Genomic DNA, 273,723 nt, shown 5'->3' on the forward strand with positions numbered 1-273,723 from the left:
CCCCTTTTCTAGTTCTCCATGGAGAGCTGACGCCACTTCCTATGAGACAGAGGCAGGCGAGCTCAAGACCAGCCTCAGCTACTTACTTGAGACCCTGTTTCAAAATAAAGAATTAAAAAATATGATGTGATTGCACACGCTTGTAATCCCAGTACATGAGAGGTTGAGACAGGAGGATTACAGGTTTGCGGCTAGCCTCAGCTACTTGGCGAGGTCCTCTGCGACTTAGTGAGACCCTGTTTCAAAAAAGAAAAAGAAAAAAAAACAGGGCTTGGGGTGTAGCTTGGAGATGGAATGCCCCTGAGTTCAGTCCTAGCATTCCATTCCTAAGAGTGTCACATGTGGAACTAAATTTTAATTATCTAAACCATAGGAGATAGTCTTAAGACGGGAGGTATCTCTATTCATTTTTCTATGAAAGATTAGAGATAGTGTTCTCAGAATTGAAAATCGTGATGATAATGCTTCTTTGCCAGGGACTGAACCCCATTCAGTGGATTCCTACTTCAGCATGGGGGTAGCGAGTGTGTGATCACATGCCGTGGGGCTGAGAGGGTATCATTCTTCAGTGGGATTTCTCATCTTATCTTCAGTACCTTCTTTTTTGGGAAAGCATTCTTTTCCGCTTCCATTCCATTATTCTGTATCCATTACTGAATACAGAAGCTCAGTGAATTAAATCTGGGACATGGTCGGGTATGGTGGCACACGCTTGTAATTCCAGCATTTGGGAGGCTGAGACAGGTGGATCGTGGTTCACTGACAGCCTCAGCAGCTTAGTGAGGCCCTCTGCCAGTTACTGAGACCCTGTTTTCAAATAAAGAATAAAAAATAGGGCTGGGGGTGTAGCTCGGAGGTAGAATGCCCCTGGGTTCCATCTCTAATACTGCAAAAAAAAAAAAAAAATCTGGGATGTGTGCACACTGCATTTATTTATTTATTTATTCATTCATTCATTTGTTGTGGTACTGGGGGTGGAACCCATAGGCTTTCTACCTCTGGGTATATTCCCAGACCTATTTTATATTTATTTGGAAACAGGGTCTCACTAAGTTGCTGAGAGCCTCACTAAGTAGCTGAGGCTGGCTTCGAACCTGCGCGATCCTCCTGTCTCAGCCTCCCCAAGCGCAGGGATGACAAGCGTGCGCCACCTCACCCGGCTTGCACACTGCCTTTATAGCAAGCTTAGCTGGATTAAGACAGAAGTGTTTGTTTGGAAAGGGCGTTACAGTCTTATGTGGACAAATCTAGCTATTGTTGGATGAATGAGGTTGTTAACTTGCATGCTTTTAATTTCTTCTGGCTTAGAGGTGTCCATGCTTCTCTATCCAGAGACATGAGAAGTATCATTGCTTCCATGTTAGTTTTTTAAAATGTTTTCCACTAGCTATTTGTCTCTCATCACTTTGTGAACTAACTAGAAAACTGAGGGCCCAAATACGGGGCAGCTTACTTTGAAAGTGGTTTATATTGGCCACTGGAGAAAGAAGTTGGAAAGTCGAGTAACATCCGCCTGTTTCTTGCCCCACAGAACACCATTGCTATAAAATAAATAACAGCGTGAAAAGAAGGCTGTTGTGAGGAGCCCAGCTGCAGAGAGAGGAGCGGAGCCTTGCACAGGAACCCCCGTGAGTTACGACCTCATTCTCTTTCATCAGAGTACACATATATATACCCGACTGCAGAAAAAGGAAAACAATGCTTGTTTATAAAAGCAACTCAATCTGTATCCTGAACATTTTAATAAAAAGCTAAACTTGAAAAGTATATATACATATGTATATATACTTATATATATTTATAAATATACTTACATATATAAGTATATTTATAAAAAGTATATATACTTTATATAAGTATTTATAATATATTTTATTATAAATACTTTAAATATAAAGTATATATACTTATATATAATATAATAATATTTATATTTATAAATATATATAAATATACTTACATATATAAATATATATGTATATATGTAAGTATATTTTAGCATATTTTATTTTTATATATTAGTTTTCAGTGTAATTAATGCTAGGGGAAAGTAAAATTTAAATTTATTTGCAGTTTTGTTACAATTATAAACATATGCTTAGAGGAAAAAAAGGGATCAGAGAGGAATATAAAATATACTAATAGGTGCCTGGAGTGGTGGTGCACACTTTTTTTTTTTTTTTGGTGATACTGGGGATGGAACCCTTCTATCTCTGGGCTACACTCCCAGACCTATTTTATATTTTATTTGGAAACAGGGTCTCTTAAGCCAGCGAGGCTGGCTTCGAACCTGCTCAATCTTCTGGTGTCCGCCTCCCAAGTGTGGGGATTACAAGCGTACGCCAACACGCCCAGTGGTGGTGCACACTTTTAATCTGAGCATTGGGAAGGCTGAGACAGGAGGACCGCAGTTTGTGGCCAGCTACTTAGTGAGGCCCCTCGCAACCTAGTGAGAACCTGTTTCAAAATAAATAAAGAATAAAACATAGGGATAGGAGTGTAGCTCGGAGGTACTTTTTTTTTTTTTTTTTGTCCCTGGGTTTCATCCCCAGTACTGGAAAAAAAAAAATAGCGCTAATAGGTTATATTAGTAAAAAGAACAGAAATGAATATAAAATATGCTAATAGGTTATGTTAGTAAAGATATCTGCAATCTGATATTTTCAATGAGAGAAACAACATTATGAACTTAAAAAGGTTATTTGCTGTAGCAACCCTCAAAGAAAACTTCTAGAATTTCCCAAAGAAAACTTCTAGAATTTCCCCAAAAAACCTTCTAGCATTTCCCAAAGAAAACTCGTAGAATTTTCTAACTGTACTGATCTGGGTAGTATTTGCTAGAACAGTCGGACTCTTTACCATTCATGTGAGTGGACATCACTTTATACAATGGATGGGATTTACAGGCTCTCTCAACAGATGGTATCATTGGCGCCTGAATATTTAAGAAACATTGGGAAACACTGCCCCCAGGTGGCCGATAGGAATTTCGTTTTGGTCCCGTTCTTTCTGGACTCAGTACTAAGGCAGGGCCTTGTTTACTGTTGATACTCAACACCTTGCTTGAAGTAAATATTCAAATGTTTGTTGGACAAATAAATCAGTGCTAGTTCTTGCGGTATGAATTTTTGAGAATGCCTCAATCACAAAAATCGCGTGCTTACTTTGGGTTCCATGTCCAGCACTGTAAAAAAAAAATAATAAGAAGAGAAGTTTTTTCCAAGTGTACTAATTTGTTTTGGTATTCATGCTATTCTTTAGAAAATGAAGATAATATTTGCCTGAATTAAACCTTCTGTAATCTCACTAAGAGGCAAATTGAAATCATAAAATATGGGGAGTGGTGATTTGGCTCGGGCCACCCTCCCCCCTCATGCCATTTTGGCATGGGGCTGTAACTATTTTCTGTATTTCTACTTTCTGTATTTCTATCTTTTTAATAAACTTCTTTAAATCTTCAAAAAAATAAATAAATCATAAAATATATTTACTCTTTTTTAAAAAATTAGAAAGAAATGTCCTACATTTTTTTTATTGAGGTACTGGGAATTCTACCTCCAAGCTATACCCCCAGCCCTATTTTCCTATTTTGTATTCTTTATTTTGGGTTTTTTTTTTTTTTTTTTTGGTGGTACTGGGGTTCCTGGAAGCCCTTCTACCTCCGGGCTACACTCCCAGACCTATTTTTACATTTTTATTTGGAAACAGGGTCTCCTAAACCAGCGCGTGCAGCTGGCTTCCAACCTGTGTGATCCTCCTGTCTCTGCCTCCCAAGTGCAGGGATTACAAGCGTGCGCCACCACGCTCGGCTGTATTCTTTATTTTGAAACAGGGTCTCACTGAGCTGCAAAGGGCCTCACTAAGTAACTGAGGCTGGCCTCAAACCACAGTCCTCCTGACTTAGCCTCCCAAATGCTGGGATGACAAGCATGTGCCACCATCCCCGGCTTGCACATAGACCTTTAATTTAAAAAATTACTGAGTGACATTTACATTTCTGGTATTTATTAAAAATTTTTTTTGGGCCGGGCGTGGTGGCGCACACTTGTAATCCCCACACTTGGGAGGCAGAGACAGGAGGATCGTGCAGGTTCGAAGCCAGCCGCGCACGTTGGCTTAGGAGACCCTGTTTCCAAATAAAAATGTAAAAATAGGTCTGGGAGTGTAGCCCGGATGTAGAAGGGCTTCCAGGAACCCCAGTACCACCAAAAAAAAAAAAAAAAAAAATTGTAGTGTAAAAAAAATGGAGTGTGAAGCAGAAAGCCATAAGCTGCTAATCATTTGTTTACTACAGTACCTGGTCTCTGAGATTTCTACGCTCCATTCATGGGCATCTGAATATTAGCCTGACCCAGGAGCAACTTAGGAACTAACAGGAACTTCTCAATTTATCAATCCCGAGAGAAGAAAACAAGGAAGTTTCACTGCTTGGCCAGATAAGTTTATTAAATACCTATTTTATTGTTGGACATTGACACTTGTAAAATATTTTCTGGTAGCCGGGCTTGGTGGTGCACACTCATAATCCCAGCATTCGGGAGGCTGAGACAGGAGGATCACGGTTCGCGGACAGCCTCAGCTACTTAGCGAGGCCCTTTGCAACTCAGTGAGACCCTATTTCAAAAAAAGAATAAAAAAGCCAGGCGTGGTGGCGCACTCTTGTCATCCCCGCGCTTGGGAGGCTGAGACAGGAGGATCACACAGGTTCAAAGCCAGCCTCAGCTACTTAGTGAGGCTCTCAGCAACTTAGTGAGACTCTGTTTCCAAATAAAGTATAAAAATAGGTCTGGGAGTATAGCCCGGAGGTAGAAAAGCCTCTGGGTTCCACCCCCAGTACCACACACACACACACACAAAAATCAAAACAAAACAAAACAAATAAAGAATAAAAAATCGGGCTGAGTGCCGGGCGTGGTGGCGCATGCTTGTAATCCCCGCGCTTGGGAGGCAGAGACAGGAGGATCGTGCAGGTTCGAAGCCAGCCGCGCACGTTGGCTTAGGAGACCCTGTTTCCAAATAAAAATGTAAAAATAGGTCTGGGAGTGTAGCCCGGAGGTAGAAGGGCTTCCAGGAACCCCAGTACCACCAAAAAAAAAACAAAAAAAAAAACAAAAAAAAAATCGGGCTGAGGTGTAGCTCAGAGGTCAAATGCCCCTAGGATTCTATCCATAGTACCACAAAAAATAAAATAAAATAAAATAAAATAAAATAAAATAAAATAAAATAAAATAAAATATATATTCTGGTGTCACTCGAGTCCAGTCTCAGGGAAATGAGAAAGTCTGAGCTACCCACAGAGATCCTGGATCAAGTGAGAAGCTCAAATAAATTCATCCAGTCGGGCGTGGTGGCGCACGCTTGTAATACCCGCGCTTGGGAGGCAGAGACAGGAGGATTGCGTAGGTTCGAAGCCAGTGGCGCTGGCTTAGGAGACTCTGTTTCCAAAAATAAAATAGGTCTGGGAGTGTAGCCTGGAGGTAGAAGGGCTTCCAGGAACCCCAGTACCACCAAAAAAAAAAAAAAAAAAAAAAAAAAATTTTGTCCAATGAATGGGAAAATCATTAAGAAGTATTTGAAAAAAAAAAATCACAACAAAGAGAAGATGAGCAAGGTTTGTTTGCCAAGCCAGGACAAACTATAATCAAGAAATGTTCTTTGACATTTGTGAGGCACATTTAGGGGGTATAAAGGAAACACAAGATAAAATAAAAATAAAAGTGAGCAAAAGCAAAATAGCCCAAGCCATAGCCAAAGGAAAGCGTCTGCCTTCTAGCCACACTCAATCCAGTAGCAGCCGATTGACCCTTATTTAAGAAGATTGAGCTGGGTGAGGTAAGCTCACCTGTAATCTCAGGCCCTGGGAGGACGAGACAGGAAGACCCCAGGTTCGAGGACAGCCTCAGCAACCAGGAAGACCCTGTTTCAAAACAAAACATAAAAGGAGCTGGGGTGTACCTCAGAGGTAGAATGCCGCTGGGTTCAATACCCAGCACCACACACAAAAGAAGATTGGAGGCCTCAAGGTGTAGCTCAGGTAGAGCACTTGTCTTGCATGCAGCAACCTTGGGTTTGAGCCCCAGCATGGGGCGGGGAGGGGGGGACTACAATCAGACATTCAGGTTATATATTTTATTAAGTGAAACTTTATCATTATAAGTATATAGAGAGAGAGCCGGGCGAGGTGGTGCATGCTTGTAATCCCAGCATTTGGGAAACTGAGATAGGAGGATCGCGGTTCGTGGACAGCCTCAGCTACTACTCAGTGAGGCCTTTTGCAACTCAGTGAGATCATGTTTCCAAATAAAGAATAAAAAATAGGGCTAGGGGTAGAGCTTGGAGGTAGGATGCCCCTGGGTTTCATCTTCAGTACTGCAATAAATAAAAAATAAAAATATATATAGTATGGGCCTGCGAGGGCTTATTGACGTGGGTCTCTTTTCTGCTGATCTATGTCCCTTTCTTTTATACGATTCTGATTTGGTTGAGATGGCTGAAGCGGAGATGTGTTTGGAGGGTAGCAAAGAAGTAGGTGATCTGAAAGATTATGTATCAGAGGGATGGATAATGTATTACAAGGCTGGTGTGATGAACCCAGGCTTTTACACTGGAGATACGCAAGGTCACTTTTCTAAGAATATTCATGACATGGGTTTATCTTTCTTAAGGCACAGCTCTTATGTTATTTGATTGTATATCTTTTTGTGTGGTACTGGGGATGGAACCCAGGGGCATTCTACCTCTGAGCTGCACCCCCAGCCCTATTTTTTTTTATTCTTCTTCTTATTATTATTTTTGGTGGTACTGGGGTTCCTGGAAGCCCTTCTACCTCCGGGATACACTCCCAGACCTATTTTTTCACTTTTTTTTGTGTGGAAACAGGGTCTCTTAAGCCAGTGAGGCTGGCTCCAAACCAGCGTGATCCTCCTGTCTCTACCTCCCAAGCTTGGGAATTACAAGCCTGCGCCACCACACCCGGCTTTATTCTTTTTTTTTTATTTTATGTGGCACTGGGGGTGGAAACCAGAGGCTTTCTACCTCCAGGCTATACTCCCAGACCTATTTTTTATATTTTATTAGAAACAGGGTCTCACTAAGTTGCTGAGAGCCTCACTAAGTAGCTGAGGCTGGCTTCGCACCTGTATGATCCTCCTGTCTCAGCCTCCCAAGCGCGGGGATTACAAGCGTGCGCCACCATGCCCGGCTTTTATTCTTATTTTTGAAACAGGGTCTCACTGAATTGCAAAGGGCCTCACAAAGTAGCTGAGGCTGGCCGCGAACCATGATCCTCCTGCCTCAGCCTCCTAAGTACTCAGATCACACGTGTGCACCAGCTTGCCCAGCTTAGTGTTTTGTTTTTTGAGGTCCTAAAGTATATGAGCTCTGAACTATTTGTAAGGTTTTCACTACCTTAATTTACATGACGTACCCCTGATGCAGTTAATAAGTACTTGGCTTAATAAATATTTCTTGAGTTCCTTCTTCGTTCCAGATTCTTGGTCAGGCTTTAGAAATTAGGACAAACAACAATGGCTAGGACAGTGAGTTGGTATTAGGAACAAATTTAGTAGAGACACAAAAACAGTGGCTTAACTTGGACAGGTTTATTTATCTTTTATGTAGAAATCCAGATGTAGTAGCCCAGCGCTGGTAAGGAGACTCTGGTTTCTGGGACTACAGTGGAAAGCTTTTAATTTTTTATCCTAGGTTGGTTACTCATCCTCATATTCCAAGATGGAGCTCTGGTCATCACTTCTGTGTTCTCGGGGAAAAGGCCTTTGGAAGGAAGGATGAGGCAAGAAGGGCATAAAAGATACTCTATAAAGGTATTTTCTAGCTGGGCGTGGCGGTGCGCTTGTGATCCAGCATTTGGGAGGCTGAGACAGGAGGATCGCAGTTTGCTGACAGCCCAAGTTCCTGAGGCCTATCCTTTAGCCTGCGATCCTCTTGTTTCAGGATTACAAGTGTGAATATTTATTGCTGAGCCACTAAATTTGGGGGTACTTTTTAACTCCATAATAGATAACTAGTACACATGGATTATGTAATTACTGCTAGGAATCTAAGTCTCTTTGACATTCAATGCGTCATTTAATCTAACCCCAAAGGTAGAACATTTGCTACTATTAAAATGTGTCAGCGGGGCGTGGTGGCGCATGCTTGTAATCCCAGCATTTGGGAGGCTGAGACCGGAGGATTGCGGTTCGTGGACAGCCTCAGCTACTTAGTGAGGCCCTCTGCAACTCAGTGAGACCCAGTTTCAAAATAAAGAATAAAAAATAGGGCAGGGGGTGTAGCTCGGAGGTCGAATGCCCCTGGGTTCCATCTCCAGACCCGGAAAAAAAAAAAAATGTGTCAGCCAGCCAGGCCTGGTGGCAGACACTCTTAATCCCAGCGCTTGGGAGGCTGAGACAGGAAGATCACAAAGGTTCAAAGCCAGCCTCAGCTACTTAGTGAGGCTCTTAGCAACTTAGTGAGACCCTGTTTCCAAATAAAATATAAAATAGGTCTGGGAGTATAGCCCGGAGGTAGAAAGCCCCTGGGTTCTACCCCCAACACCACCAAAAAAAGAAATAAAAAGTAAAATAACTCGGAGGTAGAAAGCCTCTGTTCTCAATCCCAAACACACACACACACACACACACACGCGGGGCTGGGGGTATAGTTCAGAAGTACAGTGGCCCTGGGTTCAGTCTCTACCACCACAAACGCACAAAACCATTAAGGACAAAAGAAATTATATCTTGCAATTATTAGCATGTTTTGTTAATGACACAAAACTATCACCTTTTTGATTTAAAAAGAAAGCCATTCCCAAACAAGAAGAACTAATCTCCAGTGTGTTTTTAGACCCATACAAAAGGTTGGATGGACAGGGACGCCTTTGGTGGGGCAGCTTGGAAAACCAAAGGCTCGGCTTCGATTCCAGGAGACTTAACTCACCAGTCGCAACCTTAAGGCGCAGTTAGCAAGAAGTCATTTAAATAACTCGCAAGGGATAAAAGAACAGGTGGCTGCATTTTAGATTTTGAGTTGATACAGAGTGGAAGAAAAGGGAGGTGCACAGTTTTGCAGCTGGGGGAATGGTCAAAACTTCATGGAATGCTACAAGACAAGAACCGATTGTGAAATGGCTCCAGTAACATGGACTTAGTTGTAGCAGTACTGGGAACGGCCTAGGAAGATTTGGGAAAGCTCTGATTATTAATATATTTCAAAAGAAAATAATTGGTATATTTCAAAATAGTTGTGTCAAAATGGCGGCAGACATGGGTAAAGAAAGGACTTGATTTCTGCCTAAAACAGGCAGCTATTCCAATGTAAATTAACCTAGCTCAAAGCAATTAACCTGTCAATAGAGGAGAGCTAGGACTTCTGCTTTCTAAAGAGATCTACTTGAAGATCTAGGGAGGATGGGGCAGGGTTTGACCTTGCCCTTCAGGAAAGGAGATGCCTCACCACACCTTGCTGGGGGAGGTACCTTACAGGGATGTTCACTGTGTCAGAGTCACGCAAACAAGATGGAGGTCATGGGTATAAAAGGCCGAGTCCACGTGTAAGCCCTTTGGTGTATTCATTTCCAGTCACCCCCCCATGCCATTTTGGCATGGGGCTGTATTTCTATTTTCTGTATTTCTATCTTTCTAATAAACTTCTTTAAATCTTCAGCAACTGTCCAAGCTATGCATATTTATTCTTAGCTTAGGACAAGAATCCACGGTTTTTTTCTTCTGTTTGGGGTTGTTTTGGCTTTTGTTATGGGTTGGGGGAAAGTGTGTCCGGGAACCTCGCAGGGGTACCCGGGGAACAGTTTCCTCAAACCATACTCCCTCAATCCGTAACATAGTGAGGTTCTTGGCAACTTTAGCATGATGTTTTTGTTTATTTGTTTTGTTTTGTTTTTATGATTTGTTGCTGGATGGTGGCTTTTTTGTTTTGTTTTTGGTTCTGTGGATGGAACCCAGGGGCATTCTACCCCTTAGCCCTATTTTTGGATTTTTATTTTGAATGGTTCTCACTGAGTTGCAGAGGGCCTCACTAAGTAGCTGAGGCTGCCCTTGAACCTGAATCCTCCTGTCTCAGCCTCCCAAATGCTGGGATTACAAGTGTGGACCACCAAGCCCGACTTTTATTTTGAAACAGTGTTGTACCAGTATTGGGAATGGCTTAGGAAGATTTGAGAAGGCTCTGATTATTAATAGATATATTTCAGAAATAATTGTGTCAAAATGGCAGACCTGGAGAGAGAAAGGCTTGGCTTCGGTCAGGAAGCAAACAGCTACTGAAACTTAGATTGACTTAGCTAAAGGTAATTAGCAAGTCAGTAGGAGAGGGGAGCTAGGGCTTCCTCTGTCTAAAGACAGATCTACATGATTAGATAAGCTAGCTAGGATGGGAGGAGGAGTCGACCTTCCTGAAAGGAGATGCCTTGCCACACCTTGCTGGGGGAGGAGCCTTACAGGGACATTTACTAGTCACAATTATGTAAACAAGATGGAGGTCATGGGTATAAAAAGTCGGTCCACGTGCTGTATCTTTGGGTGGTGAGTTGGCTTGGACCACTCCGCCCCCCATGCCATTCTGGCATTTGGCTGTAACTATCTTCTGTATTTCTATCTTTTTAATAAACTTCTTTAAATCTTCAGCAAGTCTCCGAGCTATGTATACTTATCCTTAGCTCAGGACAAGGACCCTCGGTTTTTCTGTTTTGGGTTGTTTTGGGTTTTGTTATGGTTGTGGGGAAATTGTTCCCGGGTACCCCTGTTAGAGTCCCAGACACAATTTCCCTCAAACCACAACAAGTGTCTGACTAAGTTGCAAAGCACAGCACTAAGTTTCTGAGTCTGGCCATGAATCTGCAATTCTCCTATCTCAGCCACCATTGTACTAGGATTACCAGCATGTACAACCATGCCAGGCTGTCTTCTACATTATCAATATATTTCACTTAAATTATGTAGCTTAGTACTTTTATTCACAGACAGTAGTATGAATAAACTACTCAGAACCAGTGATTTTACCAGATGTGGTGGCACATGCCTGTAATCTCAATACTTGGGAGGTTGAGACAGGAAGACTTGAGGTTTGAGGATGGGTTCAGCATCTTAGCGAGACCCATGTCAGCCTACTGAGCCTTTGTTCCCCCCCCCCCAAAAAAAAATAATAAGGGCTGAGGAGTGGCTTGGAGGTAGAATGCCCCTGGGCTAGATCTCCAATACCACAAATTTTACACACACACACACACACACACACACACACACACACACACACACTGATTTCCTAGAACTATGTATATAATGTCCAAAGACAAAAATTACAGCAAGTTTAGCTTAAAGATTTCTGATATGCTTTTACTTGCAATTCTAGAATCGGGTAGCACCTCATTCTATATAATAGATGTCTGAGGATCCAGCTGAGGAGATTGGCTTTACACACAGGAAAGGCAGAGAAAAACAGAATTCACAAAGAGCAGACTGATCATTGGAAGTTACTTTCCTTGTCGAGGCTAGTGCATAGGTGACTTCCTCAGGATGATTCAAACTGGTTTGTTTGGGGAGTTGGCTGTTAGTTCTCAAGCCCTTGTTCTCTTGGAAGATAAGATAAACAACATAGTTTTGAGCGTAGAAGCTCAGTCCAAAAGGATGGCCTCCGATAAATTATATTTAACAATAAAATACTGGATTTCCATGAACATGGAACACTTCTGCCAGAGCCTGCAGGCAAGAGTAGGGGTTCTGAAGTGAGGCGTGAGGATGAAGAGTTTTTAACCCTAACGTGGGGGAGCAGCCAGCCTACTATCTCTACTGGTCGACCCCTGTTCATGGGTCAATAGGGTCAACGACATTCCTGGCCAAGCAGCTTCTGGGTCAATCTCGTCTTTATTGCGCCGCGGCCTCTGTTTTTTCCAGAGGTATTTATACATGGCTACATTCTTGTGCTACCACCACCAGAATACAATAGAGACCAATACAAAACACATATTACAGAAAGGCCTATCAGTACCCTCGTGTCATCACCACCTGATCCTCTCTCAGACCTCTTTGAACTTTCCATACCCCCAAACCTTGTTGACTATGGGCGAAGGACAGTCAGCTGAGTCAGTGACACCAATCTAGGGAAAGGCCTTAATGGCTCTCAACACACTTCCCTCCATGAAATTACTATTACATCATTTAACCCATTTACTGATAATAAATAAATACATGCATAATGAAATATTGTATTTTTGCCCCATAAATCTTCCTTGCAAAACTGGATGGTTTTATTCACATTCAAGTGTGTGTGTGTGTGTGTGTGTGTTATTGGGGATTGAATCTGGGGACATTCTACTTCTCAGCTACATCCCTAGCCCCACTTTATTTTTTATTTTGAAACAGGGTCTCATGCAGACAGCCCTGCTAAATTTCTGAGGCGAGCCTGGCACCCATGATCCCTCCTGTCTCAGCCTCCCAAGTACTGGGATTGATTACGGGTATGTCAGTAAATAAAGTATTATGATTCAGGTACTGGGTAAACATAGAAAATCAAATACTGACTCAAACTTAAAATATCCAGGACTCTAGTAGAAGGAACTGACCTATGATATAAACAAATGCATTGTTACGAGACATGTGGGTATATGTGTTTTATAGAAGAGGAAGCCTCAGGGTGTTTGGAGGCGGTCAAGGAAGCTTTTACTGAAGAAGTGACTTCTGAGCTAAAATGCGGTTTGTCAGGTCAACCCTGGGGGAGGTCAGTCTAGGCAGTAACAGCAGGAGCAAAGACCAGGAAGCAGAAAAACACAAGGCACTGCCGCAGCGTCAGCACAGTGGGACTGGATTCTAGTGGGTGTGAGTCCTGAGATAAAGCGGGAAGATTAAGCAGAAGCCAGATCGACTGGGCTGGTCAAACAGGCTAAGGAGCTGGCGGGTCAACTACAGCAGGTTTTTAAGTAAAGAAATTTGTCCTTTAAAAGAAAGAAAATAGGCCCGATGTGGTGGCGCACGCTTGTAATCCCAGCATCCGGGAGGCGGAGAACAGAGGATCTCAGTTCCTGGACAGCCCAGCTACTTAGTGAGGCTCTTTGCAACTCAGTGAGACCCTGTTTCAAAAATTGAAAAGACTAAAAGATAGGGCTGGGGGTGTAGCTCAGAAGAACAACACCGCTGGGTTGCATCCCCAATACCACAATAAAAGAAAGAAAGGAAGGAAGGAAGGAAGGAAGGAAATAAGGTTTCTAGCTGGGCTTGGTAGAGCACACTTATAATCCCAGCATTTGGGAGGCTGGGACAGGAGGATGGTGATTTGCGGACAGTCTCAGCTACTTAGGCCCTTTGCAACTCAGTGACACCCTGTTTCCAAATAAAGAACAAAAAATAGAGCAGGCGGTGTAGCTTGGAGGTTGAATGCCTCTGGGTTCCATTCCCAGCACCACACACACACATACATACACTCAAAATAAAATAAAATAAAAATAAGGCCGGGAGTGGTGGCGCACGCTTGTCATCCCAGCATTCGGGAGGCTGAGACCTGGAGGATCGCGGTTTGCGGACAGCCTCAGCTACTTAGTGAGGCCCTCTGCAACTCAGTGAGACCAGTTTCAAAATAAAGAATAAAAAATAGGGCAGGGGCTGTAGCTCGGAGGTCAAATGCCTCTGGATTTCATCCCCAGACCCACCAAAAAAAAAAAAAAAAAAAAAATTAAAAAAAGGTTTCTGTTGGACTGGAAGTGAAGCTCAGTAATAATAGAGCTTGCCTGTCATGAGGCCCTGGGTTTAATTTTCAGCACTGAAAAAAAAAAAAAAAAGAAAGAAAGAAAGAAAAAGAAAAAAGGGAAAATAATCAAAAAGGGGGAAGAGGAAAAAGCAAAGGGAGTGAGGCCATCCAACCAGTTAGACTATCATGGTAGTTTAATGAGACACAGTGAGGTCAGGAAGGATGGTAAAAGGCTGTAGAGGTGAGGGGAATGGGGACAGGCTTTCTTGTACTTGGGGAAGGGCAGGAGAGCCTAGAGTGGCCCTGAGGCTCCAGTCTAAATGAAAGGGGGAAAGCTTTACTAGGTCATTGGGAGTTACCTTCGATCACTGAGGCTCCATTCCTCGGAATAGGTTACCAGCTATGTCAGCCTTGTCTCCAGTCTTCCCCACCCTTCACCTACGGTGTCAACATGCTACCAAGTCCTCTTCCTAAAGCAGCTCTGACTATATACATTTCTTAGCAACATCTGGGAGGTCATCACTACATATAGAAGAAAATCAGGCTTCTTAGTGGAACTCTGAGGCGCTCCACATTCTGGCAGAGTAAGAGATACAGACCTTGTGGGTACCTCCAACCCGTTGACCCTTATTTCCTTTCCTCCTACACACAGTACCAACCGCTTCTAAACATGAGTCTTTTTTTTTTTTTTTTGTGGTATGGGAATGAAACCCAAGGGCATTCTACCTCTGAGCTTGTTGTGAGCATACAAAATATATGTCAAAAATGTTGTGAGTATATGAAATATATGTCAGGATATAGGTATAGTAGTGTAGGGACAGGTGGACTGGCCAGTTATGCAAAGAAGATGGGGCAGAAGAAGGATGTAACTGGCGTGCACAAGACAAATGAATGGACACACTCCCCGGCACACATCTGTAGGATGAGGCGACTGGAAGACAAGATGAGGACGGAGACACGGACACACATCCCGGACATACGTCCATAGGATGACACAGCTGGGAAAGCAAGACGACGGCCAAGCAATGAGCCTATGAAATCAGTGCAGCAATTTAGGGTATATAAGACCTAGCAAATGGCTAGCTCGGCGGCTCTGACCCAATTGTCTAAGAGGCTGGAAGTTAGCCCAGCGGGGGACACTCCCCTGGTAGCTGCTGGACGATCCCACTAAATGACAGTTGGGCTCATCCCCGTCTGACTCCCCAAACCTCGAGCATCTGCACCTCGACCATCGACGACGGCTGTGACAACGATCCTGAGCCTAGGTTACCCGCGGAGACCCATCTGCCTCAGGTAACCAAGTGCTATCTGGCCAGTGGCTTAGTTAAAGAAGGACAGGAGTGTTATGAGCATTGTAAAATAAACTGAGTATTCGTGAAAGACATTAAGTGTGACCTGTCATTCTCGCCACTGTGTCAGTAAGGCTCATAACAGAGCCGCACCTCTAGTCCTATTTTTTATTATTTATTTTGAAACCGGGTCTCACTGAGTTGCAAAAGGCCTCACTAAGCAGCTGAGGCTGTCCTTGAACCTGGATCCTCCTATCTCAGCCTCCTGAATGCTGGGATTACAAGCGTGTGTCTTTAAGCTATACATGCGTCTTTAAGCAGGGCGTGGTGGAGCACGCTTGTAATCCCTGCCCTTAGGAGGCTGAGACAGGAGGATCACGCAGGTTCAAAGCCAGCCTCAGCTACTTAGTGAGGCTCTCAGCAACTTAGTGAGACCCTGTTTCCAAATAAAATATAAAATGGGTCTGGGAGTATAGCCCAGAGGTAGAAAGCCTCTGGGTTCCACCCCCAGTGCCACACACACACACACACACACACACACACACACAGATAAACATGTGTCCCTGCACACCTCGGTGCCTTAATTCTTATTTCTTCTGCACTGACACGCAGCCTTTCTGGTCAATCTCAGTCTGTCAACATTCTGCGCAGCGTCTACAACAGGTCTTGTCTCTATACAGCATTATCCGGCGTCTTAGTCAACATTCTTCTTCCTCTTTTGTGCTGCACAGATTTCTGTATCTCAATCATAACACGTCTGACATTCCGACTGCTTTTTTAAAACGTTTTGAGTTGAGTCTTGATCTCCCTTTTCCTTGCCTAAGACTCATACACAGCACAAGCTTAAATATTTGCACGGATCTGACCTGAAACAGGGCTCTGATCCCTGTGTTAACCACGCGAAGTGTAGCAGACAGTCTGGAAAATCAGGCGATTCTGAGGCTGCATGACATCACCGTGGTGGTGGGTAAGAGTCTAGAGGAATCACCGGTCTCCACGGAGACCTTCTGCTGTCTAGAATAAGCGTGACCAAAGTGTGAGCCAAATAGTTTGCTGCCAGGGGAGCGCGGCTTCTCTAAATAGCTGCAAGATGGAAAATACGATGATTTAGGTGCTCTGCTTTCAAGAAGAGCAATGATGGCTGAACGTGGTGGCACACGCTTGTAATCCCAGCATAAGGGAGGCTGAGACAGGAGGATTCCGTCTTGCGGACAGTCTCAGCCACTTAGTGAGGCCCTCTGCAACTCAGTGAGACCCTGTTTCAAAATAAAGAATGAAAAATAGGCTGGGGTGGGGGGGTGTAGCTCGGAGGTAGAATGACCCTGGGTTCCATCCCCAGTACCGCAAAAAAGAAAAAAAATAAAAAAAAAATAAAAAGAAATAGGGCTGGGAGGGTGTAGCTTGGAGGTAGAATGCCCCTGGGTTCCATCTCCAGTACTAAAAAAGAAAGAATATAGAAATAGGGCTAGGGCGGTTTAGCTCGGAGGTAGAATCCCCCTGGGTTCCATCCCCAGTACCGCAAAAAAAAAAAAAAAAAAAAAAAAGCACGAAGCGACCCTAAGATTTCCCTCGGGTGGAATTTCCCAGGGACGGTAGAGTCCTCCTCCTGAGGTCAGCCGCACTGACCATTACACCCAATAGGGGGCTGGATTAAACACTTAGCAAAGCGGGATCGCCGCCGCCCCGCCCTATAAGCCCCGCCCACTCCAGCGGGCCCGCCCCTCAGCCCTTCAGCCCCGCCCCCAAAGGCTCCCGGGGAACTCCCTCACGTCTGCGCGCGCAACCCCCGCACGGACGGTCGGCGCGGCGCGGCGTGCGTGGTTGCCCCGGAGACCCCTCCGCGCAGGCGCACTGCGCTCGCTCGCTCGCGCGCGGGGCGGGGCGGGGCGGCCGGGCTCGCAGCTCGGGCTCGCCGCGGTGGTGGGCGTGCGCGCCGCTCCGGTGCCTCGGGCGGGCGGGCGGGCGGGCGGAGCGTCCCTCCCGCACGCGCCGGCCCGCGCGCTCCCCGGGGCGGGCGCCTCCTCCGCCGCCGCACGCAGCCGGCCCTCCTCCCGCACCGTGCGCCGCTGCCGCGGGCGGCGGGAGCATCCGGGCACTTCCGCGGGCGCCCATGGCCGGGGCGCGGCGGCGGCGGGCGGGCGGGCGCTGAGCCGGCGGCCCTCGGCCGCGGCAGTGCGGGCGGGCTCCGAGATGCATCTGCACCAGGTCCTCACCGGGGCTGTCAACCCCGGGGACAACTGCTACTCGGTGGGCAGCGTCGGGGACGTCCCGTTCACGGTGAGCGGCGGGCGCGGGGCGGCCCGGGCCGCGGTGGGGGCGGGCGGGGTTGCAGCCGTGCAGCCCCGACGCCGGGAGGGCTGGAGCCCTGGTCCTGGCCGGAGCCCGAGGCTGCCGCCCGGCAGGGCGGAGCTGCTGCAGCCCGTTGGCTGGAACCTCACCGTCCGTGATAGGCACAGTCTTAACACCAAAAGGAAAAAAAAAAAAAGGCAAAAATGCACCCGTTTCCTCCGAATGATTTAAAGGGTTGGCGTGAGAGTGGCCTCGGAGACCTGCAAATCACGAGGTCGCAGTGTGTTTAGCCCTCCTGGGTAATATTTTAATCTGTGTGCAAGGTAGGCTGATTTTTTTTCCCCAACTACGGCAATGTGAAAATTTTATGACAAGTTTTTTTTTTTTTTTTTGCGTGTATGAGGAAAATGTACGTAAATATAGCATCGTAGACCTCTGATGTCTAGGCGAAATAGACATATTTCTCAACGAGATTGGATTCATCAGTTTTTTTTTTTTTTTTGAGAGTGGGATGTTCTAACCAAGCCCTTAAAACTGCTTTTTTTTTGTTTGTGTATCATTCCCATGGGTGAGTTCTTTTATACAGAGCCCCTTTTAGAAGGAACTGTAGGCAAAGAAACCTTCATTAAATGCACGTTGTTATTAATCATCATTCTACTTGATCAAGTCGGGAGGGATTTCTTGATCTGATGTCTGCTTTCCAGCAGCATGTCTTTTAAAACTGCAAAGGAAGAAAAAAAAGCTCCTGCAAAACTGCAGAATCATTATGTAGCAATGCATTCTGGAACAGAATTTAGCTGTCTTTTAATGTTTTGTGACTCATTAAAAATAACCCTAAAAAGGTTGGTTTTTGGCCATTTGAATTCTTAAATGTAATCAACTGGGCTTTGTTCCAGTTTAGAATGAATCTTTTGAAAATAGGATTTGCTTGACTGATATTGTTATACCCATCTCTATCAGCAAAGTCCTCTGTTTTGTCTACATGGGACTTAAAAGATCAGTGTCGAATTGAGCTTGGACTTCAAGTGTGTAGAGACTCTTTGGGGGGGGGTAGAGAAAATAATAAATTTCTCCGCCCTCCAATTGTGTAGGCAGGGAGGAAGTTCGCCAGGGTTAGAAGAGTGGACTTCCTTCATCAACAAGCAAAGCTGGAACAGGAGGAAATGGGGCATCTTCCCGCTGTCTGGGTGGTGAGAGTTGATTCTTCTGTCTAAAGTGGAGTGTTAGTTCACTGCAGGGCTGCTTTAGAGTTAGGTAAGTTCAGATGGCATCTGCAGAAACCAGTGTAAGAACTGTTAGTGCCCTCCGGGTGTGGTTCCGCTGTAGGCCATCCCTGACCAGATCCTTGGGATCATTTTCAGCTCTTTTTCCATGTCCCTAATGCAGCCTGTCATTGGGTTTAACCGACCCTGCAGTGCTTATCAGATTCACCTCTTTTTGTGTCCAAAGACACCACCTTATTGGAAAGCCTTATTATATTACTTAATAGAAAAGCTTCCAAATGGGTTTCTGGCGCTCATCTGTGATCCTGTCAGTTCATCCCCCACACACAGCTGCTAGGATAATTTTCTTCAAGTGCCATTTTGTCATATCCCTTTTGGTTAAGAATATGTAGTCCTTCCTAGGAGTTGTGTCAGGAAATTTCAACTTGTCAAATAGCCTTCTGTTGTCCTTGACTTGATTAGATGTACTCTTTACCTTGGTCTCTCTGTTACGTAGTCATCTTCTCAGTCTAGCTTGCATTTTTGTGTTGCAGCAACAGAGTCCTTGCTTCTCATCTTCCCAAGTACAACTCGAAATTTACCTGATTTTGGATGCCTGTGGAGACACTGATTGTTATTTTGGAAAATGCAAATAAAAACCCATTTTGTACACCATCTCATTTTAATTCCTTAGTTAAAGCTGCACATGGTGGTGCATGCCTGTAACCTCAGTACTTGGAAGGCCAAGACAGAAGGATCACAGGTTCAAGGACAGCCTCAGCAACATAGACTGTGAGCAGCCTAGTAAGATCCTGCTTTAAAAGACAAAAAATAAGAAGAGCCGGGGGTGTGGCTCAGAGGTAGAATGCCCTTGGGTTCAATCCCCAATACCACAATAAAGTAAAATAAAAATAAAAATTAACTTCTTAGTTATGAATGTACTGGTCCAGTTATAAGTTTTCAATGAATGAGAAATGACCTCTTGGGTTCTATGGAAACAGGTTTTTCTGTATAAAGTGAGAGTAAGCTGTTTTTAAGCACTCTAGATACAGTAATAAATACCGTGAATGCCCGTACTTATATAGTAAAAATATAGTAAAAAGATAAAAAAAAAAAAGTGACACTCCTTTACAAAGAACATCCCCTTGATTTTTATAGCAGCCAGATGAAAATCCTTTAGTTCTGTATCCGATGATTAAAAGGGGAACAGGCAGAGCTGGAAAGGTCTTGTGACTCCTCACCTGGTGGGCTCTCTCAGTGGTGTGTCCTTAATGGAAGGCCAGCTCTGAGTGTGCGTGCGTGCGTGCACGCGTGTATATGTGGGCCTTTTAGAAAGATGGTATAAAAGGAAGTTCTACCGTGCAGCTCATAATGGTTCTTAGTTGATGTGTTTCCTGGTAACCTGAGAATATTTTCAAAATAGGATAAATGATCTCAGAGCCTATAAACTGAGAATTTGAAGGCTGCAATGGCACAAAGGGTTTGAGGTGTTCAGGACATTGTAATAACTGAGCATCTGTGTACTGTATTTGCTGTGCAGTGGGTGGTTAGCGTGGCTGGGCTCTGGATGGCCGGTGATCTCGGGATGGCCTAGTTTGTGCTGTCTTGACATACCAACAGGTGTGCAGTTTCTAGCGGACATTTGCAGCGAGTGCAGGTTTAGTGGTCACATGTAAGGTATGATTTTTTTTCACTTGTGTTTTAGTGTTACCAACATTTTTTTTTTCTTTTTTTGCGGGTTTGGGGATGGAACCCAGGGGCATTCGACCTCCGAGCTACACCCCCTGCCCTATTTTTTATTCTTTATTCTGAAACTGGGTCTCACTGAGTTGCGGAGGGCCTCACTAAGTAGCTGAGGCTGTCCGCGAACTGCGATCCTCCAGTCTCAGCCTCCCAAATGCTGGGATTACAAGCGCCCGGCTCCAGCATTTTTTTTTTTTGAACATTTAATTGTGATTTTGGTAATAGATAGCGGTATTTCATATTTTAAAGCATCACGTCTTGATCATTTTGTTATTTTTCAGTTTAAGATCTACGTATTTGGAAGTATTGTTATTCTGCAATATTTTAGAGTCTGGTAAGCCCAAGGAGATAATCTCCCACATCTGAACTTTATTATACTTACTTTGCCTTTGGTATATTTCTTGCCACCCTTCAAATAAATGAATGATTTGAGACTTTATACAGTAGGTATTAAAAATTTCTCATTTATTTTGCTAATTAATTTTTTGAAAAATAGTCCTTAGTTATTTTTAACTTTTCTGTAAATATTAAAATAATGATGCTACATGATGACTGTTAATGTAATTAAAATTTTCACCATTTGGCCTTAGGGGATGCAAACTATTTTCAGATAAATACAGGCAGTTGTTGTTATTTCAATCTGACTTGAATTCAACACCTTGATCAAAGTTTCCAAAAATTAGCAAGGCTTTTCCACTCTTAGGGGAGTTTATAACATACTGGCAGAAATTAGAAATGATATTCATAATTATAACATGAGGCAGATGGAAGAGAGCATTTGTAGTTGGTAAGGTAAGAAAAAGTTTCATGGAAAATTTACATTTTGAAACCCAGAGACAGAAGTATTAAGGCATTCTTTTTTTTTTTTTTTTTTTTTGTTTTTCTTTTGCGGGTCTGGGGGTGGAACCCAGGGGCATTCGACCTCCGAGTTACACCCCCTGCCCTATTTTTTATTCTATATTTTGAAACCGGGTCTCACTGAGTTGCAGAGGGCCTAAGTAGCTGAGGCTGTCCGCGAACCACCATCCTCCGGTCTCAGCCTCCTGAATGCTGGGATTGCAAGCGTGCGCCTCCACGCCCGGCTGGCATTCTTGTTTTAAGGTTTTATTTTTTAATACTTTTATCAGTACGTTGTAGTCTCAGCTCACAATGCAGTTGATTGCACTGGTGGCAGAGCATTTAGTATTAAGGCTTTCTGATGGCAAGAACAAAAAAGCCAAGAATCGTGGAATACAAAGGATAAGTCATTGAATGACTGTTCTTCTCACAAAAGTATTTCTTTTTTAAATCGCAGGACTTATTAAATAGGAAATACTTTTAGAATGTTGAAAATATACTTTGCAAACCTTATATAGCTTTTTAGGAAACATATCTAGTATTACATTTCTTAACTTTTGTTGTTGATTTTGTTTTTTTTAATCAAAGTACCCCCAAGCCAAATGTAGTGGCGCACACTTGTAATCTAACATTTGGGAGGTTGAGACAGGAGGATCACAGTTCACAGACAGCCTCAGCTACTTAGTGAGGTCCTCTGCTACTCGGTGAGACCCTGTTTCTTTTTTTTTTTTTTTGGTGGTACTGGGGGTGGAACCCAGAGGCTTTCTACCTCCGGGCTATACTCCTAGACCTTTTTTATATTTTATTTGGTAACAGGGTCTCACTAAGTTGCTGAGAGCCTCACTAAGTAGCTGAGGCTGGCTTCGAAGCCCTGCGATCCTCCTGTCTCAGCCTCTCAAGTGCGGGGATTACAAGCGTGCGCCACCACGCCCGGCCTTTTTTTTATTTTTTTTTTGGTGGTACTGGGGGTGGAAACCAGGAGCTTTTCTACCTCCGGGCTATACTCTCAGACCTATTTTATATTTTATTTGGAAGCAGGGTCTCACTAAGTTGCTGAGAGCCTCACTAAGTAGCTGAGGCTGGCTTCAAACCCGTGCGATCCTCCTGTCTCAGCCTCCCAAGCGCGGGGATTACAAGCGTGCACCACCACGTCCAGCTATTACTTTAAACATTGAAAAGGAGCCTAGCCGGGCGTGGTGGCGCACGCTTGTAATCCCCGCGCTTGGGAGGCAGAGACAGGAGGATCGCGCAGGTTCGAAGCCATCCGAGCGCGCTTGCTTAGGAGACCCTGTTTCCAAATAAAAAAGTATAAAAAATAGGTCTGGGAGTGTAGCCCAGAGGTAGAAGGGCTTCCAGGAACCCCAGTACCACCAAAAAAAAAAAAAAAAAAAAAGGAGCCTGGTGTGGTAGTTCATTCCTACAATCCTAGTACTTGGGAGGCTGAGACAGGAGGATTGCAGGTTCAGGACCAGCCTCAGCAACTTGGCAAGATCCTCTTACAAAAGAAAAAATAAAAAGAGCTGAAGGTGTAGCTTGGAGGTAGAATGCCCCTCTGTTCAATTCCCAGAATCCCCCCTCCCCCCCAAAATGAGAAGATAATATTCCATGGCCTCTCTTCTGGCATCTAGGTATGATTTAGCTTTACTCTAGTGTGACATTTTGTTTAGAATTATAGCAGCACTTCACTTTGAAAATGATCAGCCTGCTTATATAGTTTGCAAGTGTTTGTTGAGTACTCCTTGCTCTATGGGGTAAAAACCCCAAATGACATAGTCCTGATTTCAGGCAGCTTATTAAAGAGGTATAGAAACCTGGTATTCTAGTAGGAGAATTAGCACACATACTTATCCACAGCAGGCCAGCTGTGCGATATTACCGGGCACATGGATTCTGGTTAGAATTCAGGAATAAGAGGCTACCTTTGCCCAGGGCTCTCAGGAGTTGGGAAGAAAAATGTTTCTCTCTGTTTCTCTCTCTCTCTCCAGTACTGGGGATTGAACTCTACCACTTAGCTACATACCCAGCCCAGAAAAATGCTTTTGCCTGGGCTGATGATTAATATATGTAACAACTCAGGCAGCTGTTGACTATGCCAAGAATAAAGGGAAAGATGGAAGGTCAAGCCATTTTTATTTTCAATTAAATTTTTGTGGGACTAAGGATTGAGCCCTTCGCCGGGCGTGGCGGCGCACACTTGTAATCCCCTGCTTGGGAGGCGGAGACAGGAAGATCGCGCTGGCTCGAAGCCAGCCTCGCTGGTTTAAGAGACCCTCTTTCCAAATAAAATATAAAATAGGTCTGGGAGTGTAACCCGGAGATAGAAGGGTTTCCAGGAACCCCAGTACCACCAAGGATTGAGCCCCAAGGCATTCTACGTCTGTTTTTATTTATTTTTATTTTATTTTATTTTATTTTGTGGTACCAGGGATTCAAACCAAGGGCATTTTACCTACGGGATACACTCCCAGCCCTATTTTTAAATTTATTTTGAAACAAGATCTCACTAAGTTGTGGAGGACCTCACTAAGTAGCCAGGCTGGCTGTGACCTGCGGCCCTCCTGCCTCAGCCTCCCAAGTACTGGGGTTACAAGGCGCTCCACCACGCCCGGCTTCATCCCTTTTTATTTTGAAGATCTTGCTAAGTTACCAAGGCTGGCCTTGGACATACAATCCTATCTCAGCCTCCCAAGTCCTAGAATTACAGGTGTGTGCCACCACACTATCTCAGAAGTCAAGGGGCTTTCTACCTGGGAACTCCCCTCGGCCCTTTTTTATTTTTATTTTTGAAACAGGGTCTCACTAGGTGTTGAGAGTCTCACTACTTGCTGAGGCTGTCCTCCAATCTTTGATCCTCTTGTCTCAGCCTCCCAAGTCCTGGGATTACAGGTGTGTACCACCAGGCTCATGTGATACGCAGCAGTTAAAACTTGTGGGATTGTGTTTAGTGTCAGCTGGGATGTGAGGATGAGTTTATGTACCTTCTCATGTCCATGTATAAATTGTTAATTAGACTTCCTGTTATGGTGGGAAGATCCTAGCAACTATCCAGAAATTTCATACAATCTAAGTAATGCTGTCCCTCAGAATGGAAGGTTAGAGACCAACCTCTTAATGGTCTCGGCTACATCACTTACATCTTTAGGAACTTCCTCTGTAAAATGAAGTGTTTGTTTGCTTTATTTTTTATTTTTCGCAGTACTGGGAATTGAAGCCAGTACCTCTCATATACTAGGCAAGAACTCTCCCAGTGAAATACATTGTGAACCTTTTTATTTTACTTTATTTTGATACAGTCTGGCTAAGTTGCCTGTTGACCTGGAACTTGTGATCCTCCTGCCTTCCTGCCTTCCGAGTAGCTATGAATTTCTAAAGGGAAAAGTAAATTCTTAAATTAGGTGCTATGTACTTAAACTTTGAGTAAACCTTCTATGGACTTCTTTAGAGATTTCTGGAGGCCAAAAAAGAAATCTAAAGTACGCGGTGAGGTGTGAGTGTGGCGTCTGTGTTTACGTGACTGTTGATCAGAGGCCACAGTCAGGCAGTGTGACTTTTCTGCTTCAGTAAGTAGCACGTTTGGGGAATCGATGGACTAGTAGGTCTAGAGTCTTGGGCTTCCTGCCGAGGAGGCTCTTGTTTCTGATTGTGTCCTCAGCACTTGGCAGGTAACACCGTGGTTGCCTGGGACAATCGCAGGATGGTATGGGTGGAAAATAGGGCCAGTGGGAAGCTGTGCAGGTCTTTCTTAGGAAGCCTCCTCCCAATATTTTACTTCTTTGCTCGCGGTTCTTGGGATTTGCGGTATTTAAAAGATTCTCTAGAAATTATAACCAGAATATCTTAATGGAGCTTGGGAAATTTTTAGAATAAATCAGTGTCAGTATTTAATCATCAAAAAGAGCACAGGATGTTGGTTAACAACCACAGTGGCACGGAGGGAAAACAAGCTATGCCTGACCAACTTCACTTCCTTTTATGATAGAAAGCAAAATATTATTTAAAAGGGGATAACAACAGAGAATATCTGCAATCAGATTTACTAAGGCTTTCTAGCTTGCCAGTTACTTTTTTTTGGTGTTATACTGGGAATCGAACCCAGGGGCATTCTACCTTCGAGCTACACCCCTAGCCTATTTTACTTTTATTTTGAAACAGGATCTTGCCAGGTCCATGAGACTCTCCCGGCTTCCTGAGGCTGCCCTTGAACCTATAATTCTCCTGTCTCAGGTTCCCAAGTACTGGGATTATAGGCGTGTGCCACCAGGCCCGGCTTTCCAACTTTTTTTTTTTTTTTGTGGTTCTGGGGATGGAACCCAGAGGCATTGTACCTCCGAGCTACACCCTCAGCCCTATATTTTTATTCTTTAATTTTTTGAAACAGGGTCTCACTGAGTTGCAGAGGGCCTAAGTAGCTGAGGCTGTCCACGAACCATGATCCTCCTGTCTCAGTCTCCCGAATGCTGGGATGACAAGCGTGCGCCACCACGCCCGGCTTTTCAGTTGTTTTTTAAAACAAGTTTGGAAGCCAAATAATTTAGTAGAAATTTTAGAGTTCTCAATATTTTTGCGATTGTACTGTATTTTTGTTCTAGAAGCTTAATTTATGATGTAAAAGGATAAGGATTGCTAAGGGAGCAGGTACAACTTGCACACGTAGTATGGCTGTATTTTCTTTTCTTTTAGAGATAGCTCATGTAACCCTGGGATTTATATGTGAAGCCAGTTACTTGCACTTGTTATTCTCAAACCTCATTTCATAGCTGCCAAGGACTTCTTTAATGTCCCCTAATCCTTAACACCTAAACAGTGAGCTGCTTATCCCATTATATTTTTATATTTTTATTGGTGCGTTATAGTCTCATATCATGTGGCAGAGACACACATGCACACAGCACTTGGGGGGCTTCTCCCAGCTCCCTCCACCCCCCTCCCCCACGTGGGATATTGACATTGGCAGTGGTATTCTCACATGTGTACGTAATGGCGACGGAAACGATTCCTTCACTCATCTTCCCCCTCCCCCTAGACCAGCTCTCGGCTCCACTGGAGTTTCTCCACCATTATCTGAAGTTTCTCTGGTATCCTGACGACTCCCTAGTTTCCATATAGGAGAGAAGACACTGTCCTTCACTTTCTGTGCCTGGCTAAGCTCACTAACATAGTGTTCCCCAGCTCCGTCCATTTGCCTGCAAATGACCTTATCTTGTTCTTTATTGCTGAGTAGCATTCCCATAATTTTGTAACCCATTCATCTGTTGGACATCCAGGTTGGTGCCATAACTTGGCTATTGTGAGTGGTGCAGCTCTAAATATGGATATGCACATATTTCTGTAATTTTCTGATTCCAGTCCTTTGGAAAGACCCAGGAGTGGTATCGCTGGATCATATGGTGGATCCATTCCCACATTTCTGAGTAATCTTCACAGTGATCTCCATAGCGACCACCCTGAATGTGCCCAGTCTTGTCTCATCACCCTTTTGATAGAGCAGTCGGTAGGTGTGAGGAGTTCTGCTGAACAGAGCCAGTCTCCTCAATACTGCACGGGGTCATTTGGTGGAATGGTTTGAAAGGCATCAATAGTACTCTCCTAGGTGAGTTAGCTTTGGAGATATAGGTCTGTTTTCTTCACTTCTCTAAATATTCAGTGGTAATAACATTTAATTATAGCCGGGCGCAGTGGCTCACGCTTGTTATCCCCGCGCTTGGGAGCCAGAGACAGGAGGATCACACAGGTTCGAAGCCAGTCGTGCTGGCTTAAGAGACCCTGTTTCCAAATTAAAAAAAAGTATAAAATAGGTCTGGGAGTGTAGCCCGGAGGTAGAAGAGCTTCCAGAAACCCCAGTACCACACACACACAAAATTAATTATTACACATCATTAATGCTCCTCCTTTGACTCTAGGAAACCTATGGAAACCCAAGACCATAAGAATATTTTTCAAGCAGATAAAGAGAGACACAAAAATACATAAAAGATTTTGATTTAAACTTTGTCTACAGATACATGTAGGCTATATGGTAGCTTTAGTTGAAGAATAAAATGCCTTTTTCCTTTCTTCCTTTCTTTCAGTGCTGGGGATTGAACTCAAGGTCACTCTACCTCTGAGCTACTCCCCCTAGCCCTTTTCATTTTTTATTTTGAAACGGGTTCACTAAGATAGTATTGAACTAGCATTTTTCTTGTTTTAGATTCCCAAGTAGTGGGATTGTAGGTGTGTACCACTGGCTCCAAATTTCCTTCCTCCCTCCCTCCTGTCCATGTATAGTACTGGGGATTGAACCCAGGGACATTCTATCTCCGAGCTATGCCCCAACTCTTTTTATATATTTATTTTGAAACAGGGTCTCCTTAAATTGCTGAGGCTGGCCTTGAAGCTGTGATCCTCTTGTCTCAGCCTCCCAGATACTTGGATTATAGACATTCCTGTCTGGTAGTAGGATCTTAAATGATCTCCCTGCCTTTTCTGCCTTTAATCTCTTTTTATTCTCCACATAGATCTGGTTAAAATATAAACAAAACTTTTTTTTTTTTTTTTTTGCAGTACTGAGGATTGAACTCAAGGGCATTCCTACCTCTGAGCTCCACCCCCCCCCCCCAGTCCTATTTTTTATACTTTATTTTGAAACAGGATCTCACTAAGTTGTGGAGAGCCTCACAAAGTTGTTGTGGCTGGCCATGAACCTGTGATCTTCCTGTCTCAGCCTCCCAAGTACTGATTACAAGCATGTGTCACCATGCCTGGATAAACCAAATCTTAGTCTTTTACATAAAACTTTAAAATGGCTTAAATAGCCGAGCGTGGTAGTGCACTCTTGTAATCCCAGCGCTCGGGAGGCTGAGACAGGAGGATTGCACAGGTTCGAAGGCAGCCTCAGCTACTTAGTGAGGCTCCCAGCAACTTAGTGAGACCCTGTTTTCAAATAAAATATAAAATAGGTCTGGGAGTGCACTCTGGAGGTAGAAAAGCCTCTGGGTTCCACCCCAGTACAACAACAACAACAACAACAACAACAACAACAGGCTTAAATAAAATAAAAAGTGCTTTCAATGTCCTTTATTGTTGTTAATATAGCACCTAGAATAGAACCTGGTACAAACAATTATTCAATAAATTAATGAATGTGCAGGGCACTTAGTATAATATAGAACATTCTTGCATAAATACAGTGACTATTTTCTTTCTTTCTCCCATCCTCCCTCCCTCTCCTTTCCTTCCTATTTTTTTGCTTACTTGCTTTCTTGCTTTCTTTCTTGTACTGGGGATTGAACCCAGGGGGTACCTCCAGGCTATATCCCCCAGCCCTTTAAATTACTTTATAATTTTATAATTTTTAATTTTTTTGTCATGCTGGGGATTGAACCCAAGCACATTCTACCTCCAAGCTACAGCCCCAACCCTATTTTTAGCTCTTTATTATCAAACAAGGCCTCACTAAGTAGCTGAGGCTGGCCATGAACCCGGATCCTCTTGTCTCAGCCTCCCAAATGCTGGGATTACAAGTGTGCACTGCTATACTCGGTTTCTTTTTCTTATTTATTTTGAAACAGGTTCTAACTAAGTTGCTGAAGCGGGCCACAAACCTGTTATCCTGCCTTAGCCTCCCAAGTACTGGGATTATGAGTGCGTGCCATCACACACCTGGCTCAATATATGTATGTATGTATGTATGTATGTATGTATGTATGTGTACACACACACACACACACACACACACACACACACACACACACACGTTTTTGCAATACTGGGAGTGGAACTCAGGGCATTCTACCTCCGAGCTGTACCCCAGCCTTATTTTAAGGGTTTTTTTTTTTTTGAATCAGGGTCTCACTGAGTTGCAAAGGGCCTAGGTAAGTAGCTGAGGCTGTTGGTGAACCACGATCCTCTGGTCTCCGCCTCCCAAATGCTAGGATTACAAGCGTGCACCACCACACCTGGCTTAAAATATATTTTGATATAGATTAGTGGTGCTAAATCATAATTGGAAAATCAGTTTTATAGGATGTGGGTAAGGAGAGGGATAGAATATAATCCAGGTATAAGCTGTACTGGTCTGGTTTAATCCAAGAACATACATTAATGTATCAAGAGGTACCAACAGATTCTGTACCCATCAATTTTTAGTTTTCACCAGTTACTTTTTTTTTGTGGGTCTGGGGCCGGAACCCAGGGGCATTTGACCTCCAAGGTACACATTTTTTATCTTTATTTTTTGAAACAGGGTCTCACTGAGTTGCCAAGGGCCTCACTAAGTAGCCGAGGCTGTCTGTGAACAGCAGTCCTCCGGTCTCAGCCTCCCAAGTGCTGGGATTACAAGCGTGCGCCACCACGCCGCTTGTTATGTTTTTAAAGGACTTCTCAGTCCATAACAAATTGGATGAAGCTGACCAGTACTTGAAGTGTAGAGATTCTGTACTTTAAGGGTTTGAGTTACATGCAGGGCTGCTGTGACAAATACCACAGACTGAGCGGCTGCAGCACAGACTTGCTTTCTCACCACTCTGGAGGCTGGACGTCCAGGACTGGGGTTCAGCTGCCGTCTCCTGAGGCTTTTCTCCTTAGCTCGCCCTGTGGTTCCACTGCTGAGTCCTCGTGAGGCCTTCTCAGTGTGCACAGACACGCCTGGGATCTTGTCCTCTTATATTAGGATACTAGTCCTCTTAGATTAAGACCTCACTTTTTGTGTGTTATAGGACTCAGACAACTCTAACCTACACCCCAAGCCCTATTTTTTTTAAAAAACATATGGAAACAGGGTCTTGCAAAGTTGCTGAGGCTGCCCTTGAACCCAAGATCCTCCGTCTCAGCCTCCTGAGTACTGGGATTATAGGTGTGTGCCACCACACCCAGCTAGGGCTCCACTTTCTTTTTAAGTTGATTTTATTTTTTATATTAAAATTTTTTTTTACTGATACATGAAGACATATAAAGAATATATATTTATGAGATGCCATGTGATGTTTCATTATGGGTATACTTGTGTTTAAATTTTAGGTTATATGTCTCTTATCATACATTTATCATTTCTTAAGGGTGTGAATATCCAAAGTTCCTTCTTGGAGCATTTTTTTTTCCAAAATCTTATCAGATTTTATTTGCACAGCCAAAAAATTAAGAAACTTTCATTTTTATTTAACAGTACTACAATATGCTCATAAACCTTCTACCAATACCCCAGAAATGGATTTTTTAAAATTTATTTTTATTGGTGCATTGTAATCATACATCACATTGGAATACAAGACTTGAGAGGATATAAAAGCACACATCATCCAATTGGCCCTCATCCAGTCCCCATCCCATTACCTCCCCCTCCCTCGATCCCATGCTTGTTTGGTGATTGACTTTGATACATATGTTTATGTACCTCCTGCTTTTTAAAGAGGCTCCATCCTCCCCTATTCCATACCTTCTGATTGGTCACCTTAATTGCTTCACTATAGGGCCCTTTCTATAGCTTGACCACTTCCTGTTGCCCCTTTCCTCCTAGTTATTGCTGATTAGGGGAAACATCTGGTTTTAATTTTCTGCGATATTTCTCTGTGCATTCTGCGTTGAAAATACCGATCCCACTCTTGACGGCTCCAGTTGTAGCCTGGCTACCTGGTGGACTGATCAGACCTCGCTGGCTCAAGCAGCGGCCTTGCCTCATGGGAGGCCCCCATTCTGGTCTTGCTGGCCCTGACATTGGCCTAACCCCTCGGCAGGCTCCGATCCAGGCCTCGGAGGCCTCAGTAGCGGCCTTGCTTCACGGAAGGCTCCAATGCTGGCTGCTGGCCCCGGCACTGGCCTAACCCCTCGGCAGGCACCGATCCTGGTCTCTGAGACCCTGGCACCGGCCTTGCCTCGCGGCAGGCTCCGATCCCAGCCTTGCTGGCCCCAGCACTGGCCTAACACCTCGGCAGGCTCCGATCCCGGCCTTGGAGGCCTCAATAGTGGTCTTGCCTCACGGAAGGCTCCGATGCCGGCTTTGCTGGCCCCAGCACCAGCCTAACCCCTCGGTAGGCTCCGATCCCGGCCTCGGAGGCCTCAATAGCGGCCTTGCCTGTCGGAAGGCTCCGATGCTGGCCGCTGGTCCCGGCACAGGACTAACCCCTCGGCAGGCTCCGATCCCGGCCTTGGAGGCCTCAATAGCGGCTTTGCCTGTCGGAAGGCTCTGATGCTGGCCGCTGGCCCCGGCACTGGCCTAACCCCTCAGCAGGTTGGAGCATGCTTTAAGCATACCGTACATTATTATTATCCATAGTCATCTTACTGTGCAGTAGCACATCAGAACTTCTTCTGTCCAACTATGGCACCCACGTTTCATCACGAAATGGCGGCCATAAGCCTGCAGAATTATAAGCCTGTGACCCAGAAGGACCACCAGGTGACGCCTGTGAGTTACCACGTGGTGTCCAAGATGGCAGCTGTGGCTGGTGGGACAATAAACAGCAGCTGAAAAGTTCCCAACTCTTCCTGGGCCACCGCAACCCATTTCCCCAACTCGTATCAAGGCCAGACAGGTGCTCAGGGCATCTGCTAGTTTAAAGGTTCGACTTCCCATAATTGGTTCGCGGGCGGAAATGAAGAACAGGAAATGGGCGTCCCTGATTTCCTGCTGAATTGTTCGGAAACGGAGGTTAAGAGATAGAGAAGAACGTCTTCACCCATTCTCCAAAACGGTGGATGACCTGGTCATTCGGAGGGTGGTCCCAGTGGACCGGGGGACAATGGGTCACCAAGCGCTTGGATTTTGGAGTCCCAGTGGACCGGAAGACCCAAGTCCAGAACCCGCTAACCAAGGGAAGGAGGCAGTTTACCAGACTGAAGCGTTGCCGGCAGCGCCGGCTGTGACAGAAGCGCTGAGAAGCTGCTGGGGGCGCGGTGGAGCTGGGGCGCGCGGATGCCGGTGGCTGGTGTGGGCGGCGTTGGCGGCCGGCGCAGGCAGGATCAGTGGGGGCGCGCAGGCGGCATGGCTTGCCGGGCCCGCGTCGTCGAGACAAAATGGCTTCCAGGCATGCGGCAGACGCTGAGGCCTGAGGCCGGCTGTGCGCCGCCCAATGAGCCTGGCTCGGGGTGGGCAGGCGGGGCAAACCGGCCAGAGGTCCCGGCGGTGACCGCTTCCGAGCTGGAACGGCGGTTTTAGGAGGTCCAAGCGGCAGGCAGAGGTCCTGGCCCTTGCGGGCGGTTGGCAGGCAGAGCAGGTGCCAGCATCACCCAAGCAGCCTGGCTCGGGGCCGGAAAGATGGCTGCGGGCTCTCCCGGAGCGCGGGGCTGGGGAAGAAGGCTTAAGGCCTGGGCGGCGCGGTGGGGGCTCGCACCTGAACTGGAACGTGGCGGGGCCGCGGAGGCTGCAGCTGGAGCCTGAGCTGTGGACGGCAGCGCGGGGGCCGGAGCCTGAGTCGCCGGTGTGTGGCAGCACAGCAGCCTCCTGGATGGAGGGGCAGGGTAGCGCCGCCATGTGGGTGGGCGCCGCAAAGGTGGCGCGGGGGCTGGCAGATGGAGGAACCGACTTGCGCCGGGGCGGGTCATGCGGGCCGGTGCTTTTGTGCAAAGTCCGAGCTTGGAGAATCAGCTGCAGGCAGAGCGGATGGACAGTCCAAGAAGCGCAGGTCCAGGTTAAGGTCCCATTAATTCGATACGGCCTTTGGCACCAACTGATTAATAATTAGAGATGTGGTGGGTCCCATTTGCGCACAGATACATGTGGAAATCCATTATAGGTGGTATGGATGCCTATATTCGTGGGGAGTCGACCGCCAGCCCCCGTGGGCCCGCTGGGGCTCCTGGGGGAGAGCGCATCCCTCTGTCTCTATCTGGCTTCTCTCTGATCTAGAGGCATGGTCCCCTCTGGGAATCACAGGGCTCCGCCTCCTAGCTTCTGGCCACGCCCCCTGCAGGGCAGGGGCTCGAACCTTTCAGAACAGAGGGACATTCTACTTCTGAGCTACATCCCCAGCTCTATTTTCTACTCTTTAATTTGAAACAGGGTCTCACTGAGTTGCAAAGGGCCTCACTAAGTAGCTGAGGCTGGCCTCAAATCTGTGCGATCAATCCTCCTGTCCCAGTCACTTACTTAGTCTGTAGGTGGCTTTAATAGGTAAGTATATATGAAGTGCTTAGCTTCATTAGGGGTGCATTCAATAAGAAAACCTATTTGCCATTTTCCCCCAAATTATTAGCAACAAGGCCGAGTCACCTTTCTTAAGTGCATGTTCTTTGATTAATTTTCTAGGCACTTACACGTCTGGAGCCAGAAATGGTTAGGAAGACGGCCCACCTAGCCTCCCGTGTCTCTCCCCTCCCCTGCCCATGGAGGGGTCTTCCTAGGAGGGCCAGCCATTTTGTGTCCCTTTTCACACTGGCCCCGGGTTCTTACTGGGTGTGTTTCAGATAGAGGAGGCATTCTTCAGGCCCCCTCTCTGAGTACACCCCTATCTGGAAATGTTGTCTCTTTGTCATTAAAGTAGGGAACAGATGTAAGTATTATAAGGGTGTGAGCTTGAACAGTTTTTACGTGTTTGGCAAATTAATGAACTTGAATTTTCTCTTGTACAATGATAATATTCACCTTCTAAACGGTTCTGTTTCTTAACTGGATGATGTCTTTTTAGCACGGTGCTAACAGAGCTTTGTACTTTAATTTTCAGTTATCCTAAAAGAGATAAAATATTATTTCCTGTATTTTATCATGAGGAAATGCGGAGAGAGCTTAAATGTCTTGCTTAAGATCACATAGAATGGCAAAACAAAAAAATGAAAATTACTGCGTGTGATTTCAAACTATGCTGAGATAATATTGGGCACTTGAAAATTGTAAAATGTTCAAGGAAGGTTATTTTAATTTTAGTAATATAATTTTATTTATTTATTTGTTCATTTATTTTTGTTTGGTACCAGGGATTGAATCTGTGGGCAGTGGACCTCAGAGCTACACCCCCAGCCCTGTTTTATATTGAAACAGGGCCTTGTTAAGTTATCCTCCACTGGCCGTGACCCCGCACTCCTCCGGTCTCAGCCTGCCAAATACTGGGATTACAGGCGTATGCCACCGCACTTGGTTCAGTGATACAATTTTAAAGATTAGCATGGTGGCACACATGTATCTTCTGCCTATACGTACCATTCCCTTTGAGTCCCAAGTGCATGGTACAGGAAGTTTGCTTGTCTATAAGGAGATAAATGGTGACTTTCTCGTGTGAATGACTTTCTTGATTTTGTCTTTGCTTAAAATTCTGTCTTTGCCAGGCATGGTGGCACACACTTGTCATCCCAGGGCTTGGGAGGCTGAGACAGGAGGCTCACACCGGTTCGAAGCCAGCCTCAGCTACTTAGTGAGGCTCTCAGCAACTTAGTGAGACCCTGCTTCCAAATAAAGTATAAAATAGGTCTGGGAGTGTAGCCCAGAGGTAGAAAAGACCCTGGGTTCCACTCCCAGCACCACACACACACACACACACACACACACACACACACACACACACAAATAAATGTGTGGTTGAGGATGGTTATAATAATTACCGCAGGCATTTGGTGACGTTGAGCGTTTAGTAAGCAGTGGGGAAAACTCCTTCTGCCTGCTCCTTATCTTCATGTCTCTTTTTTAGTGGCCCTAAGTAGACCTCCTCAGGGCGTAGGTCACTGCTTAAATGTCAGCCCTGTCCAAGAACACGACCGCATTGCTCAAGGGTGAGGAAACGTGGGGAAAAGCACACCTCTGAAATTTTGTTGATGTTACTTTTAATGAGGTCTTTTGATTTGATAATTAGATTGTTATGAATATTTACTCCTAAGTGGAGTTTGGAAGAAAAAAAATCTGACCTCCACGTTTGCTATGTCTGTAAAAGTCATAGAGCTGCAAAACAGGAAGACCAAGAAGTGTGGCAATAGAAGGACTGTGTGGCTTCACCCTTTATTCTTAGATTGAAGGAGGAAGTTTTGCAGCGCTGTTATAGTTTACTTTTTCAGACCATGGAGTTCTGTTTGCCCGGTGTCTTTGTAAATCAGTTTAATTTGCTCAGCGTGCTCCTTCTCGGCTGAGCCACTCTGAGTGGTCCTTGCCCTGCCTGATGGCGGTGAAGGCCGGGCAGGCTGCTTGGCAGACTCTTGTGCAGCGGGTGACTCAGTTTACCCTGTGCCTCTGTGTGAGGTCTGCCTTGGGTGTACGTGTCTGATCTGAGTAAGGAGCTCCGTAAGCCATGTGGATGGATTTGGAAAGTGCCTGTGGCTTCTATCTTGATCTTCCTCAAGCCTGGGAATACAGTTGCAGTTTTCAGTGGCTTCTTATTTTCAGGTAGAGGTTTTGTTCTTAGAGTTTCCTGAGAGGAGCTTTCTAGAAAAACTCAGAAGAGTAAGTATGACCTGCACACAGAGGCTGCAGCGTGTGAACCTCTGCGTGCTGGTCGCAGTTGTTCAGTGGTGATGAGTGGCTGTTAGCTGTTTATTTTGTGATGTGACTTCTAATGTTTTGTATTTGGAAATTGACACTCATATTAACTGTTTGTAAAATGTGTCAAGGTATTCTTTATACTGGCAGCAAAATCCAAGATAGAATATTACAGAGGAATAACTCAAAAGCTCCATATCACGAATCTTCTTTCTAGGCATACGGATCCGGCTGCGACCTGGTTATCTTGGCGAGTGACTTTGAATGTGTGCAGATCATTCCTGGTGCTAAACATGGCAACATCCAGGTCAGCTGCGTGGAGTGTTCCGACCAACAAGGAAGAGTAAGGAATTCAATTACTTTGTCATTTTTAATGTATTTAATCATCTCAGAATATTATTCGCGTTTTATCCAGGCTCAGCCACAGTTTCTTACTGTCATACTTACTTGGTGGCTATTGGCAGGAGTTGTAAGGTGAAAAGATGCGGATAAACTCTAAGGTGCTACTAAGCTGATAGTGTGATAGTTAACTCATTCTACAGGTATACACGGTCTTGAGAGATCTGTGTGCCTAATCTTAGACATATTGGTATTTTGCCAGTTGATAATTCTAGCAGCCATTAAGCTAGTAGATGGGAGTAGGCCTTTATCTTCTCTACATAGCACTCCTTATGTACCCCAAATAAACTAACACCAAAGTTTTTGTGATTTTTGTTTTTGTTGTTGTTGTTTAAGACGAAGGCCTCACTCTGTTGCCAGGTTCAAGCTGCTGGGCTCCAGGTGACCTCCTGCCTCAGCCTACTGTCTTTATTAACATCTTTCTTTTCAGTCCCTTTATCCTCAATCCTTGTGGTGAAAACTTTTACATTTGTGCCTTTGTGTTAGCTTGGTATTCATTTAGCCAGGCATATGAAGTGGCTCTCTCCTACCATTGTGAGTTAAAAGCTTTTTCTTGGAAAGAATGGTAGATATTAGGAAACGTTTAAAATCACTTTCTAGCAGGAGAGTGCCCTGAAATGACAGTAGACTTTTTTTTTTTAAGAACTGGAGATAGAACCCAGGGGCATTTTACTTCCGGGCTATTCTCCCAGTCCAATTTTCTTTTTTATTACTTATGTTGAAACAGGGTCTCACTGAGTTGTGAAGGGCCTCACTAAGGAGCTGAGGCCGTCCGTGAACCTCGATCCTCCTGCCTAATCCTCCCAAGTGCTGGGATGACAAGCGTGCGCCACCACACTAGGCTTAGTAGACTTTTTTAGTAGGCCTTCAAAGGATGTATTCCTGATTTTAGTTTTATAGGCTCCCCGGGGTTCAGAGGTTCCAGAGCGATGGCTTTTAGTCTGTACTCTGTAGTTGTGGCTCTCTTCTCAAGAAGAGGCTGCCCTGGAACTCACAATCAGGAAATTTTGGAAAACAGACGCTGGTAGCTTCTAGGAACAGAGGAATTTGTTCCTTCTCATTAGGCATGTGACATGGAACAAAACCCCCCTGGTCCTCAAAGCCTGGCGCAAGTCCACTAGGGATAGGGCACCGCTCTTTCCCTTAGGTGTGGTGGACGGCTCCATGATTGCTTCTCACCTGATTTTCTATTCCTTCTTGTAGATGTTTTCCCAATTATTCTTTTCTATTTAATGGTATAATTAATGCCATTTTATTTGATACATTCTTAAGACCTGTTATTATTTGATATCTTTCTCTACTTTTCATGGTTTTTATATTATTTCCACTGGATTATAAAATTTCTGATAGAGATGTGTCATTGAAATGTTGTCAGCAAAGTTATTTCTATATTAAAAATTAAAAGTCAGCTGGGTGTGGTGGTGCATGCCTGTAATCTCAGCACTTGGGAGGCTGAGATAGGGAGGATCACAGATTTGAGGCCAGCCTCAGCAACTTAGGTGCTCTAAAACTTAGTGAGACCTTGTTTCAAAATAAAGAATAAAATAGGACTGGGGGGTGTTACCCAGAAGTAGAATGTCCCTGGGTTCAATCCCTAGTACTGCACATACAAAAAAGTCTTGTAGAAAAGATGATAAGGTCAGTGTGGTATTTGTAAAATTCAGCCTATTGATTTTTATGTAACAAACGAGATTCTTAAGTTCAGTGTACATCTAGGTATATTTATGGTAGGAAATAAACCATGAATGCCACAATGGGATTTTATGTATTTAGTTTATACATTATTGTGAAAGGAGGGTATTTTTACTTACTTTTTCCTAACTATTAATGTTGTCTTCATTCTTTTTTAGATTGCAGCTTCATATGGCAATGCTGTTTGTATTTTTGAGCCTTTGGGCATAAATTCTCATAAAAGGAATTGTGTAAGTATTAATTGATAATAGAGTACTTTCAGAGCGAGCCTGCCTGCCTCTATCTATCTATCTGTCTGTCTGTCCGTCTATCTATCTGTAAAGTCTGGGCGCGGCGTGCAGTATAAAACACGAGAGAAGTCCAGTATGCGCGGCATCAGCTTTAATGGTACAGTTCTCCTGGGGATGGGGCTGAGCAGTTCCGGGGACCCGCGCGCCCATCCGAGGCAGGAAGGGAGGCCTGTCTTTAAGGTATGCCTCTAGGGGTTGGGGTCTACTTGTGGAAACATGCGATTCTTGCGATATACTACTTGCGAGGCAGACTCTTCCTGCCTCCAGGTCTCTGCCCCCTGCCCGCGCAGAGGTCATGTGGGTGAGGAGGTCACTTGAGTTAGGGACCCCCACTTATCATCCCAGCCTTTTGGTGATGATGGGCGAAGATCCGGGTATACTTCTGGCTGTCAAGGGGTTTCGTAAGGGGGCCCCTTGGCCGGGAAAGGTCGGGTCCGCCAGAAGCGGGCAGTGGGAGTGTGGCTACAGCGAGAGTTGGAGGTTACCCTGGGCAGCTTGCTGATGTGCGTTCGAGGAGACCTCAACAGGCGAGAGGCTATTAAAAGAAAAAACAAGTCATGAGAACGGATCCCAGGTTGGGCAGGAGCCCTTTAGATATGAGGTGGATTGTCACTAGATTTATTAATACCATAGCAGCCTTTTCCCCAAGGAAGACATACACCACCCCTTTAGCAGTTTTTCATTAGACCAGAGTCATTAATAGCAGCATTTTCCTGAGAGAAACACACGCCACTCTTCAGCAGTGAGTGGGTATGGGTCTGTCTGGTCAAATGAAAACATGCTATTGGGTCAGGAGTATCAGTCACGGATTTCAGAGGTTTAATACTTATGGCAGTTTGGCATCCGAAGAGGGAGAGCACCGCAGTATGTAAACAAGTGGACCTGCTAAAATAAAAACTTCGAAGAGAATTATGCTGAGAAAAACGAAGCTTAGTAGGTCCCAACACCATGCAAGAGAATTTGTCATGGGACTGTTGTACTGGAGCCCTTTTTAGCCGGGTAAGATGATGCCAGTTGGGGTCCCCGCAGTTTGGTTGCAGTAGGTGTGGTGAGGAAGGGCCCAGTCCACCGTGGTTGGAGATGTTTTAGTTGAAGCGACTTGAGGAGGACTTGATCTCCTGGTTTAAGGGCCTTGATGGCAGGGTGTGGGGCGGCTTCTTCAGTCCCGGGTTGGGGAAGATACCGGTCAGCATGTTCCCTAAGAAGGTGCCTGAGAAAGGACAAGTGAGGAAGATAGGAAGACAAAGGAGGGGGATCTGAAGGGAGAGCGTGACTAAGCAGGAAAGGGCAACTGTACAGCAATTCAAAGGGGTTCATAAAGGTGGGGCTCGAGGGGTGGCCCTTACATGGGCCAGAGCCAGTGGCAGGAGTTCAGGCCATGATACTCGCAGCTCTAGAGAGTTTTGTTAAGTGGTTCTTAAGGGTCTCATTTATTTTTCCACCTTTCCTGATGACTGCGGTCGATATGGGATGTAGAGCTTCCATGAAATACCAAGAGCTTGTGTCACCTGTTGAGTAACCTTAGAAATAAAAGCTGGCCCGTTATCAGACTGTAAGGAATTAGGGGGTCTGAATCGAGGGATGATTTCCGAGCATAGAACATCGGCCACTGTGCTGGCTGTCTAGTCCTTTGAGGGAAAATCCTCCACCCAACCTGTTAGGGTGTCAACCATGGTAAGAAGATATTTAAGTTTTTTGTGAGGCGGCATTTGGGTGAAGTCGATTTGCCAGTCCTGTCCTGGCAAGTGTCCTCTCATTTGGTGGGTAGGAAAGGAGAGGCAAAGGCCTCCTTGGGGAGACACAGCAGTGCAAGTAGAACAGGAGGCACCGACTACTAATCAGCTGCTGCAGGAGAGAATAAAACAAGGGGCTTAGGAAATGCTTCAGCGCCATAGGTCTCACATGAGGGGAATTGTGTATTAGGCTAACGATCTTTTCGGCCTGAGCCTCAGGCAGAGCAATCTTATCCTGTATCATGAGCCAACCATCCCCTGTGCTGGACGCCCCAAGTTTAGTCAGGTGTTTTTGTTCAGCCAGGCTGTAATTAGGCGCCATTAAAGGGAGGGTTAAAAATAGTACAGATGCTGGTGGGCTTGGCTGAGTTTGTTGTGTCAGCTGTCTTGCTGTATAATCAGCTTTACTGTTTCTTTTTGCCACTAAGGAAGATTCTGTCTGGTGGCCCCGACAGTGGATGATGGCCAGCTCGGATGGTAAGGAAAGGGAGTCGAGGAGCTTCTTAATTAAGGTGGCATCAACAATGGGTGAACCCTTGGTGGAGAGAAACCCCCTCTCTCTCCAGATTGAGGCATGGCAATGTGCTATTAAAAAGGAATATTGAGAATTGGTATATATGTTCACCCACTTGTTTTTTGCCAGCTGTAGGGCTGCGTTAGGGCACTCAGTTCAGCCTTTTGAGAGGTAGTACCATCCGGTAACCTGGCAGCCTCAGTGACTTGAGTCAGGGTGACCACTGCATAGGCTGCTCTTTTCTTACTTCTGGCATTGGAAACAGAGCTGCCATCAACAGGATAAGTAACATCTGCATTAAGAAGGGGGGTGTCCTGGAAATCCACCCGAGGTTTAGCTAAAGCTTCAATCATATCAGCACAAGAATGAACATCATTAGGTGAACACGAATCAGGGCCTGAACCCTGGCTCACTGGTAAGAGTGGCCGGGTTAAGGGCTGGTGAATGAGACAGTTTAACATCTGGGTTTTCCATGAACAACAAATAAAGTTCCTGAATGCAAGAAGGTGACAGAAGAGGGAGTTCTGGAGGGGAGAGCAAATCCTGGAGTCTTATGTGGGGAAAAAACCTGCAGGGGCATCTGGAGACAGTGTAGCTGCTGCCGCCAGAGCCCTGAGGCAGGGTGGCCACCCCCGAGTAGTACCACTGGTGCCTGGGCTGGTCTCAGGTGTTGAGTGAGCACTCCTGTGGCTATCCCTTGCCTCTCATCACTATATAAGAAGAAGGTCTTAGTGGGATTGGGGAGTGCCAAGGGAGGAGATTTAAGGAGGGCTTCCTGGAGAGCCAGGAAGTCTCAGTGAATGACTGAGAGTGAAGTGAGGGGGCCAACCGGGGTTTCCTTAATTGCCTCATGTAGTGGCTTAGCTAGAATGGCAAAGTTGGGGATCCAGTGCTGAAAAATCCTACAAAACCCAAGAAAGATTGGATCTGGCCAGCTGAGGTGGGACCCGGCTGCAAGTCTTTTAAGGCCTTGACCCGGTCAACAGTGAGTCCTTGGGTGTTTGGGGTGAGATGTAGGCCTAGATACTGTACCTCAGGCACTGATAACTGGGCTTTATGTGTGGCCACCCTGTAACCCTTGCTTCCAAGGACATTAAGGAGAAGGACAGTGTGCCGTTTGGACACTTCTAGGGAGGGCCTACAAAGTAAAAGTCATCCACATATTGTAACAGAGAACTAGGCTCCAAGGGGCACTGGAGGAGGTCCTGTGCTAGAGCCTGTCCAAAGAGGTGTGGGTTATCTTGAAAACCCTGGGGGAGAGGATGGTCCAGGCTAGTTGTTGAGCAACCTGAGTATCAGGGTCTTCCCAAGTGAAGACAAAAAGGGGGTACGACTCAGGGTGTAGAGAAATTGTATAAAACGCGTCCTTCAAATCAAGAACTGAAAAGTGGGTGGTATTGGGGGGAATCTGAGATAAGAGGGTATAAGTGTTAGGGACAACTGGGTGGATTGGGACCACCACCTCATTGATTAAACGGAGGTTCTGGACTAAACGATAAGTCCCATTCGGCTTCTTAACTGGGAGAATGGGAGTATTATAAGGGGAATTAATAGGGGTAAGCAGTCCCTGGGCCAGGAGACGAGAAATACGGGTTTAAGCCCACGTCGGTGAAGGAGGGATATGGGACTGGGAGCAGGCAGGGAAAATAGTGGGGTCACGTAGGACAATCCAGACCAGGGTGTGGTGCGTTGCCACAACTGGGGTGCTGGTGTCCCATACTATGGGGTCAACCACATCTACTGGAAGGGGAGGTTTGGCTTCCTGGTCATCAACTGTAGCTGTAGCTATCAAAAGTATATTAGAGGAAACGGAAGCCGTGGGGAAATTAAGAGTTTGGCTCTAATTTTGGTTAAAAACTCTCTACCTAAAAAGGGGTTAGAACTTGAAGGGATAATCAGGAATGGATGGTTAACCATGGTCTCCAAATGGCATAAAAGGGGGCCTGTGGTACGTGGGCAAGAGGGCATGCTGTCAATCCCCTGAACTGAGATATGGGAAGGGAAACTAGGTCTTGAGAAGGAAGGGAGGATGGAGTAGGTAGCCTCTGTATCATTCAGGAAGGAGATTGGTTTACCCGCTACCTGGAGAGTGACCCTGGGCTCAGCTTGAGTAATACGGATGGCTGAGGCCGGGGAGTGTCAATCTTTAGCCAGGCCCAGTAGGGCCATCGGCGGGGCCTGGTCTAGAAGGGTGGTTCCCCTGTGTTGAGGCACCTGAGATTCACCTCTTCTCCAAGGGCACTCACTTTTCCAGTGTCCCTCTTGGCCACAGGCCAGGCATGGCCTGGTCGGTGGATGTGGCTGGGGGCAACTGTGTGTTCAGTGACCAGTGCCACCACACTTGAAACAGGCTCCTGGAGGTGGCTGCTGTTGCTGTCATCCTCCTCTAGGTGGTGCTCGTCGCCCCGAGGGCTGCCCATCCTCAGCTGGCCGCAGGGCTGCTACCAGGGCTTGGGCCTGCAGATCTGCCATCTGGCAAAGTCAAGAGTGTACGCTCCACTTCTGCCTGTTCCTCTCTGGAATTAAAAACTTTAAATGCCATGTTCACCAAATCTCGGATAGGTGTTTGAGGACCGTCCTCAGCCTTTCTTAATTTTCTCCGAATATCAGGGGCTGATTGCCCAATAAAATGGATGGCCAATATGACCGAGCCTGCCTCAGAAGATGGATCTAAATGGGTATAGCGGGTAAGAGCCTCTTGTAACCGATTAAGAAAAACAGCTGGGTTTTCATCTGGACCCTGGGTGATTTCCTTAAGCTTATCATAATTAACTGCTTTATGGGAGGCATCTCGCATACCATCAAGAAGGTATAGTATCATGTAATTTCTTTTTTATTCCCTCATCACCATCATTATAATTCCAGTGGGGGTCCTCGGAGGGAACTGCTGCTGTTCTGGTAGGGAGCTGTGGATTGGTTAGATGAGCCTGGTTGGCCCGTTCCCTGGCAGCCTTCAGAATACGATTGTGTTCATCTGGAGTTAAAGAATTGAGGTTAAAATGACATGAAGATCCTGCCAAGTTAAATCAAATGCTTGTACAATATTTTGGAATTCCTTAATAAAACTGGAGGGATTGGCAGAAAAGGAACCCGGTCTCTTTTCAAGTTGAGCAAGGTCAGGAAGGGAAGAAGGAATGTGGACATGGACCATGCCTTCTGCACCAGCCACCTCACGAAGCGGGGCCAAGAGAGAAGGGGGGCGGATCTCTGGGACAGGTCCAGTGACCTACAGGGGTGGGCGAGGGGGAGGTAAGGGTTGGCCCCTTAAGGGAGGAAGGTGAGGGAGAAAGGAGTGGGTTAGAGTGGGAGGCTGCCCTGGAATAAGATGGCGACCACGGTGGTAGGAGAGGTCTTGTGGGTCAGGCTCATCAGGAAATGGGGCCTGTAACTCGGCTGGGTCAGACTCTGGCATCCACGTGTCTTCACAACATGGCAGCCGTGAGTCAGCAGAACTGCAGGCCTGTGACCCAGAAAGACCACCAGGTGGCGCCTGTGAGTTGCCACGTGGTGACCAAGATGGCGGCTGCGACTGGCGGGAATCTCCAGCCAGTGTGATCTGGGCAGTAGAGCTGGGAGGGGAGGAAAGCCAGGAACCAGGCACAAGAAAGCCTGTACGTACAGAACCTCTGGCCATTTACCAGACCATTTGCTAAAGTTAACTGAGAGCAGTCAACATTCTAAGATCCAACATATCCGTCTCAGGCCATCGAAAATTTTTACCTAAGTCAAATGTCAGCCAAATTTTTGTGCAGAAAAAAATGAGCCGTTCAGGGCACAGTTGCCCGGATAAACCCAGTGTCTGGAGATTAACCAGAACACGGCCTGGTGCGAACTGGGAGTTAATCTTTGATGGCTGACTTCCCCCCATGACTCGTCAGCGGGTGAGGATGAAAGCAGGGATTCAGCATCCCAAACCCTGCCTAGCGTCCAGAAACAATGGGGCTATGTTTGAAAAAAGACGTCTCTGTTTCTTTTATACAACCATAGGGCGGCCTGGCCGCCCCAGAGAACTTAAGCACCAAAATTCTGGATTTATTTAATAGCCAAGAACCCAAGTCCAGAAAAGGCTAAAAGCCGGAGCCTGCTTGTCCTAGGAAGGGCAAGCTTACTGCAGTGTAAGCACTGAGAGGCTGCGGAGCTGGGAGCAGGCTGTGGAGCTGTCGGGTAGAATCAGGGCTGGATGAGATTCCAAGATGGCTGCCGGCTCCCAGGATTGGCTGGGAGTCTAGAAGGAGGACCTAATATGGCTGCCGGCTCCCAGGGCGAGTGTGTTCCTAGGTAAATAGGCCGCCGGTTGAATGGCATGGTTACCGGGTCCATGTGCCAGGCACCTGGCAGTCTCTGAGACCCGGCCTTGTGGTGTGCGCCCCCACGGGTCCGACCAGGTGGGCAAGAGGGCCAGAGTCAGGGCCGGGGTCCAGGTAGTGCGTAGAGTCTGGGCTGAAGCAGAAGCTGGGAAGAGCGGGATGCTGGCGTGGGGAGTGCCGGAGCTGTGAGCGCAGAGGCAGTGGGAAGGTGGAGGTTCGGAGGTGGGTGTGGCGGCCCAGTGAAAAAAGCGGCGGTTCCTCTTGGGCCCGCTGTCGAAAGGCCGCCCAGGCGGCAGGCAGATCCCGGTGGTGAATTCAGCGGCGCAGATTAAAGGATAAGAGTCCGACAGGGGTTCGGCACCAGATGTAAAGTCTGAGCGTGGCGTGCAGTTTAACCACGAGAAAAGTCCAGTATGAGTGGTATCAGCTTTAATGGTACAATTCTCCTGGGGATGGGGCTGGGCTGTCCTGGGGACCCACGCGCCCATCCGCTTTAGGTTGTTTGTCTAATCTCTGGTTTCCTGATCTCCTCCCTTCTCCTGTCTTGACTCTGAACAGAGCAGATGAGGATATTCGGGTCTTCCCAACTCCGTAATGGCTCTGATTTCTCTTGGATCCAAAGCCTTCAGAATAGACCCCGACCCAGCTCCCTTCCTCACACCCCTCTCATTCCCCTCAGAGCCGCCTGCTGTTCTGGCTGTGATCCTGCTGCAGCCCTGCTGGCCGTTCCTGTTCCTCGCTCAGCCTCTACTTCAGGGCCTTTGCCTTCGCTGCTTGTTCTCTTTGGGATGTTTTTCTCAGAGGGTTCAGGGCTAGCTTCTACAGTCACACAGATCTCAGGTCTTTGTTAAATAATACTTACTCTATGATGTCTACTTTGACCACTCTTTTAAAAATTACAACTTCTAAGCCAGACGTGGTGGTGCACGCTTGTAATCCCAGCATTCAGGAGGCCGAGACAGGAGGATTGCAGCTCACAGACAGCCTCAGCTACTTAGTGAGGCCCTTCGCAACTCAGTGAGGCCCAGTTTCAAAATAACGAATAAAAAGTAGGGCTGGGGGTATGGCTCAGAGGCAGAATGCCCCTGGGTTCCATCCCCAGTACCAATCTCCCCCCCAAAAAAACAACAACTTCTATTCCTCTATCTTTTCATTTCAAATGTATTCCCATAGCATTCATCTTGTTTACTTATTAATTTTTATTATTTTTAGTTTCTGTTTGTTGTTTGCTATTTAGAATATAAGCTTCATAGGAATATAGAGTATTTCATTTCTTTTGTTCACTGATGCATCCCAAGTACTTAGTATAATTTTTGGAACGAAGTAGGTTTGCTTAATATTTGTTGAATGGAGTTAGAGGCTTAAAGTTCACTTATCAGATAAGTACAGTGCTGACCAGGCATGTCCAAGGCTGTAGGTTCCATCCAGGGCACTGCAAAGATAAGATAAAGTAAAAAAAGTAAACTTACAAGTAGTTAAGACACCATGCATAAGTTATTTAGTTAGTAGATGTTTGTACTTGCCAGACAGCTGATATATGACTTGCCTAAAATGACATGACTTTATGTTACACTATGTTTTCATAAAAGGACATTTTGTATTATTTTTATTTATTTATTTTTGCGGGTCTGGAGGTGGAACCTCTGAGCTACGCCCCTAGCCCTATTTTTTTTGTTCTTTATTTTGAAACCGGGTCTCACTGAGTCGCAGAGGGCCTCACTAAGTAGCTGAGGCTGTCCGCGAACCGTGATCCTCCGGTCTCAGCCTCCCGATGCTGGGATTCCAAGCGTGCCCGCCACCACGCCCGGCTAGGACATTTTGTATTTGTATACAACAAAGAAGTGCTACACTTGTTTATGTAGAGTGCTGGATTTCATGTGAAAGGCTTTTGACTCAAACTTTAAATTACCTTTTATAGTGAAAATATTAAGAAAAATATGTAGAAATTATTCAAATATCATCAACTTACAGATTTTATATATGTCATATAGTCCAAATCTGTTCATTTCTTGGGAGTTATATCTAGTTTTCTTTTAGACAGTGAGTCCATAGGATTATGATATCATTATGCATTTATTTTATTAAACATTTTTGAGCATCTTTGTAGCAAGCATTAAGCACTAAAGATACAAAAATTATTATGGCATAGTTCTGGTCCTTGAATAGTTACAATTTAATAAGACAGTTAGATATATAAACAAGTACTATGGTATCTGTGGTCTGGGTCACAATGGCAGAATGTGTAAGTGTTTTCTGTCAGGATGTCAGAGAAGGCTTCCTAGCAGCAGTGATAATTTCTCTAGATCTCAATAGAAAGCATAGGAATTTGCAGATGGAGAAGAGAGGGAATGGCTATCTTAAGTGTAAAAATGTATTTGTAGACACTGAAGGAAGCCTCTGAGAACGGGTACAGTGAGCAGCTCATCGTGTGGAATAAATACTAAGGGACTGTTGAGAGTTACTATAAAAACAATACATGAAGATAATAGTGAAAGATTGGCATCTTTATCAGATCATACAGTCTTACGTTGAAAATGGTAAAGATTTGGGATATTTTAAGAACATAACCTTTTCTTTTTTCTTTCTCTGTATTTCAGCAACTCAAATGCCAATGGCTTAAAACTGGGCAGTTTTTTCTGAGTTCTGTGACATACAACTTAGCATGGGACCCTCAAGGTATTTAGCAATATTGCTTAAATTATAAAAATAAATGTAAATGTTTTAGATGTCTAATTGCGAGTGTTTTAGATGTATAGCTCCAACTGAAGTGATCTTGGCAGTACAGTGGTCAGTGTGGTACCTGTCCGCGCCTGCCTCCTCCTGCACGCCCGCTTTGCTCTGAGCCCACCGCGCTCTTTGGCCTCAGGGTTCTGAGAGCCGTGGTGTGTGTGCTCAGTCAGCTGCGCTGCACCCGTTCATACTGTAGTTACTAAGAAGCAGGCAATGAATAAAACGGGTCAAAACACCGCCGCCTTATTTTCTTATTTGTTTTCGAAAGTTACTCTCATTCATTTTGAAAGATTAGAAACCTCTAAAGATAGTAAATAGCTCTTGTCCCCTTTTACAGTCAAAATTAATGAGAGTTAATTTTATATTCCATGAAGAAAACAAGTGTCACTAGTTTGGAGATACGAATTATGTCCCGAGAGCATTTTGTGCTGTAAATGTCAGCGACTCGGGGCTTCTCACTCTGCTTTGCCACTGTCTTTACGTTGGCTCGACAGACCATAGTGCTTTGCTCGTCAGCTCTTCTCTTTTGTTCTTAAGTCTTCTGTTTTTTCTTTTCTTCTGGGGGATGCTTTTAAATAGGTTCACTCCAAGTGTTTCTCACAGACAGCGTTGCTTATTTTTACATAATTGTTTATAGACCCAAGCAGAAGCCCAAATGTATATTTCTTTCCCTCGATAATCCTTGCTTATTAACCAGAAAATTCTTTAACTTTCAGATAACAGATTGTTGACAGCAACTGATTCTATTCAGTTGTGGGCTCCTCCAGGAGGTGATATTCTGGAAGAGGAGGAAGAAATTGATAATAAAATTCCTCCTGTTTTAAATGATTGGAAGTGCGTCTGGCAGTGCAAGTTAGTGTCTAACTCTGTTGTTACATTCACTAATTTAAAACTATGCTTCCTCAATTATGTTCCCTTTTACAAAGATCTTTATTTTTTGATGGTAACATTGCATTCAGAAGACTGGAGAGTAGACTTTTCAGAACCCAAACCCATTATAATGCCATTCTTCAACTTATGCCACAGTTAATTGTTTCAAGAAAGGATGTGGGTATCTTCCGTGGCTTGAGTTGACAGGGTTGACATGGAAGAGTTGCTCATTGGTGGATGCGCTGTGGATGGGGAGGGGGAGAGGTGGTGAAAGCTGCCAGCCACTCTGCAGTGGAAGGATGGCTGCTCCATTAGCACTGGTTAGTAGGGTTAGGTGAGGAGGAGCCCGTAGCCAGGGTAGGGGCTGCGCTCAGCCCTGGGTGCTGTGGGGAGGTAGCCCGAACGTGCATTACTCACATCTTCTTTCCAAAGAGAGCTTTGATTAGTTTTAACTTATGTTCCTAGGAAGGTAATATATGTGTATATGTAGGGAGCTAAAAACTCTTGTTTTGATGACTATGACTTTGATGTTATAAAAGTCTTATTGTGATCATATTTTAAAGGTTAAAAACTGCCAGATTGTAAAAATGCTAACTGTTTGAGTTTGTTTTATTTTAGAACGTCAGTATCTATACATTTGATGGAGTGGTCTCCTGACGGTGAATATTTTGCTACTGCTGGAAAGGTAAAGGACAAAGCCAAAAAACAAAAGACACAAATAGAACAACGAAAGATATTCTTTATTCATATCTATTCTCATTGTAAAATTGGGGTAATCTCCCCCTGCAGCGGGCCTGAGGAATAGTAACGGTCTTTGTGAGGCTGGGGAAGGAGCTCAGTGGCTTAGCGTGCGTGAGGCCCTGGCTCTGATCCCGGCACAGGAAAAAATGTTTATAAAGGGCCGGGCGTGGTGGCGCACACTTGTAATCCCCACGCTTGGGAGGTGGAGACAGGAGGATCGCACAGGTTTGAAGCCAGCCGTGCTGTTTTAAGACACCCTGTTTCCAAATAAAAAGTATAAAATAGGCCTGGGAGTGTAGTCCAGAGGTAGAAGGGCTTCCAAGAACCCCAGTACCACCAAAAAAAAAAAAAAGTTTAGAAAGGACCTGGGGTTTTCCTCACAGGGAAGGGCACTTGGAGTGATGGCTGCTACTGTTGCTCTGACCATTGCTCATTTACAGTGTGAAAACTCGCTGTGTTCATAAGCAGCCGACATCATTGTGGTAAGAAGGAGTTGTGCTGCCGGCCCACAAGGAGCAGCGGCGGCGTCCTCTGCTTCGCTCTGCCCGCTTACCTCCAGTCCCAGAGCCAGTTACTCCTCACCCCGAGGGTTCGGCGTCTTCTCTCCTGTTCTTAAATAAGTTGCTGATATCCCTGTTTCTTGATTATTTTCCCCTGCCCAGTTTCTTACCTTCCAATTGTGGAAACAGGCATTAGCTGTGTAGCTGCCGTGACGGCCCTCACCCGTGTCCGCGCTTGACACACCCACGCTTACTTCCCTGTCTTTAATCTTCCTGGGGCAGTGTCTCATATCAGGGTAAATTGGTATTTCTTATCCATCTCATTAATTGTATAAAATACTCTTCAGAGTTAATCATTACTTTGCGGTTAGGAGTTGCTTTGCTTTGCTCTTTGCTTAGTTTTCTCTACACCTAGTTCATCCTCAGAATTTCCGACACTTTGCATTGCCTGTCGGTGTAACCCGCGTGAGTTCCCAGGAAACGTGTTCTCTGTGCTCACATTGGGTTTAGTTTCTCTCCCAGTGTAAAACAGCAGAACTAGCGCTTTGGGAATTTTTTAATTTTTTTGTGCCAGCCTTGGAAATTCCCGTTGCCTTTCTTCTTTGTCAAATTCTGTTTTTATTAATGATCTTTATTTATCTTTCTCTTTCCTTGATGGCAATGTCCCCCAGTCGGTTCCTGAGAAAAGATAAATAAGAACAAACATTTTTGAGGCCTTGTGCGTCTGAACCTTTTTTTTTCTTTTGCTCTTAATCTTTATTTGACTTGCATACAATTGGCTGAAAATCATTGTCCCTTAGGGATTTTTGTTTTTTGATACTGGGGATGGAAGCCAATAGCTTTCATCCTCTAAGCTACACCCCCAACCCCATTTTATTATTTTATTTTGAAACAGTGTGTCAGTAAGTTGGTGAGGCTGGCCTCAAACCAGCAATCCTCCTATGTCAACCTCCCAGGTACTGGGATTGCAGGCGTGCACCACCATCCCGGGCTCCTCAGAGCTTTTGAAATCATGACTCTGTTGCCTCGTGACCTCCAGTGTTGCTGTTGAGAAGTACAGTGCCAGTTTGCCTGTTCTGTCCCCATCTCCAGCTACAGAGGTTTTGAGGATTTTTTCCCCTGTCACTTGAGTCCTGAAATTTTATCATGATGTGTGTGGTATGAGTCAGTCACCCCGAAATGCTTCAATACTTATCTTTAAGGAATGGAACCTCTTTTGTGCAGGCTCTGTGCTGGAGCTGTTTAATCTGAAGACTCGTGTTCTTCAGTCTAGGAGACTGTTTTCTCTACTTCCTTGTGTTTTCTTCTTTCTCTTTCTGGGGCCCTTCTTACTCAGATGTGTGTCTCTTCTCTCACCATCCTCGAATTTACTGTTTTTCTCCTATTTCCATCTCTTCATCTTTTTTTTTTAATTTCTGGGAGATTATTCAGCTTGAATTTTTTAATCTTTTTCCTGCTATTATGTTTTTAATTTCTAAGAGTTTTTCTTATTCTCTGAATGTTCTTTTAAAATTATAAAAATTTGTATAAGTACTAAAGTATATATTACACTTAATATGCAATATAATAAATAATGAACCAACAAACCACTACTTAACTGAAGACGGAAGGATCACAGGTTCGTGGCCAGCCTCAGCTACTTAGTGAGGCCCTTGGCAACTTACTGAGACCCTGTTTCAAAATAAAGAATAAAAGGTAAGAGTCAGGCTTGGTGGCACACGCTTGTCATCCCAGCATTTGGGAGGCTGAGACAGGAGGATCGTGGTTCGCGGACAGCCTCAGCTACTTAGTGAGGCCCTCTACAACTTAGTGAGACCCTGTTTCAAAATAAAAAGAATAAAAATAGAGCAGGAGATGTAGCTTGGAGGTCAAATGCCCCTGGGTTCCATACCCAGACCTAAAAAAAAAAAAAAAAAGTGCTGGGGGTGTAGCTGGGAGGTAGAATGAGTTGGGGTCAGTCTCCAGTGCTACATAAAAGAAAAAAAAAAAGTGTCAACAGTAAATGTCCAAATAATATAATTAGCTTTCTGCAGCTTTGTATCATAGATTTTGCTTTATCTGTGACTTTTGTACTCAATTTTGTGTTTGTGAGAGTCATCCATGTTAATGCTATATATGGTCCATTCACTTCTACTAGTTTATAATATTCCACTTTATAAATGAACCCCAATTATCCTTTTAATGATGGGCAGAGAGTTTTTTTTTTTTTTTTTTTTTAAGACGTTTGCAGCCGGGCGTGGTGGCACACGCTTGTAATCCCCGTGCTTGGGAGGCTGAGACAGGAGGATCAAAGCCAGCCTTAGCTACTTAGTGAGGCTCTCAGCAATGTATTGAGACCCTGTTTCCAAATAAAATATAACATAGGTCTGGGAGTGTAGCCCGGAGGTAGAAAGCCCCTGGGTTCAACCCCAAGGACCACACACAAAAAAAAGACGTTTGCAGTGACAAATAGCTGTGCAATGAATATTCATGTAACTCTTGGTAAACCTGGGCAAAATTTGGGTATTGTACATTTTCAACTTTACCAAATAACTCTAAATTGTCTTCCAAGATATTCGGACCAGTTTACACTTCTCCCTGTAGTGCGTGAGTATTCACTGCATCGAATTCTCACAATAACACATCCTCAGAGTAGCATGACTTTAATTTACATTTTTTGTTGCCATTGAATACGAGTATCTTTTTGTTTATTATAGGCCTTGCTATTTTCTTTTAGGTTTCTTCCTTCCTTCTTTCCTTCCTTCCTTCCTTTTTTTTTTTTTTTTTTTTTTTTTTGAGATGGGATGTCATTGTATTATCCAGGCAGATGTTAACAAGGCTGACCTAGAATTCCTAGATTCAAGTGATCCTTTTGCCTCAGCCTCTGATAGGATTTTTTAAGGAGCTCTTAATGTACTCATTTATATATCATTTATATGTGTTGTCAATATGTTAGTCTGTCTTGTATTTTCTTATTTTGTGGGTGTGTGTGGTACTAAGTAGCTGAGGCTGGCTTTGAACCTGTGATCCTCCTGTCTTAGCCTCCCAAGTACTGGGGTTACAGGCATGCACTACCACACCTGCCTCTATTTTCCCTCACTAAGTTCCTGATGCTGGCCTAGAATCTGCAGTTCTCTTGTCTCAGCCTTCCAACTACTGGGACTACTGGTGTGCACCACCACTCCTAGTTAAGAGTTCTATTTAAAAAAATATCTAAGTTCTTTTTTTGTGTGTGTGTGTGGTACTGGGGATTGGACCCTGAGACATTCTACACCCCTCCGCACCTGAATTTTAGTTTTTATTTGGAAACAGGGTCTCACTATATTGCTGAGAGCCTCACTAAGTAGCTGAGAATGGCTTTGAACCTGTGCTCTCCTGTCTCCGCTTCCCCAGGTCTGAGATTACAGGCATGCACTACCTACCACGCCTAGCTTAAATTCTTTTTTAAAAAGTTTTTTTCTGCCTTGAGATTCTGAGGATTTTTCTGTATTATATAATCTTTTAAGACCAGAATTGCTTAAGTTTTGTTTTTGTGCTGAGAATCTCTTTGGAAATTTAGTAAAGCCTATCTAACCTTCTGCCCAGTAAGATGAGATGATTTCAAAACTATAAAATAAAATGTATAACTTTAAAAGGAAATAAATTATTAAAATATAACTTCAAGCTGGGCATGGTGGCGCACGCTTGTAATTCCAGCATTTGGGAGGCTGAGACCAGAGGATCGTGGTTCAAGGACAGCCTCAGCTACTTAGGACCTTTGCAACTCAGTGAGACCCTGTTTCAAAATAAAGAATAAAGCCCGGCGTGGTGGCGCACGCTTGTAATCCCTGTGCTTGGGAGGCTGAGACAGGAGGATCGAGCAGGTTCGAAGTCAGCCTCAGCTGGTTTAAGAGACCTTGTTTCCAAATAAAATATAAAATAGGTCTGGGAGTATAGCCCGGAGGTAGAAGGCCCCTGGGTTCCATCCCCAGTACTACTGGAAAAAAAAAGAATAAAAAATAGGGCGGGGGACGTAACTCAGAGGTAGAATGCCCCTGGGTTCCATCCCCAGTCCCACAATATATATATAAAACTTCATGATATTAAAAATAAATTTTTGATAATAGAAATTATATACTTTTAATAAATGCATTCAGTAACAAAAATTAGGTCCAAAATATGGACAAATTAAAATTTAATTGGATTGTTATATATGGAATACAAGTTTTCACTACTAAAGTCAAAGTAAGACTAGGTTTTCCAAGAACACTAGAATTCACCCTGGCTTTTTGATTTAATCTCTTGTGAAACATTCAAATTTATTCTTCTGTGATTATGGAACCACTTGGCACAGAGGTAGTTGCTCAGTAGTTGCATGAATATTATAGACAGGAAAACTGCACAACATTATAGACAGGAAATTACAGTTGTGAAGTTTGGTACTGGTTCTAAGATCTAACAATTTTCAAGTAAAGATGGGTAGAGAAGGAACTATTTTGAGATACGCAGCTGTCGGAAATTATTTCCGATTTCTAAGGCAGTCACATGTAGTACTTCTGTTTATTGAGCCATTTCCTTCAGTTAGTAATTAGGAAAATAAAAAAATAATCATTCGTCTCCATCCAAGTTCATGGTACCACTGGGTCTAGTTGTCTTGGTTTCTCCAGAAGTAGACTTTGAGTCAAGGATTCAAGTATAGTAAGTAAGTAACATGGGGAGTAATCACAAGTAACATACTAGCTCTGAGGCAGGCCTTGAGGGCACCTGATAATACTTAAATCTTTGGGTGCTCTGGAATCCAGTTTCCTACTCACATTGTGTTGTTCTTTATGTCTTACTGTTCCTCACATAGCTCAGCGATCCTCCGAGAGCTGGTGAGGGCATGGGACCGATGGTCGGCACTCAGCCAGTTCTTAGAAAGCTGCAGGCAGAGCTGTCGATGCTTCCATGTGGACTGGCCTTGCAGAATGCCAAGGCATGATGGTGTAGATGTTCAAGTGTCTTTTATAGCTTGAATTCTGGTCAGAGGACCTCAGCTAGGAACTCCTGTTATACAATCAGGTCATCATATGTTTTGTCTGTCACATTTAGGTTGAGAACCTATGTGGAATAGCTTTTAGGTATAGCTAGCAGAGACAAGTTTATTTTTCCTATGTGGATATCCAGTTGTCCTGCACAGTTTATTGCAAAGTCACTTTTATCCTTTGTTCTGTGTAGCTACTTTTGTTACAAAATCCAGTATCCACATTTCTGTGGGTGTTTTTCGGGCTCTTTTCTCCAGTGCGTTGGTTTATCCTTGTACTACCTGTCTTACTGCTGTAGCTTTTAAGTTAAGTCTGGTAGAACAAGCCCTCCCACACTGCTTTTGCTTATCTATTCTTCGTCTGTTACATTTTCATATACATTTTAGAATAAACTTTACAAAGTTCATACAGTAAATGAACAGAGAACCTCTTATAACTTTGACTAGCACTGCACTGACTCCATGGGTCAGTTTGTGAAGAATTGATATCTTTCTTTAGCTTTCCCATCTGTGAATAGCCTTTCGTTCTTCGGTTTTTCTCAGTAACGTTTTATAATTTTTCATGTAGGAAACTTAAACACTATATTCACCCCTAGTTATTGGATATTTTTGATGCTGTCATAAATGACATCATTATGTATAAATTTTATATAATAATCGTTACTGGTATATTAGAAATGTGATTATTTTAAGATTATCCAGCAATCTTACTATACCCATAAATTCCAACAATTCCTCTGTAAATTCCCCTGGGTTTTCTGTGTATATAATTATCTATGAACAATGAGCACTCTAATTCACATTTTATAACTCTTGTGTTTTATATTATTTTCTTTTATAACTGCAGTGTGTAGGACCTCTGGTATAATATTGAATAACAATGGTGATAAAGGGTATCTTTTTCTTATTACCAATTTCAAAGGGCTACCTCTCACTGTGTCACCAATAAGAAAGGTGCTTACTGTAGATGTTTATTATAGATTCCCTTTTTTCAGATAAAGTTCCCTCTTATTTGTAGTTTATTTGGATTATTTTGAAATCATAAACGATATTGAACTTTAATACTTTTGAAACAGACATATTTTTTCTGAACCTTTTAATAAGATGAAATACATAGACTGATTTTCAAAATGTTAAACCTTGTGTCTATAGAAGAATCTCAACTTGATAATTACTATCTTTCTTGGATTGGATTGCGAATCTTTTAAGATTTATGAGAGATCTACATGTTAGCATGAGATTTAGCCAATGAAGTAGGAACTTCTTGAAGTAGGAAGTTTTTCTTTTTTTTGAGATACGGTCTTGCCATGCTGCTCATGCTGGTCTTGAACTTGTGTATTTTTTTTAATATACTTGACAGATTTTAACAATATTATAATGGCCATGTAAAAATGAGTTGGTTCTCACCGGGCGTGGTGGCGCACGCTTGTAATCCCTGCGCCTGGGATGCTGAGACAGGAGAATCGCACGGGTTCGAAGCCAGCCTCAGCTACTCAGTGAGGCTCTCAGCAACTTAGTGAGACCCTGTTTCCAAATGAAATATAAAAAAGGTCTGGGAGTATAGCCCGGAGGTAGAAAGCCTCTGGGTTCCACCCCCAGTACCACACACACACACACACACACACACACACACACACACACGGTTGGAAAGCTATCTTTTATTCTGTGAATAATGTTGTATAATATTGGTATGGTTTTATTCTTAAATATTTGCTGGCTGGAGGTGTGTAGCTCAGAGGTAAAATGCCCTGGGTTCAGTCCCCAATACCACATGGGAACCTGTTTTTCTTGGTGAAGTATCTAAAACAAGAGTGTTCTCTGTCAGATTCAGCTGTAAATGGTTAGAGGGCTATTCAGATACGTATTTTTTTTTTTTTTTTTTGGTGGTACTGGGGTGGAACCCAGGGGCTTTCTACCTCTGGGCTATACTCCCAGACCTATTTTATACTTTATTTGGAAACAGGGTCTCACTCAGCAGCTGAGGCTGGCTTCGAACCTATGCGATCCTCCTGTCTCAGCCTCCCAAGTGCAAGGATTGCAAGCGTGTGCCACCACGCCCGGCCAGATATTGTATTTTTTAATGCCAGTTTTGGTGAATTATCTTTAACCTAGAACTTGTCAGTTTTATTTAAATTTCTAAATTTACTGTCAAAAATTGTGCAAAGCACCTTAATATTTATAATACATGTATGATTTTTTCTTAATAACTTTTGTTATTATTTGTGCTTTCCCTCTTTGTTTTTCTTGCGGTATTAGGGATAGAACCCAGGGGCGTTCTACTCTGAGCTACACCCTCAGCCCTATTTTATTCTTTTTGAAACAGGGTCTCACTGAGTTGCTAAGGGCCTAAGTAGCTGAGGCTGGCTGCGAACCCCGATCCTCCTGTCTCAGCCTCTCAAGTGCTGGGATTATAAGCGTGTGCCACCATGCCCTCTGTTTTTCTTGATTCATTTCACCGAGGTTTATCATTTTTATGAGTCTTTTTTTTTTTTGGTGGTACTGGGGTTCCTGGAAGCCCTTCTACCTCCGGTATACACTCCCACGGGCTACACTCCCAGACCTATTTTTTTTTTTAACATTTTTATGTGGAAACAGAGCCTCTTAAGCCAGTGAGGCTGGCTCCAAACCTGCGCGATCCTCCTGTCTCCGCCTCCCAAGCGCAGGGATTACAGGCGTGCGCCACCATGCCTGGCTTTATGAGTCTTTTTAAAGAACCAACTTTTGATTTTGTAGAATATCTGTATTGTGTTTGTTTCCGGTTTTATTAGTTTTTTTTTTTTGTTCTTGCATTTCTTAAACTGTTTTCCTCAAGCTTTTAGATGGATGTCCGGTCTTCTTGTTCCTGTTGTATACATTCAACACTAGAGATTTTCCTCTAACGTTAGCTTTATTATTATCCTCCAAGGGCTTATTAACTCCATAATTTTTTTCTGTATTATTTTCATCATCATTCTAAACAAACCTTTACTGTGGGTCATTATTTGATCCATACATTGTCCAGAGAACAGATTAGAGTCTGGGTCTCCTCTGTGGGGAAGACAAAGATGGTACTGGAGTTATTGGTGGTAACAGCTTTTATTTTTATTGTTAAGTAAAACCTTTAACTACCAGCAATGTTACAACAACACCTACCGATTATTGAGAGTTGTGTACAAAGGCTCTGTCTTTATAAGTCTATGGGACAGGCAGTATTCTATTCAACAGAAGAGGAACTACAGGTCAGGAGCTATCCCAATAATACAGAACTAGTAAGAGAGAAAGCTGCGGTTTTAACCCAGATATTGGATAGCAAAGCACTAAAATCAGTTAACTCTGTGTGTGTGTGTGTGTGTGTGTGTGTGTGTGTGTGTGTGTGTGTGTTTGTGATACTGGGGATTGAATCCAAGGACATTCTACCTCTGAGCTACACCCCTAAGAGCTATTTTTTTTGTGTGTGTGGTACTGGGATTCCTGGAAACCCTTCTACCTCCAGACTACACTCCCAGACCTATATATATATTTATTTGGAAACAGGGTCTCTTAAGCCAGCGAAGCTGGCTTTGAACCTGCACGATCCTCTTGTCTCCGCCTCCCAAGCGTGTGCCACCACGCCCGGCCCCCTAGAGCTATTTTTTATTCTTTATTTTGAAACAGGATCTTGCTAAGTTGTGGAGGGCCTTACTAAGTTGCCGAGGCTGGCAACGAACTTGGGATCCTCCTTTTTCATCCTCCCAAGGACTGGAATTATAGGTGTGTGCCCCCATGTCCAGCAAGACTGGTTTTATATTTCACTGAAGGAATATTTACTGAGTTGTACTTGTGGAGACTCTCGGGGGCCCAGATTGAGTGTGCATTTTCCAGAAAAGGTTTATGTACTTCTGTTAGACACCTGCTTATCACAAAGCCCATTTAGTGTTTATAAATTCCCAGAGGAGACAGTTTTCGCTCCTCAGTCTGGTATAGCCTGGTACTTCTTCCTTGCCATCCCCCTTTCAGGGAGTTTCCCCCACCCCCTTACCTGGTTTTAACCTTTCATTTAGAATAGTCTCTGGGAGTTTTGTTGGCTGTGGGAGAGTGCGTGGACTCTGCTTTTTGTGTTGGTAGGTAGTTAAGACGAGCTCTGTGCCGCTGGGTCTTGGTGGCTCCCCTGACGACAGTCCAGCCACCTGCTTCATCGTTTGTTTACTGCAGGTTCTTGCCTGAGAAAACAAGTGCAGTCAGCAAGGACACTGAAAAGCTTCCACCGGGCTCCTGAGTCAGTTCACCTCCTACATCGGTGCCTGATCTCCTCTCTCCTTCCCGTCTTTCCCCACGGATGGCCGTTTGCGCTTTGTGTCGGGCCACGCCTTCCGTTCTGTGCACACCAGATCTGTGTGCTCTTCTTCCCCGGGATGCCGCGGTCGCCGTTGCCTTTTCAGTTTCCCCTTCTCCGCTAGCTCATCGCATCAGCCTGTTAGAAACGGCGTGCGTGTCCCCGCTTCCCCGTCCGTGTGCTGGAGCCTTACCTGCAGTGTGATGATGGTATTTGGAGATGACTTCGTTTAGATAAGGTCATAAATGTGGGTCCACCTTTATGATAAGCTTAGTGCTCTTATAAGAAGAGGCACAAGAGATAGCTCCATCTCCTGTGTGAGGGTACTGTGGGAAGGTGGCCATCAGCAAGCCAGGAGGGCCCCCAGAATCCAACAAGGCTGGCACCCCGATCTCAGAACCGGAGGAGATGCGCTCCTGTTGTTGAAGCCAGGAGTGCTTCTTACTTTGTTAGGGCAGCCCAAGATGACTCATACAGCACCCATAAGTGTGCCATGTCGTGCTCATTGTAAGCAGGCAAGCTGGCAAACAGACGGGGCTGACGTTCTGGACGCTCCCCTCCAGCTCCTGCCACGTTCCCTGTCCTCGAAGGACCTAACGCCTGCTGTGGGCTGATTCCGCCTGGCTGTCCACGTAGACTTTGAGCCCCCCCCCCCCCCGCCACCCCCGCCACCCTCCGGAATGTCATTAGAGAGTTCCTGCTACCGAGCTCTGTGGTTTATTCTTACTTAACCTATCGGCATGATTTAGCACAGTTGCTTACTTCCCTTTTTTTTTTTAAAGCCTTAACCTTATTTTTTATGTATTTAAATTTTTTTTTTAGCAGCTTTAGGTTTATAACAAAATTGAGAGGAAGGTACAGAGAAATCTCGTACCCGCTGCCCCTAAACAGGCAGAGCTTCCCCCTGTCCGCCCTCCCCCCGGAGGGGGTAGTTGATGAATTTACCTTGACAGACTGTCACTCCCCGTAGTCGGTACCTCCTCAGAGCGGGTTCACCCTTGGCACGTACATTCTGTGGTTTTGAAGAAGCGATATGGTTCAGTCTATCATAGTATCGTGTAGAGTGTTCTCACTGCCCCTAAATCCTCTGTGCTCTGCTTATTTTTAACTCCAGCTGCCTCTCCTTAATTTCTGGTATTACCTGATCTCTACTTTTAAGCGTTGTAACACCCAGGGCCCATTTTGGGGCCTCTTCTCTGACTGTACTCATTCTTGGTGATCCTGTCTGCTGATTGCAAATGCTATTATTTAAACGCTATTTTTATATGCTGATGACATGAATTTGTCTTTGCCTCCGTCTCCCCGATCTTAACCACCCTCGTTCTTCTTAATTGTTCCTCTTACAGCTCTGCCTTCAGCATGTATCCACAGTCTGCTTACTCCTGGCGTGTGCGTCCTGTGGTTTTGAGAGTGACATGGTTGTGTGTTTCATCACAGTGTCACATTAGTACCGCACTTTACAAGTGACCATCCTTTATCACTTGCATTTCTTACTATTAATTGGTTTTCTTTGGCAGTACTGGGGATGTACCAGGGCACTCTACCACTGATCTGTATACCTAGCTTTTTATTTTGAGACAAGGTCTTGCTAAGTTGCAGAGGCTGACCTTGAACTTGTGATCCTCCTGCCTTAGCCTCCTGAGTAGCTGGGATTACAGATGTGTACCACCATGCCTGGTTTTTATATTAAGGTTTTTTTTTTTTGGTGGTACTGGGGATGGAACCCGTTTACCTTCGGGCTACACTCCCAGACCTATTTCATATTTTTACTTGGAACAGGGTCTCTTAAGCCAACGAGGCTGGTTCGAACCTGCGCGATCCTCCTGTCTCCACCTCCCAAGTGCAGGGATTACAAACGTGCATCACCACACCTGGCTATATATGTTAATTTTTCAATATGATGATTCCCCAAGTTTTTACTGTGCTCCTGTATTTTCAAACCAGTAGTTGGAGTAATCTTTAAAATGTGAGTTATAGCTAGGCATGGTGGCACATGCTTGTAATCCCAGTACTCGGGAGGTTGAGATAGGAGGACCGCAGGTTCAAGGACAGCCTCAGCAGTGAGACTCTCATCAATCTAGTGAGACCCTGTTTCAAAATAAAAACAAAATAGTGCTGGAGGTGTATCTCAGAGGTAGAATACCCCTGGTTTTAATCCCCACTTACACACACACACACACACACACACACACACACACACGCGCGTGCGCATCAGATTATGTCACTCTTCTGTTTAGAATTGTCAAAAAATTTCCCATTTCTTTCTGAAAGACTTGAGTCTTTAAGATGGCCTGCTGTGCTTCATACTTAACAGGTACCATCACTCCCTTTTTTCTTTTTTTGTGGTGCTAGGGATTGAACCCAGAGGTGTTCTACCTCTGAGCTACACCCCAGCCGTATTTTATTTTTTATTTGGACACTGTTTTGCTAAGTTGATGGGAGCCTCACTGAGTTGCTGAGGCTGGCTTTGAACCTGTGATTCTCCCATCTCAGCTTCCCAAGTGGTATGGGAAAAGAGTAGTCAGAGCCATGGAAATAGTAATAGTTAAGAATTTAGACTTAGGCTAGGGAAAATTAGAAGACCCCTCCTCCCTTCCCTATCTGGCAGGATCTGCAGAGAAGAAAAACGGAAATTGGAAAGTGTTTGCAAATCAGTGGGTCCAGTCCCTCCCCACCAGGAGACAAGACAAGGCAGGGTCGTCTCTGCACAAACCAGGCAGCGTAGGCCCAGCTGGTCCCTCTGCCCACTGAGAGAGAGAGGTAAGGCCATGTGTGGGAAGTACTTTGTGCTTCCTGGATCCTGCCTCTGGTAGTGTAATCAGTTTCATGTCTTCTCTTCCTTTGGAGGTTAGGTTTGGGGCCCAGTGTGTGGGAAATGGCTGAAGGGCCTGGGGTCAGGCTGGGGCGAGTCCCAGGCCCCACCTGCGCCAGCTCTCCTTGCTCTTGTCTCCTTGCGCTTTCCACTGGAGCCAGCTAGGTCTCGTGTTGTTTCTCAGCAGAGGGGGTGTCCCACCTCAGGGTTTGCACTAGCTGTTCCTTCAGCCTGCAGAGCTCCTCCCCTCGGCACAGCAGGGCTTCTCTCTTAGATGTCGCCCCCTCTCTGAGGCTCTCCTCAGCTACCCCCTTTTTTATTTTATTTTTTATTTATTTATTTTTTTGGGTCTGAGGATGGAACCCAGGGGCATTCGACCTCGGAGCTACACCCTGCCCTATTTTTATTCTTAATTTAGAAACAGGGTCTCACTGAGTTGCGGAGGGCCTCACTAAGTAGCTGAGGCTGCCTGCGAACCATGATCCTCCCGTCTCAGCCTCCCGAATGCTGGGATTACAAGTGTGTGCCACCGCGCCCGGCTCTAAGCTACCTTTTTAGAATCTCTCCATACTCTATTAGTTATTACCCTTTTAATATTACCTTTCAGTAATTTTTTAAGTATTTTTAGTTCTCATGGGAAAACACAATAACTTCTGTGGCTTCTTGGCTTACGTGATAAAAAGAATTTCACCACGCACCAGCCAGAGATACAGGCAGAGGTTTTACTTAGGCCAGTGAGGTCCGAGGGGAGGCAGGTGGACAGTGTCTGAGCTCAGCGAGAGCCTTTGCGGCTTGCTTTAGTTCTTATAGCACTTCCATGAGCTGGTGGTTCCACAGTGGAGGTCTGGACGTCTTCTGAGTCTTCAGGCCCACAGGAGGGGATTGAGAGGCTGGTGTCTGACCAGGGTCCTCCTCCTGGCCCCCCCCCTTTTTTTTTTTTACTAGGCTCTCAGGAATTTCAGGTGGGGAAAAGGGGCCATTGTGATTAAGAACTTGGGCTTTTTGAGGTTTCTGCTGGCAGACACCCTAGAAGAGTTAGAGATGATGGCCTTTCCAGTTTTTTGTTTTTTGTTTTTTGTTTTGGTGGTATTGGGGGTGGAACCTAGAGGCTTTCCACCTCTGGGCTACCTTCCCAGACCTATTTTTTTAATATTTTATTTGGAAACAGGGTCTCACTAAGTTGCTGAGAGCCTCACTAAATAGCTGAGGCTGGCTTTGAACCTGTACAATCTTCCTGTCTCAGCCTCCCAAGTGCGGGGATTACAAGCGTGCGCCACCACACTGGGGCTTTCCAGATTTTAAACTGTTAGGTTTTGAGAATATGTTTTGGTTTGTGATGATATGGTTTTGGGGAAACTGTCCCCAAGGACCCCTGTTAGGGTTTCGGACACAATTTCCCTCAAAACACAAAAAAACCACAAAAACAGAAAAAAACGTGGGTTCTTGTCCTGAGCTAAGGATAATAAATATACATTAGCCTGGACTTCTGCTGAAGATTAAAAGTTTATTAAAAAGATAAAAATACAGAAGACAGTTAGAGCCCCATGCAAGGATGGCCTGGGGGGGGGTTCAAATGAATGCCCCACTAAAGATGCAACATGTGGACAGGACTTTTTATACCCATGGCCTCCATCTTGTGTACTAAGTAATCCTTACTACTAAACATCCCTGTAAGGCTCCTCCCCCACCAAGGTGTCTCCTTTCAGGAAGGTCGACCCCTCCTCCCATCCTGGCTAGATTATCCAATTATTATGGAAACCTGTCTTTAGAATGAGGATAGGGACGTCCTAGTTCCCCTGTCCTATGGACTTGCTCATTACCTTTAGCTAGGTTAATTTAAGTTTCAATAGCTGTTTTGCTTCCTGACTGAAACCGAAACCAAGTCTTTCTTTCCTCAGGTCTGCCGCCATTTTGACACAATTATTTTTGAAATATATCTATTAATAATGAGAGCTTTCTCAAATCTTCCTAGGCCATTCCCAATACTGGTACAAAAACTATGCTTCCTTCCTTCTCAGTCTGTCTCCTTTTCTACCTAAAGTCTTATTTCCTCTATTCTGCCTCCTCATTTCCCCCCACTGAGACTTTTGGTGCCTTAATCATAAGGTTGCTGAAGGACAAAGGTCCGACTTGTGTAATTTCCCCTCAGCTGGCAGTGGGGTGCTGACTGTGCCCATCCAGGAACTGAAAGCCTCTTAGTGACTAATTGAAAGATGAGGGCTGCTGGGTAGGTCTTTTTGTTGGCTGTAAAACCATCATCCTCTGATGTTCTGGAACAGAGGCATAAAAAGGGAGATATTAGCCATAGACAACAAGAAGTCAGATGACAGCAGGGCATACAGATGTAAAGTACACTGGCCAAGAAAATAGAACTTTGATCCCACCACGGTGTTAACCAATCATTTTTGCACAGGGGGGCATCCACCAAGGTAATGTAGATGAGAGGAGGTGGGTACTAGCCCACACATCCAACAGGCACTTTAAAAGCTTATCCTGGTGCAGTCTTCTTGGTCCTTTTGAATAATACTTCTAGGTCTTCCAAAGGCTCACGGGAAGCGTGCTCTCAGGTCTTCTCAGTGTCTGAGGCTTACTCCTGAGTTTAGGCCTTGTTCCTGTGAAGTCTCATGAGAGACAGGTGATTCCCTGAATCGTGTCCCTCTAGTTTACCAACTGTGGAAAGGACCCTCTTACTTTGGAGAAGCTGGTTTAAGGGTGAGTCCTTTTTCCAGGTTTTGAGTAAGCAATCACTTGGTCGTACTTTTAACATAGTTAATGGGCAGCACGTGTAATCCGGGCTCTGAGGTATTCGGAGGAAGTGGCTTTTCCTCTCTCCTCCTGAAGCTCACTACTGTGTGGCCTGATGTTTGACTTTCATCATGTAGCTGTTCCCATCAGTAAGCCATTCCACATCTGAGTTAGAAGCTGATCATTAGGGTCAGGCCTGCTAACATACAAGAGTGGATGTAATTATCTTTTTACAAGAGATTATAACTCTATTTGGCCTTGGGGTGCTGTCAACCCCAGTTATAATACAGGTCTCTTTAGAAAAGACTTCTAGGAGAGACAAAGTGAGCAGAGAACTAAGCCCCATATCTAAAAGAAAATCAGTATCTTTACCTGCCACGTCCAGAGTCACCCAAGCACCTCTGTTGGGATGTCCAGCTGGCTAGGGGGCTGATCGGAGGGGGCCTTGCCCAGCCTCGGGCATCCTCATGATGGGAGCAGAGGACCTCACTTCCCTTCAGAGGTGAGGCACTCACGCTTCCCAGTGTTTTCCTCTTTACAGAGGTGGCACAGCACAGATGTGGATGGACTCCACTCAGGGCAGTCCTTGACACTTTCCCAGGCGCTTTGCAATAATGGCAGGTGCCAGGCCTCTAGCTCCTTTCCCTCTCTCAGGAAGGAACCTTTGCTATCTCTGAGAGGGCAGGGACTTATTACCCGATACCAGGGCAATGAAATGGGCTTGTCCCTGTGTCTGCATTTGTCTCCTCTAGTGCTTAATTTTGTCTGCCTTGTCTCTGTTGTTGAAAATGCCAGAGGCCAGCTGGGCGTGGTGGCGCACGCTTGTAATTCCTGCGCTTGGGAGGCTGAGACAGGAGGATCGCACGGGTTCAAAGCCAGCCTCAGCTACTTAGTGAGGCTTTCAGCAACTTAGTGAGACCCTGTTTCCAAATAAAATATAAAAAAGGTCTCGGAGTATAGCCCAGAGGTAGAAAGCCCCTGGATTCCACCTCAGTACCACCAAAAAAAAAAAAAAAAAAAAAAGAAGAAAATGCCAGAGGCCAAATTTGAAACTGATTTGTGCCAGTATTGAGAAATGGCTTTGGTACTAATTTCAAAATGTATTAGAAAATAGCTTTGGTATTAATTTCCAAAATATAGAATATAGTCAGAGGTTGGGTGCTGAGCAGGCATTCAGGCAGGAAAAGGAGTTCCCTACACCAAAGTGATTAGCAGGAACACAGCAGAGTTGTAGCCCAGGGCCTTCGTATTTTAAGTAAGGTTTACATAATAAATAACTTCTAGCAGATAGGCTAAAACTCCCCAAGGTTGCAGGAAGATGGTACAGGTCTTCCTCAGAGAAGGCAGATACCATGTGACCCCTGACATTGATAATCAAGTAACACATTTTGGTCTTAACAAAGGCTTGGGCCTGCACCAGAGAGAGGGCAGGCCTACAGGAAGAAGGCTTTTGGTCAAGCAGGGTGTAAGATAAATGAATCCTCATCATCTTATCAAAAGACTTGTACTGGAGAGGATGGGCGGATCCATACCTGTGTCCAGGTAGGAAGACTATTGGTTAAGCAAGATAAAAGATATTAAATCTTTATAAAAACTGTCCTATATTCAAAACTTCAGTGTCTTACTCCACTGCATCCCTCTGGTGCAGTGCTTTAATGCTTTGCCCCTTCTTTCTACCTTTGTAATAAAAAATTGCTTAAGCTTACAGCAGAACAGTTCTATTTTTTTTTCTTCTAAAATTATCTAAAAACAAGAACCCGTGGCTCCATCTCACACTGTTACAGATTGAGAGTCTGAGGTTCCAGGAACACAGCAAGATATGCATCTCCTTACTTTTGTTAGACCAAACATAATAGCCAGGTTTTGAAACCCATGAATAAATATATCCATCAGGGTTCTCTGAAAATTGACCTACTTTTTTATACCGGACTAGCTGAGTAAGGTGACTATAATTACAGGTCTATGTAGGGTAGCAGTATTCACAAAAGATCAAATAGCTCTAGATTTTTGTAATCTTAGAGGACAGCATTATTAATCAGAAATAAACCTGATAGACAGTTGTATCTCTCTTATACAATAATAGGACATTTACTCAGTCAAGGCAAAAAGATGTAAACCAAGTCACAATGCTGTATCTGTGCATGGTACTAAACATAGATGACAAAAGTTTTAGTAACTTAAGATATAAATACAGTGCACGTTGCATAAAGAGATCACTTGTTGGTTAGCTCACACGTATGTGAAACTCACACACCTTGACCTTTATAAGCTCTTATGAACTATTTAGATGAACCGAGATACGCGGCACATTTTGCTCTTAGATATATACACATCCGTGGTCAGAGATATGTACTTTATATTTGGCATTTGATGTTTAGCTTTTAGCTTATTTAGACACGATTTATTTACTTATATTTACCTAATTACCCATTTTAATAGCCAGTCAGTACTTTAGCCATTATTTTAACAAAATCTAAAAAAGACAGTGAACATTGCAATTTAAATATCTACTAGGAAGACAATAGAATAGTAATTGGCTTAACCTGAGAAAGGCAAAATGTGTTATTTTTAAATGACATCTCTTGTTTTGATTTTACCAACAAACTTAAAGTTATTAAAAACTCAAGTCACATGAGTATAGGACAGTCTAAATCTCTTATTTTTGCTTTTTACTTATTAAATATATATTCAAGGGGAGAATTCTTAGGAATAGAAGCAGAAGCAGAATCACCCATGATCTTGTTTGCAAACTTTAAAGTTTTTTTTTTCCGAAAAGATAAAGAGAAAAGCGAAAATAAAACCCCCACAAAACTAGAATTTTAAAACAAAGGAGATAGAACTAATAAAGCCAGTCGGGATCAGATCATTGTCCGTCCTCATCCTGGCTGTCAATACCTCCATAGCCTGTGTCCCCCAGGAAACGCAGCTCTGCCAGAGTAGACGTCACCTCACGGTTTTTATACAAGTTGTTCCTTCAACCTGTAAAGCTTCTTCCCTCAGAGAACAGCATGGTTTTTCTTATTCCTAAATATCTTCTTCGTGTGGCTCTCCCCAAGCTACCCTTTTAGAATCTTACCATACTGTATTAGTTATTACCTTTTTAATATTGCCATTACCTTTTATTAGTATTTTAAGTATTTTTGGTAATAGCATTACCCTTTTAGAATCATACTGCCATGTATTAGTTTTTAGGCTGTATTAGTTTTTTTTCTTGTGTAACAAATGATCACAAAAGTAGCACTTTGAAACCACATGTGTGAGCCTGATGAAGTGGTCCCTACCTATAATCCCAGTACTGGAGAGGCTGAGCCCGGTGGATTGCAGGTTCGAGGCCAGCGTGCAGTAAGTTAATGTGATTCTGTTTCAGAATAAAAGACTAAAAGGGGTATGGCTCAGAGGTAGAACACCTCTGGGCTCAGCGCCCAAAACCCTCTTAAAAGCCCTGTAATGTTTATTATCTCAGCTCCTTAGGGATCCTGGCAGGACTGGACTGGGTGCTCTGATCAAGGGAAAAGATTTGGCAGTGCTGGGGATGGAACCCAGGGGCATTCTACCTCTGAGCTACACCCCCAGCCCTATTTTTTTTTTTTTAGTTTTTTTTTTTTTTGAAACAAGGTTTCACTGAGTTGTGAAGGGCATTACTAAATAGCTGAGGTTGTCCGCAAATTGCAATCCTCCAATCTTAGCCTCCCGAATGTTGGGATTACAAGTGTGTGCCACCACACCTGGCTAAGGGCAAAGGTTTTATTTATTTTTTTATTTTTATTTTTGGTGGTACTGGGGTTCCTGGAAACCCTTCTACCTCTGGGCTACACTCCCAACCTATTTTATATTTTTATTTGGAAACAGAGTCTCTTAAGCTAGTGCGGCTGGCTTCGAATTTACGCGATCCTCCTGTCTCCGCCTCCCAAGCGTGGAGATTATAAGCGTGTGCCACCATGCCTGGCAGGGCAAAGGTTTTAAATAAGGATGTCTGATGGCTGGATTCTCACCCTTGGCTGGAGTGCAGTGGCTAGGACAGAGTTTATGATGCATCTAGATTAAGATGTCCAACAGAACGGGCGCCGGGTGTGGTGGCGCACGCTTGTAATCCCCGCGCTTGGGAGGCGGAGACAGGAGGATCGCGCAGGGTCGAAGCCAGCCGCGCTGGCTTAGGAGACCCTGTTTCCAAATAAAAATATAAAATAGGTCTGGGAGTGTAGCCCAGAGGTAGAAGGGCTTCCAGGAACCCCAGTACCACAAAACAAAAACAAAAACAACAACAACAAAAAAACAGAACAGGCGAATCGAGAGCTACAGTGTTTGAATTCATTAACCCCAAAATGGTGGTTAAAGTTATGGGCCTGGGTGAAATTAACTAAGGGAAAAATGTATAATAGAGAAAAGAGTGGGACTCTAGGTAGATTTCAGGATCCTCAAGCGTTAAGATGCAGGAATAAAGGAGAAAAAGCCTGCAAAGGATGCTCGGAGGAGTGGCCACAACAACTGTAAGAAGACTAGAAGCATAGATTTAGACAGCCAGAACCGGCGCAGTGGCGCGCTTGTCATCCCCGCACTCGGGAGCCGGGACAGGAGGATCGCGTCCGCGGCCAGCCTCGGCTACGTAGGCCCTCTGCAACTCAGGGAGACCGTTTCAAAATACCGACTAAAAAATAGGGCCAGGGGTGTACCTCGGAGGTAGAGTGCCTCTGGGTTCCATCCCCAGTACCGCACACACACGCACACACACACACGCGTGCGCACACACACACAGTCAGGAAATAAAGACTCGAGAGAAGGTTCAGTTTTGTCTGATGACCTAGAACACATGGTACAACAGTTGGAACACGTGTTGATAACAGTGTGAATGAATTAAAATACAAATGGTCCTTAACTGAGGTTCACTAGTGCAAATACCACCACTGACTATGTGTATGCATGTGAGAAACCATCGTCAGTCTGGGCTCTCGGTATTGGGAGGCGGGGAAGTGGAGGCACCAATACTCTGTGCACGTTAAGTCATCGTGATTTGCATTATGTGAGACTATACGGCACCCATAAAAGCCAAGAACCCCACAGAACCTAAACCCTTCAGGTCGTAAGCCTCTCATGAGCTTAGATCTAAAGGAAGCTGCAGGCTTCGGAGTGAAGTCCACTTCTCTGCCCCTCCACCGCTGCCACCCCAGTCAGCACTTTCCTCCTGGACCCTTACCATACTTGGAGCCCATTAAGTCTCTAAGTTCTCAATTCTTCAAATATTTTGATGACACAAGTGCATTAGAATAGGTTAATATTTCTTGCTAAATTTAAATCTTTATAGAATTTTCTATCGTGAACAATGGGACAACATGGGTTAAATGGGTGCCTCGCTGCCATTCCCTCGTCCTTCAATGGCTGGCAGTGACTCACTAGTTGAAGCTCACGACCCTTACCTTGGGCTGAGGGTTTGCAGTGCCTTCTGGCCGTTGGGTGCCTGCCGCTGCCTTTGTTACCCCTCGGCCCCTAGCACAGTGATGTCCTTCACAGCCTCGGCTGTGCCAGACTCTCGGCGTCCTCCAGGGCTCCCTGTGTACCGCGCTCCCTGCTCCATCCTTCCCTGTTCTCTGTTGGCCATCTTCTAGGAAGACTTCCGCTCTCTACGGAAGGGTCGCTTCCTTAAGGAAACCTCCCAGATGAGGCCAGGTTTCCTGGTTAAGTGCTTTCCTGGTGCCCTCTGCTTCCTATTTGTAGCCCTTATTACGGTTATTAGCACAATGATTCACGTCCTTAGTGTTATCTTCCCTTCCAGAGAATAAGCACTGTGATTATAAAGTATGTTTTTAAGTGTCTGTCTCCTCCCCTGACCCAACACAGTGCCAGCATTTAGTAAATGCACGTGGTTTGAGTGAAGAACTACTCTGTGGTCGTATAGGCAGTAACACATCGTTACCCATTTGTATATTATAGATCGGTTTTGTTTCTAGGGTGAAATTTGATTCTTTAATAAGTCTGTATCTGGACATGAACAAATATAGCAAAATAATTGATTTCTATTAAACATATTAGAGGATATGTCGTTAGACTGAATGAGGAGTAGTGTATTTAGACTGAGGCGTGTAGCTCAGTGGTAGAGCACTTACCTTGCAGGTGCAAGGCCCTGGGTCTAGTCCCCAGCACCGGGAAAAAATAGTACACTGATAGAAATTTAATAATTCTCCTCCTGCTTTAAATGAACTGTTAAGATGCTCTGCAAAAAGAAAGTGCTTGTTTTTGTTTGCTATGTTCTTCCCTATCTGCAGGTGACTTCCTTCCTGTGTTCTTCCCTATCTGCAGGTGACTTCCTTCCTGTATTCTTCCCTATCTGCAGGTGACTTCCTTCCTGTATTCTTCCCTATCTGCAGGTGACTTCCTTCCTGTGTTCTTCCCTATCTGCAGGTGACTTCCTTCCTGTATTCTTCCCTATCTGCAGGTGACTTCCTTCCTGTATTCTTCCCTATCTGCAGGTGACTTCCTTCCTGTATTCTTCCCTATCTGCAGGTGACTTCCTTCCCATGTTCTTCCCTATCTGCAGGTGACTTTCTTCCTGTATTCCATGCTTCTGGTTATTTCTCTTTTTGTTTCCTAGTGTATAATGTCTGTCTTAAAATATGTTAAACTGCCTAAATTTTGGGGTTATTTTAGGGTGTATTAATTAATCAGTTTTGTGACATTGGGGATTAAACCCGGGGGATATTCTACCTCTGAACCGCACACCCAGCCCCCCGCCTTTTGTACTGGGAATTGAACCTAGGGGCATTCTACTTCTGACCTACGCCCCCAATTTTTTTTTTTTTTTTTTTTTTTTTTTTTTTTTTTTTTGCGGTACTGGGGTTCCTGGAAGCCCTTCTACCTCCAGGCTACACTCCCAGACCTATTTTTTTTATTTTTTGGAAACAGGGTCTCTTAAGCCAGCTCGGCAGCTGGCTTCGAACCTGCGCACTCCTCCTGTCTCTGCCTCCCAAGCACAGGGATTACAAGCGTGCGCCATCACGCCCGGCCTTGTTTCGTTTTAAAATAAGGTCTTGCTAAGTTGCTGAGGCTGGCCTTGAGCCTGTAGTTTTCCTGCCCCAGCCTCTTTAAGTATTGGGATTACTGGCATGAGCCACTGTCCTGGGATATGCCTGGAGTCATCTGGTTCTTTAAAAACTGTTGAAGACCCACATAACATAAACAGTCTTCACTGTCTTGTCAGGTGAGCCCTCAGCCCAGGAACGCAGGTCTGCAGGGGCCTTGGCTAACGTGACAGAGAAGAGTTTCAGCACTGCCAGTCAGAGGCATGGCAGAGGTTTATTTGGGGAAAGGGAAGAAATACACATTCAAGAGAGAATGCGGGCCAGCTCAAGAGGAGGAAGGCAGTTTGGGGAGTTCAGGGCTCTGTTCTTTGGGGGACTTTGGTGAGGGGTGGGCTAGCAGAGGTGTGCGAGGATGAGCTCATTCTGGGAGTCCCCGAGACAGCCCATGGTGGTCTGGAAGCCTGGCCAGCGTCAGGCTGGATGATCTCCGTCCGGTAGTCCTGAGGCGCTTCCTGGTGGTCTAGGGGTCTGGTCAGCTTTTAGGGTCCTCAGGCTGGTTGGGGTCCTCATTAGCTGATTGACAGATAAGCTGGAGTGTCCTAAATTATAGGTTTCTCGAAATATCGCATCTGTCTTGTTATCAGTGCACAGGGCAGTTAGTTTCTTTTAGTTGACTCTAGGGTCTACAGGTTTCCCAGGAATTCGGGAGTCAGGCCTGGTAAAGAACTAGTTTGTGGAGTAGAGGCGGAAGCCCTTCAGCTCCAGGGTCTTCTGTTAAAGTTCTATTTTACTTCCCTTCATGTCTGTCTCTTTTCTTGGAGAATTTTTTTTTATTGCTTTAGTCATGTTTCCCTAAGATTCTTAATTTTCTAAGAGCTAAGTGTTTTATAATTCCTATGGAAAGATAAGAGTGCTTCATGGTAAGGATTCTTTGAGGGTTAAGCAAATGTGTCTTGGATTGAAAAAGCTTATTTGCTCACGTTTTTGACAAGATACCATAACTAATTAAGATTCTCTTGCTAAAAGGAACAGAAACTAACTCTGAAATGCTGGGAGGTTTTGTTTTTTCCTCCCACACTCTGTTCTGCTTCTGCTAATAATGCCCAGTTTGTGTGACTTGGTAAGGCAGATGGCCACTGTGTGCTTCTCCTAGCGGAAGGCATTTCCCACTGACTCTGCTGCCCGTGGCAGGGTTTCAGCTCCGAGATGTACGGCTCAAATCCAGTGACTTTCAGGGCTTTTAATATATAGTTCACTGAGCACATTTACTGATAATATCCAATTAAAAAATAAATGTGGGAAATTAAATTTTTCTTAGGCTTAAGAATATTTGGAATTTTTTTTATCTGAGCTTAAAGTAAAATCTTAAATATTAAAGTGCTATTTCTCCCCATAAGAGAAATCTCCCCAATTAAGTCTATAGCTCAAGAATTGGTTTTCTTTGGCTTGCTTGCTAAGAAGTGGTTATTGAAATTCTGTTTTTGATGTTCATAAAGTTTATCTGGAGCTGGGCGTGGTGGTGCACACTTGTAATCCCAGCATTCTAGAGGCTGATACAGGAGGATCGCGGTTTGCAGACAGCCTCAGCTACTTTGTGAGGCCTTTTGCAACTCAGTGAGACCCTGTTTTAAAATAAAGAATCAAAAATAGGGCTGGGGATATAGCTCAGTGGTAGAATGCCCCTGGGTTCCATCCCAAGTCCCCCCCCAAAAAAAAAAAAAAGTTTATTTGAAATTGTTTTTAATGACGGTCGATTATTTTGTAAAATTTGTGGGTGATTAAAAATGTTCTGATTTCTTCAAAAAGACATTTTCTTTAATAGAGTTTTACCGTATGATTAATAAACTGGGTTTTTCTGAGGGCTGGTACAAAAGTTCTTAAGAAGGGTGATTTTAGACAGGCATGATGGCACACTCTTGCAATCCCAGTACTTGGAGACTGAGACAGAAGGATCACAGGTTTGCAGCCAGGCTCCGCAGCTTAGCAAGACCCACTACAACTTAGGCCCTGTTCCAGATAAAAAATAAACTAGGTCTGGGGTGAAGCTCAGAGGTAGAATGCCCTTGGGTTCAGTCCCTAGTCACACACGTGCACGCACATGCATGTGTGCGCGCTGGTGATTTTGGCAGGAAAGAGGAGAGGGTCATGGGGTGTGGCCAGCATTCTCACTGCTGTGACCCCAAATACTTGATGAACACAACTTGCAGGAAGGAAGATTTATTTGCTTATATGTCTGGAGATTTCTGTCCATTTATGCGATCCATTTATGCTGGCTGCCCAGTTAGGAACCAGAGCTCTAAGTCCTTAGGGCTTGATGGTGGGATCCAAGAGAGGATGGCAGCTTGTTACCATCTCCTGGTGGCAGGGGAGAGAGGAGAGAGGAGAGAGGAGAGAGGAGAGAGAGGAGAGAGAGAGAGAGAGAGAGAGAGAGAGAGAGAGAGAGAGAGAGAGAGAACGAACACAGAACAAATATATCACATATATCACATATAGCAGATATATTAACATATGGTCCCTAAGGCCACACCCCCAGTGACCTAGCTCCTCCAGCCACACACTACCTGCCGGTATTACCACCCAGTCAATCCAGATTATTCAGCCATCACTGGACTCTCCACTGATGAGGTTGCAACTTTGTGATTCAGCTGGCCTGTGATCATTTTTGCATAGCCAATACACGAACTTTTCCAGGGAACATTCTGTATAGAAACCCTAACACAGGGTGTTGGGTGTTCTTGGAAGCTTCTGCCATAGTAAGACTGCTGCTCTGCTCCCATATTTACTGTTCTCTTTATTTAAGAGCTGATATGACGATCTCTTTTCCTTTTCAAAATGGAAATAACTTTACTGTTTTTTTTTAACATAATATGGGTTTAGTATAAAAATCATGCAGAGAAAATGAAATTCCCATGCCAGAGAGTCCAACTCTTAATTTGAAAATGGTCATTGTTTTATAGTTAACATATATCCTTTGATACTTTTTTTTGGTGTGTGATGGTACTGGGGATGGGACCCAGAGGTATGTACCTCGGAGCTACAACTCCAGCCCTACTTTTTATTCTTTATTTTGAAACAGGGCCTCAATAAGTTGCAGAGGGCCTCACTTAAGTATTGAAGCCATAAACCTGGGATGATACTGTCTCAGCCTTCCAAGTACTGGGATTACAAGCACACATTACCACACCTGGCTCTTTGAGACTTTAAACAATTTACCTTAACCAGACAAATTTTAATGAACATTAAGTGGCTCACATTTTTTTCTATTAAAATGAATATTCTTTGTAAAGATCTTGTCTTTGTTTCTTTTTAATCTTATTGAGGTGTACTGTATGTAAAATTAAACACATACTTTAAGTGTGTGGTTCCATGAGTTTTGACATTAGACAACCCATATCGTCATCTCCAACAAGATTTCTGTTATCTCAGAAGACTTTTGACCTCCTTCTTCACTGCCATCCCAAGACCCAGATAATAGTGGCTCTGCATTTCATCACTGTTGATTAGATTTGCCTTTTCTAGAGTTTAATCTAAATGAAATTTGTACAGTGTGTACTCTTTTTTGTCTGGCTACTTAGAGTAATGTTTTTCAGGCTTATCTGTGGTGTTGTCTGTGTCTGTATCTTTTTTTTTTTTTTTGTACTGGAGATTGAACCCAGGAACATTCTTCCTCCAAACTACACCCCAGCCCTATTTTTATTCTTTATTTTGAAACAGGGTCTCACTAACTTGTGGAGGGCTTCACTTGTAGCTGAGGCTGACCATGAACCTGTGATCCTCCTGTCTCACTCAGCCTCCCAAGTCCTGGGGTTAACAAGTATGTACTACCGTACCTGGCTTCATTTTTTGTTGTTGTTGTTTTTTTTTTTTTTTTTTTTTTTTGGTGGTCCTGGGTTCCTGGAAGCCCTTCTACCTCCGGGCTACACTCCCACACCTATTTTTACATTTTTATTTGGAAACAGGGTCTCCTAAGCCAGCGCATGTGGCTGGCTTTGAACCTGCGCCATCCTCCTGTCTCCGCCTCCCGAGCGTGGGATCACAAGCGTGCCCACCGCGCCCGGCCTCATTTGTTTTTAATTGCCGAGTTGTATTCCATTTCATGGACATACCACAATCTGTTTACTCATTCATCTGTTGATGGACATTGGGTTTGGAGATTTTACATAAAATAAATAAAACTGCTGTGACCATTCGTTCTCAAGCCATTATGTGGACTTAAAGTTCTCAGTGAAATGATTGAGTTTTATGTACTTTACAAAAAAAGGTCAAACCCTTTTCAAAGTTTTATACCATTTTGCATACCTGTCAACACTCGAATAACTTCAGTTACTCCAGTTTTTGCCAACATTTGGTGTCATCGGCCTTTTTAATATTGTCAGCCTTTGGTATTGTCGGTTTCTATAAAGAAGCCTGCTGAGATTTTGCTTTTGTGGACACTCAGTCTCTGTAGATCAATTCTGAAGAATTGACGTGTTAGTAATATTTGGTCTTTGGAGCTATGAACATGGTCTATGTCTACTTATTTAGGGGTTTTAAAATTTCATTGAGCAATGTTTTGTAATTTCTTTTTCTTTGTGGTGCTGGGATTGAACCCAGGGGCGTTCTGACTCTGAGCTGCACTCTGAGCTGTCTAACCTCACTAAGTTGCCAAGATTCTTTCTGAGGTCCTGAGGCTGGCCTCAAACTTGTGATCCTTCTGTCTCAGCTCCCGAGTACTGGGGTTACAGGCACGTGCCACTAGCTGTAGTTTTCTTTCTGCATGTTTCGTATGATTTGTTAAATGTATTCTTTTATAGAAGATATTTTTGAAAAATTATATTTCCAGTTTTTTGTTTTTTTGCAGAACTAAGGATGGAACCCAGGGGGATTCTACCACTGAGCTGCATCCCCAGCCCTATTTTTTATTCTTTTTTTATTTTGAAACAAGGTCTCCCTAAGTTGCAGAGGGCCTCACTAAGTAGCTCAGGCTGTCTGCGAACCGTGATCCTCTTGCCTCAGCCTCTGGAATGCTAGAATTACAAGTGTGCACCACCATGCCCGGCTTATTTCCAGTTGTTTCTAGCATAAAATATAATTAATTTAAAAATGATCTTTAGTGTTATGACCTTGCTTGTCAGTCCTCATAGTTTTTTTTTGGCAGTTTCCTTAGGATCTTCTGTGCACACAATCACGTGAATAAAGACAGCGTTACCTCTTCTAATCTGTTTGTGTTTGTTTCTTCCTTACCCAGCTTGTTGCAAGTCCTAGGACCTCTGCTGCAGTATTGCATGGGCTTGAGAGTCCACATCCATGTCTTGCTCCCAGGCTGGGGAACGATGGTGACTTTGACATATAAGTTAAAGGTTTACCATAGGGTCTGTCATCGGGTTGGAGAAATGCTTTTATTTCTTGCTTATTTAGCATTTCTCTCCTCCTACGAGTGAATGTTTAATTTTGTCACATGCTTTTTCAGCATAGATTGAGGTGATTAGAGTTTTTTATTCTGTTAAAATGGTGAATTTTATTATTGTGAGTGTGTGTGTGTGGGGGGGTATTAGAGATGAAAACCAGTGGCACTCTACTACTGATCAACATTGCAACTTTTTAAAAATTTTTATTTTGAGGCAGGGTCTTGTTAAGTTGCCCAGGCTGGCCTTGAACTTGTGACCCTCCAGCGTCAGCCTCCTGAGTTGCTGGGATTGCAGGCGTGTGTGACTGCATGTGGCAAAATGGTGAATTTAGTGACTGAATGTTCAAGCGTTAAGCTTACTCTGCCTTACTGGGGTAAACTCCAGCTGGTGATGTGTGTGTCTTGTCCTAATAGACTGCTGGACTAGGCTTGCTCACCATTTGTTAAAGATGTCTAGTCTGTGATCACGAGAGGTGCTTATTTGTGGTTTCCCTTATCTTTGTTTACTTTTGATACCTGAGTAATAATTCTGCTCCTAGTCAGTGTCTTTTTTGCTCAGTTTTCTAAAGTAATTTGTGTAGGGTGTATGTGGTTTTTCCCTGAAGTATTGGATAAAATTCATCAAAGAAGTCTTCTGGATCTAGGGATTTAGTTTTGTTTTCTTTTTAACTTTGTAGGCCGATTTCAAATCATGAGTTCAGTATCCTTAATAGATGTAAGCCTATTCAAGTTTTCTGAAATTTGTCTCTTTTACCTAAATTATTGAATGTACTGGCATATAATTGTTGGCAATGTCCCCTCATTTTTTTTTTTTTTAACATTTGTAGGATCTGTAGTCTTGACTTCTCTTTCATTCTTGATATGGATAATTTGTGGTTCTCTATAAATATTTTAATCACTCTAGCTTGAAAAATACCAACTTAACTGATCTTAAAAAATGCAACAGTTGGTGCATCTGATTTTTCTTTCTTTTTTGTATTTCCCTTAGCTGGTCTCCATTCTCGTATTTATGCACAGTAGGTCCACTCACAGCGGATTCCTCGCGTCTGTGCACAGTGGGTTCTGGTAAAAACTCACTTCTTTGAGTAGAGGCTTGAGCCGAGCCTCTGATTGAAGACCTTCCTTTACTCAAAAGCGCTGAAAGCTGTACATTTTCTTTCTAACCGCTGATGTAACTGCAGCCCACAGTTTGGACTGTTCTGCTTTCATTTTTACTTGGCTTGACGTATTTTCAAAATTTCTCTTATAACGTAGAATTGTTTGATTTTGTCTTCAGATTGAGGTGTTTTCTAGGTATTTTTCTGTTATTCTTCGGTTAGGACATGGGGCTCCTTCCTTCGAAGGATGGACTGGAGGGATGGCTGGAGCAGCCGAGTAGACCTGCTTGCGGGTCCTTTGCCTTTCCTCGACTGCCGAGGGGCTCGTGGGTACTGTTAGGGTGTGTGGTCGATGGCCTAAAACCGCTGCCATCGATGTGCTGTAAAGTTGATTACAATGAAATGATGTAATATGAAAAGGAGTTTAAGGAACATACCAGAACATTGTCTCAAAGGAAGGACTTAAAAACATGTACTGTGTAGCTAAAACATCCAAACACATGACACAGCAGTGAAAACATACATTTTGTTATGCAGCGTAAGTAGAGATGTATGCCAGGACAGGGGTAAAAACCTCAGCCGGATGAAACTATTGGGACTTGCCGGGCGTGGTGGCGCACGCTTGTCATCCCAGCATTCGGGAGGCTGAGACTGGAGGATCATGGTTCGCGGACAGCCTCATCTACTTAGGCCCTCTGCAACTTAGTGAGACTGTTTCAAAATAAAGAATAAAAAATAGGGCAGCGGGTATAGCTCAGAGGTAGAATGCCCCTGGGTTCCATCCCCAGACCTGGAAAAAAAAAATAGGACTTTAACATATACTTTTCAGGAGTATATAATTTCAGTGTGTCTTAGAGATTGGTATTTTTACATAAGTGATGGCATTTGTTATTTCCTCTGAAGTACTTTTCACTACTGAGGATAAAGTATTGTAAAGAAGATAGTTTCTACTGAAGAAGATGTGATTATTTAGGCTTTTAACAAAAATGTCAGAATTAAATGATAACATTAGTGGCTATTGTTATACCTGCAAATATTTAATGTGGGCATAAAAGTGATTCCCTGACAGACACTTAAATGCTTTCTCCTCATCTGGAGTAGGGGTCAGAAAACTATCAGCCCAGGCACTAAGAATGTGTTTACATTTTTTAAAGAGTTAAAAGAAAAAAAGAGAAGAATCTGTGTTGCAGATCTGTGACCCACAAAGCCCGACTTATTGACTCTCTCTCTCTGGCCCTTTATAGAAAAAGTTTGCTCAGTACTTGGGATGATGAGACAGGAGGATCACAGGTTTCCAAATAAAAAGTAAAATGGAGCTTGGGGGGGTGTAGCTCAAAAATAGAATGCCCCTAAGTTCAGTCCCCCAATACCCCTTACAGATTTGCTGATTCTTGATTTAGGGTAAGAAATAATTCATATTTAAGAAGAGTTTTACTCTTATAGACAGCTTCAAAGAAGAAAGGGCAAGTCACTGATAAGATGACGGCTTCTTTCTTATGACTTCTTGACTTGCCCAGAGTTGAGCAGCAGAATCTTTTCAGGGACCTATAGAACTTTCAGTGGAGGATTTTGGTGTCAGTCTCCATTTGAAAAATACTGTTACATAGAGAAGATAGAAAATGAACAAAATGTCCATTTATTTTTCAAGAATAATATTCTTTAGAATAGTAAACATCAGGCCTGGTGTGGTGATACATGCATGTAATCCTAGTAATTGGGAGGCTGAGACAGAAGGATTGCAGATTAGAGGCCAGCCTCAGCAATTTAGTGAGGTCCTCAGCAACTCAGTAAGACCATTTCAAAATAAGAAATTAAAAGGGCTAGAGGTGTAGTTTAGAGGTAGAATGCCCTTAGGTTCAATCCCCAGTACCACATGTACTTACACACAAAATAATAGCGTCATTTTAGATTTTGTTTTATACTATGTATAGGTTACACAGTAATTTTATATATCTTAATTTTTAAAACTTCACTTAAACTTTAATTGTACATCCACATTGATTCTGTGCTGACCTCTGTATTTTGTAGGATGACTGTCTTTTGAAAGTGTGGTACCCTATGATGGGTTGGAAGTCTTCAATTATCCCCCAGGATCATCGTGAAGTGAAGAGGAGACAGACTTCTACTCAGTTTTCCTTTGTTTACCTGGCACATCCCCGAGCAGTCACGGGCTTTTCATGGCGTAAAACCAGCAAGTATATGCCCAGGTGAGATAAATTATGTCATGTAGCTTATATGTTAATGAAAATGTAGGTTTTATTTAAAACTGTATTGACATTGTCATCGCCAACAGAATAGACTGGCGTCATGCCGTCTGAACTCCAGGCCCGCGTTACCGCCAGCTTTATGTGGTCATCGGAATGTCTTAAGTTCTCCCGCCCTCGGTTTGACCTCTGTAGGATGAAGGTGGGATGGGGCCACCTCAGAGGGTTGCAGAATGTGCGTGTGTGGAGGGCTTTGTGTGGCCTGGGTACAGAGCCTGTGCCCAGGCAACAGTAGCTGGTGCTGGGAGCAGGGGCTGCGGGACTAAAGACGCTAAGGTGTGTTTGCAAGCTACGGGCAAGCAGAGGGATAAACCGTCTCACACGGTGGCTCAGCAAATAGTGTGCGGTGAGCACAGCGGCGAGTTCACGCTTTTTTAACGTCAGTTCTAGCAACAGGCCTTTCTCAAAGACATGTTTAAAAGGTTTTGATTGATGCTCCACTAGAAATATCCAGAAATGTTCATTTCCCCCAATTTTAATCAAGATGTTGCTTTATTTATTTACTTTTTTTTTTGCGGGTCTGGGGATGGAACCCAGGGGCATTCGACCTCCGAGCTACACCCCCTGCCCTATTTTTTATTCTTTATTTTGAAACCGGGTCTCACTGAGTTGCAGAGGGCCTCACTAAGTAGCTGAGGCTGTCCGCGAACCGCGATCCTCAGGTCTCAGCCTCCCGAATGCTGGGATGACAAGCGTGCGCCACCACGCCCGGCTGTTAATATTCTGTTTAGGGACTAGGGCAGAAAAGAAGTTTGTACATATTCTGTACAGATCAAATTTTTCCTACAAATATTTTCAATTTGCGTTTGGTTGCATCAATAGGAAAAGAATCCATGGGCTTGGAGGGCCAACTGCAAGTTTTCCCTCATTGTTAGGACACGTTTTACTTCTATTTAGGACATGTCTTAGTAGTAAGTAAACTGCAGAACGGCTCATACAGATGACTCCTGTACCGCACGTTCAGATCTGAGCAGTACGGATCTTGGGCAGCAGAAGCTAACCTCTGCGTTCACTCTTGAGGGAGGTTTACTTATCTGTCTAATAAAGCTGGGCAAATTACACCCGAAAGGACACCACGCACATTATAGACGTGCTCAGGGAAAGGTGACGTGGGGGAGTTATACGTTTCTAGAGTCCAAATTAAAGGTCTGCTCTGGTCAAGTAAAATCGCTTGGAAACATGTGCAAAATGCTTTCTTTACATTGACTAAATCAGATTCTGTGGAAGTGCTTATTTTAAAGGGAAGGGTTTTTTTTGTTCTTTTATAATAAGCAGTTGTTATAAAAGCAGTGCAGCTGCTTGGTACTATGACATTTTTACTTATTTTAACTTCAGGGTCATTGATTTATAGTTTGTAATGATAATCATCTTACATTTTTATTATGAAGATGTTCATTTGTGTACCTGTTTAACTGTTTAGATTATAAGAAGAAAGACACAAAATGATAAAACCTGTAAGTGCCAGGTGCATGTATGACATTGTCAACATGATCCCGCTATGGTGTGAGACTAATGTACCAATAAAAGCACAGAAGAACCCAAAAACTACTGTCAGCGCTAGATAGAGTAATATATTAAGCAATCTTTTACAGAAACGAATTAATGATCTTCTATTGTGATTACCCTGTAACTTAAAATGATTGTTTTTTTGCTGTTTAGTTACTTTTCTTTAGAAGATAACAGTGTTCCTCCGGAGCCTGGCTTTCAAGTAGCATACGTCTGATCAGACACTAGTTTCTGTTGCCTTTGTCGAGACTATTTCTCAGTGTTTATGATGTTCACGGTGGTATGATTTCAAGCTTTGATTGATTACCTATCCCATACAGTGCTTTACTTTTTATTCTTTATTTGGAAACAGGGTCTCACTAAGTTGCTGAGAGCCTCACGAGTATCTGAGGCTGGCTTCGAACCTGGGATCTTCCCATCTCAGCCTCCCAAGCGCTGAGATTACAAGCGTGCGCCACCACGCCCGGCCCATACGTGTTTTAAACTAATGTCTTTCTACATGAAGAAGCCTTTCATTAACTGATGGCTTTGATGTTCAGAGCTGCCTTTGTTGCTTTCTTCCCGTTAGGGGTTCTGTCTGTAACGTGCTACTGACCTCATGCCATGATGGAGTGTGCCGCCTCTGGGCAGAAACCCTATTGCCGGAAGACAGTCTTTTGGGTGAGCAGATTTGTGAGACTACCACGTCCAGCATTGCCAGCACCCACCCTCATGGCGGGAAACACAAGGACAGGATCCAGCACGCTCTTGAGGTATGGTATGAATCTTGAAGGTCCTCTCCTGCTGGAAATCCTAAGCTAAGATGCGTGATGCACACAGCCGTGAAATTACAGCAGCTAGTCCTCATTCTGTCTTCACTGACAAGACTTCTCACGCCACCGTAAATGTAGATAATAATAATGATCTCTCATGTAGTTTAGGTAAGAAATGTAACTTTATTTCTCTAATTTTGCATACCAAATGTCAAAATTTATAGGAGTAAATAATTTTGATTGGTAAAACATGTAAAGGTCCTTGCCATTAGTTATAATTAAAAATGCTTTATACCTGGGTGTGGTAGTACATGCCTATAATCCCAGTACTTGGGAGGCTCAGATGGAAGGATTGGACAGCCGCAGCAAATAGTGAGACTCTCGGCTCTTAGTGAGGCCCTGTTTCAAAATAAAGAATAAAAAATTGGGTTAGAGGTGTAGCTTGGAGATTGAATGCCACTGGGTTCAATCCCTACCACCACACACACACACAAAATTGAACTTAGTATAAAGTACCATGTTTAATATGACTATGGAATAAAAACGAGATATATACATCATTCAGAATTACTAGAAATTTCTTAGAGGTTTTCTTTCTTTGTGATTTTTCATGTGGCTGTTTTGGTTACATAGGAATATATACTTATCATACAATTGGATTAAGAAGAGAAAAATGATGTGCAATTTACAATCCAGCTGTTGCAGTCATGCATGCATATGTTTCTTTAAAAGATTGATATAAGCCAGGCCTGGTGGTACACGTTTGTAATCCCAGCATTCAGGAGGCTGAGACAGGAGGATTTTAGTTTACGGACAGCCTCAGCTACTTAGTGAGGCCCTTTGTAACTCAGTGAGACCCTGTTTCAAAATAAAGAATAAAAAATAGGGCTGGAGATGTAGCTCATGCCCCTGGGTTCCATCCCTAGTACCACACACACAAAAAAAAAAATTGATTTTTTTTTTTTTTTTTTTTGGTGGTACTGGGGTTCCTGGAAACCCTTCTACCTCCGGGCTACACTCCCAGACCTATTTTATATTTGGAAACAGGGTCTCTTAAGCCAGCGAGGCTGGCTTTGAACCTGCGTGATCCTCCTGTCTCCACCTCCCAAGCGGGGGGATTACAAGTATGCACCACCATGCTCTTCTTAATATATTATTTAGAAATGTTTCATAGTTTTTTATAATTAATATTTTAATGGTGGCATAGTTAAAGTAGGTTGGCTGTTTTACCAAGATGTGGTAATTATAAGTTTGGATAGATTAAGCATGTGGTTTTATATATAGCAGGCAGACTCTAAAACGGATTAGTCACTATATATACATATATACATATATATACATATATATATATATATATATATATATATATATATATATATATATATATAATTATTATTTGTGTGTGTGTGTGTTACTGAGGTTCCTGGAAACCCTTTTCCAGACTACGCTCCCAGACCTATTTTATGTTTTTTTATTTGGAAATAGGGTCTTTTAAGCCAGTGAGGCTGACTTCGAACCTGCGTGATCCTCCCGTCTCTGCCTCCCAAGCGCGGGGTTTACAAGCGTGCGCCACCATGCCCGGCGTTCACTATATACTTTTAATATTCAAAACATAAATGGAATTAAAGTAGTTCTAGTTATCTTTTGTTTTGATATTGAAATTTATACAATCTGCTGAAATACTGATTAGATGTTTGCAATTATTTATATGCACTTATATAACATTTTATCTTCAAGTTACATATAAGCTTTTGGAGATTTGGGCTAATTGTCTGATTGATTAGTTGGTTGTGTTTTCTGGTGTTCTTTCCTATAAAACTCCTAACTGCTAGGTCTATATAATTTTATATATTCTTTTTTTCTCCTCAGTACTGGTGCATTCTAACTCTGAGCTACACACCCAGCCCTGTTTTTTTATTCTTTATTTTGAAACAGGGTCTCACTAAGTTGAGGAGGGTCTCACTAAGTAGCTGAGGCTGTCCGCAAACTGCGATCCACCTGTCTCAGCCTCCCAAGTACTGGGATTACAAGTGTGTGTTACCATGCCTGGTTCTGGCTATATATTCTTAAATTATATTTTTTATAGCCAGGTGTGGTGGCGCACGCTTGTAATCCCTGCGCTTGGGAGTCTGAGACAGGAGGATCACACAGGTTCAAAGCCAGCCTCAGCTACTTAGTGAGGCTCTCAGCAACTTAGTGAGACCCTGTTTCCAAAGAAACTACAAAATAGGTCTGGGAGTGAAGCCCGGAGGTAGAAAAGCCCCTGGGTTCCACCCTCAGTACCACACACAATAAAAGTGTATGTATCTGTATATCTGTATATCTTTGTTTCTAGGAGAATATTTTCTCCTAGAAAATATTAGCAAGTTAGCATTAGGTCATAATATTAGCAGTTAGCAAGTTAGCATTAGGTCAGCCTTGCCAATCTAATTTAAAATAATGATAAATGTCAAAGTTCTATTGAGAATAATTTGGTAGGCAATTTGTACTATGAGGTTAAAGAAATAAGCAGCTTCCTAGAAAGGAGGCCAGAGGCCTGGGGCACATCCTTGAACCGATACTGTTTTTTCTGTGAAAAGGGATGAGGGTTGAAGAAAAAAGAACTAGATCTGTCAGCTGATGGAGAATCAACTGATAGCATGCTAGGTTCACTTAATTGGATGTGGGAGCCAAGGGAAAGCTGGGGAGTGATCCTAAAGCCTGGTACTGACAGCGGTCAAGTTGCAGCCCAAGGAGCGCGGCGCCGGGGTGACAGGCGCAGAAATGGCCCCGCGAGCAAGTGCGCTGGTGAGGAAGCCTCACCAGGACGGCGTCTCGCTTCCAGTCCCCGGGGCTCAGCGCCTCAGCGAGGCCCCCCGTCCTTATCTGAGCAGGTGTCCCTTTTGTTAGTTTTGTACCATTTTCTTCTTTTTATGTCTTGTGTCTTTACTTTTTTCCTTAAACTACAGAATTCACAAAACTTGGGCATGTCAAGTTTTCTTCCAAAGTTGTTCTGCTGTGATTGAGAAAGGTGGGGCTGGGGTATCGGATTAGTATAGAGTGCTTGTCTAGCATGGACAGGGCTCTGGGTTCAGTCCTCAGCACTGCAGCAGCAAAAAAGAAGAGTTTCCCCTTAGAGTGGTCCGGCCTTGGGGAGCCCTCCGGGCCCTCAGTGATCAGGCTTCCTGAGGGCTGGGGAGCTCAGTGGTGGAGCCTGGGTAAGGCACTCGGTCGATCCCAGCACCACAAGGTGAGAGTGTTTTGCTTGGTATCAATACCTTCCAGACCTGGGCCCAGCAATTATTTTTTCTATTTTAGACAATACACCATTTGAAAAATTTAAGGAAAGGACAAAGGAGGTCTTCCGTTCTTGTAACTCACACTGAGCTAATGTCTGACCAGATGGCAACACACCAAGTTCAAAGACACATCTCCCACCATGCCAACGCGCTGTGCCATTTCCACATCGCGGCCAGCATCAGCCCCGCCACAGGTAAGCTCGGCTCTGAGGAGCATTAATCCCTAGTGGGGCTGCCTTTATAACTCCATTTTATGTTATTATTCCACGTTGCTTTTAAAATTCCTCTTAATTGGAGTAGCAGCATTTCATACATAGATATTTAAAGTATTTTGAGCACCTTTGCCAGGAGTTAATCGAGCTGTAGTTGAGCCTGGGGCACCAACAGTGGCAGCCTGGTTAACTAGTGCAATCTTCCTCCCTTAATATTTTAACTTTATAACCTTATCTAAATGTATTTCTACAAAGTTTTCATTATGTTGCAGCATATTTGTTTTCTATCCCTATTAACGTCCTTGGCCTGTGGGAAAGGAAAGATATTTTTCCCCTATCCTTGATGTTTTCTTTTGCCTTTTCCTTTCATGTGGCTGAAGCATTACAGGCAGGTCTTAGGTTGGCAAAGCATACTTGAGAGCTTCTATCTAAGAGCATTAGTTTTTCTGCATGAAAAATTATATGAGAAAGGCTATAAATGTCATAATACTGCGGGTAGAACTACCTGTAAACAGTCATCTTACAAAAATGGAGGTCTGTTGCTTCAAAATGAACAGGACTTTATTTTTAAATATTTGTTTATATAAAGGTGATTCTCAATAAATACAATTCCAAAAGATGGTCTTTAGCAGTGATTTATGGGGTTTTTTTTGTGTGTGTGTGTGTGTGTGTGTGTGTGTGTGTGTGTGTGTGGTACTGGGGGTGGAACCCAGGGGCTTTTCTACCTCCGGGCTATACTCCCAGACCTTATTTTATTTGGAAACAGGGTCTCACTAAGTTGCTGAGAGCCTCACTGAGTAGCTGAGGCTGGCTTTGAACCCGTGCGATCCTCCTGTCTCAGCCTCCCAAGCATGGGGATTACAAGCGTGCGCCACCACGCCGGGCTTCAGCAGTGATTAGATGTGTGCTGTCCAGTTCAGTGTTTGCAAGCCTAATGTACTAATTTGAGCACTTGAAATGTGGCTGGTCTGAATTGAGATGCTCTGTAAAATACACAAGATTTCTAAGACTTAGTATAAGAAAAAGTAAAATATATCCTTAATAATTTTAGTCCATGTTGATTATTAAAATAAATAAATTGCATGTATATTAGATCCAATAAAATTTATCACTAAATTGATTTTACTTTTCTTTGTGGTTCTGGGGTTTGAACCAAGAGGCATTTTGCCTCCAGCTACGCCCCCAGCCCTACTTTTATGTTTGTTTTGAAACGCAGTCTCCCTAAGTGAGTCTCACTACTCGCTGAGGCTGTCTTTGAAGCTACCATCTTCCTGTCTCAGCCTCTAGGTATTGGGGTTGCAGATGTGTGTCACCACCCCGGGCTGCTGTTTACATTTTATAACGTGGCTACGAAAGCATTTAAAATGATCTACGTGCCTCGCATTTGTGGTTTGCTATATTTCTATTGGACAGCGTTGTGTTGGCTGATTAACTATTATTTTGCTTACATCATGTTTTCTTGTCTCAACTATTAATTTATTCTTTTTTTAAATTTTTATTTTTTGGGTGCTGAGGATTGAACTCAAGGGCATTCTACCTCTGAGCAATACCCCTAGCTCTACTTACTTACTAACTTATTATTTTATTGGGCGCAGTGTAATTTTACATTGTATTGGGTACAGAGCGTCCGAAAAATACACGCATACAACTCTTGTTGCCCTCCGCACTGAGTCTGCCCCTGAGCCCAGAAGGCCTGAGAGTGGGATGGCAGCTTTGGATGCGTCCGTGGCATTGTCCCTGCTGTTGCGTTCTTTGTAGCGCTGTCCTTCCCGTCCCTGACCCCTCAGCTCAGCTATCTGGTGTTAACCTTATTTCCAGATATCTTCTAGCTTCCACATACAAGAGAGAACATATATCTATCTGCTCATTCTTGGGCCTGCGTGTTCACAGTATAATATCCCTGCCCTCCATCCATTTTCCTACAAATGGGTGTGATTTTGTTCTTTATGGCTGAGTAAAATTCCACTGTGTATATGTACCAAAGTTTTGTGATCCATTCATCTGTTGATGGACACCTAGGCTGGTTCCATAATTTGGCTATTGTAAACCGTGCTGCTATGGGCATGGATATGCAAGTATCATTACAATATTCTGATTTTATTCCCCTTGGAAGATGCCCAGGAGTGCTATCACTGGGTTGTTTTTATTTTGAAACAGGACCTCACTAAGTTATGAAGGGCCTAACTTGCTGAGGCTGGTGAAGAACCTGGGATCCTCCTGTCTTAGCCTTCCAAGTCCTGGGATTACAAGTGCACCACCATGCCTGGTTCTAAATTGTATTCCAAGAATGTCTTTATAACATTAACCTATTTTCAAAATATTGGTTGTTGTAAATTTTTATAAATTATTAACATTTTGTATTTCTGCCATAAATTTCACTCTGTGTGTATGTGTGTGTGTCTTTTACTGGAGATTGAACCCAGGAGCATTTTACCTCCAAGCTACACCCCCACCCCTATTTTTTTTAATACTTTGTTTTGAAACAGGGTCTCACTGAGTTGCAAAGGACCTCACTAAATAGCTGAGATCCTTCTGTCTCACCCTCATAAGTACTGGGATTACAAGCATGCACCACCACACCCGGCTAAATTTTACTCTTAAATTGCTAAATATTTGTGCCTTTGACACTAAAACATTTCTAACCAGACATTAAGAAATAAAAAGTTGCACTATTAAATATAAAGCTTCACTATGTAACAATGATTTAAGAAAGTCTAATAATTCAAAATAGAGTTTGTTTCCCCAATTAAATGCTTTGAAACTGTAAATTTTTTTTAACATTTTGGAGAGAATATTTTCTTGAGTTATTGACTGTCTTAACTTGATGAAGTCTCAACTTCAAAACAAAATGTAATTAGTGATAGTCTACAGTATATTCCATCCGTATGAGAAAGCCTGATTTTACCATTAGACACTGTCCTAATCAGATAAGTTAAGATGATAGGATTCCATCTGGCTAAGCATTGAGTTTAGAATTGGATAGCTTGTTGTAGCTATTGGACTCTACCTTCTAGCATTTTTACTAACCTTCACCTTAACTCACCTACACACTATTTTAAAATTCATTGTGTTAAAAATATTTACTTCATGCATTTGTAGGTGTTGTGTTGTAAACATAGCTTTTAGGCTGATTGAATTGATTGCTAAGTGAAAACACTATTGTATTGTCAGAACCCTTCGTCTTTATCATTTTCTCAGGAAAAACTTTGATCTGTAGTATAGCCCAAAGAACAGTGAGTGAACGCCATGCCATGCGCCCAGACTTCCACGGTCAGCGTCTTGCCGTCTGTGCCTGTGTCCTGGCCCCTCTGCCATATGTTAGGGTTTTGTACCCTCTTCCCAGGTAGTTTGGCTTGCCATTTGGAAGTAAAGTAGTTGATATTATTCTTCAACCTGCAAGTATTTTATAATATTACCTAAATATTTCAGAATATATATATATATATATATATATATGTGTGTGTGTATGTATGTATGTATGTGGTACTGGGGTTCCTGGAAGCCCGTCTATCTCCGGGCTACACTCCCAGACCTATTTTTTTTATTTTTGGAAACAGGGTCTCCTAAGCCAGCGCGGCTGGCTTCGAACCTGCGCGATCCTCCTGTCTCTGCCTCCCAAGCGCGGGGATGACAAGCGTGCGCCACCACGCCCAGCTCGTGTAGCAACTTTTCTGTGTAAATACAGAATTAGTCATTATCAGTCATTAAATGACCTAGCATCCCAATGCCTCTTCTCATAGTTTTAAATGAATTAGAAATAATACTGAACTTTATCTTTTTTGTCCCCAGATATTCCAAACGTCCTGGTCGGCACTGCATTTAACTCTGAGGATGGAAACGGGGGCTTTGTCGTTCACTGGCTAAACAACAAGGAATTTCATTTTACATCATCAACTGAAATATTTATGCATCAGTTACGAAAACTTTCTGAAAAACAGTTCGATCACGAAAGTGATGAGGCGGAAAGAGACGAGGAGGAGCGTTTGCAGGAGGAGAGAGAGAGGGGCTTGCGTATGAAACTCGACCACGGTTAGTGCCTCCTCCCGGGTGGGATAGCTCCTTCTTGCTCTTCAGCCATCAGCGTTTACTGGTCATGTGCCGCGGACCCGGCACTGTGCCGGCTCCATCCATTCATGCTCATTCACTCATTCATCCGTTCGTGCATTCTCCCCCCACCCTCCATCACTGAGCTGCACTCCACCTCACACTGTTTGTTTGCACATATTCTTTGAGTCATGTATTACTTTGAAAGGCATATCCTTTTTGGGGGAACAAATTTTGTCACTTGTAAAAATAATGATAACGTGAGTCAAGTTTTAACTTATCCAAAGGTAATAAAAAATTTTAAAATCAGACAAGAAAATAATTTTTCTGACCATAAATTGGAAAGAGATTCATACTATATTCTATGGTAGTATGCTGTATATTTATAGTCTAATATGTAACTGGGGTTTTATAATATTAAACATTTTTTATGGTACTGGAGATTGAGCTCAGAGGCATGCTACCTCCAAACTACAACCTCAACTTTATTTTTATTTTGAAACAGGGTCTCAGTAGTTTGACGAGAGTCTCACTACTTACTGAGGCTGTCCTCAAAGCTGCAGTTCTCTGGTGTCAGTCTTCCAAGTACTGGAATCACAAGTGTGAACCACCATGCCTGGCTTAATACATATTCTGATAAATCTCTTTTCTGATTCAGATTTATCCCTAGATAGAGAATCCGAAGCTGGCACAGGATCATCAGAACATGAAGATGCAGAAAGAGAAGGAAGCCCTAGGACCTGCTCCCGACCCAGCCTCCCAGTGCCACTGCCCACAGTCCTGCTGGATCGGAAGATCGAAACGCTGCTGACGGAGTGGAATAGGAATCCTGATATGCTCTTCACAATACACCCTGTGGACGGCACCTTCCTAGTGTGGCATGTCAAGTACTTGGATGAATATAATCCTGGAATATTCAGACAAGTTCAGGTGTATTTTCTATTTTCCTGATGAAGCATTTATTACTTTTTTTTTTTTTTGCGGGTCTGGGGATGGAACCCAGGGGCATTTGACCTCCGACTACACCCCCTGCCCTATTTTTTATTCTTTATTTTGAAACCGGGGCTCAATGAGTTGCAGAGGGCCTCACTGAGTAGCTGAGGCTGTCTGCAAACCGTGATCCTCCGGTCTCAGCCTCCCGAATGCTGGGATTACAGACGTGAGCCACTACACCCAGCTATTTATTACATTTTTTAAAAAAGGTATTTATACTATGTAGACTTAACAGGGTTTTAGAGTTATTTTAAAAAGTCTGTTTTCAAAGAATACTTATTCTTACTTCCAAAAAGGATCAGTGGCGTGTGTGTGTGTGTGTGTGTGTATGTGTGTGTGTTACTGGGGATTGAACACGGGCATTCTACGTCTAAGCTACACCCCAACTCTATTTTATCACAGGGTCTTGCCAGGTCGATGAGAGGCTTGCTGCAAATCTGCAATCTTCCTATCTCAGCCTCCCAAGTACTGGGATTACAGGACTGCACCACCATGCCCAGCTGTGGCCATACATTTTGCAAACCTAGTTTAAAGAAAATAGACTTAGGCTTTTTTTTTTTTTTTTTTTTTTTTTTTGTTTTGTTTTGTTTTGTTGCAGGTCTGGGGATGGAACCCAGGGGCATTTGACCTCCAAGATACACCCTCTGCCCTATTTTTTCTTATTCTTTATTTTGAAACCGGGTCTCACTGAGTTGCAGAGGGCCTCACTAGGTAGCTGAGGCTGTCCGCGAACCACGATCCTCTGGGCTCAGCCTCCCGAATGCTGGGATTACAGGTGTGCGCCACCACGCCCAGCTGTTTTTTGTTTTTTTGAATACTAAATATTTGAGTGTACAGTGTTGATATTTTTCTCAGAAATCATGCTTTTTTCAATAAAATTAAGAAACTACCCTAAAAATATGTTTGAGGATGAGACCCCCTTCCCTTATCTCTGGTTTAATTAGCTAAATTAAGCTGTTTTTATCTGTTTTCTTTCTCAACTTTATTATAGTTCGATCTCTAATTGAGGTCATTTAATGTACAAACATTTCTTTCATCTTCTCTTAGGCTATGGGTACTGGTATAATAGCACATTAGTCAGAGAAAGGTACTAGACTATAATGTTGCAATAATATTTTTTGTTAGGAAGCTGAGATTTGTCATTTTTAAAATGTGTTTTTGGAGAACTGATTTTGAGAGAAGGCAGACTCCGTGTACTCAGTCATTTAATTATGTTTTCCAGGTTTCCTTTTCTTCTCGGATTCCCGTTGCATTCCCCTCCGGTGATGCAAACTCTCTTAGTAAAAATATCATGATGTACGCCTGCATAAATGCTACGAAGGAGTCTCACCACGTTGCGTCCCGCCAAGAGCTGCCGTCTGGAGGCAGTCCTCGCGGGTCGCACTCCAGACCCCACAGCACAAACTCGAACGTGTTAGCTCCCACGGTGATGATGGTCTCGAAACATGTAGATGGCTCTTTAAATCAGTGGGCGGTCACTTTTGCCGACAAATCGGCCTTCACCACGGTCCTAACTGTATCCCACAAGTTTAGGTACTGCGGCCATCGGTTCCACCTCAACGACTTGGCCTGCCATTCTGTCCTACCACTGCTGCTGACCTCCTCTCACCACAATGCCCTGCTGACTCCCAACTCAGACAGTCAGCCAGCGGATCCTGCAAAACAAACAAAAGGCGTGCCAAAACAGCCTCTGAGAAACGCAGCGACCCGCACATTTCACGATCCAAATGCCATCTACAGTGAACTTATTCTGTGGCGCGTGGACCCGATAGGACCTTTGTCGTACACGGGAGGAGTGTCAGAACTGGCCCGGATTAACTCTTTACATACCTCAGCTTTCTCCAATGTGGCTTGGCTTCCAACGCTTATTCCCAGTTACTGTCTTGGTAAGTGTCCCTTTGAATGTAAAATTAATAAAAGCTTAAACTATTACTTGTTGTACAAAAATGGTTTATATTTGTCATTATTAAGATACTTTTTAATATTTAGGATGTAAGCTCCAGACTGCCACGTGGATGTATGTCCGTGTTCCTCTGAACGTCACTATGCTGTGAGATTACAATGCACCAGTGCAAGTTATTAAAGAAATGTATTTATTTATTTATTTACTAGAGACTGAACATGGGTGTTCTGCTTCTGAACTACACCCTCAGCCCTCTATTAGTTTTTAATTTATTTTTTATATTATGTTTTTTATTTTTTTATTTTTATTTTTATTTTTTTTGGTGGTACTGGGGTGGAACCCAGAGGCCTCCTACCTCCGGGCTATACTCCCAGACCTATTTTCTATTTTATTTGGAAACAGGGTCTCACTAAGTTGCTGAGAGCCTCACTAAGTAGCTGAGGCTGGCTTCGAACCTGTGCGATCCTCCTGTCTCAGCCTCCCAAGAGCGGGGATTACAAGCGTGCACCACCACGCCCGGCCTTGTTTTTTAATTTTTGAAACAAGATCTTGTTAGTTTGATGAGTCTCAGTATTTGTCGAGGCTCTTCTTGAACCTTCAGTCCTCCTGTGTTAGCCTCCTAAGTACTGGGATTGCAAGCGTGCGCCACCACACCTCGCTGTATTAAGGAAATGTGAAAAAGAACTTTAAGTTTAAATCTTTTTCCTTTCATAATTCATTTTTCTGCTTAATTTTTGGTTAATGTGTGTGTGTGGGGGGTACTGAGGACTGAATCAGGGGCATTCTACTTCTGAGCCCCCAGCCCTTTTTATTTTTTTGCTCTGAAACAGGGTCTCACTAGGTTGCTGACAGTCTCACTACTTGCTGAGCCTGTCCTCAAACTGTGATCCTCTTCTCTCAGTCCCCCAAGTACTAGGATTAGAGGCGAGAGGCCCTAGACCTGGCTTGGTTAATAATTTTATATCCATTCATTGTATTTGTTTAACTATGATTCTGGACTATAGTTATGCCCCAAAAGAAAAATGTGAATATTTAGCCGGGCGTGGTGGGCACGCTTGTCATGCCAGCATTCGGGAGGCTGAGACCGGAGGATCAGGGTTCGCGGACAGCTTCAGCTACTTAGTGAGGCCCTCTGCAGCTCAGTGAGACCCTGTTTCAAGATAAAGAATAAAAAATAGGGCAGGAGGTGTAGCTCAGAGGTAGAATCCACCTGGGTTCAATCCCCAGTACTGCAAAAATAAATCAAGTGAATATTTGTTTCTCGTACTTCAGTCAATAATAAAAATAAAAGGGACGTTATAACCTCCGGCCTCTGTCTTTCTTCTCAGGCACATACTGCAATTCCGCAAGTGCTTGCTTTGTTGCATCTGATGGCAAAAACCTGAGACTTTATCAAGCTGTGGTAGATGCCAGAAAATTACTGGATGAACTGTCAGACCCAGAATCCTCAGTAAGCATTTGCTAATTATTACTGATGTATCGAAGCTGATAAGGATGCTGGTTTTGTCTTTTTCTACAATTTTCCTCGTGAGCTGGGGTGCAGGGAGTATTGTGCTCTTTTGACTGCTCAAGAGCCATTTGCACTTGTTTCCAAACCCGCATTTGTCGATTTGTACACATTATTATAATTCTGTAATTCAAAGATTTTATAAATTACTGGGTTGTAGAATATGTTGATAAAAATAAGTGATTTAGAAGCAGTTTTGCTAAAAATACGTTTTCTTTAATTGATATAGGCAAGACAACCATAAAAGATTCAGGAGGAAATTTTTTTTTTTTAAATAATGGCACTCAGTTGTTTTGTAGATATCTTTGTTTTTACGCCAATTAAAGAAGTAAAAAAACAAACCAAACCAGTCTCTAGGGCCATACAGGGATTGACATATGCAGGAAAGACCTCTATCTACCATGGGCAAACCATATTCAAAGGCTTTGACTCTGTGAAAATATTGGTTATTGATATACATTTGCATTTTACACGAAACAAAATATTTAAGGTATAGTATATATTTTTTAAATGGTTTTCTGTGTAAAATGACCTCGTCGAGTAATTAATCCTGTCTCAGCTGTGTCAGAAAAGTGTGCCTCTCATATCCATAGAAGGAACAGCTTCCTTCTTGATCTGACAATCCCAGAATCTATTCCCCTCCACGTCTGGAGTCCTGATACAAACCTGAAAGACCGTACGCTCCAGAGCAGGTGTCCTCAGCGCTGGCTCGGGCTGCCGCGGGCTCAGCTGGGGTCTGAATTCCTCGGGCCCGAGGAGGTGACATGTAGTGGAGATGGCACTGATGAGCGTGGCCATGCTGAGCAGCTGCCCCAGATGAAGTCATGGAGAGGTTTTTATACACGAGGACCCTCCTTGAAGGTGGTAGAGGCAAGACCGCTTTTTTTCCTGCAGACATTTTTGGTGGGAGGTCCAAAGTTAGGCTTCATGTGTTGGCTTCTTGTGTCCTCTGTCCAAGAGATGGAGTCCTACTTCTCAGTCATGGTTCCCACCTTCGACCAGGCAGGGCTGTAATTATTTTGTTTTGGCATGGGGGATTGAACCCAAGGCTAGAATTCTACCTCTGGTCTGCATCCCCACCCTCGTTTTAGTTTTTATTTTGAAACAGAGTCTCACTAAGTTGAGGAGGAACACACAAGTTGCTGAAGCTGGCCGTGAACCTGCAATCATCCTGTGCCAACCTCTGCTGGATTACAGGCGTGCACTGCCACACACGGCAGTGTTGTACTTTTTTTTTTTTTTTTTTTTTGGTAGTACTGGGGGTGGAGCCCAGGGGCTTTCTACCTCCAGGCTATACTCCCAGACCTACTTTATACTTTTATTTGGAAACAGGGTCTCACTAAGTAGCTGAGGCTGGCTTCGAACCTGCAATCCTCCAGTCTCAGCCTCCCAAGTGCGGCGATTAGTGTTGTACTTTTAAATGAAACTGTGCTTTTAAATAAGTCTGCACATCACACACTCAGCCATGGACTAGACCCTCAGCTATGTCCACGTGCCAAGAGAAAGGCAACATGAACTATACATGTTGAAGTTACATAATATTCACATCAAATTGTTAACTTCTTTATTAACCTTAAAAGTGAGGATGAGTCTAAAAAGTTGAACTATTTCTTTGAATATAACATTTTCAGTCAGTGAAAATTTGGGGAGGACTTTGACGTCCAAGGCGCTATTTCATAAAGTTTTGTTCAGTAACATCTTGTGTGTCTTTTATTTGCAGAAACTTATTGGAGAAGTTTTCAATATTGTGAGCCAACAGTCTACTGCTCGGCCTGGCTGTATTATTGAGCTGGACGTAATAACTGACCAAGTAAAAACATGCTTGTGAATTGCTGCTATTTATAGACTTTACCCCAGAGTGCTTCATATATGTGCATGTTTCATCCTCAGAAGAATTCTCCTCTGATACTGAGTGCAGCCACATTCCTGTCGGTTCCCATAGTGAGAGTCTCCTACTGACTCGGGAAGTGTTCTCCAGCCGGCTCTAGTTGTATCATTTGGCTGAGTGGGGAGCCCCTGACCGGGTCTTGAATGTTGGGGGACAGTACGCGGCAGCTGCGCTGAGGCTAGGGCGCGCCCTCTCCCTCCGCGGGCAGCGCTCGCTCTGGTGGCTTTCCTCTGTGTGGTCCTGGAGCCTGGCAGCTGGCAGTCCCGTTTCATCTGTCCTTTGGGGCACGCTTGCTGCAGACTTGTAAATGTGCCGTCCTATTGTCTGCTGATCAGATCCTAATTCCCACTCGATAGGTCTAGGGGGGCAATTGGAGGGTCTTTCTGAGTCCCCCACCCCCTCGCCTCTAGTGGAACTGAAAAAAAAAAACGACTAGTTCTCTCCTGGTCTAGGGAGTTTGTGGGGTGAGCGCAGCCCCACTCCCTGCTCCCTGGCCGGTCAGAAGACCTGTTGCTTTTGGGCTCTGAGTGGTGCAAATCACTTGACTTTTTTTCTTTTCTTTCACCACAGCTCTTCTGTTCTGCTTTTGGCTGTGACATCTTTGAAAGTAATTTTTCTCTGACTAGGATACTTTCAGTGTTTTTTTTTTTAATTTTTCTGTTGCTTTTTTTCCTCTTGAATTAGTCCATAGATTCAGAACAGAAATGATGAGAGTTCTTTCTTTGATGTTAGTGCTGGGAGATGGCGCAGGAGATAGGGAATTTCAAGGTGAAAACTCTTTCATTATTTTTGTTCATATTTGCAGTGTGGCTCAAATACACAGTTGCTTCATGTGTTTCAAGAAGACTTCATTATAGGATATAAACCATATAAGGAAGATGTGGAGAAAAAGGAAACGGAAGTATTTTTTCAGCCGTCACAAGGTACTTTTCTTTTTGTGGTGCTGGGGGTCAAAGCTAGGGCCTGGAGCATGCTGGGCCAGCGCTCCTCCACTGTCCTGCCGCCCGGCCCCGCAGAGGGCATCCTAACGTCCACCCCGGCGCCCGGCCGGCCGTGAGCCGGGCTTTCAGTCTTCAGTCATCGCTTTGGGTAGACACATCAGTCAGTCCTGTCAGAATCGCCTGTTGGCAGATGAAGAGGGCGTGGGAATGAATACTGCGTTTCCAAAGAAAGTTCTTGGTGTCAGAGACTCTGCCAGGAAGCGGCATTATGAAACCTAGTTGTTTTAAAAGCAACTTCAGTTACTCAACTGTATAATTAATTATTTGGGTTGGCAGTAAGTTGCCTGTGGTAGTTTAAGGAAACCAGTTAGTTTTAGTAGAGACTAAGAAAAGTTCCTAGTAAATTACCACAGACCTGTGCTAAATATAGGAAGTAAAAGATGTTATGCCCTTGTACATTGTGACCCAGAGGTACCATCTCAGTTTTCCCCTCTACAGTATTTTTATTTCGCCTTTTTGTGAAAGAAAGTAGTTTTTCCATAAGACCTTTCAAGGGTGACGCTTTTTGATTTAGTTTAAAAATTTCTTTTAGAAGTTAGAACTTTGTAGTTAGGACTGTACTGTCCTATTTGAGTGAAATGAAATGTCCTACTTTAAGAATTAATCGTTTACTAAGGGTTTCTAGATACTTTACATACTTTATCTCATTTGGTTATAGATTATGAATATCTACATGGACATACTTAATTTTCTTAATATGGATTTTATCAGAGAATTATGTATGAACATCTAGGAATATTATTTCTACTGAATTTGTGCAGATAATTTTCTTTGCTATAGTGGAAAATTAGAATGAGTATCTGTCTTCTGTGAAGCTTAACTCAAATGTCTTTTCTCTCTTCAGACTAGGCTTTTTTCACACATCATTTTTTTTCTTTATACATTAAAACTTGAAAGTTACTCAGTTGTCACATTCAGTGTGTGTGTGTGTGTGTGTGTGTGTGTGTGTGTGTGTGTGTGGCACTAGGGATTGAACCTAGGGACATTCTACCTCTGAGCTATACTCCCAGCCCCATTTTTTATTCTTTACTTTGAAACAGAATCTCACTAAGTTGTGGAGGGCCTCACTAAGTAGCTGAGGCTGGCCACGAACCCACATCCTCCTGTCTCAGCCTCCCAGTCACAGTCAGTGTTATTTCACTATCACTGTAGCATAATTAATAAGTCTACATTATAGACTTAAATTTTGATTTTCTGGGGTTTTTTTTGTTTGTTTGTTTGTTTTGCGGTACTGGGGGTGGAACCCAGGGGCATTGTATCTCTGAGCTATACCCACAGCCCTACTATTTAGTCTTTTTATTTTTTATTTTGTAATTTTTTCCCTATTTAAAAAAAATTTTTTGTTGGTGCATTGTAGCCATACATCTTAATGGGTACAAGATGGTGGAGACATACATGCACACATCACCCAGCTAGCCCTTCCCCAGTCCCCCCTTCTCATGTTTGGCTTAGTGATTGGCTTTGATATGTTTGTTAAAGTACATCAGGTGCATTAGAGAACCGCCCCCCATCCCTTCAGATAGGTTGCCTTATTTGCTCATCTATAGTCATTTTATTTATTTTTTATTTTTATTTTTTTTTCCATACTGGGGATGGAGCCCAGGGGCATTTTACGTCCAAACTAAACACCCAGCCCTATTTTTCACTCTTTTTATTTTGACACAAGGTCTCACTGAGTTGCAAAGGGCATTGCTAAGTAGCTGAGGCTGTCTGCGAATTGTGATCCCCTGGTTTCTGCCTCCTGAATGCTGGATTACAAGAGTGCGCCACCATGCTTGGCTCTGGGTTTTACCTTTTCATATTTTTTCCCAACAAACCAGACACCATTTATCATTCTATTTCCAATAGGAAAACTTACCAGCCTACTAGAAAACAATGCTTATTTAAAATTAATGAGATTTTTAAAATAATATTTTTAATAAACAGAGTTGCATTTGGCATTTTTTCCTTCCTTCTTTCATATTTCTTATGCCTCTGTCAAATTAGGCCAGATTTTTCTCAGTGCTTTCTTGGTATTTTTTTTTTTAGTTTTCATGAGAAGTTCTCTATGGTTTTCACCCCAATTTTATAGCAATTTTCTTATATAATTCCATGTGTTTATTTCTCCTCTTCCCTTCATTATTTTGTATTTTCTAAGTTTTAATTAAAAATCACTTTTAATTAAGAAAAATATCAAGCATAGGCAAAAGTAGAGTGCATAGTTAAGTGAACCTCTGTATGACCATAACATGTTAGATTAAGATTTTAAGATTTACTCATATTTGCTTTATCTGTTATATTTTCCTTTTTCTCTAGAATACTTTAAAGAAAATTCAGCCATCTTGTTATTTTATTCCTGTATACTTTCATATGCAGTTCTAAAAATGACTTATAAATTTGCTGTTATTATGTGATTAAAATAAAAATTCTTAAGAATCATGTTTACATTTTATAGTTCATAACTAGTTTATATTTTCTTCCTTTAGTTGTCTCTAAAATGTTGGTTATTTGTGCCTTACTTCATTTGAATCCGTATCTGAACCAGGCCCATATACCGTGTTTCATGGTGTGTTAAGCGTCTTTTAATCTGAAGTAATCCCCCTACCGTAAAACCTCATTGTGCCGCTGGCATGTGAGAGCAGACTGTCTCCTAGGAATCTCCCCGACTGCTTGTCTGTGGTGTCATCGAAACCTTTCTTGCCTACTGTATTTCCTGTCAAGTGGTGGCTAACTCTATAGACTGATTAGATGTTGTGTATTTTGTGTGCATCACAATATAAGAGCACAACATTAGAATGTCTCAGTGATACTAAGATTTAGGAGATTCAGATGCTGGCCCTGGTGTAGTTTGCCAGTAGTCAATCTTTTATCTCATGGTATTTTGTTTGTTTGTTTGTTTTTTGGGGTGCCTCCGGGCTATACTCTCAGACCTATTTTACATTTTATTTGGAAACAGGGTCTCACTAAGTAGCTGAGGCTGGCTTTGAACCTGTGCGATCCTTATCCTTCATTCTCAGCCTCCCAAGCGCGGGGATTACAAGGGTGCGCCACCACGCCCGGCTTTATCTCATGCTTTTTTCAGGGGATATTGTTTATTTAAAATCAATGATTTTATTAGGAATTGAAAAATTATTTTTCTAATTTTATCAGTTCTCATTAGCTGGAAAGCATCTGTACTAAAAGAAGTTTATTTTGGCTTACATTTCTGGTCCAGTATTGAGAAACTGTATCTGATGATGAGCATTCATATACGTGTGTCCTGATTTTTTTCCCTCTTCTTAGAAAGCCGCAGTAGTCAGTCATGTAAACCCTGATGACCATATCTAAGCCCAACCACTTCCCAAAAGCCCCACCTCTGAACACCATATACAGCTACGTTTTTACCTTCTTAATACCTCATAAGGAAAGTTAAACTTCAGGATGTGTTTGGAAGGGATAAACAATCTTCAAACATTAGCATTCCCTTTTTTCCCAACTTCTATGCATAAGATATTTCTAGCTTTTTGTTTTGTTTTGTTTTTGGTGGTATTGGGGACGGAACCGTTCTACCTCCGGGCTACACTCCAAGACCTATTTTATATTTTATTTGGAAACAAGGTCCCTTCAATTCGAACCTGCGCGATCCTCCCGTCTCCGCTTCCCAAGTGCGGGGGGGTTATAAGCGCGCACCACCACGCCCGGCTATTTTTAGCTTTTTTAAAAATGTGTCTTGCCGGGCGTGGTGGCGCACGCTTGTAATCCCCGCGCTTGGGAGGCGGAGACAGGAGGATCGCGCAGGTTCGAAGCCAGCCGCGGGTGCTGGCTTAGGAGACCCTGTTTCCAAATAAAAATGTAAAAATAGGTCTGGGAGTATAGCCCGGAGGTAGAAGGGCTTCCAGGAACCCCAGTACCACCAAAAAAAAAAAAAAAATGTGTCTTAACAGGAGGATCGCACAGGTTCGAAGCCAGCCGCGCTGGCATAAGAGACCCTGTTTCAAAAATATAAAATAGGTCTGGGAGTGTAGCCCGGAGGAAGAAGGGCTTCCAGGAACCCCAGTACCACCAAAACAAAAACAAAAAACAAAAATGTGTCTTAATCCTATAGAAACACATTAATTTAATTCCTTTTTTCCCAAACAATAGGATACCGCCCACCACCATTTTCCGAAAAGTTCTTTCTAGTGGTCATTGAGAAGGACAGCAATCATTACTCTATTCTCCATATGTGGCACCTTCACCTTAAGTCTGTGCAGGCGTGTTTAGGTAAGTAGTCACACCGTTCTGTACAGAGGTGGTGTGAGATTAGTCAGTCGGGTAGAATATCTTTGCTTCAGGCTAGTTGATTCTTTTTTTTTTTTTGGTACTGGAAATTGAACCCAGGGAGGCATTCTACCTCCAAGCTACACCTCTAACCCTGTTTTATTTTTTATTTTAAAACAGTCTCACTAAGTTTCTGAGGTCCTCACTAAGTTGCTGAGGCTGGCCTCGAATCTGTGATCCTCCGTGTCAGCCTCCCAAGTACTGGGATTAGAGGATGCGCCACTGTGCTTGGCTTGGTTGATTCATTAAAATAAAGTTCTGATGAACTGTAAATTGAGTTACTGCATCAAAATATATCTCTGATAAATCTTTAATTACAAGATCATATATCATTAATGAAACACATTAATCCAAAATTTTATATGGGAATATAAAACATTGAACATTTTTTATTTTTTTTCAGTCTTTATTAAATGGCTGTTATTCTGTTTCTAGATGCTGTGTCTACAGAATTATTATACTTTTTTGGGTGTGTGGTACTAGGGATTGAACCCAGTGGTATTCCACCTCTGAGCTACACTCCCATCTCTGTTTTATTTTTTATTTTGAAATAGGTCTTGCTAAGTTGCTGAAGCTGGCCGCAAGCCTCGAACCTGTGATCTTCCTGTCTCGGCCTCACAAGGACCGTGGTTATGGGTATGCACCGCCATGCCCAACTTGTACCTTTTTGTTGATAATTCCCATTGCCTTTAGACACAGTGTACATCTGCTGGAGTGTCACTAAGAGAATCAGTCTTTACATGCAGCAGCATAAATAATCAATTATTTCAGCCATGCTCTTGCTATACACATTCAGAATAATCTCTTAATAATTTAGGAAAGTTGTAGTGTGAAGCAAAGAAATTGCTCCTAGACTGGTGCTAGGGATTGAACCCAGGGCTTTCAGCAGGCTGGGGAAGCACACTGTGGCTGAGCTATACTCCAGCCCAGGTCTTTTATTTTAAAAAAATATTTCTTTATACTTTCTGAGAGATAAGTGTTAAAATGAAGACCTCAGTGGGGTAGCTGAGTAAATTTGCTTTTTTTTTTAGATAATAATATTTAAATTTCATCTGTTTCAAAAACACCTAGGCTGCTATTAAACATGCAAATTATTGGGATCTATCCCGAGTCAACATCCTTCGGGTTAGACCTTGGAACTTATGTATGAACAAGTTTCTCAAGTTTTTAATGTATTTTAAAGGTTAAAAAGACAGGACTACATACCTTAAGGTGCTTTTCTTCCCCCCTACACTCCCAGCCCTATTTTTTATTCTTTACTTTGAAACCAGGTCTCACTAAGTAGCTGAGGATGTCCATGAACTTGGATCCTCCCGTCTCAGCCTCCCGAGTACTGGGATCACAAGTGCGTGCCGCCACGCCAGCTCTAACTTACGGTTTCTTTCTCGCTCTTACATGCTGTGATCCTCCTCTGAGAGTCTCCCTGTCAAGGAGCTGGCGATGCTAAGGTGCAAAATAGTTTAAAATATGTATTTATCAAGGTAATCAGGCACAGATCTGAAAATTCGCCTTGCTTCCTAAGAACTACTTCTAAGAAGCCATATTTCTGAAAGAGTAATAAAATCTTACTCTAGATCGTGTGTATAGTGATGATAATACATTTCGTAATTTATTTTTCAAGCTAAAACTTCAGAAGGCATTTCATCTGAGAGTCTACTTTCAGTTCCTGGACAGAAAAATGTGGACTCTTCTTCAGAAGCCTCCCCAAGCAGGAGCCCCATGCCTCATTCTTCATCAATTGCCAATCTTCAGACCGCTAGCAAACTTATCCTGAGTTCTAGGCTGGTGTATAGCCAAGCTCTTGATCTCCCAGAGGGGGTTGAAGTAATCAGAGCGACGCCCTCGGCAGGTAAGAACACTTGCATCTCAGAGTGATCGAGTGGATGGACTCTTGACACAATAGATAAACTCTTCTGAAGTTTGAGTTGGTTGACATTGAAATAAGGATTTATTTTTCTTAGTAGTTTTATATCTGTTTAGAAATACACCTTTGTCAGAAATAATTTCTTATGAAAAAGAGCAAGCTGGACAGAAAATGGTATAACTGTTTTCATGTGAAATATCCTGTCTGTAGTTTGCAACACTGTAACAGTAAAATTTCAAAGAACAAATATGTTCAGGTATGAATCACTGAAGGTTTTTTTAAATTTAAGACTTCATCCAATCACACTTACTTTTATTAAGTATTTTTGAACAAGGGCTGACAAATACTTTGGGGGGGGGGTGTATGATAAAAGACTATGATTCGGTTGACCCACAGTGACACTGACTTTAGAAAGGTGAGTAAGATAATTTGGGGGGTCGGACTAGAAGCTATATTTAAAATGATCTGCTGTCTAAAATCCTGATTGAAGAGTTCTAAAACAGTATCTGTAGAGAACCAAAATTAGGAGTTCAGATCTTCTGATTATTGGTGGACCATATTGCATACGAGCATTCTCTTGCTCATCCCTAAGACAGATTTTGCATTCACAGCCGAAAGAGATAACCTTGGGAGGAATGAACTAGTCTTCTGTGGCAGGTACAGATCTAGGGTAGTTTTTTTTGTGGGGGGGTGGTGCTGGCGATTGTGGGTTCTGGCTCAGTGTTAAAGTATTAATTAAAGTTGGTAAATACAAAGATCTCTTAGCTGGGCATGGTGGTGCATGCTTGTGGGAGGCTGAGACAGGAGGATCACGGTTTGCAGACAGCCTCAGCTTCTTACTGAGGCCTTTTGCAACGCAGTGAGACCCCATTTCAAAAAATAAAAATAAAATAAAAATGGGACTGGGGGTGTAGCTCAGAGGTAGAATGCCCCTGTGTTCCATCCCCAGTACCACACACAAACAAATCTATTGATCTGTTTGCTTCTGAAAAAACGTTAATGACAGGGGAGGCAGGGTGAAGCAATTGAAGGGCAAGTTACTATGACCACTTAAGTTTCCATGGTGAAAGTGGTACAAGAAGCATACTGTGGTAAAGACACACACAAAGTGTGGCAGGTAACACATTATTGGTTAAGGACTGACTTGTCTTCTTGCATTTGAGTTTTATCTTAATTTAATGTTTGTTCCACTTAAACCTAGTTACCTAAAGCCAAGTTAAGTGATTATTACTGCATATTTTTTTATTTTAGTGATGGGCTATTCCAGACTTTTGTAGACATTGGCCAATGGTCATGTTGTATAAGATGCTAGTTAGGAGGTAGATTTCAGAGTTTTTCTGAAGAAACTCATAGGCACTTTTAATTTACTACATTCTGAAATTTTACTATTATCCTATCTAATGGTTTTATTATTATAAATATCTGTTTTTTTTCTTTTTAAGGCCATCTGAGTTCCTCTTCAATTTATCCAGTGTGCCTTGCACCTTACTTACTGGTCACAACTTGTTCTGACAATAAAGTCCACTTCTGGACATGTTATGTGGAAAGCAACCCGCAGAGTGGTATCAGTGAGGAGAAAGCAGCGTACCACTGGAGAAGGTGGCCCTTGATGAATGACGAAGGGGAAGATAACAGCAGCACCGTGAGCATCGTGGGGAGACCAGTTGCCGTCAGCTGTTCCTACACAGGTCGCCTTGCGGTGGCATACAAGCAGCCTGTCCAGCACAATGGTTTTGTTTCTAAGGAATTCTCCATGCACGTTTGTATATTCGAATGTGAATCTACTGGAGGGTCAGAATGGGTTTTAGAACAAACAATTCATCTTGATGATTTGGTTAAGGTTGGGAGTGTACTCGATTCACGGGTCAGTGTTGATAGTAATCTGTTTGTATATAGCAAATCGGATGCACTTTTAAGCAAGGACAGATATCTTATTCCAAATATCAAGCATTTAGTACATTTGGACTGGGTGTCAAAAGAAGATGGCTCTCACATCCTCACGGTGGGGGTTGGTGCTAATATCTTCATGTACGGGAGGCTCTCAGGTATCGTGACTGAGCAAACCAGTAGTAAGGATGGAGTGGCTGTCATCACTTTACCACTGGGTGGTAGTATCAAGCAGGGAGTGAGATCAAGGTGGGTTCTTCTGCGATCCATAGACTTGGTGTCTTCCGTTGATGGGACCCCTTCACTGCCCGTCTCCCTCTCCTGGGTAAGAGATGGGATACTGGTGGTGGGGATGGATTGTGAGATGCATGTGTATGCCCAGTGGAAGCATGCTGTCAAATTTGGTGACACTGAAGCTGACAGTCCTGACGCAGAAGAGACAGCGATTCAAGATCATCCCACCTCGAAATCTAATGTGTTGGCCAGAAAAAGCATTGTTGAAGGAACAGCTATTGCTGATGACATTTTTAGTTCACCGACAGTAGTTCAGGATGGCGGCCTGTTTGAGGCTGCACATGTGCTCTCTCCGACTCTCCCACAGTATCATCCGACTCAGCTGTTGGAGTTGATGGATCTAGGGAAAGTTCGAAGGGCTAAAGCCATTCTTTCTCACCTAGTCAAATGCATTGCGGGTGAAGTCGCAATAGTTAGAGACGCTGACGCTGGAGAAGGAACTAAGCGACATCTTTCTCGAACTATCAGTGTAAGTGGCAGTACAGCCAAGGACACGGTCACCATCGGGAAAGACGGTACTCGGGATTATACTGAGATCGATTCTATTCCTCCCCTGCCCCTGTATGCATTGCTGGCTGCGGATCAAGACACATCCTATAGGATTTCAGAAGAAAGCACAAAAATGCCGCAGAGCTACGAGGATCGTAACGAAAGTCAAGAGGATCAGTATTCGGAGCTGTTCCAAATCCAGGATATAACAACGGATGATATTGATTTAGAACCAGAAAAGAGAGAAGGCAAATCGAAAGTAATCAATCTCTCTCAGTATGGACCGGCATACTTTGGCCAGGGACACGCTAGGGTACTTTCAAGTCATCTTATGCACTCGAGTCTACCAGGCCTTACCCGTTTGGAGCAGATGTTCCTTGTAGCATTAGCTGACACCGTGGCTACCACCAGTACTGAACTTGATGAAAACAGAGAGAAGAATTACTCAGGTAAGTAGTCTCATTAAAAATCTGGAAAATTATCACTAATACAAGTATTTGTATTATCTGTATAATGACTCACATATTGTAGTCTTTCAAACTTTGCTGGGAAAGGACCTTGGTAATAGATAATACATATGCTTTATATAATACAGTGTTGTATAATATGCTTATTTATAAAAAAGACAGTTGAGGCAGACTCTCAACTGCCCAAATTATGTTATGGATTTGTGATATTTGTGAATTTTTACATGAGTTCTTACATAGAGAACTTTGTATGATTTGGGATATATATAGTCCATCTCTTCATAAAGATGGATTCCTATACAGTATTTTTTTTGAGTGATAATAATGGCCAATTTGTTAATTTTACTATTGAATCATGAAGCTTATGGGGGCTTCACGAGCTCAACTTTTTTATGCTCTGATTTTAAGCATAAATAACTTCTTATAGTACATAAGTTTCTCCAAAAGTTCTCTTGAGAAGGAAGTTTTCGGACATTTAATGTAAACTTTGTCTCTTTTGATTCATTTTGTAACTAGAAAACCTGCAGCTGCTTCCTTCAACTGGACGTTATTCTCGTCTGTGCAGTTAGTTGAGGGTAATGGTGTTGATCAAACAATGGCATTGGCAAAGGAAACTAGAAACTATGGCTCTTGTGTTTATTCATTAACTGTTGTGGATGTGCCTGGTACTTCATGCACTTTCCCCTTTTAGTTATCATAACAGTCTTCCAGTATGCAGGTACTGTAATTATGTTTCATTTTATAGAAGGCACTCAGCTAAGATCTCGGGCATTAAGAGGCAGACATGAGGCTCCTCTGTGGAAACGTTGCCACTCCGAGCCGGGATTCTTGTGAACTACTTCATGAGCTCTCCAGATTTAGAGGGAAAAGACTGTTTCTCAAAGCCAGTTAGAAAATATCTCCCCATATAGATTCGTACCCTTGCAGTATGACCCCAAAGAGTTCCTTCTATAGATGAAAATAACAGGAAGCTTCACAAGGCTTTGTTTATCATGGTTTTTGTGTTTGTTTTTTGGGTGTTTTTGGTGGTACTGGGGTTCCTGGAAACCCTTCTACCTCTGGGCTACACTCCCAGACCTATTTTATATTATTTTTTTTTGGAAACAGGGTCTCTTAAGCCAGCGAGGCTGACTTCAAACCTGTGCAATCTTCCTGTCTCTGCCTCCCAAGCGCGGGGATTACAAGTGTGTGCACCACCATGCCCGGCTTATCATGTATTTTTTAACCATATTAATTAGGGAACACATTTTCCCCGTTGAGGTTATGTAGAGTAGAGTAATAGTCTCCCCAGAATAAACGTAGGCTTTTGATGCATATTTAACATACATCAGCAAATTCCCTCTGGGACATTTAAAGTAGGCGTGCCGTAGTCCATGGAAAAGAGTTTACCATTTCAGATACAAAACTCTAGCATTGGCTCTCAGTACAAAAACAGCGTATTCTGTCACAGTGGGGGTCCATGAGGTAGATAAGGCAGGAACAAATGTCCCCGTTTCACAGGTTAGGAAACAAGCTTACAGATTGAATAGGTTGCACATTTCAGTAAAGGGTTCTCAGTGAATTCTTCTACATGTTCAGGTGAGACAGCGTACAGGCGTCCTTGACTCTGCTTTCTCTCACACCCCACACCCGGTCCGCTGGCAAGTGCTGTTCCTGCTCTTCTAATCCAGACTCCAGTCATTTCTTATCACTCTGTGGTTACTGTGACCAAAGTCCCTCTTGTCTCCTGCCCGACACTGACAAACCCTCCTAACTGCTTCGCTGTGGCAGCTCAGCCTGTCCTTCCACAGGACAGTGATGCATGTAAGACACTCACATTGAATCTGCCCTCTGTTCAGCAGACACCACTGGCTTCCCATGTCACTTTATAAAACAAGTCCAGATCCTTGCGGGCCACAGACCCCAGTGGTCTCTGCGCATCCACACTCCCGCACTGGCTTCCTTCTTGGCCCACAAACACAGCAGCACACTTCCCTTTCAGGATCTTTGCGCTCACTGTTTCCTTTGCGTGGAATACTCTTCTTCCAGGTAAACCTTAAGCACGACTCACTTCTTTACCTCCTCAGAGTTCTGCTGAAATGGTGTCACAGTGTAAAGTTCTTCCTGGCTTTATTAAATAAAATAGAACTGCTCTACTCTAGCAGTCCCTATCTCAGTTCTGCTTTATTTTATTCTCTGGCATTAATCTCCAAATGTTACTTGTTTCTGTCTCTTCCTCTTAAAATGTAAACTCCGCAGGAGTGCTAACTCTTCCTTACTCACTTCTTATCCCCACGCTTAAGCCGTGCTCACATGTAGAAGATGCTACGTTTGTTGAATGAATACACAGATGAACGGGTATAGGTAATGGGAAGCAGAGCTTGAACTTAAATTTTGGCAATTTAAAGAGTTTTGTTTTCTTTGGGAAAATCGTGCACCAAGCACTCCCTGGGTGTCAGTTCTGGGCTAGGTGCTGCCGATGTCTTCGCATAGATGTTATTCAGAAGCAGCTGTGGTTGGACTAAACCTGGCATGCTTCCATACTTTTGTTCAACTTTTAACTAAGTGGAATCAGATTTGCTAAGTTAATTGTGGGATCGAGGTTAAGAGTCAGTCCTGCAATGCTAACTAGTCTGGAGGAGCAGATTTCAGGTCTTTGGTCTGCATTTCAGTCAAGTAAAATAACCTAGAGAAAGCCGGGTGTGGTGGTGCACGCTTGTGATCCCGGCACTCGGGAGGCTGAGACCAGAGGATCGTGGCTCGTGGACAGCCTCAGCTCCTTAGTGAGGCCCTTTGCAACTCGGTGAGACCCTGTTTCAAAATAAAGAATAAAAAATAGGGCTGGGGTGTAGTTCGGAGGCCCCTGGGTTCCATCCCCAGCACTGCAAAAAAGAAAAAAAAGAAGAAGAAAAAGCCTAGAAAAGGTTACCTGCTTAATTATTTAACAAATGACTTCACTTGTGTAGTTGTTGTATAATTCTTGTTCTTAATTCTGATCTGAGTTCATATAGGAAATATCTTTCAGAGTTACACCTAACTCATTACTAGCTAATATCTATGTGGTTTTTAAGATTTCTTTCATTTAATATGAGCAAGTATGAGTGCTGTTGTTAGTAGTAACGGACAATTGTATTTTTTAAAGCATTTTTCGTTAAACATTTTAGTATTCACATTTTTGTAGATAGAAACCTTGTAAAGACACTGAAGTACTCACAAAGGAGTGAAATAGAGGCATTTTGTAAATTATTCGTACAGAATGTAATGTTTATTTTATATATTTTCATATTAGTTTGTGGCCTACTAAGTTTCTTTTTCCTTAAATATATTTTCTATTAAATTCCAGGAAGAGATACCTTAGACGAGTGTGGTCTGAGATACCTGTTGGCAATGCGCTTGCATACCTGCCTTCTAACATCGCTGCCTCCGTTATACCGGGTCCAGCTGCTTCATCAAGGTACTGACTCGTTGCTTGGCCCTCGCACCACTTCACGTGGTACTGACGTGGTGGGTGTGCTGGTGTCTGTGCATGAGCAGCAGGTGAATCGCCATGCGCCAAAGCAGGCTGGAGGTCTGCTGCCGCGTGTGCTCGCTTGCGTTTTCCTCATACCCCTCAGCTCTGGCATGTGACTTTTGCTCAAGTAGCTCGGTTTCTGAGACTCTACCAGCTAAAGTTGCAGTCCCTCTTGGAGTGGCTGTGCTGTGCCCGAGGTTGTAGTAAGCCAAAGTGGCTCTCTGCAGAGTGGCCCATCGAGTTGTGTAAGCCGGCCGTGGTGGCGCACGCTCGCAATCCCAGCATTTGGGAGGCAGAGACCGGAGCATAGTGGTTTACGGACAGCCTAGCTGCTTAGCGAGGCCCTTCGCAACTCAGTGAGGCCCTGTTTAAAAAGAAAATTGTGTCAGTTTTTCTCTATGTGTTATTACTATGTTTATTTTAGCATAAGCATTATGTTCTAAGCAAGTTGATGTTTCAGGAGACTCTGCCATACTGATCCAGCGGATCACATATGAGACGGAAGGATTTACATCCCTTCTTATTTACACATTGAAAAGCAAAACTTTAGAATTGGAATGACCTTCCTGGGGTGTAGGACTTTTAGTAGACTTGGAGTTCGACTTCCAATCCAGTCCTTATTTTGCAAGACTGTATTCCTTTTGAACCCAAAAGGCCCCCTAAAATATGCATTAGTATTACAGGCCCTAGAATACTAGGTTTGGTAAACTATTGTTCTTAGCCATGACACTTACTCTTTACTTATAAATGTGTTTTGAAGACATTATTTGACATACTGGCCTAATAATTTTGTCATATGTCTAAATTCTATTTCATCAAGCCAACTCTATTTTTAGAAACATTTAGGTTATGTTGGTTTTAAAATTTGAATTGTCACTGAAGTGAATGAACTTAGAATCTTGCATATAAATGTTTGTGTGTATTTTTTATTATTCCTCATGTTAATTTCCTAGCAGTTCAATTACTGAGTCATAGAGTGTGAAAATTCTTCACTCTTTGGGAGTACTAGAGATTGGACCCTGGGTAGCTCTACCCCGGAGCTACAGCTTCAGGTTTTTTTTGAGATAGGGTTTTTCATTGAACTTGTGATCCTCCTGTCTCAGCCTCCCAAGTAGCTAGGATTATAATAGGTATATGTCACCATGCCTGGCAGAAATTCTTAACTCTTATTAGATGTGGCTACTCATTTACTCCCAGAAGCAGTGTTTGATGGTGCCAGAACTTAGCCTGTTAGCTACATTTGATATTATTTTAAATAGTCTTTGCCATTTGGGTAGATTTTTTTAAAATCTCAATTTTAAAAAATTTTCATTTGAAATGGCAGTTAAATGGTACTGAATCAATGACAATTATTGTATCATTGCTTAGGAGGATCTAAACACCTAAAATTTATAAAGCTTTGTAAAGTTCTGGTTTCCCCTTGACTCTAGTTTAAACATTGGAGATGAGAAGTGGCTGGCATTGTAGGTGATGGCCATGGCAGCGGTTTTCAGGGAAAAAGTTAAGTAGCCAGATGAGAAAGAAAAGCACAGACAGCGAAGAGTAGCCTGCCCTTTGTAGGTAAATAAAACAAGTGCACCTGTGGGGCTCCTGTGTGTTTCTTCCTGATAGCTCCTTTGATATATAATGGGTTTCTTAACCCCTTCACTGCTGTCTTAATCTTGCTCTTGAACCTAATTATTTTGACATACCCACATACATTTTTGTTTTAATCATACCAAAACTTGAAGAAAGGTATAGAATATATCTTATAGTATTAATTTTATATCAGTAAAAGTATGCGTTTCCACTGTTATTTAATGGTGGGTTCTCAAGCAGAATATTAGTTATTTGATGTAGTTATTGTTCCTAAACTAGACAAAGATTTCAGTAGTGAGAAAACTAAGCTACCTTTTAGATTCTGAAAAACTACAAACTGATACAAGTTTTTGTGTTTTTCTAAACTCATAGTGGCAGCTAAGATTTGTTCCAGTAATTTTGTAATATGATTTTAAACACAGTTATATGTGAATATTAGCAATGGGAAAATTTAAAGACTTAAAGTTATTATTTAGATTGGTTGTAACAGTTTTTCTTCTTATGCTTTCTAAAGGAATTATTTTGTATGAGTTTGCCTGGTGCTAGGGATTGGACCCAGGGACATTCTAACTGTGAGCTAAAGTCACAATCCATTTTATTTATTTATTTATTTATTTATTTGTTTATTTATTTATTTATTTGGTGGTACTGGGGTTCCTGGAAGCCCTTCTACCTCCGGGCTACACTCCCAGACCTATTTTTTATATTTTTATTTGGGAACAGGCTCTCTTAAGCCAGCGTGGCTGGCTTCGAACCTACGCAATCCTCCTGTCTCCGCCTCCCAAGCGCAGGGATTACAAGCGTGCGCCACCACGCCCGGCAATTGTATTTTATTTTAAAACATGGTCTCACTAAATTCCTGAGGCTGGCCGCGAACCTGTGATCCTCCTGTTCAGCCTCCCAAGTACTAGATTATAGGTACTATCCTGCTTTGCTTTAAAGGAATTATTGTAATGCAGTAATTATTAGAAAAGCTTCAAACTACATATGAATTCTAGATAGTACTTAGTGATAAACATTATATATATAATAGTGTGGATGGCCTTACTGCTTAGAGATGTCTGTGTTGCAATATAATTACTGTTGATCTCTGGCATGCTTTCAGTGTGGGCTCATATGGATGGCTGCTTGGACTGATCTTGCTTCTGGTTTGTTTTTGATGTTTTGGTTGCTGGGAGTTGAATCCAGGGCCTTACGCATTAGTTAATCACTCTACACTAAGCTATCCCCCAGCCCATCTGGTCTCTACGAGGCTCCTCTGGGTTCTTCCCAGCATCCTCTCTATCCATCATCTCCCAGCATCCTCTCTATCCATCATCTCCCAGCATCCTCTCTGTCCATCATCTCCCAGCATCCTCTCTATCCATCATCTCCCAGCATCCTCTCTATCCATCATCTCCCAGCACCCTCAATATTCATCTTCTGTCTTAACATTCTGTGTGTGGTTTACTTCCCTCGTGTTTACTCTTCACCTGTTGTAAGTGGAATAGAGGGTTTTTTAAAGAAGTAAACTGTTGATAAAAGCTCATTTATACTTGCATCTCATGATGGTGTGTCATTAAACCCATCTTGTTGCCTTTAATTACAGTCTAGATCTCTCCCAACCTTCTGCTGTGGAAAGGTGGAGAGGCGCCCCATGGCATCAAATTAGGCAGCTTAACCAAAGGCACGAAAGGCAGAGGACTGGATTCCTGACCGTGACTTATCTCAGGCATCCACTGGAGCTCTCCTCGGGTTTAGAGTTTGCTTTGAAATGATACTTAGCGCCCTGGCTTTAGGGAAGAATGAAGCAGTTTTCACAAATCAGTGCTACAGGGTGTAGTCCTCAGGCACGCTTGAGCACAGCACCCAGGTGTGTGGGCATGCCTTTCACTCGACAGAGCTTTCATGTTGAGTTTGGTGTGTGGAGATGGAACGAGCTAGGTATTCAGTCCCCTTTCTTTCAAATGATTATGGGTTTTGAATTGTGTGTGTGTGTGTGTGTGTGTGTGTGTGTGTGTGTGTATGTGTGTGTGTGTGTGTGTGTGTGTTACTAGACGTTGAGAAGTATTCTACCTCTGAGCTATAACCCCAGCCCTATTTTTATTTTTGATTTTGAACAGGGTCTTGCTAAGTTCCTCAAGCTGTTCTCAAACCTCTAATCTTGTCTCAGCCTCCCAATTACTGGGATCACAGCGTGTGCCACCAGGCCTGGCCAAGTGATTAAGTTTTGTTAAATTTCATATAGAAGAAAAAAAAAGCAGCCATATATGTTCAGGAAAAAGAGACTTGGGTTTCATGTTTTCTGTCACTAGTCTCATGTTTAGAAGCTTATAGTGTAAATCTTGAATGATGACAGGCTTCCTTCTTTCTTCCTACTTGAAAATGTTTTTCAGAGTGAATGCATATGTAACCACGCAATAAATTAGCTTTCTTTTTGAAATAGTTCTGAGGATTATTACTTTATATCTCCAACTTAGGTGTGTCTACATGCCATTTTGCCTGGGCTTTTCATTCTGAGGCTGAGGAAGAACTGATTAATATGATTCCAGCAATCCAGAGAGGGGACCCTCAGTGGTCAGAACTAAGAGCCATGGGAATAGGCTGGTGGGTGAGGAATATCAACACACTCCGAAGATGCATTGAAAAAGTAGGTAACTTTGCTTAATGGGATTCTGAACTGAAATGCCTTAAAGGAAAAGTGATACTATAGTTAGGAAATCTGCTGTAGGGGATTACCTTGTACGTATTGAAGATTTTTAAAATAGAAGTTTTTGGCAATTCCTAAAACTTGGCCTTTGTCTGTACAGTATGATAGCAACTGTATGTTGCTGTATGTACTCAATTTATAATATATATGAAATAGTAATATTTTCTGTTATGAGTTTAGGTGTGTATTTTTTTATGTGTGTATTATACTTGTGGGTGAACCCAGAGGCATCCTACCTTCAGGCTATACCCCCAGCCAGTTTTCTTTCTTTCTTTCTTTCTTTCTTTCTTTCTTTCTTTCTTTCTTTCTTTTTTTTTTTTTTTGCGGGTCTGGGGATGGAACCCAGAGGCATTTGACCTCTGAGCTATACCCCCTGCCCAATTTTTTTTATTCTTTATTTTGAAACTAGGTCTCACTGAGTTGCAGAGGGTCTCACTAAGTAGCTGAGGCTGTCCGCGAACCCTGATCCTCTGGTCTCAGCCTCCCAAATGCTGGTATTACAAGCGTGCGCCACCACACCCTGTTTAAGTTTTATTTCTTTTTTGGAAACAGGTCTCACTAGGTTCATGAGAGAGTCTCACTACTTGCTGAGGCTGTCCTTGAACCTGTGGTCCTCCTGTCTCTGCCTCTCAAGTACTGGGATTACAGGTGTGTGCCACCATGCTGGGCTAGTTGTGTCTTATTTTAAGAAAATATAAAAATCTAAATTTAGAAAGTATGCTTAAGTTTTTGTCTGTTACATTACAAGAAAAAAATCATTTCTTTTATAGAAAGGATTTTATGCTTGGCTAGTTTAGTAAGTAGTAAATTTCCTTTGCAAACTTAAAATAGTCAATAAAAACAATTTTGATTTGCACTTTTAATCTATGTCAAGTGAAACACATATTGTTTAAACATAGTTTTTTTGTGGGAAGAAATCAGATGGCTGGTAGGTTTCTTTTAGGAAAACAATTTTGTTTCTTAGCAAAAACAAACTTCTTTACCAGGTTTGGTGCTAAAATCATTTCGTCAATCATTCACTGTAATCTTCTTATGGCCCCGTTATCATCATCGCCGTCTCACACCTCAATAAGAATCAGAGTTCATGGCCATTTTGTCTCGACTGCTTCCTGTGATTCTGGTGTGCGTGGTTATCAGAGCACAATTTGGAACATGACTATAAAATGTCATTTCCCTGCTCCCTGTAAGGTAACCAATGAGATAGTAGCATTTCTATTCTCAGGATGGGCACAAATCTAAGAAGGAACTCCTCCCACATCAAGAAAGGTACCGGTGCACCAGGGAAGAAGTTAAATCAAATATGTAAATTATTCAGTATCTGCATTAATTTTATATCCCAAAGCAGTAGGGAAAAGAGGACATATTGTTTTACCTGAACTGTTCTTAGATATGTCCTACAAAGATTTCTTTAATTTCCTGTCAATAGTGTGTTTTGTCATTATAATTCATTTTTGATATGTATGATTTATTTTCATAATTAATTTATTTACTAAAATTAAAAATTTTATTACATTTGCCCTAAAATTTATATTATGACTCTTTCTCTAAAAATGATAAAACATATTGAAACGCTAAGTTAAATTATGGAGGGAAGAAGAAATACTGAAAAGGGAAAAGGAAGCAAGAATCTTGAAGTCAGACCACCTGTGGTGCGATCTCAGCCCTTTCCCCTCTCCTCCCACACCCCAGTTAGTTGCTTCCTGCGTCACTGTGGATCAGGGTGAGCTCATACAACATCCATTGGCTTTTATTGGTTCTCGATGCAGTGATTTGTAGAAGATACTTGAGCATCTGTGAGAAGTACGATAAGGTCCATGTGCTTTGTGTTGAGAGCCTAACTTGCTGAGTTTTCGAGAAGTGGTGTCTGCTGCATGTTTCGGCACTGTCATTGTTTCCTGTATGAGTTTTCTTACTCCTGGGTTCTGAGCCAGCCCTCCCTCCCTCCCTCCCTCCCTCCCTCTTTCTGGGCGACTGCGGACCTCACTCAGCCGTAGCATCTTAGTCACTTCACCTGTAAAGTGAGACATCATCGTTCTCGTGGGTATGTGAAGGGTGCTTAGACTGTACCCGATATACTGAAGGAGTCAGCAAATGCTAGCTGCTGTTATTATTCCTTATAATTACCAGCATGCAAATGAGTGTCTCTAGAAACATAACCCGCTGGAGATTGTGAAACGGAGCCACGTTTTCCCATTTCCATAATTTTATTCTTTTTTCCTTTTTTTGCAGTGCTGGGGATGGAACCCAGGGTCATTCGACCTCCGAGCTACACCCCTGCCCTGTTTTTTATTCTTTATTTTGAAACAGGGTCTCACTGGGTTGCAGAGGGCCTCACTGAGTAGCTGAGGCTGTCCGCGAACCGCGATCCTCCTGTCTCAGCCTCCCGAGTGCTGGGTTACAAGCGTGCGCCTCCACGCCCGGCTCCCATTTCCATAGTTCCTGTCAGCTATCGAAGTGGCAGGGAAGCAGTAGTTGATGAGTAACTGGTTGTAATTGTTCTATTTAGTACTTAAGTTAAAGTAACATTTTATTTACTGTGCAGGTGGCCAAAGCTGCTTTTCAGAGGAACAGTGACGCCTTAGACGCTGCGTTATTCTACCTTGCGATGAAGAAGAAGGCGGTGGTGTGGGGCCTCTTTAGGTAGGTTGCCTCGCACGACTTGGTGGGATGAAGCGGGTGCTTTGGGTCAGGAACTTGCTGCCTGTGACAGTGATGAAGAGCCTGAGCTCGGTCAAACCAGCCTCTTTATGCCGTGGTTTTTTAATCTGCAGCAAATGGGCAAAATATTTTTTCAGTGTAACCTAAAGGATGGGATTTTTTTTAAGTTAATGAAAGCACATAGGAAAATTTAAAAAAACACAAAAGCTCTTCCTGTTTGTGTATATAAGGCCCTATTAACTTTACTTATTAGAAGTGAAGAGATTCTTGAAAACAGTACCTGTAACCAAAGTTGTACTTTTTTTTGGTGTTACTGGGGTTCCTGGAAACCCTTCTCCAGGCTACACTCCCAGACCTATTTTATATTTGTATTTGGAAACAGGGTCTCTTAAGACAGCGCGGCTGGCTTTGAACCTGCGCCATCCTCCTGTCTCCGCTTCCCAAGCGCGGGGATTACAAGCCTGCGCCACCACGCCCAGCCAAAGTTGTACTTTTAAAGATGGATATTTGGGTTTTTCACTTTCTTTTTCACATATTCTGTAAAGTATAAAAATAGTTTGTGTTGCTGTTTGTGCTCTGGTTTCCAGGTCACAACATGATGAAAAAATGACGACGTTTTTCAGCCACAACTTTAATGAAGACAGATGGCGGAAGGCAGCCTTGAAGAACGCCTTCGCTTTACTCGGAAAACAGCGCTTTGAGCAGTCGGCTGCTTTCTTCTTGTTAGCTGGCTCACTGAAAGACGCCATAGAGGTATCAAGAAAAGAAAGCATTCTGTGCAATATATTTAAGAATTGAAAACTTGAAAAGGTCCTAGAGGCGTATTTATTTATTTATTTATTTGGCCATGTTTGTAAGAATAGAGAATATCTCCAAGGGGCTATTGAACGTCAAATAGTGGGCATTCTGGTAAGCAAAATCATAAACAAATTCCAGAGAGATAATTTTGTGTTTGACATATTCATTGCATTTCAAGATAATGTGTACAATTTATGAAGAAATGGCAAAAGTGGTTTGTGAATGCCTTCTTCCTAGCCATCCTGTGATTCCGAACCATTTCAAGTGCACAGGTCACAGTCTCCTTATCTTGTGAAAAGAGGCAGATATTCTAATTCCCTCTTCTAAATAAAATCTATAGGTGAGGAACTAAAAAATAAGTATGGAAAAAAAATAAGTTGGAAAAAATAAGTATGAGGCGGTAAAACTTTGTAGATTTTGATATATAATCCTAACAGGTGATTTTAAAGTTAATTACTAATTTTTCTATTACTATATGATATTTCCTTTCAGGTTACTCGTTATAATTATGAGCATTCTAGACAGGTGAAGGAAAAATAGAATTGGAAATAATATATGATAGAAGAAATAGGAAATATCTAACAACTGAAAATAATGTAAATTTAAAATTTTATTTTATAATTACCTTAGGCATATTATATTTTTAAATTGCAAGTGCCCATAATTTAGAAATAAGATTTAGATTAGAAGATACTCAGGTGCAGAGGAGATTTTCTTGAGTGTGTGAGGTGCTGGGGAATAACCCAGGATCTCGTGCGTACCAAACAAGCATTCTCCTCCCAGCCTCAGCCCTTGAGAAAGGCTCCCCGATTAAGGTGCTTCCATCGTGTGAATAACCCCACATCGTTAAGATCCGCAGTTACATTGAATACAGGCCCCTGGAGCGTAAGAACAGAATATGAGGTTTTATAAGTGTTTGTTATATAAGTAGGTACTTTTAAGTGGTATAATTAATTATGTTTATATAAATATATATTTGGAGCTATATACACCAATATATAAATTGAAATGTTACAAGTAGAATTTAATTTTAAATTAATGATATTCATTTAAGTTGACCTAAATCTGAGCTATGATATTGGTGGGCTTTGTCTCATCCTTATTTTCTAAGTGGTCTTTCTAGGCTGGAAGCTAAGTTCTAGGGTTCCACTCTTCTTATTTTTCCTTAATCTCCTTCCAAACAGTCTTTTCCCTTTCATTACCCCACTCTCTGGATCACCTCCCTCCACCGTGGGAATATAAGTGGTAGAAAATCTTAAGAGCATCAGTGGGAAATTTTATGTAAGTAATTATTACTAAATAAGATTTTCTTGCAGGTTTGTCTCGAGAAAATGGAAGATATTCAGCTAGCCATGATAATCGCCCGTCTGTACGAATCTGACTTTGAGACTTCATCCACTTACACATCGATCCTGAATCAGAAGATTCTGGGTTGCCAGAAGGATGGCTCGGGATTCAGTTGTAAGAGACTACATCCCGACCCTTTTCTGCGTAGCCTGGCCTACTGGGTGATGAAGGATTATACCCGAGCCTTAGACACATTACTGGAACAAATCCCGAAGGAGGAGGATGAACATCAAGGTAGGGCATCTTGTGGGTTTCACTTTCTCTTTTTTTAAAGGAAGTTTCAGAACTTATATTCTAAACTCACATTAAAAAAAAAAAGATTACTAGATTTACTTTTCATAATTTGCGTAGTGCTAAGAAGACTTTACATACATATTTATTCTCAGTTATATTTCAAGGACCATAAGATAGAATTACCATAATGATCTTATTTCTTTTTTTATTGTTGTGTTGTAGTCATACATCTTAATGGGTGGGGTACAAGATGGTGGAGGCACACATCACCCAATCAGCCCTTCCCCAGTTCCCACCCCATTCCCTCCTCCTCCTTCCTTCTCATGTTCGGCTTAGTGATTCCCTTTGATATGTTTGTGAATGTACATCAGGGAATTTTCCTGTTGCCCCCCCCCCCCCAGTCAGGCTGCCTTATTTGCTCATCTATAGTGTCTCCTCCTGCATCTAGAGTTCCTCCCATGACCCATTTTCTCCCTAGCTTTCGCATATTAAGGAGAACATCCAATTTCTTATTTTTTGTGACTGACTAATCTTACTTAGCATACTGTTGTCCAGTTCAATCTATTTCCTGTAAACGACATAATGTTGTTGTTCTTTATGGTTGAGTAATATTCCATTGTGTACATATCCCACAGTTTTGTAACCACTTCATCTGTTGATGGACATCTTGGCTGGTTCCATAGTTTGGCTATGGTGAATTGTGCAGCTATGAACATAGATACACATGCATTAGTTTGGAAGTTTGGTTTCCATTCTTTTGGGTAGATACCCAGAAGTGGTATTGCTGGATCCATACCATTTCCATTCTTCTGAAGATTCCCCATCCTGTTTTCCAAAGTGGTTGCACTGATTTGCAATCCCACCAACAATGTCTTAGAGTTCCCACTTCTCCACATCCTCGCTAGCATTTGTTGTTTGTGTTTTGAATGATTGCCATTCTAGTTGGAGTTAGGTGAAGTCTCAGGGTAGTTTTGATTTGCATCTCTCTGATGGTTAATGACGAATAATGTTCTTATTTCATAAATATTAAAAATGTATAAAGCTAGTGTAGTCTCGGAGGAATCTCGTTTCTCTGCCTTCCGCTCCCTTTTCAGGGAGCCAGTTCAATGCTTTATGTATGTTTTTCTTCCATGTAAAAATATGAGCAAATGTGTGCTTGTATGCCTGCTTTATTTTCTCAGACGAAGTGATTACTGCCATAGCATATAGGGAACATTTTTAAACTTAAGCTGTATAGTTTTAATGATGATAGGAATGTACATAGATGAGCCTATCCTAAGTTAATATTTATATGTCCTTTATTAGGAGATAATGCTGACATTTTATTCTTTTGCAGTAAGCTATATTAACACAGTAACTTGTGATTGTGTCTGTCTGATTTCTTTAGGTATTGTCAAATCTTGTAACCCAGTGGTGTTTAGTTTTTACAACTACCTTCGAACACATCCTTTGCTCCTTCGAAGAAAACTTGCCTCCCCTGAAGGAACGTTGGCAACTGTAGGTCTCAAAACTGAGAAGAACTTTGCTGATAAAATTAACCTCATAGAGAGAAAATTATTCTTTACCACTGCAAATGCTCACTTTAAAGTCGGATGCCCTGTTTTAGCCCTGGAAGTACTTTCCAAAATTCCCAAAGTAACCAAAGTATCTGCCTTGCCTAATAAAAAGGGTCAGCCTGACTTCATTTCCAAGAAGGTGAGTGACACATCCTCAGAATCAGAAGCTGTGGGCAGTGGTGCTGCCTGGTCACAAGCAACTTCATCAGAGTTTGACTGGAGTCAGCCGGTGATTAAAGTCGAGGAGGAAACTCTTGATCTAGACTGGGGTGACGATCATGATAGTGCCTTAGAAGAGGAGGAAGATGGTCCTGGTTTAGTGATGAAAAGCACAGGTGCCCCGGGAGAAGAGGGACAGAAGGATAAGGCGGTGGGCCCCAGTGCATTACTGACGCCCCAGGAAGACGACTCCCCTGAAGGCGACACCGAAGTCGACGTGATTGCCGAACAGCTCAAATTCAGAGCTTGTTTAAAGATCCTTATGACCGAACTGAGGACTCTGGCTACAGGTTATGAAGTAGACGGGGGGAAGCTCAGATTTCAGCTCTACAACTGGCTTGAAAAGGAAATCGCTGCCTTGCACGAGATTTGTAATCACGAGTCGGTTATCAAGGAGTATTCCAGCAAAATATATTCCAAAATAGACAGTGATCTTCTGGACCAGGAAGAAATGGTGGATAAGCCAGATATTGGTTCCTATGAGCGCCACCAAATAGAAAGACGAAGATTGCAGGCCAAGCGAGAACATGCAGAGAGACGAAAGTTGTGGCTGCAGAAAAATCAGGATCTCCTAAGAGTGTTTCTTAGTTACTGCAGCCTTCACGGGGCCCAAGGTGGCGGTCTGGCCTCAGTGAGAATGGAACTCAAATTTTTGCTGCAAGAATCCCAGCAGGTATGGTCATCACCGTGTGTGTGTGTGTGTGTGTGTGTGTGTGTGTGTGTGTGTGTGTGTTGGCACTGGAGATTAGCATTCTACTTATGAACTATACACCACTCATCCACCCTTTTTATTTTTTGTGTTTGAAACAGGGTCTTGCTAGGCTGCTGAGAGCCTTGCTGCTTGCTGAGGCTGTCATTGAACCTGTGCAGTCCTCCTGTCTCAGCCTCCAAGTACTGGCATAACAGGCATGTGCCACCATACCCAGCTACTTTTGTTTTGAATCTTAATTATTTCAGTAGCTCTTAGAGTTGGGGCTTTAAAATGTTTTGATGCATTGATATAAATACGTTCAACTCTTCTATTCATAGGAGATGCTTGTATTCTACTTGGCTTTTCTTGGATGATAATTTTGATAATGAGAAATATGCTTTAAAGTTTGAGAGCATAGTTCTTATGTGCCTTGCGTAGTGCCTGGGACATAGTGGGTGGCTCAGTAAGTTTTTGTAGAACGAATGGATAAATAATAATTTTTACTCAAGCACTTATCGCCAGTGTTTTATCAGATCACTATTCTTTTTTCTCCTTCATTTTAACTCCTTTGAGAAAACAATCGACTGTCCTCCGCAGGAAACGACAGTGAAGCAGCTTCAGTCCCCTCTGCCTTTGCCGACCACGCTGCCTCTGCTTTCCGCAAGCATTGCCTCAACAAAAACAGTCATAGCGAATCCCGTGCTGTACTTAAACAATCACATCCATGATATACTTTACACAATAGTTCAGATGAAGACACCACCTCATCCCAGTGTCGAAGATGTGAAGGTAATGTAAAGTTAGCAGTCTCTGGCCCTGTACCCTCTGGGAGAGTCAGCATGTCAGGCTCCCACATCCTGCAGTCTGGACTCGGAGCAGACATCTCCAGGTGCTCGTGTGCTACTCCTCATTTTGTCTAGACTGTCTAATGAGTGTAATTTGATATTCTTATTTCTGAAAGGCCACTGTCTTGCTTTCAGACAAGTAAAAGCTTTTTTTGGTAATAAGTAGAATTTCCTGGACAATATTATTGCCACTTAATAGTCCTTTAGAGCCTCTGTTCCTTCAAATGATGATTAAATTAGAAATATTTCTGACCTTTGCTCTGATGCCCAGGTACTGTGAAAATTAAGTTGAGGAATGCCAGCAAAGAACCACGATTGATGACAACTGGTTCCAGGAAAGCATTCTTGTCACTTTCCTCTTGGTGATTGCGTTTATCGGAGGCTCTGCAGTAGTCACTAGTAGTCAGCGTTTGGGCAGAATTACTATTACTAACCAAATTAAACCCATACCTTGTACTGAGAACTGGAAAACCGATACGTTCCAAGAAACACAGAGGAAGCTGGCATGATCTGGAGAGTTGCTCAGACTCCCACACTGCCAGCCTGAATGTTCCGCTGCTGAGCTGTTCCAGTGGCTGAGGCGTGTTTGGGTCCCAGTATTTTAATTTCTTTTGTTTGATGGGCGTGTTGGGTCTCTCATGGTAGAGTCTTCTGTAGGACCCAAGATTTACTGCTTGCTTCAGTTTATTAGAGACTTTTAATTCATAGTGTGAATTAATCTGTATCCATATTTTAGCAGCGATTACTTAAGTAATTTATTAAGTGAAGATGGGCGTGTAGAAAAGGCATAAACTTTATACAAGTGCCAAGCAAACATTGACAGTTCATTGAATAGCGCTGACTTTTGAAGACTCTGAAACTATTTATAAAGTCCCTTCAAATTTTAAGTTTTTTTTTTTTTTGCGGATCTGGGGATGGAACCCAGGGGCATTTGACCTCAAAGCTACACCCCCTGCCCTCTTTTATTCTTTATTTTGAAACAGGGTCTCACTGAGTTGTAGAAGGCCTCACTAAGTACCTGAGGTTACACGCAAACTGCGATCCTCTAGTCTCAGCCTCCCAAATGCTGGGATTACAAGCGTTCGCCACCACGCCCGGCTAAATTTTAAGTTTTTATGAGTCTGAAAATGTCGAGTGTGGCATTTCAGATGTGGTTTTGAATATTATATTTATATTGGAGAACTTTAAGTTTTCTAAATGCAAAATTTTAAGGCTATTCTTATGAATACTAAATAAATTTCTTTCTAGATAATCAGCCATTTTACACAAGATAATATCTTACTCAACAGATTTAATTCATTTTTATTGACAAGATTGAGTCCATTTTTATCAAGGGGGTTTCATAAAGCAAGCTTAAATAAAAACTCTGAAGCTTCTATAATTATTTGGTTTCAGTTTTTTCACACTGCTCTTTAAGATACATGTTAGTAGCCGAGGACAAGTCTCAATGGTATCTGTATTGGAGGATGCGTAGGGCCGGGCAGACGGCAAGGTCACAGTGAGTAAATGCAGATGGAGATGCGTCTGTGCCAGCCAGCAGTGTTGTGGCGTGCATTCTAAGAGTTATCTTAGAAGCTGAAAGCCGTTAGCAGTCTCCCCCAAGGTGCTGTCGCTGGTTTCCTGCGTGCTTCCTGTTTTGAAGGCCTGTGTGTAGCCGTGTCAGTGCTAATGCAATTGTGGCTGTTTTGTTTCAGGTGCACACACTTCATTCACTAGCAGCATCGCTCTCCGCATCAATTTACCAGGCGTTGTGTGATAGTCATAGCTACAGGTAAGAGAAAGAAACGAACACAGCAGAAGCATTCAACTGTTCCAGAGCTTTTTCTTCCATTAGGAATGGAAAAACCACCCAATATGACTGGCATGTATAATTTAGTAGAAAAGATAGAACCAGGAATAAAATAACTATTAGTTTAGTTTAGCTGTCACCCAGGAACAAAAGATAAATGACAGATAATGAATTTAAATTATCTTAATTATCTTTTTTTCAAGAACAAAAGTTTATTGTCCAAAATAATTTAAACTAAGAAATTTTCTAATTTTTTGCATAAGAATTATTTCTTATTGCATTGTATTAGCTTCTAGTTGTTTAAGTGGTTTTTAGCTGAAGGGGAAAAAACTTGAAAAATGAAAAAGTACATTTCTAAAATTGAATTATTAAAATATATAAAAGTCTTTAGAAGTGGTATAATTAAAAGTAATGGTTTGCATTTTTCTGCATATTAAATTGCCTTCATCAGCGAATACTTGGCATTTTAATGACTAGGATAATATAAGAAATTAAATCACTTAGAAAGATGTCCCAACTTTAAATGACATTAGTAAATGAAAAACTTTAATAAAATAACTTGCAGGAAAAGTACATTTAAAATATGTCTAGACCTTTTTTTCTAGATATGCAGCCTTTTGTGGGAATGTTTGATACTCAGGAAGGACTGACTCTGACAAAGTGACCTGTGATCCGAAGTTACCCCAATTAGGCCAGGTCTAAATGACTCCAAAAATTTATAAGTATAAATAAACACTTACAAAGTGTTATTTACTTGACATGGTCATTTGAATGATCATAGATAACTTGTTTGATGTCAGTTACTGATTAAAATGACAGTGAATGAGAATTCAAATACATGGATTTCAAATATGTATTTCCCAGTCCTTAGGCTATAATTTTCTCTCAGTAGCATACTTTACTTTCTGCTTTTATATTTCCTTCAGTTCTAGAGACAGTCATATGGAGAGAGAATAGTTAGGGACATTTATTTATTTATTGGTGGTTCTGGGGTCCCTGGAGCCCTTCCACCTCTGGGCTACACTCCCAGCCTGTTTTATTTATTTATTTATTTATTTATTTATTTATTTATTTATTTATTTATTTATTTATTTTTGGTGGTTCTGGGTTCCTGGAAGCCCTTCCACCTCCGGGCCGCACTCCCAGACCTATTTTATACTTTATTCGGAAACAGGGTCTCACTAAGTTGCTGAGAGCCTCGCTCAGTAGCTGAGGCTGGCTTCGAACCTGTGCGATCCTCCTGTCTCAGCCTCCCAAGCGCGGGGATTACAAGCGTGCGTCACCACGCCCGGCCTTAGGGACATTTAACTTAAGATTTTCCTAAAATATGGCCGTCCAGATCTTAGCTAATGTTTTAATTCGGGGTTAAGTTGCACGACTTCGCAGAGCAAAGATACGCAGCAAACCGGCACCTGGAACTTGCTGTCTGCTATGTTCTAAACCCACAGGAATCTCGTCTCAGACTTAGAGAGTCCAAACAGAAAAGGTGTTCGGATATTAGGAGGCTGCAGGAAAAGAATTGAGAAACTGAAATGTCCTCTGCCCAGCATAGTAAAATTTAATATTTTGATTAAAAACCTATGAGTAATAATTTGTAACTAATTTCAAGAACTTGCTAAAATAAACTCTTATTTAGAACAGCGGATTCAGTATTAAGAGCTATGGGGTTTTTTAAAATAACCACCGAACACAGATTTTGTATATATATAAATACGTTGCTTACCGTGTCTCCTGGATGACAGATAACAGCACACTTGTTCTTGCAGCCAAGCAGAAGGGAGCCAGTTCACGGGGATGGCGTACCAAGGGCTTCTCCTCAGCGATCGCCGGCGACTGAGGACGGAAAGCATTGAGGAGCACGCGGCGCCAAACTCCTCTCCTGCCCAGTGGCCTGGTGAGAGTTTCAGTGTGCTTTGGTTGTCGGCTTTGTGGTGGTGGTTGTTCCACATGTTTCGAAATGTTCTTTTGGGCAATTCATTTTTATTGTTTTATTCATGCTCCACAAATTTAATTATTTATTATTAGTGTGTATTAGTTTTACAGAGTCATGCGTTTGATTGGCTTCTCTCCACACCTCCGCACTCCGTCCCTGCAGCCCCTCTACTCTCCTGTTGGCCCCCTCTCGTGCTCAGGACGCCCTTTTCCCTTCCTTTTTCCTACATATATACAGATATATGTATCTATACCTTAGCACTCCCACACTGCCCTAATGCAGCAGTAGCCACACAGCTGAGAGGGGGGAGCATTTGCTTTATTCCGTACTGACTTTCACAGTGGCTGTATTGATCCCCTTCCCAGTTTATGAGTTCCTTTATTTCCTGCATCCTCACCAGCATTTATTGTTATTTTTATTCTTGATGACTGCCATTCTGACTAAAAGTAGAATCTCAGTGTGGTCTTGACTTGCATTTCCCTGATAGCTAAAGCTGTGGAACAATTTTTCCTATAATTGTGAGCCGTGTGTACGTCTTCACTGAAGCAGTATTCATTTAGTTACTTTACCTGTCTGTTGAATGGGCTAATTGAAGAGTAGCTGGCACAGATTTTTCTCCCATTCTGTTGACTGTGTCTTCATGCTCTTATATCCGACTGTCCAACTTACTGACTCTTGGTGAGTCTTACTGAGAAAACCATCACCTCTGCCTGTATGTTAAAGAATTTTCCATTTCCTCTAACAATCACAAACCTCCTGATCTTACACGTAGACCTTGATCCACTTTGAGTTTCTTTTTGTATAACATGAGAGATGCGTGCCGAGCTTCATTCTTCAGTAGATGGTTACACGGGTTTTCCCAGCACAGCACGTCTGTTCTCCAACACTTACTTGGCACTTTAGTAAAAGACCTTCTGGCGACAGCTGTGTGGGTTTGTCTCTGCACCGTCTTCCTGTTCCCTCGGTCTCCGTGTCTCTCTGCCAGCATCAGACTGTCCCTCCAGCGGTGGTGCAGCCTCACACTGGGCCTTGTGCATCCGGCGGTTTCACTCTTGTTCAGGGTTGCTTTGGCTATTCTGGGTCCTTTGTTTTTCCATAAAAGTTTTAGAATTTTTTTTCCTACTGTGAAGAATATCATTTTTGATGGTGATTTCATTGGATCTATACATCACTCCTGGTATTAAGGGCCATTTTAACACATTTTCATTGTTTAACTATAATTCCTAGTGTATAATAATTGTAGAAACTAGTGAGTTCCATACATGCACATATTGTAAATAGATCATACTCACCCTTTCTTCTACCCTATAGCACTCTCTTCCCTCCCCTCTCTTCTCCAGCCCCCTTCCCCACTACCTAATTGTTTCTTTTAAGTTTTTTTCAAGTTTCCACATATGAGAGAAAAGGAGTAATACTTGTCTTTCTGAATCTGCCTTATTTCACTTAACATGGTGACTTCCAGTTCAGTCTATTCTCTCGAAAGTCACATGATTTCATCCTTCCTTATGGCTAAATAACACTCCATTGTGTGCATACACGTTGTATATGCGTGTCCATTCATGTGTTGTGACAGACACTTGGGCTGATTGCCTGTCTTGACTGTATTGAACGGCGCTCCCATTAGGCATGGCTACCCGAGTTTCTTTGCTGAGGTCATTTCCTTCAGATGTGTGCCTGGGGGGTAGAGCTGGATCTCTGTTAGTTACAGTTTGAGTTTTTTGAGGAACTTCCACAGTGGCCATACTAACTTACGTTCCCATCAGCAGTGTGTAAGCGTTCATTTTCTCCACATCCTCGCCAGTATTTGTTAGTCTAACTGAGTGAGACTGAATCTCCGTGTAGTTTGATTTGTTAAGAGCATTTTTAAATATATTTATTGGCCATCTGCACTTTTCTTGAGAAGTGTCCATTAGATCATTTGCCTGTTTTATTTTATTTTTTCCTTGTTAGCTTCTTTGTCTTTTTTTGTTGTTGTATTTTTTTTGGGAACTGGGGATGAAACCCAGGGCCGTGCATTCACCACTGAGCTATGTCCCAGCCCCATCTGCCCATTCTATGACGGAGTTACCTGGGCGTTTTTGTTGTTAGTCCTCTGTGAGATGATAGCTGGCAGGTATTTCCTCCAGTTCCATGAGTTGTCTCTTCGCCCTGTGGCTGTTCCCTTTGCTGTGCAGAGGTAATCCCACTTGTCAGCTCCTGTGTTTGGAGTCCTATCCAGAAACTCATTGCCTTTGCCTGTATCTTGAAGAGTTTCCCTCGAACTTCAGCTTCAGGCCTCTCACTGACTCTGGTCTATGTTGAGTTGATTTCTGCACTGGATGAGAGCTCAAGCGTGTGGATTTCTCATTCTCCCAGCACCGTTTGTGGAAGAGACTGTCCTTTGTCTGTGGTGTGCTTTTGGTACTTTTTAAATTTTTTTATTTATTTTTTATTTTTAATTTTTGGTGGTACTGGGCTACACGCCCAGACCTATTTTTATATTTTTATTTGGAAACAGGGTCTCTTAAGCCAGCGCGGCTGGCTTCGAACCTATGCGATCCTCCTGTCTCCGCCTCCCAAGCGTGGGGATTACAAGCATGCGCCACCACGCCCGGCTGTTTTTGGTACTTTGCTGAGAACCAGCTGAGTGTGTGAGTCAGCCGGGCTGTGACCGGAGCTTGTGGCGAGGTCACAGAGGAAGGAAGGTGCCCTGGCTCGCTGTCGGAGGCCAGCCAGCTCTTTCTCTGGCCTCGGGGAAGCCGTTGGTCATGGTGGAGGTGGCAGCTCGGCTCTGGCCACGTCGACACTTGCGAGGAGTACTGGCCAGTGAAATTGTTAGGATATCCCTTCATTTGGTCTTTTCTGATTTTTTCTTAATATTAGATTCAGGTTGCTTTTTTTTTTTGTTGTGGGTCGCTCCTGTCCGCCGGCTCTTGCTCACTTTGGTCACCCGGCAAGGCAGTTTCGGCCATGTTTCCACATCTAAACTTACGGCCTCTTCTTGCATAATTCATCTGTTGAAGAAATGCCATGTAAAATATCACATTTTAGCATCCAGTGATGATCTTGGTATTACTGTGGGGTGATCAGATGGCCTTTTTTTTTTTTTTTTTTTTTTTTTGCTGGTTTGGAGATAGAATGCAGTGGCATTTGACCTCTAAGCTACACCCCTGCCCTATCTTTTATTCTTTATTTTGAAATAGGGTCTCACTGAGTTGCGGAGGGCCTCACTGAGTAGCTGAGGCTGTCCGTGAACCGCGATCCTCCGGTCTCAGCCTCCCGAATGCTGGGATGACAAGCGTGCGCCACCACACCCGGCTCCAGATGGTCATTTCTAATTCTGCCATCCTTTTACTTATCAGCTGGAATTCTCCTCTAAGGAGTGCTTTCTCTTTTCCCCTTTTTATTAATTCACTCACTCATTGTGATTATACAGCCTAGTAGATTCTTATTTTGTATTAGTATAGGCTAGTAGATTCTTACTTTGTTATGTAGTTTATAATTTATTTTATTTATTTTGTTGCTCAAGTTTTGGAAATTCTTATTTTGTAGAATGAAATACGCAATTTTGGTTCTGTTGCAAGTGTGGATGTTGTTTCCTTCTGGTGCTTTGTACTTCTTACGATACTCTATTCCTTTATAGGTGTGAGCTCTCTTATTAGTCTGCTGAGTTCTGCCCAGGATGAAGACCAACCCAAACTGAATGTTCTGTTATGTGAAGCTGTTGTTGCTGTTTACTTGAGTTTACTGATACATGCCCTTGCCACGAATTCCTCCAATGAATTGTTTCGGCTTGCAGCCCACCCATTAAATAACCGAATGTGGGCCGCTGTTTTTGGAGGGGGTGTGAAACTTGTGGTGAAGCCTCGAAGACAATCAGAAAGTATTTCAGGTAAGATAAGTCATATACTAATACTGTACATTATATGTAAATAATTTTCAGTGTTAAAGTAAAAGTGTTTTTAATGTTTTATGAAATTTTACCTTGATAACCAACCAGTGATTTTTAAAGTATAATCATTCTTTTTAGGTTAGTAAATAACTAAACCCATATTAGAATAAAAATATAATTTGTTACTTTTATTTTTAGAGGAGTAATATTTTGAGGCTTATTAAGCAGGACATGTTTGAAAAGGATAAAAATAAGTAGTAGGAAAGGTAAAGGTAAGTAAGGCGATAATGTTAAGGAATGAGGTCATGGAAAAAGCTTTGTTCTTAATTAAAGAAAGATTTAAATAAATCCACAATATCTTTTACAGAGTTTACCAGCAGTTGCTTCAGATTAAGCTTACGGTGATATACAAGATAATGTTCCAGTCATGCTCAGAGTTTTTAACATTCCATGTGTGTCCTATGGCGAGTGTAGATAGCTCATCCCACTTTTTAAGGCGATAGGATATGGTGGTGTAGACGGATGCTGCAGGAAAGGCTTTCTGTCTTGGTGCTTCCATCTTAATTCATCCATGGAAATAGTCAGAGCACAGATTAGCGATCAGCAGCACACTTTAAAGACTCGTGTTCCAACCTCTTCTTTACAAGACGGAGTGGCTGGAGACGCCCCTGTGTGGGAGGATGTGAGGAGGTGATCGCGCCAGCTCCTGCGGCTTCTGTTCCCAGCAGATGTGGCTGTCTCTTGATCCTTTTCTCCTATCTACTTGTAGTCCACCGTAAACGGAAAGGTTTCTCTCCAGTCGCGTCCCTCTCTCGCTGAGTTTTCTTTCTTTGTTGTGTTAGTCCATACTTGACATCTGCGTCTGCATTTACTCATTCACCTAGTACTGACTTCATGCTGGGCTCTGAGATGTCAGAGTGAAGAAATCAGACAAAGCCCGTAGGCTCGTGGAGTGTAAGCTAGTAGAAGTAACGTGCAGTAAAACATTAGCAAATGCATGATGCTTACTTTAGTTATTAGAACTATGATAAAAAAGCGTATCCCATGTCCAGTACGTCCCGGAGTCCTTCGGCTGTGTGCGCATCCTTTGTGGGTAGCCATTCCTTTAGTTGTCACCAGTCACCATGCTCATTCAGGCCTTTCTTACGTCATCTCCCATCTTCTTCGTAATTAACCCGACCGACCGTACCTCGCTGTGGCACTTGCTTAACATGGCTTAGTGAGAATTGCTTTCTACGTTCCCAGCTTCAGCTTGGCAGGCCGGTCCCGACCTGACTAGGCTTGGTCCCTGTGAGCACCGCGTGTGCCCAGCACGGCCTCCGCTGCTCACTCACCGGGCCCCTCGGTCACTGGTCTGTGCTGTCTCCCTCCCCAAGGGCTTCTGCCTTCAACACATGCTTCAACCACTACTCTTGACCCTTTCTTGACCCACATAGCCAGAAATAATCACTCGGTCCCTTTCTTTAATTCTTAATGAGTATGCCATTTATTTAATACATTTTGTGGAGAATTACTTTAATGTTTACTCTTTATAGAAAGTCGACTACTTCATGAAACAGTGATTTGCAGCTTTACTGTGACTCCTAGAAAGGTTTAAAGACAGAGATACCAGTAATGGAGTCTGGACTAAAGTATGGCAAGAATAGGATGAACAGAATCATGGACTCTCGGAACTGGGGAAGTTTAATACGTACTCATTTTTTAAATCTTTATTCAGCACCTCCTGTTCCTTCTGAGGACATAGATAAACACCGAAGGAGATTTAACATGCGGATGCTGGTCCCCGGAAGGCCTGTGAAGGATGCGACCCCACCCCCAGTGCCTGCAGAGAGACCCTCTTACAAAGAGAGATTTGTTCCTCCTGAACTTAGTATGTGGGATTACTTTGTTGCCAAGGTGAGAGGTCTGGGGCTTTAAATAAGTGTGTCTGTTCTATTGGCTCCTGTGTGTGTGTGTGTGTGTGTGTGTGTGTGTGTGTGTGTCTCACAGGAATGAGGGGGCAGCATTTGACTTGAATCACCGTGATTTAGACATTAACCTCTCAGATCCAGAGACCGAATCCTCCTAGTATGTTTAAGGATGATCAGGTATTTAATGATGAGTGTGACAAATGAAGCTCACGCAGGATGTAGGCACATCCAGAAGTTAGTTTCTCAGCCTGTAATCGGTGTCACGGTTTCCTAGCAGCTGGGATTCTTGTGTTTATTATCCAGGCCTCCCTCCTCGGAGTGTCAGTAGTTCCCTTGCTCAGTATGGATTAGTGCTGAAGACCGATGGGCATCTGGGGGTCTTAGGGGACTGTCGTGAGGCCCATGACAGCCGCTGTTTCTCCTTAGCAGAGATAGCCTCTGGGATGAGGGTGCTCGGGGGCTGCACCCCAGGAGGCCTTCTTGCATGCCGCACTGGGGGTTTGCTAACGCTGCTCTTGCTTTTCTCTCCTTCTTTCTTTCTTTTTTTCTTTTTGTAGTATTGGGGATGGAACCCAGGGGCATTCTACCTTGGAGCTACACCTCCAGCCCTATTTTTTATTCTTTATTTTAAACAAGATCTCACTGAATCACAAGGGGCCTCACTAAGTACCTGGGGGTGTTCTGAGCGGTGGTACTCCTGTCTCCGATCACAAGCACGCGCCACCGTGCCCGGCTCTGCTCTTGCTTTTCCGCACCTGGGTTTTGAGCTCACTGCCCTTCAGTTGATGCTTCCCTCTTTACATATGCTGACAGGTGTCACTTGGCTGTGCATGCCCTTAAAAAGTACAGCTGCCTCACCTCTTTTCTTTTTTTATTGTGGTGCTGGGGAGTAAGCCAGGGGCATTCTGTGTCTGAGATACACACACACCCCCAGCCCTATTTCTTATTCTTTATTTTGAAACAAGGTCTCACTAAGTTGCCGAGGCTGGCCTTGAACCTGCCATCCTCCTGTCTCCACCTCCCAAGTACTGGGATCACAGGTGTGCGCCACCACGCCACACCTGGCTGCCGTTTCCCATTTCTAAATGTTTTATTAGAGCCTGTCTACAGTGCTTGAGCACTGATCCCCACTCTATGGACTTTATTTTTATTTTTTTTTAATTAATTAATTTATTTTTTTTTGCGGATCTGGAGATGGAACCCAGGAGCATTCGACCTCTGAGCTATACCCCCGTCCCATTTTCTATTCTTTATTTTGAAACCGAGTCTCACTGAGTTGCAGAGGGCCTCACTAAGTAGCTGAGGCTGTCCGCGAACCGCGATCCTCCGGTCTAAGCCTCCCAAATGCTGGGATCACAAGTGTGCGTCACCACGCCTGGCTCTCTATGGTCTTTAAAAAGACTTTCAAAGTGAGGTTTTTTGTTTTGGTTTTTTTTTGGGTTTTTTTTTGGTGGTACTGGGGATCCTGGAAACCCTTCTACCTCCAGGTTAGACTCCCAGACCTATATTTATACTTTTTTATTTGGAAACAGTGTCTCTTAAGCCAGCATGGCTGGCTTCAAACCAGCGCCATCCTCCTGTCTCTGCCTCTGAGGATGGAACCCAGGGGCATTGATTTCCGAGCTACACCCCCTGCCCTATTTTTTATTCTTTATTTTGAAACCGGGTCTCACTGAGTTGCAGAGGGCCTCACTAAGTAGCTGAGGCTGTCTGCGAACCGCGATCCTCCAGGTCTCAGCCTCCCGAATGCTGGGATTACAAGTGTGCACCACCACGCCCGGCGAAACTTGATTTTTAAAAAATATTTTGTCTAGCTACTCAATTACTTTATTGAAACTTTGTTTGGTACCCGAGATTGAACCCAGAGACATTCTACCACCAAACTATACCCCCAGCCCGATTTTCTTTCTTTATTTGGAACCAGAGTGAATCTCTTTAGGTTGCTGAGTGCCTCCTGCGTTGCCGAGGCTGGCTCTGAGCCTGCACCTCTCCTGTGTCAGTTTGCTGAGTACTAGGATGCAGGCGTGCGCCTCCGCGCCCAGCGGAGCCCGAGCTTTGTGTTGTTATCTTGCCTTTTGTTAGTCCAGAATGTGCAGAAGAAAATTATTTCTTAGATTTACCAATTTAATATGTTCAGTTTTAAGTTAGAACAAAAATATATTTTAAAACTGGTGTTTTAAGCTGGGTGTGGTAGTTCATACTTGGAATCCCAGCGCTTGGGAGGCCGAGACAGGAGGATCGCACAGGTTCAAAGCCAGCCTCAGGTACTTAGTGAGGCCCTCAGCAACTTAGTGAGACCCTGTTTCCAAATAAAATAGAAAATAGGTCTGGGAGTATAGCCCGGAGGTAGAAAGCCTCTGGGTTCCACCCCCAGTACCACCAAAAAAAAAAAAAAAAAAAAAAAAAAGAGGTTTTTTTTTGTTTTGTTTTGTTTGGGTTTTTTTATGGTGAGACTGGGGACTGAACCGAGGGGCATTCTACCTCATATCTATATCCCCAGCGCTATTTTTTTTTTTCTTTATTTTTGAAACAGGGTCTCAGTAAGTTGCAGAGGGCCTCACTAAGTAGCTGAGGCTGGCCATGAGCCTGTGATCCTCCTGTCTCAACCTCCCAAGTACTGGGATTACAAGCATGCGCCACCACGCCTAGCTGTTTTAAAATATTTCAAGAAACTTTTAAGAATATATATATATATATATATATATATATATATATATATATATATATATGCTTTAATAAACCTTAAAATTTGTATGCTTAAAATATATAGCATGTTAATTATAGGTTTAAAATACATCTTATGCACTTACAAAATTATGTATTTAAAATAACTTGGCCTTTTATCCGCAGCCATTTCTTCCTTTGTCTGATAGTGGTGTCATCTATGATTCTGATGAAAGTGTCCACAGCGAAGATGAAGATGATGATGCCTTTTTCTCAGATACACAAATACAGGAACACCAAGACCCGAATTCCTATAGGTAAATAAGGCTTTTTCTTTTTGTCTTTCTTTTGCAGAAACTCCTGATGTTATTAATTTTAAATGACATTATTATCGTGAATTTATATAAGAACTGGCTTATGTTGTATCTTTGAGGTAAATTTTTAGAAAGTAGGATATTTCCTCCATACCCAGACTCAAAGACTAGCTTTCAGGCAGAGTATAAACACTAGTGTATTTAGTGAGGGCAAACCATGTAATTTATTGATGTACTCTTACAACCTAGTGTATAGTTTTTTGATGTGTTATTAAATTCCCTGTGACTTGGGATGAATACTTTCTACTAGGTGATTTTCAGGTATTGCAAGTATGCATATCTTTTATTATTCAAAGACTACATTAGTGCATTTTTATACAGTAAAAGTTAGCAGCAGCTTTTATGAGGGGTTTGAATATCAGGCTAAAATAATTGATAGGGAACATCACTGTGCTTCTCCCATGATTTTATTTTTCAACAAATAAACATCTTTTCTGTTTCCCTGGTATAGCTGGGCTCTTCTGCATTTGGCAATGGTTAAGTTAGCACTTCACAATGTCAAGAATTTCTTTCCCATTGCTGGACTAGAATTCTCTGGTAAGTTCAGAACTTGAAAATTAATCTTATTAAATATAACAAATTACCACTAAGTTTCTCTTTATGAAATCTATTTTTAAAAAAAGGCCACTTGGTACATAGGAGCACTGCATCGGTGATTTTATAAAGTCTCGTTTACTTTAGGCTCTGAGAGTCCTCGTCTGCATAGGGAAGTAAAAGGGAAGGGAGCAGACGGGAGCTAGACATCATCTCAGCTCATGGAGAGCTGGCCTTACGTTCTGTAAAAAGTTAAATGTATTTGTATTTTCAAAAATCTTGGCTCTAAGCCTTTGGATTTTATAGATATGTGGATGATCAACTGTTTTTAATCAAAATAAAATGACATATTCTATCACCTTTTAGAGCTTCCTGTAACATCACCATTAGGTATTGCTGTGATTAAAAACTTGGAGAACTGGGAACAGATCCTGCAGGAAAAAATGGATCAGTTTGAAGGTCCACCCTCTAACTACGTCAACACGTATCCAACTGACCTGTCGGTGGGAGCCGGACCAGCTATTCTTCGAAATAAAGCAATGCTTGAGCCGGAAAATACTCCATTCAAGTAAGAATGCTCTTAGAATGCTGGTGAGGGTATAGCTTTGTTTAATTTTTCTGGAAGATGGTTTTGTAAAATATGCCAGTAACCTTCAAAACATTCATAAACTTTATTTATTTATTTTTGTTGGTACTGGGGGTGGAACCCAGAGGCTTTCTACCTCCGGGCTATACTCCCAGACCTATTTTCTATTTTATTTGGAAACAGGGTCTCACTAAGTTGCTGAGAGCCTCACTAAGTAGCTGAGGCTGGCTTTGAACCTGTGCGATCCTCCTGTCTCAGCCTCCCAAGCGCGGGGATTATAAGCGTGCACCACCACGCCCGGCTTATTCATAAACTTTAAACTACAGTCCATTCTGCAGTCTTCTTTACAGGGATATCAGAACTAGATAGAAAAATAATTTTCCCAGAAATACCTGTAATTCAGTAGACATTACTTTTGTAATTAAGAAAAGGTCTTTATTATCTTCTGTATTTCTCTGTTGCTATTTTCAGAATCTTAGATGTTTTTGGATGATGTCCTGTAAATACAAACAAGGTGCAACTGACGTTATGTGGATAGTTTAGCAGTAAACACTTGGAGTATTTATTGGTATTTCGATCTTTTACTCCCATCTCAGGCCTTTTTGATAAGCAACAGGCTTTTTTAAAAAAACTAATTTTAGCTAACACATGAAAACATTAAAAATTGTACATACTGCGGGTAGGTGCAATGTCTTATTATGTGCCTGCAGGTGGATTGTTCAAGTCGGGTCAGACATGTCTAGCAGCATACTTTGTTTAAACAGTTGGCCCTGATAAGCGTGACCGGGCAAGGGTATTTAGCCTTACGCCATTAGAAACGCAGTCTGTTACTTTATGTTCATGGTATGCCTTAACAAGTAGGACCACCCGAGAGAATAATTTAAAAAGAGAATAATAAAAGATTCTTCACTGCTGAGCTCAAATGGCTCATTTAGTATAATCAGAAAATTACTAAATGAAGGAATGATTTTTAGGTGAACTAAAAATTGGAAGTAAAATGCATCATAGAATTTTGTTGAGCTGAATATTGTCTTCTTTACAATGAATTGTGGAGGTTTTAAAACAAATGCCTGAAAATATGAAGCACGTGTTCTGTAGACTAAAATAGTGCGATATGTTCACTGTTTTTAATAGATCCCGGGATTCTTCTGCACTTCCGGTCAAACGACTTTGGCATTTCCTTGTTAAACAAGAAGTCCTTCAAGAAACATTTATTAGATACATTTTCACCAAGAAAAGAAAACAGAGTGAGGTATTTTGAGAAATTTTTTTTCTGTTATAATCCTTTAGTTTTCTTTAATATTTAAGTTAAGCCAGTACTTGATTTAGTTTACAATTTTCTTTTTGGTTAAAACTTTATTATCTTTCATAAGTTATGAGTAATAGTTTACTAAACCTAAACTACAGTAAACTTCTTTTAAGATAAAACCCTGTAATTTTCATTTCACAGCCACGAAATACCATAGAACCTTTGATAAATCACATATAATCAAGTGGAAGTTGGTACTTTCTCTATAATATTTGCTATTGGATTTTTATATGTAATAACTTTGTGGTGGTTTGCTTTGGAATTTAATATGTAGATGGATATATTCTATGATTCTCTAAATAAATTTTTTTTTAAATATACTGAGGGTGGAACCCCAGGGGCATTCTACCTCTGAGCTCCACCCTCAGCCCTATTTGTGTATTCTTTATTTTGAAACAGGGTCTCACTGCGTAGCTGAGGCTGTTCTCCTGTCTCAGCCTCCTGAGCACTAGGATTACAAAGCAGCACCACACTGGCTTTTAAATATCATCGAATCGAAGCTACATCGTAGCCCTTTAAAAACATTTTATTCATTTAACATGTAGAAATAAATTTATAAACAACAAATTCAGAATAATATTTGGAGAGAATAAAAACTTCAAGATGAAGGGCAATTGCTTTTACAAAGCAATGCAGAAGATCTTTTTTTTTTTTTTTTTTTTTTTTTTGCTGTACTGGAATGGAAGCCAGGGGCCTTCTACCTTTGGGCTACACCCAGACCTATTTTTTATTTTATTCGGAAACAGGTCTCACTGAGTTACAGAGGGCCTCACCAAGTAGCTGAGGCTGGCCTCGAACCGCCCTATGTTGCTGAAACCCTCACTAATCCTCCTGTCTCCGCCCCCCAAGTACTGAGATACAAGTGTGCACCACTGCACCCAGTTTTTCAGCATTGCATCTTGATTTTCAAGCTAATGTCATTGGTAACATAATGTCATACATGACTCAAAACGGATTTGGAATTTAGGCGACTGGCAAATGATTTCCTCCTTGTAAAAGACCTTTATATGAGCGTTTCAGTCCTTTGGCCATTCAGTGAATTAATGGGCAGTTTGGAGAGTGTTCAAAGTAGAGTATCAATTATAATTAAAAGTTTGGCAAACAGTCTATAAGAAGAAAAAAAAAAGCTATATTTTCCTTAGACAAGTGAGCCCTGAGGAACAGTCCACGTGGCTTGATTCCCAAGACCCAGTGTAAGTGCTCCCCACACTCCCCGGCCCTAGAGCAGCAGAACCTACACCGCCATTGCCGCCCGCCACCCACTTGAGGGCATCAGCTCTGCGAGCTGAGTACTGTTCCTGTGGACTTGAAGATGAGGTGCGTGAGTGAGGAGGCAGAGGAGTGAACTCTTAGAGTGTTTTTAAATTTCTCTATGTATTTGGCTGGAGCATTTTCTGTAGTGATGCTGAATCCAGATTCCATGAAACAAGATACAGGAATCAAGAAATGGGTTTAGCCTGGCACAGTGGTGCATGCCTGTAACCTGGGGACAGGAGGATGGCAGGTTCAAGGCCAGCCTTAGCAATTCAGCTACACCCTGTTTCAGGGTCGAATTTTAGATATACTCATAAGAAGAGTTTTTACTAATTGGATATTAAAAAAAAATCCCACAAACAAGATTTTGTAAAATTGATAAATGTGGCAAACTGAAAGGGGCAGGGGCTGGCAGTGTATCTGGAGATAGAATGCCTCTGGGCTCAAGTTTCACTACCAGAACAACAAAACAAAGCCCCATGTGCTGTACAGGCCTATAATCCCAGTATTGGGAGGCTGAGGTTAGAGGATCACAGATTCGAGGACAGCCTCAGAAAATAGTGAGACTCTCACCAACCTAATGAGACCCTGTTTCAAAATAAAAAATAAAATAGGGCTGGGAGTGGCTCAGAGGTAGAATATCCCTGGGTTCAATTCCTAGTACTACCAAAAAAAAAAAAAAAGAAAGAAAAGAAAAGAAATGGGTTTAAAGTAAAAGGTATTTGCTCAAGACTATTATTCACAGGAAGCCATTTCATTAAAGGATCAGTTATCTGAGTGTTTTGTTCCACTTTTTAAACTTGATGATTTACCAAAAAGTATGTTTTAACTGTTGATAAAGTCTATAGCAGCTAAATTTGGTTGGGTTGTCGGAGTATGGCGGGAAGCAGCTGTGTCTAGGTGTCCTGGAGTCTAGAGTTTACCTCTTAAAAAGTCTCCTCTCTGCCCCTTAGTCTCCTTCCCATCATGCCCCTTCATCTCTCGGCCTCCTTTCCCATCATGCCCCTCTTTCTCTCAGCCTCCTTCCCCATCATGCCCCTTCATCTCTCAGCCTCCTTCCCCATCATGCCCCTGTCTCTCAGCCTCCTTCCCCATCATGTCCCTCCATCTCTCGGCCTCCTTTCCCATCATGTCCCTCCATCTCTCGGCCTCCTTTCCCATCATGCCCCTCTTTCTCTCAGCCTCCTTCCCCATCATGCCCCTTCATCTCTCAGCCTCCTTCCCCATCATGCCCCTGTCTCTCAGCCTCCTTCCCCATCATGCCCCTTCATCTCTCAGCCTCCTTCCCCATCATGCCCCTGTCTCTCAGCCTCCTTCCCCATCATGTCCCTCCATCTCTCGGCCTCCTTTCCCATCATGTCCCTCCATCTCTCGGCCTCCTTTCCCATCATGCCCCTCTTTCTCTCAGCCTCCTTCCCATCATGCCCCTCCGTCTCTCAGCCTCCTTCCCATCATGTCCCTGTCTCTCAGCCTCCTTCCCATCATGCCCCTGTCTCTCAGCCTCCTTCCCATCATGCCCCTCCGTCTCTCAGCCTCCTTCCCATCATGCCCCTCCGTCTCTCAGCCTCCTTTCCCATCATGCCCCTCCATCTCTCAGCCTCCTTCCCCATCATGCCCCTCCGTCTCTCAGCCTCCTTCCCATCATGTCCCTCCGTCTCTCAGCCTCCTTCCCATCATGCCCCTCCGTCTCTCAGACTCCTTCCCATCATGCCCCTCCGTCTCTCAGCCTCCTTCCCATCATGCCCCTCCGTCTCTCAGCCTCCTTCCCATCATGCCCCTCCGTCTCTCAGCCTCCTTCCCATCATGCCCCTCTGTCTCTCAGACTCCTTCCCATCATGCCCCTCCATCTCTCAGCCTCCTTCCCATCATGCCCCTCCGTCTCTCAGCCTCCTTCCCATCATGCCCCTCCGTCTCTCAGCCTCCTTCCCATCATGTCCCTCCGTCTCTCAGCCTCCTTCCCATCATGCCCCTCCGTCTCTCAGACTCCTTCCCATCATGCCCCTCCGTCTCTCAGCCTCCTTCCCATCATGTCCCTCCGTCTCTCAGCCTCCTTCCCATCATGCCCCTGTCTCTCAGCCTCCTTCCCATCATGCCCCTCCGTCTCTCAGCCTCCTTACCCATCATGCCCCTCCGTCTCTCAGCCTCCTTCCCCATCATGCCCCTGTCTCTCAGCCTCCTTCCCCATCATGCCCCTCCATCTCTCAGCCTCCTTCCCCATCATGCCCCTCCGTCTCTCAGACTCCTTCCCATCATGCCCCTGTCTCTCAGCCTCCTTCCCATCATGCCCCTCCGTCTCTCAGCCTCCTTCCCCATCATGCCCCTCCATCTCTGTGCTTTTAGGATCATCAGGCCAAAGTGATCTCTTCTATTTTTCTTCCAGCGGTGGACACAAAAGAACAGGAAAGTAGGACAGATGAATTGAACATTTCTTAAAGTGCTAATAGGAGTGGATTGGCTCTAGGGACGTAAAATACAGGACTGGGAGTTGAGATGGAAGGAGTTTTCTTATGTGCCCTTTTGAATTTGAAGACTCCAAAGGAAATCACTTTTCTACTGAGTATTGGTGAAAACACTGTACAGCCCGGTGGTCACCAATTGCATTGTGGTTATTGAGCCTTTAAATGTGCCTGGTGTGACTGAGGAACTGAATTTCTGGTTTTGTTTATTTTTAATTCATCTAAATTTAAATAGCCATATGGTTAGTGGTTACAGTATCAAATAATACATATCTGCTGAAACAATGTTTGTATTAAGAAAGACATTAATTATGAACAAAATTTAAAGCTATTAGTACAAAATAAAAACTGGTTGTTAGGCAAAAAGAAATGTAAAATTTATTAAAACTAACTATCCAATAAGAGTGCTTTATAAGTTGTTAGGTAGAATTTAGATAATCAGATTTGGCAAATTTAGTGATTTAGTTAATAAAAAATGGCAGAGTAATCCTACACTTGGTCAAAGGCAAAAGGCTGAGGAGTGACGGTGATAGAGTAACCCTAAATATTGAAATACGGGCTTATTTTTAAAATTAGCTGAGATGGGAGGATCGTGGTTTGCAGCCAGCCTCAGCTATAGCAAGGTCCTCTGTAACTCAGTGAGACCCTGTTTCTAATAAAGAATGAAAAATAGGGCTGCGGGTGTAGCTCGGAGGTAGAATAACCCTGGGTTCCATTTCAGTGCTGCAAAAAAAAAAAAAAAAAAAAAACTTTAAAGGAGAAAAATTCCCCAATGAAACACTGAAATTTTAGATATATTTATAAGAAGTGTTTTTATTGATTGAACAGTACGAGTATTCCACAAACAAGTTTTTGTGAAATTGCTAATGAAGGCAGTTGGCCCCTCGCCGAGTTGGCCTCCAGGGTGTCCGTGTCCCACGTCACCATCCCTCCTGTCCTCTGGCGCCTCCTTGGCAGCTGTAGAGCCCTTGGGAGTCCTCAGGGCAGTCAGAATTTGCTTCTGCTGCAAGGAAGGGGCGAGGAAGACTCGCTGCTCTGACAGAACCGCTGAGATTCCGCCGCAGCAGGAGGCGGTGACCCATTAGCCTTCCCTGGGCCTCTCAGAGACGAGCCACGCGTGGGTGATGTCTTCCCTGGGCCTCGTCTGTCATACATGCATTTGCAAGGACTAGCCACGTGATTAGGGAACTATGTGATTGTTCATATTAGCAGGAGTCAAATAGCATCGGTACTTTGAATTCGTTTTTAGAAATAGTTTTGATTTGTATTTGTGTGGGGGGCACTGGGGTTGGAACCCAGGGGCATTCTACGTCCAAGCTATACCCGTAGCCCTATTTTTTACTCTTTATTTTGAAACAGGGTCTCACTGAGGTGCAGAGGGCCTCACTAAGTAGCTGAGGCTGTTCTCAAACCGTGATCCTCCCGTCTCAGCCTCCTGAATGCTGGGATTACAAGCGTGCGCCACTATGCCTGGCTCAAAATAGTATTGATTTATATTTTTTGTGTGTATGAGCTAAACCCCCAGCCCAATTTTATTTTTTATTTGGAAACAGGGTCTCACTGAGTTGCAGAGGGCCTCGCTAAGTTGTCGAGGCTGGTTTAGAAACTGCGATCCTCCTGTCTCAGCCTCCTGAGTACTAGGATTACAAGTGTGGGCCCCACATCCAGCTGTTGATTTATATTTGAGGTTAGCGTCTGTAGATTAAGAATCTATGAAGTACAGAATGCATCTGCTCTTAAAGATGAGTTTTACTTTTAGAGATTATAGTCTTAAGAATTTTAAGTTATGTAACTACTATGCAAATAAGTAATTTTTATTTTGAAATAGCTTCTAAGTTGTCTCTGTGTAATTGTCACAATTTTAGTTTTGCTCCTTTTGTGTTTATTTATCAGATGGTATTTCGTTTTATTCGGTTTAATTTTTTCTTGACTTTTCAAATTCGTTTTTGTCATCTTTAAGTGATGGAGTCACCGTTTCAGCCTGAAGTTTTTCATTCTCTGTAATTTCATTTCATGCATGTGTTTGTGTTTGTGACGGTGTGGTGTTACTTAGTCTGTAGAAGAACGTGTGGAGCAGGTCAAACAACACTCCATAGCAGAAGACTACCACGTCAAGGTAGTATTCCAGCGCTGCACTGTAGCTCATCCTTCCGAGTGTAAGGTGCTCACCAGCCCCTCCTCTCTGCTGCTAACCATGGCTGCCCAGCGGGCTGACTAATCAAGACCGTGGGCTCCTGTTGCAGCCCAGAGCCCAGGGGAAGGCGGCGCCTGGCGGGGTCCGGCTTGCTCTGTCTGGCTCTTGGTTCTTTTTCTCGAGCCCTGGCCCGTCGTCCGTCTGTCCATCTGTTCTGGAGCGAGGCAGCCTCCTCTTTCCTCGGTGACCTGACCCCGAGCTCCTGCGCTGCCTTCCCACCGGTCTCCTGGTCTCTTCCTCACTCGGCCTGCTCACGGGCGGCTCCTAGTCTTTAATGACGTTTCCTCCACTCTTTGCTTCTTAACATATGCACATTCTGCACACTATCTCTGCACTTTTGGGAGAGCTACAATAGGTATATTACTATTTTAGATTACTAACGACAGTATGTTCTCGTGATATCTACAAGTGTCTTACAGTCACAGTGGAAATCTTTGGACTTGGGATATTACAGGGCATCAGCGTATCCAAGCAAATTTCCCAAACTACCTCTCAGCACAGTAGTTACCTTTGTTCCACTTCTCCCTGCTGCCTCCGCACTGCCTTCTCACCCAGCTGTAAGTTCTGTGGGATGTGCGTACTTCTGTGTAGAGCCGCTCTTCCCCAGCTAAACCCAGTGATGTGTTGTAGGTCGAAGCTGACCTGGGCTACCCTGGAGGAAAGGCAAAGATTGTTCATAAGGAATCCGACATGATCATGGCGTTTTCTGTTAATAAGGTAAGAGCTGTGGCCTCATGAAGGATGGGCTTCTTTTTAGTGAAATTGCTTAAATCGTTGACTCTGCCTTTGCTTTACAGGCAAACTGTAATGAAATTGTTTTGGCTTCTACACATGATGTTCAAGAACTTGATGTAACTTCTTTATTGGCCTGTCAGTCATATATATGGATTGGAGAAGAATATGACAGAGAATCCAAAAGGTGTGTCTCAGAGTAGTTGTGAATTTAGTTTTCTTCCAGAAGTACCTACTGCGTCGTTGGGTTGGGAGATGAGACGCGTGTATCTTTCTTCAGTTGAGTAAAGAACAATTATCTTAGTTGATAATAAAAAGCTGTGCCTGCGTTCATGATAAATTACTCATACTTCTTTCGTTAAGCGGTTAATGGTGTTTGAATCAGAATGGCCTGACGTCAAAGCCGGATGATAACAATGGCCACTTTAACATTGAATCCTTAATGGCGGGATTGTACGGTGCCCAGTGAACTTAGCTCCCCTAAATAATTAAGCAAAGGATAGTCTATACAAAATATTAATTAAACTGATTGAGGAGTCACGTTTACTAAATACTTTTGTGGTGGTTCTTAATTTTCAGCTGATAAGCATATCTCTTTTAGATAAAAATGTACATCACTTTACTTTCTTTAGAGCACCAAGCGTATTTTGCAACTCTTCTATTTGATGTTTCTCCTGTATGCTTACCCTCCTCTTGCCTTTGCCAGAGTCCGTGTGACTGGGGAGAGTGTCATCACGGCCTCCGTCCTTGATTGTTGCAGTCTCTCCTTTTTAGCATATAGATGACCAGGCGTCAATCACAGTGCAGAGCGGATACAGCAGATATAACCATGTAATATGACGTGCTCAATCAGAACAATTGCTTTTACATTTTAATTTGGTAATGAGTTAATTAGTACTTTTAGCTGGGGATGTGGCCCAGTGGTAGGTAGAGTGCTTATCCAGCATGCGTGAGGACATGGGATCAATCCCCAGCACCACAGAAATAAGAGACACAATTAGCTTCATACACAGAATGTCTGCATTCGAAGAGCGCATTACTCTTTTTTTTAATACACGGTCAAAAGAAAAATCTGTATTCCTGTAGTCCCAGCTTCTCAGGAAGCTGAGGCATAAGGATCAAAAGTTCAAAGCCAGGAATGGTAGTGCAAGCCTATAATCCCCGCTACTCAAGTGACTGGGACAGGAGGGTTCAAGGCTGAGCCGGGCGTGGTGGCACACGCTTGTAATCCTCGCGCTTGGGAGGCGGAGACAGGAGGATTGCGCTTGTTCAAAGCCAGCCTCAGCTACTTAGTGAGGCTCTCAGCAACTTAGTGAGGCCCTGTTTCCAAATAAAATATAAAATAGGTCTGGGAGTATAGCCCGGAGGTAGAAAGCCTCTGGGTTCCATCCCCAGTACCACCACCACACACAAAAAAAGTTCAAGGCTAGTCTGGGAAACTTAATGAAACTGTCTCAAAATAAAATTGAGGATGCAGCTCAACATAGACTGCTGGCCTATCAGTATGAGGCCCTGGATTCAAACCCAAGGGAAGGCAGGGGAGAGGGAAGGGAAAAACCTATATTAAAATAGTTTAAGACAAACATTTGCTACAATTTGTGCAGCAATAATATGACCCCAAGGATATTAGACTATATTTTGCATAAAGAATAAAAGCTAGCCAATACTAAAATTCACTATGATTAAACTTGTCTGTATGTCTTTCTCATGGGTATTTATTCAGTTTTTTCAGTAAAGACTGTCTTGTGGACATAGTAATTGAGATCTGTGTTAGAGAAGATGGCGCTCTCACGGTAACGTGCTTTTCCACAGTTCAGATGACATTGATTACCGTGGTTCCACCACGACCCTTTACCAGCCCAGCGTGGCGTCACATCCGACGAGCCAGGTGCAGCCACCGTCGTCTCTGCCGTGGCTGGGCAGTGGGCAGACCAGCACTGGCGCTAGTGTGGTATGTTCTTACTCTTTGGTATGGCTTCTGGATGTGGACTCCCTGAAAAATAAGTTGAAATCACTTTGGTGGAGGAGTCCCGATCCTCAAGATGAGCAGTGATGGCCAGTAGGCTCACAGGCTCCTAGGCACTGTCATTGATTGCGAGTTTCTCGGGGTCATGTGTATGCTTTTCCTCAGAACGCCCCTATGTGGTAAGTGCTAGTTTTATCCTCTATTATCATTTTATAGGTGAGCAGACTGAGGCACAGAATGCTAAAGTCAAGTTAAAGAGGAATTACTCTCTACTCAAAGTGCCCGGGTAACATCCCTGTTAGCCACCATCGCGGACGGGTCTCCTCCTCATGGTCTGCTCTGAAGAATCTGGGCACGCTCCTGATTCCTCAGGGGAGGGTCAGTGAGGAGTTTCCTTTATCCCTGGCTGGAGCCACAGGCCAGGGCGGTCCCAGTAGGCAGCGTCCTGCGAGCTCTGCAGACCCGTCCTGTAGCAGGGTCTGACAGTAGCAAGCCCGAAAAGCATATGTGTCAAAATTAGAGTGGTTCTGAAGGACCTCCTGCCTCATCCCTTCTGGATACACAAAATAAATCCATTTTATCTTTTTTAAAGCTTATGAAAAGAAATCTACATAATGTGAAGAGAATGACCTCACACCCTGTCCACCAGTACTGTAAGTGTTTGTTTATGATCTAAGAAACGGGACATCTTGAAGTTGATTTGTAGAGTGGAACATATTAACTCTTCCGTTTCTTTCTTTCTCCTCTTCCCGTTCCGGCTCAGATCTCACAGGCGCCCAGGATGGCAGCGTACGGATGTTTGAGTGGTCACGACCTCAGCAGCTTGTCTGCTTCCGTCAGGCTGGCAATGCCAGAGTTACTCGGCTCTATTTTAACTCACAGGGCAACAAGGTTAGTTCTTGGGGATTACTACTGAACTCAAAATTATTAAAAGGATTAAAGAGTAAATGATTAATAAAACTATATCTAAAACAATACTCAGTGCCCCTGGGTTTAAGCTGAGCAGGATGTTTGTTGGATTCTGTTTATATAGCTCCTTTTCTTCCAATAGAAGCATAAATTCACAAAATTTATGAATTAATCAGTCATCACTTAGAGATAAAAAACATTCTGCAAGAGTAGGAAACTACTCCTCTGGAGTGTCCCTGGGGTCATCACGTAGAGACACTGAAGTTCCTCACAGAATCCCATGACAGAGGCTCAAAGGAAAACAGTGACGGGGCTGGAGAGCCATCAGAAGACGATAGAGAGTGCACAGTGCTTGGGCTTTCCTGGGAACTGCAGCAGATAGAATAATGGCAGGATGTGTGTTGTGTGGTCTGAGCAGGTCTCCTTGCCGGCACGATTTTTCCTTTAATAGGAATGTAAGCAGCTGTGTTCCTAATATTTACCTCCTTCCTACAGTGTGGTGTCGCAGATGGAGAGGGTTTCCTGAGTATCTGGCAAGTTAACCAAACTGCATCAAATCCTAAACCTTACATGGTAAGCCTGACGTCCCTAGAGTGCATACAGAGAACACGTTATTTACAGGATGTCTGGTTCAGATTGTCATCTTACTAGTGGTTCTTTTAGAAAGGGACAATTCTGCCCAGCAGTCACAGCCTAACAGCAGCCACCAGTCTGCACCCTAGTTTTATACTGAGATGACCTAAAAAGCAAAACACCTCGCTTTTTACCTTGAAGAGCAACTATATTTGAAACTTTTCAGCGACCTTTCCCTGTGTGTGGTCCAGCTTTTGATATGTTGTTATTAAAGTTTTATTCATTTTGAAAATTAACTTTTTAGTGATAGCGTTTTGTCATATAATGGCCTCTAGAATTTTGCTTACCAAATTATAAAACAATCCCAGAGTTTACTCCACTCATCAATCCAAATCGTATGAATTGCTTGGTGATCAAAACCAGCCTATCTTCCCTTGGTGAAGGTGGGTGCAGGAGCGGCAGAAGCTGGCGATGCTCTGTATAAAACTCTGGCACCAAATGTGGAGGCTCAGAGAGCCTTGAACTTTTGGGTCCAGAAATTACTCAAAAAGCCGAGCAAGACTGTCTTCTGCCTTTTCTTGTTATATCGGGTGAGTGAGTAGAAACGTTGAGGTGAGGCCCCAGAAGGAGGATGGCAGGGTATTTTAACATGGACACTTCCTAGTGCTAGACTGTGACTGCTGTGCACAACTCTCCTTTTCTAATTTAAATATATTCAAGGTCATTAGCACTAAAATTGTTCGATTGGGGTTTTAATATAATCGAATAGTTTGGCTAAGCTCAAATATTTTTCTTTTGCATGTGTTTTTGAGATGGAGTCTCGTGATACTGCTCAGGCTGGCCCTGGAATCTGGGCCTCACAGGGCGGTGGTCTTGGGAAGGGGTGGGGGAGAGCGAGGTCCATTCGTGGCATCACGTATGCAATGGGGGTGGGGAGGCAGGTCTGCCTGGTGCTGCCGTGTGTGTCCCTGTCGACACGAGCTGCAGGATGATGTGAGACGGTAACACCAACAAAAGCATATAAAAAAGAGAGAGCCGGGCGTGGTGGGGATGCTTGAAATCCCAGTACCTGGGAGGCTGAGACAGGAGGATCAGCCAGCCTCAGCTACTTAGTGAGGCTCTCAGCTACTTAGTGAGACCCTGTTTCCAAATTAAATAGAAAATAGGTCTGGGAGTGTAGCCCGGAGGTAGAAAAGCCCCTGGGTTCCATCCCCGGTACCACCAAAAAAAAAAAAAAAAAGAAAAGAAAAGAAAAGAAAGAAATCCTGGGCTGGAGTGACCCTCCTGACTCAGGCTACGGAGCAGCTGGGCCGATGAGGCGCCTCCATGCCCAGCTAGGTCATATATTTTGATGTCCTATTATTTTCTTTCATAATCTAAAAAACAATAGCCTTTAACTCCATGTTTTTACTCTTGATAGTTTGGAAAGATCATCGGTTCATAATTCTCTCACTACCACCTTTTCCTTATGCTACCCCTAGTTTTTAAAACCTGCCCTTCCTCATGCATGTGGTGCGTGATTAGCAGAACTTTGTTTGTGCCAGATCAGATGCTTCTGAGCTTCTAGGTCACATCGCTTGTACCTTCTTTTCAGAGCTGGCAGTGCCACAGTAAAGCAACGAGTGACTTTGCATTTATTACCTCTTCGAGTCTAGTCGCCACGTCTGGACAGTCCAATGATAATAGGTAGGTGGACAGAGAAGCAAAACATGAAATAACATTTTAGGCCAAAAGCTACTCTTGCTAGAAAATGTGAATTTCTATTTAGTACAGTTTTTCCACTCCAGGAATAAAAATAATGAAATGTTTTTACGTAATTATTTTCTCAGTGTGGTTTTCCTTCCCCAAAAGAAAAGCAAAACAAAAATTTCTCCTAGTCTTTCAATAAGCATGTAAAATTTTTGCTATTCAGTCTTTTTTTGGAAATTGCCATCAATACTGTTAGTTCTTCAGAATGAACCAGCGCTTGCTAGTCTGAGCTGACACTCCCAGCATGCTCTTTGCCTCGCGCTTTGCGCTGGCGGTGCGTGCCTGTGAGCGGCGCCCTGCGGCCCCATGGCGCTTCCTCCTAGGGGTAGAAGCATTCCTTCTACTCGAGGTCATAACTTCCCTGGGGTGGTCATGGAAAGAGACACGGGGCTGGGGTATGCAAAGACACCTGGGCCCTGGGAGACAGGCCCAGTTTGAAAGAGAGAATTTCTTGTCAGAGAACTAGACCCAGTTCCTGTCCCTCCCCCACCCTGGTTGAGAATCTGTGCTCAGTAGAGGTGAGTGAACACAGGCAATACCAAATAAGTAAATCAGACCTGAAGACAAAACCTGCTCCTAGGAATGACTTGGAACATTTGTTTATCATGTATTTTCATTATTTCTTTAAAAGAAATGTATGCCTCTGGGACACGTTAATATCACCTGGAAACAGCCTCATTCATGGTGAGTGAAGGACTATGATTTTCGGTGGGTTACGAAGGTGTGTTTTCTTGGTTTTATTTTAATTAATAAGTCCAATATTTAACAGTTTGAAAATGGGGAAATATTTAGAATGACTAAAAACCATAAAAGTTACTTAGATGGCTGCCTTGCTCAGGTAAACACGTGTGGCCATAGAATTATAACTATTTCAGATGGTTTTATTGTTCTGTTCCGCTAAGAACGTGATGTGGAAGGCAGTGCTGCTGATAAGGGCATTTAAGAGGTGATGTGCAAAGTATTCACTGAGCACAGTAGAAATGAAATCATATGTAAAGGATTAACCCTAACCATAAAACAGAGGATGACTGTATGACAAGAGCTAGAAATACAACTAATACCACTGAAATATTACTTACTTTAAGACCGCATTTGCCAGCTTAGTATCCTGAGCTCTCTTCATAGTGCTGTTCCAGAAGTACTCCGTGTCCAGTAAGTTTGGGTTAAACACAATTAGGTAGATTTTTTTTTCGTGGTAGTAGGGATTGAACCCAGGACCCTACCATTGAGTTATATCCCCAGCCTGTTTTACTTTTTATTTTGCAACAGGATCTCACTAAGTTGTACAGGCTGGCCTTGAACTTAAGATCCTCCTGCCTCAGCCTCCGGAGTAGCTGGGACTACAGGCATGCACCACCACACTGGCTAAGTATATATGTGTATGTGTGTATATATAATTTGTGTGTGTGTGTGGTGTCCCCCCAGCCGGATTTTTTATTCTTTATTTTGGAAACAGGGTCTCACACTAAGTTGCGGAGGGCCTCACTAAGTAGCTGAGGCTGGCTGTGAACCCTGATCCTCCTGTCTCAGCCTCCCAAATGCTGGGATTACAAGCATGTGCCACCATGCCCAGCTCCTTATGTATCTTTAAACAGAATGATTTCTCGGTTTTTTAACAGAATGACTTTAAAAGATACAGTTATTTATCAACTTTATTTGGATGACAATTGTTAACATTTTTTTAAGCCCTGCCACACATTAAATCTTTTTTTCTTTTGTGGTACTGGGATGGAACCCAGAGGCAGTCTACCCCTGAGCTATACCCCAGCCCTATTTTTTATTCTTTATTTTGAAACAGGGTTTTACTAAGTTGTAGAGGGCCTCACTAAGTGGCTGAGGCCGGCTGTGAACCTGTGATCCAGCCTCTCAAGTAATAGGATTAAATGTGCGGGCCACCACGCCATGCTCAGCACATTAAGTCCTTAATCCTACTAAAATGCAAAGGTCTGGGGCAGCTCACTGATACAGCACTTGCCTGGCGTGTGTGCGGCCCTATAAACGAGCACAGCAGGAAATGAAGTAAGACGCAGAGTCCTGTAAGGCGCACTAGCTTTCTGTTACTGCCGCTCTCAGCTTACAAAGAGCAGAGGTTCCGTTTCAGAGGCTTCAGTCCAGACCCCTTGGCCTGTTGCCTTTGGGCTGTGGTGAGGAAGCCCATCGTGCTGAGGGCACCCGGCAGGAAGCTCTCACCTCATGGCCGCCAGGGAGCAGAGGGAGAGAAGAGGGGCTGGGGCCCAGGACCCCTCAGAGACACGCCTCCGGGACCCAGCTTCTTCCCACTAGGCCCCTCCTCTTCTGAGGGGGTACTGGTTGAACCCAGAGCCCTTCTACCTCTGAGCTACACCCGTAGACCCTTCCCCTTTAAATTTTGAAGCAGGGTCTTGCTGAGTTTCTGAGAGAGGCCCTGAGCCTGCGGTCCTCCTGTCTCAGCCTCCCAAGTCCTGGGGTTGCAGAAACTCAGCCCAGCCGGGCTTAGGCACCGTCTCTTAAAGGTTCTGCCAACCCCCAAGAGCTCCACGGGCCGGCAGCTAAGCCTCTGTGCGCAAACCATACCAAAGGAACAACTCCTTAGTTGTCCCTGAAGGTGCTCGCACGGCGCAGGGGATTCTAGCCACTTGCCCGAGGAGAGTGTCGGGCGAGGATGGTGCGGGGTCGGCTCTGGCTAGGGTAAATGCGTGCGATTGTGGGCCACTGAGAAGCGCGGTCTCCTCTGGACTTTTGCTTCTACATACTTTGATATATATATTTACTTTTAACAAAAGTTAATTGTGCATATTAAGGGTAGTCAGTGTAATTATTTCCAATTAATTCCAGATTGCTTCTGCCTCCTTGTAAGGCAGCATAACTTAGGGCTTTTTCTATGTGTATGTTTCATGTTGAGATTATGGGCAATTTTTTCTAGCATTGCTTAGTGTTTTCCTTAATACTTTAGTCATATAATTTTAAAAATTAGGTGGCTTTTGGAAAGATGCCAAGGAGCAGTAGAGCTGGGTCGGGTCTGGAGGTAGATGGAATCTCAGTATAGTTTTGATGAGTGTTTCCCTAATTGCTAATGATGTTGGACTTTTAAAAAATGTATTGGCCATTTGTACTCCTTTTTAGAAGAGTCTGTTTCTATTCAGTTCAATTGCTTGGTTTTTTGGGGGGTGGTTATTTGGGCTTTTTAGCGTTCCGTTTTCTAAGTTCTTGTCTACTGTGGATTTTCGCTTTGTCAGGAGTCCCGGCCACGAGGCTCTCCCTGTCTGTGTGCCCAGTGAGGGCAGCCGGCCTCAGAAGGTCAAGGGTTGTGGGTTTGCGCTCACGTGTGCAGGTTAAAGATAGGGAGCGAGGGACGTGAGATAGGCGGAGGGAGCTGGCAGGCCGGAGGAGGCAGACAGGAGGGAAAGGCGGCTTGGTGAAGGGCGCAGTTCAGATCCTGCCGTCCTTGTGAGGCGGCGCCAGGCTCCTCTCTGCCGTGCAGGAGGTGGGAGTGGAGTGGGCCCGGGAGTCGCTCCGAGTGCCGCGTGCTGTGCGTTTGGAGTGCACCGCACCTCACTATGTTGTGTAGTGGCCGTGCACCAGCAAACATATGTTAATTATAAAATCAAGTGGCTTAATATACCGTAAGGTGGAAAATGCATCTGTGCTTCCTAACTTAACGTGCATGGTGCCCAGAGCCGCCTGGCAGAGCTGGCTCAGGACGCCCCCTGGGGGTCTTCTTGCTCAGGTTTCACGTGCCACGACCACGGCGCCACAGTCCTCCAGTACGCGCCCAGGCAGCAGCTCCTCATCTCTGGAGGCAGGAAAGGGCACATCTGCATCTTCGACATCAGGCAGAGGCAGCTGATGCACACGTTCCAGGCGCATGACTCGGCCATTAAGGCCCTGGCCCTGGGCCCCTGCGAGGAGTACTTCACCACAGGCTCCGCAGAGGGCAACATAAAGGTGAGTCGCGGGGAGGTTGGAGCGAGCTGTGCACCTGGGTCGGCGCTGGCTGGAAACGGCCAAGCCACTGCGCCCTAGGGGTGAAGGCGGAGGGAGCTCTGTGGACACCCTGGGTGTCTCCTGACAGCCTGCCCTCTCCTAGCAGAGTTCACAGCGTCTGTGTGGCTCGCTCTTTCTTTTTTTCTTTCTTTTTTTGGTACTGGGGTTCCCAGAAGCCCTTCTACCTCCGGGCTACACTCCCAGACCTATTTTTATATTTGTATTTGGAAACAGGGTCTCTTAAGCCAGGATGGCTGGCTTCGAACCTGCGCCATCCTCCTGTCTCCGCCTCCCATGCGGGATTACGAGCTTGCGCCACCACCCGCGGCTGTGTGGCTCTTTCTAAACTCTGGGCTGGAAAACCATATCCAACCCATTGGACTTGCAGGTCACTCAGAAAGCTTCCGTGGTGGCCCAGGAGGGGCTGGGTTATATTCCAGTGGTAGAACACTGGCAGGCACATTTATTTGTACTGGGTTTGATCCCCAGCAAATAAAATGTTATCTATTTTTATTAATAAAAACAATAATAAAATAAAAATGGTAATAAATAAGAATGTTAAAGAACTCTGTTTCTTGACGTATGTGAGGTTTCTCTGATTTCTTGCTGTTGACTTTGTGGGGACTGAGCTAACGCAGGGCCTCAAGCTAGGCAAGCCCTGTGCTGAGCTGCCTCCAGCTCTAGATGTGGGGTGAGTTGTGTGTGAGGAGCTGGCGCCTTGGGGCCTTCTCTGTCCACCTCTGCCCTCGGGACTCACACTCTGAGCGGTTGGGGCTAGGTTTCCAGATAAATGTCATAGTACTACCTCTGTTGTGCTGGGTAGTACGTACTTTAGCAGTAGAAACATTTAACTGAGTAAGTTTAAATACTTAATTCAACTAGAGACGCTGTGTAAGTGGTTCATATGAAAGTACAAGAGGGTGTGAGCGCGGGTGGAGGAGGGGCGAGGCCGGGCAGTGGGTGGAGCCTGGGGTGGGCGTGGCCCTCCCTGGGAGGAAGCAGGATGGGCAGGGCTGGAGCAGAAGTGAGGGCTGGAGCATTTTGCCGCTTGGTCTTTTGATGAGCTACAGTTTTGCCCTCACTCTTTGTGTTTGTTTTAAACTAGGTTTGGAGATTGACAGGCCATGGCCTAATTCATTCATTTAAAAACGAACATGCCAAGCAGTCCATCTTCAGAAACATCGGCGCCGGAGTCATGCAGATCGACATCAGCCCGGGCAACCGGCTCTTCTCGTGTGGCGCGGACGGCACGCTGAAAACCAGGGTCCTACCCAGTGCTTTTAACGTCCCTAATAGGATTTCCGACATTCTGTAGCCTTGAAGATTGGGAATTTATTTTTATATACTTTTCAACTAAAAACATAATGCAGTGATTATTAAACAGTTCTGCTTTCCAAGCAGTTGTTAACACACCGAAAACAATACAGAGAATCTCTGTGCAGAATTTGGATCTGATCTAAGCTGTTACACGGACTTTTCCGGTCCAGGTTGGTAGAAGGAACGTGCATGCACCTTGTTATAATGCTGACGTGCTTAAAAAATCAATCAAACCTTGTCTTGTATGAAGGATAGCTGTTCTTTACACCCTTTAGCAAACCTGATTCAGAAAAGTATTTGAGGTTAGCTCATTAGTGAGTCAGAAAACGAGAGGGGCCTTTGTGCCGCATTAAGGAAGGAGCTGCTGCTGACTCGGTTTCTCCGTCCTCGCCACTGGTGGAAGCATGCCTGCGTCTCCTCCTTGTCCAGAGAAGGATGAAGTGTTGAGAGCGGCCAGTGCCGTGGGCGGCCAGCTGCGCCCTTCCCTGCCGAGCTCTTCCTGTTAGTGTCGATGCTGAGCTAGCACTGCGGCTTGCAAACCAGTGCAGATGTGAACGCAGTGCCCTCCCCACGGTTTGCACATTCGCGGTTTTCGGACTGCTACTTTTCTATTTAAATATTTGCCTCCGTGTTAGGAATGTAACCTGTCAACACACCTTCTTAGTCCAGTTAGTACGTTTTCTTTTCATCTGGTCAAGGTTAAACACCCACAGCACTCTACGGCTGTGTCCACACTACACCAGTAGAGCATCTCATGTCAATTCAAACGAATGTTAGGCTGCTCGTGGCCAGTCAGTAGTTTATGAGATTGGTGATATTATTTATTGCCACAGCCTATTGTACAAACTATGCAGAGTTAAATATTATTTGCTTGTAAAATATTAGCCAGTGTTGTCATATTTTGATGTATTTCCTTGGTTCTGACCAAAAATATGTTCTTGAGATACTGAAACAAATGTCTAAGTGTGTTTAAATGTTTACCAGCAAATTGTCCCATCACATTAAAGAGAATGTTTAATGCCGTGTGGTAAATAGTAAAATATAATGGAATAAAGCACCTTTCTCTGAAGGCAATGTGATATTCACGCTGTGAAATACATATGTAAAAGAAAAATAAATGTTATTTGTTAGAATTTTGTCTTGGTTTGTCTTATGTACATACACTGGTATGATATTCTTTGGTGTCCTTTTAACAGTTGAGATTTTTAGTTTAATAAAATGCTTAATGGTTCTAGAAAAACTTAGGCAGTTTATTTATTCACAAATACTTTACCTTATATAGCTTACAGACCAGAAGTCATTCTAGCAAAATACAGCGGGATAGAGTGCACAGCCAGATTGCGAAGGCCTCGGGGTGGAGGCCGAGTTGTGTAAAAGCGAGCCTCGTGTGGCGTGGAGCTTTCTGCCTTCTGCGGGGTGAGCGCGTCTGCGCTGGAGAGGGAAGAAGTTAGTTATAAGGGGCCTTTGCGCCCACTTGGCTCTCCGTTGGTGATTGACCAGGCTCAGTTCTTTTATCCCGTTTCCAGAGTCAGCAAGCCCAGCAGCACCCACCTGTTCTATCTTCCTTTAGCCCCCACTTCTCTCCCTTTTCTCAAGCACCTGATGCGTTCCTCTCCCCTGCTTTCCCACTCCAGCTCGCACCTGGTGAGGGCTGGCCACCTGCCCCGCGCCTGTTTGGATTCCGTACCGCCGTAAGTTCTCACTGCAGGCAGGCGTGGATCCCTCCGGCGCCCAGACCCGGCTCTCTGCTTGCGTTCTGGGATGACACCTGGGTGGAATCTCAGATTTAGCAAATACAAACACAGGACCCGGCTGAATCTGAATCTCAAACCAACAAGTGATGTTTAGCCTAAGTGTATCCCACGACACTTCTGAAACCTAGTTTTGCTCCTTTGTTGTGGATCCAAACCTGACGTGCACCTTGGCATCCTGGTCTTCGCTGGCATCTCCACAAGGTTGGGGTCCCCGGGAAGCAAAGCTGAGATGGCCCACAATGCCCTTGAGCACCCTGAGGTCGATACCTGTGGACGGGAGGGGCCGGGAGAGGAGGGAGTCTTTCAAAGATTCACGCCCAGTGCGGGACTTAGCTGGACCCCGGGGAACTCTGGCCTCGGAGTGGCCCTTTGCAAGAGTCCAAGGTGGCCTGAGACGTCCAGATCTTGACGTTGGCGTGGATGGTCCCGGATGAGGGGCGGGTCCTTGGCAGAGGCCTCTGCGCGGCTCTGACGGGAAGGATGTGGGCCGCCAGCAGTCCTGGCACAGGAGCAGGAAGTCCTTCCTGACACAGAACCCAAGTGGTGCGCACGTCAGTGACCACTGCCTCTGTGGATGATTTAATTATTTTTGTACTGGGGATTGAACCCCGGGGCTTCAATAGTGCTGTTTTCAAACTATATACCCCAGCACCTCCAAATAATTATAAATTTTGAAACCAGGTCTTGCTGATTTGCTGAGGGCATTGCTAAATTGCGGAGGCTTCCCGGAACCTGCAATCCTCCTGTCTCAGCCTCCCAAGTCCTGGGGATTACAGGTATGTGCCCCTGTGCCCTGTACAGTAGACAATTTAAACCTAGCATAGGTATTTATGGAGTCCACTTGGACATCTTTGATTAAGTGAAATCGCGTGTGCAGATTGCTTGAAAGACCACGGCGTGTCGACGTTGAGCACTAGGTGGTGGCTACTCGGGTGTTTCTAAAACTGTGGGCGAGGAAGGGTCGTCATGGTGGCAGAGATTTTAGAGGCACGTGATGGTGGACCGCGGAACATGTCCGTGTTCCCGGGAAGGCGACGGCCAGCATCACAGCGTGGTGGAACTCCTTGTTTGGGGGTCCCTGCCTGATGAAGGTAGTTTTGGCATGTCCCCCTCCAGACAGCTCTTTTTACAAACATGCTTAAAGGTAGCTGTTTTCACTTTACCATTTCAAGTACCAGGTCCTTTCTTTGGCAGTGGGGAAACAAAATTATACAATCAGGAAACAGCATCTGTCAACTCTGGCGCTCGCGCTGTCGCAGGGGTCAGCTTGTCCCCACTCGTCTCACTTCCTGCACTTGAAAATAGAACCTGGCCGGGCGTGGTGGCGCACGCTTGTAATCCCCGCGCTTGGGAGGCGGAGACAGGAGGATCGCGCAGGTTCGAAGCCAGCCGCGCTGGCTTAGGAGACCCTGTTTCCAAATAAAAGTATAAAAAGTAGGTCTGGGAGTATAGCCTGGAAGTAGAAGGGTCTCCAGGAACCCCAGTACCACCAAAAAACCAAAAACAAAAGTAAAGAACAAAAAATAGGCTTGGGGGGTATAGCTCAAAGGTAGGATGCCCTGGGTTCCATCCCCAATACAGGAAAAAAAAAAGTAGTTTCACCACTTCTTAATTAAAGCAGTTGAGACTGGTCAGAACTCATTGAAGCGAAGGATAGTGAGACTGAGGGATTCGTTTCGGTCTTCACATCCCACAGCGATGGCCCCGTGAGATTAGGGATTGGACCACACACAAGGCTGCGTGGGCCATTTAAAGGGGCAGGACGACCATTATCTTCTTGGACATCTTTTCCTTTTGTTACATTTCAGGGACAAAAGTGATGAGCAGAGCACTCTTGAGCTGCCTAGTAGCAGAGACACTTCCGGGGAAGAGTATAAGAAAGCTTCGTAGAAAATTCTGGAACTGTTTCCCTACTCTTTGGGGGCATTTTTCTTGCAAATTTATTGTATAGTTTTATTGCAAATTCATTTTTTTGGTGGTGTGACAGTGACCTACCTAACCCGGCAGGTGGGCACATGGGAAGTATCGACGTTCCTGCCCCAGATAAATGATCAGAATAGCTCCTTTCTGGTTCCCTGTAGGGACGAACCGTAAACGCAAGAACGATCACTTGTCGAGAATTGTATAATTTCCAGAGCATTTCCTATAGAAAAATCAAGGGAGATAAGTAATACGCTATCCCCGTCTTACAGGTGGAAGGGGCACTGAGGGATTAAGAAATTCCCTCAAATTCACACAATAATAGTTTTTAAAATTTGCACATTTTATTCTTTGCCCCAACGATGTTTTTATTTGCTTTGCCCATGCTGATACACCAGCAGGTCTTCATTGCTGTGATGTGTCTATACATACCCAGAACTAGTTCTTAGATTTCCATTATTCACGATCTCCTATAGAAAACATGGTCGATGTCAGTGGTTTTTCAGTATTCAAAAGGAACTGACAAATTGTGAGAGTTTCTACCGAGGAGTAATCAATATAGTTCTACCACAATATTGTTTCTGAGTACCTATTTTGTCTTTCAAATATTACGTATAGATGAACAGAAGGCTAAAATAACAATACAATAACAATTTCAGTGTGGGATTTGCTCAGCAATGATTATTTTATTTGACTAATTAGATAAATGTTAAATAAATTACAACCAAAAAGACATTCACCATTATCCATCTGTCGTATTGTGTCTGTAAAGATTAGAAATTACACAATGTCACGCCAGCTGGATGAAGCTTGGAAAGCCCTGCCCTCTTCAGAGGTTGCGATAGCAGCTACTCATCGCCAAAACGTGCTCTGTGTGCTTAGAAATGACTCCTGACTCTAATAACCGACTGTATTTGACTTGTGACCTCACCACCCTGAAGCCCAAGGTCAGGGCTCACTGGAAGACTTGTCCTAGAGATTTTCCTCTAACACTTATTGCTGCTGATACACAGAGACCAGAGCCACCTGCTGATTTTAGCAGGACCCTTTTATCGGTTCAAAGAAAATCCTTTGAATAGAGTCTGTCCTCGCTTGAGGTGGATTTTATTTACTTTCCAGTGGGAAACTACCTACTTTAGATTTGAGAAAAATCAGAGAATTGTTTGGCTTGATTCCGACATCAGAAGCACAAATATTCGGAAAGTGCTTTAGAGTAACTTGGGTTTTAAGTGAGTATTAAGCTACTAAAACAGCATCTTTAAAACATTAAGTTGTATATTCTATTTTAGCACTATGCCTCAAACTTTAAGAATCGAGTACTGTTTGCAGGAAAAAGAATTAAAATCTTAATTCCTTTTATTCTGTAAAGACAAACTGTGAACCGGATTATAAAATGACCCACTGCCATTAAACAGCCATCAAACTGAGTGATCTCGACACTACTGTTCCCTAGCCAAAAAAAAACAAAAAAAACAAGACCTCCTGTAGGGGCTGATAGTATGTTATTCCTTACCCGCAACTAAGAAAAAGAAAGGAGCCAAGATATCAAAAACTAGACCTTCTAAAACATTTTTCTAAGTGAAACCTAGTGCTAATTCAATAAACTCCTTTGATTGCCACTCTATAGAATTAGTGTTGTCTAGATACTACTATTACTATGAAATCATGCTCATAACCAGGTCTACTGTGATTAAAAACAGCCACACACATATTTTAAAACTTTAAAAGAGCGCACACATTCATTAGACACATCAAACATGACACCTTCCTTCATTAAGAAACATAAATCTGAAAAGAATCCTTTTGAAAAGCCATGGTGACATGACACAACCGGTCTAATAAAAAAGCAGGGGGGGAGTTGTGAATATCCATTATCTCGAGGACACAATGACAAACGCATTACGGACAGCTGCCTGGGTGTTTTCAAGGGGTGGGGAGATTTAATTATATCTGTAGATCCCCCCTAAGTTTTAAAATCTTTCTATTACTAAGGTGTAAGCCAGAACTCAGGGCCACTGAGAATGGACTTGATCCCAGAGGAAACATTTTAAAACACAAATTAGGGCAAATTGCTAAATTGCTGACCAATTCTCTTTCTTTCTTTCTTTCTTTCTTTCTTTCTTTCTTTCTTTCTTTCTTCCTTCCTTCCTTCCTTCCTTCCTTCCTCCCTTCCTTTCTCTTTTCCTTCCTCTCTTTCTCTTTTCCTTCCTTTCTTCTCCCCCCCTCCCTTCCTTCCTTCCTTCCTTCCTTCCTTCCTTTCTTTCTTTCTTTCTTTCTTTTATTTTTTGCAGTACTGGGGATGGAACCCAGGAGCATCCTATCTCTGAGTGACACCTCCAGACCTATTTTTTATTCTTTATTTTGAAAAGGTCTCACTGAGTTACAAAGGGCCTTACTAAGTAGTTGAGGCTCCTGTCTCAGCCTCCCGAATGCTGGGATTCCAAGCGTCCGCCCCCACGCCTGGCTCTAACCAATCTTGATGTAGCGGTTTCCCTCCATCTCTTGCTGGCTAGAGGGCGGCAGCGCTTTGTTCCAGCTTCTACTCTCAGTGGCCCTCCCTGGAGCTTGGTACTGAAGGGCGTTTGAAAAACGAGTCGGCAGAAAATGTACCTACGTAAGTGCATGTAGGAGAAACTGGACCCTCTCCTGCCATCCAACAGGACAGACACACCCTTTAAAACAATGTCGGGGAAAGAAGAGCTTGCTGATCTCACTTGATAGAGGCCACTTTATGTTCTCAGCCTCCTCCTTTACCAAGAACTCATACCACACTGAATATTACTTCTCAGTTGGAATAAAAGAGGCTCTGGTGAGCAAGCCCTTCCAAGAATCAGGCTCCTTTTCTCTTTGAGATCAAAGATCAGCAAACCTTTTCTATGAAAGATCAGACACTATCATTCTGGGATTTATGGTGCCCTGTGGCCATGTTGTGAACACTCCACTCTGCACCAAAGTCATCATGGACAAATGCGTATGATTCTGTTCCAATAAAGCTTTGTTTACAGAACAGGCAATGGGTTGGCTTTGGGCCTTGAGCAATAGTTGGCCTACCCTTGTTGTAGATAATAACAACAAATAGCGGCCCTTTCTTCTGAAACTGCAAGTGCTTTCCCGAGTTCTAGCCAGGCTAACATCCGCTCACTCAGATGTTAGTGTTCTGAGAATGGACCCGCAGTGGTGGCAGAAGCAGCCAGACTGACCCGAGGAGTCAGAGGATATGAGCCCCAGAAACACAACATCACCAGGAACTGATAGGATGCCGGAAGCGCCTGGTTCTGTTTCTGTACAAAACCTGAAGCATGCACGTGCCCTGGGCTCTGCTAATCTTGGAGCTGCAATCAGGAGCAGCGGACAACAGCCATTCTCTGGCGGCAGGTGCAAATTCATAGAAAAGTACTGAATTACAGATTTTGTGGGGCTTTAGAAACCATGAAGGGTCAATGCAGCTTCCCCTGGGTACCAGCTAGAAGTCAGCACTAAGGCGTTGGCTGCATGAGTAACAGAACATCAATCGAAAGGCAAATCTGCTCACATGTGCAAAGGTGAAAAACCAAACCAAACCAGAAACAGCACAGACATAGAAAAGCCCTGGGAAAAGTAATAGCCAAGAATCCCAGAATTTACCAGTCGTCTTAACCTGCTTTCCGTATTACCAACGGGGAAACCAAGACCCGAGGAAGGAGAGCCAACTTGCCCAGATAGTGTGTGGGGATCACGGGGTCTCAGCTATTCAAGTTCAGCCTATTGCTACTTGACTAAGCAATCGGATTTAAAGGTGTCCCTCCGACCACATAAACACTCATGGCATGAGACGACATATAAGTACCTGGTTCCCCGTAAAGACAAGCTTTCTGTTGGGATACAAATGGCCCCAGAAAACATCTGAGATGTACAGAGGGGCAGGCAGCACATCACTGGTTTGATGTAGCTGACAAGAACCGCACAGGATAAAGCATTAGGTGGCCATCTTCCCACGAATACAATTGCTGGTCCCTCATGTTGTACGCGAGCATGGCAAGAACAGCCTGGGAAGTCCTTAACTCAGAGTTTGCGTTGATCTGTTTCCTTCCGAACAAATCAAAGGCAAACGTTATCCTCGTGTCCTTGGTGTCCGTGACGTAGAGGACTCCCCGGGCTACGAAGGCGTTGCCCGCCTTGGATTTGGGGTACGTGGTGTTGATGTGATGCACCACGGAGAATGTCCTCGCGTCCAGCTGGGCTACGACGATGCTGGAGCCATCCACGCTCGAGGCGTAGATAACCCAAAGTCCCGTCTCATCTACGGCTAGGTTGAAGTACGTCTTGGAATTGGCAAACAGGTATTTTCTATCAAAATACAAGGCGTTTTCAAGCTTCAGGGTTTGGGATGTTCCTTTGCCAAATTCAAACCTGAAACATGTTAAAATAAAAAAAAAAGAGGCAGATATAAGTTCCTGTTATATCCTGAGTCAGGAGGTCTGGGGGAGGCTTGTGACGGGCTCTCGGTGACGTCTGCCCTGCAGGGTCTGCCACAGGGGCATGGGCGGCCAGGACGTGAACGACGGTGAGTGGCCGGAGCCGGCTGAAGACGCAGGTGGGGTGAATTCACACCTGAGCCACTCGCCAGCCTTGTGAGCCGGGACTCAGCCTCGCTCCCCCTCGGGTGGGAGGACCCCTGACATGTGCTCTCCAAGATTCTCAGAGCTGCGCGGGACTGGAAAGACGAACGAGTCCAACGCTTTTGTTTTATAAATAAAAGAAAGAAAACGACTAGTCCACGAACACAAGTAGAGCCAGAGTTTGAACTGGGTATTCCAACTCCAGGTTTGCAGTCTATTCCTTTACCTTGTCGTTCATTTTTGTTAGTTTATTTATTTTTTATTGGTGCATTGTAGTCATACATCTTACTGGGGTACAAGATGGTGGAGGCAGCAGGCACACACCGCCCAGTCAGCCCTCACCAGTTCCCACCCCTTCCCTCCCCCTCCCTCCCTCCTGTTTGGTTTAGTGCCTGGCTTTGAGATGTTTGTGAATGTACGTCATGTGCGTTAGAGAATTTCCCTCTTCCCCGCCCATCCCCTTAGTCAGGTCGCCTTATTTGCTCATCTATTGTGTCTCCGTCTTTGTCTAGAGTTCCTCCTATGACCCATTTTCTCCCTAGCTTCTGCATATTAGGGAGAACACCTGATTTCTTAATTTCGTGACTGACTGATCTCACTTAGCGTAACGTCCTCCACTTCCATCCATTTCCTCCACTTCCATCCTGTAAATGACGTGATTGTGTTCTTCTTTACGGCTGAGTAGAATTCCACTGTGTACATAGCCCATAGTTTTGTAATCCATATTCCTTTATTTCATACTGGAATTTTTAAGGAGACTATTTCATAGTATTTTATTTCAATTTTATTTTTTACTTTTTGAGGTGCTGGGATTGAACTCAGGGGCATTCTACCTCTAAGCTACACCTCCAGCCTGATTTTTTATTCTTTATTTTGAAACAGGGTCTCACTAAATTGCAGAGGGCCTCACTAAGTAGCTGAGGCTGGCCCCAAACTGCGATCCTCCTGTCTCCGCCTCTCAAGTACTGGGATTATAAGCGGGCACCACCATGCTTGGCTCTCATAGTGTTTTAAATTAAGAAAAAGGCACTGGGTTTAGTGGAAAATCATCTACTAGCCAAGAATGACTATCTTTTCTTGTTAGATTGGCTGGTGAAGAGAAATTCTGAGATGAGTGCCTAATATCAGGATGTCAGGGTGTTTTAAAATGGACAGCTTTCTAATGCTAGGCTGTGATTTCTGGGAAGGACTCTCCCTTCCTACTATAAATATACTCAAGGTCATTAACACTAAAGTTGTCTGATTGAAGGCAGGTATGGTGGTGCACCCCCATAATCCCTGCGACTTGGGAGGCGAGGTAGAAGGATCCCAAATTCACAGTGGTAGAGTGCTCCTGAGTTTGACCCCCAATACTGCAAACCCCCCACACAGAGAAAGAATAAACAAGAAAAAATTCACTAGCTGAGAAGACATGGAGACAATTATCTTGTCAGATAAGTGTCTGATAAATTCATTCTGGCACATGATCCCATGACCTTAACTCCTGGGGGATGTCTGATGTGCCAGACTCCACATGGAGATGGTATCAAAAAAGCGAATTATGGTCGGGCGTGGTGGCCCATGTTTGTAATCCCAGTACTTGGGAGGCTGAGACAGGAGGATTTCAGATTTGAGGACAGCCTCAGCAATATAGCGAAACCCTCAGCAACTTAGTGAGTCCTTGTTTCAAAATAAAAAAATAAAATAAGGCTGGGGGTGTAGCTCAGAGGTAGAAGGCCCCTGGGTTCAATCCCCAGTATCAGTACCAACCAACTAACCAACCAATCAACCAACCAACCAAGTGAATTATGCTTCGAAAACTACCTATATCCAGAACAATTCAGCGACAGTAGGCTAAAGGAACACCAGAGGGCGCCATTGAGCAGCGTAGGAAATGCGGGATGTGGGAATTTGTGGATATTCCTTTGAGCACAACACACCGGAAACCATTAAGACACCTTGAAGTAAGTTTGAAAAGAAAATCAAAGACTGAGGGCTTGGGAAGGCCCTGCTTGTCTCAGCTCACAGGGGACACCCTCCTCTGAGTGCTCGGGACTCAGTACCACCCTGTGGCCCCGCCTGGAACAGGGTCCTGGGAGCTGCTTTCCTCCTGAAGCTGTGTCTCCAGGAGAGCACGCTGATGGCGCTCCACCTCTCAGCGCGGTGCCAGCCACCCCTAAGGAGGCCAGGCTGCGGAGCCGGGTGTGGGCACACACTTGTAATCCCAGCATTTGGGAGGCTACTTAGTGAGGCCCTCGGCAACTCAGTGAGACCCTGTTTCAAAAATAAAGAATAAAAAATAGGGCCGGGGGTGTAGCTCAGTCGTAGAATGTCCCTGGGTTCCATCCTCAGTCTCACAAAAATAAATAAACAAACAAACAAATAAATAAATATAAATTCACCGGCTCTTGTTTTGCATAACTAGGGCTGTGCCTGGAAGGACCCTTGGCTCTGGTCCGTCTTGAGGACAGTCTGAGGCCACAGGACATGCTGTCTCTTGTCTAAGGTCAGAAAGTAAATGGAACAGTGGGAATCAGACCAGGTGTCCTGGTCCTGGGTGAGCTGCTGCCTTGATTTGCCCGAGTTAATCTGCTACTCCTCTGAAGCCCAGAAATCAGTTTCTTCTGAAGCCATGAAGACGAAACTTCGACCGTTCTCACGGGGAGGCTAGAAGGCTCATGGCTGCCCTGGGCAGTCTTCCCCCGCCTTGAGGATGAAGAGACGGGCGCTGAGCTGCCCCACGGGCTCCCTGGGGCCACAGGTCAGTGTGAAGGCGGAGACTCCTGACTTGGGCTGCTATCCCTAGTCTTCAAAGACCCAGCTGTGATCAACATCCTTATGCCTCCGATGTTTCCCCTCCCTCCCTTCCTCCCTTCCTTCTTTCCTTCCTTCCTTCCTTCCTTCCTTCCTTCCTTCCTTCCTTCCTTCCTTCCTTCCTTCCTTTTATTGGTACTGGGGATTGAACCCATGGGTGTTCTACCTCTGAGCTATACTCCCAGCCCTATTTTATTCTTTATTTTGGAATAAGGTCTCCCTAAGTTGCTGAGAGCCTCCCTAAGGGACTGAGGCTGTCCATAAACCTGAAACCCTCCTGTCTCTGTCTCCCAAGTACTAGAATCCCACGCACGTGCCACCATACCTGTCTATGCCCCCAATTTTCCCAAACAAAACTGATGGCAGGGAGCGACATCTTTTTTTTTGCAGAGGCTCCGTGGCTGCCTCCTCCTTCAAAGGATGAGGAATCTGCCTCTGAGCTCTCTCCTAAGGTGACCAGAGCAGCAAGAAATGCAGACAGCAGGCTTTTGGGTGAGGCTGCGGTCACCCCGTCCCGAGACTCATTTGATCAACAGGTGCGGACTGGCTTCTGACTGAGCGTCAGCCCTGTGGACACGGGGCAGCGGGGGCACCGCCTCGCTCCTAGGTGGCTCTGGAAGGTGCGGTCTGGGCGCAGGGGGGGCCGTGGCTCCGGCGCTCACCTCACTATGATGCTGGAGCCCCCTTTGTGGTAGTACAGGGAGTTGTTGAAGACAGCGTGCCCGCAGCCGTGGAAATAATACGGGAGGTGGATGGACGTGTAGCTGCCGTCCAGGAGCGAGGCCTGGTCTTTGTACTCCTTCACCATGATGCCTGCGGAGGTTAAGCCAGGGAGAGGCCGTTACCCGCTGCCCACCGATCACAGCTTGGAAGAGAGCCGGGAAGGAACTAAAAAGGCGGGAAAGAGATCGCAGGATGCTCCCTCTCAGGCCCTTCCGGTTTGAAGAGCCAGGGATTCCCAAACTCCATGCAGGTTCCTAAGAAGTCTCTCAGACGTACCTGTCACAGAATTGGCTTAGCTCCTCCAGACAGAAAGCGCCGCCCCTCCCGGCCCACTGGCCAGCGCTTCTAAAGCCTCTGTCAAGTAGCAGCACTGGCTGCCGGGAAAGGCAAATCCCCGGTGCGTGCATAGTCAGCATCCTGCAGTCACCTCCTGCCTCTGCCTGGCTCCAGCGGCCATGCTATCCCACAGGGCTCCTCTCCCTGTTTGAGCCCCAAAGCCATCTTATCTGGGCATCTGGGCAGTTTCTACCAACTGGCCAGTTAGCCTTGAGGAAATTAAGACACTAACGCTTTCAGCTCTTTCTCCAGCATGAATATGGCCAGGCACCTTCCAGAAAGAGGCCGCTGTTACTGCCACAGGCGAAGCGTGGCCCCGTCCCCTTGGGACGGCACCGACAACAGGAGCAAACTCCAAGCGCCCTTTACCTTCTCCCTTGGGCTCCCTTAGTCCAGTGGGAATCCGAGGACCACGGCCCAAGTGCTCTCTGGGATGGGGTGAGCCTGAGAGAGACGCGTGGTATTCAAAGGATCTGTCTCTGACATTTCTCACACATTATGGTTTGGGGTGTGGTGTTGGTGTTTCTAAGGCCTCGTGCTATCTGTTTCCTTGAGAAGCATTGCCTAACACGGGCCAGGCCCCGTTAAGGGGTGCACTGGTCTTGTTCAAAGGAGGAGCACGTTCTACCCACTTACACGTGCTTTGAGAAACCAGGAGCCATTTTTCACACCAATCACAACAGGGGTTTCAGATGCACACACGTAGAATCGGCCTTAGGGTAGCACAGATGAAAAACTTACAGTTCGGATATGGATTGTCTGTTGAGCGAAAGTACCTGAAAAATGTTCAGTCACCCAAATACGGTCGTCACTCCTGTTAGCAGATTCTCTTATCCAAGTCCCAAACGTCTCGGTAACTTTTAGTACTTGTGTTGCGTTTCCAATGGAAAGGATCGTGGAGTCTGCTGAAAAAGAGAAAGTTACTCGCCTGCTGCCGATGACTTTGAGGCCTGCGATTTTTGAATTTCAAGACAGGGTGCTTTTGCTCTATTGTGGATGGAATTTTATTTTGTTTTATTGGGGGTGGGACCCACAGCCTCGTACCACCCTCAGGTACCGCTGAGCTGCCCCGCCCGGTGCTCTGTGCACGCACCTGCCTGCGGAGAGCGGCGCTCACTGAATTTCTCGTCTGATTTCCCCACCAGGGTGTCATCATTTGGTACCACACATGTCTCACCTGCAAAGACAACAATAATAAGACAAACAAGTAGAGTTGACACAGAGAGACCATGCCGCCTTAGAACTGCTCCCCCCACCTCATCCCTGACCCGCATCCCGGACCCCATCCCATGAGCGTTCCTCAGAATATGACCACCAAGTCTCTGGGCCCCTGCTGCTGAGCAACACCAGCCACATGCTTTTGATCCCTTCCCGCCTGGTGAACCTCAGCGAGCTTTCCACGGCTGCAGGTGCTAAGATAACGCAGCGCTAAGAGGATGTCCAGAGCCGCGCATCCGCTTGGATGGTCCACATGGTGGTGCATGCTGGGAATCCCAGCATTTGGGAGGCTGAGACAGGAGGATCACGGTTCACAGACAGCCTCAGCTACTTAGTGAGGCCCTCTGCAACTCAGTGAGACCCGGTTTCAAAATAAAGAATAAAAAATAGGGCAGGGGGTGTAGCTCGGAGGTAGAATGCTCCTGGGTTCCATCCCCAGTACTAAAAAAAAAAAAAAAAAAAAAAAATAAGAGGATGTCCATGTCTTCATCTGCTTGGTGTTGCTATGAAAGAATACCATAGATCTGGGACCTGTAGTAAATATGGTTCTAGAGGTAAACCCACCTCTGCTTTGTCAGGACCCCTCTCTACCTCCAAGCTACACCTTGGGGTAACTTGGGGTCAGCACTACACCTTGGGGGGTGTAGCTTGGAGGTAGAATGCCCCTGGGTTCCATCTCCAGTACTGCGCACACACACACACACACACACACACACACACACACACACACATCTGGAGCCAGGGGCGGGCCAAGCTCAGGTGTGAATGCCTGGCAATTAGGAACTCATTTCTATGAGCAGAGAAGATGGTGATGGCCTTTCACTGAAAGTCCTGGGCCAAGCCCTGACCACCCAGGAAGCTGAGCAGAGGCAGATGCTTACCCAGGTCCCACTATCATGGCGAATAGTGTTTGGCAAATTAGACTTCTGGGAAAGCTTCGGTGGGACCCCTTTTCCCAGGCAGGGGTCCCTGCTCGGCTCACTCAAGGTAGGCCAACAGAGGGCTGAGCCTCGTGGTGGGTGGAGCTGGCTGCCAGGAAGGGCGGGCTGCTCAACTCCAACATGGCGCTGATGGCTGGGGAGAATTACTAAGAGGTTTGGCTAACTGGGAAGGGGGAAGTGGGCACTTGGAGAGCACAGATTCACCCATTCTGACAGCTGAGCACATCTCCTTGAAATGACTTCCAGAAAGAAGTGCACCAAACCAAGTATGGATGGTTTAGGAAACTCTGCCACGGCATCCAGACTGCCTCCTCGCGGTTAAAGCCAGGCGACCACCTGCAGCACCTCGTAGGAAGAAATGTTTCTCTCTACCCCCGCTTTTTCTTTTTGGTACTGGTACCTCTGAACTTTACCCCCAAACCCTTTTTCGGTACTGGGGATGGAACCCAGGGGCATTCTACCTCCGAGCATCACCCCAGCCCTATTTTTTATTCTTCAGTTGGAAACAGGGTCTCACTGAGTTGCAAAAGGGCCTCACTCAGTAGCTGAGGCTGGCTGCGAACGGCGATCCTCGCGTCTCAGCCTCCCGAATGCTGGGGTTACAAGCGTGCGCCACCACGCCTGGCTTCCTTTTTGTTTTTTATTTTGAAGCAGGATCTCGCTAATTTGCTGCAGCCCTTGCTAAGTAGCTGAGGCTTCCCTTGAACCCGTGATCCTCTTGTCTCAGCCTTCCACATGCTGGGATGACAGGTGCACGCCACAGTGCCCGGCTATGACCCTCCATTCTTAGCTTTAAATCCCCCAGTCACCCTTGCCACAGATTTGCTAAAGAACAAGGCCCCTGGGCCCCAGAGGCCAGGAGTTCTCTGCCATGGGTTGGCCCAGGCCAGGTCCTCAGGCGCCACTTCCCACCACTGAAAAGACGGTGCTCTGAGAGCACGGCTCGACCGCCAGATAAACCTGGGTGTGGATCCTGGCACTGCCACTTGCTAACTGAGAGATCTCGGGCAAATACTTGGCTCCTTGGGCATCCGTCTTGTATCTGTAAGTCAGAGACAATAACGATGCCAATATCACAGGAGAGTTCTGAGAATTCAAAGGATTAAGCTCTGGGCACCGTGCCTGGCACATCGTCAGCACTCGATAATTAGTGGTGGAGAGCTGGGGTGTAGCTTGGTGGTGGGGTGTGTGCTCGGCCCAGGGTTCGATCCTCTGTGCCAAAAAACAAATACACACAAAACTAGGGGTGGTGACGGTGGTTCTGTAGTTATCTGTGACTCCTGAGCAGGAGCCAAGCCTTCACCCCATCCCCCATGAGGCGGGTGCTGCACAGAATTGACAGCTCAGCCCTCAGGACTGCTCAGGGGAGAGGATGAGGAGGAGGAGAAAGAAAAAGGAGGAGGAAGAGGAGGAGAAGGAGGAAGGGGAGGAAGAAGGGGAGGAGGAGGAGGAGGAGGAGGAAAAAGAAAGAGGAGGAGGAAGAGGGAGAGGAGGATGAAGAGGAGAAAGAGGAAGAGAAAAAGGAGGAAGAGGAGGAGGAGGGAGGAAGAGGAGGAGAAGGAGGAGGAGGAAGAGGAGGAAGAGGAGGAAGAGGAGGAAGAGGAGGAGGAGGAGTCTGGTGATTAAAGGAGAGGGATGAAGGACAGGGGTGGGGGCGCAATTCTAGGCTTGCCCCCATGTTGCAAGAAGAAAACTCTCATTTGGAGCAAAAGTCCTGTGTTTAAAACAAATCCGGTCGCGCCGGGACGCAGCTAGACAGTCTGGGATGGCTGGAGGAGGCGGAGGGCCTGGTGGGGCTGGTGACCTGGGCACTGGCCGTTGAACACGTTCGGCTGCCGAGGGCCTTTGGGTCTTCTGCTTCCAGGGGGCCCTGGAGGGCCGGGGGGTCCGGGGGGCCCGGGGGGGCCTTGGTCACCTTTGGCACCTGGAAGGGGGACGACAGGGAAGAGTTTGAGAGTTGATAAAGATGATCGGCAAAGACTGGGTTTCACAGGAAGGACAAGAGAGCGACTCTGGAAGTACCGTAGTAGGTCCTGCGGGCCTACTATGTGCCAGGAACTGTGCTAAGCGTCTTTCAGGTCTCCCTCTTCTCCCAAGACACTCTGTGCAGCAGCACAGAGCTCAGGCGTCTCCGGGAAGCTAAGTGGATGGCCGAGGTCACCCCTGGGTAGGAGTGGCTTGAGGCGCCCGGGGTCACCCTTGTCGCTGGCTTCTGCCGACGGGTCTCCACCCTGACCGTGTATTTTAGGGTCTGAGGCCGGGCCCGATGGCGCACACTGCAGCCCAATAGGTGGGAGGCTGAGACCTGAGGATCACAGGTCTGAGACCAGTATGTAGTAACTTAACATGACCCTGTTTCAAAATAAAAAATAAAATTGGGCTGCAGCTATAACTCAGAGGTAGAATGCCCCCTGGGTTCAATCTCAGTAACACACACCACACATGCCCGCACGCGCACACACACACAAACACACACACACACACACCACTGAAGAAGCTGTATGAAACTTTAAGGTCGGGCTCCATCTCAGGCTGATCAGAATTGCTAGTGGGGAGGTTGGTCACCTGTATTTATTTTTCTTTTTGCAGTACTGGGGATGGAACCCAGGGGATGGAACCCAGGTAGAATGTCCAGGGGCATTCTACCTCCGAGCTACATCCCCAGCCCTATTTTTTATTCTTTATTTTGAAACAGGGTCTCACTGAGTTGCAAAGGGCCTCGCTAAGTAGCTGAGTCTGGCCGAACTGCCATTCTCCTGTCTCAGCCTCCCCAATGCTGGGATGACAAGCGTGCGCCACCACGCCCGGCTGTCCATTTCTTACTACAGACTAGAAAGTCAGCCACTGAATTTTGTCCAAATTCTAAGTCAGACGGTTCAGGATCAGAGTCTGGGATGAGTCTGTCTTGACTGTGAAGAAAACGCACGTGTCTTCTGTTGGTGACCTCTGACGCATCTTAACCTGTCTGGTTCTGGACTTCAATCGATATTGGAAGAAAGAAGTTTCTTTCATCCCATTAAATCCAACCCTGGCTTTTAGACCTAAGTTATTTAAACACCTCATACTTAGATACCAGATCTGTTCTTGCCCCACATGGAAAATGGAGAAGCATGCACCATATTCTCTTTGAAAGTACAGAATCTGCTTGGGCGTGGTGGCGCACGCTTGTAATCCCAGCATCCGGGAGGCTGAGCAGGAGGATCGCGGTTCGCGGACACCCTCAGCTACGTAGTGAGGCCCTTTGCAACTCAGTGAGACCCTGTTTTAAAATAAGGAATATAAAATACGGCTGGGGGTGTCTCTCAGAGGTAGAATGACCCTGGGTTCCATCCCCAGTACAAGGAAAAAAAAAATCGAATCTCAGAATGGGTTCAAAAACAGTTGGCCACAAGAAGCCAGCGTGGAGAGAAGATACAGTGGCCCTTGGAGGGGAAGGGGCAGGTGTCGGGGCAGCCTCCTACCTGCCAGCAGCACGTCATTGGATACATCGCCTTTGTCTCCCTTCTCGCCCTTCTGCCCTGGGGGGCCCTCGTTTCCAGGCAAGCCCAGTTCACCGTGGTCTCCCTTTTCTCCCTTTTCCCCCTGATTTCCTGGGGCTCCAGGTAGCCCTGTGGGAGGAAATAACACGTTAGCTGGTTGCACGGGAAATCCTGGTGCGCCAGGTTGCAGATTGTTACCGTACTCCTGCAGGAATCTACTATGTACTTTGGGGGTAAAGCAGCCTTACAGACCAAACCTATGGCCCTTCACAACCCTTTTAGGGCAACAATACGGTCCTGTATTCATTACAGAGTAGAATTGAGCCAGGCATGGTGGCACACACTTGTAATCCCAGCATTTGGGAGGCGGAGACAGGAGGATTGTGGTTCGTGGCCAGCCTCAGCTACTTTAGTGAGGCTCCTTGCAACTCAGTGAGACCCAGTTTCAAAGTAAAGAATAAAAAATAGGGCTGGGGGTGGACCTGGGAGGTAGAATGCCTCTGGGGTCCATCCCCAGTATGGAAAAAAAAAATCAGTTTGGAGCCAGGCTTGGTGGTACACAACTGTAATTCTAGTACTTAGAAGGATGAGACGAAAGGATCACAGTTTCAAGGCCAGCTTCAGCAACTTAATGAGACTCTGTTTCAAAATAATAATTTAAAAAGGGCTGGAGATGTAGCTTAGAGGTAGAATACCCCGGGTTCAACCCCCAGAACCAAAAAAAAAAAAAAAAAAAAGAAAGAAAGAAAGAAAGAAAGAAAGAAAGAAAAAAGGAAAAGAAAAATCAGTTTGGGGAGATGGGATGGAAATGGATAGAATTTGCAACAAATAATGGAAGTGAGGAGAAAGCCATAGTGTAGGAAAATTATGGGGAAAACAACACTGAAAGCTGTTTTTGAAATGAAGTCTGGGGCCTCTGGGGTGGGGAACGCAGGGAGCAGGCCTCTGTGTGATTCCAGCTGCTGTCTACAAACAGTCACTTTTTTTTCTTTAATCCAGACTTGTTATTTTATGTTGGCAGGGATATATAAGACCAGGGAAGAAGCTGCCATAGACCACCATTACAAGGGTTAAAAATAAGCTGGAAAGGATCAGATGGGTTGGCAAGTACTTTTACTACCTGCCGGAATAGACTCTAGAATTGGATTCATTCAGTCAATGTAATTCAGCATATTAACAATTTAAAAATAATGTGATTATCTCCACAGATGCAAAAGAGGCATTTGATAAAATTTGACACCCATTTTTCATTTAACAAAAATTCTCATTCAACTAGAAACAGAAGGGAAGTTTCTCGATCTGAAAAAGGGCCCCCATGACCAAACTAACAGCAACATCATTCTTGCCAGGGAAAAGCTAAAGGTCTTCCCTTAATATCAGGAACAGGACAAGGGTATCTGCTCCCACCATTTTCCCTTTACATTCTAGTGGAGGATGAATTAATTGCATCTTTATATGCAGGTGACATGATTGTTTATGTCAAAAATCTCAAGAAATCTATAACAAATAAAAAGCTCCTAGAATTCATGAGTATACCGATATCCTTGGGTCCTAAAAGGGAAAGCGGTTGCCTGATACGGTATGAAGACATTGCTAGATAAGGATCGATTGACAAGGTAACCTATCTTGGGGAATATTTGCCTGTTTTGATACGAATCCCATGAAGACAGTTCTCAGCAGGCTCAAAGAGACAGACATTTCCGGCAGCAGGGAAGAGCCAGAGGCATGTGTCAGGGCAGAAGAACCCGAGATGATTTAGAATCCTGTGCCTTTTCTAATTACTCTGCCATGACGCTTCTTTGGGTCCAGGCTGGCCGCCCATTTATCCGTATCTTATGCCCACTAATGACCGATACCCATCCTCCAATGTCCTCCCCTGGTATGGCAAATGTCCTCTTTCCAGTTTTAAAACCATATCTTGCCTCCTTCCTACCACCAGCCCTGCCGGAGTTCAATATAGCTGTCCCAAGAAAATCACAGAATTCCAGACTGGGAAACACCTTAGAGGTCATTTAGATCAACCTTCCTTCCGAGGCTAAAGGCCTCTCTCTGCTACCCAGCTGGCTCTTCTCAAGCCCCTTCAGTGGTGGGGAGGATTCCACAACACATTTCCATTCATACTTCAATGTTCTGTAACCCACTGATCTCAATTATCCTCTAGAACATCAATCTGTACTTCTGAGCACCTTTCCTATACTCCATGATGGAGATTGAGCCTGATTTGGTTCTAATAAGAGCTATATTAATTGCTAATAAGAATAAGCTTTCATACTTAGGCGAAACAATAAAATCCTTTTCTCTGCCTCTGAGCTGACAGCCAAGAGCTGCAGCCAAGATCGACCTCGGTCAGCTAAAAGCTAGCTGTTAGCCCAGCTAAAAGTGGAATGCTAAAACAAGCACTAAATTCTCACAGTAAAGTTGAGCGAACCCTATACTGATTACCAAGTACACAAAAGAGTTATAGCCCAAGGCCTCCATACTTTAAAAACAAGTTTCAAACATAATAAATAACTTCTAGCAGATAGAGATAGAAAAAGGGTAAAAAGTCCCCAAGGACACGGGTGGATGGCACAGGCCTTCTCCAAAGAGGGCGCATACCATGTGACCCCTGACCCTGTTAACCAAGTAACACATCTTGGTCATAAATCTAATAATAAAGGCTAGTACCACGGAGATAACTGGTGGGCCTGTGCCTGCATTAGGTCAAGGGGAAGTAAAAAGAGCATTGGCTAAGCAGGATGGGAGGAAGCAGATAATGCATCCTTATAAAAAAGGTTCTCTGTTCAAAACTTCAGTATCTTACCTCTAAGGCGCTCCACCCCATCCCTCTCTGATGCAGTGCTTTGATGGTCTATCCCTTCTCTACTTTTGTAATAATAAAAATTGCTTAAATCGCAGCAGTATTTTTTTCTGAACTAGCTAAGAACAAGAACCCATGTCGACACCTCACACCATTGCACTCCAGAGGAGTGATAAATATTCAAAATGGTTTCTGCCCTTCCATATTCAAGGAATCATTCACAGACTCCCAAGTAATTCAGCAGTACATGCAAGAATCTCAAGGTTTTGATCATTGTGAGAAAGTTTCATGAGCCGGGCGTGGTGGCGCACACTTTTAATCCCGGTACTTGGGAGGTTCAGACAGGAGGATCACGGGTCACAGCCAGCTTCAGCTACTTAGTGAGGCCCTCTGCAACTTTGTGAGACCCTGTTTCAAAAGAAAGAGTGAAAAATAGGACTGGGAGTATAGCTCGGAGGTAGAATGTCCCTGGGTCCAAGTTCAAGTACAATAATTATAATTTAAAAAGTATCATGAACAAAGAAACATGTGCTAGGTTTTAGCCAAAGCCACAAGAAGTATCTTAGTGAAAGCCATGAAATTCAGTGGAGCCAGAAGGCCCGGGGTGGCTGCTTCTGCCAGTGGTAAGTGGGCGACGTCGTGTCCTGACCAAGGAGTTGCCATCGAGTCCCGGCTGCACGGTGGTCTAAGTGCAATTGACACTTTCTAAAGGTTTTACATGACCCAGATTTAGCAGTGCCGGGAAAATGGAATCTGCTGCTTACTCCAAGGTTTTCTTTTTTTAGGCATTTTTTTCCACACGGAGTCTTTCTGCGTCTTCATCCGATTTTTTATTCCTTTCTTTTATTCTTACCTCTCTCGCCTCTTGTTCCTTTCTCAAAGGGGCCAGACCTGAAGCAGGAAGCGGCTGTTGTGACAGGGCCCCTCGGGGCAGGGATTTGAAGGCAGGTGACACTGCACCCCTGGGATCTGTACCCCGGGCTTCTCCATCCTGTGGCTCCCGGGCGCTCTGAGTCAGCACATTCTGCTGGAGGAGAAAGGCCAGATCCTGCCCGCCTTGCTGGTGTGCTAGCAGGGCTCTCCGCTCTTCAGTCATCGCCCACTCAAAACAAACATTTTTGGGGCTCCAGTCTGGGGTCAACTCTGACATCTTCACAACAGGGGGTGAGGGAGGATGCTTTATTTTTGGCAGTACCATCTGCCACTGACTAAGGCACAGGGAAAAAGGGGCCAGAGAGTATCACACAAAACCCAGTCCCAAGAAGGGAGAAGGAGGAGGGTGGTTATTTTTGTTTTTTGTTTTTTAAGTGAGCATTTTTAGAGAGAACGCGGCAGCATTAACTTTTAAACGAGAAAATGAGAGACAGATGGGAAAAAAAGAAAATGTTGCATTTCGAGGCTATAGAATGGCAAGCTTCAGCGAAGACTGCTGGGCAAACAAGGGACGCCATTACCGTCCCTCTGAGTTTCAACTCTTCTGTGTTTTCAGATGCATGCAGGGCATTTCCACTTGGATTTTTTTTTTGGTCAGTAAGTCAGAGGCAGAAAGACAAATGCCACAAATTCTCACATATATGGAAGACAAAGTCGATCCCCAAAAGTACAGAGTAGAATAGTAGTAGATAGAGTCTGGGAAGGGTGGGAGAAGATGGTTGAGTCGTTCATGGCTACGTCTGGATGGAAGGAATAGCTTCTAATGCCCTGTCGCAAAATAGACTCAACTTTGTGACGCATACTAGTTGGTTATTTCTGATTTTTTTTTTTTTTTTTTTTTTTTGGTGGTACTCGGTTCCTGGAAGCCCTTCTACTTCCGGGCTACACTCCCAGACCTATTTTTATACTTTTTATTTGGAAACAGGGTCTCTTAAGCCAGCGCGGCTGGCTTCGAACCTGCGCCATCCTCCTGTCTCCGCCTCCCAAGCGCGGGGATTACAAGCGTGCGCCACCACGCCCGGCTATAGTTGGTTATTTCAAAATAGCTCATAGAGATGATTTTGAATATTTCCAACGCAAAGAAATTGTGTAGGTCTGAGGTGATCACTATGCCAGTTATCCAACTCTGATGATTATACATTGTGTACACGTCTTGAAGTGCCATGCTATACCCCTTAAATATGTACAATTTAATATGTTCACTAAGAATATATTCATAAGAAAGTTTAAGCTGAGTATGGTGGTGCACACCTGTAATCTCAATATTTGGAAGGCTGAGACAGGAGGAATATAGGTTCTAGGTCACCTTCAGCAATTTACCAATGCCCTCAGCAACTTAGTGAGACCCTGTTTCAAAATAAAAATAAAATAGGGGTGGGTGGTGTGTGTGGCTCAGAGGTAGAATCCCCTGGGTGTAATTTGCAGTACCAAAAAAAAAAAAAAAAAAGCAAAAAAAAGTTTAAAAATGTTTAAAAGTTGGACATAAGCCAGGCGTGGTGGTGCACGCTTGTAATCCCCGCATTTGGGAGGCTGAGGCAGGAGGATCGTGGTTCAGGAACAGCCTCGGCTCCTTAGTGAGGCCCTTTGCAACTCAGTGAGACCCGGTTTCAAAAATAAAGAATAAAAAATAGGGCAGGGGGTGTTAGCTTGGAGGTAGAATATCCCTGGGTTCCGTCCCCATTACCACAAAAAAATGGACATAAAAAAAGTTCTTTTGGGTCTAAAACCAGGTGTCCCTGTCACCATTTTTAGAGTCAACAATAATAAAAGCTAGCATTAATACAGAAGTGACTGTATTAATGTGTGTCAGACCCTGCCCCAAGCACTTCACATCCATTTACTAACCTAGTCTTCCTAACACTGTAAGATTGAGATTAGCATTGGCTCCATTTTACAATATAAGGAAACAGGGCGAAGACTGGTCACGTGACTTCTCAAAGGCGCACAGCAGTAAATGGAAAGTAAATGGAAAGCCAGGCCCCAGACCAGGTCCCTGGGCTTTGGGTCTGCTTTCACACAGCCCTACCATCGCCCTTAGTGATGCTAAGTCAGAGACGGAGGGCCTTTGATATTTCAATCTCCTGGAAGCAACGACTAGGCTAGAGGTCTGGCTTTACCTGGTTCCTCTTCTTTCCAAGAACCCACCATGGCTCCCAGTCGCTCCTGCATGCACGGAGCTGAAGCCCCAGCCCTTCTTTGAAGGTCGTGAACCCTGAGACCCACGGGAATCAAGCCGGGGCCCTCAGCACCCGTGGGGGCCGCCTAATCCTTTCTGTTCTCTCCCCAGGACGCCCTCCCCCGGCCCTCTTCTTATTTTCACGATGCTGCCTGTGTACGGGGACTTACAAGGCTGCTTTTGCTAAAGGCCATGACTATACTTGGCCTGCAACTAAAAGCAGGGAAAAAACTTGGCATCTTGGTCTTCATGTTAGCTCTGTTTCCTTAATTACCTTATACTTCATGACCTGCTCAGCTCCGCAGGGAGGCATGTTAATCATCTAGGGAGTGTGTGCCGGTAGTGGAAAATTGCTTTGGTATTAATTTCCAAAATGTAAAAAGCAGTCAGAGCCTGGGTGCTGCGCCGGCGCTCAGGCAGCGAGGGGCGGCGGCTGTTGCAAGGCAGAGTCCCCTCTCTCTGATGATTCACCTACAGTAAAAGCCTTAGGGACAATCAAGGCCTTTGGCCCTAAAACTATGTAGAGGCAATCAGAGCCTCAGTTTACCTCCTCTCTTCCCCGGCCCGCCTGGGTGTAGAAAGGTAAACTCCGTGCGCTGCTTTGAAGCCCCCTAGTTGATGAGCAACCAGTGCTGCCAATACAATAGAGGCGAAGGCCAGGGAGATTCTGGACCCTGCACCCAGTGAGTGCACTGGCCAGAGACAGAGGCTCCACCTGGCTAAGGAATAAGTTCCTCGCCCGTTGCCTTGGGAACGCTGATAAGAAGATACCAATACAAAACCAGTTGAAAGCCCGGGGATGGGCAGGGGCCAGAGCTCCATACCTATTTAAGGGCTGGGGTCCCAGCGGGGGGAGGGCTCCATTTTCGGGCCCTCCAGTGTGCGTGCCAGCACGGTGCTTTTTCTTCTCTATTTCTTACTCATTTTGTAATAAAGACTTGTTAAAGCTGCACCTATTAGTTTTAATTTTTCTGTTCAACAAACTTTAGTTGAATAAGAAAAAGAGCACACAGCACCATTTAAACCGTAACAGAGTGTTTTATCTAAAGACTGGTAATACAGTATTTATCAGACCCCCTCAAAATTGTCAACATTCTCTATCTCCCTTAGAAAAACAGGTATAGACGCATTTGAACAATCCTGGGCTAGTGGGTAATCGCCTCTATGCAATTTAAATTTATTTGCCTTCTCTCTAATTTCATTTCTGTTTTTGGTGCTGGGGATTTAACTCGGGCAACTACCACTGAGCTACACCTCAGCCCTTTATTTACAATTTTTTATTTCAAGACAGGGTCTCACTAGGTTGCTGAGGCTGGTCTCAGACCTGCAATCCTCCCGTCTCAGCCCCCCATGTCCTGGGATGCCAGGCACGTGCCACCACTCCTGGCTCGCCTTTTCTCCCCTTTACTGTCTTCATCAGCGTGCGGCAGTGAGCCTTCAGAGGGCGGAGGAAAAAGCGTCCCTTCCTCCCCACAGATGCAGGGGCTCTGTTATTTCTGGACCTCCACATACCTCCACATAGTGAATAAACTTTCCCTTTCCTGCCCTTACTGGGCGTTAGGTTTGAGCAAATCTTCTAAAGGTCAGACCTCCGTCTCGGCTCTTTTTGAGAGCTGCCCTCTCCTACTCGCCCCGGGCCTAGTTCTAGCCTGGCCCCCCGGCCCCAAGGCTGCTTTCCTTGTGAGCGCTGCGGAATCGGCAGGGCTGGATAACACGCTTGGCATCTTTCCAGGATAAACCAAATGCCTGCACAGGCCGTCATCACTATTCTAAGCCGATGTTCATTTATAATGATAATGATTATCCTGCATGTCGCCGCTACTGTGTAATTACAGTTGTAATTGCTGGAGGCCTTCGGAGGCCCCGCGACCTGGACGGTGCGTACCCTCTCATGACAGGCTGCTCCCGGGAACATGCGCAGGTAGGCCTCGCCAGGGACAGCGGTACTCAACAATTTCTCTCCCGCCCCACTGCCTCTCTTCCAGTTTGTTTATGGGCATAACTGCAGAAGTACTCAAAGGGTAACTAAGCTATTTGCTTTTAATTTTTAATATTTATTTATTTATTTTGCGGTACTGGGGATGGAACCCAGGGACATTCTACCTCGGAGCTACCCCACCCAGCCCTATTTTTTATTCTTTATTTTGAAACAGGGTCTCACTGCATTGCAAAGGGCCTCACTAAGTAATAGCTGAGGCTGTCTTCAAACCGCCATCCTCCAGTCTCATCCTCCCGAATGCTGGGATTACAAGGGTGTGCCACCACGCCCGGTTCCTGCTATTTTTTTTTTTTTTTTTTGGTGGTATTGGGGTTCCTGAAAACCCTTCTACCTCTGGGCTACACTCCCAGGCCTATTTTATATTTTTATTTGGAAACAGGGTCTCTTAAGCCAGCGAGGCTGGCTTTCGAACCTGCGCGATCCTCCTGTCTCCGCCTCCCAAGCGCGGGGATGACAAGCGTGCGCCGCCACGCCCGGCTCCTCTATTTGTTTTTTAAATGTGCTTTTACTGGTGCATTATAGTCTCACCTCAGAATGTAAATCATGTTGACAGTGACACATACGCACACAGTACTTGGTGGTGCCAACCCCCGCTCCCCGCCTCTCCATTTCTTTCCTTTCCAATTACAGAGTACTGAGATTGACGCTTGTATATTCACATATGTACACATGGTCGATGGTAGTACTTCCATCAGTGAACCTGTCTTCCTCCTCCCCTCCCCTTAGACCCCCTCCCTGGCCCCGCTGAGGTTTACCCTCCATTATCTGGTGCCCCCCTTGTATTCCAATCTCTCCCTAGCTTGCATATATTATAGAAAACATATGACCCTTCATTTTTTGTGGTTGACTAATCTCACGTAACATAATGTTCTGCAGGTTCTTCCACTTTCTTGCAAATGACATAATTTTGTTCTTCTTTATTGCCGAGTAGAAAAGACAGCCTTTTCAACAAATGGTGTTGAAAAAACTGCTTATCTATTTGTAGGAAAAAAGGAACTAAATCCTTACCTCTCATCCTGCACAAGAGTCAACTCAAGATGAATCAAAGACCTGGAAGTTAGACCAGAGACTGTGAAGCTACTAGAAGCTACTAGAAGCTACTAGAAGCTACTAGTGTTGGCACAGGTCCAACACTCCAACACACAGGCACAGGTAGAAACTTCCTCAACACGACCCCCAAAGCTCAGGAAATTAAAACAAGAATTAGTAAGTGAAATGGCATTAAACTAAAAATTTTCTGCTCATCAAAGGAAACCATCAAGAGTCTAAAGAGAAATCCCACAGAACGGGAGAAGATCTTTGCCAGCCATCCCTCTGACAGAGGACTAATATCTAGAATATACAAAGAACTTAAAAAAAAAAACTTTACACTCAAAAAACAAATAACCCAATCAAGAAATGGGGAACTGAACTGAATAGACACTTCAAAAAGGAAGAGATACAAATGGCCAATAGATACATGAAAAAGCGTTCAACATCATTAGCCATCAGGGAGATGCAAATCAAAATGACACTGCAATTCCATCTAAGCCCACTCAGAATGGCAATCTTCAAGAAGTCAAATAACAATAAATGCTGGTGAGGATGTGGGGAAAGAGGGACTCTTCTACACTGTTGGTGGGATTGGAAACTAGTTCAGCCACTATGGAGATCAGTGTGCAGAGTCCTTAGAAAACTGGGAATGGATTACCATAGAATCCAGCTATACCACTCCTGGGTATCTTTCCAAAGGGGTTGAAATCAGAGAACTACAGTGACAGATGCACACCCATGTTCATAGCAGCACAGTTTGTAATAGCCAAAATATGGAGCCATCCAGGTGTCCATCTACAGATGAGTGGATTACACAATTATGGGAAGTAACTATACTACTTGATAGAGTTTTCTAGTATTTCTTCTAGCCTAGGGTCTAGACAGGGATTTGGCGTAGCAGAGCCAAGAGGCTGAACGTAGAGGATATGGCGGAGTCTTTGGCTAAAATTGCCCTCTCTCTGCCCCTCAGCTGCGTCCAACCCTTTTAGATGTGCCAGGCCTTCCTAGGAGCCTCCTGTGAAATCTCGTGTCCTCTGCCATGGGCCAGGAGAATCTGCCAGTCCTTCTCCACGGATCCCTGAGGACTAATGCTCAGAGCCCTCCAGAACCCTCCCCGCCTGGTCGCAGCCTCCTGCCAGGCTTTGGACCATGTTTCCTGCTCCACATTACCTCCCGGACACATCTGACAGCTGGTCCCTCTAGGCTGTTGCTCAGATGATGGTGGTGCCCCAGCTCACAACCAGTTAGAGGCCAGCCACCTCTTTCTAATCTTCCCAAAGAGGGGAAAGCCAGCCTTCGGGGAGGCCTGGAACAGGCCTTTCTATTCAGCCAGGTAATCCCTCCCAATGGCCAGTGTCGGCCCATTGATGTGTGTGTGTGTGTGTGTGTGTGTGTGTGTGTGTGTGTGTGTGTGTGGTGCTGGGGATTGAACCCAGGGGCATTCTAACTCCATCCCCAGACCAATTTCTATTTATTTATTTATTTATTTATTTATTTATTTATTTATTTATTTATCTAGTGGTGCTAGGGATGAAACCCAGGGGCATTCTAGCTCTGAGCTACACCCCAGCCCACTTTTTTATTCTCTATTTTTGAAACAGGGCCTCACTAAGTAGCTGAGGGTGGCCGTGAACTCCAATCCTCCCGTCTCAGCTTCCCAAGGACAGGGATGACCAGTGAGCTACCAAGCCCGGCTAGCCCACTGGTTCTCAAATAGATGCAAAGACTTGTTGAGAAGGAGGAGGCAGGGGATGGCAAGTCGGGGTTAACCCTGAAAGAACTCAGGAGCCAGCGCCTGTGGCTGCCACACAGCCCACCGGTGTCCCTCGGAAGGCGAAGGCTCCTGCTCCTTTCAAATTTCCATCTGCATCAGATAAAGCAGAAAGCTGGGAAGTAGTTCCTAGGGAGACAGCATCTCTAATGAGATGTAAGCATCTGTCAGGTTGGCTTGGCATCCTGGAACACGATGGCTTCCTGTTAGGTGGTAAGCCAGCCCTGCGTGCTGAAGAGGAAACGTCCTACCCCCTGCACACAACTGGAGCCCATCCCAAATGCAATCATGGGGCAAGGAATAGGAAAATAATTAGAAGAATCGCCAAAGTACCAATTTTTCCTCTTTTTCCATTTGCTCCCTTTTCGCCCTTTGGGCCCTGGAGACCAGGCTGTCCGTCCGATCCATTGTGTCCTGGTAACCCACTAACTCCTGGAGGTCCTGCATCCAAACACAGGAACAGGGATGGTAAAAACATCCTGTCGACACTACTGTGCTTCCCTTTAGCCAGTGAGACTGCACAGGCTCGTGGCCCTCCCACACCTCCCTGCTGCTTCTTCCTTCTCCATCTGGGGCGGTGACAGGGGGCAGGGATGGTGATGGCAGGTTCTCCAGGACGGGGACACACGGAAGGATGGGGAGCAGCCGGGCGTGGTGGCACACGCTTGTAATCCCCGCGCTTGGGAGGCTGAGACAGGAGGATCACACGGGTTCAAAGTCAGCCGCAGTTAACTTAGTGAGGCTCTCAGCAACTTACTGAGACCCTGTTTTCAAATAAAATATAAAAAAGGTCTGGGAGTATAGCCCGGAGGTAGAAAGCCTCTGGGTTCCACACCCCCCCCCCCGCCGTACCACCAAAACAAAACAAAACAAAAGGATGGGGAGCAGGCAGGGCACCCCACGCTTCTCTGCTCCTCACCTCTGTGCCCTTGGGGGGACCCTGGGGACCCAGCGCCCATCCCCACCTGAACTAGGAATGTTCGTGAGCTCTTACCTGGAGGGCCAGGGGGGCCTACAACAGAGAAAGAAATTGAGATGGTAAACCACAGGTGGAAAGAAACATTCCAGCCCCACATCCCTGTTCCTTCCTTAAAATATATCCTAGTCATCTACTGCCCCTAAGGATTGGAACCCACTCTTTTGAAAGTTCATTATATTTTCCAAAAGGATCCTTAAACACAGTTTTATGAAGACCCATTTGACAATCAAACCACCCACTTTTTTTTTTGGTGGTACTGGGGCTTGAACCCAGGGACCTTCTACCTCCAGGTTCCACCCCCAGTCTATTTTAACTTTTTGTTTTTATTTCTTTTTCCCCCTGGATTTGATCTTTATTATTATTTTTATTTAAATTTTTGCGGGTCTGGGGATGGAACCCAAGGGCATTCAACCTCCGGGCTATACCCCCTGCCCTATTTTTTATTCTTTATTTTGAAACAGGGTCTCACTGAGTTGCAAAGGGCTTCACTAAGTAGCTGAGGCTGTCTGGGAACCGCGATCCTACCTTCTCATCCTCCTGAATGCTAGGATTACAAGCGTGGGCCACCACGCCCGGCTCTCGCTAAATTCTTAAGGCTGTTGTTTTCAAACCTGCAATCCTGTCACAAGCCTGCATTCCTCCTGTTCCAGCCTTTCAAGTACTGGGATTGTAGGCCTGCACTACCACACCCAGCTGTGATGTCTTTTGAAGCTTAAGGAAGCTGTGCTTCAGGTCCATGGTGTGCTGTTTTAACGTGAAGACCAGTCCACTGTTCCTCGGCCTCCCAGGGAGAGGCAGGGGCTGCAGGGGGCCTGGGCCATCATAGCCTGGCCAGCGCCTCCCTCGGCTTGCTTGTGGGTTGGGGGGCAGCTGTGAACACCTGTTGTTATTCATAGTGCCTGTGTTACCCCGGCCCCCACCTTCTGAGGGTGGGAGGCCTGGGACCCTTCCTCGGCTGAGACGCAGGCCTCTGACAGGCCAGACACAGAAAACCATCTCAAAACCACACATCAGCCATTCTTATTCCCAGTCTTGACCAAGCGGTGGCACACCCTTGTAATCCCAGCATTCGGGAGGCTGAGACAGGAGGATCATGGTTCGCGGACAGCCTCAGCTACTTAGTGAGGCCCTCTGCAACTCAGTGAGACCCGGTTTCAAAATAAAGAATAAAAAATAGGGCAGGGGGTGTAGCTCGGAGGTAGAATGCCCCTGGGTTCCATCCCCAGACCCGCAAAAAAAAAAAAAAGCATTTCTTTCTGGGTGGAGCTTGCCTATAATCCCAGAGGCCCTGAGGGCCGAGGCAGGATTGCAAGTCGGAGGCTAGCCTGAACAACTTAGCAAAACAGTGAAGAAAGAAAGAAAGAAGAAAGAGGGAGGGAGGGAGGTTAGGTGGGTGGGTAGAGGGAGAAAGAGAGAGAAAGAAAGAAAGAAAGAAAGAAAGAAAAGGAAGGAAAGAAGAAAGGAAGGAGAGAGAGAAAGCAAGCAAGCTGGGGATATAGCTCAATGGTATGTCCCTGGATTCAATCCCCAGTAACACACACACACACACACACACACACACACACACACACACACACACCCCACTTCTTTTTTTCTTGTGATACTAGGGATGGAACCCAGGGGCATTTGACCTCCCAGCTACACCCCTTATTCTTTATTTTGAAACAGGGTCTCACTGAGTTGCGGAGGGCCTCACTAAGTAGCTGAGGCTGTCTGGTGATCCTCCTGTCTCAGCCTCCCGAATGCTGGGATTACAAGCGTGCGCCACCACGCCCGGCTTAAGAGAACTCTACTTCTTGTGTAAAAGAATCCTACCTCTCTGCAGTCTTTTCCCTTCTATCTTTCTCCTTTTCAAAACTAAGGGAATAAAGGAAACATCTATGGCTCTGGTTCAAGTTACCGCACGTTTCTCATTACCCAAGTCCTGGTTACTTTCCATGACCGTATTTCTATGGCAATATCAGAAAATGATAGTTATTTCCCATAATTACACCATAATTATATTACAATTGTCTTTCAGCCCATTAAAAACATCTGGCAAGCAGGGCGTGGTGGCTCACGCTTGTGATCCCAGTACTTGGGAGGCTGACACAGGAGAATTGTACAGGTTTGAAGCCAGCCTCAGCTACTTAGTGAGGCTCTCAGCAACTTAGTTAGACCCAATTTCCAAATAAAAATATAAAATAGGTCTGGGAGTGGAGCCCGGAGGTAGAAGGCCCCTGGGTACCCACACACACAAATCTGGGAAGAGTTATGGAGCATGCATTTCTGGCCGTGGCTTCCGGCCGCCGCGGCCCTGTGGAGAGCAGAGTGTTGTAAGCAGCCCACCTGTGAGGCAGATGCCCTTGGTGCTGTTGCAGAGGTCCACAATCACTCTGACCTGCAGGGAGACACGGCGATTAGAAGCACACAGTGGGCAGCGGGCCCTGGGCCTGCCCTTCATTCATTTACGGAAAGCCACTGTAAAAACCCCTCAAGTAACTGCAGGGTCAAAGCAGAAGCCCAAGGAAAACGAAACTGAAAGGAGCCGGGCATGGTGGCGCAGCCCTGTGATCCCAGTACTCGGGAGGCTGAGACAAGAGGATGGCAGGTTCGAGCCCAGCCTCAGAAACTCAGCGAGCCCCTCAGCACATGAATGGGACTCTATTTCAAATTAAAACGGAGCTGGGGGTGTAGCTCAGAAGTAGAATGTCCCTGTGTTCAAGCCCCAGTACCGAAATTAAACAAGTAACCCCAAAACAACAACATGCAACTAACCAACCACCCAAACAAAAAAAAAAACACTGAAAAGAAACCCTTAAAAGATCTAATGATGATTAATATAACTGCTCTGTTAACATCATGAGCAGAATTTCTGTCAACTTCAGAGATGTGAAGAAGCCACCAAATTCAATTTTTAACATTGCGACGACTTGGCTCCTCTCCTCCACCTCAGTATCTAAAGTGATTTTGTCTTTTATCTAGGTTTATTTTATTTGCTAGAAGATCCAGAGGGAAACTCACACTGTATTGACTTTTTTTAATTTTTTGCGGTATTGGGGGTGGAACCCAGGGACATTCTACCTCTGAGCTACATCCCCAGCCCTGTTTTTTATTCTTTATTTTGAAACAGGGTCTCACTGAGGTGCAAAAGGCCTCACTAAGTAGCTGAGGCCGTCCACGAACCGCGATCCTCCTGTCTCAGCCTCCCGAATGCTGGGATGACGAGCGTGCGCCACCACGCCCGGCTTCATACTGTATTACCTTTTTGCCAGGTATTTATTGACTGCCTCAGAAACTTAGTGTGAAATATATCATACATGTCACAAATGTCTAAAATGTATAAGAACAATTTAAAAAGAAAAGATACACAAACATGTTCAATTGGCCCTCTGTGTCGAAGGCTCTGAAAGCCACAAATTCAAACAAATGCTGATTTTTTAAAAATTGCATTTATGTGGAAAATGTGTCCAGACTTTTTTTGGGTCATTGTTCTCTAAACAATATAGTAATAACTATATAGCACTGTTGTGTTTGGTATTATAAATAATCTAAAGATGACTTAAAGCCGGGTGTGGTGATGCACGCTTGTAATCCCGGCATTTGGGAGGCTGAGACAGGAGGATCGCGGTTCACGGGACAGCCTCAGTTACTTAGTGAGGCACCTCGCAACTGAGTGAGATCCTGTTTCAAAATAAAGAATAGAATCTGGGCGTGGTGGCACACACTTGTAATCCCAGCGCTTGGGAGGCGGAGACAGGAGGATCACACAGGTTCGAAGCCAGCCTCAGCTACTTAGTGAGGCTCGCAGCAACTTAGTGAGACCCTGTTTCCAAATAAAGAATAAAAAAAAAAAATAAGCCTGGGAGTATAGCCCAGAGGTAGAAAAGCCCCTGGGTTCCACCTCCAGTAACCACACACACACACACACACACACACACACACACACACACACACGGTGGTTTAAAGTACACAGGAGGATGTACTAGTATTGAGAAGAGGTTTTAAAATGTATTAATGTATCAGTATTGAGAAAGATTTCCAATTTTAAAAATATATCTTTTATACTAAAAAAAAGCCAGGGCTAGCAGAAAGGAGGGACTTGTCATTTACATTTCTAAAAGAGAAAGAAGAAAGCTGGAGCCAGGGATGGGAGGAAATCCCAGATCCTGGAGAAACAATTTTACACATCTTGGGGGATGGAACAAAAGGTGTTGGGAGAGACGGAGACAGGGCAGCCCCCTTTCCGGGGCAAATCCACCTGGAGACAGCAGAGACGGGGTTAGAGATACGGGCTAGCATATCTACAGATCAAAGGACCTAGATTATAGCTTATATGCAAATACCAAGCCATTTTATATAAGAGACTTGAGCATCCTCGGGTTTTGGTCCATTGAGGGTCCGAGACTCCACACTCTGTGGATGCTGAGGAAGACCTACACCATCAGGGCTTAAGGACTGGAAACTTACCAGTGCTTAGAAGCATCCTGAGTGCCCCTCCCCGCCCCAGCAACTCTCTGAGCTGAGTATACTAGGCAGCATTATCCCCGCCCCCCAGGTAAGAAAGAGAGGTGACATCATTTACTGACAGACATAGATTGCTGGTGGAAAAGCAAGATCAACTCCAGGTTTCCTGATTCCTGTACTCTCTACTATGGCTCGGATGATTGCCGTAAAGTAACCAGAGAAGAAAAAAAAATTGATTCACTGTTTTTAGTCATTTTCATAAATGAATGTAATCAGCTGTACTGTGGACAAAATTTATTGTCTTTTAAAAAAACGTGATCACCCACTGAGAGATCAGAGGCGACCTCACAATGCTTCATTTCCTGCCTGGGGATCGCAGCAGGAGAGGTTTGTGACAATGAAACATCAATAGCGAAAATTAGCCTTTCTCTTTGATGTGCATCCCTTGTCTGGGACAGGTGCGGCTCAACTCTGTGAAGAGTTTTCATTTCCTGATCTTTTGGCTTCATTTGTATACTACATGTCAACTTAGATATTGATTATAAATTACTGTTGTTATTATTATCATTAGTGGTAGTAGTAGTATTGCGGTGCTGGGGATGGAACCCAGGGGCATTCTACCTCCCAGCTACATCCCTAGCCCGACTTTTTATTCTTTATTTTGAAACAGGATCTCACTAAGCTGCTGAGAGCCTCACTAAGTGGCCGAGGCTGGCTGAGAACCTGGATCCTCCTGTCTCAGCCTCCCAAGTACTGGGATTACAGGTGTGCACCACCATGCCTGGCTGATGGGCTGCCCTCTTAAACTCCCTTCCTCTCACCTTTTATCTCAGGATTAATTCATGAAAAAGTAGGAGGGTGAATCTGCCCAGCTTATTCTGGTTCTTCACCAGCTTGTTCTTGTTTGTGGGTGGCTAAACCAATGGGCCTTGTCACCTGTTCCTCCGAAGTCCCCCAAGCACAGACAGCAATTGTTAACTGCAACACTTTTTCAATGCTGTCACCTCTGATCGGACCTATTGTTGTAACTTAAATTATATCTCTCTTAGATAATTGAATACTCTTTATGACTCCCCTTAATTATGCAAATTGCTGCTATTATGTGAATGCAAATGATCCTATTAGAAAAAGCTCCAACGACCTGATAATCAGCTTGCCATTGACTGAGAAGCCTGGGACTAGAGAAAGACTGAATGGGGCAGCCCAGCTGCTTGTCACTGGAGAGTTAGACTGACAGATGTTGCACAAATCCAAATCCTAGGAGTCTAAAGTTGCGGTCAGGTATCCTGGACTCATCCCTGGGAAAGGCATGAATTTGCACTGTGGCCAAGCTTTGGTGAAGGCTATCTGCAAACCCCAATAGTAATGTAGGGTTTGCCTTTGCTGGAAAGAAGGAAGGAAAGAAGGAAGGAAGGAAGGAAGGAAGGAAGGAAGGAAGGAAGGAAGGAAACCACAACTTAGATACCTAAGACCACTTCACCGAAGCTTAAGTCTACCTGATTCCTAACGTCCCAAACACTAGCCCTGACCTCACACCAAGCACAGGCAAGCTTTTCATCCTTGTCATCGAAATTCAATAAAAGTAAACCAGACAAGTCAACGTCAATAGCTGTGTGCAGCTGGGTGTGACGGCGCACACCTGTGATCCCCGTACCTGTGGAAAGCTGAGATGAGAGGATCACAGATCAAGGCCAGTCTCAGCAACTTGGGGAGGCCCTCGGCAATTCGGTGAGACTCTATTTCAAAACAAGAAGTAAAACAGGGCCGAGTGTGTCGCTCAGTACAAAAATAAATACGTACACAAATACATAAATACATAATACAGCTGCTTGCTTTAAAGAAGAATATATAGTGACCAATCACAAAAAAGTCACAATAATTCCTCCTTTATGTTTTTGGGTTTTTTTGGGTTTTTTTTTTTTTTTTTTTTTTTTTTTTTTTTGGTGGTACTGGGGGTAGAACCCAGGGGCTCTCTACCTCCAGGCTATACTCCCAGACCCATTAAAAAAAAATATTTTATATGGGCCGGGCATGGTGGCGCACGCTTGTAATCCCCGCGCTTGGGAGGCGAAGACAGGAGGATCACGCAGGTTCGAAGCCAGCCGCGCTGGCTTAAGAGACCCTGTTTCCAAATAAAAAATATGACAATAGGTCTGGGAGTGTAGCCCAGAAGTAGAAGGGTTCCATCCCCAGTACCACCAAAAAATAAAAAATAAATAAATAGGGTTTCACTAAGTCACAAAACCTGTGCGATCCTCCTGTCTCAGCCTCCCAAGCGCAGGGATTACAAGCACGCACCACCACGCCTGGCTCTCCTTTATTTATTTATTTAATTATTTATTTATTTTGGTGGTACTGGGGTTCCTGGAAGCCCTTCTACCTCTGGGCTACACTCCCAGACCTATTTTATATTTTTATTTAGAAACAGGGTCTCCTAAGCCAGCGCGCGCGGCTGGCTTCGAACCTGCGCGATCCTCCTGTCTCCGCCTCCCAAGCACGGGGATTACAAGGGTGCGCCACCACGGCCGGCTCTCCTTTACGTTTTTAAAACTATACTATAACTGCTATACAATGGACACTTAGTCCCTTTTTTTAGCTCAAGGTCTTCCAGTTTGTGAACTGTTTCTTATAGGCACAATGAAAATTAATGAATGTTCCCTTCTTTCTATTTATCTATCTCTATCTCTTCCTCTCTTTCTGCTGTTGGTACTGGAAATTAAACTCAGGGACATTCTACCTCTAAGCTACATCCTCAGACCTCCCCCCACACCCTTTTTTAAACTTTGAAACAGTTTCACGAATCTGCTAAAGCTGTTCTCAAACCTGTGATTCTCCTGTCTCATCCTCCCAAATACTGGGATTCCAGGTATGCTCCACTATACCTGGCAACAATAAACTCTTGAAAGTCTAACTTGGACCACTTTTATTGCTGATACCTTGTAAGGGGATGCTCTGAGGCGCAGCAGCAAGATTCTGGGGCCTGACCTCCTAGGCCTAGCTGGTATAAGCGGCAGCCCTACAGGAAGACGTCAGACCATGATGGTGTCCTGGCCATCATCTGCCAGCCCACAGCAGGGGCCTGGGGACCAGGGATCCTATCAGTTCACTCAGCTGGGGGTCCTCAGAGCCCGGCTGAACCTGCTCAGCCAGCCACAGAGGACCCAGTTCCCAGCGACTGCTCCTTCTGGACCATCGGCACCACTGTGTAGACAGTAGCTGCCCACAACTCCTGTAACAGTTAATGACACACTGCTGCTGCTGCTACTACTACATTACTATAGTAATATTAAAAGCCAGGCGTGGCGTGGTGGCGCACCCTTGTCATCCCAGCATCTGGGAGGCTGAGACAGGAGGATCGCAGTTTGCGGACAGCCTCAGCTACTTAGTGAGGCCCTCTGCAACTCAGTGAGACCCTGTTTCAAAATGAAGAAAAGTGTAGCTCAGAGAGGTAGAATGCCCCTGGGTTCCATTCCCAGACACCCCCCCCAAACAAAAAGTGCTGGGGGTGTAGCTTGGAGGTAAAATGCCTGTGGGTTCAATCCCCAATGCCAAAAAAAAAAAAAAAAAAATCATGAACACAAAGTTGTGTGTGTGTGTGTGTGTGTGTGTGTGTGTGTCTGAGTTACCTCCTCCCCTCAAGTCCTATTTTATTTTGAAACTGTTCCTAAATTATCAGGTGCTAGCCTCTAACCTGTGATCCTCCTGTCTCAGCCTCCCAAGTACTGGGATTACAGGTGTGTACCATCTCTCCCAGCTCAGACTTTATATATTATTATTATTTATTTTTTATTTTTTAATTTTTTTTGGTGGTACTAGGGGTAGAACCCAGAGGCTTTCTACCTCCGGGATATACTCCCAGACCTTTTTTTTTTTTTAAATATATATTTTATTTGGAAACAGGGTCTCCCTAAGTTGCTGAGATCCTCGCTAAGTAGCTGAGTCTGGCTTCGAACCTGTGCGATCCTCCTGTCTCAGCCTCCCAACCGCGGGGATTACAAGCGTGCGCCACCACGCCCGGTCTGACTTTATATATATTATATACATAAATTTTTATTGGTGCATTATTATCTCACATCATAATATAGATCGTGTTGACAATGACTCAGACTTTTAACAATCTACTCTTCCAGGGCACCTGTGAGAGGGCCCGGGAGACTTTATCCGCATAGTAATGTGAGACTATAATTAAGTCTTTTCTGTCAAGGGATTAGCTTAATTTAAAGCAGCCCCATTTTGTAAAACCACCATTTTGTAACCTAGCATAAGCTCTTGTTTGTGAGTTTTCATTTCCTGAGAACTGCAAATGCCAACCCTTCCCCGGCATTCTGTTCTAGAAAAATCAGTCAGCCTTGTAAGACTGTGAAACCGCACTCTTGTGCAGAGGTTTGCAGTAGGAACCAGGCGTGGTGGTGGCGCACGCTTGTAACCCCGGCATTCGGGAGGCTGAGGCAGGAGGATCGTGGTTTGAGGGCAGCCTCGGCTACTTAGCGAGGCCCTTTGCAACTCAGTGAGACCCTGCTTCAAAATAAAGAATAAAAAATAGGGCTGAGGGTGCTGCTCAGAGGTAGAATGCCCTGGGTTCCATCCCCAGTACTGCAAGATAAAAAAGAAATCTGCTTTAGGGCTAAAAACTGGGCCAACTTCCCATTCACCGAGCTAGCTTGCCCGCTCTTGGTGGTGGCCTACCCTTTTGGCAGAAAGCAAAATAGCCCTGTGAACCATTTTTGAGTGCGTATCTTTTCTTATGACAACGTGAAAATGTCTTCCCAACTGTAAGCCTGCTTCTGTTCACACTGCACCTTCTTCCCCTCACCCCCCACCTGCTGCCACCCCCCTCCGAGCCTCTCCGGTCCCTGGGTCCCTGTTTCTGTCGTTCAAAAATGTTGTTTACGCTCCCACTGTCTGGCTCTTTCTTTGCGTTCCATTCGTATTTTGTATGGATCCCGTGCTTATGGGGCGAAATTTTTACTGTATCTTCTGTTAACCCATCTCTTGTCAGTTTATTTCAGCAGACTCCTGAGGATCGAAAAATTCATTATGCGAGCACTCGTTTCTCTTGGTGCTGTCTGTGTCGTATCATTTCATTTTTGTAGACACTCCAATAGCCCCTAAAAGAAAAAACAACCAAAAACTCTGGAGGTGCTGGGGTGATTTAGTTAATCCTGAGACGTGGCTATCCCCTTCGTGACCATTTCTCTCTCTCTCTCTCTCTCTCTCTCTCTCTCTCTCTCTCTCTCTCTCTCTCTCTCTTTTTTCTTTTCTTTTCCAGGTACTAGGGATTAAACTCAGGGGCATTCTACCTCTGAGTTACCCTCAGCCCCCTTTTTTACTTTGCAACTTTGAAACAGGGACTTGTCTCTGTTTGGAAGTCACTAAGGGCAAATTAAAGCACTGCAAAAGAACAATTAATGAACTGGAAGACACAGCAACAGAAACTGTCCAAAATGAAGCACATGGGAAAGAGTTTTAAAAATGGACAGGATCTAGGCATTGCGGCACACACCTGTAATCCTAGTACTTGGGAGGCTGAGACAGGAGGATCACTGGTTTGAAGCCAGCCTCAGCAACATAGTGAGGCCCTCCGCAACTTAGTAAGACTTTCTCAAAATAAAAATAAAATGAAATAGGGCTAGGGACGTGGGTAGGATGGGGACAGCCTCAACTACTTAGTGAGCCCTTTGCAACTCAGTGAGAACCTGTTTCGAAATTAAGAATAAAAAATAGGGCTGAGGGTGCAGCTCAGAGGTAGAATTCCCCTGGGTTCCATCCCCAGTACTGCAAGAAAAAAAGAAATCTGCTTTAGGGATAAAAAATTGGCCCTGGGTTCAATCCCCAGTATCTAAATAAATATAAAAATGAAAATGAGCAGGGGCTGGGGATGTAGCTCAGTACTAGAGCACTTGCAAGGTGCAGCTGCAGATTGCATCTGCAAGGTGCAATCCCAAACACTGCAAAAACAATCAAACAAAAAGAGCAACCTTGAGCTATGAAATAGCTGCAAGAAGTCCAATATATGTATAATTGGAGTTGTGGACGAGCAAGGATGGGAGCAAAAAAAAATGTGAAGCAATGATGTAGAAACATTTCCAAAACTTAATGTAAACTATAAATGCATATATCCAATAAGTTCAACAAACCCCAAACCTACAAGAGACATAAATAAAACACCACAAAAGGCATAATACAATAGTTGCTGAGGTCATGTGATAAAAAGAAAATCTTGAAGCCAGAGGAAAAAATGACACATGTCATACAGGGGAACAAAGACGAGGATGACAGCAGACTTCTCAAAGAAAAGATGCAAGTACGAAGGCAGTTGGGATAACATCAGTAAGATACTGAAGGTAAAACTATTTTGTTTTTCAGTCCTGGGCCCAAACCCAGGGCTTCATACACAGACAAGTGTTCTATCACTAAGTTACAACACCCGCCCTAAGGAATTTCCTATCTAGAATTCCATACTCAAAATAATTTTCAATACAAAGAAGTTCTTCAAAGAGATACCAGTGATATAGATAAGAAACTCATATCACATAAAAGAACACTGGAGATTAAATAAAGATAAAAGTGCTGGGTGTAGTGGTATGTGTCTGAAATACCAGTATTTGGGAGGCTGAGACAGGAATTAGCAAGGCCCTCAGTGACTTAACAAGATCCTGTTTCAAAAAAAAAAAAAAGAAAGAAATAGGGCTGGGGGTGTAGCTCAGAGGCAAAATGCCTCTGGGTTTAATCCCCAGTAAAACACACACACACACACACACACACACACACACACACACACACACACAGACACACCACTTTAATTTTATTTAAGAAAGCCAAAACAAAGAGTTTTTGGGTATTTTCGCATCCACCTGCATCATGTTCAAGCTAAACCCCTCCTGTTCGAGTGCGTCCTCTGTCCATCTTTTAAGGCTTGACCCAGCCGTGTCCTTCCTGAAGCCTTTCCTGGTTCCCCGCTGGACTTTCCTCCTCCCTCTTGGAGGGTCCTGCCACTCACTGCTTCAAGTCATACGTGTATTTGTCTTTTCCCTCTAGCTAGCTATAAAATCTTCAAGTCCTCATTTCTTATTCTTTTCTATCGTTCATGGTCTGCACCGCGCTGCCTGTATCAGGTACCGAGCATCTGTTACAAAGACTTAAATTTTACTGTGTTGCTAGCAGGTTTCTTTTAAGCTCTCCCCCCAAGATAGTGTGTGTGTGTGTGTGTGTGTGTGTGTGTGTGTGTGTGTGTGTGTGGCACTGGGGATTGAACCCAGGGGCCTCTACCCTCTACCCTCTAGCCCTATTTTATTTTTAATTTTATTGTTATTTTAAAATTTATTTTATAGTTTATTGTTATTTTTAAATTGTTATTATTATTTTAATATTTATTTTATTGTTATTTTATTTTTACTGTTATTTTTGAAACCGGTACTGTACTGGGGTTACAAACATATGCCACAATACCTGGCTCCCCCTGATATTTTTTTTCTTTTTCTTTTTCTTTTTCTTTTTCTTTTTCTTTTTTCTTTTCTCTTTTCCTTTCCTTCTTTCTTTCTTCCTTTCTTTCTTTCTTTCTTTCTTTCTTTCTTTCTTTCTTTCTTTCTTTCTTTCTTTTTTTTTTTTGTGGTACTGGGGATGGAACCAGGGGCATTCTACCTCTGAACTACACACCCAGACCTATTTTTTTTTTTGTGTGTGTGGTACTCAGGATGGAACCCAGGGGCATTCTATCTCCGGGATCCACCCCCAGCCCTATTTTTTATTCTTTATTTTGAATCACAGTATCACTGAGTTGCAGAGGGCCTCACTAAGTAGCTGAGGCTGTCCTTGAACCGCGATCCTCCTTTCTCAGCCTCCCAAGTGCTGGGATGACAAGTGTGCGTGTAGTTTTCATTTCTACACGCATGAGTTGGGAGTTTCTTATTCCTTTTGTCACTAACATTTTCAATCTTTCCTCTAGTATTGTGTGTGTGTATGTGTGTGTGTGTGTGTGTGTATGTGTGCGCGTGCGCGCGTGGTGCTAGGGATTGAACCCAGGTGCATTCTACACTCTACAAGTGTGCAAAACCATGCCCGGCTCCTATTTATTTATTTATTTATTTGTTTATTTATTTATTTTTCATTCTTTACTTGGCAACAGGGTCTCACGAAGTTGCAAAGGGCCTCGCTAAGTAGCTGAGGCTGGCCGCGAACCACTAAGGTCAGGGTCATTTAGCTTCCTTTATGTTCAGTCTCCCACCTCATATTGAAGCTGTCGAACCGGGCGAGGTGGAGTGGGGGAAGACGAAGCCTGACAGGGATGGAAGATCACGAATAGAGTCTCAACAGAGAGCGCGAGGAAAGGTCCTGTTCCCCCCTGGACTCTGGGTGAAAGCAATGCTCCTCCCTCCACGCTTGCTCATTGGCTTGCAGTGGGAATGTGCTTCTGATCGTATCTAAGTCCCTTCTATAACTTGAGCGCGGTTGTCCCCACCTTAAAGTAGCCTGGGGGAAAGTAGATAACGTTTCTGGCAAGTGTCCGATAGCCTTGCCAGCATGGGAGGTATTTTATATACTCATAAGATTATGCTTTGTTCTGTGAATCCTCTGTCCTACAAACTCAGCTGACCTTGTAGAATGGCACGAGAAGCAGGTAGCACAGGGTATAAAAAGACAGTGTCTTGGAATAAAGTTTGTCAGTGGCCAAAGGAACCATAGTCCGTGTCCTTCTTTCAATCCTTTCTCTCCCAAGTTCCGGGAACTCAGATCCCTGACAGTGGAGGCTCTCTGTAACTCAGTGAGACCCTGTTTCAAAATAAAGAGTAAAATTAGAGCTGGGAGTGGAGCTCGGAGGTAGAATGCCCTTGGGTTCCATACACAGTACCACACACAAAAAAAGAAAAAAACAACAAAACAAAACAAAAACAAAAAAATAAAAATAAAACCTGTCAGAAAATGCCATCATTTGCAGTGTCAGGCATATCTGGACACCATCTGCCTGTTATCATCTTCACTGCCACCGCCTGGACTAAGCCGCCATTCTCTTTCCCCTAGAGTGTTGTGCTAGCTCTGCAGAGGGCCTTCCTACTTCACTACCTAGCCTGCCCTACAAGACTCTCCTTTTATCATAGCGATCCTTTGTCACTCCTCTGCCCCCAAAGCCTCCAAAGACTTCCCAGAAAAGCCAATGCTCAGGCCAAGCGTGGTGGCACACGCTTGTGATCCCAGCATTTGGGAGGCTGAGACAGGAGGATCGCAGTTTGCAGACAGCCTTAGTTAGCTACTTAGTGAGGCCCTCTGCAACTCAGTGAGACCCTGTTTCAAAATAAGGAGTAAAAAATAGGGCAGGGGGTATAGCTCAGAGGTAAAATGCCCCTGGATTCCATCCCTAATACTGCAAAAAATAAATAAATAAAATAAATAAATAATAACTTGGGAGCCAGGCGTGGTGGCACATGCTTGTAATACCAGTACTTGGGAGACTGAGACAGGAGTGAGGAGGTAGAAAGGAAATAGGCAGATAGGGAAAAGGCCTCGGTAGAAACAAAGTTAATTTCCTGAGTTTCCTGAGGGGCGACAAATGCCTGAAACTCCAAAGGCTCAGAGATAAGAAGGCCAGAGCTTCACCAAGCCATCTGTTTACTAATCAACAAACCCACCGAGCAAGTCTGGCATTCCTGAAAGGAGACCCTTCAAAGGGCTTGCAAATGCCCTATGCAAATTCTCCTTGGAATTCCAAAAGTCACCCTAACCACAAAACAAATTTGTAAGCGGTCAGGCAAGGCCAGTCGGATGGCAAAGGAGGGACTTTCCCGCTTGGGACCCCCCCCACCCCCCTTGGGGAGCTGTTCTTTCTCTCGCAGGTCGTGTTGGCCCCGAGAGAAGGCAGAGTGCATCTGAGGGCACATGGCTCAGGCGACACCCGAGTAGTGACCTGAAGGCCTCTGCTGGACATCATGGCTGGCCAGGCCCCTAGGGGTGACCTGTACCTCTTTTCTGGCAGATCACGTGGACTCTGGGAGAAAGTAGTTTGCAACTGATGGGCACTTGGCTCCTGCGACACTCGGGTAGTGACCCTGAAGGCAGCTACTGGACCTACTCTCAAGTATTGTCCTGAAGGCAGCTGCTGGACCCAGAGTTCCAGCCCCTTTGGGGGTGTTCAGCCACCCTTGCCCCATTCCCTGCTGCTTCCAATAAACCTTTTACTCCCCTTCCTGAGGTCTGCGGGTGTCATTCTTCGCTCACCGCAGACAAGAACTCGCCGAGCTTTCTCTCAAGAAACCCCCGTTGTTTCAGGAGGATCGCACAGGTTCACAGCCGACCTCAGCTACTTAGTGAGGCTCTCAGCAACTTAGTGAGACCCTGTTTCCAAATAAAATATAAAATAGGGCTGGAAGTGTAGCCCAGAGGAAGAAGGCCCCTGGGTTTAATCCCCAGTACCACCCCCCCACACACACACACACACGCTTGGGGACAGTTATCCATAACTCATTCCTAGAACTTCACAATTTTTATATATAGCCCAGGCCACCAAAGTTCCCAGCACCTTTTTCCTAGCACAAGATACTTTTCTATATGGCAAATGAAGGGGTCAGTCTATCATTGTTCTAAGAACAAATTTCACAAATTACATTTTGAATGATCTTTAGTTGGGATTATCACTGTTAACTCTACCTTTCAGCAAAGAAAATTGTGTTTTGAACTTTAAACTAGAAGCAAATTATATCTATTTAAAACATAGCGCTGTGAAAACTCGAAGATTTACATAAAAGCAACTGATGGGCTGAAAATGGTTTCTTTTATAGCTGGATTGCAACATCAAAGCTCAGCTTGTTTTATGTGCCGTGACCTTTAGTCTCTAGATAGAATGCATGTAAATTAAGTTGGAATGTCAACTAGATTTGGCCAAGGATTTCTGTTTTGGGTAGTGATGGTAGTTGGGAGTTTGAGGAATGTAGATGGGGGGAAAAAAGAGAATGTCTTCTTTTTTGTAATCATGTAAGTATGTTTCTAATCAAATTGAGTATTGTTCTGAGAGGTCCTACGTAGGTAGCCATTTCATGGTGAACATAGACCCTGAAGAAGTAAATTGGTCTTTCTTTCTTTCTTTCTTTCTTTCTTTCTTTTTTCTTTCTTTCTTTCTTTCTTTCTTGCTTTCTTTTTCTTTCTTCTTTCTTTTTTTTCCGTGTGTGTGTGTGTGTGTGTGTGTGTGTGTGTGTGTGTGTCTGTGTGGCACTGGGTATTGAGCCCAGGGGCATTCTACCTCTGAGCTACACCCCAGCCCTATTTTATTTTTATTTTGAAACAGGGTCTCACTAGGTTGATGAGAGTCTCACCACTTGCTGAGGCTGTCCTTGTGCCTGCCATCCTCCTGTCTCAGCCTCCCAAGTACTGGGATTACAAGCGTGCACCACCATGGTGGTACTGGGGACTAAACCCAGGGGGATTCTACCTCTGAGCTATATCCCCAGCCCTTTATATACATATATTTTGTTTTTGTCTTGAAACATGTTCTCGCCAAGTTGCTGAGTCTCACAAAAGTTGCTGTGGCCATCCTAGAACCTGTGATCCTCCTGTCTTAGCCTCCCGAGTATTGGCGCCCAGCTAATTATACTACTTTCTTAGAGGTGCTTTTTGCTGTGCCTTCCACTCATATTTTCCTGGTGTTTCCAAACCAAAAAAAAAAAAAAAAAAAAAAAATCCAGTTTATTTTTTCAGGATCACCAACAACAGTGTGGCCAGACGGGCCGGGGTGAAGACGACCCTGGTTAGTGGGAATCACACACGGTCATCAGCGGCGTGCACTGGGCGAGGGGCGGGGCAGGAGTCCTGTATCGGCTGGAGCTCTGTTCTGTTATCCACCGGATGATTTAGGTTGGTGCAATGCCAGTGTAGGCTTCAGGAGGCCGAATGTCACCCCAAGACAACAGCTGATAAAAACAGAGATGGAGGGACAGCTGGCGCTCTGAAGGAATTGGAAATAAAGTGTAACCCCAGAGTGTGTAATGATTAGGTAACAGTGGCCATATGTCTGAAATCTGTGTGTGTGTGTGTGTGTGTGTGTGTGTGTGTGTGTTCAAAATTTATATATTGAAACTCCAGATAATGCTTAATTTTTTTTTTTTTTCAGTACTGAGGATGGAACCCAGGGGCTTTCTACTTTCGGGCTACACTCCCGGTCCTATGTTTTTACTCTTTATTTTGAAACAGGGTCTCACTGAGTTGCTGAGGGCCTCACTAAGTAGCTGAGGCTGACGGTGAACCGCGATCCTCCTGTCTCAGCCTCCGGAATGCTGGGATGACACGTGTGCGCTGCCACGCCCGGCTCTTAATGTTTAATCTTACTGGGCAACAAGGAACTCTCATTTGCAGACCTGACTACCTCTATTATCCTAAACCACCTAAGAAGCCTATAAAGGAGGCATGACTATTTCAGTCTTACCAATGAGGAAACCGAGTCTGGGAGAAGCGAAAAGACTTGGCCCGGGGCACCCAGCTACCAAAGTTTGGGGCCAGCGTGGGGATCCATCTGACTCGTGGCCCACAGTGCTCAGTGCCACGTAGTTCAGGGAAGTACGAAGGAGAGAACTTGGCTGGGGACTGACGGGGAAGAAAGAAGGCCAGGCTGCTTGGGGTCAGGGTGGGTGTGCGGGGCGGAGGATGCTGCGGGGCCAGGCAGCAGTGAGCCTGGGCCTGGCACACGCAGGACCTGGATGGGCATCGGGAGGGCCTGTGGCTGAGATGCTGTTCTAGAACTTTCCCCAAAGGACTTTGCCAGCCGGGTATGGTGACGCACACTTGTAATCCTAGTACTTGGGAGGCTGAGACAGGAAGATCGCAGGCTCAAGGCCAGCCTCAGCTACTTAGTGAGGTCCTTTGCAACGCTGTGAGACCCTGTTCAAAAATAAAGAGTGAGAAATAGGGCTGGGGATATAGTTCGGAGGTAGAAGGCCCCTGGGTTCAATCCCCAGTGCCACAAAAAATAAAATAAAATAAAATAAAATAAAATAAAATAAAATAAAATAAAGGACTCTGTGCCTAAAGGGTCTCAGTCTCTGGTCTAGTGTATAGTCATTCAGTGTTGGTCTGGTCTGTGGGGTTCTGGTCTCCCCAGAGACGGACGCTAGGGCTGAGTGTGTGTGGATGGGGGATGCTGGAGATTGAACTCAGGGTCTGTCTACCTCTAAGCTACACCCCAGCCCTATTTATTTTATTTTATTTTATTATGTACAGAAGATTGAACCCAGGGTTTCTCTACCTTTGAGGTATCCCCCAGCCCTATTTTATTTTTATTTTGAAACAGCATCTCACTAAATTACACGCCCGTCTTGAACCCGAGATCCTCCTCCTGCCTCAGCCTCCCAAGTACCGGGATTACAGGCGTGCACCACACACTCGGCTCTAGGGCCTCACTAAGTTGCTGAGGCTGGCTTCGAATCCACAATCCTCCTGTCTCAGCCTGCCAAGCGCTGGGATTGCAGGCACGTGCCAGAGCGCGGCTGACTAGGGGCTTTTTAATGGTAAATCATGACAGTTGTCTATGGTTGTCCCTCAGCACCCACCAGGGCTTGGCTCCAGGAGCCCCCCCCCCCACCCGTCACATCCCTGCATCCACAGATGCTCAGGTCCCTATGTAAAATGGCATAGTGTTGGCAAATACTCTACATACATCATCCAATATTCTTAAAACCATCTCTAAATTACTTACGATACCTAATATAATGTAAATGCTATGCAAATAGTCCTTTTGTTTAAGTAATAATAACAGGACAAAAATTTATACATGTTCACTACAGGTATAATTGTGTGTGTGTGTGTGTGTGTGTGTGTGTGTGTGTGTGTGTGTGTGTGTTACTGGGGATGGAACCTAGGGGCATTCTACCTCTGAGCTACACCCCCTGCCCTATTTTTTATTCTTTATTTTGTAGCAGGGTCTCACTGAGTTGCAAAGGGCCTCACTAAGTACCTGAGGCTGTCTGCAAACTGCAATCCTCCTGTCTCAGCCTCCTGAAGGCTGGGACTACAAGCCTGCGCCACCGAGCCTGACTAGAATTGATTTTTAAAAGCAAAGCAGCCAGGTGTGGCGGCGCACGCTTGTCATCCCAGCATTTGTGAGGCCGGGACAGGAGGATCATGGTTGGTGAACGGCTTCAGCTACTCCTTAGTGAGGCCCTTTTGCAACTCAGCGAGACCCTGTTTCAAAATCAAAAATAAAAAATAGGGCTGGGGGTGACGCTCGGAAGAGATAGAATGCCCTGGGTTCCATCCCCAGTACTGAAAAAAAAAAAAAAAAGAGGGCTAAAAATATAAACTGTTGATGTCCAGATGTATCTCTCTTTGAGGATTAAAAAAAAAATCCTTAGAATGCAGGGTAGAGAGGCAAGAGAGAGGAAGAGCGTATTCCCCTAAGATGTTTTTTTCATTTACAGTCATCTTTTTTTTTTTTTTTTTTTTAAGATTTAAAGAAGTTTATTAGAAAGATAGAAATACAGAAAATAGAAATACAGCCCCATGCCAAAATGACATGGCGGGGTGACTCGAAATGAATACACCCCAGTCATCTTTTTTTTTGAAAAATTTGCTTAGGCTCATATTTTTTAATGATGAGTTTTTTTTTTTAAAAAACATATCCAGGAATGGAAAACTTGATCCCTCTTAAAAGATAGATTTAAGTGTGAAGAAATCGCAGTTTTAAAAGCATCTACGCTCACGTGACACATTTAAAAGCTTCTCTGATAACAGATGCTGTTAAGTGGGTTTCTTTTCAAATACTCAGGATTCTCAAGTGTGGCTCACTCCACGTGAGGTCACACCAAAAACCTTTCTAATTAGAAAGTAAAATAAGATCAGAGCTATCTGAAGGGGACCACAACGACGTGATCTGAATATCTTTGTTAAAGAATGCTGGCGTTAAAAACCGGCGAAAGCAAAGAAACTTAACACTGGAAAAAAGATGTAGGGGGCTTGTTTTAAAGACTTTCTTTAGAGCCCCGTTTCTTGACCCTGGGTGTGAGCGCTTCCCCAGCTGCACGTGCCTGCCCACACCCGGGAGTTTCTGGGGTTCCCAAGACTTCCTCTGGAGCTCGTGAAGAGCAATCTGCAGCCCCATGCTAAGAACTCAGCTCTCACGATGGGTTTTAAGAAAAACTGCGCTGTATTGATGTCTCCCACTTGGAACAACTTGACACCCTGGAACAATTTGCTCAACATTTAGGTCCAAGATGGGCAAGAAAATTAGGGCTGGTGTTGACTTAAGTGGAGACGACTTAGTGGGCATCTGTCGTGGGGGTAATCTGAAGCCGGGTAAAAACTTTGCCCACTAGATTGTGCCAGGGAAAGAATCTTTTCATTGAAGATGCCTGAGTTATTTCCGAAAGGTCTTGACCTTTTAGAGACCCCCTGGTGCAGGCAAGTGGCACCGGTAGAACCCTGAGGCCTCTGTGGCTCCATCACACTTGGAGGCAAAAACTTCCATCAAAAGTTTGGAAAAAGCCTAGCATGGTGGAGCACGCGTGTAATCCCAGCATTCGGGAGGCTGAGACAGGGGGATCCTGGTTCACGGACAGCCTCGGCTACTTAGTGAGGCCCTCCGCAACTCAGTGAGACCCTGTTTCAAAATAAAGAATAAAAAATTGGCCAGAGGGTGTAGCTCAGAGGTCAAATGCTTCTGGGTTCCAACCCCAGACCCCCGCAAAAAAAAAAAAAAAAAAAAAAAGTTTGGAAAATAAGAGTGAGACAGGAGGATTGCAGTTGAGGACAGCCTCAGCTACTTGGTGAGGCCCTTTGCAACTCAGTGAGACCCTGTCTCAAAATAAAGAATAAGCCGGTTGTAGTGGCCCACACTTGTAATCTCAGCATTTGGGAGGCTGAGACCAGAGGATCCCGGTTTGTGGCCAGCCTCAGCTATTTAGTGAGGTCCTTTGCAACTCAGTGAGACCCTGTTTCCAAAAAAAGAATAAGAAATAGGGCTGGGGGGGGGGGGAGTGTAGCTTGGAGGCAGAATGCCCCTGGGTTCTATCCCCAGAACCACAAAAAAATAAAATTAAATTAAAATAAAGAATAAAAAGTTGGGCTGGGGATGTTGCTCAGAAGTAGAAGCGCCCTGGATTCCATCCCAGTACCGGTGGCGCACACCTGTAATCCCAGTGCTCGGGAGGCTGACACCGGAGGAGGCTCGCAGGTTCGAAGCCAGCCTCAACAACCTAGTTTCCTTCACACTTTAGGGGATGGGGCTGACTCTGTTTCCAAATACGAAATAAAACCGGGCTGGGGGTATAGCTCAGAGGCAGAATGCAAAAAAAAATAAATAAATAAATAAAATAAATAAATAAAAGAGTTTGGAAGACAGATAGCTTAGCCACCTGTGCTAAGCCACCTGCAGGCTCCGAGGCTACCAGAGGTGGAAGAGATACAGACGGACCCGTTACGCTCTGCCCCCAGCCAGGAGAAAGCGCACCCAGAGGACCCGAGGCTGCCCAGGCGCCCCTCCCGCGCCCTGCCCGCGCCTACCGGCACCATGGAGTAGGTCACCATCATGAGCACGTCCTGGCCCGGCGCGCCGAGGCTGGGCGCGGGCTCCCCGGCCTGGCTGCGCTTGCTGCGGGCCCGGGCCTGCGCGCGGCCCAGCTCGGCCAGCAGGGCGCGCAGGGCGGCGTCCCCCGCAGCGTCCCCGCACCGCGCCTCCAGCGCCCGCAGCGCCGCGCTCAGCCCGCGCCACTGGCACAGCGCGAACACGGTGCCCGCGGCCGAGAGCGCCGACAGCAGCGCCACGGCCGCCAGGGCGCCGCGCAGCCGGGGGCCCCGCTCCGCGCCCGGGGCCATGCCTGCGCCTCCGGGTGCGCCCGGCCTCGGGCGAGTCACGCCGCCCTTGGGCACGGCGGACCAGGCGATTGGGGAAAGCGAGTCACGCCGCCCTTGGGCACGGCGAGCCAGGCGATTGGGGAAAGCGAGTCACGCCGCCCTTGGGCACGGCGGGCCAGGCGATTGCGGACAGGGACCCAGAGGGCCAGGGGGTGAGAAGCCGGGGAGCAGCTGGCGGAGGAGGGGCAGGCAGGCCGGCCAAGTCACCAGCAAACCCACATCTTCCTCCTTTCCCGGCTGCCCGACCAGTGGGCAGTGCCAGGAAGCAGACAGACAGCGCAAGGGTCAGACCGAGGGGGAGGGCAGACATTCTTAATGCCTGAGAAGTCTCCAGATTCCATGCCCTGCGCCACCCCCCTCTCCCATACGGCCTTCTTGGCATGTCCACATTCAGAGCAGAGCCCACTGTCCCCAGAGGCCCGCCGCTGGGCCCAGCCCGAAGCTGCCACCCTCCAGGAGACCACAGAAGGGCCTAGGAGGTCCCTGGCAGGAAGGGGATGCATAGGGACTGGAGACAGTCCTAGGGCATTAAAGAGGCCATCCATCCAACCAGCCAGCCGGGCATGGTGGCTGGCGCACGCTTGTAATCAGCATTGGGGAGGCTGAGACAGGAGGATCGGGGTTCATCACCAGCCTCAGCTACTTAGTGAGGCCCTTGGCAACTCAGTGAGACCCTGTTTCCAAAAAAGAATAAAAAATAGGGCTGGGGATGTCTTCCGGGTAGAATGCCTCTGGGTTCCATCCCCAGCACTGCAAGAAAAGGGCATAGCAAAGTGAGGAAGAAAAACTCAGAAACCAGAAAACCCCAACCAGGAGACCCGCTGCTGCAGGAGCCGCCCTGGAGGGCGTCCCAGGATCACACTGAAGTCCTTTCCCACTGAAGGGCGGGGAGCCCGGTCAGGGTTGGGCCCACTCTGTGGCTGCTCCAGCCCCGGTTTAAGACATCTTCACCTCCTGTCAGCTTGATATGGTAGAACAGAGGAAAGAAAACTTGAGGTAGAAAAGAGACAGACACATTGGGAAGGGAAGGAAGATAAGGTTTTAAAACCTGAAGTCTTCAGTTAACAGAGCTTGGTTGTTCTTAAGAAGGCAGGCCCACATTCTTAAATTCAAAACGGATGGCTCAGGAAATTCCTAAGGCAATTAAAACCCGTGAGCTTCACCCTTTGTCAAAGTTCTCTTTTCCTTCAGAAAGATTCCCCCCAAAATCCCCACTTTTTAATTTTTTTTTTTTTTTGCAGTACTGTGGATGGAAACCAGAGGCATTCTACCTCCAAGCTACACCTCCAGCCCTATTTTTATTTTTATTTTTTTCTTGGATATATATATTTTTGGAAACAGGGTCTCTTAAGCCAGGGAGTCTGGCTTCGAACCTGCACGATCCTCCTGTCTCCGCCTCCCAAGCGCGGAGATTACAAGCGTGTGGCACCACGCCTGGTTTATTCTTTATTTTGAAACAGGGACTCACTGAGTCGCAGAGGGCCTCACTAAGTAGCTGAGACCGGCTGCAAACTGCCGCCCTCCTGTCTCAGCCTCCCGAATGCCGGGATTACAAGTGTGCACCACACTTTTTGTTAACTGAAGCCCAGACCCCATTGGCCTATCTCTGCTCCTCACTTCCTGTCTCCGGACTCCTGGCCCAAAGAAATTATCTTTTTTGAACCAAAAAGCTTCAAAGAAGGAGTCTGACATCCCATGTGACCTGGCCATCCCCTAGTAAGCCCTATAAGAAAGTAGAGCTCTGAGGAGCTCTGGGCATTTTAGGGGGCCATTCTGAGCCAATTCTGGGCCATTCTGGGCTATTTGGGGCCATTTTGGGAGCTCATGGGCATTCTGGGCAATGTTTCGAGCTCTTGGTCTCCCTCCATGGCCGCTCTCAGGCTCTTTCAAGATGGCGCGTTTTCCCTGAGCGTGTATCTTTACTTGGCTTAAATTAAAACCTCTGTCTTTATTTCTGACTGGCACAGGGTGAAATGCTTTTTGCCAGAGAAGCCAAGAACCCACAAAAAAATATCATGCTGTTCATGACAAGCTCGGGCACCTCACCTGCTTCAAGGGCCACCTGGCCTTGAATTATAAGGCCTCTTCACTCAGACTTTTCACCCTCTTCCAGAACATCCCAGAGCCCCTGCGCCTGTGGGAAGCCCCAGTCACATGGGAAGCCTGGAAAGACCCGACCGAGACCCAGCCAAGCCACCTGCAGCAGTAAAGGGGAAAGGACTTCTCGCTCAGGAGCTACATTGCTTCAGGATGGTGATGGAGGGGCCATTTGGATTTACGGTGCTTGGTAGCTCAGTGACCTCCTACTCCCCTACGTTTTTTTTTTGTTTTGTTTTTTTTTTTTGCAGTACTGGGGATAGAACTCAGGGGCATTCTACCTCTGAGCAACACCCCCAGCCCTATTTTTTATTCTTGATTTTGAAAGAGGGCCTCACTAAGTAGGTGAGGCTGGCCGCAAATCTGGATCCTCCCATCTCACCCTCCCAAATGCTGTAATTACAAGGGTGTGCCATCCCTCCAGGCTTACTCCCCTAAAATTTCCATTCCAATTCTTGCAGATATGTTGGAGGCACTGGAGATGATGTGGAAGTGATTGGGGGGGGGCAAGCACCTTTTTTTGGCGGTTCTGAGGATGGATCCCAGGGGCAATCTACCTCCGAGATATACCCCTTTTTTTTTTTTTTTTTTTTTTTGTGGGTCTGGGGATGGAACCCAGGGGCATTTGAACTCCGAGCTACACCCCTTGCCCTATTTTTTATTCTTTATTTTGAAACCGGGTCTCACTGAGTTGCAGAGGGCTCACACTAAGTAGCTGAGGCTGTCCGTGAACCACGATCCTCCGGTCTCAGCCTCCCGAATGCTGGGATTACAAGCGTGAGCCACCACGCCCGGCTCCCAGCCTTATTTCTTATTCTTTACTTTTTTAAACAGGGTCTCACTGAGTTTCAAAGGGCCTTGCTAAGTAGCTGAGGCTGTCCAGGAACCATGATTCTTTGGTCTCAGCCTCCTGAGTGCTGGGCTTATAAACATGGGCCACTATGCCTGAGTGAGAACCCGAGTGGCATGAGGCCTCTTGTCTCCTCTCCATCCAGGGTGATCAGGGGAGGGGCTTGAGGAATTACAAGGAAATGAAGTTGCACCTGAGCCAGACGCTCTCGTGTCAAGATCTGGATTCCCCAGCTTTAAGAGGAACACAAACCACCTCGAGTATTCTTAGATGGGCACCTGGGGTGAAACAGGAAGGCCCTCCCTTGATAAGGGTGCTAACGTTTAAATGGTACTGAGGGCTCTTTTTCTTATTCGACTAAGGTTTGTTGAATAGAAAACTTAAAACTAATAGACAGCTCAGTGCAGCTTAAACAAGTTTTTATTACAAAACCAGTAGGAAATAGAAAAGAGAAGAAAAAGCAGCGTGCTGGCACGCACGCTGGAGAGCCCAAAAATGGAGCTCTGACCCCCTGCCCATCCCTTTCGACTGTATTGGTATCTTCTTATCAGCGTTCCCAAGGCAACGGCCGAGGAACTTATTCCTTAGCCAGGTGGATCCTCTCTGTCTCTGGGCAGTGCACTCACTGGGTGCAGGGTCCAGAATCTCCCTGGCCTTCGCCTCTATTGTATTGGCAGCACTGGTTGCTCATCAACTAGGGGGCTTCAAAGCAGCACACGGAGTTTACCTTCCTACACCCCAGCGGGCCAGGGAGGAGAGGAGGTAAACTGAGGCTCTGATTGCCTCTACATAGTTTTAGGGCTAAAGGCCTTGATCGTCCCTAAGGCTTTTACTCTAGGTGAATCATTCAAACAAAGGGCAAAGCGAGAGGGGACTCTGCATGGTGACGGCTGCCGCCCCTCGCTGCCTGAGTGCCTGCGCAGGACCCAGGCCCTGGATACCCTTTATATTCTGGAAATTAATACCAGAGCAGTTTCCCAATACTGGCACAAGGGGACCAGATGACCGGGAGGGGAGACCACCGATGCGCACAGCTGTGCCCAGTTCTCCCCAGCACTCACAGGCTGTGACCTACTTGAAGACCTGTAATGCATCCTTCTTTGCCTTCTGTCAGCATGAGGGCAGATGGCGAGAAGCCGCTGAGCAGCAGAGCTGGGGCTTGGCACGGTGAGAGCTTCGTTTAGTTTGGGGAACCCTTACGGCACGCTTGCTGTGCACCAAGGGCTGGGGTGCGGCCACAGGACTGAGCAGTGTGAGCCGCTGGGACGGCAGGCGCCTTCCGGGCTTCTCTGTACCCTGACATTCCTTACGGATGTGTAGACCATCTGTCAATACCAACCATCACCACCCAAATAGAAGGCTCCTGAGGCTAGGTGACACGTCTTGTTTGACCCTGATGCCCCTCACACAGCCTGATCCCTGGCTCAAAATAAGCATTCAGAGCCAGGCGTGGTGGCACATGCTTATAATCCCAGCATGTGGGAGGCTGAGACAGGAAGATCACAGTTCACCGACAGCCTCAGCTACTTAGTGAGGCCCTTTGCAACTCAGTGAGACCCTGTTTCAAAATAAAGAATAAAAAATAGGGCTGTGGGTGTAGCTTGGAGGTAGAATGCCCTGGGCTCCATCCCCAGTACCGCGATGATGATGATGATGATGATGATGATGATGATGATGATGATGGTGATGATGATGATGATGATATAAAGGGCTGTGGCAGGGCTCCCCAGTGGGCCTGCTGGCTGGCTATGACCAATCTCAGGGGTATTGCCAGAGACCAAGAAGAGCTAGGAAAGCTCAGACTCCTTCGTCAAGCCTCGCTCTCAGATCCCATTCCAGATCCTGCGTAGGACTTTGGCATTTGGCAAGGAAGGGGGTGGGCATGTTGCTGTGGCCTGCAAGGCGTAGGTCTCTACTCATCTCTCACCCAAGAGTGTCTCTAATTTTACTTATTTATTTTTATTTTCTTGCAGTACTGGGGCTGGAACCCAGGGACATTCTACCTCCAAGCTACATCCGTGTGTGTGTGTGTGTGTGTGTGTGTGTGTGTGTGTATTTTGAAACAGAGTCTGAGTTGCGAAGGGGCTCGCTAAGTAGGCTGTCTGTGAACCTTGATCCTCCTGTCTCCGCCTTCCAAGCACAGGGATTACAAGCGTGCCACCATTACCCACTCAGAGTGTGTCTAACTGACTGCCTTGCTCTCTTCTCTTTCCCTTTCACCTCTGGCTTCTGTCTACAACCCTCTTTCTGCCCCAGTGCCATGCCTCCACAGAGAAGTGTGGTCAGCTTTGCCGTCCGGGGGCTGAATGAACTTGGGGACGTACACACAGTGTGAGTTGATAGGTATCTTCGCTTTGTGGTTGGGTTAGGGTATGCTTAGTCCTTCAGCAGGGACTACTTGTACCAAGTAGGAGAATTAGGTTAATCAACTGATTAGCTAGTCCCACTCTGTTGCTGCTTATGAATGCAAGGCAAACTTGGGTCCTGAGCAGGGTGGCTTTGAGGTTGGTTCTTTGGGGGTGCTTTAGCCCATGGATGGATGCCTGAGTCTCTTGAGAATCTTGGAGAAGCAGGGATGTCCGCATAGCATGCCTGGCCTGGTGCTTCTCAGGACAGGCTGGTACTTTCTACTTATTATTATTTTTAAAAGTTAGCTCTCAATCTTGGCTGCTTTGTTGACATGGGAGGTTCAAGTTACATTTAGAGGCACAGGGAGAAATCTAAATTCCTCTTTCTGGAGACCGAGGAGGCAAGAGGCAAGAACACTGCGTGCCGTCTTTACAATGAGAAGCAGTTTTTCCATTAGAAGGCAGATACTTTATTTCCAAAGGTTCAATAGAATGGTCCTTAAGAAATGATTCCAGACAGTGAACCTCAGACTCTGGAGAATGGAATCCAGTTCAAACTATACCCCAACTTGAATTCTGCATCATTTCCTCCTGATTGTGCAGCGAGTGCTCTTCATCCTCTCGGGCCTGTCGCTGGGCGCTTTGCGCTTGGGTCCTGCGGGTTCCAGCCCTGCTGTGACCACAGCTGGCGCTTTGCTGCCTCCCGGCCCGGCCGCCCTCCCTGCTGGAGCTTAAGAAGAAACTCTGCAAGCGCCTCACAGACCCCTTCAGCCAGCCTCCTCTGGTTCAAGTCCCCACCACTGCATCTTAACCTCAGAAGCTTTAAACTACCCAGATTCAGCAGTTCCCCTTTCTTTGATTTGTCTATTCCTTCTTTTCTTTTTCTTTTTGTGGTACTGGAGATTGAACTAAGGGGCATTCTACACTCGGGAACCGCAATCCTCCTGTTTCAGCTTTCCAAATGCTGGGATTCAAAGAGTGTGCCATCATGACACCTGGCTCTATCCTTTTTTTTTTTTTTTTTTGTACTAGGGATGGAACCCAGGGGCATTCTACCTCCTAGATATACCTCCAGCCCTATTTTTTATTCTTTATTTTGAAACAGGATCTCACTAAATTGCAGAGGGCCCCACTAAGTAGCTGAGGCTGGACATGAACCGCGATCCTCCTGTCTCAGCCTCCCAGGTCCTAGGATTACAAGCGTGCACCACCATGGCCAGCTTGGTTTGTCTACTCATGTATCCCTTGACTCCACCAATGGCTGTTGGGTGCCAACTATCTGCCAGGGACTGTGCTTGGAGCTGGGAATAGAATGGTGGGGCATCGTGCCTGCCTTCCTTAACACTCATCAAGTGGGGGACGGATTAACCAAGTTGTCACAGACGTGCCAGTACAATTCTAGTCAAGACCATGCGATGCATGCTCAAGGAAGGGGGCAGCGTTCTGTAAGGTGCTATCACAGAGAGCCTACTCCAGGCCTAAGGGTGTAGGGCCAGCAAAGACTTCTGGGTATTGGCATCTGAGCTGAGATCTGGAGTGGTTGTTAACGAGGCGAGGGCAGGGGGAAGGGTGGACAGTTGAGGCAGCGGGAATCCCGCATACAAGACCCCAAGGCAAGAGGTCCCGAGGTTCATCTAAGAAGCCACGGAGAGCAGTGTGGGTATAGCCGGCCGGCCACCACCGGGAGCAAGGGGGAGGCAGGAAAGAGACTGGAGTCCCACAAGTCAGAACTCACTCACTGGGCAGGGGCGTTACTGTAGAGCGATGGGAGGCCAGGGAGGTACCAAGGAACAATGAAGAGGATTGGGAGGGTGGGCGGTAGGTTTTCATTTGAAGAGACTACCTTTGCCGGCCAGGGTGGTGCACACCAGTAATCCCCAGTACTTGAGACAGGAGAATTCCAGCTTGGAGATCAGCCCCGGCAACTTAGCGCAGCTCTCAGCAATCCAGTGAGACCCTGTTTGAAAATAAAAAAATAAAATAGGATTAGGGTATAGGTGGGAGGTAGAATGTACCTGGGTGTTCAACCCCTGACCTATCTCTCTCTCTCTCTCTCTCTCTCTCCACCATGTCATTCTGTCTTGCCTCAGGCCGGGAGAGACAGAGCCCCCACCAACCACGGGCTGAATTCTCCGGAACTGGGAGCCTAAATAAATCCTACCTTGTTCTTCTCAGGTGTTTAGGTCACATGAAGCAATGAAAAGCTGACTAAGGAATCCAACACGTCAGCATATTTATTGTTTTTTTAGGAAATTAACCTTTGGTGCCTCGAGGGCTGGGAGGAAGGCGTTGAGACCAGATGACATCGGTTCCCTTCTGAGATTTTAATCGGAGCCAGGCAGGTAACCAGAGATCCTACCCATCACAGTTCAGTCTCTTAGGTCTTTGAGCCATCCATTCCTGGTTAGATGAGGAGCTGACTTTGGTTGTTTTGCCAGCCCCCCACCCCGCAGTGTGTTTTCTGTTTGATTTGAGGTGCAAGCTATCTTCTAGGGATCAGCACCTATGAAGGAAAGAGGGGGAGCGGGGTTGGGCAGAGAAGGCCCACTCATGCAGCCCTGCAGAGCCAGCCAGCGCGGGGAGCGCTGGATTGGGTGTTACTCATCCTGCGTCTTGTGTCCTGTGTCAGGCCCGTGTGGCTGGGCCTTTACCCCTCCCGTGGTCACGGGTGGGGTGGGCTGTCCACAGGTGGGTGTAGCAGGGCAGCGAGTTCTCCTTGAAGGGCCACCCGGGCATCGGCCACCTGACCAGTGCCGGAGGCGGGGGGCGGGGAGTGTTAATCCAGCAGCAGGACACCTAAGTCATAACCGTGTCAGGCAGCGCAGAGGAGCCTTCTCCTTTTTTATCTGGGGTTATGGCCTTTTGGTGAATAAACACCTAGGATCTAAAGAGAAGCTCCAGGAGCAGGCTCGGTGGGACATGAGAATCACTCATGAATTTGAACCAGCTAAATCCACGGAAGTAGATTTAGCTGCAAAGCCCCACTTAGCGAAACTTGAACTGCTGTTTTTGAAAGGAGAAAACAAAGCCTTGCGGCACAATGCTCTTCAAAGCACTTTCTTAGGTCACTTGAATTCCACAGTGAGCCTGTGAAGAGGGCATGGCAGGCTTTTTTTTTTCCTTTTCTTTTTTTAAATGTGGTCTTGGAACTAAGTCCTGTGCATACCAAGCACCCGCTTTGCTGTTGAGCTACATTCCCGGCCCCAAGGGCAGGTCTTATGAACCCTTCACAGATGAGGAAGCCAAAACTCACAACAGTTAAGCGACTGTCCGAGGCCGCGGTGTCAAAAGCTCAGAAGCATTCACCCACACGGGGCTCTCAGCAAGGGGGGAGCCTTTTGGCCCAAAGCTTGATCCAGTCAGGAATGCTCAAGAATGGTCAGGGTAAGGATTCAAACTGAGGGGTAAGAAAGGGAGGAGTGGCATTTGGTTCCAAGGCTTAAAAATGAATGCTACAAGCCGGGCGCGGTGGCGCACGCTTGCAATCCCAGTATTCGGGAGGCTGAGACCTGGAGGATCGCGGTTCGCGGACAGCCTCAGCTACTCAGTGAGGCCCTCTGCAACTCAGTGAGACCCTGTTTCAAAATAAAGAATAAAAATCAGGGCTGGGGGTGTAGCTCGGAGGTCGAATGCCCCTGGGTTCCATCCTCAGTACCACAAAACAACAACAACAACAACAACAAGGTGTGGTATGTTCTGGGCAGGACAAATGAGTCATGGCTGATTCCTGAAGTCTAAGAATAAAAAGACAGTATCACAGTGTTCTAGAAAAGGAAGCATAATTCCCGTATAGAAGAAGAAGGATTGTGAGGCATTCGTTTTCTCTTCTGTAACACCTGAAGCAGAGAAAATAGAGAAAAATTGTGTGAAGATTAATACACACCAAGAATCCCAGAGCAAGGCCACATTTCTAGCAAGGAAAAGTGTTTGAGGATGTGCAAGCCTTCAAGGGCATGCCATCTACATCTTCTATCAGGGTACAAAATCTTGTTTTTTAATTTGTGGTATTGGGGATGGAACTCAGGGGCATTCCACCTCCGAGCTACACCTCCAGCCCTATTTTTTAATCCTTCATTTTGAAACAGGGTCTCACTGAGTTGCAAAGGGCCTCACTAAGTAGCTGAGGCTGGCCTCAAACCTGTGATCCTCTTGTCTCAGCCTCCCAAATACTGGGATTACAAGCGTGTGCCACCAACGCCCAGCCAGGGAACGAAATCTTAAGACAAGAACTAACCGAACAATAAATCAATCAACCTGGAGGTTTCAGGATTCTTTTCATCATTAAAAAATAGCAGTGGGCAAGGATTCTCGCAGCACATCACTAGTTAAATGTAGAGGGATAATAATAGACCCTCTAGGGACGTGTGATACAAGTGCTGAAAATAGAAAAGAGACATTTCAAGGGAGCGTTAATAGCCAGCACTCAAAGTACTAAGGAGAAAGAGGGAAGTGGGACTTGTCCGCGGGTTCCTGGGCGTGTGGCGTGGGAGGTGAAAGTCTTCTAGAGGGTCCATCTGATGGGGGAGGAAGAGTGGCAGGGGAGAGAGGGGTGAGCTTCTCATCTTTATCTACAGAATGAGTCCCTGGGGTTTCACTGAGCACAGAAAGAAAGGCAACGGGGTAAGAACGAAAAATAGCCTAGAACTCCCCAACTAACAAGAGAAAGACAATAATTGAATAGCAATTGGAGTGAATTAATCACTGGAGAGGACAGGTAGGGGAGTGAATGTGTAATACATATTAAGAAAATAGAAGAAATCAAAGTAAGTGTAGGATCAGTACGCTAAATGTGAATGATTGAATGTTTCCTTAAGAGAGAGACCATATCAGAGTAGGTTAAAAGAGAATCTAAAGAAGCCGGTGTAACGCTGAAATTGAGTTGGGAGGGTCGCGAAGGAGGCAAACACCAGCCAAGTTATTGAAGGACTCTTTAACCAACCAGCACCTTGGGGTGAGGTCTGCCAGCCGTGGGGGAAGGGACCGATGGCTGAGCAGCAGAGCCACACGGTCAGCAGAGTGGAGGTCGGTCGGCAGAGTCACATGTCAGAGAGGAAGTGCGAATATTTATACGGGGTGGGGTGGGGGGGTGGGGGGGGGTCTTGGGGTGGAGCTAGCAGGGCGGGAATGCCGATTCTTTCACAACATGCGGAGTCTCACAGCACCTAGCGTCTGTCTCCTGATGTCTGGAGTCTTGGCACCTGGAGTCTCGTGACATCTCTGTTTCTGGCTTCAGGGGTTCTGCCCCCTGTCCCCTTCCCCGTGGGGGAAGGGAGGGATCCGACCTATCAGCCATGCTTGTAATCCCAATCCTTGGGAGGCTGAGACAGGAGGATAGCAGATTTGAAGCCAGCCTCAGCTACTTAGTGAGACATTGTTTCCAAAGAAAATATAAAATAGGTTTGGGATTGTAGTTTGGAGGTAAAAAGCCCCTGGGTTTTATCCCTAGTTAAAAACAAAAAAAAAACAAAAAAACGGAAATAAAGAAAAGGAAAACCAGTTATATGCTATGTAGAAGAAAGAAACAGATTTAATAAGGGAAATAATGAAAAGTTAAAAATAAACAGTAGGGCCAATAAAGATATTAGGTAAATGCAAGTAACAAAGCAGGAAGAATTACTATCCCTGTAACTGACAAAATGAAATCTAAAGTTTATAGTGTTAATCTGGTCGCATTACTGTAATCCCAGCAACTCAGGAGGCTAAATCAGGAGGCCAGCCTGGGCAATTTAGCAAGACCCTGTTTCGAAGTAAAAAAATAAAAAGGAGCCGGGAATGGTGGTGCACGCTTGTAATCCCAGTGCTTGGGAGGCTGAGACAGAAGGGTTGTAGTTTGAGGCCAGCCTTAGCTACTTAGTGAGGCTCTCAGCCACTTAGTGAGACTCTGTTTCCAAATAAAATATAAAAAATAGATCTGGGGGTATAACACAGAGGTAGAAGGCCCCTGGGTTCCATCTCCAGTACAAAAGTAAATAATAAATAAATAAAAATTAGATAGAAAAATAAAAATACAAAGGGCTGGTGGTGTTTCTGAGAGGTAGAGAGTTCCTGGGATCAATCGCCAGTGTGGATAGAAAATTAAAGCACCAAATAAGAGAGTTCTATGTAAAGATAATAATTTACAAAGAAGTTATTTAAAGGTATGTGTTAAAAATAAAATGTGAGAAAGACAATACAACCATGCATGATCCGAGCACCTTTTCTTTCCATACAGAAAGAAGTTGTGTCCACTGGACAACCCCACTCCAATTCCACCCAATCCCACTCCATATGTGCATACGTGCACATCTGCAAAACCGCAGTCATGTCATGCTCCTATGATCCTGTGCTTGTATTCATACTTACGTACCATGCTTGTATCTTCAGTGCATATAGCTTGGTCTGTTGCAGTATTCCTGTTCCTTATTCCTATGAGGAGGAATTTTCCTAAAATACCCCTTTCTTTCTGCCCTTTCTGCTTTCTCGCATCTTCTCAGAGAAGAGTGGGTTAGTCAGCTTTCCACTTCTGTGATAACATATCTGAAATAAACGAAAAGGAGGAAAGCTGGAGGAAAGCTGGAGCCGGGCGTGGTGGCGCACGCTTGTGATCCCAGTACTTAGGAGACTGAGACAGGAAGATTCGCAGACAGCCTCAGCTACTTAGTGAGGCTTCTGCAACTCAGTGAGACCCTGTTTCAAAATAAAGAAGAAAACATAGGGCTGGGGGTGGAGCTCGGAAGTAGACTGGCCCTGGGTTCCATCCCCAGTAACACACACACACACACACACACACACACACACACACACACACACACACACACACACTACTGTTTTAAAACTTCAAAACAAGCCGGGCGTGGTGGCTCACACTTGCAATCCCAGCATTCGGGAGGCTGAGACAGAAGGATTCGGGTTCGCGGACAGCCTCAGCTACTTAGTGAGGCCCTTTGCAACTCGGTGAGACCCTGTTTCCAAATAAAATAAAATAAAATATAGGGCTGGGGTAGTCGTTAAGGGGTAGAATGCCCCTGGGTTCCATTTCCAGTACCTCAAAATAATAAATAAATAAATAAATAAATAAATAAATAAAACCAGTCCTTTAACCTAAATGTTAATCATCTCCAGAAACATCCTCAGAGAGGCACCTAGAATAATGTTTGACTGAATTCTTGAGTATTCGCTGTGGCCCAGGCCAGCTTAACTGTCGTAGGGTGATCAAGCGAGTTCTAAGTCCAGCCGTTGGAAGAGACACCTAATTTACCCCCCTCCCTCCGCACACATTGCCCTCACACTCTTAGGCCTCGGACCCCAGGGAGCACGTGTGGACGTCTGCGGAGGTACTGGTCACAGTTATAGCCTGTCCCAGTGGTGGCTACTGGGTCACCTCGGCACTTGGGGAAGGGGGCTGGGACGTCAGATGCTCTGCGGCGTGGTCTGGACGGCCAGCACCATGCGGGCTGTTGCAGGTGACCTCCTGGGCATCCCACTGGTTGTGGGTGGCCATGAAGATTCTGTCCGTGCTTAGCTAGGTCTAGTATCCAACTCCATTTACATGTAAAGACAAAGGATTTTTAAAGTTTTATTTTATTTATTTATTTATGATTATTTTTGCGGGTCTGGGGATGGAACCCAGAGGCATTTGACCTCCAAGCTACACCCCCTGCCCCATTTTTGATTCTTTATTTTGAAACAGGGTCTCACTGAGTTGCAGAGGGCCTCACTAAGTAGCTGAGGCTGTCCACGAACTGCGATCCTCTGGTCTCGGCCTCCTGAATGCTGGGATTACAAGCGTGCGCCACCACGCCCGGCTAATTTTTAAAGTTTTAGCATGCATTGATTTTATCCCCCCCAGGAGTGGCAATGCCAGTCATAGTTATAAGAGGCCATCCTGAAAACTCACTTGAATCTGGGTGCATTTATTATATCTTTTGCATTTGCAAACTTATTAGGTATTGTAATGTAGTTGTATACATATTTTTTCAGGTATTAAAATATTAATTTTTCTATAACATTACTCTTCTTTGGTGTGTGTGTGTGTGTGTGTGTGTGTGTGTTACTAGGGATTAAACCCAGAAGTATTCTACTTCTAAGATACACTCCTAGCCCTATTTTTTTTTTTTTTTTTTTTCAGTACTGGAGATGGAACCCAGGGGTATCGTACCTCCAAGTTACACTCCCAGACCTATTTTTTTTTTGTCTTTTTGTTTTTGAAACAAGGTCTCACTGAGTTGTGAAGGGCCTCACTAAGTAGCAGAGGCTGTTCTTGAACCAGAAACCTCCTGTCTCAGTCTCCCAAATGCTGGGATTACAAGAGTGCTCCACCACACCCAGCTCTATTTTAATTTTTATTTTGAAACAGGGTCCTCCAAATTGCTGAGGCGATCTTCTAGCCTGCAATGCTTGTCTCAACCTCCCAAGTACTAGGATTACAGGTGTGCGCCACCACGCCTAGCTTTGTTTATTCTTAGTTATAATATGGTGAGTGCGTGATTTTCATTTTATGATATTATGAATTGGGGGGGAATTTTGTGTGTACAGGTAGATTATATTGTCTACGGGTTTTGTTTGAGCTCAACAAAGGAAGAGTTAAAATTTCGTTGTTGTTACTAAAGGGGCACCAGGCCCTTATGACAGCGAGCCGCTGTTCTGAGCCAACCCCAGCTACTAGAAACACACTCATCTGCTGGGCTGACCCTCGTCTAAAGGAGCCTGCGTGTGTGAGGTCACGGGGCCCCTAGACCCTTATCTACCACTTGGGGAAAATTTTAGAAATTAACAAGTCTCCAAGGGTTCTGGGCAATTTGTTCTACTTCTGGAATTTCGGAGACACTTCTCAATTCAACTGAGGCAGGATGGAGGGAGGGCTAAGGAGCCTTATACCTGGTTCCCACTGGGATCTTGCAGGCTTTGCCTCCTCTGACCCAAGGAGCCCCTTTCCTCTTTCCTCTGGTCTACCTGTACTTGATACACTTTCACTTATATATTTTTTTTTCCATGCGCTGACTTTATATCTCCTGTGTTCTATATCCTAAGGTATTCGTTAAGAATGTTGAAAAAATGAGCCAGGCATGGTACAGGCACGCCTGTAATCCCAGTAGTTGGGAGGCAGAGACAGGAGGATCATAGATTTGAGGCCAGCCTCAGCTACTTAGAAAGACCCTGTTTCAAAATAAAAAATAATAAAAAGGGTGTGGATATAGCTCAGAGGTAGAATGCCCTGGGTTTAATCCCCAGTCCCAAGGAGCAGATCAGAAGGCTATACTAATTTCATCCCGGTGTCTTTGGAAGACTAATGCACAGAGAGAGCTTTGTGCTTCCTCCCAGCCAGCTTGCCAGCTGAGCCCCCAGTGGGGCCTTGGGCTTTAATCAGGAGTCTAATTAGCCCTGGCAGGCACTTGGTTCTGAGAGAAATTCAAGGAGCGCCAGGAGAAGCGATCTGGGCCATCCCGGGGGGCGTGCATCACCCACTGGCTTCCGTCGAGGGCTGGACCAAGTCCTACGTAACTTGTAAATGTTAGAAGTGTTTGTTCTTTCAGCTTCTAGATGATTAAGGCCTTTTACTGACTTCCCCAAACAAAACCAGAAGAGCTGCTTTGGATAAGGACTGGCTAGGCATGTGGTAGGTACTGAGGATTCTTCCCACCGAGTAGGGGTATAGCCCTGGACAAGCCACTTTACGTTTCCAGTTTAAAGTCCACGAGTCAATGAAATGCCCTAAACAACCACTTGCGGGGATTGCACGGCGATGTGCCCTTGGTCGACTGGCCACGAAGCGAAAGCGTAAGCTTCGGGTTCTTCTGCATGGATCCCTCCTGTCTCGTGCTCAGTCCCTCGCATGATTTTACTGGCCTAAACCAGAAGGGTTGCCTCCAGGGCCAAGATTCTATGTTACTGGCCAATAGGCTTGAGAAAGGGAAGTTGTACAGCTTTCTGCCAGACAATGCTTTTCTATTTCATAACTTGCAATTTTTGTGTTTCAAGGAGAACACTGTGTATCATAGATACTGATTCTTTTCTTAGGTGCTTAGCGTGATTTTGGACTTTTTTTGTGTGTGTGTGGTACTGGGTATGGAACCCAGGAGCATTCTACCTCTGAGCTACACCCCCAGCCCTATTTTTTTTTTTTTTTTTTTTGGTGGTACTAGGGATGGAACCCAGGGGCATTCTACCTCTGAGCTATACCCCCAGCCTTATTTTTTATTCTTTATTTTGAAACAGGGTCTCACTAAGTTTCTGAGGGCCTCACTGGGTAGCTGAGGCTGGTGACCTCCTGTCTCAGCTTCCAAATGAATGCTGGGATTACAGATTTACTTACGCCACCACGCTTGGCTTGGGCAATTCTGATAAGAAAAAAAACCTCTGAGTAAAAGCTTAGATCCTTGGGATTTACTTCTACAATATATAAGCTTAAGCCACAAAAATTTTACCAGCAAGATTACACCCTTACCCTAAGGCCCTGGGGTATTACAGTTAGTTTCCCCCCAGTCTCGTCTCCTATTGTTCAGGAATTCTCACATTTGACCTAAATGCTGTAGATGTACATTTCTCCCTTTACTTTCCTGGAACCGTCATGGGGGCAGGGTGTGGGGAGCTGGTGGCTGGACAGGGGAGACGACTGTAGGGCTGGGCAGGATCCCAGGCCATGCGGAAGCCTTTCAGGGGAGGCTTGTTCAGCTGCATAAAGAGTAGATTCCAGAAGAGCCAGAGCTGTTCCAAGGTCATTGCTGGGGTGTGGCAGGAGCTAGGACCAGATTTCAAAGATGACACTTGAAGAATGCAAAACATCTCAGTTGTTGTTTTACATAGATTGCACGAAATAGCATTTAGGATATATTGGGTTAATGAAAAACATTCAAGTTAAGCCGGGCATGGTGGTACACGCTTATAATTTTTGCATTGGGGAGGCTGAGACAGGAGGATCTGGGATCGCGGGCAGCCTCATCTACTTAGTGAGGCTCTTTGCAACTCAGTGAGATCCTGTTTCAAAATAAAGAATAAAAATTAGGGATGGGAGGCCAGGCGTGGTGGCGCACGCTTGTAATCCCCACGCTTGAGAGGCTGAGACAGGAGGATCACACAGGTTCGAAGCCAGCCTCAGCTACTTAGTGAGGCTCTCAGCAAATTAGTGAGACCCTGTTTCCAAATAAAATATAAAAATGGGTCTGGGAGTATAGCCCGGAGGTAGAAAGCCTCTGGGTTCCACCCCCAGTACCACCAAAAAAAATTAGGGATGGGGGTGTAGCTCGGAGGTAGAATGCCCCTGGGTTCCAGCTCCAGTGACACAAAAATAAATGAATAAATAAATAAATAAATAAATAAATAAATAAATAAATAAGGACTAGGGGTGTAGCCTAGCATAGGTAGTCCCTGGGTACCAAAAAGAGAAAAGAAAAGAAAAAGAAAAACGAAATTACTCCTGTCGCTCACATCCTGTCTCTGCTGGCCATTCCTGGGTTAGCGGGTGAGGGAGACAGTTTTAGGAAGGGGGAAGGATCGGGCCAAGAGGGGGCCTCAGGGTAACGTTAAGAGGGGATGGCGCCGCTCTGCGGAGCCCCGTGGCCTTGTTGGCGGAGCTTCAGGAACTGCTGGTGCTGGAAGCAGGACATCTGCCCCCCACACGCTACAGCTGCGTATCAGCTTGTCCTGTCTCCGCCACATCAAAAGCTTCTTTCAGGCAGTGACAGATTTCTGTTTGACATCCTCAGTGCTGACTCACCAGGGCTGCAGGCACCTTGGGTGCTGGCAAATATACTCAGCTGGGAGAGGCTGGCCATGGGTTGGGGTTCAGAGTCACGGAGGCTTGGCTGGCTTTCCTGGGCTCCCCTCTTTCAACACGTGGCTCTCTTGACGTCTGACTTGGTCCCAGTTTGAGGCCGAGGGCTAGTGATGTGATACTTCATGTGGAGATGATGCAGTTCCGCCCAGAGATTGGGGGGGGGGCATGGGTTGTGCCTTAGTCTGGAGGGTAAAGGGCATTGGAAGGGGGCAGTTGGGGTTTGGACCCCTGATACTATGATATATTATTTGGTCTTCACCCGTGGTTTCTAGCTTATAATTTCCACAGCCCTCGTTATTTCCTGTGTGACGAGAATGATGTCGGGTGCTTGGGGAACATCTCTCTCCCTCTCTCCTCCTACCATCCTTTCCCTCCTCCAGTTTCTTCCCATGGTAAATGATAGAACACTGAATTTCTCTTTCCCAAGGTGGGTCATGGAAATTAAAAATATAATTAAAATTAAAACTAAAATTAAAAATAAAGACAGGTCTTCCCTGTCTTTGTGTTGGAGTCAGCCTCACAGCAATTCTCTACCTTGTCTGAGAGTTGATCTTAAGATTCCTCCTTTTCTCCCTTTCAGAGGGGTCCTGCCCATACCCTCGAGGAAGGAATGCTGAGGAATCTGAGCGGACAGGCTTGGCTATGCTCCCCTCAGTGTGTGAGCATGGATGCGGGCCCTGTGTCGTGTCATGTTTTGACACAGCTGTCAATCACACCTGGGCTATGAGGTCTCCATAAAAACCCACAAGGGCAGGGTTCAGGGAACTTCTGGATGGCCACACGCCGGGGGCTCGCAGGAGGGTGACAAGAGTTTAAAGCCCCCTCCGGCTCCCCGGGATCAGAAGCTTCTACACTCAGACCCTTCCAGGCCTTGCTCCAGGTAGCTCTTTATCTGCTGTTTGCTTTCTTTAACATATCTTTTATAATAAGCCAGACCTAAGTATAGCGTTTCCCTGAGTTCTGTGAGCTGCTTTGGCAAATTAATTTGACCTGGGGAGGGCAGCATAAAGTCTCAATTAAAAAAAATTTTTATAGTACTGAGGATGAAACCCGGGGGCATTTGACCTCTGAGCTACACCCCCAGCCCCATATTTTCTTCTTTATTTTGAAACAGGGTCTCACTGAGTTGCAGAGGGCCCCACTAAGTAGCTGAGGCTGGCTGTGAACCGCGATTCTCCAGTCTCAGTCTTCCGAATGCTGGGATCACCAGCGTGCGCCACCACGCCCCGCTGGAATCCCAATTTGTAGCCAGTAGCCAGAGGTTCTGAAAGCCCAGACTAGTGGCTAGGTCTGAAATGGAGGTTTTGGGAGCCAAGCCGCTACCTCCAGGTAGAGGGTGTCAGGTGGATGGATTGGAGGACGCAAGCTGGTGTCTGCATCCTGCGGCAGGCGTGCTTGCCGGTGGGAGATGGCGTGCGTGAGGGCACTGTAGTAGAACCAGCCTGGGTGGGCCGTCCCTGCTCAGGCCACGGGGCTCACTGTGTCATCGCGTCTGTGTGGGGGCGATACTCTTCAGTGTGGTGCCAGTTGTCGTGTGTGGGACAAAATAATGGCTGTTAGTGTCAAGCTGCTTTATGAACCACAAAGAGCTTTCACATACTTTATGTATTTATGTATTTATGTATATATATATATTTTTTTTGCGGGTCTGGGGATGGAACCCAGAGGCATTTGACCTCCAAGCTACACCCCCTGCCCAATTTTTTATTCTTTATTTTGAAACAGGGTCTCACTGAGTTGCGGAGAGCTTCACTAAGTAGCCAAGGCTGCCCGCGAACCACGATCCTCCGGTCTCAGCCTCCCGAATGCTGGGATTACAAGCGTGCGCCACCACGCCCGGCTTCACATATTTTATTTCTTGTGACATTACTGTATGGCAGACATTATTATCATTATTATTATTGTTGCTGTTATTTTGCAGTACTAGAGATGGAAACGGGCGTTCTACCTCCGAGCTACACCCCCAGCCCTATTTTTTATCCTTATTTTGAAACAGGGTCTCACTGAGCTGCAAAGGACCTCACTAAGTAGCTGAGGCAGGCTGTGAACTTGCGATCCTGATGTCTCAGCCTCCCAAATACTGGGATTATAAGCGTGTGCCACCATGCCCAGCTTTAAGGCAGGCATTATTATAATTTCCCCTTTAAAGATAAAAAATAACTTGAGATTCAGAGAGTGCAAATGATCTAACAGAGACTAATCATTAAGGGGAAAAATTGATCTGGGTCTGGTGGCACACACCTGTAATCCCAGTACTTGGGAGACTGAGACAGGGGAATGCAGTTTCATGGCTCGTCTCAGCAAGTTAGTGAGGCCCTCTGCAACTTAATGAGACCCTGTTTTATTTGCTTTTTTTTTTTTTTTGGTGGTACTGGTGGTGGAACCCAGAAGCTTTCTACCTCCGGGCTATACTCCCAGACCTATTTTCTATTTTATTTGGAAACAGGGTCTCACTAAGTTGCTGAGAGCCTAAGTAGCTGAGGCTGGCTTCGAACCTGTGTGATCCTCCTGTCTCAGCCTCCCAAGAGCAGGGATTACAAGGGTGCGCCACCGCGCCTGGCCCAGAGACCCTGTTTTAAAATAAAAAATAAAATAGAGCTAATAGAGCTTGGAGTGTAGCTTGGAGGTAGAATACATCTGGGTTAAATCCTTAGTACCACAAAAATAGAACTGGGTCTGGAGCCCAGTCCAAGCTCTGCCCCGTCCTCCAGTGCTCCTGTAAGATAATAGCAAAGGGCCGGGCGTGGTGGGCACGCTTGCAATCCCCACGCTTGGGAGACGGAGACAGGAGGATCGCGCAGGTTAGAAGTCAGCTGCGTTGGCTTAAGAGACCCTGTTTCCAAATAAAAATATATTAAAAAAAATAGGTCTGAGCCGGGCGCGGTGGCGCACGATTGTAATCCCAGCATTCAGCCGCGGTTCGTGGACAACCTCAGCTACTTAGTGAGGCCCTCTGCAACTCAGTGAGACCCGGTTTCAAAATAAAGAATAAAAAATAGGGCAGGGGGTGTAGCTCGGAGGTCAAATGCTCCTGGGTTCCATCCCCAGACCTGCAAAAAAAAAAAAAAAATAGGTCTGGGAGTGTAGCCCATGGGAGTGTAGCCCGGAGGTAGAAGGGTTTCCAGGAACGCCAGTACCACACACACAACAACAACAACAACAACAACAACAACAATAATAAATAATAATAATAGTAGCAAAGGGCCAGGGACGTGCCTGTCCCCAAGGCCTTTCACATGCATCAAAGTGTTTTTGCTAGAATACACAAACGTGAAGTATTGCTATTTACAAAATACTTTGGGTATGGTTTGTAATCATGTCTGTCCAGCTATTTAACTGCCTGACGTTTACAGGCGACAGGTGCTGGGTTATTTAGACCACATGAGAACCGTCAATAAAAATGTCTACAATATGGAACGACAGACCCTGGTCAGATAGACTCCCCCTGTGTGCCTGAAGGTGTTCCTAAGAACTGTGTGTGCTTCGGCATCTGCTGGAATCTGCTTCTATCTTCAAAAAATTGTGAACATATTTGTCACTCTTTCATGTCGAATCTTCAGGTGCTTGAGGTGGTGGATCTGAGAATGAGAATTTTTTTTTTTTGGTGGTACTGGGGGTGGAACCCAGGGGCTTTTCTACCTCCGGGCTATACTCCCAGACCTATTTTTATATATTTTTTGGAAACAGGATCTCACTAAGTTGCTGAGAGCCTCGCTAAGGAGCTGAGGCTGGCTTCGAACCTGTGCGATCCTCCTGTCTCAGCCTCCCAAGCGCGGGGATGACAAGCGTGCGCCGCCACGCCCGGCTTGAGAATATCGATTGCCATGTTATAAGGGAACAGATGAGCAGGGCGTGGTGGCGCACGCTTGTCATCCCAGCATTTAGGAGGCTGAGAATGGAGGATCGCGGTTCGCGGCCAGCCTCAGCTACTTAGTGAGGCCCTCTGCAACTCAGTGAGACCCTGTTTCAAAATAAAGAATAAGAAATAGGGCTGGGGATGGAGCTCAGAAGTAGAACGCCCCTGGGTTCCATCCCCAGTACCTCAAAAAAAAAAAAAAAATGAGTCTTCATATAGTTGGGGGTAGTGGCACACACCTGTAATCCCAGTACTTGGGAGGCTGAGACAGGAGGATCGCAGGTTCAAGACCAGTTTCAGAAACTTAATGGGACCCTGTTATAAAATAACATAAGGCTAGGGATGTGACTCCGTGGTAGAATAGCCTTGGGCTCAAGCCCCAGTAAAAATAAACAAATAAAAATAAAATAAATAAGCCGGGCGTGGTGGCGCACGCTTGTAATCTCAGCACTTGGGAGGCTGAGACAGGAGGATCGCACAGGTTCGAAGCCAGCCTCTGCTACTGAGTGAGGCTCTCAGCAACTTAGTGAGACCCTGTTTCCAAATAAAGTGTAAAATAGGTCTGGGAGTATAGCCGGGAGGTAGAAAAGCCCCTGGGTTCCACCTCAGTACCATCGAAAAATAATAATAACAAAATAAAATAAATAAAGAGCCCTCCTCTATGGGCATGTAGGGGTAGAGAACTTTCTGTGCCTAGCACAACAGCCTCTTCAAGCCAAGTGGTCTGAGTAAGGGCAGACAAGGGCAGGAAGAGGGACAGAGGAGTCCTGGAGCCGGCTGTCTACACAGTTCCTCTCTGGAGGCCTGGGCTGGGAGGGGCTGAACCTGCCCTTCAGATGCCGGCAGTTGGCGCCTGGCCCAAGGGCTGCGCCTCACAGCAGGACTTTGCCACTGCTCAGGTCTCTGCGCCTTGGTGATGGACCTCTCCAGCTGAAAACCCTCAGCCTCTCTCAGACTGTTTCCTGGACCGACACCATTGCTACCCCTGACCTCACAGGTGGTCCTCGGGAGGACGAGATGATGCCTGATGCACCCGCCCGTACTAACAGATGGTAGTTATAGGACAGAGGCGTAGGGACAGACCAGGCGCCAAACTCAGAATCCGAGCCCCTGGGGGCATCGGATTCCATTCCTGAGCATCTGAGATACACAGTGAAATTGGATGTGCTTTCTGAGGGTGAAAAGTTTTCAGCAGAGCTTTCTGCTCTTGCCAGTAAATTTCAGACTTCCCGTGGCGCCGCGAGGGCTCTGCAGGGAGCTGCTGGGGAGCTGACTCCACGCTGGGCGCTATGAAACTCGATTTTTTGGTCCTGCCCTATAACCATCTTCTTTTCAGTCTGGAAAAATGCTTGACGGAAGAGCGCCAAGCTTTTTCTTTCATACATTAGCTGTTGATATTTCTGAGCTGAGTCCATCCACACAGAGCTGGTAAAGGATGATATTTGGGAGCTGAAAGGGATTCAGAGGACCATCTAGTTTTTTGTTTTTTGTTTTGGTGGTACTGGGGGTGGAACCCAGGAGCTTTCTACCTCCGGGCTATACCCCCAGACCTTTTTTATATTTTATTTGAAAACAGGGTCTCACTAAGTTGCTGAGAGCCTCACTAAGTAGCTGAGGCTGGCTTCGAACCTGTGCGATCCTCCTGTCTCAGCCTCCCAAGCGTGGGGATTACAAGCGTGCGCCACCACGCCCGGCTAGAGGACCATCTAGTTTAACGCTGAACTTTATTCAGATGAGGGACTGAGGCCCAGGCGGGGGAATTGGTTTACTCTGGAGCTTACGCTTGAGTCAGTGAACCAGGATTCGCCTCCACGGAGCTGGCTCCTATTCCCGTGCTCCTGTCCCCAGCACAGGATCAAAACCAGATGCCTTCGGGGTCCAGGCTGGTGAGGAGGCGGGCACTGGTGGGCAAGCGGCTAGGCAGTGGTGGGATGTCCAGCTTTGTTTTCTTTAAGTTTTTCCCACTTGGGACTTTCTGAGTGACTTATATCTGTCAATTTATGGCTTTAACCAAATTTGAAAAAGTTTTTGGCCATTTATCTTCTCCTTCAAAGATTTTTTTTTTTTTTTGGTGTGTGTGTGTGTGTGTGTGGTACTGGGGCTGAACCAAAGGCATCCTACCTCCCAGATCCACCCCTAGCCCTAATTTTTATTCTTTATTTTGAAACAGGGTCTAAGTTGTGGAGGCCCTCACTAAGTAGTTGAGGCTGGCTTCAAACCTGCAATCCTCTTGTCTCAGCCTCCCATGTACTGGGATTACAAGCACACATCACCACAGCCAGCTCTTTTTTTTAAATTTTTGATTTAAAATTGTTTTTAATTTTTAAGCTGGATGTGGTGGTGCACACTTGTAATCCCAGCATTCAGGAGGATAAGACCAGAGGATCACGGTTCATAAACAGCCTCAACTACTTAGTGAGGTCCTTTGCAACTCAGTGAGACCCTGTTTCAAAATAAAGAATTAAAAATAGGGCCGGATGTGGTGGTGCACGCGTGTAATCCCAGCATTTGGGAGGCTGAGACAGGATTATTGCGGTTCGCGGACAGCCTCAGCTACTTAGTGAGGCCCTCTGCAACTCAGTGAGACCCTGTTTCAAAATAAAGAATAATAAAAAAAAAATAGGGCAGGGGTGTAGCTCGGAAGTCAAATGCCCCTGGATTCCATCCCCAAATCCACAAAAAAAAAAGAATTAAAAATAGGGCTGGGGATGTAGCTTGGAGATAGAATGTCCCTCGGTTTCATTCTCAGTACCACAATAAAAATAAAAATAAAAAATAAAATAAGATTGGGCATATAGATCAGAGGTAGGCTGCTTCTAGTGACCCCCAAAAACCCACCCAAAGCAAACAAACAAAAAAAAATCACACACAAAAAACATCTTTTTCAACTCTGTCTTCTGCAGGCCTGCCCTCATCTTGTGTAGACGGTCAGAGCCCCCTTTTCCTGGTGCCCTGGCTAGAAAGATAGGTCAGTTTCAGAGTGGGAGTCCCTGATGGGATCACAGCGCTTCACCACTCAGGTAGAGGGCACGGGGAGAAGAGCGAGGACTCACATTCTCTTGCTGTCCCAAGGCCCTTTCCTTCGCTCCTCCATCCAGAGGGACAGGTTTTCTCCTGGGCTTTCCGGTGCCCAAGGCACTGCCTGGTGTGGCAGTGTGGGTTGGGGCTGCTTTTGGCCTTGGAGCTGAGCTGAGACAGAGGGTGGGGGGAATGAGGAAAATTGACCAGGATTTTCTCCGGGCCCCTTTTTTTGTAGTCATCTGGCTACAATTACGGGCTCTTTCTTCGAATGGCTGCTGTCCAGGCCTGCCGTGGAGTTTCCTGATTCTGTTTTCCCTTGGGTTAAAGCCAGGAGAAAACAAATGCCAGTCCACTCACCACCACCACCATACTGGTCAAAAGTCAAACCGTGACTCTGCCCTTGACCCAGCTGCTTTGGCCCGCTTTCCAGAGTCCTCAATTATTTGCCCCTTTGCATTCTGTAAATAAAATTTCATTGCGATCAACGAATCATCGATCGGAGCTCAACACGTCCCTCCATTGGCTTCAAACTCCAAGTCCACAACATCCTTGACTGACTGAAGCGCATGGCTGATGTCCCCTAAGGGCATCCAGTCCACGATTCCATCTCTTCATCAGCCTCTCGCTGGGCAGAAGCTGCAGAGGGGCAACTGGCCCCGCTCCCCTGAGGAGGTCCCTACTTCTTTGCAAGACTTTGTATCCTATCAGCCCAGCTCAGCCTGCGCAACTCATCCCTACCTCTCCTGGGGCTCTGGACCTCACCTCCTCCTCTGTCCTCAGCATTACCAGCCCCCCTCCGTGAGTTTTCTATTGCTGTGCAATTGGGCACTACCAACTGAGTCGTTTAAACAATGCAAGTATGTTCTCTCGGGTGGACCCCGTTAGCCGGACACCTTTGTCAATCCTTTGCTCAGGGATGGTGAGCAAGGCTGCGGTCTCCCCCACACTCGGGGTTCTCTTCCCAGCTCCCTGTTTATTGGGGGATTAGTTCTGGCTCCTGCAGGTTTTCTTGTCATTTCTTGCCCCATGGCAGAGCACGTGGCTTCTTCAAGACCATCCCTAGAGATGCTCTGAATCACTGCAGCTTCTGAGAAGGGCTGGATGTTCGTTCTCTCTCTCTCTCTCTCTCTCTCTCTCTCTCTCTCTCTCTCTCTCTCTCTCTCTGGTATTGGGGATGGAACCCAAGGCATTCTACCTCCGACCTACACCCCCAGCCCTGTTTTGTATTCTTTATTTTGAAACAGGGTCTCACTGAGCTGCAGAGGGCCTCACTAAGTAGCTCAGGCTGTCCGGGAACCGCGATCCTCCTGTCTCCTGACTCAGCCTTCTAAATGCTGGGATGACAAGCGTGCGCCTCCACGCCTGGCGAAATACCTCATCTTGAAAGAGATTCAGAGGCACTGTTAAGCCACTGGGAATTTTACAGCATAGAAGACGACTTTCTAAGAATAGTAACTCCAATCTACTTGTCTCCTTAAAAAAAAAAAAAAAGGGCTGGGTGTGGCGGCACATGCTTGTAATCCCAGTGTTTGGGAGGCTGAGACAGGAGGGTCAAGGACAGCCTCAACTACTTAGTGAAGCCCTTTGCAACTCAGTGAGACTAAAAAATAGGGCTGGGGGTGTCGCTCGGAGGTAGAATGCCCCTGGGTTCAATCCCTAGCACCACACACACACACACACACACACACACACACACACACACACACACACAACTATGGAAGTAGTATTTGGAAAATGCAAAAAATGTTATGGAAATAAACATTCTCTGTAATCTCACCACCCACCCAAACTGTTACAGTTTGGGAAACTGTCCCCAGGGATCTTTGTTAGACCCCTGGGAATAATTTCCCAAAAACTCCCCAAAGAAACAAACAAACAAACAACAACAACAAAAAAAAACCCAGAAAAACAGAAAAAGAGGAAAAGATAAAAATACAGGAGATAGAAATACAGCCCCATGCCAAAATGGCATGGGGGGTGATTCGAAATGAATATACCAAAGGGATTACACGTGAACCAGACTTTTTATACCCATGACCTCCATCTTGTTTACGGACTCTGACATAGTGAATGTCCCTGTAAGGTGCCTCCCCCAATAAGGTGTGGTGAGGCGTCTCCTTCCATGAAGGTCGACCCCTCCTACCATCTTAGCTGGCTTATCCAATCATGTAGATCTGTCTTTAGATAAAGGCCTAGTTCTCCTCTACTAAGATCTGTCTTTAGATAGAGACTCTCCTATTGACTGGTTAATTGCTTTTAGCTAGGTTAATTTACACTGGAATAGTTGCCTGCTTTTAGGCAGAAACCAAGTCCTTGCACAGATTTGCCCTTCACCCAATTTTTGAAATATATTAATAATCAGAGCTTTCTCCAATCTTCCTAGGCCATTCCCAATGCTGGTACACAAACCGCAGTTATCATGGCTTGGGAGTGGACTTGAATTGGGAAAAACAGGACGGCTGTGCTCTTGGAAAAGTCAGTGCGGCAGGCTCCTTTCCAAACTTCAGAGCCTTGTTAGCTTGGTGATGGGGTGTAGGGGAAGTGCAAGTCACATACAGATTATTTTATTTGGCGAGATTTACTATCTGGCTAGCAGCTAAAGGAAAATGTCAGGGAAAGTGAGGATTTCCAAAATATTTCTCAGAAAAGAGGAGACCACTTATGCAAACTCAGCTCCAGGGCAAAGCAGGGTTTTTTTTTTTTTTTTTTTTTTTTTTAGTGGTACTGGGGTTCCTGGAAGCCCTTCTACCTCCAGGCTACACTCCCAGACCTATTTTATATTTTTATTTGGAAACAGGGTCTCTTAAGCCAGTGCGGCTGGCTTCGAACCTGTGCAGTCCTCCTGTCTCTACCTCCCAAGCGCGGGGATTACAAGCGTGCGCCACCACGCCCGGCTCAAAGCAGGAATTTTAACTCAGTTTTTATGGAGCCCTTGATTTACTTCCAAACTCGGGAAAACAATACAAATGTTGACTTCTAAAAGAATTGCCCAGTAAATTCCCCATGAATATTATTATTATTATTATTATTATTATAATATTATTATTATTATTATTATTAATTTGGGGGGTACTGGGGATTGAACCCAGGGGCATTCTACCTCTGAGCTACACCCCCAGCCCTATTTTTTATTCTTTATTTTGAAACAGGGTCTCACTCAGTTGCAGAGGGCCTCACTAAGTAGCTGAGGCTGTCCACAAACCGCGATCCTCCTGTCTCAGCCTCCCGAATGCTGGGATTACAAGCGTGCACCACCACGCCCCGGCTTCCACGTGGATATTTATTTTAAATGAAGCTAGTTTAGGTTTCTAATGAATCCCTTTCCTCTCTCATTCTGCATCTAGGACTAGCTCCTAGAAAAAAGACATTCCCCTTCCTGATATACCAAGACGCGCGCACTTGTAAGTCCTGGTCGGTCTGTTACTGTGTCTCCCTTCCCTTTGGCGTGGCCCCTGTCCCTTCCCGCTGTCTCCTGCCATGACACCAGCTCCACTGGTTGTGCCTGAGAAGGCCATCTCTACAGGCATTGGCCTCCCCCGCACACACAGCCCTCTGGTTTCCACTTCCCGTCTTTGCTCAAACTGTTTCCAGCCCCAGAGTGGAAGGAGGCTTCCTCAAGATCTGGACTTCTCTCTGCTCCTCGGAATCTCTGCCCAACCAAACTCCTTACACCTTCCCCTTGGAATCTCCCAGCGCTCGGGTGTTCAGTGGGGGCTTTCACGCATGGAGGCTGCCCAGCTTCACGGCGATGACAATAATAATCATCACTGTTTATTCAAGTGCCGTGATGTCCCAGGATATCTATCATTCTAAGACGGGCAAAGGCAAAAAGGGAAGCGAACGTAGCTGGGGGTACCAGGAGGCCAGGTTGACACTGTCAAGAAGGAACCCACTCTCGCCCTTCAAAGCTTCTCTGGCTCAGCCTGTCAGGAGAGGAGAAGGGGCAGGCCACCAAAGAGCAAAGGTCACCATCACCTCCTCCTGGGCCCCACCCCTTCAGTGCAAAGACTCCTGGGAACAGCCACATTCTAAGCTGTTAACAGCTGAAGATTTCCCAGTGGATTCCGCTCCACAGTGACAGTTGGCTAAAGACGGTGCAAGAGAGAGGTCCTTCAGGAACAGGTTTAGGAGGGAGGGCAAGAGAATGGCCGTGGCCAGCCTTCGGAAGAGGTAGAGGCCACCGTGAGAGCCACACTCCTCCCCGGACACTGCTCTATGTGCCTCCTAAGAGCTTCTACCGGGGTTGGCCCTGCTGGGGATGCAGAGATGAACCAGACATGGACCCCGCTCTCACGGAGCCTACTGTGTCGTGGTAAAAGGCACCACGTTTTACAAAGGCAATCCCAAAGATCATGGGAGGTCAGAAGGAAGGGGCAGGCTGGACATGGAAGAATCCTGCCAGACGAGATTGCATTTGAGTTGGACCTCGAAGACGATGGCTTTCCACTGGCAGAGACTGGAGCTACTGCTAGCCATAGCGCTGGACCTTCAGTCCGAGGCTGTGATCTGTGTGTGTGTCGGGAGGGGGGTGGGAGGTGGCTAGAGGAGAGAAGCCAGGGGGCTCTGAGTACCTTCTCTAGGTGGATGAAAGACACAGAGGATGAAACTTTGCCTGCTTTAATATATTTTTTCCAGTGTGGCTTAGACCAAAACAGGCCACTGTTTATCCACGCTTAGCACTCCAGGCTAAGCGTGGAGAAGTCAGACTTGGATCAACCGTGTGCCCCGTGAGGGCAGTAGGCCAACCCTCAGCTCCACTGCTCTATGAGTCTGGATTTGGAGGGGGTTAGTGCCAGCCGAGTAGGCAGGTACCTCAGCGAATGCGCTGGGGGGAACAGGCTCCATCGCCGCAGCATAGGAGGTGGGGTCCCCAGGAGACAATGTGCTCAGGACCAGTCTCTTGAATTTGCAGTCCTTTCGATGTTTACCTCACGTCTGTCCATGGAACCAGTATGAACACATTTTAGAAGTGAGGAACAGGAAGACTAGAGATGACATTGGGTGGGGAAGGAGACAGCAAAGAGACGCTTGGTGAGACCCTAAAAAGAGGGCCTACTGGGGTAACTGGCTAAGAATAAGAGAAACAGGAGAGGTCTTTGGCTTCTGTTAACTTTTGCTACCGTTTTGTGGAGAGGTGGGAGGGGATCTTGTTAAATTTCCTCTGGCAGGAGAAGTTAACTTCTCCAGAAATCTTAACGTTGTAAAAATGTCTGAGCAACTTTCAAGAAGAGTTTTTGTTTAATCCTTGGCAGCCTCGCACACTTGGACTTGTGTGTTTGAAGCCCAGCGTTAGCCAGCACTTCTTCGGGATTTTAATCATTCCCAGTGGGCTGAATTTAGCCAATAGAAACCTTAGCCTTGAAGAGACAAAGCGAGACCATAGTGCATTATGGGAAAGAAACTGACAGATAAATCAGTTCTAACAAGTCAAAGGATGAAAATCAAAAGATTCGGGTCAGAGTAGAAGCGTGTTTTAGATAACTAAAGGGAAGGCAGGCGTGATGGGCCAGCCATAGTTGGTATGCCCGTCCACACCCCTGACCCCAAGACCCCTCTCTATTGACCTCTTACACACCCGGCTTGGTAGAAGGAGCTTAATCTTGGAAGGTGTGGTCCCTGTGTCAGAGGTGAAGCAAAGCCTGCCTTTTGTCAAACCCCAAAGGCTAGGTGGCCTTGATCTGGACAGGCAGCTTTGTGCTATCTCAGTTCCAAGCTCAGCATTTGCCCTGGGAGAGGGGTCAGGGGCAAGAATGACCAAAGAAGGTCAGTAATCTCAGGGTACCAGAGAGAGGAGCCACAGGGGCTAACATGACCGAGTCCGCATGAGCGGTGCCTTTTGTGGATTTTGTGGTGTAGCTATTCTTCCTCCCAACCCCCGACCCCTGCTCCAGTCTTTCCAGCTTCTGTCTGCCTCCAGCGGGCTTAGTTTTCCTAGGCCCCTTCCAAGTCTGTTACGGTGAGATATGTTATGGTTGTGGGGAAACTGTTCCCGGGGACACCTGTTACAGTCCTGGACACAATTTCCCTCAAACCACAACAAAACCCAAAACAACCAAAAACAGAAAAACTGCGGGTTCTTGTCCTGAGCTGAGGATATGTATACATAGCTCGGACACTTGCTGAAGGTTTAAAGAAGTTTATTAAAAAGATAGAAATACAGAAGATAGTTACAGCCCCATGCCAGAATGGCATGGGGGGCGGAGTGGTCCAAGCCAATTCAGCACCCAAAGATACAGCACGTGGACCGACTTTTTATACCCATGACCTCCATCTTGTTTACATAATTGTGATGTAGTAAACATCCCTCTAAGGTTCCTCCCCCAGCAAGGTGTGGCAAGGTATTTCCTTTCATGAAGGTCTAAGGTCTATCCTTGCTAGATTATTATGTAGATCTGTCTTTAGACAGAGGAAGCCCTAGCTCCCCTCTCCTTCTGACTTGCTAATTACCTTTAGCTAAGTCAATCTAAGTTTCAATAGCTGTTTGTTTCCTGAGGGAAGCCAAGCCTTTCTCTCTCCAGGTCTGCCATTTTGACACAATTATTTCTGAAATATATCTATTAATAATCAGAGCGTTCTCAAATCTTCCTAAGCCATTCCCAGTACTGGTACAAAGCCCACCCACAGAAGTGCTTCACCCTCCACGGGGCAGGTTCCTGTGAGTGATTTCTGGCAGCGCCCTGCCCTGGGCCTGTGCTCTCTGGGGCAGGGTCCCTTCTTCTCTGTTTACTTCTCTTCGCCTCTTTCTCCTTCTTGCTGTTTTCCCGATGACCTTCTCATCTTGATGTCCAATTCAGTCCATGCCCAACAATTGTTTTTGTCTTTGAGGGTGACGATTACCTTGTTATGGTATTTTAAAAAATGCACTAAAGGAAGGCATGCAAGATGAATACACTTCGGGCACATATTTTGCTTGCAGGAGGGGAAGGCAGGGGGTGCTGGTGGGAGGGCTGCTCAGGGTGCAGGCTCTGCTGGCACAGGCTCTGTTGCACGCTCGAGCAGGTATGAGGGGCCACGCCCTTTAAGGGCCTTCCTGAAACTCTCTCCTGAGAACTGATAGAGGCATAAGGGGTCAGTTTCACTCGATGCTTACACGAGCATCTCAATCCTCTACCACACCCACCCAGCAGCTCCCTGGGGATATCTCCTATGAAAACAGTGGAAAAGTGCCAGTGATTATTTTAAGAGCATCTCAATCCCCTAGGAGAAGCTGGTGGGCTGTGCACAGCCCTCTTGGTAGTTGTGGTTTGCAGCCCAGGCCTAGCGCACTCTGTAGCTTATGAGGAAAAATGTTGGGAGACTACAAAGAAACCAGGACAAGGGCTTGAGTCGCGCTGATTGGTCATGCTTTTGGGTCACTGTTGCACCCTTCCCGTTGCCCAGCTTGGCACCCTTTGTCTCTTCTGGGCCTCGCTCAAATGTCACCTCCTCTATAAAACCTTCCATGAGCACCCTGCAGGAGCTCGGTGTTCCTACCCCTGGCTTCAGCAAGAGTTAGGTCGGGTGCTCAACTCCCCATGCTAAGACAGAGCATCAGTGGTCTCCTGTTCCACCTTGGGCTGCAAGCTCCGAGTGAGTGAATAGAAGGTTGCTGAGCACAGAAGTTGTAATATGCCAGAAAGCCTGCGCCTGTCTCTTCAGCAATGGGGTTCCTGTAGAGGCTGCTCTGTGTTGGGACGTGGTGAAAGGGGTCCCAGTGGCCCAGCCCTTGCAGAAGTACCGCTGGGGCTGCAGATGTAGACTCCGGGCAGCGGTGGCAAAGCAGCTCTGGCCACATGGCCCATCTCTCCCCAGCCCCCGGCTGACCTGAGGAAAGGCCACTTGGGGAACAACGGCTCTGTCCCAAGAGCCACTCAGAGCTGTGGAGGCTGGAGTAGGGGAGGAAAGACAAATGTCACAGTCCTTGGATGATCCTGGACAGGAACTGGCCAGCCGGGGAGGGAAACGGGTGTCTTAGCCTTTCACCTTTGGGAGCATGGCTTGCCTGGCTGCAGGGCAAGAGGGCCCGGGACATCTGTCAGCTGGGCGGCAGCTCTGTGAATGAACCGCCTGTGTCTCCTGGGGGTGGGGGGTGAGTGTGTATTTATTTGTTCAGGAGAAACCCATGGAAACCAGGACCAGATGGAAGTCTGGGGGTGGCAAGGAGCCCAGTTGCCCTTCCAACAGAAGAGGCCATCAACAATGGAGTGCAGTACACAGGCTCAGGAGGAGGAAGGGTCCTACCTTGGCAAAAACAAAAGAGCCCCTTGCCTTCCTCTCTTGGAAGGCCTCTGAAGCAGAGGATGGAGGGAGAGCCGGAAAACACTCTTGTTGGCTCCAGCAAACCCGGCCCCAACCTCTCCCCTTCCTGACTTCCCACCCAAGCTCACATTGGCCGTCAGCCTCGGCCCTAACTTTCTCATGCAGAGAAGCGGCCATCTATGACCCCAGGTTGTCCATGACCCCAGGTGTGGCTGTCCAGCTCCTCCTCTCTCCCCTCCCCAGGCCCTGCTGGCTGCTGCTCAGCTCAGCAGAAGTGGGTAGCCCTCCTTCGTGGTGGGGCAATTTTGAAGTCAACAACTACCAAGACTGAGCTCCTGAGAAAGAGAGGACTCGAGTTTCAGGAGCAAGCGATAGACGTGGCGGCAGAGGGGGAAGCGAATCTCTTGTGTTTAGTCCTAGGCATAGCAGAGCTGGGAGAGTCCTTAGAAATCGCCTATTTTCTCTCCTCCATAGACAACTGCTTTCTGTTCAAAGATGAGAAGTGAATCGGGCAGTTCTAGAGCTAGGGGCCAAGTCCTCCTGATTCCCCCAGGATGACCTCTCTAGAAAGACTCACGGAATATTTTCTGAATTCTAATGTTGTTAGTTTTAAGGAGGTTTTAAAACATTGATTCAGCCGGGCATGGTGGCGCACGCTTGTCATCCCTGCGCTTGGGAGGCTGAGACAGGAGGATCGCACAGGTTCGAAGCCAGCCTCAGCTACTTAGTGAGGCTCTCAGCAACTTAGTGAGACCCTGTTTCCAAATATAAAAATGGGTCTGGGAGTATAGCCCAGAGGTAGAAAGCCTCTGGGTTCCACCCCCAGTACCACCAAAAAAAAAAAAAAAAAAAAACCCGATTCATGAAGTAGCTCCGATTCAACAGCTCGCCGTAAGCGCGATGAGCCATAAAGCGGTTCTATCACTATTCTTCATCATTGCTCAAGGCCATACATGGAGGAGAGATGACAAAATACAATTTGTCAAACTTGGCAATGAGACAGTCACACCATTAACAACCTCTCTGTGTTAGGTTTTTGGCACAGTAAAAAGGAGAGAGAGACCGGGTGCGCCGAAAAGAATTTTAATGTCTTCTCTGGGGATAGGGGCTGGACCGCTCCTGGAGACCTCCGAGCTCCTCAGTCGCTGGAAAGGAAATGCCCTTCCTTTTAAGGTTTATGTCTTGTGGCTATGCATAGGAGCACCGCCCGGCCTCGCAATACCGCAGTCTCCTTCTTTTCTAAGGTCCCGCCCCTGCAGGGAGAGACCCAACCTGTCACTCTGCTTTTCACAAAATGGACTTCATTAAACTAAATTATCCTCCAAACTCTAAAGATAATTAAACAAGTCCCCAATACAGAGGCCTTTAAATTACCTTGGGACACTAAATCTTAGTCTACAGTCAGCGGACAGATAACAGTATCAGCTGAGGGCCTGTCCTTAAGCAGGCAGGGCTATTTGGTTCCTTCCTGCCCCAAGTTAGGAAGAGATGTTCCTCTCTGCACCTGTAGCTCCTGCTTCAAGGCCCAGCTCAAATGTCTTCTCTGTGAAGCCTTCCTCTGTCGTCCTTCCTTCCTCACAGTGGTCCTCCTCTCCCCTCAGCTGTCCCCTCCCCATTGTCCATACAGTCCCATTGTAAGGTCACAGGCGCGGTCCCCACTAGCCCTAGAAGTGTCTTTATAATCCTTGATCTTTCGTCTTGAAAGGCCACCATGAGGATTTTAATGCCGATACAGGAACACCAGGACTCGCGTCAGGTTGGGGTTCACTGGCGACAAGATGCCGCCCTTAGGGGAGAAGGGAAGGTGACACACAGGGAGAGGAGGCGGCCAAGCAGTGGCATCGTGGGGCCTGGGCGGCAAGGGCCTGGACTTTGGAGCTGACCCCTGAGTCACTGATGAGACACTCTTGGGGAGAGGGGCTGCAGCAGAAGGGAAATCATTCGGGAGGAGGAGAAAGTGCACTGTATCCCCTATATCTCCCGGGGACTCTGGATCTCCCCGGGCTCCTGGGTCTCGTAGGCCGAGCTGAGGCCATCATGGATTTTTGTGAGGGCTGGTCTAACCCTGAGTGAGGGGAGAGCGCTGGCCGGGGTGTTGTGTCTCTTAGTTGTGTTGCCAGTGGCCGTGTGTCCTTGGGTAAAATCTGTTCCTTCTGAAAGGGCCTCAGGTAAAACAGTCTGGGTGAGATGAATCCTAAAGTTCTTGTGGGTCAAAAGCTCTGGGATCTCAGGGCTGTATGATCTCAATTGCTCCAGGAACCTGTATTTGTTGGTGTCTCTGGAGAGAGGTCTATGCACAAATCATCACTTGGTGCTTTCAGAAACAGTGGGGTTGGACAGTTTTGGTCTTCTACCCATCTTTGAGCAGGGTCTCACAGATAACAATTCACAGTCCAGCTGATATGTGGGGTTGAAGTCTGTCCTAATCGGGGATACCAAACCAGAAATGTCTTTCCTTGGGCATTTAAGAACAAATTTTATTTTTGAAAAATTGTTCTTTTCCAACTGTATTTTGGAAGAATATAAACATTGGTTTCTTAAATAATAGCTTCCAATAATCAATTTTATAAACAAAAATATAAAAAACATCAGTGGAGTGAGGGATCCATAAAAATGCCATTTTAAAAATGGAATCCATAAAAACGCCATCCATAAAAAGGGATCCATAAGATTGCCACTTTAAAAATGACATTTAAAAATTTTTCTAGGTAAAGAAAGACAGGAAAAAACCCACAACCTCTGATCTACCATCATTGTTTTGTGGTCAGCAAAGAGCATTTTAACACCCAACAGAGTGACGAGGATGCTATCTCAGCACGAAGGACAGCCTTTCACAGTCTCTCAGCGCTTAGAAAAAGTGCCACATTCTCTGTATGTTAGAAGTTGATCGTGGGTGGACACTGGTGCGTGTGTTGTAGGCACTGGGGGTCACCAGTTAAGAGGTGACGTGCCACCTGATAAAGGGCCATGCTACTACTCCCCAATCATCCTATTTAAAGACTAGGCTCACGGTGAAGAAGTGGCTCTGAAGGGCTCTGAGCCCCCACCCACGTGCCATCTTGACTTGGGAGAGGGTCCTCCACAAGGATGGAAGATCCTATCAGATCTACACCCATTCTTTTCTATTTCTCGCTACTTTCAGAGGAAGAATAGACTTTGTTCTTCAGATTTCTCCTCTCAAGCCCTCTTCTACCATAAACTCTGACCAGAAGGTTGCTGCAAAAATAAAACTCCAGCGTCCACCCACTGGCCCAGTGCCCCCTCTGAGCTGGAGGGCCTCTCCTGGCTGCTGTCTCCTGGGGCTCCCCTCCATGGCCACCTCTGGAAGCATGTGGCCTTTGTCTGAGGCCCCGGCCCCTCTCGCCTCCCTCCTCTGCAAACACCTGAAAAGTCACAAGAACTTTCCTGGCATCCAGGAGCTTGTCCTTGGCTGTCGTCATCCTCAGTCCGATGGTGGTCTTTAAGACGGCCACGCACACTCTAGTCCCTACGTCTTCCTGTCACCTGCCTTTCTGGGTCTGGCTGTGGCTGACAATGTCACTCCTTTCTCTTCTCACTCTTCTCTCCCCAAATGCCAACCAGGATGTCTCAAGAGGGGCCCTGGCATGACTTCACCTCCTTCATCTTCACAGAAGACGCTGATGGGAACTGGGCCTCGGGCAGGGGGAGGAAGCACCCAGCTTTCTGAGTTTGGACTGGTTTTCCTGGTTTTATCCCATGGTCTCCCAGCAAATTCTAGCTTTCTATACTCAAGGGCAGCGCCTCCCGGGAGTCTCCCGGGCTCAAGTTCTCTGTCTGTGACGGCTTTGAGGGCTGGCAGGTTAACACTGCACCATCTCTGCCTTCATGGGGCTTCCAAGCCCATGGTGTTTGTGTCAAGAGTGAAGTAAGGCTATTTGGCAGGAACTCCAAAGGAGAGGGACTGTAGGCCAGGAGACTTGCTGGAAGATCCCGAGGAGACAGAGAAATGTGGCTAGAGGGCGGCTGGTCTGCTGTTCTGTGTAATGATTTTGGCTACCATTTTACTCACCTTCCCAAACCACCCGGGGGCCTTGACAAAGAATAATGTGTAATACAAAAAATTCTATTGTCGACGTTGTGACCTCCCTCAAAATTTTCTTTTAGGGAACGTTGCTCATTTACATGAAGCCCACTCAGCGGCTGAAGAATTGTAAGTATGCAGCTGGAGATCTTTGTGATGAACAAGTAGCTCAATTCTTCCCGCTTCAGTATACAATGCATCACGCATTCTTTGGCATCAAGGAATCACAGCGCGTTTTCTCTGCCAAATGGCAACAATATTTGATTTGAAGACAGATCCTACACAAGTGGTTCTTGACTCGATGTTTTGCTCCCTAAAAACAAGGATTTTCACGTGATTTAACCTCTTGAAGTGTGGTCCATTCGAGTCAGCTTTGGACTCAGACTTGCTAATATTATGTTTAAAATAGGTGGTGCAACGTTTTGCAGTGGGCGATATTGCACACTAGGTATCCCTCTCCCAAGATATCCTTCTGCCCCTTTCTCTGTTTCATCCAGTGCTTCTTCCAGAGGCTGACCTTTTCTTTCAAGGACACTCAACCAGCGGAGGACTCGGTTTCAACTCTCCTGGGGGTGCCCTTCAACGCCCAGCACGAAACCAGAGTCCCGCTGCATTATGGGGATCAGGTTCATGTCCACTAAAAGGCCTTTGTCAAAGCAAGTGGCTTTTCTTGAGAAGAAAACTGCTTTCGACCCATGCAGAGGGACCCCGTCCTTTTTCCAGTGTAAATGGAAGTGTCAGAACCAGATGGACACAAAGCCCGGCGGGGAGCTGGGCAAGGCTTCAGTAGCCTTGGCTCAAGAACACGGTGGCCATAGTGTGAGGGGGGCTTTCCTCTTGGGGTAACACCGTCTCTCCCAGACAGCCCATCCCCACTTCCCAGGCTGAAGAAAAAAGCAGAGGCCTTGTGACAGGCTGCATCCATGGAAGTCAGATATGAGGCACCACTTGAGGAATATGCTAGAAGCTTTCCCTGTAGAGACAGATCATTGGCTCCCAGGCCCCTTGCCATTGTGCTCGGGGTCAGTGTCACAGCAACACGGGCTGGACGGCTGGGCTGGGTGACCTGTGAGCTCTGAGCTCTGTATCGATGATAAATGACTCTCCAGACGCCAGGATGCTTGGTGCAAAGGCGGCTCCACGGTGCCTCGCCCACCATCCTTGGGTCGCCCCTTATTGTTTTATCGGCAGATTTTTTGAAAGAAGTGTCCCCACTCTCTGTGTCTCCTCACCATGTAACTGAGTGAGACTGATGAGAAACTACAGTGCCGAAGCCGCTGGCCTCTCTTGGTTTTTCCCACCGCCTATCTGTCAGTGTGAGGTGTTTAGCCGGTGCCTTTAGCGCTGCGCACCTGGACTCCCCAAGCACCTCGGGCTTTCCTTGCGCTAGCGTGGCTTCCTTGCAGCTTTGCCATTAGCTCCGAAGCAGAGGGCTTGAGTCTAATATTTCTGGTTCAGAAATATTAGTTCCCTGACCTCTGGCTTCCTGGTCGGGATTTGACTCATGCCTGAGGTTTCCTCCCCTTGAGATTTTGCAACTGATTCCCAGATGCTTACTCCATGGCCGTGTTTCTAAATGCTGACTGGAAGAGCCCCTCAACACGTTCTAGGCCATCGCCTCCCCCTGTATTTTGATCTTCTTCTGGCTTCTCTAGAGAAACATTTAAGACTTGGGGGATCACACACCTAGGTGGGAATCCTGCTTCTACACTCTTCTGTGTAGCCTTTGAAGCAAGGTCCTTTTTTCTCCTGTTGCATGGAAGACACCTATGCGCGTCGTCATGCTCTAAGGAGCCCTTGTTACGTTCTCATCCCTCTTCCCCATTTCTTATTACCACGAGCATTTTCCTTCTAAAGTGGGCTTCAAATTATTCCACTGCTTAATAATGTGTTTTCTCTTCCTTTTGCCTCTCAAATCCATGTCTATTCTTCAGAAACATCTCTCACATTGGTTCCTCCTCCTGTCTTGAAGAGGAGTTAGTTACCTGGCGCCATCCAACCAGTGTCTGTGCCCGGAGGCCCCTCTAAGCCCACTCTGCCTCAAGCGCAGCCTTGACCATACTCATTCCCTGCTCAAAAACCTTCAGTGCCTCCCATCTCCCATCCATATCTTTACTTTCAAAGTTTATTTTGTTGTTTGTGTGTGTGTGTGTGTTTATAATTTGCCTCAATTGTAGTTTCATTTTCTTCCCAGTTTGGGCTGGCTCAATCGCAAGGCATGCTAGGACCTTGGTGACCAAGCATGAAGGAGATGTGGAGGCCAGTGTCCCATACAGAGGTCGCCAGTGCAGAGGCTGGGCCAGTGCTCCTGGGCCCACGTGACGCTCACAGTGACGTGAAGTGTGGCCTGTTCCTCGGTGCCAGGCTCCTGCCTGCAGGGCAAGGGACATGGCAAATCCTAGGCACAGGACCAGAGCCCATGTCCCAGCAAAGCAGCTCGAAAGTCAAGGTAGTAGTACTAGAGGACCAGTGGCAATCAGAGAATCTTGGAAAAATGGAGTCAAAATTCCACCTCTACGGTGGAGTACCAGGAGAAGCAGGGAGGGTATTAGCAGGCAATGCAGTGTTCCTGGGCCCCTGCAAGCTGGCGTTGATCCTGGTCTCCAAGGGTGGACCCTCAGCAGTTTGTCTCTGTTCCTGCTTGTGTCCTACAAAGAGCACGTGCTTAATTCTGGGGACATCTCTAGACTCAATGTCTTTCCACAGAGATGCTGGGCCCTACAAAAGTTACCTGATGAAATGGAATTTGCACAGCCAAGAAGACAGGTGCGTGGTGTTTTGTGTCTAAATCTCCATCTCAGGCACTGAGCAGGATGCTTCACTAGTGTGTGGCAAAACCGTGTCTCTTTCTCCTGGAGATTGAGGAATAATCAGGAACTCTTCCAGTGCAGCTCGAAGATATTCTTTTTCCACTTGAAAGAACTGAAAAGCCCTCTGGTTCAGAAAGATTTAAGTGTATGGCCTACTATGTGCTGAGAACATACCGTTCCTGCCACCTGGGCTTCCGCCTACAGCTAGCAGCTTCTATGCGCGTCCCCCATGGATCCCCCTCCGGATTTCTTCTTGTTCCTAATAGCTAACATTTACTGAGTGCTTACTATGTACCAGGCACTGCAAAGGGAAACACCTTGCCTTATTTCTAAGTGGTACTGGGAAACTGTGCAGAAACCTATTTACTAGAAGAATGTGGACTCCAGGGCTGGGATCAGCCTCAGAAACTCACTGCATTCAAGAGGTGGATGCAGCTCAGCGTCGCCCGCGGCGCGCCCGCCCCTCCCTTGGCAGTGATGAGGAGGAAGAAATTTGAGCGCTGCCCAGGCACTCCGCCTGGAGTGTATGTTGTGTAGGTTATTGGGGAGCTAGAAGAGGACCCCTCCACCCCATCTCCTTCCACTTTCTCCCTCACGCCTTACAAGCTAAAAGATTTTACCCTTCTTTGGGGCGAGCTTTAGAAGAAGCTCTAGAGAATGTAACAAGGTCGCCTCGAGCTTATGAGGGATGGACTCGGGAGTTTTCCAGTAAGAGATGGGGGAGAGGGCGCCCAGGAAACCAGGGCTGGCTGAAGGAGAGTGGGGGAGAAAAAGGAGCCCCTGGGCACCGAGAGTCCTCTAGATAAACCCCACCATCAAAGTATTGCAGAGGCCCCTGTTGGACCCATGCAGCCTGAGCCGGCCTGCTGGTTCATGGTGTCTTGTGGGAAGGATTCAGGATGGGGACAGGCAGAGCCACGATGGCGTCCCTGGCGAGGAGTGAGGCCTTGGAGTGTGAGGCCGGGGGCAGGATGAGGCCGCAATGGCCCAGGTCGGGGGCTGCTCTGTGCCCAGAAGAATCCCAGCAATGGGATCCCAGTGGGCCCCTCTTCCCAAAGCAGTGAGTTGGGAAAAGGAATTCCTTTAGAATGTGTTTGGAATTTTGTGTAATGGCTCACAAGGAATTTGAAACACAAAATGCCCTTATCAAAAGGAAATAAATAGCACCGAAAGTTGAAAGTTCGACTGTCTCAGCATGTGGGAGGCTGCGTCTCCCACAATCCGCTGGGAACCGTAGTCCTGCAGCCAGGATGACTGCATTCAGAGCAGCCACCCTAACACACAAACAGTGCACCCTCCATTTTTCTCGACAGCACCACAGGAAGGGGGCGCCAGGGGGGTCAATCGCAGCGACAGTGGACAGACGAGGGAGCTCTGGGGTGGCAAGGGCCTCTCATCAACAGTGGGCCCCGAGCCAGGCACAGGGCCGCTGGAGGGCCAGGGGCGCAGCACCTGCCTCTCCGTCTGGATTTAAATAAATGGTCAGAGCCAGGACTTCAGGAAGCAGCAGGAGGTGTCATTCAAGGTGCCAAGTGGAGCCCAGGCCCAGGGCAGAGAGGCAGCCATACTGACTGAGGCGTCTGGGAGCCAGCGGTGGGGCCAGGGGCTCAGATCAGAGCCTTGTTTCCAGACAAGAGCGCGAGCGAGGGATAAGCAAAGGAGGGAACGACCAGGATGCGGGGCGCCTGCTCTGTAGAGGCCACGGGAGCACTGGGGGCGACGGGACGGGAGGACTTAGCAGCCAGCGCATCTTCTAGAATGTGGAGAGCCGGCTCAGAGGAGGTGGCTGCTCCGCGGTGAGGCCCGGGAAGGGCGGGGCTCCAGGTTTCAGTGAGAATCTGTGACTCAGGAGCGCTAGTGGCTGGCTCTGGGGCACCAGGTGCCAAAGTGGACCGGGAAAAGGCAGCGAAGTGCTGGCGCCTTGTGGGCAGCGAGCAGAGCTGTGGCCACTTGGACAAGAACTCTCTCCTTAGTATGTGTGATCTGGGAATGTTACTGTCAAGACCCAAGGAGGCCCAGGGGCTGGGGGCGGGAGGCAGAGGCTACGCAGTTCAGGGATAGGAAGGTGGGTAAGACATGGTCTTTACTCTTGAGAGGGTCATGCTTATTTAAGGGAAATGGGGGCAGGCCAACACTCCAGTGCCTTGAGATGTTTAGTCCAATTTGTGGTGCTCTTAAGTTAGCCAATGCAAGCAGTTTCTCACTATTTTGGGTTTCTTCCAGTAACACCCATTGTGTATAGGAAATTGGGTATTGAACTTTTTAAAAAATTTACCCTCAACTCACCTTTAAGATATGTATAGGCTTTGGCTGCCAAAATAATTGGCTGTCAGTGTTGGAAAGGAATTCTTTCAAAATGTTTTGGGGGTTTTATGTAATGTCTAAAAAGGCATTTGTAAAATATATACAGCATTTGTCAAAAAGAAGAAAATGCCACAGATAGTAGGAATGTCCCCGACAATTCAGCACATCTGGTTGTCAGAGATCTTACCTACCACCCTGTCCTACAAAGGATGTAATTAACCAAAACTCTAGTTCTAGAAGTCATAACTCCATTTCAGAAGAACAAAAGCCTCGCCCTAATACACACACAGTGCACCCTCCATTTCTCTTGCCAAAAGGAAGTTGGAACACAAGCGTCTGGAGTTGCTCCGGACATCAGAGGAGGGGCGGCTTCTGCTTCACGTGATGGTGCCAGCCCCAAATCCTTGCGGGACCTGACGAGTCAGTCATTGCTTTGGGGGTTTTAACTGGGCAACTGGACAGAGAGAGGGAAGGAGGAGGTCATTTGAGAGTGGGCTGGAGACCTGGCCAGGGCAGGGTTATGGGGGAAGGTTTGGTCTCAGGAAGTAGGGTTGGGCTTGGACAACAGGTTGCAGGTCTCAATATGGGCCACCTTTGACGAAGCGGTGGCTCTTGTGTCAGCCGCCGCAGCCCAAGAATCCTGAGGAGGCTCACGACCCCTCACAGAGAGAGCGCACGCGGAATCCGACGCAGCGCACAATGGAGACGCCTCCATTGAGTAGGGGCTCAGCTCCTTGGCTTCCTCAAAGCCGGCCTGTCCTGATTTGCCAGAGAAGAGCAGGAGAGGGTACCAAGGGACCTATCACCTTAGCAGTGCCTCTGGGAAATGTTTGTGTCAATGGCCGTCTTTAGCCTCGCCTTTTCTAGCTAAAGAACCTCAGGTTTTTTTTCCATTTCTTAAAGCTTGTTATTATGCTTCAATATTATGAAGGGGGTTGATTGGTCCGTGCAGACTGGCAAGGACAGGATAGGTAAGAACAAGTATGACATTTCCAGCTAATCCTCAAAGGTCTGTTTTTAGCTTGGAGTTCATCCCGTAGAGTGGGTGTCAATTGGATAAGTAACCTGTGGTAAATGGCTGGTGGCAAGCCCTATTCTAACTGCTCCTGCCCTCTGCTGGTGCCTTCCCGGGATTCAAAAGCTCTGCTGGAAGGAGCTTCAGCAAGCCCGGAGCAGCACCTGCTGCCCCCTCCAGAGGCTTCCCAGAGGGGTGCTTCCTAGAGGGGTGCTGCGATCCTGCCAGGGCTTGCCTCTCTTAAGATGTGCTGGGCGAGGGCTCAACTTTGCACCTGTGCTTAAGCCAGCGTTTCCCCTGTGATTTTCATCGCCCTGGCTGCTACACACTTGAAAATCAGCGAGTCTGCAGAATGCAAGCCGTGGGGAGGCCCTAGGTGGGGCTGGGAGGGCATCATCTTAGGGGGCTTCACGGAGGGAGGGTCTTTGCTCTGACTGAGGAGAGTTCACTTTTTTCCTCTCCAAGGACAGCGCCCCGACACAGTGGTCATTGGTCATGGCTGGTAGGCAGGACGTTTCACAAGTGCTGAATGAAATCGGAAGCACTTGGTAACCTGCAGGCTGGAGATCATGGTTCACACAGGAATCACCCTTCCTGCAGGGCGGGGGTGGGCAAGCCAGCAAGTGCCTAAAGGAAGGCAGTAATTGAGTTCGCTGCTGCTGCTTGGCTTTTATTTTAGCCCATCTCACTTAAAGATGCACAGGTCCCCAGCTTTGCACCCGTGGTCTATGGAGGAGGTAGAAGGGGGCGGGTCTTATCTACACTTGAGAGGTGGCTGTGGGAGAAGAAATACAGGAAGAGGAGGGTGGAGGGAGACAGGATAGATGGACTGCTGGGGTCAGGAAAGAGGAGATTGAAATTTATAAGTGAATCAGATGCTTTCCCTAATATGTGAGAGTTAGGGAGAAATGGATCATAGGAGGAACTCTAGATGAAAAAGGAAATCCTATAGAGGAGCAAACAAGACAACCTAAAGGAGGAGAAAGGAGGGGGGAAGAGGAAAATCTCTAAAACACACAATGTACTTAAACATACCGAAGTCAATCACGAAGCCCAGCAAGGGAGGGAGGGACGGGGAGGGAATGGGGTGGGAATTGGGCAGGGGTTAAGTCAGTGATGAGTACATGTATGTACACACAAGTTCTTTACCCCAACATGATGTATGAATATAATGCACCAATAAAAAAAATTAAAAAAAAGAAAATTGAACAGAAAAAGAAATTTATAAGTGAGAATTTGACTCCTTTTCATCATACTGTTAGAAAACCATCCTTGGCCTATAATTGTGTTGCAATTAGCGATTCTTTTTTCTCTTGAGGGTAAGAAGATACCAGAGTTACTGTTTTGTTTTGTTTTTCTCTCTTGAGGATTAGAAGACACCAGAGTTAGTAGATTACTGTGGGGTTTGTTCCGTGTGGATATTAATGCATATGTCGGATGGAGACAAACATAAGCTAAAAAGGACATTTGGCATCTGTTTTGTAGCATGGTCTTTCTTATTTATTCCCTCCTCTCTGTCTTTTCTCCCCGAGAGTTGACTACTTGCAGATGAGTATAATTAATATCTGAGACTCGTCAGGCAGTAACTGGATGTAAATTGCCAGCTGTGAAGAGGGTCAACCAAAGCCGATCTGTGGGAACGCCACGATTCTTTCTCCAAGAAAAGCAGTGAAATTGGAACATGTTTGGGTGCTTATTAGGCTCTGATCTTCCCTCATGCATATTGCAGTACAGGAGCTTCCTGCCTTGAATACCCGTAACTAATCAGATGAGCAAGACGCGGCTGTTCTGGAGTTCACAGTGCTTGGCACACTCTTGGTGTGGTCTTTAATGTGTTGGGGAGTATCTCAGAGATCTTCTTTGAAGAGGGCCGCTGTCTTTCTCCAGCGGCAGGGTGGCTACCAGAGCGCTGGCGAGACCAGAGCTTTGCGGATTTGGGGAGGGGGGAGTAGAAGACGTCTTGTCTGTGGTGGGGGTGTGAAGGGAGAAGGAAAGGAGAGAAGAGATATTCCAGTAGGAGAGGAGGGGTAGAATTGTTACAAGTAAATCCCCCTGGATAAATGGACTAGGCTCAGTGTGGGGGATGGGCAGGTATCTCCCAAGAGCCCAAGGGATGCCATCCGGCCTTGCTCCTGAGGCGATCATTGGAGAACCTGGTGAGTGTCTATGTGGAGACACAGATGATACAGACACAGAGACACAGATGATATACGAAGCTGGGATACAATCTGGATGGGGAGTAGGGTGGTTATAGGTCTTACTGAGTAGGGCCGTGGAACTCAGTACCAATAAAAGTGGATGGAGGGCCGTGTCTTGAGGACTCCACTGCAGCAAGGCAGAGGCGAGACTGGAAGAAAGGGGATGAGGTCAGAAAAGGCAACTCTAATCTCGTATCTCGAGGTCAGCTCCCAGTGGACCCGGCCTCTGTGCCAGAGGTCCCTGAGGACTCTGGCAAGGATTTTTCAGGGCCCAGAGAGGCAGCCAACACAGGAGGAAACTTGGTTGCACTGCCTCTGGTCAGCAGGAATGGCTGCCCCCGGAGCCAGCAGACCCTCTGCCCTCTCACCTGCCTCCCAGAGTCACCCCAGAGTGGAGCCTGAGGCAGCTGCACTTGGCTGCCCTCCGCTGCCCAAATCCTCCTCTCTGCTGCTGGCTGCTGGACGGGCTGGAACCTCATGGGTGCCGGCCTCCTCCCCTGTTCCTGTTGCTCCGGCCCCTCACACAGGTCTCTGCCCAGCTCCTGGCACCTGGCAAAGCAAAATGGCTTGGGACCGGCAGTCGTGTGTAGTCGTGACCAAGCTCCTCCCTGCTGGAGGGTGCTGCGGACACACTCCACACTGACTTGGGGGGTCACATGCTCTGTAGGCCCTTTGACCTCAGATCAGCTTTCTGGAGAAAGGAACAGAGTTGCAGTCACTCCCCTGGAACCTCTCTCTGGGGTAGGAATGGATCCTCCCGGCCTTGTAGCTAACCTAATAAGGGGCTGTGTGAGGCTTCCTAGAATGGTGCCCGTTGGGTTGCCAGCCAGGAGAGGCCAGGTCACGGGCATTACTGGTGGCTGGGCCAGAGGCCGTAAAGGCCCCAGGATGGCTCCTGGGCTGGTGGTGGCACCAGGCGACACTGGCTTCTCTAGCTAGAGGCACCTGCAGGGTAGTCACTCCCACCAAGGATGGTTGGGGGCTCTGGGCCTCTCCCTGCACCATGTCTTCAATCTGGAGGTGGTAACTCACTGTTGTGAGTCCCTTGGACCATAGCACCCATTCCTGAGACTGGGACGTGGGGCTTATGGGGGCTGAGAAGCTTCCTAGCCGTGGTGGGATTAAGGTGTAGGGCTCTGGGCTTCAGCCATCTGTGGACCTGTGGCCTGGCACACTGCAGGACCGCATTCCTTGGCACAAACAGTAACAGCTGGGCCAAAAAGTTTATTTCAAAGCTTGGAGCTGAGACAGCTGCAAATGGAGCCCTCAGGGGTCTAAGCCTTTTCCCTTCGGCCATGGCAAATGCTAACGACTAGGTGGGTCCATCATTGACCACTGTGCCCAGAAAGCTGAAAGCTGGCCCCTACAATGCCAAGTACCTTGAATGGCGCCGGACTCTGGTCCTGATAGGTGGGAGGTGGCCAAGGGTGGGCGTGGCACCTCAGGTCCTAGGGATAGAAACTAGGAATCCAAAGCAAATGGCGTCAGGCAGGGAGAGGCGAAGCAGAGCCCGCACAGAGGAAGCAGGTCAGAAGAGCAGGGTTAAGCTTTTGCACCTAGCTAGGTCCACAGTCTCCAAACGTCTTCACCCAGAAGACCAAGTCCATGGGACCCCTCTGGCATCCTTTTTCTCCTTTTCAAACTCTTTGACTTACACTGTAAGAAAACACACTTCAGTGTACTCTAAATGCAAGAGCCCTAGCTATGCAAAGTACTTGGAATTAGGGAAAGAAAGTCCAAGATGGTTGTCCTCAGGAACACACACGTCCTGCTTCCGACAACCCCCTGGCCGCCTCCGGCTTCTTCTCCTTCCTTCACTACCATTTCCTCAGCCCCCACTGTGTCCATATATCTTATTTTCTCTTGATTTTCTTCTACTCGTGATTCCTTCTGTCTCCCTTTCCTGTCAGCTTCAGTGTCTCTCCCAAGATGCCAACAGCAGCAGAGATGGGGACTAGAAGGAAGGCAGAGACGCCTGCGGGGAGGACCTCGCTTTGATGGGCACCTGGGTATATTCTGTGAGGCCTCAACGCTGGGTCCATCTGTACTCCCCGCTCAGGTGGGGGAAGCTGGTGTCTGTTTGCTCTTGTGATGAATTCAGGTCCTGTCCCGTCTTCACAGGGTGGAATTCCGTATGTGTCTAGCTAAATGAACTCCAGCTGCTTCAGGCCACCCCTCCATCTGCTTTGTGACCTAGGAGTGTCGGGGGCCAGAGGGTGGAGGACCGGGAACCGACGCCTCCATCTTCCCACCTGCGCTTGGCCCAGTCCAGGCCTCACGACGCCGTCTCCCTCACACCGACCTCCCAAGGGGAAGCTTTACTGCCGAGTCCGAGGCACAAGGGTTGTACAACGCGAGCCACTCGCGGCACCTCTCGGGTCCCAGGGCTGCTGCCACCTCTGGCCTTGATCTGAACTCCAAGCCTTTGTCTTTTGCTTGTTTGCTTATCACTGTTAGAAACCCATTCCCATGGAGTTGTAATGGGGAAGGGCTAAATGAGTGATGTGTGCATGTGGCCTCTACCATCTTGTACCCCATTAAGATAAGACACATTTTTTGAAAGTGGCTTGGCAAGGCGACTTGACTCTGTAGGAAAAGGAATCCTGCCTCCAGGACAGTCCGGCGCCGGAGCAAAATGGCGGGAACCTGTTGAGTCTTGTTTGTAAAGAGGCTCCTCCGCTGCACTCCTATTGGTGAGAGCGCAGTGTCAGCCCCACAATGCTCACGCCATTGGCTGGAGGGCGAGCCGGGGAGGGGCTAGCACTCGCGATTCCTGGAAATGCTAATTTTACAAAGGGACCTGAGTACACATAAGGTTGGTTACAAAATGGTGTTTTGAAAGCGGGTGGCGCCCGCCGGTAATCCCAGTACTCGGGAGGCTGAGACAGGAGGATCGCAGGTTCACGCAAACCTCTGCTACTTCCTGAGGCCCTCCACAACTAAGACCCCGGGCTGGGGGTGTGGCTCGGAGGTAGAATGCCTCTGGGTTCAATCCCCAGTATCGCCAAAAGAGAGAGAGAGAGAGAGAGAGAGAGAGAGAGAGAGAGAGAGAGAGAGAGAGAAGTTTTACAAAAATGGAGCTTAAGACAAACTATTCCTTTGATTAAAAAAAAATGTTATTCCCACATCACCTAAGATGAGGTCAAAGAGACCTTGAAGGAAGGAGGAGGTAAAAAAGAAGAAATGCTGGAAGGGTCCTGTTACAGAACTAAACAGTAAGGGCGTGTCTGGCTTTTTCTTTTTTGCCCCAAACACCACCATCCTACAAGCGTAGGAGCTTGGGGTTTCACCATTCCTTTGAATATTAAAGGATTCTAGTTTCTTTTCTAAGTAATTCGGTATTGCCTAGAAAGTGTGGCATTTAGCCAGTTAATTCGAAGGGAGAGACCAAAGAGCAGTTACCCTTAAGATGAGGCTTAAGACGCGCCCTCAGCCACACCCCTGTCCTTGGGCTGCAGCAGGACGCAGGGGAGGAGACAAAAGGCAGAGTTTTTGTTTTCCAAGCACACCTCCACCCCGGCTTGTACGCACCTGAACCCCAAACAGTGACAATCATGTAAAAACATCCAGCTGAAGACTAAGATCACCTCAGATTTCCAACTTACATTTTTCCTGGAGCATAGAATTTTGACTTTAATTTTCCTCTGGATAAAGACTTAAGTAGCTGCACAATTCCACCCATGTTGGTATTCCAAACTGGACCCAAGTTTGCCTGGGACAGGTGTGTGTGTGTGTGTGTGTGTGTGTGTGCACGTGTGCGCGCGCGCGTGTGCAGCACACATGTAGGACCCCCCCCCCCCCAGGAGAAGCCAAAGTTTCGGAGAGCCTGGGGAAGATGTCACTTCATCAAGGGGAGTCTGTGGCATTACTCTCTGTCCATGCGAGAGTACGCACAGATCTTTTTCCCTCTTCTTGGTCAGTTTTTCTCTTTGTGATTAGTAATTGGCTTCTGTCAGTACGCTAAGATCTATTACAAAAGCCAAACATTGAAAGGGCGAGCTGAAACGACACAATTTGGTTATAATTTATGTTGGCCCCTGACATATATATTTTTTTAATGATTTGGTCTCTAAGCAACTGATCTCTTAGCAACAAGAAGCACCTTTATAAAAGATGGCACACAAAGAGTGATTGCCAGCAGAGCCACCCGGTGGTTCCTCAAAGCCAGCCGCGCATCATTAGCAAAACTCACCATTTCCGAGAGTCCCCAAAGTAGACGTGACCAGGAGACAGACGCAGGTAACCTTATTTGCACATTTTACTGGGAAATAAAAGAAAAAGTCATGCAAGTATTAAAGTGAACAGAATTCTTTGAAATGTGCTCATTTGGAGGTCTTATTAGTTGATCTTGGCTAACTTTTAATAATCGAATGTATTCTTTTAAATAATTGCTTCTTGGTGTTTTTTAAAGAACAAGCTTGACTCAAAATATTTCACTGACATGAGGATGGAAGGGGGAAATGATCCATCATTTTCAGAGTTTATTTCTATGGGTTTTCATGGGAAAGTGGGAAAGTTCACAGTGTAGCAAAATAGTAAGGTGCTGAATGTCACTGCAAGTGGGAGAACTCTGTTGGGGAGACACGCATATTTTTCCTAGAATAGTCTTAAAGTGCTAAAATAGAGTAGAAAAATCATTGTACCTCCAAACTTTAGATGCTGAATCTTTTGTTGCAAATAGCCAAGGGCTGGTTTTCCTTTACTCTTTTTAAGTGCACAAAAGCAAGCATTTTTTATACTTGTATTCATTGCTGTTAAAAACAGGGGAAATAAGCCCGCTGTACCTTGATTGTTCTTCTCGGGTGCCCTGAAGCTGAATATTTCAGTGTCTTTCTAGACTATTGGAGTTGGAGATGAGAAGCAATTGTTATTTCATTGTACCCCTCCAGTTAACATTATATCATTATCAGCCCACTTAGGGTACTCAACGTGAGATGAGTGTTTTAATGAGGATGACATAAATCTTCCTAATTGAGCCTGGAAACGTGTCACATAGAGGTACCGCAGATCTAACGAGGTAGACTTGGAAACACTTCAGTTTCAATGAAGACAAACTGGGAAGCTGATGCCGACTTTTGTGTTTGTGAGAACGACTGCACCACTGTTCTTGAAACGGAACTGTATTCTGACATCTCAAAAACAAAGACGTGGGGTACTTTGTCTAAGTACAAAGCTTGGCTATGGGTCAGGGCATTCAAAATCAGCACAATCCTCCCCAAATTTGGGACTTCTGGTCGTCCTACTAAGAAAAAGCACTATAATAGCATGATAGAATTGTACTTAGAAATCTGCTTCCGACTTGTATTTCTTTTCTTGCCATTAACTTCAGGCAGAAAGAATTCCTTCTTGCGATGACTCTGTGTGGAAGTTAGCAATGTGGATATTTTCAGTTGAATTGCAGAAACTTTTTTTTTCTAGCAATGCTCTATGAAAGTCCAGATAGGCATATGGTTGCATCCTTCAGAGCCAAAGATTCTCTGTGCTTCTATTGCAGGATGGTGATTTTTGTAGAAACGTGTTTGTGGCTTTAAAGTTAAGGGACTCGGACAAATAACTGATATATAATTTGTGTTGGCTATGCTTAGATTAATTTTCAGTTTTAAGTGCTTGTTAATGTCCTAAATATGAAGGGAAGGACTTGAAAGCAAAAAGACAGTAACATTTATGTTGACAGTGTCATCTAAGTTTTTGTTCCAGTTCCTTAGGGTTTTTGAAACAGTCACTGTGTCCTTGGAGGTTCATGTCAGAAGAGTTTGGTCTGTGAATAAGAGAACAAAGGAGACAGAGGCACCGTGGAGATGGTCACTGTGCCTGGCTTAGTAAGTCATCTGGCCAAGATGGACAATTGCGAGGTTTGCGATATACTATGCAATACCCCTATTTGATGGGTTGCATTCTGCAGTGTTGGAATTACTTCACACACACACACACACACACACACACACACACACACACACGAATGAATGGTCTCCGTATAATAAATCAGGAAAGCAGAATGAGACTCTCTAGCAGCGAGAGCTTCCCAGAAAAAAGGATATTTTTAATTTCACAAGTGAGAGCATCCATCCCATTCTTTATGTAGTGTCTAAAAATCTTAGACAAACATGATGGCTCTTTTTCTTCAAACTTTAGGCTGGAGTCAGGTTTGGGGCAGGGTGGGGAGAGGCACCAGCTGGCAGGTCAACTCTAGACACTGTCCTCCTGTGAAGGAGGTTCATGGTGCAAATGGATTGGTCAGAAGGAGCCCTCAGCTCAGGAACGCAGGTCTGCAGGGGCCTTGGCTAACGTGACAGAGAAGAGTTCCAGCACCGCCAGTCAGAGGCACGGGCAGAGGTTTATTTGGGGAAAGGAGAGGAAATGCACATTCAGAAGAGAATGCGGGCCAGCTCAAGAGGAGGACGGCCTTTTGGGGAGTTCAGGGCTTTCTTCTCTGGGGATTTTGGTGAGAGGTGGGCTGGAGGAGTTGTGTGGGGTGATCTTAGTCCGGCAGTCCCCGAGGCAGCTCCTGGTGGTCTGGTCAGCTTCAGGGGAGACGATCTGAGTCTGGTCCCGAGGTTCTTCCTGGTGGTCTGGGGCTCTGGTCAACCTTAGGGTCCTCAGGCTGATTGGGGTCTTCTGATTGACAGATAATCCGGACTGTCCTGAATTTGTAGGTTTCTCAAAATATATCTGTCTTGTTATCAATGCACAGGGCAATTACAATTTCTTTTAATTAACTCTAGGATCCACAGATTTCCCAGGGGTTTGGGAGAATCGGGCCTGAGGAAGAGAAGTGGTTTGTGGACTAGAGGCTGAAGTACTTTAGCTCCAGGATCTTATTTTAAACTTATATTTTCCTTTTCCTTCCTGTCTGTCTCCTTTCTGCTTATTTCTTGTATTCTGTACCAGATCTATTTACTCTGGACCCTTTAATGCCTGAATTAAAATAATCGAGCAGGGACTTGATCAATTGCTATGTGATTGGCCTTTTTGTGGAAGTGTCCTAATCCTCTTAAGACATCCTTGGGAGACTGTTATCTTCCTATGGTGAGAAGAGAAAAATACTAGAGCATCTGCTCGGCAAGGTGCTTTATACATGCTGGGCAATTCACAACATGGTTTTGTTCATCTTTACAACTGCACGGAGGTACCAGTGTGCCACAGTAGCACACGTGACTCTCTTAAGCTAGCCCTGGGAGGGCTTCATAAAGCAAAAGCTCTAGGTCATGGGGCTGGAGGATGAGATTCTGGCATTTTTTCTTAGAAGAGATTCCTTGGGGAGTGACTGGATCCTGTGTTTTCAAAGCCCGCCGCAGGCTATGAAGTGGAGGCAGGACACTCGGGCTGTGGCAGCGGTGGCCACAGGCCGTGTCACCTTCCCTTGACATGATGTGCACCCCAAGCAAAGCAAAGTGGGGTGGACCCTCTGAGGTATCCTCTCTGTAAGAACAGTGGGATGGTCTTCCCTGGAAGACATCCTGGACCATGACGGTGAGGGACGCTACCCAGGGAGAGAGGAAGCCAAGCCGAGACCCAGAAGGGGTCAAGTAAGGGGGGGCATGTCGCCGGTGAAGATGGAAGAGCTAGGAGGGCTGGGGTGGGCGTGGGAGCGCAGGTGCAGGGAAATGCAGATTAAGAAAGCAGAGCTTTCTCCCAAGGACATTGCTTCAAGCTTGCAAGATTATGGTGACCTCTGACTTACAGTGTCCCCCCCTCTTCTTCAAATACCCCCGAAGAAGAGTCCTGTCTTAGAGAATTTCATTTAGCAAAACGTTCCTGAAACAGTATTTGGGTAGGAGGAGACTTGTGGAGGAGTAAGGGCCCGGGAAGCTCGAACTTGCCCAGGAATAAAGCTCTGTGCATGTCTATGTATCTTTTTTTTAAATTTTTATCTCTAGGCTTTTATTTAACTCCAATGGCTTATATATCTGCCTTTATAACAGTACTACACCGTTTCAATTATTGTAGCTTTATAAGGTTTGAAATCAGAAAATATACATCTTCTAGCTTTGTTCTTTTTTGAGATCGTTTTGGGTATCTAGAATCCATATTCCATATTAGGATAGATTTTTTCTGAAAAATAAATGTATGATAGTTTCACTTTTCTTTTCCAGCCAGTCTTGAAGCATATTTGGTATACCATAAAACTACATTAAATACCATGGAAATTAATTCAAAAACAGCATCCTGTTGGGTACTTGGAACCTGAACTTGTCATGTATCAGTCCACTTGAAATTCTGAATATATCATAACTTGCTTTCCTGGGTAGATTCATCCAGGGAATTAATGAAACCTTGTAAAAGTGAAAAGTACAAATCTGCTGCATTCTTCATCATTTCTGGATTACAGCTCAAATCAGTGAACAATTGAAGGAGTTGTGCTCTGGATGATCTCAAGTCATTTTTGAAGCAGAAGGGCCAGTGACCACACCGTAGTAGTTAAAAGAGACAGGAGCAGTAGCTTTTAAAGGGTTCCTATGAAACCCGTGAGTCATTTTCTCTAGATGTTTTCTCCGGGCGCCAGTGCTGCACCCCACCTCGGTCCCACTCCTGGGCCGGCGGGCATGTCCATGTATCTTTTGACCCTTTATATCAGTCAGCTCAAAAGACCTGGAGGGTCTCACCGAAAGCCTGCCCGTTCATGTAGATGTGATGCTGGAACTCCAGTGTTCTGCCTGGAAACCCTGGAGCTCTTTCCTCCAACAGGAAATCCGATGGCATGTGTAGACAGGTATAGGTTCCGAGGTGCGATGTGGATCCTGAGAGTATGGGATTGGAGGGGGCCTACCTTAAACTTGCCATGCTCAGAAGTGAATTTGCGATGGAGCTTCACCTGCTCACACGAGCCCATCCCTAGAGGAGGTATGAATACTTACTTCCAAGAGGTGTAAGACACAACCTCCAAGTTCTGTATCCAGTCCTTCCCTGCTGAGGTGTACCTATAGGTAATTCCTTTAATTATGAGTCAGAGGGCTAACGGAGCTTGGGAAGTCTGAAAATGATGCCTATTAGTAGGTTCCATTTTTGTGCAAGAAATGGATGATCCTTGTGCAAAAGCGACCAAGGAATCTTCATACTTCTGATTAGACAGGCTCACCCTCTCTGAGCTCCTGCCTGGTGCACGGAGCTCTGAAGCGGATGGCCAGCACACTGACACTCCCATCTACCATGGACAGCACCGGCCTGTCTGCCTCCCTCGCAGTGGCTCCACATCTCCTTTCAACTGAGAACTCTGGGTAGAAGAGGGACAGGTGACTCAGTTACTTTCTTACAAAGCAGATCAGTTTTGATCTGAGAGCTGACCCAGGAGTTGCTTAATGTGGACTTCTCATGCTGGAGGTGAGAGACCCAAGCTGATTTTCTCAAGTCTGTGCGGTTAGTCAAAGCGGAGAGTAGAGCTCAGCTCTCTTGACTGTGTGTCCAGCGCCCTTTCCTCTGTAGGGGAAGAAACGTTATTCCAAAGGAGAAGGCGAGAGTTCAGGCTATTATCCCTATTTTGCAGAGAGAAAATTTGAGGGCAGAATTAAGTTTAGGAGCAACTGCCAATCAAAACTGTTGAATCTGTGAAAGTGGTTTAAAAGTTCTCCAAGATTAACAAGTTTTATTCTCCCCACTGAATATAATATGCAGAATCCAATGTTAAAATGAACACATCAGACTATGTAAAAGCTATTCAGCCTGTCGATCGTATAGCTCCTCCCCTTCATGAAAACCAAGGGAGGGAAAAGGACCCCTACCACGTTGAAGCTTACAATCCAAACAGGTTTTTCAGTTATGGATTCCCTGAAAAAGGTAAATTAGTGTATATCTGCATATTTAAACAGTTACAACCAAACCTCACATTAAAACTAACAAGAGTGCTGTAAGCAGTAGTCCTAGTGGGTTTTCCTTCTGTTGGACCAGGGTTAGGTTTTGTTTTTCCCTTTTGATATTTAAAACTCTTATAGTTGAGTCTGGGACATGAACACAGAGAAGGGTCTAGCAAAAATACCCTGTTGTGGAGGGACAATCTACAATTCTGATGACAAGTCTAAAACCTTGACACGAAGCTGCACACTCATAGGTATTGAGTTCCCTGGGTCGTTTTACGCGAGGATCTTTACATAGATTCTTATGTAGGGTTCATAACTTGTGATGGCAGTATTCTGAGTACTGTTTTCTAGGTGAGAGAGTTTGAATTCGTCTGCATTTCAAGAACTCTCCAAAGAGAGCACCACCGCAAAGTATTGCTTGTTTATTCTCTGTATCTTTATTGCTCTGAGATGATGTACTTCGCTTTGAGGAGAAGCTGGTGATATAAAGTTAAGTAAGACATGGTTCTTGTCTTGAAGGAGCTCAAAACCAAATGATGCTTTTTCCCAATTTGTGAATGTCTGCTCTTCAGGACTTTCATTTAATAGCAAAGAAGGTAAATACTAAGACCTCTAGAACACATACCTTTTATTTTTATCTTATTATTTTATCTATTTTATTATTTTATCTAGAACACATACCTTTTTTATTTTTTACAGTACTGGGAATTGAACCCGGAGGCATTCTACCTTTGAGCTACACTCTCAGCATTATTTTTTATTCTTTATTTGGAAACAGGGTCTCATTAAGTTGTGGAGGGCCTCACTAAGTAGCTAAGGCTGGCCTTGAACCATGATCCTCCTGTTTCAGCCTCCCAAATGCTGGAATTACAAGCGTGCACTACCACGCCTCCCATCCCAGCTTTGAGTTCTATATCAGGTGGTGTGTGGTGGGGTGATATGGTAGGCAGTAGAAACAGAAGCCACTACTCAAAGGACTTGACTGGGAAGCCGGGCGTGGTGGCGCACGCTGTAATCCCCACGCTTGGGAGGCAGAGACAGGAGGATCGCACAGGTTTAAAGCCAGCCTCAGCTACTTAGGCTCTCAGCAACTTAGTGAGACCCTGTTTCCAAATAAAATATAAAATAAAAGGTCTGGGAGTACAGCCTGGAGGTAGAAAGCCACTGGGTTCTACCCCCAGTACCACCAAAAATAATTAATAAAAATAAATAAATAGCCGGGCATGGTGGCGCACGCTTGTAATCCCCGCGCTTGGGAGGCTGAGACAGGAGGATCACACAGGTTCAAAGCCAGCCTCAGCTACTGAGTGAGGCTCTCAGCAACTTAGTGAGACCCTGTTTCCAAATAAAATATAAAAAATAGGTCTGGGAGCACAGCCCGGAGGTAGAAAGCCTCTGGGTTCCACCCCCAGTACCACCAAAAATAAATAAATATAATAAAAATAGAGCTGGCAGTATAGCTCAGAAGCAGAATGCCTCTGGGTTCCATCCCTAGTACTGCCAAAAAAAAAAAAAAAAAAAAAAACTTTGCCATTATTTAAAATTCCATGTACTTTAAATTATAAACTCTTTTGTGTACTTGGTAACCAATATAGAGTTCTCTTAACAACCTTAATCTAACATTCCATGCTTAGCTGGGCTAACAGATTTTAGCTGACCGAGGTCAATCTTGGCTGCAGCTCTTGGCTGACAGCTTAGAGGCAGAGAAAAGGATTTTATTGTTTTGCCTAAATATGAAAGCCTATTCTTACTAGCAATTAATACAGCTCTTATTAGCAACCAGTCCAGGCTCAGTCCCCTCCTTGTCTTTCCTTCTGGAATGAAAGCACCCATCTCGTCGGACAAGCATTTGGCAGCCACAAAAGGGACGATCTAGAATCCAGACCTAGAAACCTCCCTCCTTAGACTACTGGCACCTCCTCGATCTGCCAGCCCCTCGCCCTCAGGCTTCCTCCACACGCTCCAGTTCAGCTTAAGAGGCTAATGCCAAAAGGACAAGAGCCCCTTGTAGGAAGTCTGGTCTGCCCATTTATTAAGCTCATAAAACTTCAGTAAAATAAACTTGAAAGTTACATACCAAGTGTCAGAGCCTGATAAAACGTTTGTTCTAGTCCTCCACTGGCTGGCAGAAGCTTGTCTGCCTCTGTCTGGGAATGGAGGCCAGGTGGGGGCCTCCCAACAGGCTGTCATCTTCAGGGCTTGTGGGCAGGAATATGGAGGGCATCCTGGGTTCTGAACTCTGTGGCTAATTTGCCGCGGGACCTTGGGCTCATGGTTAAACCTCCGAGGATATGCCAGTGTTTGCCCACTGGTTCCGTGTCTACACCAATAGCGTTAAAAAAGAATGCTTGGGGCAAGTAATGCTGTGGGGGTGTGATCACACCGCCCTCTGGGGCGCCTCTCAGCCCCAGAGCGCTTTGTGAGGCGAGAGCTGTCTTTCCCTGGACACATCTGGGCTGTACCTATGAGCAGAGGTTTATTTCCAACTTTGCACAAAGGAGACTGGCCATTTTCTGCTGGGTTGGGGAATGAAATTTGCAGCGCCTCAGGGGTGATTGCTGGACTTCTCCAGACGGCTCATTGGGCTGGCCTGTATCGGCCACAGTGGGCCTCACAGCGTGGGAATAATGCTCGGCGAAAAAGGGCAGGCAGATGCCAATGGGCGCATAGTGAGCCAGGGGCATGGTTGGCACCGAGGTGAGCACAGGCTGGCCTGCTTTGGGAGCAGGTGTGCCCTCTCAGGGACAGCTCGGTGTTGCCACAAGGGCAGGTGAGTCCAGGGTGGCCTAATCGGCTTGTTTTGTTTGTTTTTTTCACAAGAGTCCTGGAATCTGGACTTTTATAACTTAAAATACACATAATGGCAATGAAAACTTTTTTTTACTGTACTGGGAATGGAATCCAGAAGTATTCTGCCTCAGAGCTACACTGTCAGCCTGTTTTTTTATTCTTTATTTTGAAACAGGGTCTCACCAAGTTGCAAAGGGCCTCACTAAGTAGCTGAGGCTGTCCACGAACCGCGATCCTCCTGTCTCAGCCTCCCGAATGCTGGGATTATGAGGGAGTGTCACCACGCCCGGCTCACACTTTTTATATATGGTGCTTCTCTGATTTCTTTACAATCAGTGCTTTCCCTAAGTTTCCCCAATATTGACAAAGACTTCAGCAGCCCATTAGGACCAATATTTCTGGGAAAATACAGACATAAGTCAGAATTTGTGTCCTATGTCATCAACACGAATAGTCACCATCTAGTTCCAATAGAACCTAATGATTCCACCAGACCAGAAAGATGCCTTCTTGGGAGAGATACTTCCTGATGCCCATGGCCCTCCTTTATCAGAGCCAATCTATCCATTTCTCTTCCTGGATGATTCTCACACTCTTTTCCCATGGGGTTGAACACATAAAGCCTTGCTATTATATTTGTATTTATGCCCTTCTCCCTGAGTGCTTTATAAGCTTCTTAAAGAAGAGACCCTGCTGGGTTTGGTGGCACATGCTTGTAATCCCCGTGCTTAGGAGGCAGAGACAGGAGGATCGCGCAGGTTCGAAGCCAGCCGCACACGCTGGCGTAGGAGACCCTGTTTCCAAATAAAAATATAAAATAGGTCTGGGAGTGTAGCCCGGAGGTAGAAGTGCTTCCAGGAACCCCAGTACCAACTCCAGTACCAAAAAAAAAAAAAAAAGAAGAAGAGACCTTGTCTTCTTAGTGTCCTTCCTACCTGTCTTCCTCCCACAAATATTAGAATCCTAAAATCATGCTTGCACTTAGGTGGAGTTTGTAGTTCTAGAAAAGCTAGTGAATGAATGAACCACAAACATAATTTGGGTCATTAAAAAAAATGCATGCTTGTCTTTGCCCACATCTAAGAGTCCTCAGCCTCTTCTCGGCCCACTCATACCGGCTTCCTGTCGTTTCTCCCCGTCTGCCTGGTATTTCTCTCCCGACAGAGCTTTTTAGTTGGCTGCAGCCCTGGCACCTGCACCGTCACTCCCTCTTTGGGCTCATTTTTGGAAATTTTAAATCAGGCTAGTTCTAAGGTTGAGAACTTTCCATTTGGAGAACAGTCCTAGCACTCCTGGTTTCTCCAACCCCGATTAGACCGTGTCTGCTTCCCACCCATCCACAGCAGTGCTATAAGAAAACCTTACAGAGTCTTCCTCCTCAAAGGAGTGGCTTGTTCACCCACCCCCAAAAAACATCTCCTTTGAGATGGAGGAACTGAACACGGCGTGATCTCTCCCTGGGGCCATGTGTCCTCGCACGGAGCCCAAATGATACACCTGTCTCCAATCTTGCCCAAACAGTGCATACCAGAAACCGACTGCCATAATGACTGTCATCCACACCATTATTATTACTTTTTGGCTTTGGTGACTACTTGACAGATGTTCGTGGTAAATAATTGCAATGAGTCCCATCTGTGCCCCCCAACACTTGGCTATCTTCTAGGAGCTCCCCTGCCGGCGCTCTCTTAACAAGCACATTCTCCCCTGAATGGTGGGAGACAGGGGTCCCCTGGCCCATTTTACAAATACACAGTCTGGGGCTGGGAGGAAGATTGTGTGATTTTCCTGTCCTGCAAGTGGTGGCGGGAGCAGGGACAGTGTTTAGCCCACAGCACTCCAAAATTTTCCCACTTTTGTCAAATTTGTCGCGAGCGCTTTGTGACAGTCCATGTTGGTTCCTTGGACACTCAGTCATTGACTTAAGTTACTGCCCCTATTTTTTTTAGATGTAAACTTGTCTAATTGAATAAATGCAAGTTACACTAAACAACTTAGACTAAACACTAAACAACCCACTCTTATAGCACAGGGGAGGGAGATAGGGGGAGAAATGGGGTGGGGGAAAAAGTGTGCGTGTGAGGTGAGAGGGCCTGTTCTGTAACCCAAGGTCCAGCAAAGGGGGGCCCTTTCCAAAATGTATCCTTCCGGAGACAGTGGCCTTTTCTTAATCACATGTGCTGCACCGGCTAAGAGGGGTCTTGCTGGGAGGTGCTGGAGGAGAGGGAGGTACAGGGCAACTTAACACAGAGTTAAATCACCTGCATAAAAGTTAAACAAGAACCTGGGCTACCCTGGAACCAAGACGCAGCAGAGCTGTCCTGTGGAAGCACGCCAAGTGCTGGCGGTAGTTGCAGACAATGAAGGAAGGCAGTAGAGAGTTGGGGACGACGGATAGCTTTCTAGAGAAGGGACTGTAATTTGGAAAGTGTGTAGCCCGGGCGTGGTGGAGCACGCTTGGAATCCCAGCACTTGGGAGGCTGAGACAGGAGGGCCGTACAGATTCGAAGCCAGCCTCAGCTACTTAGTGAGGCTCTCAGCAACTTTTGGAGACCCTGTTTTCAAATAAAGTATAAAATAGGGGTATACTGGGAATATAGCCCGGAGGTAGAAGAGCCCTTGGGTTCAATCCCAGTACCACAAAAATAAGTAAATAAATAAGTAAATAAATAAATAAATAAATAAATAAAGGTAAGACAGTCCTGTCCACTGGCAGGACCCATTCAAGGAGCCTTCAGAAGTAGGATATAAACATAACGTTCACTGTCCAGTACAAAGTAGAGGACGGAGAGAGGAGCAGAAAGCAGTAGAGAATAAAAACATGGTTCCCAGCTAGATGCCCTGGATCTGAGTTCTATTTCATCATTCAGGAGCCGGGTGACCTCTAGCAAGCTGCTTCTACTTTCTGGACTTCGACCATTACCACCGACCTCCAAAGTTCATGTAAGAATTGGCTGAAAATACTGCCTACAGAGTGCTTCAAACAGTGCCTGGCACAGTCTAAGGGCTCAATAAATGTTAGCTCTTATTATGATCATGCATGCATATAAATATATGGTGCGTGCACATTTATTTACCCGAACGCATACATCTGCACACACAAAATGACCATTGTGATCTGCAAGTAGTATTAAAATTCATTGACTGAACATTCTTATATTCTGTATGATACTGTGAAAAATCAGGGGGAAAAGATGACCTTCACGTGGTGCTGCTATTTTTACATGGCTTAGCACTTCGGGAATCACATTTGGAGGAAACCCTTGCGATGGAAGTGGTGCTGTGTGGGATGGAGCTTGGGACTCTACAGTAAGATGGAGCTTGGGCCCCCACTGAAGGTAGCCATTCTAATAATCCATAGCAGGAACCACTGTACCATCAATGCTGTAGGCAGTGAGAAGGGCATAACTACTGCTGAAACTATGCTGGGGCTCACATATAGGTAAGGTATCATAAATTCATAAAACTGGGGCACTTTTGAGACTTAAGGGGGTGCTATTAATAATGGTGTCAGAATCTGTCTTGGGCAGATCAGCTACGGTTCTTTTACTAATCCCTCATTGGACCTCTTTTTCTCCAAAACAGAATTCTTAGTAGACTATTTTTCTTTCTCCACAGCTTTGTTTTTAGAAGGTAATATTTTACCATAAGCATTAGCTGTCACTTACTGGGAGGCAGATGTTAGCCAGTGTCCTTGGAGCAAGTCGGTGTTTGGGGGGATGAGCTGTAAGATCCTCACCACCACCACCACCGGGGAAGATGGGTGTCATCCGAGGCGCAGTGAGGTTAAGTAACGCCCAAACAAGGTCATGGGTCTAGGCAGTGGGTGTATTTTGGGACTCATTCCATGCCACCTTTAACACCAAACACTACACTGGCTCAGAATACTTCACAGGGCATAAGCCCCCTACATATTTGCCAATTCCCAAACCCTTAGGTCAGCGAAACCAGTTGAGCAACCATTGGGTGCCCTTTCGACTTCCACAGAAACAAGAACTGTAAATACAGGATATTAAGCCAGTTTCTGGAATGGAATCTTAGGTAGTTTTCATAAGATCTAAAACTGGTGTATCTAAGTTTGCAGCAGATTTGATCCTTATTTTTTCCATCTCAGATATTCCCAGGCGGGAGGGGCGGAGGCCCTCTAAAGACAATGACGCGTTTGTTTGGTGAAGTAAACGATGGGTGAGATGCGCAGAAACATTTTTTCCAGGCGTGCCCACTTCCTGGAGGTCTTCCACAGTGGTATACGTGGACCATCTCGCCTGTTAGCTGCGCGCCGGTGGGAAACATCAACTCTGAAGGTCTATTTCTGTGAGCACAAAGCAAAGGCTTCCGTAAGAGTGGGTAATGATGCCCTAAATCAGGTGAACTCTTGGGGCAACTTTATCATTTGGGCGAGGGAGGCATGAATTTCAGCAGGATGGCTTTTGCAGTGTCAGAAAACGACAGCTTCCTCTGAAGCGCTGGTGTGTGTGCGAGGAGAGAGCTCTTTGGTGAGCGCATCGCTCGTCCAGCCCTTCAGAGCTGGGGATCCCCAGAATGCTTGTCCAGAAGCGAGACGTTTCTTCTGTGCTCCCTGGCTTAACTCTTAGGACCACTGATAATGGCTTCCATGTAGTGTGTAGAACTTGGGATCTACAGCTGGCAGGTCGCAGATTTTGTCTCTACTAAGCTTGGGCGTTAGAGATGGTTTTCTTTCTGGGGGTTACGGGCCTCCTAACTCAAGCTCAGTTCTGAGAAGTGAAACGGCAGAAAGCCTCCCTTCCTGCCCTCTTGCTGAAAATGAAAATGAAGTCTGTCCACACATTCTGTTAAGATCCCTCTGTGTTACTTTCACCGAGTCTTTGTGAAGATATGTCCCTCGCTGTCACTAATGAAAAATGTCACTAATGAAAAATGGTGAATCTGTCATTTCGGGCAAGCCCACCTGCATGTGGGGATACCCTCTCCTTATCCCCCATAGTCAGGAAACACTATGGGGATTTGCTGCCCAGCTGTTAACAGAGACCCTGGGGACAGATGGTGTCTGCTCCAGTTCCTAGAATAATGCCTGCACATTAGCAAAGGGGTCAGTTCTCTACATCTGGTAAGAGCATGGCCTTTCTCACCATCGGAGGCTTGGCACACGCCGGTCCCTCTCCCCCATCTTTAAGACTCCAACTAAGCAGCCACTTATCCTTGTCTTGGACCTTCAGAGGAGGGTTTCTGTGACCACTCACACTCCCTTTGAGAGTCCTCACTTCCTGTTCACTGGATGATGAGCTCTAGGGCAGAGCCTTATCTGTGATGGTCCTTGCCACATCCCCTCACAGAAGGCCTGGGTGCCGGAGCCTGCCGGCAAAAGTACGGGTTCTGAAGAGAGGAGTGAGGATGAAAAGAATTTTATTCAATGAATTTTATTCATAGAATACTTCATTCTCTCATGGAAGGATCGGCAGTACGCTCCCGGGTCGATATCTCTACTGTCCGATCCCGGTTTTATCGCTCTCGTCCTATTTATACTGCTCCCGGTCAACCAACCCTCATGACGTCACCACCTATGTGCGTAACGGTCAGACCAATAAACACTGTGCCATCACCACCTGTGCGCTTAACGGTCCAACCAATCAATTCCACCAGAGCTTCTCTCAGACGTTGAACTTTCCATGACCCCAAACCTTATTGGCTCTGGGCAAAGGACAGTCAGAAGTATTCTTAAAGGGGACAACCTTAATGGCTCCCCACACCTGGGTGAAAGGCCGGTTGTTGGGGACGCTTCTCTGGAGTTGCAGTTGCTTTCTCTGTCTCTCTTTCAAGGAACCCTGGATTGTTAACTCTTCCTCCTACACTCCAGGAGAGTTAGAGTGAGCCTCAGGCAAAATTATGCCTACTATTTATATTACTTTACAGTTTATTTAGATATCTCATCTAAGTTATCTCAAAGCAGGGAAGGTAATAATATCTCCATTTTACTAGCAAGGCAACTGGATAACCCAGAGTGGCATAATAACTTGCCCCAAGTCACACAGTATGTGCAAAACCATAGAGTGAATTACTCCCCACTCTGATACAATGACATTGACGAGCTAATGTCATAAAGACTATAACAATACTGATGATCGCAGCCTGTCTCAGCTACTTAGTGAGGCCCTTTGCAACTCAGACCCTGTTTCAAAATAAAGAATAAAAAAAAATCGGGCTGAGGGTGTAGCTCGGAGGTAGAATGCCTCTGGGTTCCATCCCCAGTACCGCAAAAACAAACAAATTGCTGGGCATGGTGGTGCACGCCTGTAATCCCAGAATTGGGAAGCGGAGACCAGAGGATCGCGGTTCACGGACAGCCTCAGCAACTTAGTGAGGCCCTCTGCAACTTAGTGAGAACCTGTTTCAAAATAAAGAACAAAAAATAGGGCAGGGAGTGTAGCTCCAAGGTTGAATGTCCCTGGGTTCCATCCCAGACCTGCAAAAAAAAAAAAATTATAACAATACTGATTATGTCTTATTTCCAAGTCACAGATCATTGAGAGCTTCTTTGGACTAGTTTCTGTCACTTATTAAGGATTTGCTTATTGCTTCTTGGCAACTTCATCCTGCTTTGTTTTGATTATTCTATTAGAATTCTCATGCCTGGCCAGGATCTCTCTTGTAGCCATTCTCTGGGGAAACACAAGTAGATGCTTGCGTTTCTGCTCACTTGCCTCTTCCCCGGGTCACTGCCCTCCCAGGCTGGCCTGTGTCTGCTCGCCTGGGTTTCCGGCTGTGTCTCCTTTCATTGTGCATCTCTGGCCACTGCCTATGTTGACTATAGCCAGGTCCAGGTCCCTCCTCAGGTGAGGACCTGCGCACCTTTTGACATCAATGATGATGTTTTACAGTCAAAGGTCTGGTCTCAGAACCATGTGACTAATGAGTAACTAGAACATCCACCAGTCCATGCCCAGACAGCTGATTTTCCTGTGCAACTCAGCTGCTCATTTCAACGACAGCGCCAAGATAGCACTCTCTGGAATTACCTTCCAAAAATCTGTGGCCCCTATTTTTAATATCATCAGTGAAGTTCTAGTTCAAGATGGTGGGCTAGATACATGCCCAGTCTCAGTTTCTGGAATTGACAAATGAGATATTTTTAAGTCCACAACTGAACTATAAAACAAGACAAAGAGCCCTCCTTGGGGCAAAAATTCTAGAAACATAAATACCGGTGGAATAGATCTGGTAAAGGGAAATTCAAAATATACACAGGAGAGAAGAGTAGTCTGCAAAATTCAAGAGGGCTCCATACCCGTCAACAGTGGATCATGGGAGCCTGAGGAAAACAGGGCCAAGCAGCAGGGTAAGGACTGGAGTCCTCCAGGAGTTTCTGTAGACCATCTTTTCCATTACCAACGAGTAACTGCATGGGGCTCTGCCCAAAGATGCCAAGGGAATAGAAGGTTGGAGTTGGAAACACAGGCTGTGCCCAAGCCTGGAAGCCTATCTCCTAAGTTATTTTGACCAGTGGGTGTCCCACTCTGTCCTTAGTCTTCTGGAAAAGGGATTCAAGTATGAGTTGCAGAATATTCCTTCTCTTCTCCTACCTGCTCCCAACATGAGCAAACAGAGGCAGCCAACTGAGCAACAGGGAGTTTCTGCCACAAAGATGAGCATGTTTTTAAGGATGCTAAACATCCAATGGATGCCAACACTCTAAAGGGAAGCGTAGGCCTCTCACACCCTTGAGCTGGCCCGTGCTCGCCCTTGAACATGTGTCTTCACTTTTCCTCGATAAACCTCTGCCTTTGTTTCTGAAAAATAAATAAATAAAAAGGATTCATGAGCCGGGCGTGGTGGCGCACGCTTGTAATCCCAGCATTAGGGAGGCTGAGACCTGGAGGATCACGGTTCTCGGACAGCCTCAGCTACTTAGTGAGACCCTCTGCAACTCAGTGAGACCCGGTTTCAAAATAAAGAATAAAAAAAAAATAGGGCAGGGGGTGTAGCTCGGAGGTCAAATGCCCCTGGGTTCCATCCCCAGACCCGCAAAAAATAAATAAATAAATAAATATAAAAATAAATAAATAAATAAAAAGGATTCATAAACTAGACGAAAGAGCTTACGCCTGAGAAAACAGACTTACTACTGATCAATCAAAACAGGACTTTAGACTAAGTTGGCTTAGCATCCGAGATATCCGAGATATAGTATCTCTAAAAACTACCAGATAATGAACTTTAACATTTGGACTTTTGAAGTGAAAATCTGAGTGAATGGGTTGAAATCCCAATAAATAGCAGTTGATAAGTTTGGTAATCTAATCGAGCATGAAAGATTGCTGGATAAGGACCAGTATTTGTGTAATCGATATTCTTGGAAGTATAAAGAGTGAGGATGAAAGAAAAACACCACTCAAAAAAGAAAAATTAACCAGAGATTTTCTAATACCAATGAGGACTGCCTGAAATCTCAGTAGCAAAAAAAAAAAAAAAAAAAATCACATCCGATATCAGATATCAGTGTGGGGAGGAGGGAGGGAGGTTGAGTTGGAAAATAGTAAAAAGTCAATTGAAAAGACAGACTGAGTTCTTGTGGACAATGCGATATAAGTTAAATTTGATGGAAATGTAGCTTACACTTTTAAGGCTTCCTAGTGCTGAAGGTGACTGCTTCTGCTCTTAGCACCTGCAGGTACTTTAGCTAGTAGAGTCTTCTCCAATTCCTCTACTTCCTCTAGCTTTCTTGTAGCACAGCACGGGAGTGCTTGAACAAGTGAGAAGCCAGGGATCCGCTGGGGAGTGATGCCTCTCCTGCGTCCTCGGTTATCACAGGTCCATATCGAGGCTTCCCAACACGGACTCAGCTTCTTTGGCCTCCTCCTCACCAAGAGCCTTTCTCATGCCAACTGCAAGCCCTCTCCTCTACGCACCAAGAAAATCTCACCTGCACCTCAGAGTTGGAAGCAAGTCGCGCTTTTCACATGCAAGTTGCTTTGGTCTCATCTCTATGCTAGTATCTCTCTGTACTTGTTGACAGGATCACGCCCGTTAGCTTTTCTCTCCTACTAGACTGCAGGCTGTCCTAGAGGAGACACGATGCCCTCTATGTCTGTCTGTCTTTCTTTCCTTTCTTCCTTCCTTCCTTCCTTCCTTCCTTCCTTTCTTTCTTTCTTTCTTTCTTTCTTTCTTTCTTTCCTTCTTTCTTTCTTTCTTTTTTGTTTGTTTTCAGTACTGGGGATGGAACCCAGGGGCATTCTACCTCCAAGCGACATCCCTAGCCCTATTTTTTACTCTTTATTTTTTATTTTTTTTTTAATTTTTTTTATTGAACATAAATAGTATACATTTAAACTATATTTGGTGCCCTCTCCCCCCCCGCCCCCATTTTCCCTTCCCCCCCTCCCACCAATGGTTGTCCAGGTTAACCATGTCTTATTCATAATTTTTACACATGTTCAGGTATAGACCCTCATTAATCAAGATCGGCCTTCCTCCTCTCCTATCTTTCCATTCAAGCTTTGCTGGTATTTCCCCTCCATTATCTGGAGTCCCACTGGTATCTTTTGTGTTTCCTAGTTTGGGCATATTAGAGGAAACATATGTACCTTCTCCTTCTGTGCTTGGCTGATCTCACTTAACATAATGTTCTCCAAGGCTTTCCATCTTCTTGCAAATGATATAATTTTGTTCTTCTTTATGGCTGAATAGAATTCCATTGTGTGTATTTCACACAGTTTTGCTATCCATTCATCTGTTGATGGTGATCTGGGTTGGTTCCATATTTTGGCTATTACAAATTGTGCTGCTATGAACATAGGTGTCACAGACCGGCTCAGTCCTGTTGGGGCGCGAGTCCACTCGCGGTCGAAAACCTCAGCAAAGATGGGGAAGGATTAGAGTGAAGTACTGCAGCCTCTTATCTGCAGCGATTCTTTCCCTTCTAGGAACTAAGAGTTCCTAGTGACGGCGCTCTCTAGAAAGAATCTGACATGGACAAAGGCTTCTTGAGCCAATGACATTTTATTACAAAAACCCCCAAAATTTATACCCTTCACCAGTAAAGTTAATAATAAGAGAAAAGGGAGTGAATGCAATCACTGTGAAATAATAATGAATGACATGTAAACAAAGGTAATAAAATTAGTCCTTCAGCTGGCTGTTGGCCTTCCAGAGATTAGCTCCGGATTCTTTCCCAGGTCTTGCAGATAAGCAGTTCCAAAGGGCGACCTCCCAAAAGAGACAGGCACGCCCAAGGCTGGGAGGCTTCTCGGGGAATCTTCTTTAACTTTCTTGGAACTTTCCATCTTTTGGGCTCATTTCATATAGCAAGTGTGGGGAGATGTGGTGATTCAGGTGGATGTGATAGGGTTTCTTCAGGTGTTGGCATCTTATCTTGTAAATCTGAAAGCTTAAGCAAACTCAAAACACAGTTTGGCAGACAAAACACCACAAACAACACCACAGAGTTCTTGGATTTAATTGTCAGATGTATTTCCTTAACTGCTAAACACTCTTCTTTAGACAACGAGCCTATTAAAAGCCTATTCATCTTTAATAATCCATTTCCCTGTCACAAACCCTCTGCAACCTGCTTCTAACCTTCTAATTCCTTTCTTTCCCAGTTGGGACGTTCTTATGATAAGCTCTTCTTCATGCAAAAATGCTTTTCTTACTCTTATGGTATTTCCTTTCCTTCATACATATATATTTAGAACGTCTGTCCTTTATTTTGTCATATTCATTCCTAACCATGCGGCCAGTCTCTCTGTCTCCGGGAATGCTCCTACTGGGCGTAAAAGTCAACAATCTTTTTCCTTGGCTCTATTGTCTGTCTCTAGGCAGGATCTCAAGGGTAAACAGAGTTACCTTAAACTGAGCTACCTTACTGGAGTTAATGGCTTAACCTAAGTTAGTGATAGGAATGAGGGTCGGAGACCATTTGTGATTGCTGCAGCTGGAATGCTTATCACAGCATCTGAGTTCTGGCCAGTTTTTCATTATTATTGAGCAGAGCCAAGGACGTTTAGACAAATTTTTAGAGAATTTATTTCCACGGACTCAATTTCTTTCGTAGTCCTGATCTCACATCACCGGAGCAATTCGTATAGAGAGTTAAAAGAATACTAGAAGAATAATAGTTATGCAAGAATATCTAAAAGTGGAAAATGCTTTTGGCCAGCGACCACACCTTCTCTCGGGGCTTATTTCTCACTTTGAGATTCTGCCTATGAACTGCGATAATGCAGATGCTGAGAGGGCGTGGCTTTTGCTGGTATCTGCATATCTTCCTTTTTTCTTTTTAATACAAGAAAATAAGTTTCACGTTGAATGGTAGAGATAGAACGACAGATTAGACGAAGGACAATTGGAAATATGAGAAGTATGAAAAATAAAATTGCTCCGATGACTGCAAAGCCAATTATATTATGTGTCCAATTGAAAGGATTAAGTTCTTTTAATCCAGTTATTAAAGAATCAGCCAATGATTTAATATTTTAAACATCTAAATGCGCTTTGCCCATAGTAGTGATTTCAGACCGTAAAAGCTGCAAATTATGTGTAATATCTGTATCCTTCCAAATACCTAACAGATGATTTCTC

General features: G+C 45.3%; 2 protein-coding genes across 8 annotated transcripts; one reads left to right on the forward strand and one right to left on the reverse strand.

Annotated features, from left to right (window-relative positions):
* Positions 1-17,171: 17,171 nt before the first annotated feature.
* On the forward strand, positions 17,172-154,331 carry DMXL2 (Dmx like 2; the record flags this gene model as incomplete). 7 transcript variants are annotated; one of them, XM_080706727.1, is made up of 44 exons in its annotated part: positions 17,172-17,258; positions 35,638-35,763; positions 37,670-37,741; positions 46,953-47,031; positions 47,802-47,937; positions 48,574-48,640; positions 79,547-79,725; positions 81,857-82,040; positions 85,338-85,512; positions 89,320-89,559; positions 90,233-90,504; positions 91,790-92,453; positions 93,799-93,920; positions 95,698-95,787; positions 96,671-96,788; positions 100,968-101,087; positions 102,766-102,993; positions 104,451-106,127; positions 109,468-109,578; positions 113,673-113,842; positions 116,445-116,542; positions 117,148-117,313; positions 118,675-118,939; positions 120,327-121,387; positions 122,003-122,194; positions 123,945-124,021; positions 125,806-125,933; positions 129,595-129,843; positions 131,561-131,739; positions 134,604-134,734; positions 135,243-135,328; positions 135,692-135,893; positions 137,046-137,163; positions 142,984-143,046; positions 143,755-143,841; positions 143,922-144,043; positions 145,669-145,807; positions 146,415-146,475; positions 146,586-146,713; positions 147,227-147,304; positions 148,899-148,990; positions 149,685-149,737; positions 152,760-152,977; positions 154,122-154,331. In XM_080706727.1, the coding sequence occupies 44 exons, from the start codon at positions 17,172-17,174 to the stop codon at positions 154,329-154,331; spliced, it is 9,120 nt and encodes a 3,039-aa protein (XP_080562853.1). The 7 variants fall into 7 exon arrangements, with proteins under 7 accessions (XP_080562853.1, XP_080562854.1, XP_080562855.1 ...); XM_080706728.1 differs by lacking the exon at positions 142,984-143,046; XM_080706729.1 differs by lacking the exons at positions 135,243-135,328; positions 135,692-135,893.
* A 7,587-nt stretch (positions 154,332-161,918) lies between these two features.
* GLDN (gliomedin) lies at positions 161,919-205,016 on the reverse strand (the record flags this gene model as incomplete). The annotated part of the gene is made up of 10 exons (XM_080706812.1): positions 161,919-162,396; positions 166,061-166,211; positions 167,234-167,359; positions 167,551-167,634; positions 170,421-170,540; positions 172,078-172,224; positions 183,140-183,247; positions 183,801-183,818; positions 186,114-186,165; positions 204,705-205,016. The coding sequence occupies 10 exons, from the start codon at positions 205,014-205,016 to the stop codon at positions 161,919-161,921; spliced, it is 1,596 nt and encodes a 531-aa protein (XP_080562938.1).
* Between the last annotated feature and the right edge of the window lie 68,707 nt (positions 205,017-273,723).

This window comes from Muscardinus avellanarius (genome assembly GCF_963383645.1).
Source record: "Muscardinus avellanarius genome assembly, chromosome: 12".
NCBI classification, from domain to species: Eukaryota; Metazoa; Chordata; class Mammalia; order Rodentia; family Gliridae; genus Muscardinus; species Muscardinus avellanarius.